This window comes from Aethalodelphis obliquidens, unplaced genomic scaffold (assembly GCF_003676395.1).
Source record: "Aethalodelphis obliquidens isolate GAN/ISIS:26980383/991018 unplaced genomic scaffold, ASM367639v1 scaffold5, whole genome shotgun sequence".
Taxonomy (NCBI): domain Eukaryota; kingdom Metazoa; phylum Chordata; class Mammalia; order Artiodactyla; family Delphinidae; genus Aethalodelphis; species Aethalodelphis obliquidens.
Genome location: NW_020837949.1, coordinates 40,579,145 through 40,843,352, shown reverse-complemented (window position 1 = coordinate 40,843,352; position 264,208 = coordinate 40,579,145). Strand labels below are relative to the sequence as shown.

Genomic DNA, 264,208 nt, shown 5'->3' with positions numbered 1-264,208 from the left:
TGTGTGTGTGTGTGTGTGTGTGTGTGTGTGTGTGTGTGTGTGTGTGTATGCATGCATCAGAAACAGACCATAAGTTTCACTTCACCATCTCACTATATTAAGTTGCTCATTCGCCTGGTAGAATCTATTGACTAATAACCATCCAGATGCCAGTAGGCCGCTCTCCAATATGTGTGTGCATTTCTGCTTCCACAAGCAAATGGCAGAAGAGTCAATGTTGTTTGTTCCCAAATCTGATCACACCAGTTGTAAATGTTATTGTAAATGACATAGTTAAATATTACATAAACTGAAAGTGGGAAAAGGGAATTTTTTTTTCCTATGAGAACTAGGAGAGGTTCTATAAGGAAAGTGCTGTCATATTAAGTAGAAAAGAGGAAAATAATAGAAACCTAGAAGGATATTGCTCTGAGATTACTTCACAATGTCTTTAAATTCTGGTTCTTTTTAGGGACCTGAACATTGCACATTGGTTGTTTATGTAAGGAAGGAGCTGTATAGCTCATTCTGCACTTCAGTTAAAACGAAAGGCCTTGTCCTTACAAGACGTTTGATGAATGAAAATGAATATTTGAGATGTGTGTGTAATCTTTTATAATGCTTTCCCACTTTAATTGTCTTTTTCAATTATTTGATTGTGCTTGATAAAGGCTCCTTCTGAATTTTAATTTTAATACTTTTTCTGCTGTCACGATAAGATTGCATACAAGAAATTCTGTTTTTAAGAAAAGGAATGTTTTGAGCTTACTGGCTGAAAGTATTTTAGGAAAAATCTAAGGCCCCGTCATAAAGCTAACTCTTGAATTCTACTGTTTATCTTAGAGCAGCAGCAAAAAGAGCTGAAAAGTTAAATGAGAGGTTTGCCAGCAAAACAGGAAAGTTATCTCCATGTGGTGGCTCTTGACATGTTTTCAAATGCATAAAGTAACAGGGTCGGAAGATACTGTTATTGCTGACCTTGGCAAAGAATAACTGGCTATTGCAAATTAATTTATAAAAGGTAAATAACAAAGGACTCCCAGAGAGGACTTCCTCCCTCCGTCCCTCCTCCCTCCTGCCCCCCTCCCTTCCTTCTTTCCTTCCTTCCTTCCTTCTTCTTAGATCTATGGTTTATAACCCATATTTATCTTAAGGCATAATGAGATCCCAAACTTATTCCTGATGGCCAGTACAGGCACATACAACGATCATATCCCTGGAACTAAAAATTCAGACAATTGGTTTACCAGTGGGACAGACTAATTGAAACTGGGACATTAGCTTCTCTTCTGCTTTGAATTTATATAAAGAAGGGCTTGTGACTATTGCTAAGAGCATTAAGAATCTGAATTCAGGACACTGCCTGAAGAGTTGCCTGTAATATTTCTATTTTGTCCTTGGACAGGCCTTTGGAGAAGACAAATACCTCTCTTAGCCAAGGGAGTATTCAAAATCCCGCTCCAGAATCTGCAGAAAGGAGGCTGTTAGGAAGTGGGAAAAGAGCATAGTAGATTTGCTTCTGAGATTACTTTGCTTCCTGAGATTACAAAGACTCATGAAAGTGGCTTTCCAGACAATAGGCTCCTTCTTGGGCTCCAAGCTCTAGACACCTGTCCCTTCTTGCCCTGGTCCACCTCCAACCATGCACCTCCTCTGTGAGGCCAAGGGGACATGCCCACCCACAGCCTGCACCTCCCCTTCTAGACCATGCTCCTGGCCTCCAGGTCCTCAAAATCCCCACCCAAAAGGCCAGGGTCTGCTTCTGGGGGCTGTGCGGGACTTTCTCCTGGGTCATCCTCTCAAGGATTGACCATGATGCCTGTGCTTCCTTGACCCTGAGGGGTGGCTGTTCATAGGGTGACATGAATAGAGTTTAGAGGTGTGGGTGTCTGCATGTGTGAGTGCAAAGCCCCCTGAGTGTGGGACTGAGATAGGGATTGAGAGAGAAAGGAGCAGCTGCAGGCTGGAGGCTGCTCCCCATCTTCTGATGCAGAACACTGAGGAACCCATGATTTCTAAATTCAGCCTGGAAGTCCAGGTCCTTATGAAGGTATAGTTATCATGGCAGTAGAATAGAATGTACACACTTTATTTAGCAGCTTGTTACCTTAATTGATAAGTTTTACATATACTTTTCTATATATAGCATGCAGGTCTTCACTGCACTTTGTCCCACACTCTGCATATAGTTGTACTGCTGATAACAATACAAATGAATACAACCCCTATGGAGCAAGCTGGCAACATCTATCAAAATTAGGAGACGCTGCTTTGGGAAATGTTCCCGGCGTTCTCCTTACTTGCTGCAAGTAATAAATCCTTCCTTCTCCCTGCCAAAAAGTCTATCGAAATTATAAATGTGTACTCTATGGCTCAGAAATTCCACTTCTGGGAATTGCACAGATGAATTTGTACAATTGCAAAACAAACTATATACAATGCAATTTTGAAATGACAATTGAAAACAACACATGTTCATCAATAAGAGGTAGTTAAATAAGTTAGGGTACATCCATACGATGGAATATCATGCAGCTGTAAAAGAAGATGTGGAAGTTCTCTATGAACTGATGTGGAAAGATTTTCGACATTTATTGTTAAACATAAGAGCAAGCTACAGAGCAGGGAGGGAGAAAAGACAATGGATTCATATTTGCTTGTACTTGAAAAAAAGGATTGGAAAAAATGAATAGAAATTATTACTTTTGTTTATTTGGGGATGTGAGCAAGGTTATATACCTTTGTATGTTATTTTTATTTTTCAACTCCATGAATGTATTATCTATTAAAAATATAGGTATATGTTTTTCATTTTTATTTTAAAAATAAATGTTATTTTTTCTAAAAGTTAACAAAATATTTTCCATTTTTATTTCTCAAAGGAAGCAATATATATTATAAAAGAAAACTGATTTCCAAAATGTGGTTTGAGCCCGGGAACTCTCAATAAAATGAGCACCTCTGTAAGCCAGGGCAGGCGGTTCTACCACTGGGGAGCAATCTCTGACCTCACCCAGGTTCCAGGCAGCGCGGGGCTCCTGGGCACACTACGACTGCACTATACCCTCACTCGGCCCCTCCGTCTTGGGACCCTCCCCCGTGTCCTGTCTCGTTTCTCCCCTCCTCAAAGCTCCCCGCACCCTCTCTCCACCCAGGGGCTCATGCACAATCTCCTAAAGAGGCCAGAAGAGGGGGCCTCTGAGCAGCTTCTCCTAAACCCAGGGCCTGGTTTCCTCTCGGCATAGGGTGGGGCTGGGAGCCAGGAAAAAGCTCCAAGAACACAAATAGTCTCCTTCATTCTGATTCTTCTGCAGCAGCAAACACCGAGCATGACTGAATATCGGAATAAAATTGTGTCCTTTACGTAGACGAGGAGCTGCTCTAGGGGATTCTAAAAGCCTCTTCACAGCCTTTTTGGCTGAGAACATGGACTTAAAGAACTCCCCTGTTTCCAAGAAAACCACTGTTGCAGGGGAGTCGGCTACTTCTGTTTGGCACCCAGGGCCCCAGAAGGGGCCTCTGGAGGCCTGAGGGAAGTGGGTGGAGTAGGACTGTATCCAGGAAGCCTGGGTCTCCGGCCACTGCCTTGGCGGCAGCTCCCAGCCCAGGCCTCTGGGGCGTCCGCGCCCCCATCCTGGGCGGAGGCTGCTGGCAGCAGCACATAGGGAGCCACTGAGACCCAGAAACTCAGGACAATGACCAGTTTCTCCAAGGGATGCCGCTTCCTGCTTCCCTAGGACTCAAAGCAGCATGGAGAGGAGGGGCGGCCAGTAGGAGCACGTCTGGTCTGATGAATTCCTTCCTACACAAGGACCCTGAGTCTCCCTGCTCTGAGAGGGAAGGGGGTCCGAGCCTCCTTGGTTAAGCTCCTCAGAGGAGAAGCTAGAATTTTAACAGGGCTGGTGGTGTACAGGGTTGTTACCATTGCTCTAGGTGAGAGTAACACTGCTGGGGGGGTGGGGCTTTTATGCTATTTTGCACATTTAAATATTGTATGTTTCATTCTACATCCTATTTGTTGTTTCTTCCTTAGTTCATCACATCCTTCTTCACTGTCTCAAAGAAGGATCCAGAGCAGGCTTTTAACAGACTCCAGTCTTGTCTGCTCAAGGGGAACCTAGTGCAGGGATGTAAACCCAGGACTGGGCATTGCTCTTCACTCATGACAGGGCCCCTGCTTCTCAAGGTCCCCCTTCCTGGCTGTTGCCTTCGGTGTGAGAGCCTGAATATACAAAACAGACACTGGTCAGACTACACATAAGAATAGAACTCTGACCCACAATCTGCAGCAACCAGCAGAGAAAACCAGCTCATTATCTACAATAAGCAGCCCAGGAAGCCAGTTTGCTATCTATGAGTCAGACTTGTAGAAAGTCAGGCCGTATCTCTAGTAATTGCTCCAGGAAGCCAAACAGTAAGCCCTGTAACAATTGACCCCAGATGGCCAGGACTTGATTAATAACTGACAGCTTCCCTAATTTTTGTCCCCCCTTCCAATTTAGGACCAACCTGAGAAAGTGAAATACGTACTTCTAACCAATCGTAAGAGGCTGTGCTTCTAGGTAGCCTGCCATAGCTTCCCCATGCCAGCCACCTCCAATCAGGGCACACTGGAAGACTTCCCCTTTTTCCAAAGCTCTCCCACTCCTCTGCCTGCTTTTGAGTCTCAGCCAACACAAGTGAGAGATGGTGGCTGACTCCCTTGCTGTAGCAATCCCTGAGTAAATTGCCTTTGCCTGTTTCACATTTGGGCAGCCTTTGTTTATTTCCATGATTGCCACAGTTTTCCAAATCTCCTTAATTCTCACATCTAACCCAAAGGCAACACTTGAAGGCTAACAATGATTACTCAAAATATTTATGTCTTTATTATTTACTTAATACATATAAATATTTTTTAAAGTTTTCTGAGGCCGGGGAAAAGGATTAAAAGTATTTGAGTGATGGGAACCTGGAAGTATATACACGTGTGTCTGTATTTTGATTCTTATAAAATAGTTCCTCATAAAACTTTTTTCATGTATGTTTTCTTTTAACGTAAACATGACAATACCTCAGTCTACTGGTGTGAGTTTACAGAGCTGATTATAGACGTTTTGGAAGGAGGTCAGCACTGGGGGAAATAACACTGGCTTGTTGATCAGTAACCTCTTTCAGTTTAAGGATTGAGTTTGTAGCAGCTGAAAGTGGTACATGCACAGTTGCAGTTTTCAGTTTCACCAGAGGATGGCGCCCATACTTCTCTGATAGGTTTTGCCAGGATGCTTCGGCATCCTCTCAAGCGGCATCTGAGAGACATTTTAAAGACTGGTTACCTAAACTGTTAACCAAATTAAGGTTTTTATTATTAATTCAGCTTTATATACAGTTAAAAATGAGTATAAGTCTATAACATCTTCAGAACAATTTATGCCAAAGAATAAAGCAGCCTGAAATGAATGGAAAGCTACTTATTTCCTGTAACTGTACTCTCACTTTATATTTAATTTATACAACTTTCAAAAACCAGTTTTTACAAGTCAGATCTTTCAGAATTTCCATTTTCTTGCCATCTGCTGCTTTGTAGATCAGCCATTTAATATTAAAACTTGCTCAGAAGCTGTGCTCTTTAACGCACGCACTAGCTCATCAGGTGATTCCTTAGTTGAGCTGTTTGCTCCTAAGCTGAGAGGGAGAGTGCAAGTCGCCGGTCTGTCTTCTCGGCTTCCCTGACTTGAACCAAAGGTATGGTCATTTTCTGGTCTCCTCTTCCTTGACTCCCCTCATTTGTTCAATGGTGTCTTCTGAACAGGAGTGACCATAATTTTTCCTCCTTAAACTTTGTATCCTGGAGACTCAAAAGCTGTCTGGAGGTAGTAGAAGTCTTTGCTCAGAAACTGTGCTTTTCTTTGGGAAGATGACCCCAACCTCACTTATATTATATAATCGACTCAAAAGCAACCACAATCAACTCACATAAACTCTTTTAACATAAGTTGAATCCATACATGGGAGGTTTTGATGTGCCATGAAGTGGGAACAGTGAATTTATAAAGTGCTAATAAAATGAGGATGTCGTAGAGGTTCACAATCCTTTATCTGAAATTCTTGGGGTCAGATGTGCTTTGGAATTCAGAATGTTTTGAATTCATAAATTTAATCCAGTGTATATACCGCATATTATGTGATACTCCAGAAGGGTCTAGGGCAACTCCCCATAAACAAAACATTACTACTTCTAAAGAGAAACATGAATATTCACATTAAGTGGGATGAAGACTAAATGGCCTCATGTCATGTCATGTCAGGTTTTGCCTCCAAATGAGCTAGGAAAAACCTTTGGTTATAGGAGATTTTTGGATTTGGGGGATGCAGATAAGGTATTATGGAGCTATATTAGGTGATTTTCATGTGCTATGTCATTTAATCCTCACAGGTGTCCTATGTTGACCATAAGGATATAAGACTATGGGGAACCTGAGGATCAGAGTGGTTAAGTAACTTTCCCCATGTCACACAGCAGAGCCAACATTCAAACCTTGGCCTGATTCCGAAAGGCAAAATGTTGCATTATCTCCCACATTTACTAAAAATACTAAATATTCTAAAATACTAAAAAAACTTTAACTTCTTTGCCAATTTTGTTTTTTTCACCCATATTTTGCACTCTTCTTTATTTTCTTTGGGGTCCATGACAGAGAATATGAAGGCATAGTGAATTATTCCACCATGATGGATGGAGGTAAAGCCCCTCCCTGGCATCTTCACAGAGCAGCCTTGCCTGGCTGCGATGCTGAAAAGCAAACAGTCAACACTGCAAATGGCAGATTCTCCAGTGGTTAGAGATTCCTGTTGTGCCCTTGGTCCACACAGCTAATCAGCCTTGACAGTTGTCTGCAATATAATCCAGCATCTAATTAACGTCCCCCGCCTTCTTTTGCAAATTTTGCACCACCCTGGCCTCCCATAAAGGTATTCTGTTTCTTTGAACGGAGACTTCAGAAGTCACTTGGTTTAATAAAGTTGTCAGCAGGCCAGGGAGAACTGTTGGCTTTATTCTGTACGTTTTCTCAGGATGGGAATGAATTAAGAGAATTGTATTTTAAAACTGCTTTCAAGGTAATTCATGAGCCATGTTCTTTTTTTGCGTCGTAATTATCCTCTTTTCGCATCCTAATTATCCTTTTTTCTCTTTTCCCTTATGTCTTTCCTTCTTCCAAGTTAGGAGCCCATTTATACTCTAAAGTTTAGGAGCTTACAGTCTTTTTTTCTCTGCTGTTTCTTTCTTGTAATTGAACCAATAGCTTAGCAATTGCATGAACACAAAACTCTTTTTATATGCCTGTAAAAATATTACAGTTCACAATAAACTGTGAAACATTTTAACGGATTCTTCCAGTGACATTTTATAGACTTTCAAGATTTGTTCGAAAAATAATTCATCTATAGGTGTACATATATCTATATGTCATCCTTAAGATATTAAAAAAATCACACTTGACTTATTTTTATAAATGTTAATAGCAGATACAGGTATTTATGCCTTCACACCTAGCTTCCTACCTGTTCATAAAATTTACCTACAGTGAAGTGCACAAACCACATTGTACTTTAAATACATTACAATTTTATTTGTCAGTTATTCCTCGACCAAACTGAAAACCCCACACACAATAGGATACAACTTCATACACATTTGGATGGCTGTTACTTAAAACGAAGAAAAAATGGAAGTTAACAAGTGTTGGTTGAAGATGTGGGGAAATTGGAAGCTTTGTGCATTGCTGGTAGAAATGTAAAATATTGCAGCCACTGTGAAAAATAGTTTGGTGGTTCCTCAAAAAGTTAAACATAGAATTTTCATATGATCCAGAAATTCCCCACTCCAAAGTATATACTCAAAAGAATTGAAGACAGGGACTCAAACAGATACTATTAGGCCAATGTTCACAGCATCATCATTCACAATAACCAAAAGGTAGAAGCAACCCAGTTGTCCATCAACAGATGAATGAATTAGGAAAATGTGGTTACCTGCATACAAGCTGAATATTGTTCAGCTCTAAAAAGGGATAAAGTTCTGATACGTGTTACAACATAGATGAACCTTGAAAACGTGGTGCTAAGTGAAATAAGCCAGACAAAGCAGGACAAATATTGCATGATTCCACTGATATGAGGCACCTAGAATAGGCAAATTCATAGAGACAGAAAGCCAAGTACAGTAGAGGTCACCAGGGACTGGGGAAAGGAGGAAATGGGGAGTTCTTGTTCAATCAGTACAGAGTTTCAGTTTGGGATGATGAAAAAGTCCTGGAAATGGACAGTGGTGATGGTTGCACAGCATTGTGAATGTACTACTTAATGCCACTGAATTGTAAATTTTAAAATGGAAATTATTATAAATATTTAAACAGAATAAAAAGTGAAAAAAGTGCAAAAGAAGGAAGTTCCCATTTATTTCAGTTAAAAAATATACTTAGGGCTTTATTATATGTATATTTTTATTGAGATATAATTTACATATAGCATTATATTAACTTCATGTGTACAACATAATGACTCTCTATATATATATATATATTGTGAAATGATCACGATAAGTCTAGTTAACATCCATCACCACGTATAGTTGCAACTTTTTTTTTCTTGTGATGAGGACTTTTAAGATCTACTTTCTCAACAACTTTCAAATATACAATACAGCATTATTAACTATAGTCACCATGCTGCACTTACAGCACCAGGACTTATTTATTTTATAACTGGAAGTTTGCACCTTTTAACCACCGTCACCCATTTTGCCCATTCCCCACCCTTTGCCTCTGGTAACCAACAATCTGTTTTCTGTATCTATAAGTTCAATTTTTTTTTTTTTTTTAGATTCCACATATGAGATCATATGATATTTTTCTCTGTCTGACTTATTTCACTTAGCACAATGCCCTCAAGGTCCATCCATGTGTTGCAGATGGCAGGATTTTCTTTTTCTACAGCTGAATAATGTTTCACTGTGTGTATATATAACACATTTTCTTTATTCATTCATCCGTGGATGGACACTTAGTATTTTCCCCACATCTTGGCTATTGTACATAATGCTGCAGTGAACATGGGGGTCTAGATCTCTTTTCAAGTTAGTGTTTACATTTCCTTCAGATAATTACCCAGAATTCGAATTTCTGGGTCATATGGTAGCTCTAGTTTTCATTTTTTTGAGGAGCCTCCGTACCATTTTCCATAGTGGCTGCACTAATTTACATTCTCACCAACAGTGAACAAGGGTTCCCTTGTTTCTACATTCTCGCCAATATTTGTTATTTCTTGTCTTTTTGATGATGGCCATTCTAACAGGTGTGAGGCGATATCTCCTTGTAGTTTTGATTTGCATTTCCCTGATGATGAGTGATGTTGAGCAGCTTTTCATGTACCTGTTGACCATCTGCATGCCTTGTTTGGGACGTGTTGCAGAGTATTTTCATGCCCTAAATACATTGCATGTGCTCCACTTATTCATCCCTCCCTACTCCCCCACAACCCCTGGCAACTGTTGATATCCATAGTTTTGCCTGTTTCAAAATGTCATGTAGTTGGAATGATATAATATGTACCGTCTTCAGAGACTTCCCTGGTGGCGCAGTGGTTAAGAATCCACCTGCCAGTGCAGGGGACACGGGTTCAAGCCCTGGTTTGGGAAGATCCCACATGTCTCGGAGAACTAAGCCTGTGAGCCAAAACTACTGAGCCTGCGCCCTAGAGCCTACAAGCCACAACTACTGAACCCACGTGCCACAACTACTAAAGCCCATGTGCCTAGAGCCCATGCTCCACAACAAGAGAAGCCACTGCAATGAGAAGCCCGCGCACCACAACGAAGAGTATAGCCCCCGCTCGCCACAACTAGATAAAGCCTGCGTGCAGCAAAGACCCAACGCAGCCAAAAATAAATAATAAATTAATTTTTTAAAAGTACCCTTTTCAGATTGGCTTCTTCCACTTAGTAAAATGCATTTAAGTTTCCTCCATGGCTTTTTATGGCTCAATAGCTCATTTCTTTCTAGCACTGAATAATATTCCATTGTCTGGATGTACCACAGCTTATTTATCCATTCACCTACTGAAGAACATCTTGTTTGCTTCCAAGTTCTGGCAATTATGAATAAAGTTGCTATAAAAATCCATGTGCAGGTTTTTGTGTGGACGTAAGTTTTCAACGCTTTTGGGCAAATACCAAGGAGTGGGATTGCTGAATTGTGTGTGGTTTTGTAGGAAACTGCCGAATTGTCTTCCAAAATAGCTGCGCCATTTTATATTCCCAGCAGCGGCGATGAACGAGAGCTCCTGTTATCCCACATCCTCACCAGCAGTGGGCGTTGTCAGTGTTTTGGACTTTTGTCATTCTAATAGGTTTTCAGTGGTATCACATTGTTCTGTTTTGTTTTGTTTTGTTTTTTGCAGTACGCGGGCCTCTCACTGTTGAGGCCTCTCCCGTTGCGGAGCACAGGCTCCGGACACACAGGCTCAGCGGCCATGGCTCACGGGCCCAGCCGCTCCACGGCATGTGGGATCTTCCTGGACCGGGACACGAACCCGTGTCCCCTGCATCGGCAGGCGGACTCCCAACCACTGCGCCACCAGGGAAGCCCTATCACATTGTTTTAATTTGCAGTTCCCTAATGACATATGTTGTTGAGACTCTCTTCATATGCTATTTGCCATGTGTGTTATCTTCTTTGCAGAGGTGTCTGTTCAGATTTTTGGGTTTTTCTTTTTCTTACTGTCAAGTTTTAAGAGTTCTTTTGGATAACAGTCCTGTATCAGATATGTATTTTGTAAATAGTTTCTGTAGCTTGTATTCTCATTCTCTTCATGGAGTCCTTCACAGAGCAGACATTTTAAATTTTAATGAAGTCCAGCTTACCAACAGTTTTTTTCATGGATTGTGCCTTTGGTGTTGCATCTAAAATGTCTTTGTCAAACCCAAAGTCATCCAGATTTTCTCCTATGTTATGTATTACAGTTTTGTGTTTTACATTTAGGTCTATGACCCATTTCAAGTTAATTTTTGTGAAGAATGTAAGGTCTGTGTCTAGATTCATTTTTTTGCATGTGGGTATCCAGTTATTCCAGCACCATGTGCTGTTGTTTCCCACTCGCTTCTTTCAGAATTTTTCTTTATCTTTTACTTTTTGCAATTTTAAAATGATATGCCTCTGTGTAGCTTTTTTTGGTGTGTGGGGGGGTGGCATTTATCCTATTTGGTGTTCAATGAGTCTCCTAGATCTGTGCTTTGATGTCCAACACTAATTTGGGAGAAATTCTTAGTCATTGTTGTTTCAAATACTTCTTCTGTTTTCTCCTTCTCTTTCTTCTCCTGGTATTCCTATTATGTGTATATTATACCTTTTGTAGTTGTCTTACAGTTCTTGGATATTCTGTTCTTTTTTTTTTCTTTAGCCTTTCCTTTAAAATTATAGTTATTTTAAATTCCCAGTTTGATAATTTCAACATCCTTGCCATATCTGAGGTTTGTCTGATGCTCACTCTGTCTCTTCAAACTGTGCAGGTTTTTTTGCCTTTTAGTATGTCTTCTAATTTTTGCTTGAAATCCAGACATGATGCACTCAGTACTAGTTTCCGTGGAGGTTTCTGCTCCGGTAAGTTGTGATTCTCTGTATCTGCCTGTCTATCTCTCCACCTGTGGGGGCAGTGGTTTGCTCTGTGACCTCAAATTTTCTGACACATATAAGAGGAGTTGTTGGTTTTCAATTTGTTCAGCTTTGTTACTTGTTATTGGATGGAGTGACAACTCACAAACTCATTATATGCCAGACCAGAAACCAGAAGTCTCTCAGTGCAGTTTTATTTTGTATTTATCTAATTATGATTGAAGTGGAGCATATTTTCCTATCTTCCTATGTGTAAGGGGCATTTGATCCTTCTGTGAACTTTGCCCATTCATATTCTCTGCCAGTTTCAACCTTGAATTATCGGTTTTTCCTTCTTTATTTCAAGAACTCCTTATACGTTGGAGAGATGATTAGCTCTTTGTGAAATGAGTTGTATTCCCCCTCCTCCATTTTTCCATTTGCCTTTTGACTCTACTTACGGTATATTTTTGCCTTACAAAGCTTTTTATTTCAAGAAGTAAATTTATAAATATGTCAGTGGTTTCTAGAATCTGAGACAGATATGGAATCGAAAAGATTTTGAAATGCATGAAGGTAAAGAGGAATTATTTACGATTATTATTCAAAACATCGTCTTCCATAGCCACTTCTGTCTCCCAAGGGAGTGGCGTCCTTTCTCTTCAGAGGAGATTTTTTGGCAATCTCCCTAATGAATCCTGTAACGTGAAAAGACAGACCTCAGCGGAGTAAGGTAAAGAGAGGAGAAATAATTTGCCCTGCATAATGAAGTACGAATAGGTACATTTCCAGGAGTACCTCAGACAGGGGCTCAGGGGAGGAGCTGAGGAAGAGCAGAACTGACCATCACACTAGGTGGCAGTGAGCCTGGAGAAGGGCACCCAGTGGAGGATTTCCAGGTGGGGTAGCGGGGGAGTGTTGAAAGGCAGGGATGTGGGCTGCACAGTTTTATGTCGTCTTCTATACTGCACTACAGTGCAACCTCCTGCATTACTCCCAAACCATTATTAAGTAGGCACAGACACAGCCAAAATAGAGTGGGGTGAGGTATGATCAAGAGAGCAGAAGCCCCAAACAAATTTCCAGAGATGCAGATGAGGCGCTGCAGCCTGGGTGACTCAGGAGTTACTCTGAGACAAATTCTTTCCCCAAAAAAGCCTAGAGCCACAGTTTGCCAAACTTGGTTATACATTAGAATCGCCAGAGGGAGGTTTTTAGAATCACAAACGCCTGGATTTCACCAAGGCCAATTAAATTAGGTGCTCTGTAGGTAGGACCCAGGCACCAGGAGGCTTTAGAAAGTTTCCCAGGTGACGCTGATGTACAACCAGGGTTGAAAACCGTTGTTTTAGATCAGTTCCTCCCAAACTGAAGTGCTTCCCAAACGATTTGAAGTGTGCAAATAAATCACCCGAGGCTATCGTTATAATACAAATTACAAATCATTAATTAGCAGGCAGCCCAAGATTTTGCTTTTTTTTTTTTGCGCTACGCAGGCCTCTCACTGTTGTGGCCTCTCGCGTTGCGGAGCACAGGCTCCGGACGCGCAGACTCAGCGGCCATGGCTCACGGGCCCAGCCGCTCCACGGCATGTGGGATCTTCCCGGACCGGGGCACGAACCCGTGTCCCCTGCATCGGCAGGCAGACTCTCAACCAGTGCGCCACCAGGGAAGCCCAGATTTTGCATTTTTAACAAGCTTCTGGGTGATGCTGATGACGCTGTCTGAGAACCACATTTTGAGTAGCAAGGGGTGGAGGTGGCTGACGTGTGGATTACTGCTACTGCTCAATTGCCTTCCGGAGGCTTCTAATTTACGCTGAGTTGAGACTGCTACTTGTCCTACTATATCCATCCTCCCTTCTCTCCCGGTAGTAGAACTTCCTATTTTCAGCTGCACACTTGTCTAGACAGAATTTTTAGCCTCCTTTACAGCTGGGTGGTCCTGTGCCTATGCTTGGCCTACTGAGGTGTGAGTAGAAGTCATTGTCTGGGAGGGGCTGTGGCCACTCCTCTCCCCGCCCTTCTTCCCCAGGCCCAGGTGCAGTCAAGGCAGTGGTTGCCCAGGAAGCCTTCTTGAGCCACAAAGTGGAAGCTACATGCTGAAAGTGGTGGCAACGAGATAGAAGGGGCCTGGGTCCCCGGCAACACGGAGTCTCCTTCTAGCCCTGCACCACCTGCCACTTCAAGTCTTTTCTGTGAAAAATAACCTTCTCTCTTTTTAGAGCCTTGCTCTTTTGGATTTCACTCATAAGCAGCTGAACCTAATCCTAGAGACACTTACGCCCTCTGACAGACTGTGTGTGTCTGTGTCTTCCCATGCCTGACAACAACGGGGTGAGATGGATCTTTTTAATTTTATTTTATTTATTTTTTTAACATCTTTATTGGAGTATAATTGCTTTACAATGGTGTGTTAGTTTCTGCTTTATAACAAAGTGAATCAGCTATACATATACATATATCCCGATATCTCCTCCGTCTTGCGTCTCCCTCCCACCCTCCCTATCCCACCCCTCAGGTCACAAAGCACCGAGCTGATCTCCCTGTGCCATGCAGCTGCTTCCCCCTAGCTATCTATTTTACATTTGGTAGTGTATATATGTCACTGCCACTCTCTCACTTTGTTCCAGCTTACCCTTCCCCCTCCCTGTGTCCTCAAGTCCATTTTCTATGTCTGCGTCTTTATTCCTGTCCTGCCCCTAGGTTCTTCAGAACCATTTCTTTCTTTTTTTTTAGAGTCCATATATATGTGTTAGCATACAGTATTTGTTTTTCTCTTTCTGACTTACTCCACCCTGTATGACAGACTCTAGATCCATCCACCTCTCTACAAATAACTCAATTTTATTTCTTTTTATGGCGGAGTAATGTTCCATTGTATATATGTGCCACGTCTTCTTTATCCATTCATCTGTCAGTGGACACTTAGGTTGCTTCCATCTCCTGGCTATTGTAAATACAGCTGCAATGAACATTGTGGTATGTGATTCTTTTTGAATTAAGGTTTTCTCAGGGTATATGCCCAGTAGTGGGATTACTGGGTCATATGGTAGTTCTATTTGTAGTTTTTTAAGGAACCTCCATACTGTTCTCCATAGTGGCTGTATCAATTTACATTCCCACCAACAGTGCAAGAGGGTTCCCTTTTCTCCACACCCTCTCCAGCATTTATTGTTTGTACATTTTTTGATGATGGCCATGGTGAGCTGGATCTTGAAGAATGAGTAGGAGTGTTCCAGTCAGAGAAGGAAGGGAAGGCTGAGGAGACAGCAGATGGAAAGACATGGAGCTGTGAGAGGGCTTGGCCTGTGTTCAGGTCACCATTTGTGCAGAACAACAACCTGGAAAACTCAGGCTTGAAATGAGAAGAGTGTACAATATCCCATGATTCTGTGGGCTGACTGGGCTCCTTGTGGTCTTGCCGGGGAATGCCTATCCGGCTGCATCCAGCTGGTAGAGAGCTGGTCTGGAAGTTCCAGGAAAGCCTCTTTCGCACGCCTGAGGCCTTGGTGTGGGCTGGGGTGCCTCGGTTCTTCTCCGTGTGGCCTCTCTCTTCCACATGGTGTCTCACCCGCAAGGTCTCTCTCACAGCAGCATTGCCTCAACTTCCCTCCAGGATGAAAGTGGCAGCTCAGCTTCCTTGTATTAGGCCTGGATGTGGCCATCTCACCTGTACCTCCTTCTCTGGGCCAGGCTGGCTTGGAGGGCTGGGCACAGATGCTGTCTCTCCCTGGAAGACAGGGCACACGCGGCCAGGGAGGGCAGCCATTGGCGACTTACCCACTGCGTGTGCTTGTAATGACAAGTTTCCTGTGGCCAGGATGTAGGCTAAAAGAAATGGGCAGGGAAAGAGTGAGCCTGCAGAGGCGCAGGCTGTGGGTGTTGATGAGTCCCGGTTTTACTCTATAGACAAAGCAGACTCCAGCCTGAGTGGTGGCTACACTATACCCTGGGTGTAGAGACAATGAGAGCAAGCGTTGATCCCTCACTCATCATGTACTAGCATCATCTTACATAATAAAGGCGGCGTCACCTCGTGGCTAACAGCACGGAGCCTGGAGCCAGACGGCCTGGCTGCAAACTCCTGATTCATCATTTATTAGCTGTGCAATCTCCAACAAGTTACTTAACTGCTCTCTGTTTCTATTTCCCTATCTGTAAAAGCAGACGATCATGGCAGACCTGCCTAATATAGTTGTTGTAAGTGAGATAAACCACGTCCCAAAGCCCTCTGTAAACATCAGCTCTTGTCGTTAGTGCTCCCAGTAGCGCTAGGAAACAGGTATTATTGCTCTCATTCGAGAGAGAAAGTAACTGAGGCACCAGGAGCTTAAACAAGATTCAAACCCAGACAAGTGACTCCAAAACCTGTTGCTTCCTGAATTTCCCACTGGTTGTGCTTTGATGTGTCCCCCAGCCAGGAGGCAGCAGGACAGAGTTTTGTCCTCTCCCACCTCTTATTTCTCAAAAGCTCTCTGCTCCCCTAGGAGCCTTGTACAACGTCCAGGCTCTCGCTGATATTTGCAGGGGTACAATGGGGGGAATCACTGTTAGAATACTAACACCTGGTGTTTTTCTGAGCCTGTGCAAAGTGTGCCTCTCAGAGGGGAGAGTCCTCAGGGGAGACTGGAAGTCTCTGGGGTCTGAAGCTGCCTTGAGCGTGGGCTGCCATGGAAGCCCTTGGTGTGTCCTCTTGCCCATCTTTCTGCTGCAGTTTATTGACTCCAGCTTTGTGAACCCGTGAGTTACATTTGCAGCATTCTGAGGCCCAAAGGGTTCCTGTAAATACTCCATGTAATTAATTATAAACAAAGCAGCCAGCCGGGAGCACAATGCCCAGATAAATCCTTAGCAAGCCTCATTGTGTGCTCTTTACCTCTCCTCTGCATTTCTATCCATCCAAGAGCTTCAAAAGTGTAATCCCCAGAGGAATTAGCCTCTAACACACTCACCATTTCCCAGGTATATTCAGACTAGAATCCGCACCCCTCATCTTTTGTATAAAACAGGATGTCTTTGGAATTCTTCTCACTGCAACAAGAGCTTTTCTGGTAGAACTAAAAATGACAAAGGCAGCATCTCCCAAGGTGTTTCTGTAGAGCATGAAGACCGCAGAGTATTAATACCTCTCATAGGAGGAGAAGGGCCTCTAGGTCAAAAATGTTGGGTAAATAATGAGCTGAACACACTTCTCTACTGCAGAACTTTCACCCTGTGGCTTTCCAGGAAGCAGAGAAGTTATGCTGTGCTTCCAGACTATTTAGACTGTGGAGTTCTTTTTAGACTGTGGAGTTCTTTTTAGACTATGGAGTTCTTCCTTCTCAAAGCAACACATCCCAGAACATACAAATTTGTGTGTGTCATGCACCCCCTTGGCAGGCCGGGGAAGCTGGGGATCCCTTCTCAGAATAACGTTTTTAAGTGCAAAAAATAAAACACATAGGATTACAAAGGAAACCATTTGTATCAAAACCAAATATCACACTCCTAAAAATATTTTGAAATATTTAAAAATGGGCATGCATTAACATATGTATTTCTTTTTTAATGGATCTATTAATTACAGGTGTTTCAAGTACTCATGGCCATAAATGATATTTCAAGATAAGATCATTCCTCGTTATTCACAAATTCTATATCTGTGAATTCGTGTACTTGCTAAAATTTATCTGTAACCCCCAAATCAATACTCATGGCACTTTTGTGGTCATTTGAGCAGTGAGAAATTTCAATCACCTGACCTGCACGTTCCCAGCTGAGGTTGAAAAAGGCAGCGCCCTGTAAAAAAAGGTGTCTTTTTCACGGTGTATTTACTGCCACATTTTGGGCATTTTTTATGCTTTTCGTTGGGGACTTCACTGTTTAAAACGTTCTCTGAGTGCAGTGCTGAAGTGCCACCTTGTGTGCTTAAGTGCAGGAGACTGTGACGCGCCTTATGAAGAAAATAGATGGGTAGTTAAGCTTCATTTAGATGTGAGTTGTCGTGCTGTTGGCTGTGACTTCAACATTAATTAATCAACTATAAATTAAATAAGGTGTCTTTAAACAAAAACCACACATTAAAAGAAGATTGTGTATTGATTGGTTGATGATAACGTTGTGACCAGAGGCTCACAGGAATGCAAGCCCGTTTTTCCGCTAGGCGCAGTGGTTCAGCGTTTGCTAACTCGGTGTTCAAGGTGACTATAGCACATAACTGCCCTGAGTAATGAGAACTGACTGTATCTGCAACAAATGTAACGTGATGTGAAAATATCTGTGACAGACAGCTATGAATACAGTTGCAAACATACAGTGTTTTGTAAAAAAATACAGTGTTTTGTTGCCTATGTTCATAATTAAAGGCAATGGTGAATTTTACTTAGAGGGTAGTAAAGACAATTTTTCCTATTCAAGTTCATAGGCACTCTTAATTCTGGGAGAGGGTGGTTCCCACAGATTACAGTTCAGAATCCCTTCTTTAGTGGGACTAACTCAGGAGAGGGTAAAGTGGGGTAGCTGGTGAAAATTCCTGGGGGCTCCAGTCCCTGCTATGTTGTGGGTCAATACAAGTCTCAGATAAGATTTTTTAGCTGATTTGCTCTTGCTGGGGGGTCTGAAATATTTTTCCACCAGGTCCTGAACCCAAAAGGCTCTATGATAGAAGTTCTTGACAATTATTCATGTGGAAAATGAGGAGTCCCATTCCAATAGCAAAGGGTAAGAGAGGTCTTTAATCTGAAAATAGGAGAAACAAATGACAATATAGTATTGGGGCGTTTAGATGAAAATCATGTCTTCTGACCAAGGGTGCCCAGAAAGGAAAGCATCCCCTGTGTTGATTGCTTTTCTTTCTTAACCTTCACACCACAAGGAGTATGATTCAACGGGGCTAATTCAAATGTGTCAAAAACACGCTTCTTTTTTTCCCCTAAATAGCAAGATATAAGGAAGTGTGCCCGGGAGAGCAACTCTAATAGTCATTCATTCATTCAATCAGTACTACTTACTGAGCACCTCTCATGGGCCAGGCATTGCTGTAGGGCTGTTGATACAGGAGTGAACCTGACTGGCCTGGTTCTCATCTCCTGGAGTTTCTCTTCAGGTTCTGGCTCTTCTCTCCAGGACACCAGTCCAGGAACTGGGGAAGGGGATGGAGAGGGGTGCAAGCCACCCCAAGAAAGCCCTTCAGGTGCCTGTCAAAGGACAGCACTCATACACTATGATTCTGAAAAACCAGAGGCTGAAGACAGTAGCTCAAGGGGCACCAGTGCAGAAATATGGGATAGAAACTGTCCCCCATGGCTCTACCATAAATTCTGGACACTCAGATGCTATCAGAAGTATATACAACACCTTACAGAGACAGAATATCCCCAAGCCAGAGAGAAAGACATGGTTGAATCTCAAAGAAAGAACATGTCTGGATGGGAGTATAGAAAATGGAGGCAGAAGTGGACAGGCCTCACCCATGCGCTCCCAATCCAGGGAAGTGGGCCTGGCCTGGGACTCCAGTTCTTGTGGAGACAATGGTGATACCTAGTATTTCGTGCAGCATTAGTGTTTTATACAAAAATTGAGATGGGAGCACCATCTTCTCCCACCCTTTGATTTCTTGGTGCTTTGCCCCAGGAATGAGGTCAGGGCTCAGAACCCAGGCACATCCATCTTCCCATCTGAACCTGTTCAGGTGGAGAATGAGGAAGATGGAACTGGTTAAATTATCCCCAAGGTGGGGGGTTCAGTCTTAAGAGAAATTAAACAGGAAAAAGTGGCAGGGACAGAGATGACATCTAGGGTGGGAAACGGGAGGTGGTCGGGCTCGGGAGGAACCAACCTGGGAACCCCCTCCCTGTACCTTCCAAATCTCCCTAGACACTCCCTCTAGTTTCCCCCAACTTCTAAAATAACTCTATTCCTTCAGGGCCTTCTGGAAATAGATCAGGGCCTAAAATGAATTCTCCGTCCCCCCAACAACATCAAAAGCAATACAAGATTATTGACTTCACTAGTACTCGGAAATAAAAATTAAAATAGCAATAACTTGGAAGCATTTTAAACGGGGGGATTGAATAGAATTTTCTAAAGGAATACAAAAGTTTAGTGCACTGTTCTCTGGGTATATTTTGAGACTGAATGATTAAGATTTCAGATTAAAAAAACAATAACAAAACAACACTACAACAAGTATTGGTATTTTAGTCCTTAGAAATACGATGGGATGTTGGAACACCAAAACCAGCAGGAGGTGGATATACCAGGTGTCCACAGCCCCACACCTCCACACCTCACACCTTCAGTCTATACTCTGAGTTTGTATTTCCTGGTTGAAACAAGCAGCCTCCTGGGGGCTTGTTGGTCCTCTGTTGATCTGCCTCCTGGGGACATGCGCTGGTCATGCTGAGCCAAGGATTCTGCCCAGGTGACAGAAATGAATGGGTTCACCACATTTTAAGTGTGTTGGCCCCCAAACTGAAGCTCACACAAATCTGGCCAGTTCGTCTTGTGAGTAGAGGTGGATTTACCATAAGTCCAAGAAAGATTAAATTTTAGGGTTCCTTCCAAAGCCCTGGAAGGGGCCCCAACAATGAGTTCACAGGGTCCTATGCTTTGTAAAATTTGCAAAAGTAAGATATTTTAAACACTATTGCTTCCTCTCCATCACAGTTTCCCTTATATCCAGTGGCTCTGGAAAAGCCATGGGAATTTTGGGGAAGTTGAAATGGAGATCTGTTTAGGCTGGATTTAGGTTGGACTATTTATGTGGTTAGCTGTCATTTCTGTGCACAGTTAAGGTACCGCTAGCCATCCTGGTGCAGGAAAGGGCTTCCAGGTACGCCCCTGTTGTCCACCAGCACCCTGGCAAAGGTTCAGGGCTAGTGGTCAGATCATAGTAGGAGAGAGTGTCCTACAGCTCCCAGCACAGGAAGTGTGTGGATCGTGGAGGAGAAACAAGGTGTGAAATGCGCAAAGCCAGAAGCTAGTCTGTGGTAAGGTCTTCCAATCATTGATACGATGAGTGGGAGATTTGGTTCATGCTGGTGCCTAGCCAAAATAGAAGTATTAATATCTCCCTATCAGGAATAAATAAATAAATTTAAAAGTAATAAAATAATAAAGCATACACAATTATACACACACTTATTATAATTTTGTCTTTACTGAGACAAAGATTTGGGTGCCAGTGGTTTATTTGGGAAGCCATCCCCAAAAGTGGGAAAGGGGAAGTGAAGAGAGTGACACTAGGCTTTTAAGGGGGAGAAAAGCACTTTGCAAAGATGCTGCTGAAGAGGGGCCTGTGAGCTTGTGACACAGCCGCTCCCATAACCGTTTCTTGAATGAGTTTACCCAAGTTTCTGCCTTCCTGAGCTCCCCAGGAGCAGGTGTCCCTGAGGACTTAGTGCCCCCCTTGGTCTCCAAACACCTGCTCAATCTGGAGGTTGAATGGATTCTCCTTTCCCAGGACCTGGGGCCACTGGAGCTGCACCTTCTTCCAGAAGCGATCTGCCAACAGCTGTAAAGCCACCTGCAAGAGAGAACCCAAAGGAGGACTAAAAGAGAAATTAAAACAAAGTAAAGAAGTTACCAGCAAGATTTACTCTATTCCTTGTGCAGTGGACAAACTCTAGGATGGTTCCCCAGGATTCCTACCTTTGGGTCTTTGTATGATCCCCTTCCCTTGATGTGGATGGAACCTATCACTTGGTTCTAAGCAATAGAACATGGTAAAGGTGAAAGAATGTCCCTTCGGTGATTATGTTACATTATCTAAGGCTCTGCTTTGCTGGCAGACTTGCTCTGGAGACTCGCTGATGGGCTGATGATGTAAGAAGCCATGCTGGAAAGCCCACATGGCAGGGAACAGAGGGTGGCCTCCAGCTGACATCTAGTAAGGAGTTGGGTCTTCAGTCCTACAACCACAAGGAGATAAATTCTGCTAACAACTCAAGTGACTCTGAAATCAAATCTTCCCCAGTTGAGTCTCCTGGTGAGAATGTAGATTTTAGCCTCTGAGACTCTAAGTAGAGAACCCAACTAAACTATGCCAGCACTCCTGACCCACAGGAACTGTGAGACAACAAGTGTGTATTGTATTAAGCTGCTACATTTGTGGTAATTTGTTATTTAGTAACAGACAGCAAATACGCTTTCTCAGAAAGGCATTTATTCACTTACCTGTGGATAGCTAACACTTACTGCAGGCTTAAGGCTTGGGTTTTGGAGGTGAACAGAAGGAATCCTTCCTTGAAGGAACTCCCAGCCTAGTGAGGGACCCAGACATGCAGAATGACACCACCAAACCCACAGGGAGGACTGTGAGGGATGCACACGGCTGGAAGGGGAAGAGGTGGCAACTCTGCTGGGTGCGAAGAAAGGATAGGTCCTCTCTGAAGAGTGTGGTGGCTGAGCTGAAGTTTCAAGGAGGAATTCACCAGATGGATCATGAGGAAGGCAGGGTATGTGGTAGAGGACACAGCACATGCAGAAGCTTAGAGATGTGGAAGAGAAAGTCATGGAGGGGGACTATGGGTGCCTGGGAGATGAAGCTGAACCGGTCCCCGTGCAGGGCTGGGCTCCTGAAGGAGGCTGTGGGCACAGAGAGAGTGGTTGGAGTGCCAGGCTGTGGAATGTACGGGCTTAATGCACAATAGGCTTGTCCCTCTCTCTCTTGGCCTGATGCCCACTCTCTGGTTGCATTGTTGTATGTCCCTTTAGTCACAGTGGCAGCAGGATCCATTCTTGGTTGTTTGGTCCTCTGGCTTGTCATTAACATGCCTCTGATGAGGAGTCTTTCTCTGCAGATAATGCCCTCATTTAGCAAATGGGCCCTGGACAGGCCTTCAGACCCCAGATGGCTACATCTCCATGGGAGGGGGGTGTGGGGGGGTTAATGCTGACTGATAGAGAAACGTGACTGCTGAAGGCCTCAGAGGGGGACACATTGTTCAGGGCAGATGCTCAGGGATGTCCCTGACTTTATACAGAAGCACGTGGACATTGTCTTCAAAGGGCACATGCTGTTCATCATTCCAACAAGCGGTGCAGCCAGCTCCTGTGTGATGCTGGCCAGCCCTCTTCAGCCTTCTTCTCTGGGCTGAAATCCTCTCATTTGCAAAATGAATAAATGATCTAAAGACTCTTCTGGGTCTAAATTGTGTGTAAGATTTTAGCAGTTGTTAGAAAAAAATAGAACTGGTTGAGTCGATACCTTAAATATCCCCAGTATTTTAATATGCTCCTGAGCCTTCTGAGGTGGACCCCAAATTCCATCCATCCAACAATGTAATCTTGATCATATCCATGTGGTGTCTAACACACATACACACCCCACTTGCCACCAACACACACAACACGTACCACATACCACACACACACACACACACCTCTCAGACCTAAAGAGGCTGATTGTCAAGCCAGCACGTTTCCAGGAACCCTTCCAGGAAGGGTCTGGTCATCTCTCACACTATAAGCAGTCACGTCTTCAAAAACAGAGCACTGATTTTGGGCTGCTTTTCCTGCTACTTCTCAACAAAGTAGGCTGCTTCCAAGTCTGTGGAAAATTACTGGTTCTTCTTTTTTGTTTTTTGCCTTTCACTTCGATATACCTAAGCAGTCTTCCTAACAATTATGTGGTATCAATTCATTTGTGGTCATTTATTTCCCAATGTGAATTAATAAAGGAGGAGACGGGGGTGAGGATAAGCAGAGGAAAGTTAAAATAAGAGCTGAGATTTGAGCATGTGGTAACTATTTGGTTTGAAAGCAATTAGTTGGCTATCACTCTAATGGAGACTAAAATATTCATGTGTGCATTGCCAATATTTTGGATCTAAAATGAGAATGGTATTGTTACTACTAAACTAGATACTTGTGATAAAATGACCTACTATAATTATTCATTCGTCTGAGAAACATTTATTGAGCACCTATTGTGAGCTTTTTATAACCAACCTCCTCTTGTAACTCCCATGATGCTCTGCACAGGGCAAGGCCCAGTCATCCTCATTACTCCAAGCGAGGTGTTCCTTGAACACAAATATCTTTTGTGCTTCCCTTTTCACAATTAAAAATGTTAAAGCAATATCTATTCATTTGGGAAAAAATTAAAGGACAATTAAGCAAAAAGAAAAACAGAATAAAATTTATCTTAATTATAATAGAGATAGTCACTGTTAACATTGAGCCTTTCTGAGGCACACACACATGCACACACACATACATTTGATCCCTCTGTAAATGTTTTATAATCTGCTCTTTTGGAGGTATAATTTACACACAGTAAAATGAACTCTTTTTGGTAAACAGTTCCATGAGTGTTGACAAATGCATTCAGTTGAGTAATCATCGCAACAATCTCTAATCTGCTTTTTATTTACTTTGCTCTATATTACAAACATATTTCTTTGCCACTAAAAGTAGATCTGTATCGTTTTTATTTGCGGCATGATATTCCATCAGATACGTGCAAGCTAATTTATTTCACCAATGCATTTTTTTCGCACACATCTCCCTAACATTTGTCCTCAGGACAGGGGTGGAGACAGTTTCCTGTTGTCAGTGTGCCCAACATCTGCAGCCCAGGAGGGGTTCACAGGCTGCCTCATTTACTAACCCTACTAGACATGCGCACGGAAAGAAATCTGGTCCAGCAGAACGCTAGGGAATGTGGAGTTCTGGTTAAGTGGAATATTCTGGTTAACAGGGTTAGGTCCTTCCTTGTCTCTTCCTTTGCAGTTGATTCAGCTGCCTGAGCTCTTGCAGGGCCCCAGCTGCAGAGCCCAGATGGTTGCCACACACTGGCGGTGCTGCTTTTGTCTAGGTGCCACTCAGTTCTAGCAGGTGTGGCCCATCCTCTGGGTAAGTCCACATCCGATGGGCACTGGTGCTGTTCTGCAGGCATCCCTGCAGCTCCAGTGCTTCTGTGGGGCGTTGCCACCCACCCATCTGTCTACTGCTGCTACTCAGAAGCACTCATGGTGGCAAAACCATGTGATGGTCATTGGTCCACTGTGAAGTTTTCTCTTTGAAACTCTCATAGAAGGGGTGACAAAGTAGGGCAACTTAACACCCCATTGTCTTATATAAGTTTTTGGTGAAGCAGCTTTTTCAGTTTTTACTTGCAGCCCCTGATCTCCCTAGGATTCAGGCATGAGTCCACAGAGAGGGGAGTTGGGGGGTAGGGACCTGGTGCCATTTCTTCATTCAGCCCTTGGTGACAGCCACCATATGGCTTCTAGAATTTCTCTCCCTTCTAATGACAATTTAAAATTGCGCCACGCTTCTTTGCCTAACCCCATTTGTGTTTATGATGAGTTCTTCACCAGGAGAGTACCGGGTCCTCCAGGAAAATATACCATGTCAGATCCAGCTCACATGCTCATGATCTGCTCACATATCCAGACATGATAGAAGCCCAGCAGTGGTCATAGCTGCACATCATCTGTGATTCCTCCACATTCCTGCTTTGTAAGCTAACTGTATGTATTTTGCTACAAAAATGGAACTCTTTAGTAAGACAATCATAAAAACAAACCCTGACCAGTAACTACATTTTTGTAATATTTTTAAAGAATAAATGCAATTCAGAGCAAGAGTATATAGATTTCACCAACAACTTAGCATGACTGATACCTTTTAAGTTGAACTCTTGCTAAATTTAACTCTGGGCTTCTACCAGACCAAAGTAAAAAATCTACTGTGAACTTATTTTTCTTGAAGGGAGAACAATTCCAGGCTGTCTTGTAAGATTGCTTTTAAACACCTGCAGGGAAGCCCTCACCACAGGGAAGGCACAGTTTTACTTCTCTGGCCTCTTAATCTGTCCAGAAACACAGTCTATTGGACCTGGTTACTTTTGGTCCCAATTAATTTTACATTTGTAAACTTACAACATGACAGTGGTGTAAGACGTATTTAAAAACATTTAAGGAAAAATGTTACATTTCCAGCTCGAGCCTGTCTGTGCTGGTTCAGGCTGCCACCACCAAAACCACTGCTGCCAGTTGATGTATAAAGCAAACTAAACAAACATGGTCCCTGATGCCTGGGAGGGCCAGCCTAAGTGACTGTTATTTGAGGGTTCCCTGGCCCAGGAGGCCCTCCCTCCTCTCTCTCCCCACTGCCAGCTTAACTGCCTTTTTTGAGGGGCTCCACCAGTCTGTCAACGACCTTGTGTCCCAGGGGCTTACATGTTGAGACAAATAAAGACCTAGAGACTGTTAACTTATTTAAAGCCAATCCACTGATTATATATCTGATGTCTGCCACCAGCAGTGTATAAGGGTCAGGTCTCAAGAAAGAAGAGGGGATTGATGTCATGGAAAATTCACTGCCTGTAGGAAGAGTTTTAAGAGGATTGGTTTGAGTTGCTACTTCCATGAGGAGAGGAGAGGAGGCTGTTTTGCAGAGAGCTTTGTTGCGCGCAGCTTCTAAGGCGGGAGGTGTTAGGAATGTTTAGCCGGGTGGTCTCAGCATAGCCAAGGAAAGCAGACTTGATGTATGTTCGTGGCTCTTGCAACGTTTTCTGTTTACTATTGTCTGATTTTAGGCCCAGAGATCTTTTACGTACCTTTTCAGATACTTAACTTTGCAAAGATGTTAAAAAGTGGGTGTTTAAACAGATAGAATTGCTACAGCTTCAACAGGTCACAAATCTGAGTCTCGGGTCTTTGCAATGACATTTCTTTTCTAAGAAAAACTTTCTTTGCATTTTGTCAGCAGTTTGACTGCTATTCCCAACTCTCGGATGCACCTGCTCTCTCTGGAGCATCTAGCGATCTCTTAGGACTTCTTTCCAGCGGGTCCTGCTGAGATGGGCAATGGTTCCCACTTTGTGGTAGTCACACCTGCGTCATCCCTCTCCTTTGAGTGTGGTAGGACTTGTAACTTGCTTTTAACTTCTAAAATATGGCACAGGTGATGGAACGTTACTCTGTGATTAGGTTACGTACAGTAGTGACTGACATAACTGGCAGACTCTCTCTGTTGCCATTTTGCACCCATTGCTGAAGCAGGTTGCTCAGGTGGCCTCTGAGCAACAACTGATTAGGAACTGAGACTCTCAGTTCAACAGGTCTCAAGGAACTACGTTCTGCTAACAAATGTGAGCTTCCAAGTCAAGCCTTCCGATGAGACCCAGCCCTGGCAGACACCTTGATGGCAACTTGGGAGAGTCAGTGGAGCAGGATACCCAGCTAATCTGTGTCTGGATTCCTGGCCACAGAAACTGTGAGATAAGAAATGTGTCTCCAGGGCTTCTCTGGTGGTGCAGTGCTTGGGAGTCCACCTGCCAATGCAGGGGACACGGGTTCTTGCCCAGGTCCGGGAAGATCCCACATGCCGTGGAGTGGCTGGGCCCATGAGCCATGGCCGCTGAGCCTGCACATCCGGAGCCTGTGCTCCGCAACGGGAGAGGCCACAACAGTGAGAGGCCCGCGTACTGCAAGAAAAAAAAAAAACCAAAAAACCACAAGAAATGTGTCTCCTACACTATTGATGGGAATGTAAATTGGTACAGCCATTATGGAGAACAGTATGGAGGTTCCATAGCAAACTAAAAATAGAGCTACCGTATGAACCTGCAATGCCACTCCTGGGCATATATCTGGAGAGAAACATGGTCTGAAAGGATACATGCACCCCAATGTTCACTGCAGTGCTGTTTACAATAGCCAAAACATGGAAGCAGCCTAAACGTCCATCGACAGAGGAATGGATAAAGAAGATGTGGCACATATACAATGGAATACTACTCAGCCATTAAAAAGAATGAAATAATGCCATTTGCAGCAACATGGGTGGACCTAGAGATTGCCATACTGAGCAAAGTAAGTCAGACAAGAAAGAGAAATATCGTATGATATCGCTTATATGTGGAATCTAAAAAGAAATGATACAAATGAACATATTTACAAAACAGAAACAGACTCACAGACTTAGAGAACAAAGCTATGGTTACTGGGGTGGGGGTGGGGGGAAGGGATAGCTAGGGAGTTAGGGATTGACATGTACCCACTACTATATTTAAAAAGGATAACCAACAAGGACCTACTGTATAGCACAGGGAACTCTGCTCAATGTTATGCGGCAGCCTGGATGGGAGGGGAGTCTGAGGGAGAAAGGATACATGTATATGTATGGCTGAGTCCCTTTGCTGTGCATCTGAAACTGTCACAACATTGTTAATTGGCTATACTCCAATAAAAAATAAAAAGTTAAAAAGAAAAAGGAATGTGTGTGGTTTTTAAGTCATTTGCTATGCAACAATAGATAACTAAAATACCTTCTCAGTCTTAATTCTCTTTGATCTTTATTTTTCTTCATAACTTGATCCCTTGGGCCAATCTCATCCCTGCCAGTGTCTCCTGCTCTCAGCTAGAAGCTGGTGATTCCCAAACCTGTGTCTCCTGAGATCAGAACCCATAAATACGATCTAATGGCTGGATACTGTGCAGGCACCCCAAATTCAGAATGTTCAAATCTGCTCCTTCTTCTGAGTTCCTTGACTTTTTATTTTCACCTCCCTTCATCCAGTTGTCGAATCCTGTGAGTCGTCTCACTCCCACCCACCAAATCCAATCAATCAGCAAGTCTAGCATTATATATATTTCTTAAAATTCTGGTTCTACATTTTGGAAATGAGATGAAAAAGTAAAGTGGTTCTCAGTCTATTGATGTACAGGAATTTTTATATGCTTATTTATTTTCCATTAAAATATAAGTAAAGAATTTAGATGGTGAATATAATCTGGCTCAAAAATTAATATCTATCAATCATAAATTTGAACTGTTCAACATAGCCCATATTTTTCAATGGGCTGTTCAACATAGCCCATTCAACTGAAGCAGTTGAATCAATAGTGGTTATGCACTCCCCCCTGCTTCTCTAGCAGGGTTTTAGGAAGAAACAGGCCAATAAAATACAGCCTGCTCACCCCTTGGTGGTGAGGGGCCGGTATCAACTATTTTTGCTCAGATGTACAGGATTGGTGAGGGGGCACTTGAAAAAGGTCCGAGTCTACTCTTTTGGTTGGTATTATGTCTGTGCCATAAGGATGAGGCCCTGAGACTCAGCCTTGCCCATCTGACTCTTTCAAGATGGAAAAGATGTGGACCCCCATAGCTGCCCCATGGTCTAGAAGGATCCCTTCACACTGCTTCTGCTGTAGGGCACACCATCGGGAGGCGAGTATGCAGGGACAGCCAGCGGCGCCTCTTCAAGGCTTCAAGTCACAACCCTGTCCTGATGGTGCTCACATCTGTAGCTCCAGCTCAGATCCCTTCCTGAGCTCTAAGCTCGTATATTATCTGCTGCAGGGACATCCCCATTTGGACATCCTAGAGGCTCTTTAAATCCAACATGTACCAAACTCGTCCTCAAACCACCCTATCCCCCTAAAGGTGTTCTTCACCTCAGCAGTCAATGAAATCATCTATCCGGTTTCCCAAGTCACAAAAGAAGTGTAATGCTCAGCATCTCTTTCTCTTTCACCTCGACATTCAATAAATGACCATGTTCTGTTGATTCAACTATCCGAATCTCTCCAATACAGGCCTTTCTTTCTCCTCACTACCTCTGTTCAGGCCATCACCCTCTTGTGCACAGGAGTGTCCACACCCCTGCTAGACCAAACCATTCTTCATGCTGCTTCCACAGGTATCCTTTTAGAGAACAAGTCTAGGTATTTTTCCCTCTTGCTGAAAAATCATCAACGGCTCTCTGTTCTCCACAGTTGAAAAGGTTGAACCCTATTCAGACCTTATGTGACCTGTCCCTGAATATCTCTCTTGCTCCTTCTCTCTCCACTCCACTCTCATGTTCTATGTCCCAGCCACACTGAAGCACTTTTATTACCTCCAATGTGCCATGCTTCCTTTCGTATTCAGGTCCTTGCCCTTGCACTTTCCTCAGCTCAACACTTTCTGCAGTCCCTCCCCTCTTCCTTTCACTTGGCTAGTTCATGGTCTTAGTTCTGAGTTCCCTCCTCTGAAACTCTTTTCTTGCACCCCTCTCTCCCATTCCGTCCCCCATAATGCTCCCACAGCATCTGTGCTTGCACAGTTGGAGGCATTGACTACTTTTTACATTTAATTATCTGTTTGTTTGTCATTCTCCCACTCTACCCTATAATCTCCTTAACCGGCAGGGGTCGTTTCCTGTTCACCCTTCTCACTGTGTTTGATACCGCATAGGCACTCAATAGACATTGTAGGATGGGAATTTGCCATCTAGACTGCTCAGCTCAACATACATGATAACTAGGCAGGTTTTAGGCATATCTATCCATTGTCAGCCACTTTAGATGTGGCTCCACCACTGTTGCCCACTCTATCACCCACTCTCAGCATGTGAACAAATCTCTCAGGAATAACATAAGATTATGACACACCGATTTTCAGCTTTTTTTTTTCCGGTACGCGGGCCTCTCACTGTTGTGGCCTCTCCCGTTGCGGAGCACAGGCTCCGGACGCGCAGGCTCAGTGGCCATGGTTCACGGGCCCAGCCGCTCCGCGGCATGTGGGATCTTCCTGGACCGGGGCACGAACCCGTGTCCCCTGCATCGGCAGGTGGACTCTCAACCACTGAGCCACCAGGGAAGCCCCTCAGCTTTTGACTCTGTTCTCAACAATAAGTTAACGGCGAAGCTGTTTGAGTGCAAGGAAGAGCCCCAATTTGACAGACCTCTAACCCTAATACTATTTTAAGAGTCAGGGACAGAACTGTCTTTTGATAGATCAGACAAATATGTCCCGAGGGATACAACAAAGCTGTCTTTGACCCTCTTCTTTTTAGTTTGTTCCTCATTGCTCCCTCTCTGACCGTCTCCTCTTGTCCCCATTCTCTGTAGAATCAGAAGGGTAAAATTCTGTAATGTCCAAAGAATGACAAGAACTACTACCTAATCATTGCCAGAAAGCAGGTCTCCACATTAATTATTCTAAAACAAAAGACATCATTTTTTTTTTTGGTGGGGGGGCAAACTCTAATATTTAACCAGCTTCTAGCCAATAGTTCTCTTGGATCAACCCATCCAAGTGATACACAGGAAACAGATATTCTGAGGTGCATTACTTAGATTGTTTGGGTTGTTGTTACTTAACACAGTAAGATGCGCATTTAATACTCACTTTAAAATTTACCCAGCATCTCTGAGACTCTACTGTCCATCCATCTGATCGTGGAATGGCACTCTTCTTTTTCTTTTTAGTTAATTAATTAATTAATTTTTATTTTTGGCTTCATTGGGTCTTCGTTGCTGCATGCGGGCTTTCTCTAGTTGTGGCGAGCGGGGGCTACTCTTCATTGCGGTGGCTTCTCTTGTTGCGGAGCATGGGCTCTAGGTGCTCGGGCTTCAGTAGTTGTGGCACGTGGGCTCAGTAGTTGTGGCTCGCAGGCTCTAGAGCGCAGGCTCAGTAGTTGTGGCTCACAGGCTTAGTTGCTCCGCGACATGTGGGATCTTCCTGGACCAGGGCTCGAACCCATGTGCCCTGCATTGGCAGGTGGATTCTTAACCTCTGCACCACCAGGGAAGTCCCTCTTCCTTTTCTTTTGAGACAGTTCTTAGCCCTGCCCATGGGTACTCATGGCACCTAGAGCTCAAGGGGAGGGAGGACTGTGATTCCTTTCATGCTTCTTAGGGGATGATCAGCCCTCCCTGTGGCCTGGCTGACCATGGAGATCAAGGCTACAAGGAGTGCTTCTCACATTTGGACCCTTGTCAATGCCACAAAGGCCGCATCAGAAAGACGAGAGCCACAGAGGATTGCCTGTGGGTAAATGGCCCATCCCTCTTGCAGGGGACTGGCTTTCAAAATGTTAGAAGCAGCAGAGCTACTCCCCCACTTCTTTTTTCTATTTTTTATACAAAGAAATATCGTGAGCAAGTCCAGTATGTAGAACAGATAAAAGTGGAACTTCCCTGGCTGCAGCCAGGACAATGGACGGGGGAGGGAGAGGGGACAGATTCCCACCGTCTAGCTCCCCTTGCTCTGTGAGGAGGCCAGAGTAGAACTACTTTCCAGATTGTTCCTCGGAATTCTAAATGAGAAACAGCTCTTACTGCAAGATATTGCTAGGGACACTGTTCTCCTCTCGTATGGTTCTCCTTTTTTTCTAGAAGGATCCATAGAAGAAATTTCTCACAGGGCTCACTTCCAGGAGTCCTTCTGATTTTTTTTTTTGAGTACTTAGTTTATTTTTTATCTTCTTAAGGCTATGACTTATGCCCTTCTTTGCATCAGCTGCGTAGGAAGCGTGGAGCTGATTTTGTGGGCCCTTGCAGGCTGTTTCTTAGGACTTCCTGGGACACGTTGTGAATTGTAGACATTAAGTCAGGAATTCAGGTATCATTTCTACCTTATTTTCTTTTTACTCTGATTTTCACTTTATTATTTTATTTATATTTTATCAATTTAATTTATATTTATTTATCTTCTATCTTACACATGTGTGCACATCACCTCAAATTCTTTCTGGTATAAAATAGGATAAAAACGAATGCATGTGTGCATAATTATATTACAAAGATAACGTAACAGACTGCCCTCAGCAGCCATCGTGTGACTGCACTTACCTCACTAGGGTGGAATCCATCCACGGGTTCAATGAGCTGCCAGGGCTGCCCTCCGCTCTTCTGCCACTCCTCCGTGACTGCGGGGCGTGCACACACACACACATACACACACAGAGGGTTAGAGACATGCTTTCCTGAGCAACAGTTAACACCCAAGAGCAAGGGCTGTGAAGTAGGCTCCTCCTGGGCCCATGCTTACCCAGCCACGTCTGCCTCTGCCGGGGGCTTTCTGAACAGAAATAATCTTTCCATTGTGTCACTATTTTTTCTCTAACTCAGGAAGACAAATGTGTGAGAGTGTTGGATGAATGTGGTTTGTAGAGTGAGGAGGGTGGTGGGGAAGGGTGGGCTGGAAAATATTCGACATCGATTTAAGTCCATCTCATCTCTCAGTGGCCAGGAGGACAGAATTTCAGGGGTAGGAGGAAAATATTAAGCATTTTGTTAACATCTCCTTTCATTGGCTGCCATTTCCAGACACTGCCTGCATATGTCAAGCAATCATCATTAAAACTCACAGTTTGTCAGAAATATAATTACCTAAAATGATCTGGACATCACATTTAGAGTGAGTATGGCTACAGAGAAAACGTTATGAGCCCCAAAATGATGAACAGCAATAAAACTGTCCTTCAACAGGGGTGAGACCAGGAATGTCAGTTGCTCCAAGGCAAAGGCATAACGAACTCTACATTATAATATCATACCGTCAAGAAGAACTCCTCAAGGAAACTTCAAGTCCCTAGACAGCCTCCAGAGAGAAAAATGTGAAACCTACCACTCCCAGTGTAGCCCATGTCCTCATTTCCCTGGTGTCCAGAGAGGGGAGCCGGCACAGCTGAGATTCCTCTAGTTCTTTCCTCTTCACTTCACAGAAACTCAAGGGCAGGGATATGTTCCCTCTTGCCCTCTTTGTTTACCTCTCTTTTGCCCCAAGGGAAGGAATGGAAATGCTATTAGGGGCTTTAACTGGATGAGAGAAGCTGGACTTTCCCAGAGCTGGATCAATACTATTCTGCTTTCGTAATTAGTCCTAATATCACGCCAGGCCGTCCACACTTGCTACCCAATTCTTGTCCCCAGAGGGGCTTTAAATACTGCTGTCCTTCTCAGAGCACAGGAAACAATTCCTGCTGGTGATTTGGAGTCCTATACTGGATCACCAATTCCTGTTGGCTTTGTCCCTGCCAGAACGGCCGCCACTGAGCCACTCTCTTATGCTTTATGCCTGGGTTTTACTGGAGGTTGCTAGAAGCAGCAGCTAATGGAAAGTGGCCTTTGCATTTCTTGTGAATCTCCAATCAAGGATATTGTCCACTGTGTCCTCCACTTGTGGTCACAAGGGAGAGATTGCTTCATGCTGGTAAACGGTGTATCTCTCTGAAGGAATGGTATGTATCTGCTCTTCTGATAGGAAGCTCAGAATTACAATGCTACTGAAACCACACTAACCCTTATGAAGCCTTATTCCTTCTGCTGAACCAGCTTGCAGACCTCACAGTTTCCTGCCATTGGCCCTAGGTACCCCGTGAAAGACAGAGCCTTGGGGAAGCTTGCCTGGCTCTAGCTTCAGTTTACCTGGCTGTCCTGTTTTTTAGGCATGACCTCGGAACCGGATTTTCTGCTTCAGGTTCAATTGTGGGTGCTTCCCCTTCCCCTCTGGGTCTGACACTTTGAAGCACCTGTGGGTCCCTCCTGTCTTTCCGGGTGTACCATGCTGCCCCAGCCCAGCCCTGCTCATCCTGGCTCACCTGTCATGCGTTCCCCATGCTTGGTTCAGACTCTTCTTTCTCCCCCTTGGTCGGGAGACAATGGGTCACTTTCCTACTTGTTTTTTGGGTCCTGCTGTTCTACTTTCTAACTTTATGCTGATTCTCTCTCTGAGCCATTTCCAATCTGAACATCCAACCAATTACCCTTAATGGAGCACCAGGCATTGGAAGGGTTTCTTCAAATACAAAGTCAATGTCACCCCCACTGAGCCCCCTCAGCGCTTTTTGTTCTTTTGTACTATTTGTCTCATCTCTACTTTGCAGCCCCACAGGGTGTCTAATACAGAAATCAACACTGATGCAGAAAGGTCCAGCCCAGGCAAGATGTCAGCCTCCTAAGCTCCTCTGTGACTTCAGAGGTGACCTCGCTTCCTTCACGTAAATCCTCAATGAACTTTTCAATTCTTTCTCCTGCTTCTCCCTTATTTTCAGTTTGGTTTCACCTTATGCTATACAAATGTTAAAAGGAGGAAGAAAAGAAAGAATGAAAGAAAATCTCAATCAGATGTTAAGTAATTCCCAGGCCTGTTGGACAATGGGAACCAAGCCCAGTCAAGACCTGAGAAAGGGTTGTATTAAAGAGATAGACAGCAAGCCGTGGGCCTGACCTGGACCACTCACACATCCTCTGACCCAGCGGGGCTAGGAAGTTCCTCATAACACTTTTAGACTCTTCACATTTGCCGAGAAGGTTGAGTAACGAATTGAATCTAAACTTGTGCCTTCCCTGGCCAAGAGAATGTTCAGAAAGGAATTACAGTGATCCGGAGATCTGGAAAATCGACAGTGGAAAGCAAATTTGAGCTTATAAATGAAACACGGTTTAAGCCAAGCTCGTGTTCCTGGAGAGGAATGTTTGTTAAGAGCTCCATATTAAAAACACCAGACTTTCTCATACCCGTGTTTCCTCTAGTGTGATTCAATGCTAGTCTTAACGAGACTTAAAGTTAGTCTAGGCTGTTTCCATTTTGATTTGAATTTTATGTGCATTACTAACTACCAAACTAAAAATTATGGCCCTTAGAGAAAGGGAGAGGTGGTGATAGATATTATACTTCATGGAACAGATGGACATAACTTAGTCATCAGAATTAGTGACTATTTTTCAAAGTGAGAAGGAATGGTGATTCCTTCTACTCCCCTTGAAGGTTTGATCCCATAACGTAGGATATTTTCTCATATGATTATTGTGTCTCTGAGGCTTACCAGTCACTGAATATCTGTAGACATAAGAATTATAACACTTACAGGAAGAGTCAGTAACTCACAGGCAAGAGTTTAAGGTCTTACCTGTATTATGACGAGTGCTAGACAGAGTGACCCTTTTTAGTTTGATTATCTCAGGGTGAAATTTTGCTTTCTTAGAATAAATGCAATACCAGACAGTGGTCTCTACTTCTTCCCTGATTTAGACTGGGTGGTCCAAGCAGGTTATTATGGTAGATTGGTCAGCTCCCTTCCTGCCTGGGGCCATAATTAAAAATAGGCAAATCGCCGTTTGTTCTTTGGAACACTTGAATTAAAGCTCTTGAAAGATCGTGAGTGATCTCTTTGGATTTGGTACGTAATGTACTTCCTTTATTTGTAAAGTCAAAGAAGCTCTGCTAATGACCAGTTTTTCAGAGATGCAATAGAAATCACAGGAGTTTCGTAGAACATTTGGTAGCTCCTTGATGATTAGCAGATATTTAAAAAGAGAAATCTGAATTCTGGTCAGCACTATGAAGTCACTGGTCATTTTGACAAACGTACACTTGAGGGGAGGGGAGCTAAGAACCAAAACTCTAACTGAGTTGTCTTAGAAGCTGGGGGGAGCTGGTGGTATATGTAAAGTGTCAGTGAAAAAATGGCCTTGTCAGCCAAGTGGCATGCTCCTTCCTCTGTATGGGAGGTGTGGTGGAGATGAAGAAAAAGGATATAACCTGCTCAAGCTGGCATTTCCTGAAGGGAAAAAAAATTGCTGCCTCTGTTTAGCTCATAACCAGTTGGAGGATGAGTCAGCAAGAGAAAAAAGAGTCTCTGAGGTGAGCAGTCATCTCTTGGTGCTGGACTGAGGCTGTCAGAGTAGAGAACAGATAGGTCTCGCGTCTACTCTCAAGGGACAGGGACCCTCAACTGTCATTTGCTCTGTCACAGGGTATAAAATTGTAAATCTCATATGAAAAGTGATATTTGTGATGCAATAGCTCAAATACAGTATAGAAATGAGAGCAGAGATTTTCATGTGACTAGTGAGACTGCAGATTTAATCAGTGACTCTATAGGGTTTTTAATTTCTGATAAAAGGAAACTGTGATAAGGAGATGCATTTCTAGCATAGCTTCCTGTGAGGAACTCAAAGTGATGCACAGGCTCAGTTGGTGATGGGGAGGGTTAGACATTGAAAAAGAATAAACATTTATTATCCATCTATCATAAGCCCTGGAAGAAGGTAGTAGGTGCTTTACATACAGTGATGGTGGTGGTGATGGGAGGGTGTCAGCTAACAGGTATCAGAGTCCTTACTACATGACAAGCACTGTCTCTACCCTTACATAGAGCCCACGGTTTAGTTACTGCTACCGGGCACAAAAGGAAACTAATCTTCAACGGTTATTTCATTTGCTCGAGGTTACACAGCTATTCTATGTCTGAGTTGAGATAGGAATACAGGTCTATCTGGTTGTAAATTGTGGGCTCTTTGTATAATAACATTTTCACCTACATGAGTTAGGCCAGATTTCCAGGGTGATGAGCTGCCCAGGTGGGGGAGCTTATCCACAGAGATGGATCTGGGAGTGGATGCACCCTCTGCCTACTCTGGAAAATGCTAGAATCTCAAGGTAGGCATGCCCTTTGCAGTAGTCTAACATTGGGTGTAAGTTAAGACTTTACCACAGTTCTTGAAAACTAGATAAAAACGCCAGCTCTCTCAGAAGCACACGTGATAGCACGTAGCCATTAAATGCATAATGCTGTATCGGATGTTTCTGGAGGCAGATCCCAGAGTACCATTTCCTCTGCCTCCACTCCCCCTCCCACCCTATCTTCTCTAGTGGAGACTAACTTCATGTGGAGAAGGCGAAGAAGGCCCTGGACCAAAACTGGACCTTCGTTTTTAAGAAACGTCAGGGAATTACAAAGTGTCAGCAAATTCCTTGAACTGCTGACGAGAAGTACCAAACGAGGAGCGATACCTAGGAGGTGTCTCAGTAAGGCGACCAACTGTCATGCTGATGTAGAGTGTTCAGGTTAACTGAACTTCTTGCTTTTTTATTGCATTTATTGTTGCTCTGAGGATAAGAACGTGCTGAGGAACCTCTGTTTCCAAGCATGTGGAATGCTGGCCAGTATGGGGGTCCAGGAGAAAGCTCTTTTCCCTGTATCTTTCATGAAGAGAGGACTGTTCTGTTTTGTTAACAACTATATTCCCAGCAGCTATGCAGCACACAGGAGGGCTTAGTAAAAATCTGATGACTAAATGGCTAAGTTCTTAATCTTGGAGCATTACAGGAGCCCCATTTATTAAATTTTAACGTGTGTTTTAATTTTAATAGATCATCTCTGGATTATGTACAGATGCAGACTCTGATTAGGTATGTCCTAATTAGGAGTGGGGCCTGGGGCTCTGCATTTATAACCAGTCCCCAGGTGTATAGATGTTGCTCATTTTGAGCTATGTATTGAGTGGCAAGGGTGTGAGGGAACGGTGCTCTTTCCTGGGTGCTGGCTATGTACCAGGCATGGCATTTGGGAGGATTACACATTATTTTACATAATCATCACAAAGACTTCTTATGTGGATATAGTGTCTCCATTTCCAGGTCTGGAAGGGAGGGTTTAGAAATGGTCAAGGAATCGCCAACAGTCCCAAAGATAATAAATGACAGAGCTAGAGATTACTGTGGAAAATGAAAAAGTCTCTAGTGAATACTAGGCAATATTATATTTTTAAAAACTTTATCTATATTCAGGGTGGGTGATGATCAAAGAGTACTTGGTGGTGCATTTGTTTACACCAGGAATTCATTAATGAGGCTTTAACTCTGCATTTTAATGACAGGTTATTTATCAAAATGTCTCTCCCCATGAGAGAAGTATATATCACCGAGGCAGGAAATCTAGTTAACGGAGATCAGTCTTGTTGAAAAGATGTTCAAATTGAAGTACTAGAGTCTACAATGCAAAACGTGTCAGCTAATGTAATATTTGATAATTCATGACGGCCATCTGTCTCATCCCAGATGCTTGGGCTGGGGGAGTTGGTGGTGGGGAGATAGAGATGATAAACTCCGTATGAGAAATCGTCCACTCTTTGCATACACTGCAAAGCTTTTCATTAGCATCATCTCAGCTGGCAGACGATCAACAGAGACTTTTCTCTTGCATAACAGTTGCTTAGCAATGAAAAGGGGACTGGAAGGATTAAAGTCAATAGATAATAATTTTTCAGAGTCAAGATGTAAAGGATAAATCTAGTAATCATGCCTGTTTTCTTGTGGCCACTCATCAGTGACCCCAATGTTTGGATAGAATGCTAGAAAAGCAGCAGTAATGTTCTTTCCAGAAAGCTGGGATATGGTTTGTCCACTTTGCCATAGGCATCTGAAGTCCTCCCTTTGAGACTCATTAGTTTCATCATGTGTGAGGTCTGGGAATCCGCCTTGTTTTGAGTCCTTAGGTAATCCAGTGGCCCCAAGGAGAGGCACTGCCTTACCCCTCATTCCTGGCACACTCATCTTTAGCCCAGCCGTAAGCAGGGCATTGCTAAACTGTCAAGAGTAAGTTAGATGATTCCACTGACCTGTTGGCTCCCAGCCCAAAGCTGTTTCCAGCTGGTCACTGGCTCTATTGCTTCAGGGATTCTAAAATAATGGTGAAGTAAGGAGGTGATGCTAAGCTTCCACCTTTCCAGAAAGAGTCTCACACTTTATCTTTTTTCAATACTCAGAGCTATTAATGTGTCAGAATGGGGAGAAGCGACCCTGCCCAATATACTGCCTGTTGGCTTGTAAACAAACGTCTTGCCCAGATAGGCTCTAGATGGTAGCTGCTGCTTCTGTTTCGTGTCAATACCTAACCCAAGCAAAACTTACTTTCTTGGAAGTCAAAATCCATGTAGAAAAGATTGAAGTTCGTAAATTTCTGGCTGGTTGCAATTTTTTTCAGCATATTGGAGAGTTGTTCTGCTCTCTGAATACAAAGGAAACAAGGAGAATTTCATGAAACCTAGACTTGGGCTTTAGGGAGACAATTCAGGCAGAACAAAGAAATCAATAGTCCCCACCCCACCCCGACTGCAAGTCACCAGCAGACAGCCGCTCTGCATATTAAATTTCATTCATGCACAAATGACCAACGAGCATACAAAACTGTTAAAATTATTAGGAACAAAATCAGTGCAAATTAAAGTATTAAGATACCACTTTCTCCCCATGGGTTTGGCAAAGGAAAGATGAACAACCATGATAATAAAGAGTATTGCCATGGGATATGTGATTGAGAATGTCAATTTGTTTAACCTTTCTAGAGAGCAATTTGGTGATAGGGATCAAATCGTTAAACATGACGTACTCTTTGACCCAATAATTTCCTAGGAATTTGTCTTAAGGAAATAGACATGGTACACAAAGACATACATCTTCATATATACAAAGGTTCATCACAACGCTGTTTATCATAGTGGAAAATTAGAAACAATCCATATGTCCACCACCAAGGGATGAAATAAATCATGGTATATTCATATGCTCTATTTTCTAAAATGATTACAAAATTCTAATGTGGAGGGCTTCCCTGGTGGCGCAGCGGTTGAGAGTCCGCCTGCCGATGCAAGGGACACGGGTTTGTGCCCCGATCAGGGAAGATGCCACATGCCACGGAGCGGCTGGGCCCGTGAGCCATGGCCGCTGAGCCTGCGCGTCCGGAGCCTGTGCTTCGCAACGGGAGAGGCCACAACAGTGGGAGGCCCGTGTACCACAAAAAAAAAAAAAAAAAAAAAATTATGATGTGGAGGAATGATTATGAACATCAGAAGGCACAAAACAATATGTGTGTTCTGATACTATGTAGGCAAAAACCCCAAAATAACTATCTATGAAAATAATTTTGGAAAGACATACATATATATTAATTTTGGGTGGTGGGATTTTGAGTGACTTTTGTTATTTTTTTTTGTATTTTTTACATTTTCTAAGGTTTTTTAAAAATTGAAATATATTTCCCTTGTAAAAAATGTTTACTAAATTCCTTACAAAGAAATTATTTACCATCTGTGAAAGAAATGTGGAAAACTTTCTCAGAGAAGAAAGGAAGGCTCTGGGGCAGCTGGTCCTCCCCTACCTTGGGAGAATTCCAGCCCTGCGTACACCTAACCTTCATCACTTCTCTGACTCTACAAATATGCCTAGGACCAGCTTTCAAAGGCATGTGTGTGTTTGTGCGTGTACACGCATGTGTGTGTACAAGAGAGACAGGCACACATAGAGACAGTGATCGAGAAACCCAGCAAGAACTACAGACTCAGCGAGGCAGAAGGAGGGAGACAGGGCACCCCGCATTCTCCTGACTCCTCAAGCATCCGGGAGTTTGTTTCTTTTATTCACCAGTTTGGAGGCCATCACCCTGCCAAAATCCCAGCCCCAGTGAAAACCCTGCAGCAAACACAGGGAGAGAATGATCAAAGACAGTATCAAAGGGCATGCGACAGCCCTACCTCTGAAGTGAGAGTCCGGAGCGTTTTATTGGAAGACATCCAGCCGTGGCAGGGGCTGACCTGAGAGCAGGAAAACACTGATTACAGAAGAACAGTGCTGGTTGTGGGAACATAGCTTTGGAACAAGTCAGTGTGAGCTCACCTGGAGACAGCTCAGGAAGGAGTAGAGATGCGCGTAGGTCACGTCCTTGTTCAGCTGGCCTGGAAAACAGAGAGGTCCGGCATGTTGCATTCACTCAGATAGAGCAGCCGCCTAGGGACCCTGGTGGGTGAGCCTGCCTCTCTGGCAGAAGGCTGGCGCCTCCAGGGACCTGCCCTGCCTATGCATTTAGCGTTGCTCTTGAAGATGCCTGTGCTTTCCTTCTTTCTGAGCCCCCTAGAAATTCAGACCTGGGGTTGGGGAGCGGCCCCAAGGAGTTTACTCCTCTCTTGAGCTCTTCACATGGGCTAGGGCAGGGTGTGAGGGGCCTGACCTTATCTGGACCCCAGGTAGAGGGATTCAGGGCACCGTATGGACCAGAACACCACTAACAAAGGACTGGCAGAGTAGTGGCTTTCTCCTGGCAATGGTATGAAACGTCAAGTCCCTGTGGGGTCCAGGGAGCATGGAAGGTGGAAGTTGACCAAATCCTCCTCCTTTTGTGTTTATGAAACACTCAGATCTGACCCGATCATCCCATGCTGAGGACCTGGCAGGACTCTGGAGGGTCTGAAGGTCTGACCACGCACTGTCCTGCAGTTTGCTGAACTGAAGTTTTCCACAAGTGCTTGTGTGGCTATCGGACTGGGGAGGCTGGCATGTTCGTTCATGGCCCAGCGGTTATCTTATTTGAGCCGTCATTAGTAGATAGGCTCTATTTTTTGGTGCAGGTTAAAGAAGTACACACGCATGAAGTGGTAAACGCCAAATGTGAGTTCATGCAGAGCCTTTCCAAATATCAGCTGTGGACCCAGAATCTGGGGGCGTTATTTATTCTCTCTTCTCGCCTCCCACCACTGCCCCTTCTACCGCACTGTGCGTCCCGCCCCCGAACCCAGGCAATTCAAGTTTCATACTGTGGCTGAGACACAAAATCCAGGTTCTCCCAAATCTCGGGGGTGAATGGCCGATGTCTTATCCATTAACACTTCCCTCATGCTTGAAAAAATAAAGGAAAATAATAGGGCCTATCTCGGAGCGAAGAGAAAGATTGAAGGTGATAGAACACAGTCTTATTTTTTACTTATACCTCAGATCAGTTAGACTGAAAGATAGATTCAATTTTCTTGTCATACAGGAAAAATATATTCTCTCTCTGTGTGGGTGAGTGAATCCCAGGACTGGAAAACCACAGGCTCATTATCGCCATTAAAGTCACAGTGACATGCTGGGTCTTCTCTGCGCTCCAAAGGTGGCTGCATTTTCACATTTTAGATGAATCCCAAGCCACTGGCTTCTGTCTTCACTTTCATTTTATGGGCTCCACATGGAGCTCTGAGCTCCATGATCCATCTTTCTCCAAGATCCTGCTTTCCATCACAGAGGCTGCTTTCCCTCTATTTTTTTTTTTTTTTTTTGGTGTGTGCTTTTGTAATTTACCTCCTTTTTGTATGTGTCCCTGCCTGTCTCAGTCCAGCCCAGCTGCAGTGACTGACACCTTCAACCTGCGTTCCCCACCCTCAATCCTCCACTTGCCCAGAGGACTTGGCCCTCGCCCCCTGCTGAGCGGCAGCCTTCCCTCTGCCATCTTGTTTCTTTGTTGGGACGGGGGGGCCTTGTAATAAACCTTAGGGAGCTTGGCTGGGGCCCTGACGCCCTGCTTGGCCCTGACTCTCACCTGGTGGCCTCTCTCTTTTCCCTGCCCAGTGGATGAAGTGTCTTCAACCTGCTGGAGGTGGTACCTCATGCCTGACTGTAAATACCACTCCTGCACCCTCTCCCTCCCCACCTGCAAGACTGGACTGCTCTGATATCCAGGGGGACTGGAGTTTATCCTGCCCCTGGATACTGGAAGCTCATCTGCTGGCTCCCCTTTGGGGGCTGAGCTGAGCCGTAGCCTCGTTGCATCCCAGCTTACTCCCCTCTTCCTACTGTCTTACTGCTGAGGTCCCGGAACACGTTAGGATGAGACCACAAGGCATATCCTCCTTCTGGACCAATCCCTGTTCCCTCCCCTTCATGTCCTTGCTATTCTGGCACTGGCTCTAATTGGACCAGGTTGATGGAGGGGAAATTCTTAGGTGAGTAGGTGGGTCTGTGGACAGGATAAGCACACATTAGCTGTAGTTAGAAGAAAACTGGGGAAGGTATAATGGGTTGGTTTCCCTTCTCTCTGGTATTCCTGCCTATTAAAGGTCAGCGTGTCCCTGGGGCTGGTCGTGTGGAAGGTTGGCTGGGAGTGCCTGTGATGGGTTTATGACGAAGAGGGAAAACGGTTCTTATGCTTTTCTCCACTGATTGGAACTGTCAGTTATTCGCTCTTTCTTTTTATGTATGACTTTTTATCCTTGTTACTTTAATGGTATTCTTCCATATCGAGAAGCCCTGGTATAAAGACTCATCCTACCTACATGTTGTACCTACGTGCAAAGAGGTGGTGTCTGTGAATCCCTGGTTAGAAAGTGAGTCTGGTGAAGACAGGTGGTCATGACTGCCCAGGACAGGGGCAGAGGGCTGTCCCACAGTGGCCAGGAACCATCAGTGTGTGTGTGTGTAAGGGATGGGAGCCTGTGGGTTGGCCCAGTTGATACCATATGCTCCCTCTGAAGATCAAAGGGATCTACCCCAGCTCCTATAGTAGCAGCTCGAGTCTCAGTCATGTGTATGTTTTTCAGGGCAGAGTCTTTGGCATTTATTTAACACTGGGACCACAGTTGAAATTTTAGCTACCGTAAGAGCTTAGTGCTAACAGAGATCAGGCACACCTTCATGAAATACCATCTGAGTGTGTTAAACCTTGGTAAAACCACGTTAATTTAGACAGGAAGGAAGCCAGTAATAAAACTGAAGGTATGCTACAAGGTATTTTAAAATACATTAGGTTTCAAGTTTAAGAGTAATTGGGACAAAACGGAGTTTTTGCGGCTATTTTGTGGCAGAGGCCCTTCAAAGAAGGCTGACTCGTAGACTTATTTGCAGCCAGCACTCCCAGACTTCCTGATCATAGTCTAACCCTTTGGATAGCTCCCTGAATGCATATGGCTTAGAGAGGCGTCGTTGGCCCTCGTTAATTTCACTGTCAGGATCTATATACTATTTGTCCTTTCCTTAGAGGACAAGGACTTCATCTTTGCATCATTTTTACCCTCAAAGCACATAATCGTTAGCTCAGACATATTAATGGAAAGATTGCCTTCCTTATAGACTGCGCCTGAGAGGACTCATCCCTGATCAAACATAAACTTACTTGAAAGATCTATGAATGTATAATCCTAATGTGTGAGACTTACTTTCTGGTAATTCCTCAAAAAGACAAGACATTCTCACCAGGAATTTTAACTGCTGGTAGAGCCTGTGGGGCTGTCACAGCCCTTGGCGGTCAGGCAGTGACTGGGTCGTGACTCACAGACAAGGCTAAGAGGAATGATGTTAGCCCCTTCCTCCCCAGCAGGAGTCAGCAAGACACCCATTCTTGTTCTGGGCCTCCACTACCTGCACACCTGATGCTGTGGCATTTAACCTTCTCTTTCCTGAATAGTCAGGCTGAATTCCCACCTGTTTACCGAGGCAGCAGAGAATGTCATCACTGACGCAGGGCTTCTCCCCTGACCCCTTTTGCTCCCGGCCTCTTTCTTAATCCTTAAGGGGTGGCTAAAGTCAAGTCTACAGATTATCATCATCATGTTTCTTGGCTCAAAGGCAGAATAAATGGAAACCCCCTTTTATTTGCTTGCCCCACCCTTAGCACAGTGCCCCAGGAACCAGACTCAGGTGTGTGGCTGTTGATTAAGATGAGATCCACCTTAACCTGGGCAAAGCAACCAAGCCCTGAGGCTGAGCTAGCATTAACCTGCTTCACGGCCGGTTCCTGTCTGTGGGAACGAAGATTCAAAGACTGGATGTGGAGCAGGGCAGAACGGAGGCAATGAGAGGGCAGCAGCCCCCTGTTCAAGCTTCTCACCTTATGTGAGTTAGGAGCCTGCCAGGGGACGAATGAGGACGCTGGGTAAATCCCACCTACTTCCCCAGTCTGTTTAGGAAGGACCCTGATGCTTCGTTGAGGAATTTATGATTTATTTCTCATGGCAACCAGGCAGCAGGGATAATTTAGGATGTGAATAATAACTGAAAAACATTCAACAAATTTTAGGTGGTTATAACTTTCTCCCTCATTGGACTCCCCCTACCCCCAAACTAGAGTTGTTTATATAGAACACACTTGTTCCACCTATTGCTCTCGTGCTGTGAAGTGCTAGTCTAGATCAGCGGCTGGAGGGAGGCCATCTGAGGATAACGCAAAGCCTAGAGCAGGGTTTCTCAACCTTGGTGCTGTCGACATTCTCAGTCGTAGGGGGCTGTCCTGTGCATTGTAGGATGTTTAGGAACATTCCTGGATTCTACCCCTTGGATGCTAGTAGCACTCCATCTCCAGGGGTGATATGATAATGGGTGGGTGGGTTGCCCCTTGATGAGAACCACCGGCCAAGAGAATCCACCAAGTGATTGATGAGTCCCCTGATCGATCACCCTTTTCCTTCCCTTGCTCTCTTCCAAATTACGTGGAGTCATTTTTACATACTATGGTTGAGTCAAGGGAACGGCCTGGCATATCTGAGAAAATTTATGGAGGCAGTCTAACTGCAGTTCATGGGAAGGGAATGGGGTTTAAAGTCAGAAAACCCAAAGTCAAGTCCCTATTGGTGTGACAGTAAATTGGGAGCACATCTCCCCTACTCCCAACTCCCCTTCCCCAAGCATTTCTTAGCATGGGAGAAATCTAGGAGTCTGAGAACATCTGTTGGGGGAACTGAACTTTTCATCCCCAAATGGCTCAAAGAGACATGATCAGCCCAAGTGGTTGTCCTTCACATGTCCAAGGCAGCCCAGAATGGAGTCAAGTTCACTGTGTGATCATGTTATCATTTCTAAAGGGCGTGGTCAAAGCCATGTGAATAGGAGGAACATGCGTTCCTCATGAGAGGCTGGACAGTGTTTCCTTGGAATAATAACATTTGTGGCACATTTCATAATTGATGAGGAAAATGACTTCAGTCGCATCGGTGGGGAGCCTGGAATGTGGACGTGTTCCATTGTTGTCCAGTGAAGGGACCGTAGTGAAGGGGTCAGAGCCCTTTGAGAGCTGGTTAAAGGGTCCCTGCTCTTATGTGGGGCGGTGTAGAACTTCCTGCGGGAGCTGGTAAGGAGGTTGGCTTAAACAGGAACTACAGGAGGAGGACAAGAGGGGATTGAAAAGACACAAGGATGTTATGTATGCAAGGGAAAGCTCTCCACCTCTACCCACTAAGGAGGGCGCAAAGGAAGGAGTTTCAGGTCTTCCCCCTCTGAACTGCTCACCTGACTCATAAGGAACTGATTGGACCTCCAGGACACTGTAGCACCTGGGCACTGTCGCTTGGGTTGGTCTAAGGAGGTGGCTATGGCAATACCAGGGAAAGGGCAGCCCCTTTCCATGAGAGACTGGCACAGGTGCTGTCGATATGGGGCTGAGGGGGTGGTCCCCAGGCCCCTCCTTGTAGATGCCTGTCAGAGAGGCCTGAGGCCAGCACTGCCCATCCTCCCTCCCTGCTTAATTTTCTGTAGTAACACTTATCATCCTCTGACTTTTGGAGTCTTTCTCCCACTGTAACATAAGCCTATGTTGGCAGAGATTTTTGACTATTATGTTCACTGATGGTTACACAGTGCCTAGAACAGTGCCTGGCATATGATAAGTATTTTTGGAAGGACATTCTTCCCTGAAACACAGAAAGAGAGCCCTGCTACACCCAGCTTGCATATACAATAAGCTGTGCAACATTTGGCAAGCTACACAACTTCTCTGAGCCTTAGTTTTTTCATCTATCAAATGGAATTAATAGAAACATTTATCTCACAGAATTGTTTTAAGGATCAGCATGGCAGCCCTTCCCAAGGTGAATTACTACTACTTTCACAATGTTTGTGAAGCATCTGGCATGCTAGAGATTCTATTAGAAATTTCTTGGAACTTTAAAGCATTTCAGAGCCAAGGACTCCAAGAGAGTGTAGAAGCAGGGAGCAAGACCTCTGGAGGACCCAGTTCTACAGAGCTCTAACTGGCCACCAGGGTGCACAGACGTCATTAGAATCCTGGCCACTAGGGGGCACTCACCACTGAGGTTTGGAGAAATCCTTCCCTTTGTCTCCTTCCTATCTCTTGTTTGGGCTTCACTGGCTCCTTCTAGATTTCACCTTCAGTGAAGGAGTTTTAAACTCTTACCTTTCAGTTTGTCCTAATTCTTTGCCAAATACATCTGCCCTTTCTGACTTTGGATCTGGTTCTGGCCACCTTTGGATACTGACCTTTTAGATCCTGTACCTGGGTGCTCTTCCCTTCATCGTTCTGGTGGCATTTTAGGTGTATTCCTATATGGTTTGAACTACATATATTTGAACTACGAATACATTGACATTGTTAAGGAGTAAAAACATCTTCAAACTGATACCGAGAGGATGATATCTGCTGTGCAAATTATCCCAGAGAAAGGTTCCATCTGGTAAGCCGTATAAAATAACATTGCTGCCATTTGGCAGGTGAGAATCTAGATACTGCAGAGTCTGCATGACCTTTGAGTACAATTTTTCAGGAGTGGTCATTCCTGGGACGGGATCACTCTTCCTGTTCACAAAAGAAACAGAAAATATCTTAGTATATTATAGGATAAATGCACACAAATATAAGATCCACCCCCAAAACACACATACACACACACACACACACACACACACACACACACACACAGTAGTTATTGGTGTTATTTAAAAAATATTTCTGGTTTCTGGACTCCCTTGTTGTTAGGTGGGCCAGGTCTGGCCTATGAGTTGTGAGCAGAAGTGACATGTGTCATGTTTGGTTGTATGAGAGCCTCCAGGATGCCATTTCTCTTTGCCATGAGTCTGAGCAATGTTCTAGAAAGCAGCTGCTTCACCAGTCTGAGTCCTGGAACAGACTCCATGGTGATCCCTGATGGACAATGTAGTGCGAGTGAATAAATATTTATTGCTTTATGCTACTAAGATTTTAGGGGCTGTTTGTTCCTGCAGCATAACTTCACTTATCCTGACTCTTACACACAGTTAATAGAATCAAAGGGGTCTGGTATTGCTTATTATTTGTTTGACACTTTGAGCTCTGCAACTTGGTCTTTAAAACTTTTCACATATATAACAGTCAGGGAGATGAAACTTCACTGAGAAATGAAGTGACATTATGTGTCCACATTACATCTTTCCGTTCTACAATGAATTTGAACTTTCATGAATTTCCTGATAGACTGCTATTCCAGGCTATACCCCTGCAACAATATCTGTCAACAGATAATTCCAATTTGCATCACTGCCTTTCTCTATATAGAAGTGCGTGTGCTCTATAGAGGATATATGAAATTTTTAATTATATTTTTATCTTCTTGTTCCACAAAATTAGTGAAAACAGAAAAAGGAAGTGCTGAAAGTAGTTATAAGAGCACAGTCCTAAAATCAAAGAATTTAAGACAAAGATGTAAATCATAAGTGAAAGTAGCAAATCTTTAGCTTCAATTAGACAGTTACTGAATTTAAGCTGGTTGTCTTATTTTCATTTGGTTTGGAAAAGAACAAAAGTGAGGACTGTACAAAATACTAGAAACACATCATTGAAAGTTCCATTTAAATCTCCCTTCCTTCCTTCCTTCCTTTCTTCCTTCCTTCCTTCCTTCCATCCTTTCTTCCTTTCTTCCTTCCTCCTTTCCTTTCCCCTTCCTTCCTTCCTTCCTTCCTTCCTTCCTCCTTTCTTTCTTGTTATCTTTAAAAGGCAAGGTATACACCTGGAGACTGTCATACAGAGTGAAGTAAGCCAGAAAGAGAAAAACAAATATCGTATATTAATACATATATGTGGAATCTAGAAAAATGGGATAGATGAACCAGTTTGCAAGGCAGAAATAGAGACACAGATGTAGAGAACAAACGTATGGACACCAAGGGGGGAAAGCGGGGGTGGTGATGGTGGTGGTGGGATGAATTGGGAGATTGGGGTTGACATATATACACTAATATGTATAAAATAGACAACTAATAAGAACCTGCTGTATAAAAAATAAATAAATAAAATAAAATTCAAAAAACAAAAAAACATGGCTTCCCTGGTGGTGCAGTAGTTGAGAGTCCGCCTGCCGATGCAGAGGACATGGGTTCGTGCCCCGGTCCGGGAAGATCCCACATGCCGCGGAGCGGCTAGGCCCGTGAGCCATGGCCGCTGAGCCTGCACGTACGGAGCCTGTGCTCCACAACGGGAGAGGCCACAACAGTGAGAGGCCCGCGTACCGAAAAACAAAACAAAACAAAACAAACAAACAAACAATGATTTAAGGGAATAAAGAAAACTAAGGAGTGGTTAATTAATTTACATAATAGCATTTCAGAGGGCAATGATAAAGACTATCACACTGAAGCCCAGAACCTAAGTGACTGACGAGTTTAACATAATACTAACATACTTTCTATTGAACTGTTTAATACAACCTTTCCTCCTTCCCTGCCATTAAAACACACTTTGATGACTCTTATCTACTACAGAATGAAATTCAAACTCTGTGGCTTAGCACTGAGACCCTCTACTGTCTGCTCTTCCCTATGTCTCATTTCTTTTGCTTCTCCCAGGACAGGATGAACTGTTAATGCCAGTGTATGTAGATGACCACACCTCATGTTACCCATTTTCTTTATTTTTGAAACTGCTACCTGGCCAAATGCTCAGTACTGTGAACTATACTAGTAGTTGTAGTAGGTAAACTACACTCCATGTAGGCAGGGGTTTTGTTTTGCTCATTGCTGTATTTCTAGTGCTTGGAGCAGAACATTGCACGTAGTAACTATGTGTTGAATAAATGATTAAAGGATCGAACCAATAAGCTTACGTTTATTGGGAAAAAAAGGCAAGGTATAAACAGGGATTCTAGAATATTTTTTGGCTTTAATATGTAAGTCTATTATTGTTCATTTTTTGCACCGTTGACTTTTGTACAAGCCTTCAGGAACATATCAAATTTGAATTAAGATACTAACCTGCATTAACCTGGGAGTTGAAAACAGAATTCTCTTTAGGCTTTAAACTGCCTGTTGTTAACCTAAATGGAATCATGCTATAAGTTATTTTCTATTTTAAGTCCTTAAAATTCCAGATTTACCTAATGATCCTGGAGTGGATTGAATAGCCTCCCTCAGAATGTGACCTTATTTGGAAACAGGGTCTCTGCAGATGTAATCAGTTAAGATGAGGTCATATTGGATTAGGTTGGGCCTTAAATACAATGACTAGTGTCCTTTTAAGAAGAGGAGAGACCCACACACATAGGGAGGAAGGCCATGTGAAGCTGGAAGTGGAAATCGCAGTTATGCTGCCACAAGCAAGGAATGCCGAGGATTGCAGGGAGCCACGAGAAGGATGAAGACAGGAAGGACTTCCCAGAGACACTTCAGAGGGAGATGGCCCTGCTGACCCCTTGATTTTGGACTTCTAGCCTCCAACACTGTGAAAGAATAAATTTTTGTTTTTTGAACTCACCCAGTTTGTGATATTTTGTCACTGCAGCCCTAGGGAGTTTGATACAGCTTCCAAACCAGAAAAAGTAAGTTCATTACTCACGAGCTGGACCCGAGAACCAAGAGACATGGGAAGAGGAGACAGAAAGAAGCCCCTAGGGGTGTCCACTCTTGTCACTTTTAAGGGAGCTGTTCCTAAATGGAAATTGGTGTTGTCATTTTGGAAGGAATTTTTCAGAATGTGTCAAAACTTGAAGTTGGTTTAACTTTTGACCTTGACATTTCTCTTTTGGGAAGTGGTCCTATCATAACATTTCCACAAATGTGCAAAAATGTACATACAAGTAGGACAACAGTTCTTGGAATAGAATAAAATTGGGAAAAGCTAAAAGGCCTGGCTATATAAATTATAGCAGATCCATGCAGTAAACCTCTCTACGGCCATTAAAAAGAACGAAGTTACTAGATACAGGTGATGGTTGCACGACATTTTGAATGTACTCAATGCTACTGAATCGTTCACTTTAAAATGCTTAATTTTACATTATGTGAATTTCACCTCAATAAAACAAAATTTTTTTTAAAAGAATAACCTGTATGTCTTAGCATGGAAAAGACTGCTAAAAAGTATTGTTGAGCGAAGAGAACAAATGACAGAGCAGTGAGCATAATATTATTTTATTTCAATGAATATTAATCAGTCTGTACATTAGAACTTACATAGAAAAAATCTGGCTGCAAATACAGGAAACATCTCTAGTGGTTAGCTCTAAGCAGTGGTGGTGGGGCGGTAGGGAGTGATTCTGGAGAAACTTTCACTTCCTAGACCTGTATTATTTGAACTTCTCACAACACATGTTATTTTGTAATCAGAGAAACAGTCAAAATGAAAGGGGTTCTCATATCATTTTTATTCTTTCTAAAATGAGGAAGAAAGCTAAATATTAATGGGAGGGGCAGAAAACATTGTAATTTTATGTCATTTCCCCTCCACCTATGTCACTTAGTGAAATAAAATGACTTTTCACGTTGTTGCTGTCCAGAGGGTGACAGGCTGACCATGGGTGTGAAGGTCACACAGGCCAGGTTGTGAGGGGCAATATGTCGCTGCACAGAGGAAAAGGTGGAGCAAATCTGACGTTCGGGGCGTTCAGTGTGGTTGGTGTATGTGCTTCTGCACTGGGTCATGAGTTCCTTGGACTTTCTGAGAGAGAGAAAGAGAGATCGGAGGAAAGAGAAAGAGCTGTCCCATTGTACAAAACCCCAGCACGTAGAATAAAATGCTATATTCATGTTTTCCATTACTTTGGGGAAAATTATACGACTTTATGAATAAGAAGCTCTCTAGCCTGCATAAAAAGCACTCAGAAGGATTTGAGAATAGGTTGCCTACCTACTAGGGGCCAAAGGTTGGTTAAGGATTTGGCTTGGTTTGCAGATGCACAGAAGCCCTAGAAGGACCCCAGTTTGTGAAGGGGATTCAGGCTGCCTTGTGCGTTTGTTCAGACCGGGAGAACGAGGTTCAGAGTAACCAGGTTTTGTCTTCACTGTGTGTTTGGAGTGTGACAGCAGGGGTGAAACAAAGCAAGTTGGGTGTCTATATCCTGTCTTCTGTCATTGGTAAAGCTAGAATGCACAGCTATTAACTTTTGCCTTGGCATCTCAGGGTTTTGTTTTTTTTTTTCTTCTGCTGATACAACAATGCTTTGGCACAAAGCAATGATGCTGAGCTAAGACTCTCCAACCACCTAAAGGCAAGATGAGTTAAGATGGAGCAAACTCTCCCATACTCCCTATTTAATGATTACTTTTTAATTAGAGACACAACCCTGATGATAAACAAAGAATCTCAGCTCATTTGCATTTGTGAAAGGGCACCTCACAAATAAAGCAAGCATCACTAAAATGGCTAATTGCTAAGCGAAATCAGAATGTAAGCCTTGGAGTATATCCAGAGAAAAGCATGGTCTGATAGGATACATGCACCCCAATGTTCATTGCAGCACCGTTTACAATAGCCAAGACATGGAAGCAACATAAATGTCCATTGACAGAGGGATGGGTAAAGAAGGTGTGGTACATATATACAATGGAATATTACTCAGCCATCAAAAAGAATGAAACAATGCCATTTGTAGCAACATGGATGGACCTAGAGATTGTCATACTGAGTAAAGTAAGTCAGACAGAGAAAGAGAAATATCCTATGAGATCGCCTATATGTGGAATCTAAAAAGAAATGATATGAATGAGCATATTTACAAAACAGAAACGGACACACAGGCTTAAAGAAAGAACTTATGGTTCCCGGGTGGAGGGAAGGGATAGTTAGGGAATTTGGGGTTGACATGTACACACTGCTATATTTACAAAGGATAACCAACAAGGACCTACTGTGTAGGTCCTGCTGGACCTACCTATAGCACAGGGAACTCTGCTCAATGTTATGCAGCAGCCTGGATGGGAGGGGAGTTTGGGGGAGAATGGATACATGTATATGTATGGCTGAGTTGCTTTGCTGTGCACCTGAAACTATCACAACATTGTTAATTAGCTATACTCCAATATAAAATAAAAAGTTAAAAAAAAAAAGAAGAATGGAAGCCTTGGTGTTTCTGCTGGAACATTCTCCAGTCATCTTTGCTCCATCACGTACAGCTAGATAATTTACATACACGCATTGCCAGGTAAACCCTGTAGTGTGTATAGCAAAATTGACCAATTCTTAGTTCAGGCAAGGGCAAAAGGGTCTGAGTGACAGGTGGCGGGTCACCTCCTCTGGATGCCATAGATGGTCCCTCTGACCCTGTCCCTGAAAAATTCTCAACACCCTTTGACCTGTGTACTCTTTCTCCTCCAGAAATATTTGAGGGGACTTAGCACTAGTATTTTGGGACCAAAGAGTCCCAGTGGTTTGGGAAACACCTCCTAGGCCTGCCCTGCTGTCAAAGGCTGCATGGGCTGAGCTGAAAGTGTCTAAACCTCTTCATGCAGGTGCTCTGGAGCCCACGTCAGGTTCACTTTGCCATCCCGTGTTTGCCTGCTGCGGCAGTGCCCTGCACCCTTCCTCACACACTGGTGAGCTCATGCTGGTCAGTCCTGGAGAGGTGAGGGGTTGAGGGTGCAGGGCTTACAGGGGAGAACTATGAAAGCCAGGTTGAGAGACATGACGCTTATTCCAGGAAAATAATGGGAGAGAAGATGGTGCCCAGCACCACGCTCTCACACGTCAGGAACACGTGGTGGGCTTGGAACAGATAAAGAGCCTCGTGTTTCGGGTGGCTCGGAGTCTGTCCCTGTCCTAATGAACTGTGCCTGATCACGCAAGGTAAGCCTCATGACTTGGGTGCAGGGCCATTACCCTGGCGGGTGTTCCAGCCAGATTTCACTGATGGCTGATGGCAGGGGTGCCCCCCTCTCAAGGAGGAAGGTAAACAGCCTCTGCAGAAAACGTTGCCCAGAACCAGAGTGAAAGCCTAGAGACCTGCTGTGGTTGAGTGCTCAGATTTCACTCACAGCTCGCTTTCGTATTTTTGAAGCATCCAGGTAATAGAGGTAGCCCTTGGTTTCAGGCCCCCCAGTTGTAATCACATTATTGACCTCCCACCCAACCTCCATGAGGAGGCATCTTGACATAGACTGGGAATGGGGTGGGGTCTCAATGAGCCCACATTACCCGATGCATAGAGATCCTGGGTCCCCTAAAAGAGGATATGGCCTGGAACATGCTGGCTGGTAGAGAAGCTCATTCTTCCCTTGGCTACCCACACCTTCACTGAGGAGGCTGGGAGAGAAGACTCCTCTGAGCAGCAGAGTTCTATCCATTCCCTTCTCTGCTGGTTTTCTACCCTTGACTGGATAGAATGGATTGTTTCCTGGCAGTTCAACTCCTTGGAGTCTGTGATCTATCAGCATCTTGACTGCTTCCTCTTAATGCAGTGCTGACCAGCTGCCCTAGGTGACAACTGAAACATCGGCATTGCTGAAAAACACTTGGGAGCTGGCGACACAGACAACCTCTGTAGGGCAGCTCTGGCTCTCTCCATTAGGTGAAAAATGTTCAATTTATAATGTCTAGGTCCACTATAAAAAATGGAACCATGTCCATTTCTGTGGCTAGTGTTAGATGCTTCTATTTTTTTTTTATACATTTCCAGTAATTACAATGTTTTTTTCAGGGATGTTGTAATCGGATATTGGGGAAGGTTTGTCATCGCCCTTTATGACTTGAGGCCATTCCCATTTCTCATTGCTGCCCTTGCTACCCAAGCCTCCGCTGCTGTAGCTCACTCATACTTGCCCTATTTCCAGGAATTCTTCTCCTTCGGTATCACTCACACTCTATAGCTTTTGAAGGCAATGATAGGAAACGCGCAAAGAAGTTGGGTTAGCTTAGGCCAAATTGAGTAGAGGTACAACAAGAAAGCTAGGTTTGTCTATTTCACCTCTCTTCTTGAATTCCTGACGCTAAAAGCTATCTTGCAATCATGACCTTCATTCATTTAACAAGTATTTATTATCTACGTTTGTTTAGAGAATTGAGAAAGAAGCACATAGCTGCATTATTCTAGTAAAAGCGAGCATCGTTGTAATAAAAAAAGAGAAAAGTCAAGCAAATACCCTAAAAGTTTTTTCAGGATGGACTTACGCAATTCGTTGCTGGCTTGGGCTTTTATGAAATCACTTTGCTCATTTGGGGTAATCTCCTCCACCTCGACATTCTGGCAGATGGGGAGGTATACTTGCCATCTGTCTTTATTTTTCTAACCCCTCCACAGGACGTTGCAAAGTGGGCACTGCGGGGACATCCCACACTGCCAACTCCATCCTTTCACCCAAATGCTTGCTGCTTCTCTGCCCGGATCCCCGGAGGGCAGAGAGGCTGGCATGGGTCTCTGACTGATGTCTGCCTGCCCTTCGGCTCCTTGGAAAACGAAGAGCAGGACTGGGCTGGAGGGGCCCCTGCGTGTACAGCTTCTGCTGAAAAAGTGCAGTTTCAGGGATTTTGGGCTCTTGGACTAAAAGACTCTTTCTGCAGGTGTTTTTTACGCAGTATAACCAGCTTGTTCTCTGTCCCCTCCAGCGGGACAGGATCCAGAGGTTGGAGGGGCACTGGCTGACCTGACCATAGGTTTGTTCTGTTTTGTGATGGGACTGGGGGTTGAAGCTCATTGCTTCTCCTTCCGTAAGCTCCTTGAAGTTAGGGACGGTGGCCTCTTTGCCATCATATCCCAGAGCCAGGCACACAGCTTGGCATTTCATAGGTGGTCAATACGTACGTTTAAAAGTGAATTCATAAAAGAAAGCAAATAAGGCAAGTGTGGACTGTAGAAAGAGTACAGAATTTAGTCAGAGAACCCGGATGGGCTCTCAGCTTTACTGCTCGATAACAGCAGAAGCAAGTTCCTCACCTAACCTTGCTGAACCCCAATTTCCTCATTTGTAAAATGGGACAATCACATTTGCTTCTTAGGGTTGCTCTGGGGATGACCTGATATAGAGACTGGTGTGGCTCTTGGCTTATGGAAGGTTTTGGGGGTGTTTGCTATTTACTGCAGAGTTCCAGGTGGGTCATTACAGAGATACCTTGGGTCCTCAGCATGTGGTCTTGGCAGACTTGGGGTTCTGCGGACAGCGGTAAACCAGTCTAGGGGCTGCCAAGGCAGGGCATATCAGTGTCTCTGGATGGCAGTGTGGTATCTCCTGCCCTGAACTCACTTCACCGTTTAGGCCTACACCTCCTTCACCATAAGAGCTCTGGAGCTCTCATGGAGGTATCCATGAGGGCAAACACATGTTCATAATACGGAACCATGTTTTTAGCACAGGCTCAGAAACTTGGTGAGTGAAGTACGAGAAGGCAAAAGGTGGGCAGTGAACAGGGTGGCCCGCTTCTAACACCTCTTGGGTTGGAGTCCAGCTCTGCCATCAGTCGATTAATTGGGCAAGTCGTGTCACCTCTCTTGGCTTTGCTTTTCTATTTTACTAACATGATGGGTGGGTGGCGACTGGGGAGTTGTTTTAGAGCTGATCTCACCTATCTTTTTTTTTTTTCTTTTTGGCCATGATCACAGGACAGATGGCATTCACATGTGCGGCATATTCTCAGGGGTAGGCACAGACTTCGAGAAGCCTTCCAAAATGTTGTGGGGGACTGAAGGCATTCAACATTTTGAAATCACTACTGATATTAGCAGTTTAGCAAAACTACTTTCTTACGATGGGCCACGGGCATAAATAGGATTGGCTGTGAATTATGTGCAGTTTCTCTGCAAAGTTCCAGGTCTATGCTGTCTTGACCACGTGGGTAAGTGAATCAGAATATGAGTGAGGAAGCTGTTCTTATGAGATAGCTGTGATTTTGCCTTATTTTATTTAAAAAGCCATGATTCTCAATCTTGGATTTTTGATTAGCACTAACATATTTCTTGCGGTATAACTCAAGAGTTGATCATGACACACTCCTTTGTTATGAATCAGAGCAAAGAATTAATGGGTCAGATATTCTTCAAGTCTTTCTGCTTTGCAGCTTGGTTCTGTTGATTTCACATGTGTCTAGGACTTGCTAAGATAGGGAAATTCAGTTCCACAGCAGGCTACTGTAATGGAGTGGATCGAGTTGAGAGGACAGGGAAACTCGGAGTCAAAGAATTTTCCAAACCTTTCTCAGTAACTCACCCATTGCAGACATCATTTCCAATCATGGCGTATATGACAATGGCTGGTTGGTCCAACAGCTGGTTCCTAGACAAACTGGGAAACCATAGATGGAATCTGAATGTCAAACGCTTGGAAGCCTAGCTGTGAATCTTTGTATGACCATCTTCTTGGTAACATTTTGCTATTTTTCTTTCATTCCCATTTCCCTCTTCTTCTCTATAAATGTTAACCCACTTATCCATTAGGAAAAGACCCCATAAATGCATAGAACTAAAAGAGCAGATTGAAGTCTCCCATAGGAGGACACACTACTATCTTTACAGTATGTTTCACAGAAGTTGTCACGAATAAACACAGGTGAGTTATCTGAGTTACTTGTGTCCAGACGTGTAGGACATTATTACAGCTGTGGACCTGTGGTCAACTTTGAAAAATCAAGGGTTTATCAAGGTTTCTATTCTGGACGCCCAAGGCCTTGCTTCTGAATTTTAAGTCCAATACAAGCACAAAATTGTTTTCTTGTTCAAGGATTAAGAAGCAATACTTTGGCCAGACCTAAGTTTTACCCACTTTGTATGCATTTTTATGGACACATGTAAATTAATCACTTCCTATGGTCACTGGCCCAAGAAGTGACAACTTCCCAGTGTATGGAAAGTGACTAACAAGGTATAGATGCTCAGTATAAGTGGTTACTGGGTAACAACAGAGAGTTTTTATTCATTTTTCAAAATAGAAACTTAACTTAAAAACAACTTCTTGTATCCCTCCCTCTTCCACTTACCTTTCTATAAATCTCTCCAGGCTTTGGGAAGATGCACCTTAAAATTAAGAAAATAATTAAAGTTAGTAACTTCAATTCAGCATAATCAGTATGAGAGTTTTTTTTTTTTTTTCTTTTTCTTTTTTTTTGCAGTACGCGGGCCTCTCACTGTTGTGGCCTCTCCCGTTGCGGAGCACAGGCTCCGGACGCGCAGGCTCAGCGGCCATGGTTCACGGGCCCAGCCGCTCCGCGGCATGTGGGATCTTCCCGGACCGGGGCACGAACCCGTGTCTCCTGCATTGGCAGGCGGACTCTCAACCACTGCGCCACCAGGGAAGTCCCCAGTATGAGAGTTTGATTGATTGACTGAAATCATGGAAGAAGCATCACTGTACACTCAAAGTTCATCCAAACCATCATGCTGATGGGAATGACTTCATCCTGCAACTCTCCTTAATGGGTCTTCTGTTTGCTTGGCATTATAATTAACATAATCCTAAAATTTTTAGTTTCACAGGTTTTGAGATATTTCCTAAGCATGAATGGGTACACTTTCTAGTACATGTGAGAAAAAGGTATAAATCTATCAGCAAAGACAGAAACTACCCAAAGATTAAGGAATGAGTTGAGGGATGAGAGGTACCATAAAAAGGATTATTTGAGAACCGCCCATCTCCCTAGAAATCCCCATTTTATTGCCTGCCAGGATTCCTGCTCACTCCTGAGGCTCCTCCTGACTGGCTGGCCTGTGCAAGGTTTAGATTGTAGACTTGAAATATTTCAGCTCCTGTAGTGACATGCATAACCATCCTTCCCCCACCCTTGTTACCACCTGTCATGCATCTCCTATATGAAAATTATATTTATTGAATACTCATTTTATTATAGACACTCTGTTAAGCACTTATATTATTAGTTCATTTAGACCTTAACAACCACTATACGAGGTAGGCATAGTAGTATTCCCATTTTATAGATGAGGAAACTGAAGCTCACTTAAAGTGACTTGCCCACAGCCACACAACTAATCATTCAGAGAGCTGCAATTCAAACTCAGTCCTTTCTGTGAGGCTGAGCTCTGGTTCCTTGTGTGACAGTGCTTATCTAGACCGGGTGCCTAGAAAGGGTGAACCCACATAGGTTTAGTGTTTCTTTGTCCCTTGGAAGATAGTCTGCAGCAATTAGTGAGTAATCCTCAGATGGGTGGTACAATTCAAGGGGCAATGAAGATTTTCCTGTAACTTCCAGCTTTGGAAGCTTGTGGGGAAGGCCAGATTCCTGCAGATCCACATGGGAAAAAGGGCAGTGCACACCCATGAGGAGCGTGCTGGCCCATGGCCCCTCAAAACCGTGTGACCATGCAGGGACTGCCTCCTTTTCCACATACAGCTAGATGCAAGCTGTATGGGCAGCACTAATGTTCTCTTGGCTGATTCAGGAATGTCAGTATGATAAATGAATATCGCTTTATTTCCTCTCTTATTGTGGTAAAATATACAACACATAAACGTAACCATTTTAACCCATTTTGAGTGTGCGATTCAGTGGCGTTAAGTATCAATACATTCATATTGTTGTGCAAACATCACCACTACCCATCTCCAGAATTTTTCTGTCATCCCAAACTGAAGCCCTGTATCCATTAGAGAATACCCCTCCCACAGCCTCTGATAGCACCATTCTACTTTCTGTTGGTATAAATGTAACTATTCTGGGTACCTCATATAGGTGGAATCATACCATATTCGCCTTTTTGAGTCTGGTTTCTTTCATTTAGCATAATGTTTTTTTGTTCGTTTGTTTGTCTGCGGTACGCAGGCCTCTCACTGTTGTGGCCTCTCCCGTTGCGGAGCACAGGCTGCGGACGCGCAGGCTCAGCGGCCATGGCTCACGGGCCCAGCTGCTCCGCGGCATGTGGGATCCTCCCGGACCGGGGCACGAACCCGCATCGCCTGCACCGGCAGGTGCACTCTCAACCACTGCGTCACCAGGGAAGCCCTAGCATAATGTTTTTAAAGTGCATCCATTTCCAGCATGTGTCAGAATTTCCTTCCTTTTAAAGACTGAATAATATTCCATTGTATGTACGTACCACATTTTGTTTATCCATTCATCTGCTGACGGGCATTTGGGTTGTTTCTACATTTTTCTATCGTGAATATGCTGCTATGAACATTGGTGTGCAAGTATCTGTTTGAGTCCCTACTTTTTAGGTAACTGAAATTGTTGGACCCTATGGTAATGCTATGGTTAATTTTTGTTTAGGAATCATCATACTGTCTTTGTTTCCTTTTTGTAGTGAGGCGGGGTAGTATTAAACATGCACACAGACATACAATTTAAGGGCATTCATTTTATCTCAGCATGCATGCATTCATTCACCCTCTCCATTCATTTGTTGAGCACTTGCCATGTGCCTTGCACATAGTAGGGAATTAGCAGATGAGTTGGACACAGCCTCTATACCTGAGGATTAGCATCTGTGGGGTTAGACCTATAACCGAGCGCTGGTGAAAGGTTTAAGGCAACCAAACCCAGAAAACTCAATGTGATTTGAGTCTATTATCTCGGCTCAGAGACGGTGCCAGATTTCACAACACCGAGTCATAAACATAGAGACTCAAAGGATTTCTGGGTGTGAGATGGCTCCCTCTTGCTCCCAAGAGGGAAGAGAAGGAGGACAGCCATCGGGATCCTACGGCGGCTCACTCGTCTCATCGTCCGGGCCCTTCATCCAGTGCCAGTCCCAGGACTCTCATCTTCCCATTTTCAGTAAACTAATAAATCAGGAGGTGTTTAATTCTCACTCTTTGATTTTTCTCTTAATGAGAACTGAAAACTAATGAAAGCTCAAGCCATGAGTGGGAAAAAAAATGAAAGGACCAGGTCAGGCCAATCATTTTCCTCATTACCCAGAGTACAACTGGGAATGTGAGGTGTGTGGAGCACCCACAGAGCTTGAGGAAGATGGAAATGAAAACCTGTCATGGCATGCCACATGGGCAGCCCCTCTCTGGACCCACATCCCTACATCCCTCTGATGCTCAGGGCAAAGACGGCAGGCCAATGGCAACGGCTTGCGGTGGACTTGAAAGTAGCAATCACAAACGTCCACCCAAGGAGAGAGGAAGTGCCCGCTCTTCCTAACCCAAATGTGTATTTTTTCTGGTGGGTGTTTATAACAGGAGCCCAGAATCGTCATTGCTCCAGAGTTGTGGCACCTTCCACGATTTCCATTTCCTTTTGGAAATGTCAGTTTTATGAGATTATGTAGTGAGTTTATGTAATTCCCATGTCACTTTCTCTTCTTAGTCCCCCTTTCCTGTTGTTCTGCTATCCCTTCACCAGCCCCATCATTTGCTGTCTCTCTCCCTCCCAAGCGCTCTTTTCTGTCTCCTCCTGTGCATAGACTTCCTCTCAGCTGACGATTTTGTTGCGGCTGCTGCTACTATTACAGCAAATACTTAATAAAGTAGTTGGAACAGGAAGATGTAAGCAGGAGAGAAAGACAGCTTCTAGCCTGTGGGATGACGCAAAACAAGGTGAGCATTTGAAGAGCTGGTGCTACCCTGAAGAGGTCCATACCTGGTCTCTACAATAATAGTTCAGAGAAATGGAAAAGTTTTGACTCTGAAATAGGGACACTTAATTTATTTGTCAAGGAGGTACAATGGAGAATCTACCTGTCCCCAATTAAGAAAAGAATAGGGTCCTTATTGGCCACAAAAGTCTGAACTCTGGCTCATTCAGTCCCTTTTAAATAAGGCATAGTGCATTGCAAGTAAAGAAGCGTTTCCCATAATCTCAACACTGGTTGTCTTTCATGAGTAAATTTCAGCTTACATTCCCACTGCTGGATCAGTGTTGACCACAGCAACAAGTGCTTCATATTCTGGACATTTGAATCAACTGGTAAGACACTCTTAACGGTCTTCTAAATAAGCCTGGAATTTTTTGGTTTTGTGCCTGGCCCAGAGTAAGAGCTCAGTCTCAACTTCTTCATGGAGTGTATTTAAGTATAAGTATAATAGGTCTTCTTAACTTAATTCATTCATTCAGCAACATTTATGGAGTACTTACTATGTGTCAGGCATTGTAATAGATGCTGGGGACACATCAGTCAATAGAAAAGATATGGTCCCTGTTTTTGTGAGGCTTAGAGTTATTCGTAAGTAATGAACATCAAGTGTTAGGGATTCTGAGAAGCCCTGAAGAAGTGGTATTAAGCTGAGCACTGAAAGAAAAGTAGGTGCTTCTTCTCTTGAAGTCCTAAGAGAAGAACTTGGCAACTAATTCCCAATAAAATATTGGATGCTTTCTAGACACGACTCAGAAACAAATCTCTAGTTTAATGCCATCTTTGTTATAATTCTCTGAATAGGACAGGGGCAGATCCAGGTTTTGCGTTCTGAAGATTATATAATTTGGAGGACCCTCTTTAAGGAAAAGAACACAAAACACAAAAATGAGACCTGACACAAAGAGAAGCCAGAGTGCAAAGAGACACAAGTCTTAATCAATTGTGGTTAAATATCTCAAGTTGGTAAATTTTACAAATCCATATGGTTACCAGGCAAGTGAGGGGCCCTCAGGCTTCAGCGTCACTGGCCTTATAACTCTGCCTCTTGGCACTCCGTAGACGTCGAGTGCAAAGCCTTGGCGCATCAGTGCTAGGTGGGACCTTTGAGAGCATGTGATCAGGTAGCCCACTTTACAGATGAGGCCCAGAGAGGGAAAGAGGCTTGCTCAAGGTCTAACAGCTAGCAATCAGCATCTCAGCTAGTAACCCATTTCAGGTACCAATTACTACACATTAGTAATGACGGAAACAGAGTATTTCAGTTCTTAGATGAGACTATGTGAATTACAAGATCTAGCTCTTATATGAGAACCCGTAAAAAGGACTTCGAGGGGCATTTTGCACCCACTGCTATAAAATTTTTTGTCAGATAGTTCCAACATCTGACATCTGTTAGTTTTCTTTTCCCATGTGAGTTGAGATTTTTCTGGTTCCTTATATGCTGAGTAATTTTGGATTCTATCCTGGGCATCTTGGATATTATAAGACTCTGAGCCTTATACTTTTGTCTTATTAGGCAATCCACCCAGTTAGGTTCAGGTGGCAAGTTCTAACTAGCCTTCTGGGAGGTTATGGTTTCGATGTCAGTTCCACTCTCAAACCCTCTGTAGTGTTATTCTGATTTGTCTCCTGTCTGTGCCACTGAGTGGCCATTCTGGGACCTGGGCAGTGGTCTACGTCCAAGTTGAGGTCTCAGAGTCTTTGGTATGCAATTAAGGATCAGATCTGTGCATGTGCAGCTCAAGAGGAAGCCCAGGAGTTCACACACAACTTTCTGGGGTTGCTTTCCCAAGCTCCTCCCTCTCTAGGAGCTCCTCGGTCCTTTCTAGTTCCTTGGGCTCCCCTCTTTGGTCCTTAAGCCCCAACTTTCTTTCCCCCACTCTCCTGTGCACGTCTCACAAATTAACTAGAGATGAGAGGACAGAGTGAGAAAATAAGCAATAGGGTATCTGCTCCACCCTCCTGGGAGCACAGCTCTTCTAACTGGAGGGACTGTCCCCCCACCCAGAATTCTAGACACCTCCTCACTGCTGCCCTGTCACTGCAAAGAGACCCCTTTCCCACTTCTAGAGTGAGAACTAGAGGGTTTCTTCTGATGCCATCTCTCCATGCCACTGTCCACTTCAGGGTTTGGGGCAGCATTGAGTCTAGCTTGGGAGATATCAGAGGACAACAAAATGTCAACTGCTGGTTTGGCTGTACTCCTCATTCTGGTTTGCTTCTTCAGTCGGCTACTATCTTCTTTCCAGCGTCCTCCAATACCTCCTCCAATACCTTTTCCATATCTTCTGTCCAGGTTTTATAGCTGCATTCCGTGGGACAGGCAGGGTGGAGTCTGCTTACTCCATTATACCCGGAACCAGGAACCAAATGCATTATAGAGAGTATAAATAGTTAATGAAAAATGTGGCGTCACACATTGACCTAAAATCAATCTAATACTGCCATTTAACTCTAATTAGATTTTAAATAATGCAGATTTTGCTTATAAATTTAGGAAGCATTTTGAAGAGTGCGATTTGTATAATCCAGTTAAAAAATCAGCCATGAGAAATTTAAATTCCTTGTTTTCTCTAAAAATCTTTGCTTGCAATAAGCAGAAATATTCAGACTAATACACTGACCTTCAGCTCAAAATAGTAGGTACTTAATAACTGTTTGTGGTGACAATTTCTGATGGTGTTTCTACTACCAAAAATGCTTTCAAATTCGCAAGCGTGGTTCTGAATTTCTGTGACAAACTAGATAAATGATTTCCCCAAACATATATTTTTAAAAGAATATAACAGTCTTCCCAAAGCGGCTCTAATCTACCTCCTGGTCTCAAAACTTGACATAATTTCACAAGTAGCCTTCAGCCATGCTGAACTTCTCTCTCGCTCTTCCCTAAAGATATTTTGCCCTTGCAGCATCAATGCACTGAGTCACCATCTCCCCATGGTTTTTGGATTGCTATTTTTTTCTGCAAGGCTCTCTGCTCAAATGTATCTTCTCTGAAGTTTTCCACTCCTTCTCCAGGCAGAGTTGTGTCTCTCATCTCCAGAGACCTCAACCTACCTCTATTTATTTTACAAGAACCATAATTTTTTCCTTCTTTGTCTCTCTTTTCTGTTTACTTATGATCTCCTTAAAGGCAGGGACTTTGTCTTGTTCACCTTTCTGTTTCTAGGAGCTATTGCAATATTGGAGAGGAAAGAGAGGGAGTGGTGGGGCAAAATCAAATGGAAAATGAGAGGAAGGGAAGTAAAAGAGAAGACCAGAGGTAAAAGGCACCTCCCAAGATGCTTTGAAACTGACAAAACCCCGGCAAGTTCCTTTAAGCTATCCACACAAGTAGCAGTGAGCTTTCCCTATGATGTCCTTTATCTCAAGTCCTAAACAAAAGGGATCGATTGAAAGGAGACCCCTTAGGACTTCAGGAGCCCTTGCCATTGACAATTACATACAAAAGTGTAAGATATTTGCTTCTGAATTTGCCCTCTGCAGGTGTGCTGATTCAAGAGGTACAGGATGAAAATCTTGATCTAACAGAAGAATAGAAAGCACGCACTCTTCATATTATAATCATTGTCAGATGCCTTGCTCCTACTTGGATGAGTTGCATGGAACAAGCAGAAGCCAGGAAGGGCTGCATAAATAAGTCCTAAGAAATAGTCCCATTGGAATCAGAATGTCTCCATGCTTTAATGATTCTTTGGAATTCCAGAAAGTATTAAAAATTGGAATGATGTCCTCTAATAAAAGGAGGAAAATGTGTCCCTCTGTATAAAATGTGTCACACTGAAATGTTTCTCTTTCAAAAGTTTCTATTATAATTAAACATTGTACCTTGGAGATACTTTTGGTCTTTGAGAGAGATAACAAGTTTTGATGCCTGTAGCCCTGTAAGCATTTTCCTTTTAGATCAAGCATCTCAAATATCGGTATTAAAGTCTTTCTTTGTTGTTGTAACCACACTGGATCATGGCTCGCAAACAGAAATGTCCTAGTTGTTTTGTTATAAGTAATTTCTGTTATGTCCTGTCAACATCTTGGGTTGAGACCAAATATTCTACCCAGTGGTTGGGTTCATTAAATAATTACTGAAGGCCTATTTCTGTTTGGCAAAGGTGACTTCTTTGCTTCTTCTAATGCTCCGTGCCTTTAGAAAATATTGTCTTAATATTTTCATTTTGAAATGATTTCCAAAAAGTTGAAATAATTTCCAAAACTCAAAATAATTTACAAAAAGTTGCAAAAATAGAACAAAGGATTTGCACATACCCTTTCATCCAGATTCCTTAAATGTGAATCTTTCATAATCATAGTGCAGTGATCAAAATCAGGAAATTCACATTGGTACAATACGTTGTCTACACTAAAGACCTCATTCATATTTCACTATTGCCCCATTAATGACCAGGGCCAGGATCCAATTCAGGATCACATGTGTGTAGTTTCGTGTCTGTTTAGCCTCGTTTAATCTGGGCTGATTCCTTAGTCCTTCTTTGTCTCTCATGACCATGACACTTTTGAAGGGTACTGGCCAATTATTATTATTATTATTTTTGTGGTACGCAGGCCTCTCACTGTTGTGACCTCTCCCATTGCAGAGCACAGGCTCCGGACGCGCAGGCTCAGCGGCCATGGCTCACGGGCTCAGCCGCTCCGCGGCATGTGGGATCTTCCCGGACCGGGGCACGAACCCGTCCCCTGCATTGGCAGGCAGACTCTCAACCAGTGCGCCACCAGGGAAGCCCATGGCCAATTATTTTATAGAATATCTTCAATTTGGGTTTGTCTTATGTTTCTTCATGATTTAATTCAGGTTATGACTGAATAGAGGCAAGAATACAGTAGCAGTTGCTCAGTTAGTTTAAAGTACAAAACATTTTTTCTTCCAGTACAGAGATCTTACGGGGTGGGAGGGTGTATAAAAATAATAAGCCCTTGTATGTATAATTGAATTCAGCTAAGCCTGGATTAATACTCATTTGCAGTTTTTCTCTTCATCCTTCTTTTACTTTTTCCTTGCCTCTATCCCTTTCTGAGAGGACCACTTTTGATAAAGAAGGCTGACACAGAATGCTGGATCAAGGTATCTAATTCTGACATTCACCTGCCTCCAGGGCAGGTACTGGCTGTCCTAGACAGCAAGATAGTAGTTTTAGCAGCTAGAATCCAAAAGGGGGACAGTATGGCATGGTGGGGAGCAGGGACAGACATGCTCTGGTGTATCTGGTAGGAGACGGACACGAGTTTAAACTCTACCAAGCTAATGGACCTTGGGCAAGTTACTTAACTTTGCTGTGGGGTTTAAATGGGGATCGAGTATGTAAAGTACTTAGCATAATGTCTGGTTTAGAGAACGTACTTTCTATGAATATTTGAATATCTGAATATTTGTTTCTCTCCAAAATTCATACATTGAAATCTAATCCCCATTGTGATGGTATTTGGAGGTGGGGCTTTTGAGAGGTGATTAGATCGTGAATATGTGCCCTTATAAGAAAAAATGCCGTTCTAAGAAGCCAGAGAGCTGGCTCACTCTCCTTCTGCCATGTCGCCAGGGGATGCAACGAGAAGTCAGCAGTTTGCAACCTGGAAGAAGGCTCTCATCAGAACCTGCCCATGCAGGTACCCTGAGCCTCCAGACCTGTGGGAAATAAATTTCCATTTATAAATTACCCACTGTGGTACTTGGTTAAAGCAATCTGAACTAATTAAGCAGTACTTAGTATTAGCTAAAGTCTATAAAAGTAATAATAACAGTAGCCACTTCAAACAACACTCCAGCTGAATCTGCCCATCCTGCTAACAGATACCATAGAGGGCTGTGCCCTGACCAACGGTCCTTTGCAGCATTTCTGAGAGAAACACGATTAGCTGCCTGGAGACTGGAAGGACATCAACCTGTTCCTTCTGGCTTGGAGTAAGGCCTGAAGAGTGGTGTCTCTGTGCCCAGGACAAGCTCCTTCGACAGTTCTTGTGCTTGTTGAGGAATCAAAATCCTCTCAGTCAGGCTTAAGAGCAGGATGGATTTCTCCCCCGTGTCTAGTCTTGTTAGAACACTTCCCAGCGGCAGCTTCTGTCCCTCTGCTGGACGCCCAGGGCCTGGTCAACTCTCAAGAGCTATTCCTCACTTTCGCACCCTCTGACCTGTTGTGCATCAAAGTCCTAGTTCACTTTCCCTTGAATAGCTGACCATTAGACTTGGGACGGGGTTGAACTCTCAAATGGCCACAGGGGCCAGGTAGCTAAGTCCACGTGTGAATGGAACAGAGTGGGAACCTCGGCCAAACACACAGCCCATGATCCACCTGAAGGGGAGGCCACTACTCAGTGCCAACCCATTGTTGTCAGGCAGGAGCATGGCTGTTTACCAGAACTGCTGATTTTCTAAGAGAAATAGGAAATTGGATTTTTATGTAAAATCTCTTGATTATTAAACATCGGCAATAAACCACATTAAAAAAACCAAAAACTTAAACATGGAGTGAGTCTGAGGATTGCTAGTCTAAGACACTCTGATTTAGGATTTCAGAATCATAGAGCTTGGATGGACGTTGATTATCCTGTTTAAGCCCTTTATTTCAGGGAAACTGAGGCTCAGAATGGGGAAGGGACTCACTGAGGTTATAGAACCAGCCATTGAGGGGTCAGAACCTGAACACGGTCTAGGCTTGCATTAACGTTTAGTCTTTTTATCCTCTGTGTCTATTACAGCGACTGGTGCTCAAAAATAACTGTAGAATTAATGAAGGCATGAAGGATCATTCTCATGAATCTGGAGCTCGCCTCTCCTGATTTTTCACTGCAGAGCAACAGGAGAGAGTCGCATTATCGTGTGGAATATGAATAAGGTTGTTTTCTTTGCTCACGTGATTCACATGTGAATCTCATATGATTCATCCCAGAGCAGCGATGTGTAGGAGAAACAGTCCAAGAGTCATGAGAAGGAGCCCTGAGCTGGACTCACAGTTGTCATGGACACGATGTGATGTCCCGCATCATGTAGAAACCCCCTCTCCTCTGCCATCCCCTCCCCTCACTCTGATTCTGCTCCAAGGCCTCCTCCTCCATTTGCCTTAGAAACTCTTCCCTCACCCCTTCGCTGCCCAACTTTCCCTTCTCTTCACCCCACCCACTTAGACTTCCTGAGACTTTATCCTGTAGATGGTCTGAGTATGAATTCCACAGGCTGCCTGAATTTTGCCCCTTTTTTTCTAGTTTCTCCTGGTCTGTCAGATTCTCTCCCATTCTTCAGATGGTTTAACCAAAGGCTAAACAAGGGAACCAGCAAGATGAAGTTGTTTTTTGGGGGGTGTGGGGGATGGAGGGTGGGTAGACAATTTAAGAAGTTCAAGACTGAATTTGGTTTGTGGCAAAGGGATTGGGGTGAGGCTGGGTAGGTGAGGCTGCAAACACATGCACTTTGGCAAGTGTTAAAATTCTCCCTTTTTCATATCTATATACTTGCAGTTAGTCCCTTACTCCCCACTCTCCCACTAAGTGGGTGAGCCCATGGGTGCACAGAGAGGGGCGACCTCTCACTGTATGGATGGGCCCCTCCAAGAAGACATGTTCTTCGGCACTTTTGACTTTCTGAAAACAAAACAACCCCAAACAGGTGTTGACACCAAGGTTTTGCTAAACTTGCAAAAATAAAATGAGGAAGGCTGCAGGTGAAAAAGACATTCTGTTTCAAGCCAGTAAAGTCCTGCTTGCAAACTGTAAAGAGATCCGTGGTGCAGCCTCTAAGACCATCAGAGTGCTCTCCTCTGCAGGCTGTGTGGCCATGGAGGCTCAGGGCTGGGATTTGCTTGTTTCATAAGCAGATGAGTTTTGTTTATTTTAGAAGTAGATGCCTTACGAACTTTTCTTTACTTTAAAATGCATATTGATATTGAATATCATGTTAACATTTGCTTTTCTTCTACCCTTTATTTTAGATGAAGCATAATCTTGTCACTCATGGTTTTTGCCCACCATGGAGGTATTCAGGTTGGCAAAAGATTACTGTGTGTGCTTTTCTTCTCTTCAAAGGTTAAATGTAACTCCTGAGAGTTATTTAGTTTAAAAAAAAGCGTGTCAGTTTGACAAGTCCCTACTATGTGCAGCAGAAGCTCAGCTCAGGGCTGGGAGTACAAATTTGTTTCCCATGCAGCTTGTCCTCACCGTCAGACTGGGAAGCCAGACTTAAAGCAAATGGCTCAGCTACAGGCGAAGAAATGCAACAACAGAGGCAGGGACAAAGGGCTTATGTGAGGGCTGAATAAAAGCTAATACTGGGCTTCACTGGTGGCGCACTGGTTGAGAGTCCGCCTGCCGATGCAGGGGACACGGGTTCGTGCCCCGGTCCGGGAAGATCCCACATGCCACGGAGCGGCTGGGCCCGTGAGCCATGGCCGCTGAGCCTGCGCGTCCGGAGCCTGTGCTCCGCAACAGGAGAGGCCACAACAGTGAGAGGCCCGCGTACCGCAAAAAAAAAAAAAACAACTAATACTTATTGAGTCCTCTCTGAGCACGAGGCCTAAGGCCCAAGACCTTTGATGAGGTCCCAAAGATTGGAATGTGCAGCACGGGTATAGCAGGTGCTTTTGGGGTCCATGTTTGCTGTGTTGGCCTCCCCAGCTGAATATTGACTGGCGTCCACGCCTGAAGCACTAGTCTCTGAGGGGTGATCATTGCTGGGTAGAAGATGACACCCCTCATCTGCTTCTGCCCCTTCCAACATGTTCTAGAGCTTCCAGCTCAAGCAGCCAAGGCTTGTTCTCCAGCCCCTTCCACCCACAGCTTCCACCTCTTGCCTCACCCATCAGCAGGAGTCTTTCACTGCCCCACCCTCAGTTCTCACACCGTCGCCTTAACCCTGCCCTTGCCCATTGTCTCCTCCAGCCTCTCTAGGGGAGCACCGAGCCTGCTCCCCAGGCTGCACTTGCCTCCCATTCCCCAGGGCTCCCTCTGCAGTCCCCTCATTTCTCCTCTAGCCTTCGCCCCAGATCCCCTCTGTCAATCTTAGATCTGCCAGCTACCAGTTTCCATCACTGCCCACTCCTATCCTTAGCCCAGCTTCTTCCTCCCAGAGGAAGCCCCTTTCTTTCTGCCAGATTCTCCCGATGGGGCTGGCAGCCCCTCCCCTATCCCCATTACCTTCCTGCTAGCTACTGTTCCCAGGGGCCAGGAAACTCAATGCTAGATGTCCCTCTTTCTGCCCTTGAACTCTGGGAGCCAAAGGCATTCCCAACATGGACATGTGTTTTTTAAATTTATTTTTGATTTTTCAAATCTACTTGCTTCTTTAAACAAAAATTTATATTGAAAAAGTGACTGATTGTTTTAAAATGCTGAGTAAATAACAGGACAGGTGGTGGAAGTTAGCAACAAAGATGGAAGATCAGGAAGCACTGTATTTCCCCATTCAACCTTACCACGGCCCAGTGAAGTTCAAGTATGGACTGCTATCACCGCCACTTTGCAAAGGGAGACCCATCTGGGTTCTGTGATGAATTCCTTCGTGTCATGTGACATAGTTTAAAGAATTGGTTTTATTGGGGAAAGGACAAACTTACAAGGCTGGGCTTGTCCCCTGAACCCCATCATTCCGCTGAGTTTGGGTGCAGCCTTTCCCCCAGGAGGGTGGTGTGAAGAATCCCATTGGAGCTGGCTTGTTGCAATGGCAACAAAGAATGAGATCCTGGCGTCGCCTTGGGCATTTGTGCTCATCCAACCATGATCCCCATTTTATAGATGAAGAAACGGACCAGAGAAATTTAACAATTTGTCCAAGTCACAGAACAATTCCAGGGCCTAAATTCAAAACCAGTCTGCTATTTTATACACAAAGAAAAAAGACTTTATGAAGTAACAAGGAGGGGAAGACCTCTGCTCTCTGTTCTCTGGGCTTCACCTTGTATCTCTGAGAAGTGAGGTGATATTCTGTGAGGACCCAGCCAACCCCCTGGTGTTTTGACCCTTTCCCCCTTCACCGCACTCCCTTCTGCTCCCCACCCGAGCCGTGTTGGCATGTTGGGAGCTGTAAGGGCTGCTGCAACCCATCTCCTTTGATGATTGTAAAGAAGGCTTAGCAAGAAACTTCCTACGCTTAACCCTCTATGCCAGAGAATTAGTACCCAAATTAAAATGACTTCAACAGTTTACATTTTAAAGTACCTTATAATCACTGGCAATGGTTCATGGGAGAGCTATCTATAGAAATTTTTGAGATCTTGTACATAAACCTCAAGAGGAAAATAGGAGCTGTTTCTTTAATTCTTATTACACAATTTTTAAGAAACACTTTCATATTCCATTCAACTCTTTCTTCCCTTTTTCCTTTCTCTCTCACTGGTTCTGAAAAATAAGTGTAGACATAAAAATGCAGGCTATCGAAAGCCGACTTTTTCTATATTTAATAAAAACCTTGGGGAGTAATTGAAATAATTTGGCACTGGCAGTCAGTTTACACGCTGCATAATAATCAAAGGAAAAATCCATAGTGAGGAAAGCAGCAGAAAACAGGAACATGTGCAGGAGAATAAAGCCAGGACATTAAATAATGAGTGACTATGAGAAACTTAAAAAAAATTTTTTTATAATTACATCCTTGGAAAAATAGTCAAGAAGCATCTTCAAAGAAGTTATACTAGACAAAGTGTACACTCTCTGTATTTCTAAGGATTTTGAATTTAAAGAAAAGAACAGAAACACTCCTCACCCCCAACTCCACCCCAGCATCTATTCATTAGATAAAAGTCTGACAGAAGCCATGGATTTCAATCAAATTTTGACATACATGTTTTTTCGTGATTAGGCTATCCTCCCATCTCCTTTTTTATCTCCACGATCTGAATTTTAAAGAAATGCTGTCAAGACAGTGTACCACAAAAGGAGAGATGTCTACTATAAATTGTACTGAGTACTTTTCAGAGAATTTTACTTTGGTCTTTTAGATTTTACAGAAGATGGCTGCATTCATTGTGGGAGCAAAGTGACATTGAGATGACACGTCTGGGTCTTGTGAGAGAGAAATGCTGGTGTCACAGGCACACGGGGAGAGCGCAGCTTCCAGCCTGCATTTCTAGCCGAATCCTATTCCTTATTCTGCACCCTAACATGGACTCTTGGCTGCGGACCTTGGGCAAGGTCTTTACTGTTCCTTCAGTTTCCATCTAGATTTTTTTTGGTTGTTATTTCTATATAAAACCAAAATCTGTGGGAAACAGAAATATTAAAAAAAATGAAAGCCATCACCCATAATTTATCAAACATAATGATTTTGGTGTATTTTCTACCAATTTTCTTATGTACAGCTAGTTTTTTCTTTTCTTTCCAAAATACAGTAGAAATTAAATTATACTATCCAATTTTATATGCTAATTTTTCTTTTGGCGGTGTTTTGTCTTTCTAAATAAAAATATATGGACTTTTAGTCCTCATTTTCTAGAGCTGCATAATATTCCACATGGTGTTTTTGTGTTCTTTGTTTTTACAGTCTACACCGACAGAGAGCTTTTGCCAGCACTGGGACTGTTTGAATATCTCATTAAAGGAGAAGAGAGAGAGCAACAAGGGGTCAGTATTCACTTTGTGTCTATGATGATTCTTAGCCAGGTTGCAGGACAACTTTCCAATAGACTGTTGGTCATGTTCATACGCAGAGAGACAAGGTTGATTTCTTTCTGTGGGTCAATCTCGGATCACAGACCAGTGACTGTATTATCGTTGTTGGTGTCTGAGTGGAGTGAGATAAGCTGGGTACAAATTCCAGCTCTGCAACTTTCTATTCTGTGACCTGGACAGGACTCTTTGTTCTCTCTATGCCTCTGTTTTCTCAGCTGTAACAGTGTAGATATCATTAAAAATTCCCAATTCTGAGAAACGTATTTTAATAATTTGATACTGGGTTGAGCGCTGCAATCAATGTGTACATTGCCATTTTCCTTTCCTTTTTCCACCGTTAACACTCCCCAGAGCTAATACAATCAATGATATCTTAGAATTGAAGTAATATAATATGTCATATAATAAATACTTGCTTTATAGTTTGTTGAAAGGATTAGGTGAAATATTATACATAAATTGTTCTTAGCGTTTGGAAGAGATCAACAATCAGCTATTATTTTATTAGTAAGAAAAAAACTATGTTGTCCTTAGAATAGAACATTTGTTCTGCATAGAATATATATGATAAACAATACATTATTTGTAGGTCATATATTTAGATAAAACTTGTACTGCTTGGAAAATTCCTTAATGCTCTGTTGATTAGAGATGGCATAGGGATGGCAGATAGGTTTAACTTTATGTGCCAAGTCTAATCTGTTGATGATGATTGTCAGGTGTGCTGTGTTGTGAGAATGGCTGAAGCAGAAGAGCAGACAAGAGTGCTGAGGTGGGTTAGTTAATCTCTTCCCCAGACTTGGGAAGATGGAGTGGCAACACACAGACCAAGTGTTTGCCATCTCTGCATTATGTGTCACAAAACCTTACTCGGGAGCTCACTAGGTACTAGCCACGCCATGGTTAATCAATCAGGAGTTACATCAAAATCTTGTGGACTGAATCTGGGTCCAAGGTGGGAGGTGAGAACCACACAGGTAAGAAACAAGCCCAGAAGACACAGATGTCTGGGACACATGGGAAGCTGATGGAGACAATACCCTGAAAACACGTTCCTTTTTAAAATGGCTTTGGGGGGTTTCAGCCACAAACTTTTAGCTATTTTTCGTGAAACTCCAACCCCAGTAGAAATGTAGGAGACTTTGCACCATAAGGGAGGGCAGAGTCTTTGCAATGACCTTGATTTCGCTCAGCCCTTGTTCTGCAAATGCTCACTTAGGTCTTGCTTCCTGAGCCTTGACGCCCTGCACCTTGGCCTTTCTAGAGCTTTGCTCTTGGATGACTGAGGTGCCCCCGTAGTCTCTACCTTAACGGCATCTTGTCTTGTTCTCTTTTGCTATGGGTAAAAGGCCTTAAAAGGGCCCCTCTCTCAGAAAAGGAAATGGTATTGAAAAGGGGGACTGTTCATTTTATTCTATGTTCATTATTATCTAATCCTCTGCTTTTGTGGTACTTATGAAATAAAACCAATCATTAAAGGCACATTGGTGAAAGTTTCAATGGAACACTACATACCATTTCTTGAAATGTTCTGGTAGTCCCTGTGATTGCAGTGGTTTCTTTTCCGTAAACGAAGGTAAATAGAGTTTTCTTTAACTCTGAAAGAAATATATATGTGTATATTTAATGACAGGACATTCACATGATGGAGTTAAAAGAAACATGGTTTTATTATGATTTTTTAAATGTAAAAATGAACTCAGAAAATCAAATCTCTGCAGGCACATTTTCTCTAAACTGTCAATACATTATTAGGAGTTGTTATAAGAAACAGTTTTACAAAATGGGTTGCACTGATGTGATAAGATCAAACTTTTTCTTCTTTTTATGAAGACTTCCAGTCATCCGTTTCTAACCTTTTAACCAAGAGCTGCTGTAAGTCTCTTGAGCAACTGGTCATTTTTACCAACTCGGTTATTTTGAATCTGATCATGTTCCCTTTCTTGTTTTGGTTGCTGTGAAGCTGTGGCAGACACTCCTGTTGTCTTTCAGATCCATTTCTCCCCCTTCATCCATTTTAATAGAAGTTTCAGTAGGACATGTGTCTGCCCCGAATGATGACTGCTTTACTCAGCTTCCCTTGCAGCTAGGAGTGGCCACTTCACTAAATTCTGGACAATAAGATGGAAGGAGAAGTATCCAGTGACAGTTTCTGGGAATGTTTCTCAGGAAACAATTGGCAAGTGACCCTTGCTTAGTCCTTTTTCTCCATTCTGCTGCACAGTAGGAATGCTGTCATCTTGGACTATGGGGATAAGTTCTACACTGAGAAAACAGAGGCGTGAGCTGGAAGGGCCCTGGATCCCTGAGGACCAGTGGAGTTGACCTCCCATATCAGACCTGGACTGCACATGTGAGAGAAATAAACTCATCTGTCATCTTATTTAAACCACCCATACGTTGAGTTTCTTCGTTACTTATAGCTGAATCTAATACTAATGGACACAGATTTTAGAGACAAATTTTCAACCAGCATCAGGCTGTAACCGCACATATTTTAAGTCACTTTATTGGCTTCTCTTTGTCCCATCTTTGATTTTCTATCTTCTTTTGCCAAACTTTAATTTAATTTAAATGGAATTTAATGTTATGTTCTCTATACTTTTATAGGCTTCCTAAAATCCATTTTGAAACAAGACCAGGTATAAACTAATGAATAATAATTAAACTCAGATATATTTGATTATTCCTCAAATGTATTTTATCTTCTCTTCATTATAATAAACTTCATATCTCACAACCTTACATAAATCATCACTTATTTTTAAGTGTTATGTAAGCCTCACTCATTGTATTATTTTGCTTGCCTACTGTCTCAGTGCTTCAGGTTTGGGCACTTAGAATGCACTGTAAGTATTGTTCTTTCTGAAGTCTGAGGAAACTAATAATAATAGAAAAAAAACTTGCGGTTACCAAGGGGGAAAGGGGGAGGGAGGGATAAATTAGGAGTTTGGGATTAACATGTACACACTACTATATATAAAATAGATAACCAACAAGGACCTACTGTATAGCACATTCTTTTCTCTTATAAGTTATTTCATAATAACTTATAAGGGAAAAGAATGTAATAAAGAAACTAATACAACACTGTAATCAACTATACTTCAATTAACACCCCCCCCCAAAAAAAAGAAACTACTAGTAACATTCCTTAATAGAAGACCAAGATCTCTGAACAGTATTTTAATTATGGAATTTTTGCTTTGTGGTAGAGTTTTGAGGTGAGTGATTTATTTTACTTTTTAAAATCAAAGCTACCCATGTGCATAGTTTTAAAAATCAAATTCATTTTACTTGAATAATGTTTAAGGGGCCTTACTATGTTCCAGGCACTATTCGACGCACCTGGGTCCTACTGGTAAATGAAAAAGACGAAGATCCCTGCCCCTGTGTCATTGACATTCTGGCAGGGAAAAAAACCCACTAAACATCACGAATAGGCAAATTATGGAGCATGCTAGAAGACAGTAAATGCTATGGAAAAAAGGGAGGCAGGGGAGCTAGGATTAGAGTGGTCAGAACAAGGCTTATTGAAAAGGTGGATGTGAGCAAAGACTTGAAGTGGTGAGCCTTACAGAACAAAATAGTTGAACTATTTTCGTCTATAAGGCTTGCAGTGATAAACAGCAAGCTCACACTCCCCGTTCCTCCCCATTTCTCCGTTCCCAGAGGCAATTAATTTCAACCTTATTTGACTGAGTCTTTTCGTATTTTCTTTCTTATCTCTAAATAACATACTTTCAAGGCTACTTCTTGATTTTTAGTCTTTGGCATTATCTATTCACTTTTCACTATCAAGAGGAGGATTTAGCTATTCACAGCAGATCTATGATTGCTTTTTCTTCTCTTCACAACACTTTCAATTCCCTGGAGTTAATAGCTGCCTTTGTTTCTTTGTTTAATTTTCTTAACTGTTTATCATCAATTCACCCTTAAATCTTTTTACAGTTGTTTGATCTCTTTTCAATACGCTCTGATGTATCAGTTTTTTAATTTCATCTCCTTGTGGAAATCTCTCCTGGGTCCTCTTGCCCTGCTTAATCAGGACTTGTTGCCCTCTCACTCTGCTGCAGAGCAGATATCCTGGGAGCCTCCTTCTTCATACCCTGGGGATCCTTTTCACCTCTTCCTGACTTGTTAGATATCCTACTTCCTGGAAGACCACATTTTTCTTATTTTTGATGGAGAGTACTTTTACGTAATGTTTGAAGGATGTGTGTGAAGTAACATTACTATTTTTAGCATCTGAAAATGTTTTTATTTTTGACTTAGTGAGGTGTAGGGTGGTGAGGTATTGCTGGTGAGGTGTAGGGCGGGCCCAGAAACACAGCTTGCACCATAAATACAAACACAAATAAGGGTTAATAGGACTTGTTGGGGACGAACTTCAAGTAGAGAAGTAGCAGTGTTCACCTGGTCCCTGAACTCTCATTGTCTCATAGAAAAGTGTCTTAGACAGGACATAGCTAGACTGGACACATATGGGACACCCTATATATTTTTAGGGAAAGCAGGTTCTGGTGTTTATAAGTTGCTATATAATAATAATAATAATAATAATAATAAATTTCAGTGATAGGTAACTGTTTTGTTAAAAAGGAGGCTTTCCAAACAGGATGAATCAGCTTCTTGTTAAGTACCGATAGGAAAGAGGAAATAGGTCTCCAGAATTATCAGTTTGCCTCTTGTTGACTGGTGTGGTAGATTTAAGAATAGCCTCATTATCTTTGACACCCCTACCCTTAAATCTTGGCTGTCTTGTTACTTCTTTGACCAAAAAGATATGGTGGAAGCGACACTATGCCGGTTTTGGCCTGGCTTTTAAGAATCCTGGCAACTTTGGTCTCTTGGAGCCCTGGTCCACCACCTAAGAAGTCTGACTATCTTTCTGGAGACACCATGTTAAAAAGGCCCTATAGTGGAAGCAACAAAGATGTCCTTCAATAGGTGAATAGATAAACCGCGGTACACCCATACAAAGGACTATTATTCAGCAATAAAAGGAAGTGAGCTATTACGCCATGAAGAGACATAGAGGAAGCTTAAGTGCATATTGTTAAGTAAAAGAAGCCAATCTGAAAAGCCTGTATACTGTGTGATTCCAACTATGTGACATTCTGGAAAAGGCAAAACATGGAGACAATAAAAAAATCTGTGGTTTCCAGGGGTTAAGAGGAGGGAGGCGGGTATTAACAGGTGGAGTACAGGGGCTTTTTAGGGCAGTGAAACTAATCTGTACAATACTGTAATGGTGCATATATGTCATTATGCGTTTGTCAAAACTCATAGAATACACAACACAAAGAGTAAACCCTAATGTAAACTATAGACTTCAGTCAAGAATAACGTATCAATGTTGGCTCTTCATTTATAACAAATCTACCACACTCATGTGAGATGTTAATAATAGGGGGAATTGAGGAGATGAGGGATTATTTGGGAACTCTCAGTACTTTCTGCTCATTTTTTCTGTAAAGTTAAAACTGCTCAAAAATTAAAGTTTATTAAAAAAAAACAAACCCTACCTGGAAAGGAAAAGAGATCCAGCTAAACCCAACCTTCTGGTCACCACTTGTCAGGCACCCACTTCGTGTGAGTGAAGCCATCTTGGACCCTCCAGCCCAGCGCTAAGTGAATACTGTCGTGTCCATGGTCAATATTACATGGAGAGGAAGAATTGGCCAGCCAAGCTCTGCCTGAATTCCTGACCTCCCAAACTGTGAGGTATAAAAATGCCTTGTTTTAAGCCACTAAACTTTGGAGTACTTTTTACACAACAGTCGATGTGCAGAACAGATGCTTATAGAATTCTGGGTTAATATCGTTTTCCCTCAGAAGTTTGAAGGAATCAATCCATTGGATCCTGACCTACTATTGGCATTATCTATTCACTTCTCACTATCAAGAGGAGGATTTAGCTATTCACAGCAGATCTATGATCTGCTGTGATCTGTTGTTGTCTGAAGCCATTCTGTGCCTCAATCCTTTGAGAACCTGAGTAGCATCTGTTCCAAGTGTTCTGAAGTGTTATGATGACAGGCTTGGTGTGGTTCTACTTCCATTCAGCGTTAGACACACTTTCAACCTGGAAATTCATGTCACTCAGTTCTGAGAGGTGTTCTTGAATTATTCCATTGATGATTTCTTCCTTTCTTAGAACTCCTATTATTTGGATACTGGGTCACCTAGACTGGTCCTCTAATTTTCCTAGTTTTTCTATCTTAGTTTCCATCTCTTTGTCTTTTGCTCTATTTTCTGGATGATATCCTCAACATGATTTTTCAATACATCCATGAAATTCATCTTATGTCATTAGTATAATCTCCCAATGATCATTTTTGGTCTCTGAATATTTCTTTAATTTTAGTATAATGTTTTAATTTCATGAATGTAATATCTCTTCTTATTTTTTTGAAGATACCATTTTAATTATTTTTATAAGTAGGATATTAATTAAAGTTAAAAAAGATTTCCCCTTGGAGCACTGTCTCTGTTATCTTGAAGTTGTTTTTCTCTTTGTTTTTTGTGTTGTTTTTCACATTCGAGGTTGGTCTCAGATATCTGATGATCTTGGGTTGTTGGCTTATGTGTAAAAGTGGAAACTAGCTGAAAACTCAAAAGCTGATTGGAAAGTGGGCCTGCTGGGTGTGGCTTGTTGTCTACGGCTCTTACTAGAGGGTGGACTGGCTGGGCCTTTCTCAGGGAACCCCTGCTGTCCGAGTCTTTGGGGCTTTCCTCTTAGGATGTGCAGATTCCCCAGAGAAGGGTCTTCTAGTGTCCAGCTGGGTTGCCAGTCCTCTGGGTCCAGGGGTGGGTGGACTTCAGGTTCAGCATGCCTGTGCTTCAGCACAGTGCTCCTACCTCCCCTTGTCTGCTGTCTTCCAGTCCAGATTTTAGCATCTCCAGAGAAGAAACCCTAGTCTTATATCAGAATAAGGGAGGGGAAGAGATCCGAGGATCTAACTACTTCAACAGTCTTTCAACCAAGACTTGTTTTTAGCCTCACTTTCATTTCTAGAACTACCATATGGAGCCAGTTCCCAAGGCCTCTGGGGTTCTGTGGTGTAGACTGGGTTGCTTCTCAGCTGTCCCTCCTCCTAGTTTAGGATGCAACTTTCTTGAATCGACTAAGTCAGTTACCACTTGTCCTTCTGCTTTCTGGCTTCCAACATTTTGTGGCTGTTGGGTCTTCCTGTTCTCTTTGTCCTTGTGGACAAATTCGTTTACTGTCATTTTAGTGGGGTTTCTCAAGGAAGAGAAGTAAATGCTTTGTTCAATCTGCTATCTTACCCAGAAGCCTGAAATGAATACGTTACACACTGCATCATCTACGCCCTCTGCCATGACTATTTTATTATATTTTGAAAAAACAGATGGGAAATGGACATTAGATCTGAGTTCAATACTAAAATAATTTCACAGTCAATAAAGAAGGGTTATTTTCCTTTGGGAAAGTAATGATTACCAATATTTAGCCAGAAAGGTATTTTTGATAATTCTAAAAATGGAATTTATGTACTGAAATATTGTTTTGTTCTTGACCTGCTCATAGAGAGTAAACAGTGTGGATATTAATATTATAGATACAGTTAGTCACACATTACAGAAAGAACATAGAAATCTTTATAAATAGGCAAATAGCTCCATTACTATTTCTGACCAGAAATAGCATCTAGAATTTTGGGATTAAGGTTTTGTAATACTAAGTACTAGAAACTATTTCACCTAAAAAGTTACTATTTTCATTCATCCCCATTCTCAATACATAACCTCTCTTATAAATCTTAGGAACTGAATTTCTCATGCAGTGCTCAGGAATTCTGAGAAGATAGAGGGATCAGTACAATATGTTGAGAAGCTTGTAATACAATATTTGAGATGCCTATAAATGGAGGAGATTGCTTAATAGAAAGTTATTTACATACAGGGTCAGTGAAACTTGAATTAATAGGCTAAACTGAGGATACCGTGCATAGTAAGGTTAACGGTGATCACCATTCTGGTTTCAAATTCCCCTCTTCTCACTCCCCTCTCCCTACTTGGACTCCAGTTTTCTGTATGATTTTTTTTTTTTGCGGTACGCGGGGCTCTCACTGCTGTGGCCTCTCCTGTTGCAGAGCACAGGCTCCGGACGCGCAGGCTCAGCGGCCATGGCTCATGGGCCCAGCCGCTCCGTGGCATGTGGGATGTTCCCGGACCGGGGCACGTACCCGCGTCCCCTGCATCGGCAGGCGGACTCTCAACCACTACGCCACCAGGGAAGCCCTCCTGTATGATCTTTATTTCTCTTTTCCCTCTGTTGTGCATCAAATCCCAGTCCAACGGGTTAGTAGAAGAGGTAATAGCTTCAGTCCTGTAGTTTGAGGGGTGCAGAGAAGGAGTGTTTGAAAGTTCTCTTCCTCACACATTCCCCAGTGTCTAAGGTAGGGGTGCCCTCAGCATTGAGAGTAGGCTTGGAGGTTCACCATGTTAAATTCCCAGTTTTATCAGCTCCATCTGTTGTAGGGCCTGGGAAGTATAGCCCTTCCACTGAGGACACACTAGTCATATTTTGATTTCTAATACCAAAATTCAAAACAGATAAATCTCAGAATGTCTACTAGTTGCTTTCCCCAACATGGGCTCAGGTAACACAAAAATCACTTTCTCTGAGAGCCTTCTAATGACCCCCCCCACCTCATTTCGCTATGGCTGAAAGAAAAACAAAACAAAAGAAAGAGTAAAATTAAGAACAAGACTCAAGAATAATGCAGACAAATTAAAAGGGTTGTTTTAAAATTGAAAAAATTATCACTTCCTATGTTGATTCCAAGCAGAACCCACTTGGAGAGAGGCAACAAAACAGTTTCCCAAAGGGCTTAGCATATCAGAGGGTTTTTGGGATAAACCGAGTGAAATGTTATTCAAGCAGCAGTGATGTATCAGGTCCTGTTTCTGAGTCTATTTCTGACTCTCTTTAGCAGCACAGCTAGTTTGGGTATAAATTCGGAGACCCTGTGAAGCTGAATGGGAATAAGTCACACAAAAAAGACTGGGGCTTGGAAGGTGAGTGAGAGAGAAATGGTAACATTTGATGTGAACGGTTAGGACAGGGGAGTGGATTGGGATAAAGTTGGATAATTTAGAGACTAGACAGGCTTTATTCAGGGACCTCTACTGCTAGGAAGTTTTAAGACAAGGGTAGATAATTTGCTTTCCGATGTGGATGGAGATCAGGCCAGCATGGGGCCAGGGAGATGGATTAAAGAACTTTTAAAATTCCTTCTAGCTCTTTGATACTAGCCACATCCCAGAGCCCTGTGTAACCCCTAATTCACTGCATCACAGGAGAACCAAGATTTCAGCCTCAGAGAGAGATAAACATGCAGAATATGACTCGTTGTGTATTCAAAGAGCCTGGCAATGGGCTAATTATGCAGGGGGGCTTGCAGGGTGAGGATGACTGCAGAGGAGGTCCCAGGAGTTCAGACATGAGAAGATTAGCAAGACAGCATGATAGATTTTTGAATTTGGAGCAGCAAAATAGTAGAGGGAAATAGACTTCAGGGGCATCGTGTTCAATAATTCATAAGCTGCTATACTCACACAAGGCTTCTTACCTGTTAACTTTCCACTAAGATTCCTTCCTCTGCCCTTCTCTGAGCTTGTGGCATTATAACTCTCTCCATCCTGGCTTTTGCCAGCCTCAGATTTGATTCTAGGCCACTGTATCAGGGTAAACTTTAAACTGTGATAAAACGGAGGGATTTAAGCCTGTGGATGCTTATAGATCTGAAAAGATCACTTGTGACATAGAAGAAGATCGTTTTAGTAATCTCAACGCTATTTCTCAAAGGATGCTCTGTGCAACACTAGTTTCTTGAGACATACTTTTCTCATAAACCACACACACATTCTACATGGTTCTGTGGTCAGATTAGTTTAAGAAATGTTTCATATTATACCTTGGAGCTATATACAAAACTTTTGGGGCTTATTGAAGGCTCTGATAAGCCTTACACTGAATAAACCCATTTCCCTTTATTTAAACCAGCATTTCCAAAACTTATTTGACCTAGGAATCTTTTTAAAAAGTCTGCATAATACCTTTTAACATCTTGTGGAACTAGCGTTTCACAGAAACAGTTTTTGAAGAATACTGATGAACTATCTCTGTGATCTATATTTGAGCTTTATGAGATGGCCTAAAATCTCAAGTTCAGTTGGTTACAAGAATTCTACTAGAAAAATTTGGAGGTTGTACATTTACTTTGATCAATCTAGACTGCTGTAAAATTGTATCATTCTGGACAAAAAATCACATCAATGCTTAATTTATCTATTACTGACCAAATAGCAGATCTCTCCTTTGTTTTACTCTTTCTACCTGACTACTGAGTTGATAATTTTACTTTAAACTTATTTTCTCCAATTTGTTGACTGTGTATTTACTTTAATATTATGATGAATTTTGCTAATTTCTTGTAGAACATTTATTATCGAACCCACTTAGAAGTCCAAGGGCTTAAGTTACACTGATTTATTTTTATATGCGTCCCGTTATGCAGCTGGTGATCAAATTCATGCTGTTTATACTCCTCCTCCCATGTTCCTGGTGTTTTCCCTGAAATGTTAATTCCTGCAAATCTGATTTGATTTAGGCAATCTGAGTAAATGCAAGGGAAGGATGATTGTAGATCGTACCACACTCTGCAAATATAAAGTGATGTCATTATAAACTTAGTGATTCTTTTATTGAGTACCTACTATGGTGCCACACTCTGTGCCAGGGGCTAGGGCCCCAGAGGGAAGTCAAGCCGAATTCTGGCACTCGAGATGCTCAGAGTCTGGTACGGGGTAGGTGGAGTGGGGAGACAGTGAGTAAACAGTTATGACAAGTGAGATGACATTGGTATTGAAGGGGCAAAATAGGAGCTCAGGAGAGAATCGTATAGTCAGATGGGGCTTAGTATGGATAGGCCGTCAAAAGGAACTGACCCCTGACTGGTGGTTGTTGAAGCATGAACGGGGGTAACTAGATAAGACAAAGCTGAGGTTCAATACCTATGAAAAATGCTCAAACTCACTAGTAATCAAGAGGTTACATATTAGAAGAGCAATAAAATATTTTTTGTTAGATCGGAAAAAAATTAAGAAGATATTTGTCAATAGCCGGTATTGACAAAGGTGTGGGGAAACAAGTATTCTTTTTTTTTTTTTTTTTTTTTTGCGGTACGCGGGCCTCTCACTGCTGTGGCCTCTCCCGTTGCGGAGTACAGGCTCCGGACGCGCAGGCTCAGTGGCCATGGCCCACGGGCCCAGCCGCTCCGCGGCATGTGGGATCCTCCCGGACCGGGGCACGAACCCGTGTCCCCTGCACTAGCAGGCGGACTCCCAACCACTGTACCACCAGGGAAGCCCGAAACAAGTATTCTTATACAATATTTGTGGGACTGTAAATTGGTGTAGCCATTTTGGAAGGATTATAAAAAATTAAAAATGTATACATTCTGATCCAGTAATTTTTTTCTAAAGACATCCTTACATGTAGTCATAAAGAGAACCATAGAATGTTCATTACAGCATTATTGGAATTAATAAGAACTTGGAATTAAGTTGACTTGTCCATCAGTAGGAGAATAAACAACCATACTATGAAATACCATTCTGCACAAGAATAAAAAGTGTTTCAAGAAGTATTGTTAAAGCATTAATTTATAGTATGTTATGCATAGTATGATGTCATTTACGGGAAAACCCCAACAAAGCATTTATTTCTTTATGTACAAATACATAGAAAGGGTCTGTAAGAAACCACACTAAATTGATAACAGGACTTTCTTCTGAGAAAGGAAATGAAATTGGGAGAGGGCTTTGGCTTTTTACATTATATAGCTCAGTATTTTTTGTAAAATAAAAATGTATTCATGATTTGAATAAATTAAAAAATAAAATTAAAAACTAAGTAGGGTCAAAAAAAAGAACCCCAAAAAACTAAGTAGGGTCAAAAGGGACATCACCGCAGTGGAGAGATTTGTCAGTACACAGCAGGAAGAGTCCTGGGCTAGCAGTCGGGGTCTCCAGGTGGTCCTTCCTGCCCCAGGCAGCCTTCCTGTGCCTGCATTCCATTCCTTCTTGCCTTGTCTAAGACCTGTTCCTTCCTTTGTCCGCCTTTCTCCCTCTTTTGGCTCTTCCTAACTCCACAAGCATGCTGCAGGATTTCTCATCTAAAAATGTCTCCCTCATCTTTTATTCCCCATCGGCTGTCACCTCACTTCTCTGCTCCCTTTGATAGTAAAACTCTATGAGTTGTGTATGCTCACCTGCATTTACTTCATCACCTCCTGAACCTATTCTCTCCAATCAGACTTCCATCTCTGCCCCACTGAAACGTTTCTGGTCAAAGTGTCCCCTTGATCACTGCCTGGACACCCAGTGGTCCTTCTCAGTTCTCATCTTCCTCTTCCTCAGGCACCATCTGGCTGATGGGCACTTCTCCTTTGGAAACACTTTCTTCACTTGGCCTCCAGGACACTAAATGCTTCTAGTTTTCTTTCCCCTTTGAGGGCCGTTCCTTCTCTTCCCTAACCTCTACGTGTTGACGTCCCCCAACCACTCTCCTCAGCCACATCTCTTTTCTACACTCACTCCCTGTAACAGAAATTCTCAATTTTTTTCTCTCAGGACCACTTTATGTTTTTAAAATTATTGAAGAAACCGGAGAGCTTCTGTTTATGTGAGTTATAGCTGCCAATATTTATATACTGGAACTTAAAACTTAGAAATTTGAAAGATCATTTAATTATTAATCATTTAAAATAATAATAATGAGCCTATTACATGTTAACATAAATGAAATATTTGTTTTCTGAAAAAAAAATTTTTCCAACCCTTCCCCCAATTACTGAGAAGAAAAGCATCATTTTACCATTTTGCAAATCTCTTCAATGTCTGACTTAACGTCAATAGAAGACAGCTAGGTTCTCACATCAGCTTCTGCATTGTCTGTTGTGATATGTTCTTTTAATGGAATTATATGAAGAAAATCCTGTCTTAAGTATACATTTAGGTTGAAAGTGAATAACATTTTAATATCCTTTTTAGATAACAACTGATAGCCTTCTTTGATTCTACACCAAAACTCAGCAAGCAGTTGTTTCTTAAAGGGTGATTAGTTGCAATATGGAATCTGAAATGGACTTTTTGCATGATGTTGCATTCAAGTGCATTGGTCTAGCTTGTACTTTGAATGGATCTTTCACCCAGGCATGATTTCATGTATCACAAACTTGTCATTTAGAAAATATTGGTTTACTGAGTTATGCAGATATTCCAAATGTTGATGCATCTTATGATACAATATTGAAAAATCATACTTGTTGCAAGCACCACGTATCTCATTAGAAAGGACTTGGAGTATTAGGAAGCTGTCAAGTTTATAGTAGAAGACACAACTTTTCAAAAATTCTAAATTTTCTCTGAAAGCTCAAATTTTATGATTGGTAATCAATACTGTCAGTTGTTTTCCCTGAAGTGACAAGCTCATTGCATTCATTTTAGATACAATACCTGCCATATATCCAAGTCTAAATAACTATAACTTGTTTTCCAGTCTTTTTCAGTAAGAAAGGTGTTCCATGAAAAACTGACTAATTCAGTTCTCAACTCTCTCACACAAGTGCTTTTCCTTAGAATAACCATCATATTTTGTTATGCAGCAGAAGTGCCCTATGCATACTTCCCGTTTCATCAGATGAAATCATTAAAAATCATGTACTTACTTTAATAAAATTAATAATTTTTTTCTTACCTTATAGGTGACATTTTCAAGGGAAGATCCCCCCTATTCTTTAATCCAGGAGGTGTGGAGGTGAAGACCACAGTGACTCCACTAATATAGTTTGGTGCCACTGCTTTGATTCATGCTCAGATGTCAGCAGTTTTTTACACACCATTGCTTTTTCACCATCAGTTCAAAGGGCTACACAGTGCAAAAGGCAGCTACTGTTTTAGCATTGTTGTGAAATAGATTTATCCTGTGGACCCCCTGAAAACGTCTTAGAGACCCACCCCAGGGGTCCATGGACCACATTTGGAGAATCACTGATGTAGACTATCTCTCACTCCAATCAGCCTCACCCAACCTCAAAGTGACCAACTCTTTGGCTAATTATTTGTTTTGCAAAGTATAATTATAAGATGGCTAATCACTTGCAATTATATTGCATGTAAATTTTGAATAATGGTTTTAATAAGGTTATTAAGCCTATTAGTGCTTCGTACTTACATGTCTTTTTTTTTTTTTAAACAGGAAATTAGGTTGGCAAATGTTAGCTGCAAATCCCTTCTCTCCAATTTTATGTTTTTAATGCCCCAAGTGACTTGGTTTGGAGTTATACACTGCTTTTCAAAACTGTTCTCTCATATAATGTCTATTGGGTTGGAGAGAATAGATAACCTTTAACACTCAGATTCTAGGACACCTCTCATCAAAGATGTGTGTTTAAATGTCCTTGAATAGCATTACTGTGCCACTTATAACAATGGCTTTGTCTATTTCTTTCTAAGCATTTGCTCTGTTTCTGGCCCCAAATAGCAAATTTAAGTCAGAAGCAGAGGGAGCAAGTTACCCTAGAAAATTCCATCTAGTTTGCACCCACTTATGTTGACCCACTGGTCTCACTCTTAACTCTCTAGCTTGATATGGTAACTTTGGTCATTGTTTTTGGTTCTTTTGGCTTTTGTGACTTTTTAAGGCTAACTGCAGGCTTACTTTATTTTTTTTAAGTTGTGTCTGTTGCCCTGCTCTTACTCCCAGCTTTGAAGAACTTCTCTATCATTTAGCCCCGGCAGGCAGAACTCCACTGTCTGGACCGACTCCTGGCCTCACTTTCAGAAGGGGATTTGGATAATCATAAATTCTCAGGTTAGAGGCGTTGGGTTCAGGTGGTTATTTCTGTTAAGGATTTGGAGTCACCTGTTTCCCTCTCTGGGGGTCGCTTGGAAGAAATAGTATGCATAAAGAATTATAATGGAGAACCGCTTTAACTAATAAGCTGGTCAAACACCTCATGCAGGGCTTACTATGTATGAACTTGACTTCTATTGCACAGTATCCCTGGCCCTAGAGAAACATGGTTCCTAGAACATTTCAGGCTCTGACCCATAAACTTAGTCATATCTTTTCTCAAGGCACGGCTAGTTAAGGGTCGGAGAAAGCGTATTTGGGGGAGAGAAGCAGGAGCATCTCTCTCCAGCAGTTTTCCCTAATGCTTCTACATCAAGCAGCAGCATAAAGTAGGATGTGGACCTGAACATCATGTTGCCCTACAACAACCAAACCTGAATGTCAGAGAGAACGTCAGAGATCGGCAGGTGCAACTCCACTTCATCATATAAATGAAGTCCAGGGATGCTAAATGTTCCACCTAACAGCCACACAGAACCAGAACCCTTTCACCTGTAGACACAGGCTTCTTCCTACTCTACCACACGGACTCACAGTGCTCTGGAATTTTAGATGTTGCATTTTGTTCTTCCAGTTTCATTGAGATATAGCTGACACACATTACCATATAAGTTTAAGGTGTACTGCATATTGATTTGACTTACATCCATCATGAAATGATTATCATAATAAGTTCAATGAACAGCCATCATCTCTTATAGATACAGCATAAACAGTTATTTTCCTTGTGATGAGAATTCTTAGGGTTTATTCTCTTAACAATTGTCATATATAATGTGTAGTAGTGTTAATTATTTTATCATCTCGTACATTACATCCCTAGTACTCATTTCTCTTATAACTGTAAGTTTGTACCTTTGTACCTTTTGATTGTCTTCATCCAATTCCCCCTCCCCCTCCCCTCTGGTAACCACAAATCTGATCTTTTTCTATGAGTTTGTTTGTTTGTTTTTGAAGTATAATTGACCTATAACACTCTGTTGGTTCCTGATACACAACATAGTGATTCGATATTTTTATGCATTTCAAAATGATCACCATGATAAGTCTAGTTACCATCTATCGCCATACAAAGATATTACATAGTTATTGACTATATTTCCCACACTGTACACTTCATTCCTGAGACTCATTTATTTTGCAGCTGGAAGTCTGTACCTCTTAATCTCCCTTATCTATTTATGTATTGCTTTTAAGCAAGAAGTTCTTCCTTCCTGAAATTTTGGTATTGTTTTTTATCCTTCTACATGGGTTACTGGGCCTTGGCTTCTTTAACCTAAATAGGATTTTCCTGTTACATTAATTGCTTTTGAAAGTGATCTGAACACAAATAACTATTTTTAATCTTTAAAAAATACTTTTTTCTTCTCACTTACTGTTAGAGTTCTCCCTATTGTCAGGGTCCCAGCCCCCAAGCTGCCAACCTCACAGAGGGCTTTTTGCTTTCGCCTTTGAACTACTCAATTTCTTTCAGAAAACACATGGTTTTAAGGGATATAACTTTTTGAATTTTCTGAAGCCTGAGAGTCAAGAGAACAGATTTCATTAATGTTGACTCAACTGAAGGATGTAAAGATTTGTAAAACTAAGCGGTTATGTTTGTCTTTTAATACATGCATGTAATTTCAATTAGAGTTATATTCATCTCATACAGGAGATGCTAAATTTTGAGGGGGTGGAGGGCATAATGGAAGAAGAAAGGAAAGCAACCATCTTCTCTTCCAAACTTTTGCTTTCAAAGGTACATTTCCAAAGAACATTGTTAATACACAAAGCATGAGGCTGATCACAGATAATAGGAGGCACTTTCTAGAGATCCAGTTGGATAGAGAAATCCATAAATTCTACCCCATGTTGATAAGCATTTGGACTTAAAAGGACATTTGCTCAAAATGCCTATGGCAGCTGCCACATCTCTCACAAACACTGCCTCTAGGTCAGTGTTCTATTTATTCTCCTGACTCCACCAGAAGAGGACCCCCATCCTATGCCGATCTCTCTTTAGTAATTGTTACACACTTGATAACTCTTCGTTCTTTTAAGAAGACTGGACTAGCACAGGTTACCTGCAGGTATAATTTACATGAGAGTATATGAGAGTTTAATAGGAGCTACTGCTACAAGGGACATACCGGATGGTGACACACAGGGACTGTCATGCTGCTGTGTTTTTGCTTAATGGGGGATCCATTGCAACTCTGATTCCAGACAGAGAATTTCCTTTTTTATCAAAAGGAGTTAAATATATTCTTCTCCATTCCAGCTAAACGGCAGAGAACACAGGCACAGTACACAGAAACAGGTGGCAAAAGAGCACTAAGAGAGAGATAACTAGAAAACTTGGGCCGCAAAAGCATTGAGAAAAAACCCCTGCAGGACAGGTGGCCAACCAGCTGAGGGGCGCATCTCCTTAGAAATACAGCTGGTAAGGATAATGCTTAGAGTCAACACTGAGCAGGTTGCATGAGCAGACTGTTTTGTAAATAGCTCTACAGAGCCTAATACAAGAAGGTGCTATGTCAGCACAGACTAGCTCACGATAGAGACGATTTCCACATAAGCTGCACCTAGACGGTTCCCTCCTTCGTGCCGTGTGGTCAGAATCTCTCTGCATAGCCCTCATAAGAATTATAAACCATTTGTGTCTGATGACTTACAACTTTTCCTCTCCCTTTTCCCCCGTTGCCTCTCTCCTAAGGAAGATCTATCTGCCTGCTGGGCTCTCATAGGATGATGGCTGGCAACTGCAATAGGATTGGCGAGCTAGCAGGATTTCACATTGATAACGGAGGAACCCCCTGGTCTGAGGACAGAATAGAGGCAGAAAAGAAAGAGGGACACTGGCTCCTGCTCCCACCGCCCAACAAAAACTGAAAACAACTGAACAGAGTCTGCTTGGGAGCAGGCGCTAAGTTTGGGTAGAGGTTTTAGGAAAATTACATTTAGGACATGTGGGGCAATTATTGGTGGGTATGAGCTGTAAGTGGAAAAAGATGAGGAAACAAGTTTTCATCATTTTAGCTGCACACGGGAATGGATTCCCCTTTCATTCTTTGAGTGTCTCCAGTGAAGGTTTAAACTATTTAACAATTAATTTTAAACATCAGACTAGTATTTCTTCAATGGCAACTTCATGAGGCTTTAGGTCAAAAGGTGGGGTTCATATGTAAATTTAAGCTTCCATTAAAAGTATGGTAAACTGTGTCCATTTCTCAGTCATAACTAATTCTTTTTGTTTGTCATAAAGGCCTGGATTTAGAGAAATTTCCAAGTACTTTTATACATAGATAGCTGGATTGCGTGGAGGGTACTTAAATAATATTTTCTCAATTTTGATGTTGACAGTGGGGAGATAAACAAGACTTGTCCTCAATGCTGCTTTAGGCAGGCTATCTCTGGACGTGTTCCAGGTGACAAAGACCACCTTTGGTCTTTGTCAGGGGCCTCAGACCACTGGGAGTATGGGGGCCCTAGGAAGGGACAATGGGCACATGATCAACGTCTGAAACAATGCACGCCACCTCTTCACGTGGGGAGGGCATTTTTGGTTCTTGGTCATTTCCTCATCCTAGAGCTACACTCTCAAACACAGGGACAATGGCTAAAGGGGGTCGCGTTCCCACAGGTAGAATAAAAACAACACATAAAAGTTGGAAGTTGTGAGCTAGGAGTGCCTTGGTTCACCAAATTATTCTCTGGTTCCATTATTCACAAGGTTCCATGACCGCGGATCCTACCACTTCTTATTCACCTGTGGCCTTGGTCAAGTTTCTTAGCCTATCAACTTAGCCCTTAGATTCCTCAACTTTGAAATGCAGAAAATAATACCACCCACCTCACAAAGAGATGAAATGAGAAAACCTCTAAATAACACTCAGTACAGTGCTTGGTATGTAGGGAATGCCTATGAAGGTTACTTCCTATTATCTCTATTAATCATACTGTAAGTATTGTTACACTTAATGGCAAGGACTGACCTAATTTTCTTTACATGATTAAATGTGAAAATCTACACCTAAACTTGAAGACACATTTCTTTTACTTTTCCTTATACTCACGAATATAAGGGAAATTATGATTTCTATATAAATATGAGTGCCATTTCCTGAAGTTTGGTTATCTTTTCTAGCTTTTCTCTACCTTTTTCATTGTCCCCATCTCCTAAATCCTTTCAGGTTTGAGCCCCTTGCCAAACACCCCAAAAGGAGGTGGCTGTTGACAATTTCCATGAATTCTTCTTTCATTATTGACCCCTGTAGCTCTGTGTTGACAGTTGTCTTTTGGCACATTTAACCCATATTAACAATGTTTGCACATTTCTCTCATCTGCCCTCCTTGATTATAGTTGACTGCAGAGGCAGGATGAGCCTTATTTATCTTTGAAATAGCTACGGCCTCTGTGCCTTATTAGGTAGTAAGTATTTAATAAGTATTTTTAAAATGAGTGAGTAAAGATAAGAATAAGTTATTCAGGATATGCGAGGTCGTCTATTAAATTAAAAAATGGGGTGCTCAAACTCTAAATGGCTGTCCCCAGGTCCCAAGAAAACACCCAATCCCACACAGCACGCTGGGTTTGTGTTCACTCAGACTCGCCATGCATCTTCTCTACTTTCAACTCCAGAGCATTAAAACCAGGATGATTCTAAGACCTTGAGACTTGCCTGTTGCCTTTTTTTTTTTAAACAGCTCATGCAGCTCAATATCAAAAAAACAAACAACCCAACCCAAAAATGGGCAGAAGACCTAAATAGACATTTCTCCAAAGAAGATTGCCAACAAACACATGAAAGAATGCTCAACATCATTAATCATTAGAGAAATGCAAATCAACACTACAATGCGATATCATCTCACACCAGAATGGCCATCATCAAAAAATCTACAAACAATAAATGCTGGAGAGGGTGTGGAGAAAAGGGAGCCCTCCTGCACTGTTGGTGGGAATGTAAATTGATACAGCCACTGTGGAGAACAGTATGGAGGTTCCTTAAAAAACTAAAAATAGAACTGCCTGCTGCCTTTTAAAATGTTAATATATGAGAGCAAATAAGCAAGCAAGCTTCTTTGTCTCTTGAGGCAGAAAAATTCAGTGTTGTGCTTGAGTATTTTTCATCGGAGGTCAACCTTAGAGCCCCTGAGCAGGAATACCCCCTCCTTGCCAGCAGGGGTAAAGTCTAATTTGCATAAGCCCCACCGCAAGGTAGACTCTATGTCAGTGGTGGGTCTGTTGTTTGTCACTCATGTTCCAGAAGCAATTTCTAATAATTCTCATTTCAACATCTTGGGGACAAATCTCATCTCCTGTTGTTTCCTTACATAGACATATTGAAATGTTTGAAGGTGTGCAAACACACATACCCACTAGTGGAGTCCAGAAATCCAGTAGTGCCAGAGAGTTGGGGCCAGTCGAGCTCATTGGTAAGAGCTGTTGGTAAATTGAAGAAGGATTGCTAAAGGAAAAATAAAGTAGAAATTATCAAAATGATCACTTGTTTTCTATAAGGAGTAAGATTATCTATTGCTCAGGCATTGTGGTCTGTCTGCCTCTCTCTCACTCTCTTTCTTAATCTCTTTCTTTAAGGGCCTTTGCATTTAAAGCTTATACCTCTTAAGGTTAACCATCATCAGAAAATTCACAAGGATCAGCATTATTCATGAACTTGCTTCCATTCAGCTCCTGGGAAAAATGTAGAACGCATGGCAGCTCTTATTCATCCCTCTTCTGAGAGACAGATAAACGTTCCACTCTTTAATTTCTGAGATTTTCTCCATTTCCAAGGCTAGATAATCAGAAAATTGACTGTCTGGAAAGTAATAATACCCAAGCCTCCAGCAAATATGCCTTCCTTGAGTTCAAAGCTATGCCTTCAGTCATTAGGATGGTGCCTCCTGACCTCCTTGGGTGGGTGGAGGGTCCTCAGACACCTTTGAAAAATCTAATTATGGTTCCTTTCTTCATGAAGATGCACATATACTCAACATGGCCTATGACTTCAAGGGGTTCACAGAACTCCTGCAACTCTTGCATAGACTCCTGTTCAAGAACTCCTGACATAGAGTGTTGACAAAATTAGAATTCCTTTGAACCACATTCTATGACTTGTGCAAAATCACAGAAGAAAAATGTTGCCAGCTGTGTCTCCTGATTGTTCCTCCTCCCCTCTGGTCTAATTCCTAGAAAAGGCTTATCTAGATTAATGTGTTCAGAATAGGGTTGCCAGATTTAGCAAGTAAAAATACAGATGCTCAGTTAAATTTGAGTTCCTATGAACAAGATGTGGTACATACTTTCAGCAGAATACTACTCAGTCTTAAAAAAGATGGAAATTCTGACACATGCTACAACATGGATGAACCTTGAGGAAATTATGCTAAGTGAAAGAAGCCAGTCACAAAAAGACAAATACTGCATGATTCTATTTGTATGAGCTATCAAGAGTAGTCAAATTCACAGAGACATTAAGTAGAATGGTAGTTGACGGGGACTGGGGGGAGACGAAACGGGGAGTTGCTATTTAATGGGTATAGAGTTTCAGATTTGCAAGATGAAAAGTTCTGGATGTTGGTTGTATAACAGTATGAATATACTTAACACTACTGAACAGTACGTTTAAAAATGGTAAGATGGGGCTTCCCTGGTGGCGCAGTGGTTGACAGTCCACCTGCGGATGTAGGGGACACGAGTTTGTGCCCCGGTCTGGGAAGATCCCACATGCCGCGGAGCGGCTGGGCCCGTGAGCCATGGCCGCTGAGCCTGCGTGTCCGGAGCCTGTGCTCCGCAACAGGAGAGGCCACAACAGTGAGAGGCCTGCGTACCGCAAAAAAAAAAAAAGGTAAGATGGCAAATTTCATGTTATGTGTATTTTACCACAATTTTAAAAAAGGAATATGCAAAAAGTTGAATTGAAATTAAACGGGATAATTTTTAGTATTAGTATGTCCTGGGCAATATTTGGAACATACTTATACTTAAAAAATTATTTGTTGTGTATCTAAATTCAAATTTAAGTGGGTGTCCTGAATTTTACCTGGGAATCCCAGTTTGGATAAAATCTCGGAAAGCCAATGGTCCCTTTTTGCCTTGGCTGACAGGAAAACTCAGTGCCTGGTTGCAGGAAGCAGTTTATTTCAGGAAATTATGTCATCTCCTCCATGTTCTCTGTGTTTCCCAACCTTGAAAACACATGCCCTCTTTGGATGAACATGAAAGCCTTGAGTCCACCTTCAATCTTATTTTAAAATGAAAAAGAAATGACAGATAATGCCTAAGACAAATCACATCAAAGCAATTGTAGCACTGAATAGGACTTTTCAAATGGCCTATGGTCCTGCCCCCTGCTCACTTTCTCACCCATGATCATCCTTACCTTGTCTCCTAGAGAGACTCTGAATATGGAGGCTGTGAGGGAAGGAAAAGCCACATTTCTCTCTCCTTAACCATTCAAAAATGTATCTTTGTTGTTTTTTCTGATTGCAAAGTAGTACATGCTTCTTATAAAAATTCAAACATCATAGTAATATACAATGTGGAAATGAAAGTCCCCCATCACCTCTCCTTAAGAGATAACTATTATGAGATAACCACTGTTAACACTTTGTATTATTTATATGTATATAATATATAATGGAATCTACTCATTCTTCCTACTTCAGAGTGTGTGATAGTTCCTACTATCATATAGAGGATGAGTACTCAAAAGAAATAAAATAAAATTTGTATTTCTCAGTTTTGGACTGCTACTAGTTGGATGTGTTCCCACAAAAGTTGGGTTAAAGGCCTAACCATCAACGTCTCAGAATGTGACTTTATTTGTAATTGGGTCATTGCAGATGTAATTAGTTAAGTGAAGATGAGGTTGGAGTAGGAAGGGTTCCTAGTCCAATATGATTAGGGGTTCTTATAAGAAGAGGAAGAAGAGAAGCTAGGAAAGAGGCATGGAACAGATTCTCTCTCAGATCCCTCAGGAGGAACCATCCTGTTGACATCTTGATCTCCAACTTCCAACTTCCAAAACTATGAGAGTAAATTTCCTTGGTTTTAAGTCACCCAGTTTGTGGTACTTTGCTGTGGTAGCCCTAGAAAATGAGGACATGGCCTGAATTGGACAATTTGCTTATAGTTCTTATGATTCAGGGGTCCAAGATATAAACCCTTCTATTATGCTGACTTCTCAAAGTAAGTCATATAATAAATACATTCCACATGCACTGGTTATCCCATGGTGCCTTGCACTCTTTTCCATGGCTCTGTGAGCTTCCTTCACTCCCCTTTCCTCAATCACCTCCCCCTTGCACATGTCAATCCCAAGGTCCCCAGCCTTATTCTTATCCCAAGTGTGATTTCCAGCACAGTAGGGGCTGGAAGTGGATGGGAGGTGGTTGGGAAGGACGGGCTTCTTGGGGTACATCCGTATTCGTTATGATTTATCCCCGTCAAAGGAGCAGAAACAAACTCTTGGAAAGGTGGCTCCCAATAAGTCTCGGAGCACCATGCAATTCCAGTGACTGACACTTTGTTCCCCCTTAGCAAGAAGCACCCACCACATTACCGTGGTGTTTTCTTTGTTGGGGTTTTTTTTTTTTTTTTTTTTTTTGCGGCACGCAGGCCCCTCACTGTTGTGGCCTCTCCCACTGCGGAGCACAGGCTCCGGAAGCGCAGGCCCAGCGGGCATGGCTCATGGGCCCAGCCGCTCCGCGGCATGTGGGATCCTCCCAGACCGGGGCACAAACCCGTGTCCCCTGCATCGGCAGGCGGACTCCCAACCACTGCGCCACCAGGGAAGCCCACCGTGGTGGAGTTTTGAGCAGGAACTCTCTTTTAGTTTTTGTTCCTCCTGGCACTGTAACTCAAATGTTTTCTCTGTTTATCTTATTTTTTTCCGTAGGCCTTTCTGCTTATAATGTGTGCTTATATATTCAATTCTGCTAGAGAAGACAAGAAAAACACATAGAATAGATGAAAATCATAAGCTGTGGTAAGTCGAGATAGTGAGCAGGCAAGTGGTTTGTGAGATGCAGGCAGAATTTATGAGCTGTGTTAAGTAAGTTAGCAACCTGTAAAAACATGTTAAAACTTAAAAGAACGATACAACACTCCCCCACACCACCCTCTCACATTTTTCTCAGTCATCCGCACAATGACAAGCCCAGATTTGGGAAACTGGGTTTGGAACTGGGCTTCTGATTCTGGGTGGGTCTGCTCTCTCTTTCAGAAGAAGTTGTTAGGCAGGAACTCTGCTCACATAGGGAGGTGTGCAGCCTGGAATAATAATGGCGGGGATGGTAGTTCTGAAGTGTGCCAGCAAAGTGGGGAAAGGGCTCTGCTCTAGGAATTAGGAGATCTGACTTCCATGTCTGGCTCTACAAATACAGCAAAACTTCATGGTTTGGATATGACACTCTGGAAACAGGTTCCATACTTCACACAGCCCCCATTCTCAATCAGGGGCGGGTAAACAAATTTTATCTCCCTGGTGGGGGATGAAAAGATGTTGAGAAACGGGTAGGACCAGTGAGGAAATGGCCAGCCACCCTGTCCTGAGAAATGGGGTCTCCATGTCCCCAGCATTCTCCCAGCTCAATCTTTCTGGATCAACCTGAAGAAATGGTCTCAACTACCTGGGAGAATCCTGGACCCTTTGCTCTTCAAGAAGCCCCCACCATCTGTGGAATCATCCCGACCAGGTGCTGAATTATGGCTGGGATCAGGGTGGGTTTGCATTCCATAGTTTGAGCCCTAGAAGGCCCAGCACGGTAAACTGCATAGGTGTATCCTGGTTATTTGATTAACCTTGAAATAACGCAAATTTGTGTTTTCCTGGTTAAATATTTTCGACTTCACTTATGGTGTTACGGCAAGGTTTTACTACTACTAACTGTGCAAAATCAAGGAAAATGTAGCTTTACCAGCGTTCCAGCTCTGACGTCTCTCATTATATCCTATCCACTTCAATAAGACTGTTGGGAGGATCAAAAGACAGTGAGAGAAGCAGGTTGACAAGCAGAAGGCCTACACTATGTAAAGCATCATGTTTAGGATGGACCACCTAGTCTCTCCCTTTCCAAGTGGATCGTCCCAGGTTTTAAGAAGAATAAAGTTTATTGCCAGATAATAGAAAAGATTTGAGCAGACAAATGGAAACCTCAACCTATTTGTTCTTCCTTAGGAAATTTGGTAGCTAAAAATGAGCGGTAACAGCCAAAGGTTTTATAGACCTTAGCAAAAAGAGAATGTTTAAGTCCTATCACATTAAACACTAAGAGCCTTATTTAAGCAACATTATACTCAAGATACTTCAGGCATTTAAGGCAGGAAATATGCCAATTAAGATCTCCCTCATGAACTCCTGCTTGTTCCTCTTAAGCATTTATGTTCTCAGGAAACTCATCTTAAATGTACCTTAAATGTGCATATGTGGAAAGACTTTATATTTAACAAGAAAAATTTTCCAGACTTGTGAAGAGCATCAGAAACTCAATGAGTATTAAATCAACTACAGTATTGCTTCAAGTTTTCTTCTGATTTTATCAATGACATAAAAATGTTTTATGTCATAATTGGCAAGTGTATACCATTTTTTGTGTTATCACTTTTTGAGCAACCGCTGTGTATCAGAAGCTGGATATTACCTCTTAAAAAAGAACAAGTACACAGGTCTACGGCTTCCCTGGTGGCACAGTGGTTAAGAATCTGCCTGTCCATGCAGGGGACACGGGTTCGAGCCCTGGTCTGGGAAGATCCCACATGCCACAGAGCAACTAAGCCCGTGTGCAGCAACTATTGAGCCTGTGCTCTAGAGCCCACGAGCCACAACTACTGAGCCCGCGCGTCTAGAGCCAGTGCTCCGCAACACGAGAAACCACCACAATGAGAAGGCGGTGCACTGCAACGAAGAGTAGACCCCACTTGCCGCAACTAGAGAAAGCCTGTGTGCAGCAACGAAGACCCAACGCAGCAAAAAATAAATGAATTAAAATAAATTAAAAAAAAAAAGAACAAGTACCCAGGTCTCATACAAACAGCAGTAAATTAAATGACCCTGCCTCAACCCAACTGAGATACTGAAAAAGGCCCTTTTAAGACGTTGCCTTCCATCACTCATTCTGGTCCACGGAGGATTTCTGTATTTTCTGTTGGTGGAAGAATCCCTTACATTGGGCAGCAGGGCCCAGAAAAATTACTGAGAAGGGAACTTAGAGGGAATTTGGATAACTTGCCAAAGTCACAGAGCTGGTAAAGAGTGGTGCTGGGATTTGAACCCAGGTTCTGGTGGAACTAAGAAAGGAGAGGCTTGGAACAGGCAGGGGTCCTCATAAGCTCAGCTTTTGATAGCCCTGTTGTACCTGGTCCTTGCTTTTCCCTTAAGCTGCCAGATCTCCTGGAATCACAACATTGGCTAAGCTGGGTTTGCTAGTTTTTGAAAATGAGGCTTCCTGATTGCCTGCTGAGGGGACGGTCTCTCAGACACTGCTTCGGGTAAGAAGTTCAGAAGCCTATAGATATCTCTAGAGTTGTCTCCAACTTTTCCTCCTCTGTGTTTCTCTTTTATGGAAGCCATGCATAATTTATAAAGAATGCAGAGTGAGTGTTCTGGGGATAAGTACTGAAATGATACGTGGACCCTACACAGACACCTACTCACACACCCCACTCACGTTCCCAGGGCCTGTTCTGGCCTGACACATGCTGGGGAAAGGCAGCCACAGAGAACAGTGCACTCTGCTGCTCTGGAGGTTTAGCTTCCAGCGGGGCCTGGCAGATGAAGTTCGGGGAGAACAAGGAGAGAACAAATCATTGGGTTTCTGCCTCTGTAATCTCAGGCTTAACTAGAGCAGGCAGCACTGTTCACTCAGCTAATGCTTTGATATAGACAACTTTAAGAACATAATGTAACTCTGAGTTAGATTTGTAAACTTTAGGAACTCATGTGCAGCGAGACGAGTCTGCTGTTGAGGTTCCCGTGGCCCTATGATTCATTACATTCAGAGAGAGAGAGAGAGAAGGAGATTAAGAAACACAGCAAGTGTCAGACTGGCATTCTGTTGACCACTGTGCCTTATTCGTGGAGCTCACAGTCTAGAGGGGCACAGAAAATAAACACTTCCCAGCTGAGTAACCTGGAAGACTTTCTTTAACTCCTCTGTGTCTCACTCAGTTTCTTATCTATAGAATGGACAAATAACAGTACCTATATCATTGGGTGGTTGAGAGGATTAGAAAAGCTAATCTGTGCCTAAAGTTTAGAATTGTAAGTGCTCAATAAAAGTTAGCTATTAGTGGTATTCATAAGAAGTCCAGGGTAATAGAAAAGATCCCTATTCCACATGTGCAGATTTGGGGAAGGAATCTTGAAAGAAATGTTATCCAGTGTAAGTCCTGTAAGGTTAGTAAGAGGGACCCAGCAGAAGAGGGGTAGGGAAAAAGAGTTTAAGCATTGGCTATGCCATAGGTGAAACCACAAGGCTAAATCCATCATATTATATACAAGGAAGAGCAACGAACTCCCCCACTCCGACCAACCCCAAACACAAAACTGGCCAGTTATCTATTGCTATGTAACAAATTACCTCTGAATTCAGCAGCCTACAACATACTACATATAAGCAGATCAGTAACAGTAACTGCTCAGCCCCAGGGATGAGGTCTATTCAATGCACATTTAAACTTCGACTTGAGCTAAAGAAGTGATTTTCAGGGAAAAGGTATAGCATTTCATCTTTGACCCTATGCCAGTCCAAAAACTTATGGAGCAGTGAAGATAATGTCAAATAAAGAATTCTAGCAAATATGACCAGTAAATATAAAGAGGACAGAATGGCAGGCCACAATCTTTCATCATTTTGCCTGAAAATAGGTCTTCTTATTTTTTTTTATTTTTACCTTGTCAGCTCCTCTTAGTCTTTTCCTTTTTCTATTATTTACTATTTAACTTCTAACCCCATGATTTATTTATTCAATGAATGAGCGGAGGGATGCTTTTATCTAACTGCCCCACATCCAGTGAAAATGCATCGTGTAATTGGACTTTTTCTACAAATTCAATTCCTTCCATCATCATTTCCAGAGGGATTGGAGAACTGTATCCAAATTCATAAAAGTGAGAAAACAAGAGTTTAAAATGTGAGCCCGCCTGCCGCAACTAAGACCCGGTACAACCAAATCAATCAATCAATCAGTCAATATTTAAAAAAAATGTCATGTTCACAAATCAGTCTTTCATGGGGTCAATGAAAAAATTCTTTCACAAACAGAAAAAATAACTCCTCTAAGGGCCAGAAATAGCAACAAAGGGTGCTTATCATAAAAGTCTACTCAAGATACCATCATCGGATTTTGCTAAGGTTTAGTCATTCCTGAAGCAGTAGGCCGCTATTTGTCTGAAGCGGGGGTAGTTTTCCTTTGAGAGCTAAAATCCAGGCTTAGATTCTAGAAGAAGCCCAAAGTCCACATTCAAGCTACGGAGGTAAGGACATGGGAAGCCGTTACTGGGCCACCTCATGACCAGGCCTGAGCTGGGCTCTCCAACCCACTATCTCACTCATAAAAATGATCTCATTTTCTTTCTCTCCTCTGTTTCACCTTCTACCAAGAAGCTGTCACAAAACCTCGCTCTTTCTATCCTTCCAACTTGAGTTAGTGCCGCCGTCTTCAGCGGCGTATCCCAGAATCTCGTGGGGAGGTTCTTTAAAATATGGATCCTGTTTGGGTAGGTTTGTGGTGGGGCCCTAGACTTCTTATTTTTAAGAAGTGCCCTAAATGGCTGCAGTGACTGGCCAAGTTTGGGAAAGGCTGCTCTACAGACTACAGCCGCTATTCAACATCATCCTCCAAGTGCCCCAGCCTCTTCTCCCGGCCCCATCTCTGCCACCACTCAACCACCTGCAGCCCCTTAGACCTCCAGGCTTGTCACAAGCTCTTCCTCTTCCTTCATTGTCTTTATTGATCACTTGCTGCTCATCAGTCAAGCATTAGCTAAATGCTGACCTTCTTGACTGCCCTGCCCTTCCTCTGTGAGGTACCCTCCTCCGACTCTCATCACACCTTATTATATGAGAGGAAAGCACATTTCCATCTTAAGTCACTAATTTGGAGATTCTTTCTTTCACAGCAGCTGAGCCTATACCCTCCTTGATTAATAATTAGTCCTTTAAGAAGTGCTGACCTACCCTCCCTTCTTGCTGGCTAATATGTTTTCAATGTAAGAGCATGACCTCTTTGGTGCTTCTGTTTTAAAAAATTGAATTATAGTTAATTTACAATGCTGTGCTAGTTTCAGGTGTGCAGCAAAGTGATTCTGTTATACATACATACATATACATATATACACATATATATTCTTTTTCAGATTCTTTTCCATTATAGGTTATTACAAGATATTGAATAAAGCTCTCTGTGCTATACAGTAGGTCCTGTTGTTTATCTATTTTACATATAGTAGTTCATATATGTTAATCCCAAACTCCTAATTTATGCCCCCCCATCCCCTTTGGTAACCATAAATTTGTTTTCTATATCTGTGAGTCTATTTCTTTTTTGTAAATAAGTTCATTTATATCATTTTTTAGATTACACATATAAGTGATATCATGTGATATTTGTGTTTCTCTGACTTACTCCACTTAGTATGATAATCTCTAGGTCCATCTATGTTGCTGCAAATGGCATGATTTCATTCTTTTTTATGGTTGGGTAATATTCCATTGTGTATATATACCCTTTGGTTCTTCTTGATCTACTTACCTTTGGGTTCTTTATCAATCAGGGTTTAAATTCTTGGTGACGCTCTCCTCAAATTCTGCTTCTGGAATCTTTGGACCTTGTATTTCATAATTTCCCTCTAGGAATGATAGTTGAGCTCCTACCTCTGACCAATCCTCCAGTCATTGCCTTAAGCAGGAAATCCCCAGGATCACACAGAAGCCAGTCTTGACCCCCAGACCTTGGCAAGGGCTGGGCTGGGTAATTGCTGTCCTCATCATTCCCCCAGGAGTGGCATGGAGGGAACTAGTTGAAGGAACCAATGAGTGAACGGTATGTAGTAATCAATTCCAACTTTCCAAAATTATTTTTAAATGCTAGGGTTGTCCTCTTCCCACATGCCAACTGATTTGAGATTCTAAATGTCCCCCTATGAAGAGTCACTTCCATGAAACCTATTTTATGGCTGAGGAACTTGAGGGAGAGTGTAGCAAAATGGTAGATATAATTAACTAGAGGGCAAGGGATTGTTCTCTGGTCTTAGCAACACACTGGATTGCACAGGTGTTTACTGACACATTATGCAGAGATGTCTATCTAATGTGCTTGGGGAACAGGCATGTGGGCTGAGTAATTATAAATGCCTTTCAGAAGTATGGAGCTTAAAATAATTTCCTCTTGTAGTTTTTCATAACAACCAGTGTTTATGTCTTTTTAATTCTTGCAGAAGGCAGCGAGGGCTAAGATCACTGATGTTTTCAGAAGAATGAGCCTGCAAGAGCCCCTGACTTTGCTGGCAGGTAAGAGACCCAGATGCTCACCTTGAGCAAGAAGAAAAGGGCATTGAATTGATCAGGACTCAAGACAACAGCCCGTCTGGCCTGTGCCCGTGAACAGGGAAAGGCAACACAAGAACATTCTGTCTCCTGTGGCCTGATTGCTATTGGAGAAAAGGATTCACCATGGGGCATACAACTCTCTTTTTCTGACAGAATAAATGAGAAATAACTAGGATTGGGGCTTCTCTCCTCATTGTTTAGCATCTTTAATCTGCCAGCCTGCAAGATGTCTGAGGAGCAGAAAATGTAATTTTGTCCAGTTTTACTAAACAACAGCTTTTCCTCATCGGAAAAAATAATAAAAAAGTACTCTGACTCTTAATATTTCTGGAGTTGACATGACGTTAGCAGAGATAGAATTTCCATATTTTATTATGCACCATGAAAGTCAGCCTTTATGCTTAATGGAAGCTTATGCTCACAGCTAAATCCAGAGAGCGGAGGCAGGGCGGGTTAGTGAGAGGCAGGGTGAGAGCTCAGATACTGCCTGTGTCACCTGTGGGCTAATAAAGAGTAGCCTAGGCTGATTTACAAAATCATCTCAAAGAGAGGAAAAAAATGCATAGGGGCCTGGAAGATCGGAGCCGCTTTGCTCTCAGGTGAATATGCATTTTCTGCAGCCAGATTAAAGGTACATTTTGTCCTTGACACAGCACGAAATTCAATCTGTGCCTACTTACCCTACAGACAACAGCTTGCCAGGGGTCGTGCTAAGATTTTATAATAGTACAGGCAACAGCCTTTGCTAGCAAAATAAACATTTGGGAAATTGTATTTCAGAATCACTTCTCCTTCCTTCCTGTCCGCCTCCCCGCAACTCGACATGCAATTCTGGTTCAGTGAAACGCAGCATTTAATATTTTGGAAATAATTTTCAAGCAGATGGGGAAGAGGCAGGAGGGCAGCATCTACTGCTGGCCTTGATGATCTCTCTACCTCCCCTTCTTCTGCAACAAAACAACTCAAGCAGTGATTGTTTTTTCCTTTGAAAGAAAAAAAAAATAAGATAGCATGAAAGTGTTTTCAGATTTGCTCTTTGTTTTTTGTTGAAACCTTTCTAAGTTGAGGTCTTCTGTGTGATATGGGAAGCTCATGTTGAACCTGACTGCTAAGGACATCTTGGAGAGACGCTAAGGTGTTTTTAAGGAGGAAGAGGGCAGAGTGAGGCTCAGAACCCTTAGTTTCTGTGGAACCATGAGGGTGATTCTTCACACTCTCTTTATTGAACTACAGATATCTTTCCAGATGAACACACTCCTAATCTAATTAGCTGTAAACAGGCCTCTTGGGTGCCGCAACGCTTTAATTAGAGGATGGCATGAGCAGGAGGGGAGGGGGGCTGGTGCAGGAAAGACACCCAAGACTGTGAATTCCTTTGCGATGGGCACAGTTGGGATGGGGTGATGTATCGGCAGGAGTGTTTTCTGCCTTATAGGGAGACAAGAGCAAAGACATGTTGACTAGTCTCATAAAGGGCAGAATGGCCTATTATGAACAATGAATACTTGTTTTTCTACAGCACTTACTGCTCTTCCCAGAATATGATTTACTACTTGGTGCAGCAAAGGAATGGCACCAAACACGCTGGGGCTTCCTGAAGGGTCTTGGTTGATAATATGCCTTCCCACGGTCAGACCCCAGCCAAATGTTCACTTTGGAAGAGGTGGTCCCATTACTATTCCTCATGGAACATGAGATCGTGGAGGGATTATAGGGTGGGGTTAGGGGTCAGCGGGTACTTTCAAGTTTCACAGTCAGTGGTACTGAATCCAAATTCAGAGCCTCCTTCTGCTGAACAGGTTGGAAAAAGGTCACACAGCTTCATTTTAAAAGACAACTTCTGGCTGTTGCCCTCTTCTGTCATTTTGGGAAGGATTCCTAAAGGCAGTTGAGGAGGGGACGATCTGGCATTAACTGAATAACAACCAGTGTGCGTGCTCCCTGGGTGAGGCGGGTCCCAGGTTAATAAGGACGTAAAGAAACGAGGCTTTACTGGGTTGAGGCCATGCTGACCACCAACCAGGCCTCTGAACCCACAGGGCCCTTGGGGTTGAGTAATCAGCACTGGCCTCTGACAGCTGTTTCCCTTCAGTCACCCAGCCTTGAGCCAACACATAAGATTTCTGCTGCACTTCAATGCCCTTGGACATCTTTGCTTTCTGGTGCCCACTGCTGGCTGGAACTGATTCCAGACTTGATCTGAAAGGGTTTGAGCGGCATGTGCTGGGTAAACACTAATGGCCTCTGGGCTCCAAGCCCACCCCTCTAATCTTTGCTCTGTGTTATGGAGCTGGACTCTGAAAACTACACTTCCCAGATTCCTCTGAGTCTCCCTGCCAATGAGAGGTGCAGGTGGGAGATGGGCAAGTGGGGGTGAGAGAAGGAGAAGAGGAACTATTTTCTGGCGTCTAGTTGAGGTCGGCATCCCCCAGCAGCTTCCAGCCTCCAGCCTTCTGTGCTACTTCCAGCTCCCCTCCACACTCCTCAGTGGTTCAGTAGCAGCTGGTTTGTGTGCCCTTGGCAGTCAGAGTACAGGCTGTGCAGTAGTCCAAACACCAGCTGCACCCCTCCCTCTAGCTTCTGGTAACACCTCTTCCTCCTTGTTGTTCCTTAGCCCTGCAGTCAGCAGCTGCTTTTTGCAATGATTAATCTCTGATAACTTCAGCATCCCCCTTTTTGTTCTAATACCTGTGTAATCAGTTCCCTGTATTAAATCTACCAGGGTAGCCAATCCCCTATATTAAATCCCCTCTGTTGGAATGCTTTCATTTTCCTGACTGACCCCTCATAAATGGTGACTCTGACAGTGACAAGAAACCCAGTTTAAAAGGGTTCCACATGCTGAATTAGCCAAAATATTGGAGGCTTTCTCTCTTTGCGGTGACATCACTAAAAGGCTCTCAAATAGGGGAACCTGTGGGCAGAGTGAGGACTGAGGATAGTCTGATGGGCGGAGATGCTCTCTTGGGGAACCTCGCACATTCCAATGTGCTCCAGAAATACTTTGGTTGAGGGACTAGCCCACACCATGCTGATGGCTTCCCCATTTTGCCCTGCAGCGGTCTGTCTTAGAGTGCAAGCTCTTCCCTGACATGTGAAGAATTTTGAAAACTACACTGCAGTATCCCACAACCACATCTTTCTTTTGTAAATCCTCAAAGTTTGGACATTGGTGGCAGTGGGAAAATGCTATGACAGTGGTTCTCCCCAAAGTCTGGGGACCCCTGGGGATCTTTGAGACCCTCAGAGAGGGTTCATGAGATCACTATTACCATCATAATACTAAAACTTGATTTATCTTTATTTTAATTCACTCATAAGTGTACAATGGAGTTTTCAAGAGGCCACATACATGGATACAGAAATAGATTGAAGGCAGAAGCGGATAGGGGAATTTAGCTGTCTTCTATCCAGATATCAAGGAGATTCACAAAAGTAGAAAAGAATGCTATTATTTTAGCCTTTTTGTTTGTTTGTTTCAGAAAATAAAGTTGTTATAAAAATATGTTATTTATGTTAATGTGTTTCTTATTGTTATTTTCTAATGAGTTAATAAATCCCATTGTGGAGTTGGTACATTCCCTTCACCCTCACTAGTCACTTAAGTTTCATGCTCCAGCCCCTGGTCATCTGGAGTTTAATCCCCACACTGAGGTCAAGTCCAGGCAATCCTCTCCAGGATTTTCAATGGCCCAGGTTGGCTCTCCCTTCCTGGGGTCCATATCCTTGCCCCAGGACACACACTCTTTCTGTCCTGATAACTCAGTCACCACCCTTACATTACTCACAAGAGTGTCAGACTCCAGCTTTTTTGACCCCAGTCTCCGAAGACACCTGTCCAAGTCTCTTAGTGGCCTCCTACAGTGAGGGGAAGCACCCTGCCCTTCCCCCACAGGGACAGCGGAACCCCGCTGCCATACTGACACTAGCGATTCTCAGCCTCAAGCTACAGGTTGCAGAAATGGTTTTCACTCCCTTCTTCTGCAGGTCCTGCTGAAGTCCTTCTAATATTTGACTGTGGAAGGTGGGACTAGTTGGCCCCCATTGTCTAAGGCTCTCACTTGAAAGTTAGGTAGAAATAAATAGTCCAGTTTTTAACATCTGTTATAAAATCATCCTGAATTTCTAATGAAATATCTATCATTATTTATATTTTATACAGAAGGAAAGTAAATCTCAGAGAAAATAAGTAAAGGTAAGTGGCTAAGCCAGGATTTGAACACAGGTATGTCTGATTCAAAGTCCAAGATTATTTTATGCAGAGATAATTTAGGGGCTTGAAATTCCCCTCTGGGCTCATGGTGTCAGTTTCACAAATGGCTTCCGTGCCATCAGTAGGGTGACTATATATCCCAATATGTCTGGGCCGGTCTGGGGTAATGCCTGTTGTCCTCACATAATTAACAGTAATGATTCCTCTTCTCTCAAGTTTGGGCAATAAATTATAAGACCACCACAACCTCTAGGGTTAGGGGAGTTTGGTGCAGAGGAACCAGAAGCACCAGAAGTTTTGTAGGAGGGCAGACTCTTCCAGTAGAGTCTCCAAAGCCTGGCTTAGACCCTGCAGGGAAGATATGCACTGGGGAGATGAAGTCCAGGCAGCCTCCCCAGATGCAATGATGCTGGGAACAGCCCTGGGTTAACCGCAGCCTGAGATATCTGGCTGGAGGAGGGTGGTCTATTCAGAAACTGGATGTAAAGTCCACAGAGCAGGCAGGGTGTGAGAAAACTACATATCAATTGTTGATTCTAGATAACTTCTGAGTTTGTCCATTTCTTTTCTTCCCAAGGTACTCTTCTAGCTTAGGACACTTTTACTAGAATAATAACAAACTCCTAGCTGAGTTTCTGGCCTGCTCCCCCTTCCTCCCCCACGCCCCCCACCAATGTAATCCATCCTGTGCATTGAAACCAGAGTGATTTTTCTGAAATTCCAGTCAGACTGATGCTATTTCTTAGTTTAAACCCCTTTGACGGCTTCCTATTGCCTTCAGGATAAACTCTGAGTTCCTTAATGTGGCTTTGAGGTCCTTTGAGATCAGCTCCTATGCACCTTCCTAGGCTCTTCTCTTACATTCAGACCTTGTCCTGGATCAATGTCAGTTCAGCCCCACCAAACTTCTCATAACTCTGCACCCTCTTACTTGTGAGCCTTTGCACGTGCTCTTTCAGCCCCTAAGACACTCCTTCCTAGGTCTGCTGGGACGGATGCCTCCGATGCCTCCTTCCTCCCAGTTTAGGAAGCACGCATGCATCACAGCAGCTCACACTCTGGAATTGCCTATTTGCTTACTTGCATTTCCCCACAAGGCCTGAAACTCTGAGGACCTGGGCTCTTCCCACCCTCTTCACCTCTGTGTCGTTACCTCCTATCACAGTGTTTGGCACGTGGTAGGTCCTGGGTTAGGATTTAGTGATATTTTGCTTACAAACATTAAAACCCAAATAACCAAAACAGGAGACATCTGAGCTCAACATACATCATGGGTGTCCGCTAGGCATGGTACTTATACCTAACCTGATTCTCTGTGCAAATGAAGAGACTCTATAGATAATGTTTTAAAAACTGGAAGTCTTTTTTAAAAAGGAGCATTTAAAAAATATTCCATATATGAGTGAAATCACATGGTATTTGTTTTTTTCCATCTGACTTATTTCACTTACCCTAATACCCTCAAGGTCCATCCATGTTGTGGCTAATGAAAAGATTTCATCTTTTTATTTTTATGGCTGGGTAGTATTCCATTGTATATATATACCACATCTTCTTCTTTTTTTTCCTAATCATGGTTTTGATCTTTTTTATCTGATCGATCTTGGGCAGGATCCTTAAGTTCTCTATGCTTCCATTTCTTTTCTTTTTTTTAAAACATCTTTATTGGAGTATAATTGCTTTACAATGTTGTGTTAGTTTCTGCTGTATAACAAAGTGAATCAGCTATACATATACATACATCCCCATATCCTCTCCTTCTGGCATCTCCCTCCAACCCTCCCTATCCCACCCGTCTAGGTGGTCACAAAGCACCAAGCTGATCTCCTTATGCTATGCGCTGCTTCCCACTAGCTATCTGTTTTACATTTGGTAGTGTATATATGTCAATGCCACTCTCTCACTTTGTCCCAGCTCACCCTTCCCCCTCCCCGTGTCCTCAAGTCCATTCTCTATGCCAGTACCTTTATTCCTGTCCTGCCCTTAGGTTCATCAGAGCCTTTTTTTTTAGATTCCATATATATGTGTTAGCATATGGTATTTGTTTTTCTCTTTCTGACTTACTTCACTCTGTATGACAGACTCTAGGTCCATCCACCTCACTACAAATAACTCAATTTCGTTTCTTTTTGTGGCTGAGTAATATTTCACTGTATATATGTGCCACATCTTCTTTATCCATGCACCTGCCGATGGGCACTGGGTAAAGGGGTTCAACTGTATGATGATGGATAGAAACTAAATTTTTGGTGGTGAACATGCTGTAGTGTATACAGAAGTTGTAATATAATGTTGTACATATGAAGCATATATAATGTTACAAACTGATGTTACTTCAATAAAAAATAATAAGTAAAAAAAAAAGGAGTATGATCTATACTGGCCAGAAAATGAAACCGTGAATCAGCTTAATATCCAGTAGTGGATTATGGCTTGTACACTGAAAAGGATAGTATGAAACACTGACAGATATAATGAGTAAAAAGACTAAGTAGCAATGTGGAAAAATGATTAGGATTAGTACTAATTTTTTTAAAAAAGGAGCATTGCCAATTGCTTACTTGCTACTCTTGTGACTACATAGTGTGTACGCGTGTGTGTGTGTGCATGCGTAGTGAGGGTAGAGTACTGGGGAAGAGAAAAGTTTAAGATAGTGGGGATAATTTTTTTTTAATATTCTCATAATTGGTTCTAATGTTGACTTTACATCTTCTTTTTTCCCCAATAAGAAGAATATTAAAAGAATATTTCAAAACAAATCTGATGGGCTTCCCTGGTGGCGCAGTGGTTGAGAGTCCGCCTGCCGAAGCAGGGGACATGGGTTCGTGCCCCGGTCCGGGAGGATCCCACATGCCGCAGAGTGGCTGGGCCCGTGAGCCATGGCCGCTGAGCCTGCGCGTCCGGAGCCTGTGCTCCGCAACGGGAGAGGCCACAACAGTGAGAGGCCCGCGTACCGCAAAAAACAAAAACAGAAACAAAAAAACAAATCTGATACTCCAAAATGTTAAAATGATTCTCTCTGGGTGGTAGCACAAGGGAACTTTTAATAATTTCTTCATAATTTCTGTATTTGCTTATTTTTCTCCACTGAATATTTAACATATCTGATTAGATAAAAGCAACAGAGCAAACATTCCCTCTCTTCCCTCTTTCACTTTGGGCAGATTACTTTCTTCCCTATTGGTCTTGGCCATGTGATTTGCTTTGCCTATGGGTTGATGGTGCACATGACGTAGCAAATATGTTTGTGTGAGGGCCTTGCCCTCTTGCACTTCTGACATTATCATGAAAAGTGCATGCTCTGGATAGACTGCCCAACCAAGGAAAAATGAGAGACACGTGGAGCAGACCTGGACCCAAGCTTCAGCTTGGAGCGAAGACCAACAGGGCCCAGCCTAGAACAGCTGTGTGAGTGAGAAGACATGACAATTGTTTTAAGTCATTGAGACTTGGGTGATGTATACAGCATTATTTTGACAATAACTCAGTGATAAATCTTCATTTTCAACATCAACTTTCTGAGCAAAATCTCTGTCTTTTATTCTTCTTGTCCCATCTTTCATTCTTATCAAATGGTATCCCACAGAAGTGGCCCAGGCTGGGAGTGCCCAGGCTAACTTTTAGCTAGGAGAGGAATATTAACCTGAAGAGATATATATATATATTTTTGTGGTACGCGGGCCTCTCGCTGTTGTGGCCTCTCCCGTCGCAGAGCACAGGCTCCGGACTCACAGGCTCAGCGGCCATGGCTCACGGGCCCAGCCGCTCTGCGGCATGTGGGATCCTCCCGGACCGGGGCACGAACCCGTGTCCCCTGCATCGGCAGGCGGACCCTCAACCACTGCGCCACCTGGGAAGCCCCTGGAGAGATATTTTAAGAATCCTAGAACATCAAAGGCTTGAAACAGATGACAAACTAACACTAAAACTGTAGTGTTGTCTCTACCATCAATAGCATTATTGACATATTGATGATACTAATGAATCCCAATTACCATTATGACCAATATGGGTTCCTCATTGCCATTCTCATAGTCACTTTTCAGAACCACTACTTTACTGCCAAAAAGGGATGGGTGTGGGGTGGGAAATAACCCAAACCCAAACCAACAACTGCTGATCTGCAGTTATTTCAATTCATTTGTTGTTGCAAATAGCAAATAAAAAATTGCTACAATCCAAATTCCAATTGTCTGGATTCCAGGACGGGGCTGGCTACTGGGCTTGTGGGAATGATTTCTTTAAAGCATCTTCTCAATGGGTCTTTCTCTTCCCCAGAGACTTAGCACACTGCGGAGAGAGCTGCCAGCTCCAGTGAGAGGCTGCCCTCCCCAAGGGAGCCCTAAAGCGAGAGGCACCCCTCACCTCAGTCTCCAGAGGCCAGGTGTGGGATAGGAAGGTCAAGCATGAGGACATCGACCAGCCTGGTTAGCTACCACCACTGCACCACGTGAGCTGTGTGTCAATCTACTTTTGTCTGGTTTGAATCCAACATACAGTTTCTAAAGCTTTTTCACAGACCTTAGCTCACTGAAGCTCATGGCCTTCCTTCATCATCTACAGAGTTTCTGGTTAGGTGGTTTGTTCAAGATGATACTGACAGGAAGTGGTTCTGCATCTCTTAGCTGTGTGACCTTAGGCTATCTACTCAACATTTCTGAGTACTTGTCTGGAAAGTGAGGATATGTTGTAATAACACCTACGTTAGAGGGCTTTTATGAAGATTAAAAAAGTAATGCTTTAGTATTCTTTAGCTGGTTTCCTTAGCTATTTGCTTAAAAACCAAACAAAACAATCCCTCAAGTGTTTGGTACATACATAACAAAAATTCATTGAAGAAAAATTAGAATAAAAGTTATCCAGAATTCTAGAGTCCAAAGTTAACATACTGATCTATAACCTTCAAATTATTTTGTCTGTACACATGAACACACATATATTCATATAAACTGGCCCATATATTACTATCTTGTAACCTGGTTTTGCCGCCTAACAAATTACCATAAACATATTTTCTTGCTAAGAAATGTGTCTATAATATGTGTATTAACAGTTGCATAATATTTCATTTTGTGGATGCAATATATTTTTAAATATCTAATCTCCTATTTTTTTAAACATCTTTATTGGAGTATAACTGCTTTACAGTATTGTGTTAGTTTCGGCTGTATAACAAAGTGAATCAGCTATATGCATACGTATATCCCCATATTCCCTCCCTCTTGAGTCTCCCTCCCACCCTCCTTAACCCACCCCTGTAGGTGGTCCCAAAACACCGAGCTGATCTCCCTGTGCCATGCAGCTGCTTCCCACTAGCTATCTATTTTACATTTGGTAGTGTATATATGTCAATGCTACTCTCTCACTTTGTCCCAGCTAACCCTTCCCCCTCCCCACGTCCTCAGGTCCATTCTCTACATTTGCATCTTTATTCCTGTCCTGCCCCTAGGTTCATCAGAACCACTTTTTTTTTTTTTTAGATTCCCTATATATGTGTTAGCATATGGTATTTGTTTTTCTCTTTCTGACTTAACTTCACTCTCTATGACAGACTCTAGGTCCAACCACCTCACTAAAAATAACTAAATTTCATTTCTTTTTATAGCTAACATTCCTTTGTATATACGTGCCACATCTTCTTTATCCTTTCATCTGTCAGTGGATGCTTAGGTTGTTTCCATGTCCTGGCTATTGTAAATAGTGCTGCAGTGAACATGGTGGTACATGACTGTTTGAATTATGGTTTTCTCAGGGTATACACCCAGTAGTGGGATTGCTGGGTCATATGGTAGTTCTATTTTTGGCTTTTAAAGGAACCTCTATACTGTTCTCCATAGTGGATGGATCAATTTACATTCCCACCAACAGTGCAAGAGGGTTCCCTTTTCTTCACACCCTCTCTAGCATTTTTTGTTTGTAGATTTTTTGATGATGGCCATTCTGACTGGTGTGAGGTGATACCTCATTGTAGTTTTGATTTGTATTTCTCTAATGATTAGTGGTGTTGAGCATCTTTTCATGTGTGCATTGGCAATTTGTATATCTTTTTTGGAGAAATGTCTATTTAGGGTTTCTGCCCATTTTTGGGTTGGGTTGTTTGTTTTTTTGATATTGAGCTGCATGAGCTGCTTGTATATTTTGGAGATTAATTCTTTGTCAGTTGCTTCGTTTGCAAATATTTTCTCCCACTCTGAAGGTTGTCTTTTCGTCTTGTTTATGGTTTCCATTGCTGTGCAAAAACTTTTAAGTTTCATTAGGTCCCATTTGTTTATTTTTATTTCCAGTACTCTAGGAGGTGGGTCAAAAAGGATCTTGCTGTGATTTATGTCAAAGAGTGTTCTGCCTATGTTTTCCTCTAAGAGTTTTAGAGTGTCTGGCCTTACATTTAGGTCTTTAATCCACTTTGAGTTTATTTTTTTGTATGGTGTTAGGAAGTGTTCTAATTTCATTCTTTTACATGTAGCTGTCCAGTTTTCCCAGCACCACTTATTGAAGAGGCTGTCTTTTCACCATTGTATACTCTTGCCTCCTTTATCAAAGATACGGTGACCATAAGTGTGTGGGTTTATCTCTGGGCTGTCTATCCTGTTCCATTCATCTATATTTCTGTTTTTGTGACAGTACCATACTGTCTTGATTACTGTAGCTTTGTAGTATAGTCTAAAGTCCAGGAGCCTGAGTCCTCAAGCTCAATTTTTCTTTCTCAAGATTGTTTTGGCTATTCGGGGTCTTTTGTGTTTACATACAAATTGTGAAATTTTTTGTTCTAGTTCTGTGAAAAATGCCATTGTTAGTTTGATAGGGATTGCACTGAACCTGTAGATTGCTTTGGGTAGTATAATCATTTTCACAATGTTGATTCTTCCAATCCAAGAACATAGTATATCTCTGCACCTGTTTGTATCATCTTTAGTTGCTTTCATCAGTATCTTATAGTTTTCTGCATACAGGTCTTTTGTCTCCTTAGGTAGGTTTATTCCCAGGTATTTTATTCTTTTTGTTGCAGTGGTAAGTGGGAGTGTTTCCTTAATTTCTCTTTCAGATTTTTCATCATTAGTGTATAGGAATGCAAGAGATTTCTGTGCATTAACTTTATATCCTGCTACTCTACCAAATTCATTGATTAGCTCTAGTAGTTTTCTGGTAGCATCTTTAGGATTCTCTATGTATAATATCATGTCATCTGCAAACAGTGACAGTTTTACTCCTTCTTTTTGGATTTAGATTCCTTTTATTTCTTTTTCTTCTCTGATCGCTGTGGCTAAAACTTCCAAAACTATGTTGAATAATAGTGGTGAGAGTGGGAAACCTTGTCTTGTTCCTGTTCTTAGAGGAAATGCTTTCAGTTTTTCACCATTGAGAATGATGTTTGCTGTGGGTTTGTCATCTATGGCCTTTATTATGTTGAGGTAGTTCCCTCTATGCCTACTTTCTGGAGAGTTTTTATCATAAATGGGTGCTGAATTTTGTCAAAAGCTTTTTGTGCATCTATTGAGATGATCATATGGTTTTTCCCCTTCAATTTGTTAATATGGGTTATCACATTGATTGATTTGCATATATTGAAGAATCCTTGCATTCCTGGGGTTAACCCCACTTGATCATAGTGTATGATCCTTTTAACGTGCTGTTGATATCTAGTCTCATAATATTGTGGTCGGAAAAGATACTTGGTATGATTTCAATTTTCTTAAATTTACCAAGGCTTGATTTGTGATGCAGGATATGATCTATCCTGGAGAACGTTCCATGAGCACTTGAGAAGTGTATTCTGTTGTTTTTGGATGGAATATCCTATAAATATCAATTAAGTCCATCTTGTTTAATGTATCATTTAAAGCTTGTGTTCCTTATTTATTTTCATTCTGGATGATCTGTCCATTGGTGAAAGTGGGGTGTTAAAGTCCCCTACTATGATTGTGTTACTGTCGATTTCCCCTTTTATGGCTGTTAGCATTTGCCTTATGTATTGAGGTGCCCCTGTGTTGCGTGCATAAATATTTACAATTGTTATAACTTCTTCTTGGATTTATCCCTTGATCATTGTGTAGTGTCTTTTGTCTCTTGTAATAGCCTTTATTTTAAAGTCTATTATGTCTGATATGAGAATTGCCATTCCAGCTTTCTTTTGATTTCCATTTGCATAGAAAATGTTTTTCCATCCCCTCACTTTCAGTCTGTATATGTCCCTAGGTCTGAAGTGGGTCTCTTGTAGACAGCATATATACGGGTCTTGTTTTGTATCCATTCAGCCAGTCTATGTCTTTTGGTTGGAGCATTTAATTCTTTTACATTTAAGGTAATTATCAATATGTATGTTCCTATTACCATTTTCTTAATTGTTTTGGGTTTGTTATTGTAGGTCTTTTCCTTCTCTTGTGTTCCCTGCCTAAAGATGTTCCTTTAGCATTTTGTCGTAAAGCTGGTTTCATGGTACTGAATTCTATTAGCTTTTGCTTGTCTGTAAAGGTTTTAATTTCTCTGCTGAATCTGAATGAGATCCTTGCTGGGTAGAATAATCTTGGCTGTAGGTTTTTCCCTTTCATCACTTTAAATATGTTCTGCCACTCCTTTCTGGCTTGCAGAGTTTCTGCTGAAAAATCAGCTGCTAACTTTATGGGAATTCCCTTATATGTTATTTGTTGCTTTTCCCTCGTTGCTTTTAATATTTTTTCTTTGTATTTAATTTTTGATAGTTTGATTAATATGTGTCTCGGCGTGTTTCTCTGTGGGTTCATCCTGTACGGTACTCTCTGTGCTTCCTGGACTTGATTGACTATTTCCTTTCCCATGTTAGGGGAGTTTTCAACTATAATCTCTTCAAATATTTTCTCAGTCCCTTTCTTTTTGTCTTCTTCTTCTGGGACCCCTATAATTCAAATGTTGGTGCGCTTAATGTTGGACCAGAGGTCTCGAGACTGTCCTCAATTATTTTCATTCTTTTTTCTTTATTTGCCTCCCTGGCAGTTATTTCCACCATTTAACCTTCCAGCTCATTTATCCTTTTTTCTGCCTCAGTTATTCTGTTATTGATTCCTTCTAGAGTATTTTTAATTTCAGTAATTGTGTTGTTCATCATTGTTTGTTTGCTCTTTAGTTCTTCTATATCCTTGTTAAATGTTTCTTGTATCTTCTCCATTATGTTTCTGAGATTTTGGATCATTTTTACTATCATTACTCTGAATTCTTTTTCAGGTAGCTTGCCTATTTCATATTCATTTATTTGGTTTTGTAGGTTTTTACCTTGCTCTTTCATCTGTAACTTTTTTTTCTCGTTTCTTTCTTTCTTTCTTTTTTTTTTTTTTTTGATGGGTGGTGCTGTATTCCTGTCTTACTGGTTGTTTGGCCTGAGACATCCAGCATTGAAGTTTGCAGGCAGTTAGATAGAACAAGGTCTTGGTGCTGAGATGAGGACCTCTGGAAGGCCTCACTCCAATTGATATTTCCTGGGGTCTGAGGTTCTCTGTTAGTCCAGTGGTTTGGACTTGGAGCTCCCAACACGGGAGCTCCGGCCCAGCCTCTGGTCTGGGAACCAAGATCCTGCAAGCTTCGTGGCACGGTAAAAAAAAAAAAAAAAGGAAGAAAGGAACAGTACAATATCAAAGAATAAAAAACAAAATAAAGTTAGAAAGATAAAATATATATTAGGAGGGTTTCCCTGGTGGTGCAGTGGTTGAGAGTCCGCCTGCCAATGCAGGGGACACGGGTTCATGCCCCGGTCCAGGAGGATCCCACATGCCGCGGAGCGGCTGGGCCCGTGAGCCATGGCCACTGAGCCTGTGCGTCCGGAGCCTGTGCTCCGCAGCGGGAGAGGCCATGAGAGTGAGAGGCCTGCGTACCACAAAAAAAAAAAAAAAAAAAAAATTAGGAAAAACAAAACTATAATTGAAACAACTGCAACAAGGTAAAATAAAACCAAAGCAGAAAAAAGAAAAAAAAAGGGGGGCGGGCAACAAGCCAAAAGGAGAGATCACCGGTTGCTGGGGGGGTCCTCCCATCTCCTTAGGTGTCTGTGGTCCCCCACTGGTGCCTGGTAGTTGTGAGGTGCCTAGTTGTGAGGAGACACAAATTCTGCATCCTCCTAGTATATACCATCTTGACTCCACCCCTAATCCCCTATTTTGTTTTTTGAATTTCTTTTTTCATTTTTGCTCTTATAAATAACTCTTTGATGAATACTCATGTACATAGATTCTCGAACAAATGACTGCTTAGTTTTAAAGAGAAATTTTCAGAAGCAGAATTACTTGTTAAAATCACAAACATTATAATGTCACTTTATACGTATTGTCAAGTTGCCTGTCAGCGAAGTTCTAGCAACTTAAACTCTCATTAGTGGTGAAGGAACATGTCCCTTTCACCATATTCTTGCTAAAAGTAGGCCTTTATCACTTTGCTTATTTGACAGATGATAGATGATACCTCATTGTTGTTTTAATTTGTTTTTCTTTGATTACTACTGAAGATGAAACTTTTTATATTTATTGGTCGCGTTCTTGATCATTAAAAAATTAAATTGTTTTTTCTTTATTGATATGCAGGAACACTTTGTTATTAGAGAATTTAAATCTTGTCTTATATGTTATAAATATTGCTCTAGTTTTTCATTTGTCTTTTAATTTTATGAATTTTTGGACTTCGTATACATTTGAAGATTTCATGTAATTAAATCCAGTAATACTTTTTTTTGGCTTTGCTTTTATAATACCATGCTCAGAGAGATTGGAATACTTCTTAAAATAATCTTTTTCAGGAAAGCATAAGTCTGTTATATTTTCTGAATCTTTGAATGACTGAGAATACATTTCTGTGGCCTTTATGTAGGAACCATATCTTGGCAGCTGGAGCAGTTTTGACACACTATCGTCAAAATGTTGTAAAGGCCGTTCCACTATTTTCTGAAATTTATCATTGAAAGATAAGTCTGATGTCAAAAGGATTTTTCCTCCTAGTATGTCCCCTGGTTGTTTGTTGGGCTGAATGATTACAAGATTTTTCTTTATATTTGGAATATAATGGAAAAGAAAGACATGACAAGGAAAGTCTCTTATATTCTCTGGAGTTCAGTGAGGTTTTGGATTAAAGTCAAGGATTTCTTCAACTCAAGAAAATTATCTTTTGTTGTTTATTTGGTCACCACTTCCTCTCTGTCTGACGTGTTCTCCTCCCCTGGGTTTCCTATTCAATCTCCTGAACCTATCCTATATGCCTCTTATGTGAGTTCCAGAATTTGGCTGACTGGTTTTCTCACCCTGTTTTTTACACTGTCCAACTTGCTAGTCAGTATGGCCATCGCATTTTTACATCAGGCCATTATTGTTTCACCTAAAAGTAGTCTTCCCTAACCTCAGATTGTTCCTTTTTCATGAGTATAATCTCCTCACTTTATTGTTGAGAATCTGGATTTAATATCTTACAAAATTCACTTTCCTGTAGCAAGCTTTTTTCAAGAGTTCTTTTCTTTGGAGACCATGAACATTTTTTCTATGTTCAAATGTTTCTCTGCTCATTTTACAAGGGAGGTCTGTGTTTGCCCAGTTTTAGAACTTGGGAGAGGTTCCATCAGAGAGTATTCAGGTTCATGTCTGATTTCTTCAGTGTGAGTAAAGGGATCGAAGAAGAATGTATAATTCTTGTAGTTTAACTTCCCTGGATCAGCGTTTTCATGTTACAGGAGGTTGAAGAGAGAACTACATCCCGAGGTGGCTGTACAACAAGGGCTTCCCTACTATGCCCAGGTTTCCTTTCCACCCGGCAGGGGCACCATCCTCCTTCTCTAATGGACGAGACAGCTCTTGTTATGAGCCTGTTGTTCTTACCACAGTGCTTGAACTGAACTGAACTGAAATGGCTATGCATGCGCCTTTGATGGCAGATTGTGCTGAGAAGGGAAATTTGCACCTGTTTGGATCTGGCATCACATTTATAGAGAGCAAGGGGGAAACAAACACAGAGGCCAGCACATCCCACATGATTACTGCCCAAATTACTTACCAAAGACATCTGTGAAGCTGTGATCCAATCGGGAGGGATGTGAAAATGAGCCCCAGCTGAGTCTCCCAGCAAAATGATTCCCCTGGGCTGTGAACCTAGGTGGCACAATTTATTTGCATTATTTATGCACTCAAGTAGTTTGGAGCCTCCAGCTTGGGTAGTTAGGTGAGCACATACCCTGGTGTGTATTCTGTGCACAGAGCATCGTAACAGTGATGCGTTGCCACTTTTCGAGTGTTGGAGAGTGAGCGGCATAGCATTTAGGAGCTGAATGAGATCTCCAGGCCATCGAAACTTGCCAGCTAAGCTATGCAGATGCAGGTGTGCTTCCTAGCTCAGCATAAAACAAACTCCTGTGCAACATCTTGAGTGAATGATAGATGAATAAAAGCATCAAAACTTTATCTGAACTCAGAAATATGCCCTAAATTTTGGTTCTGAAAATTGCTTCCTTGGAAAACACACTCATTTCTGTTAATATCCACTTTAGGAATTAGTAATCTCATGGAGCAATTTTGATTTTTTTCAAAGATGTTATGGTCTTTTAACGTCCTTAATCTATATATACAAAAGCACTGGATGGACAATTATGGCTGATTAGTGGGGAGACGGAGAGATAAAATCTCTATGCAGCCCTATATGTTTGGAGGTTAAGAATCACTTAATCGGATTCTAAGGCCCATCTACACGAATCATTCATCCACGGGTGATGCATGAACTCTTCCAAATCCCTTAAGATCCTGAAAGAATCAATCAGTGCCTCTCAGAGTCAGAGAGGAGAGCCTACTTCCTCCACCTCCAAAGGCCCCAAATCAAGCTGAGGATGGCCCAGCCTCACTCCAGCGGCTCCCTATCTCGGGACCTTGTGACAGCTAGCACTTGGCCACACACATGGGGACTGAGAAGGCCCAGGACATTGAGGAGGGGTTGGGATTTGGGGAATCCAAGAGGCTTCCCACAGTGAACCCAGAGCCTCACACCAGGATTTCACTTAGATCTGAGTTTACTTATTCATTTGTCTATTTGTTAATGCATTCCTTTATCATCCAACAAGCATTTCTAAACTGCATTACTATGTGTCAGGTCCTTACATTTTCTACCTCCATCCTGTCCTTCTAATAGCTTACAGACAATTAGACTTTAAGTTGATTGAGGGCAAGGACTGTATCGTGTCTGCTCATAAAAACTCAGAGCCAAGTATAGCCCTTGGTGCATAATAGGAATAGGTGTCCAGGAAATATCTGTTGAATGAATGAAATGCTTCTAAATGTTAGGGGAAAGCATTGTCTAAACATAAAACAGTGATGCTACCATAGGGTCTTGTTTGAGACTCTTTGGGCATCACCAGGACCATGTTTTCAGTACTATGTGGGTGGTAATAGGTTTCTCCTAAGAACACTGGTAGCCCAGGTGTATGTGGCATTGGGCATTTAGAATACAGAGCTTTTGCTCAGGTATTTTTGGGACCTCTCAATGGCTATTGCTTGGAGGTCTCCGTCAAGTCACCCAGATATGAGTCTTTAGCCCAGTCGACACAAGGACTCTGTCAGTACAAGTCTAGACGTCTGACCTTGTAGTGTATTGAGGAGGACACAGAGAAGACTGAAAATTATCACCTCCACTTATTTTCTTATTTGGAGAAGTGCTGGATTTCAGTTACCCTGTTATCTATCTTACAGCCTTTTCTAATATTATCATTAAAGTTTCCAATTCCCTAAAAAAGGAATCTATTAAACAAATTCAGTTTTGCTTTGTCTTGATTCTGCCTCATTTGTCTATAATATTTTTCATGTCATTTTCTAATTTGTCACGAAAATAAATGTAAATTGGTCAACATTATGTTGTAGCATCAGGCACTTCCTCACTTGGATGGTCTGTTTGCTTCAATCTGACTCAGACTAGAAAAGAATATTCTATTGGAATAAGTACACTGACGTTTACAATTCATACCTTCACAGAATTTCTTCTCGTATGGAATTCCATCTTTTGGATCAACACCCTTTAAGAGAAATGATGAAATTAGCAGCTTGCTTTTAAATTTATGAGACACAAACACGAAATCCTTCCCAAATGGCTTTAAAGGAACAAAAACAAATCAGTAGATAAAATCCTTTAAAGTCTCTTGAGCCCTTAATCCAACATAACAACATCCTAGGTAAGTGAATTGGGCTTTAAGGAACCGGGGGCAGGAATAAGGAGAGATCCAGAAACTGGACCATCTTGTTCAGAAGGATGCCGGGCAGGGCTCTGGGTGCTGGTAGTATCACCCGGAGGGAGCACTGAGGGTCCATTCAGTGACTGGGACACAGGGGCAGACTGGGTTCAGCAGTCTCTGAGTTGGAGCTCTAAGTGTCCTGACACCTCTGGTGCCTAAGGGTTGATGCTTCTAGAGCAGAGATTCTCAACAGGGCTGCTTTTGAGGCACCCCTCCCCCACCCCTGCCCCACAGCCATCCAAAGGGACATTTGGCAATGCCTGGAGACATCTTTGGTTGTTACAATGGGGGGAGTGGGAGCTACCAGCATTTAGTGGGGAGAGGCAGGGACGCAACTGACCATCATGCAATTTACAAGGCGGCCCAAACCGTAAAGAATGATTCCAAATGTTGATATGATGAGACTGAGAAACCCAGAAGTGAGGTTGAGCCTGTGAGTGGGACAGAGTTACCACAGCTGAGGGCACTTCCTAACACTTAAAGCTAAGTCTGTGCATTAGTGGAGCAGCTGGTCCTTGGAAGGTTTGAGCAGAGTCTGGATAACTTTAAAAAAGTTAAAATATATATATATAATTTTTTTTCTTTTGTTTGCCAAACTCTGGTCTGGAGAGCACTGGCATTCCACTAGATATTAATGGTATTAACAGTATTTTAGGAAGAAAGAAGCTGATGGTCAGAGATGTACTGGAAACAGTGTGTTCACTGTCTTGGTCTTGGGGACTCCCAACATGCATTAAAACATTAAAGGTGCTGAGAAATTCGTAAGTAAAGAAAACTGTTCAGGCTTATTTGACCCAGTACTTTCCAAACTTTGCTATAGCGCCCCTCCTCCCTTACCTCTTAACCTCCCACTCAACACTGGAGTTCTTGGACACAGTTTGGGAAATGTTGGACTTAGTGATTGTAAAGTCCTCTCTGAGTTTATGATTTTGTGATTCTGTGAGTCGTTTTTCCTCCATGGAAAGGGATAGGTATGAAGGTCATGTGTCTTTCTCCTATTACTGATGATAAACGCTGAGTCTTGGCTCCCTGGGCTCCTGGTGGATTTCCACTGGTCTAGCAGTCTCTTATTGGCCTTCCTTATGTAGGTGGGCTCCCATGTCAGAGGCAGAGATGGGGTCATGGAATCAAGACAGCAGCTTCACACACTAATAACCCCCCATGTCCTCCAACATGACAACTAAGCTTGACTTTATCGAACAAGAGCTGCCTTGGGGGTCTTGACACCTTAACACCTTAAGATCTAGGGGACATGTCTTCCCCTCCTCATGAAAAGGCAGTGTGACTGATGATAGGGTGGGTGGGTAGGGCTATACCAGGATACAATCTGTCTTGCTCTCCATATCTCAGAAGAAATGGACTGTCAGTGTCCTGGAGAGAGGAAACTATTTACAGGAACTTTCTCCTCTTCATCCAAGCAGACAAATTAGGCAACCATTCAGAGGCAATTTATCTTGAAGCTGGAGAATCTTAAACTTCAAGGCTCGTTGTTTGTACGATCCCTGACTGTGTGAGTGCTGGGAGCAGCTGGGAGCTATAGAGTGTTTTAGGTGGAGAGGAGCCAGGCTGCACGCAGAACAATATTTCTACATAAGCACTCCTGGTAAATTGGAAAAGAGATCTCAGAAGAAAGGGACCTAAATTTCCAAGACTCCAGGAATTTGTTAAGATTTCTTTTATTGTTCTAATTAATTATACTTTTATTCTTGATTTTGTATTTGGTATTCTTTTTCTTCATGAGGACCCCTCAAATCCTATAAGCTCAAGACCTCACAAAATTGGGTCTGCTGCCATTGCCGTGCTAAGATTAAGTGTTTGGCTTTTCTCTTTCCTTTCCTTTTCTCTGCCTGGAAGCTGCTAATTTATTATTCATAGAGAACTGGGGCACCAGCATTAGGTGCCTCAGGATGTGGGTAGTGGGGTAACTACAGATAACTTCCACTCTGCCTGACTAGCCTTATGAAATAGAAAAAAATAGCTGCAATGAAATGGTGACAGCATGCGGTTTGCTCCAATAGCTCTTTGGGTTGCTGTAAAACTTTGCTAACACCACTCTCCATTTAATTTCACACTGTTCCAAACAGAATAAAGGGATTAGATGTGAGTTACATTAAGCAAGACTTATAGTGGCTGTGACAGAGACAGCCTCAACTCTCATTACATCATGGACACTCTTCACATGTGATTGGATTCTATGCCCCTCTTCCAAACAGCAGAAAAAGAGTTGCTGTAATCTGTCATCTTCTTCCTTAGGTCTGACTGAAGCAAACAGGCAATGGGCTTTTGAGGAGGGCGGAAAACAAGAGAACAGGGTTAAATTTGAATTTAGTCTCTTACCCAAATGCCATTACAGTTTGAATCCTGATGTGTATCCCAGTTGTCTGGCCTACGAAGAAAACATCAACATTGGTCTTTGGCATGTATTTATCACTCTGAATGTCAGCTTCACAAATGAAGGAATGAATGAATGAGCGCTACACCAAGTGTCTTCGATAGACGACAGTTTCTTCAGGGAAAAGTGCCGCACACCATAGTGTGTTGTAGCAACAGAAGCCTCACTTGGCCTCTTTGCCACTCTCTTGGCTTTGGATGTTTGCTGGGAACTGTGGACCAAATGCAGTCTTTTCACAATTGACTATATTCATGGGAGGTATTATTGTGGAATGATATTGATAGGAATAATGAACACATCTGCAGTCCATTTCATTTAGACAGGTGACACCATTAAAGTTATGCCTCTAAAGTCCCAAACATCTGGTTAACGCTTCCACACTGTAGTCACAGCTAAGATGAAGGCTGGCATACCCAGTCTGAAGTCTGAGATGTGATCAGCCTGGGACTAAAATGTGACCTGTGCTCTGCTTTCTGCCCCCGTCGCCCTCCTCCTGGTGGAAGAGGCTACTCTTTCTGGGCCCAGGGCTGCCTGTAGAACTCGTGCAGGAGGCTGGATAAACGTCCACAATAACCTGTCTGCTCACGTGTTTCTCCCACTAGACTGTGAACTCCTCGAGAGGAGGCCTATTTCTATTTGTTTACCACCCAGCATGATGCAGAGTGCTTGGCAACGCTCGATGAGCATTTTTTGGGCAAATGAATGAACAAACACTGTTTTTTCATTGCGCTTTACTTCAATTAGGACATGGAGGTCCCTTCTCTCTGTAAGCACGAATCCCCTAGGCTGAGGGAGATAATTATGCCTTCTGCCTCCTTTTCAGAAGGTAATTTTCAACATCAGTGACCAGCAGAGACCGTTACCTTCTGCCTGGGTATGCCATCTTGTTGCTGTCGTTACAGTCTCTCCCTCGCCAGTGAGAGCCCCGCAGTGTCTGAAATTGAAGAGCACACACAGGAAGGGTCAGTTCTGCTTTGACGTTATCCACAGTGAAGGCCAATCAGAGCTGTCTGAGGGGTGCTGACATCTGCCATTTTAAATCCAAATACAGTCTAGGAACACTAGAGATCACTAAGAAAATTAAGATGATATGCTGAGACCTCCTGTGTGAGGTGAAATGTAATATGGTACCAGGGCCAATCACAGATGAAGTGTGTGTGTAGGTGAGAGTGTGTGTACGCGTGCGTATATGTGTTGTTGTGTGCGTGCTGATATGTGAGTGTATGGGGGTGCATGTGCGTGAATGTGCATGCATGTGGGCACGTGTGCATTCACATGGGTTGTTATGTGAATGCATGTTTTATACACGTGTCTGTGTACATGTGTGTTCATGTGTATGCGTCTATGTGCACTTCCACAAAGAGCAGGACCGTCCAACTCCCTGAACTTTCTCTATCAAAGGCTCCAAAACAATTGGTTTATTTGGTCCAGTGATTAATCATTTTGCTGGATAATTTAAAAGACCTCTAGCCAAACTGGTTAGTTGTGTGGATTTATTATATTTTCGACATGTCTGATTTGAAAGAATCAAGAGTCATGATAATGTCAAACAATGTTTTTATTTCTCACATTCCCAGGTAGAGTATTTGAGATCCCGCCTACTTTGGAGAGTTTGCGACATCTGTTGCTTGCTTGAATTTCTCAGAGAACATTCTGACATCCTAACTGTTCTAAATCTAACATGTGTACACAGACATAAACACACACACACACACACACACACACACACACTTTAAGTTAAAATACGTTTAAGAATTTTGAAAATAATTCCCAACACATTTCAAGATAACTTATCCCCGTGGAGAATTCCAGCTGGGAATGGCTTTAGGAAACGAAAACAGTCTAGGACTAAGATCCACTTTGATGGTCCATGTATTAGTAAGATACCAAAAAGTCTGTAAACATCATAAAATGTGTATTATCACATTAATAATACATTTAAATGGCATTCAATCTTGTCTTATTAAAGGAAAGAAATTTATAGGAAGCGATGCAATATTTAGCAAACATCTGGTTAGTCTTAATGATACTTACTGGGAAAACACTGTATTTGTCTGAATCTGCATCTTTGAATGGTAAAGAATTTTGTATAGCCCTAAAAGAAAAAAAACACCTGGTGAGCTAAGAAAAAACAAATGGTGTTTGTGAAAACAAATAGAGACATTTTTAGATATGGCTGTGTTGAGTTTATATGACAGAACCCCATTCTAAAAATAAAATTAAGGACCTAAATAAAAATTTAAAAAATAAAATAAAAATAAAATGAAGAGTACCAGTCAAACTTTGCTCATCCCTGCTCTCCACTCAACAGAACTATTTTCTCTCTGACTTTTTACTTGACCTATACGGGGAGTTAAAATATAATGAACTCAAGTTTTAGAGGGCACGGGATATGGCTGTTGAGGTCCTCAGGAAAGAACCTACGTTTTTGGTCCAGTCAACGAGCTCAGTACTACACAGTTTACACATTCTGTGATGGAAATCTTTTCTTAAGATTCTCCTCTTTTAAACCACTTATTCTGAGAATCTGAAAATTTAGTTGTCACTCCCATTCAAGAGCCTGGGGAACCAAGGGCTCTGTTGTGACTGATGACCAAGCAATTCATGCCAAAACCATGGACACACCCCCGAGTGAGGATTTCCCCTGAGATCTCACTACCAGACTTTTCCCAGCTTCCAAAGGCAAATGCTGTTTCCCTCTAGGAAAATCACTTACGGAGTAGCAGGGAAGTGCCATCATATGGCAGGGTGAGGTTATTCCTGGAGCCTAGAATATAGACGGAGTCACATGACCCTTTATAGGATTTAGTAAATGGTCTTTTGAATCAAGAGCTTCTCAGCAGTTCTGAGAGTCTCAAGTCAAGTGAATTCAGCCAAAGCCAGCATGGAGCCTAACTGGTGGTATGCAGCCTGTCTTATGAGCTCTGAGATGGTGGACCCACCGCAAGTCCACATTAATAGACCTCTTGAGAGATGACATCTCCTGTAAGACTAGGTAGTTTTCTCCCATGTACATATTTGACCTCTTGGATAGCTATTTTATGTTTCTAGATGAGAAAAGGAGGGAAGACACAGAGGGAGAGGGAGATGGAGAGAGAGAAAGAGAGGACGAACAGACCCAAAGAGCTATATTTTCAGTCTGAGAAAAGGTTCTGGGTGAAAGGTCTCACTGAGGATGACAAAGCTACCCCTTCCCACCTTTGCCATCTCGGGGATGAGAGTTTGTCCTTGAAGGAAGGAACAATGAGTTGTCTCTAGAATTAGAAGTTTAGTTCATTAAATTAACCTTTACCTGCTTATTTTAAAGGCTCAGAGTGACGACATACATTCTAGACACGAGAGGGTAGATTGGTCATCATAAGTCACATAAATTGCAATTTACATAAACTCCACAATCCCTTATTCATAGCCCCCAGATCCAAACAGGTCTGAACACCAAGAGTTGTTTCTTATTTTCAACTTTGCAGCTAACACGTTTGGTGGCGAAACTTGACCCAAACTGGTCTAAGGCAATTCATAAGCTGTACCTTATTTAGTGTGACTATCCATATATTTCATTGCTGATATATAAATTTGTTTGATTAGGAGGTGCTGGGAGTGTTAGGTGAGTTATGGTATATAGTATGTTACTTTCTTAAAATCCGAATTCGAAATCACATCTGGCTCTGTTTTGGATAAAGCATTGTTGACTTTCACTACTATTACTTCTGCAAAATTGGATCTAAACTTGATATCTTGTGTATCCTTACAGGTATCTGGTTGTATGCTGAAATATTCATTCATTCATTCATTCATTCCACAGCCATTTTTGAAGTCCTTGCATGTGCCAGGCATCATATTAGATATTAAGGCTGAATATAAGATGCATTTCCTATGCTAGAAGAGCTTAATGATGGGTGGCAGGAAACAAGGCATCAACAGATAACCACAGTGCTATGGAGAAAATTCTATAAGAGGGTTGTGCACCCGGAGGGAAAACATTCCTAACTCTACACAGGGAAGGAGGTGATCTTAAGGTGGAAGCTAAAGGATGAGAACGCATTTTCAAAGCAAGTAATTGGGTGATGGGTGTGGGTGCTCTAGTAGGAAGGAAAAGTATGGGAAGCCCCCTAACATAGCTCTAGGTTCTGAAATTAGACTCCTTGGATTTGAATCCCAGGTCTGCCGTCTACTTGGTATGTAACTTTGGGCAACTTATTTAATCTGTTTGTACATCTGTTACCTCATTTGTAAACAGGGCCAGTGTCAGTACCTGCTTCCTAGGGCTATTGCAAAGACTAATAGCATTGTTACATGTGAAGCAAGGAAGACCTGTGCCAAGCATGTGATAAGTACTCTCAAAATATTAGCTCTTTTCATTATTATGTGCAATGCTAACAGTTATTCCAAGGATGGTTTCTAGGGTTGGGCAAACAGGAATCAGGTGTCTGCTCTTATGACATTTTAGTTTCTGGAGACATCTCGAATCCAATCCATGGATTCTCTTCAGATTTTCAGGTTCCCAGCCACACAATGTTCCGTCCAGTTATGCGTGTCCACTATTTTTAGGTATTTTTACCGTAAGCACCTTTGCAGCAAGCATTTTTGCTGTAAACATTTTCACTGCATAACTAATTGGTCATAAGACAATTTTGCCATAAAAGGTAAAATGACTGGTTGATAGTTTGTTTTGATATATATCATACAAAAGTCATGACAGATGATGATGATTTGCCCCAGGAGCCGGTTTCTGATTTTGAAGCACACTACAATGGAGGAGAAAGAGGTTGAGGGCCTGAAAGTTGCAGATTTGAACTCGCATTTCCCATAGAACTTTGGAATGTGTATCAACAGACATGTTACAAGATGCCAAGAACACAACAGTGTAGAGGCTTTCACAACACAATACAAAGCTTAGGTATCAACATGCATCCTAGTATCTGGAAACTGATACCTCTCCTAACGAAGGAAGAAATCTTAGCAAAAAAGAAAAAGTGTGATGCCAAATGAGGAGAAGAATCGACAGGAAAAAACAGTGTGTAAAATACTAAGAATGAAAAACCTGGAAGACAAGTGCTTATGTACAAGTCACGAAATAAGATCAGTCATTTGCGCAGTATCGCCATGAAATATACACACACTTTAAATATATTCAGATGTTCTGTATTTAGCAATAAAGTCTCTTTAATTTTGTAATTCATTTTTCATGTTTCATGATGTCCTTCTTAATGTCTCTTTTATTTTTCATTGTTTTATCCTTTACAGCAAAATCATGGCTAATTAGTTACGTGGCAAAAATGTTTTTGGCAGCAAGGCTGTCTAAGGCAGAGAAACTTACAGTGAAAATACCTAGAACCCCAGCTACCACGTTGGCTGGTGCAGCTAATCACCTGCTTGCTGCTCCTGCCCTATGACTATCTGGGGTTGGGCTAGCAGCCTTGACCCAGGGAGCAATTGTGATTGCAGCTGAATGGCATTCGTTACACAATGGTGAGCTATTCAAGTTCAAAGTGCCTAAAATTATGTCATGAAACTGGGGCATTACAACAAAAGAAAACTAGGGAGAATAAAATTTCCATGTGTATCTGCCTCATATTTGAGTCCCAGGCAGTACTCCAGGGCCAGCACGACTCTGTTTCATATGCGTGTGGATGTGTTACGTGCATCCCTGTAAGATAAAATGAGAGCAGAGAAAACCATGGAAGGACACATCCTGACGTATTTACACGGCTCACCTTGTGGTGGGGACAAGGACGATGTGGGAGGAAAGAGCAGGGCAAGGGCAAGAAGGAACAAGTGAAAAAAGGCAAAGAATGACGAATTAAAAGCACGGTTAGGGCTTCCCTGGTGGCGCAGTGGTTGAGAGTCCACCTGCCGATGCAGGGGACACGGGTTCATGCCCCGGTCCGGGAAGATCCCACATGCCGCGGAGCGGCTGGGCCCGTGAGCCATGGCCGCTGAGCCTGCGCGTCTGGAGCCTGTGCTCCGCAACGGGAGAGGCCACAACAGTGAGACGCCCGCGAACCGCAAAAAAAACAAAAACAAACCACAGTTAAGGTAAGAGAAGATAGTCTGTGTGAATTTATGTGAAATAATACATATGTGGGTTCATGCATTTGGAAATTCAATAAAAAGACTAAATTATTAAGAGGGGACTCTCCTGTCCTACCACTGCTACAATAGAAAATAGGCAGTATATAGGCACTGTGAATTCTGATCAGAAGAAAACAACCAAAAACTTGGTTGCCCCATGGTAGCCTGGTATCCTAAACATTTGTTTTTCTAATAAAGTAGTGCTTTTTCTTTATTTATTCCCTTGTTTCTACAGAGTCCCTACTAAAACTAAGCACTGTGGTAGGAACCAGGGATAAAAAGTTTACCAAGAAATGGTATCCCTGCTCTCCAAGAGCTGTCGGTGGGGGTGGGAGACTGATGGGGAAGCAGCCAGAGAAGAACAGGGTGCAGGAGCAGGTACCAGCAAGCATGGAGTATGCAGGAGGCTAGGCAAGCGACCGGAGCTAGGCTGGGAGCTGGAAAGCTGCCCATGGGTGGAGACACCTCCATTGGCTTTTTTTTTTTTGCAATTGACAAGGAAATTTAGTTATTTCTGAGATATATATTTTAAAGTAATAACTAGAATTATAACTTATAACATCATACCAGAACATATAAGACTTTTAGAAATTTCATGTAATGTCTGAAACGTTTATATTAACATATTTCCATACAAATAACCCAAAGAAAGTTTAGTATTAGTTGTCTTTTTGTTTGTTTGTTTGTTTATACTGCAGGTTCTTATTAGTCATCAATTTTATACACATCAGTGTATACATGTCAATCCCAATCGCCCAATTCAGCACACCATCATCCCCACCCCACCGCAGTTTTCCCCCCTTGGAGTCCATATGTTTGTTCTCTACATCTGTGTCTCAACTTCTACCCTGCAAACCAGTTCATCTGTACCATTTTTCTAGGTTCCACACACATGCGTTAATATACGATATTTGTTTTCTCTTTCTGACTTACTTCACTCTGTATTACAGTCTCTAGATCCATCCATGTCTCAACAAATGACCCAATTTCGTTCCTTTTTATGGCTGAGTAATATTCCATTGTGTATATGTACCACATCTTCTTTATCCATTCGTCTGTCGATGGGCATGTAGGTTGCTTCCATGTCCTGGCTAGTGTAAATAGTGCTGCAAGGAACATTGGGGTGCATGTGTCTTTTTGAATTATGGTTTTCTCTGGGTATGTGCCCAGTAGTGGGATTGCTGGGTCATATGGTAGTTCTAATTTTAGTTCTTTAAGGAACCTCCATACTGTTCTCCACAGTGGCTGTATCAATTTACATTCCCACCAACAGTGCAAGAGGGTTCCCTTTTCTCCACACCCTCTCTAGCATTTGTTGTTTGTAGATTTTCTGATGATGCCCATTCTAACTGGTGTGAGGTGATACCTCATTGTAGTTTTGATTTGCATTTCTCTAATGATTGGTGATGTTGAGCATCCTTTCATGTGCTTCTTGGCCATCTGTATGTCTTCTTTGGAGAAATGCCTATTTAGATCTTCTGCCCATTTTTGGATTGGGTTGTTTGTTTCTTTAATATTGAGCTGCATGAGCTATTTATATATTTGGGAGATTAATCCTTTGTCCATTGATTCATTTGCAAATATTTTCTCCCATTCTGAGAGCTGTCTTTTCGTCTTGTTTATGAAGGCATTAGACCAAACAGGATGGGGACAAGAGAGGCACAGAGCCAGAAAGGCATTCTTACTGGAGGGGATTTTAGGGAAGGATTATGTAACAGAAGACACATAGGTCTTTGTCTCTACCTCCTGCTGACTGTGCTAGTGGGTCAAGTATTAAATAAACTAGAACCGACTTGCTCATCTGAAAGTGAGGCTCTGAGTCAAGGGACAGGCAATGTTGTGGCTCTGAGCCTGACCTTTATAACCAGGCTGCTGGGTTCAAACACCATATTTATCCATGACTAGTTCTGTGACCTTGGACAAACGGCTTTACATCTTTAAAAAGGGGACCAAAAAAATGTTGTCTAACAGGGTTGCATTTATAAGAGTTCCTGGTGCAGAGACAGTATCAGATAACTTTTACTTGTCATTATTATTACTGAGCCACAGGTTGTTTTAAAGAATAAACGAGGCTGCATTTAAATGTGCTTTATAACCCATGCAGCACTGAATAATTCATGACCCGGTACGAATTATACTAGAAGCACAATGATTTTTAGAAAGAAGAAAAACATACTGCTTTTGCTTTTTCATGAAAAAATTTCCCTTTGAAACTGGGCCAGGAAAATCCCTGGCCACAGATGCTCTTGAATTCAGGTTTTCAAAGGTGGTTCAATTGAAGAGTTGTCGTTTTAGGTCCTGAGGGCCCACGTTTGGTTTGACACAGAAAATGCAATGAGGCTTTCAGCAAGGAGGGGACAGGGGTCTCGATTCAACAAGAGCTAAGCATGATGAAATGGTCGGGGGCTTGGGACCTGGCTGCATCTTAGCCTCCCTCACTTTCTTTCATGTCCGATATTTCCCCTCTACTCCTCATGTCCTGATGGTCTCTGCCTCCACTTCTATTCATGAAAAGCGAGATTGATAAGTGTTCCAGGATCCAAGTCCGCACTTTGCACAGTTGGCTTGCAGGAGCTTATGTGGGCAGATGAACCAGGAAAAGTTTTTAAACTCTTGGATCCCTAAGAGGCTCTGAATGTGGGTCAGATGCACAGCCGCCTCCTCTCCTGAGATACTTTCAAAGCAGACGGGGGATGTTCAATGAGTTTAGCGTCCATGAAGCTCATGAGATGAAGGATGGAGGAACATAAGAAAAGGGCCTCTATTGTGGGTTGAACTGTGTTCACCAGAAAGAAATGTTGAAGTTCTAACCCCTGCTCCCTGTGAATGTGAACTTACTTGGAAAAAGGGTCTTTGCAGATGTTACTGAATTAAGATGAGGCCATAAGTGTGGACCCTAATCCAATATGACTGGTTGCAAAAGGAAAACCAGACACACAGGGAAGACGGCTATATAACAAGAGGGAAGCAGAGATTGGAATGACACAGCTGCAAGCCCAGGGTTGCCAAGGATGGACGAGCACCACCAGAAGCTAAGAGGCAAGGAAGGATTCGACCCAGAGTCCCTGAGGGAAGCTCAGAGGGAGCAGAGTCTCAGAGGGATCTGGCCAACACCTTGCTTTCAGACTTCCAGCCTCCAGAACAGGGAGAGAATACATTTATGTTGTTTCAAGCCACCTAGCTTGTGGTATTTTATTACAGCAGCCTTCGGAAACCAATACAGCCTCTCAGTCCAGATGTTCAGCCTGACTGTCACCTCTGGGGAGTTCTTCCCTCTAACTCCCCACCATGAGAGCCAGGCTGGACCGGAATGCACTCAAGTGATAGGAACTGCCTATGGGAGAGTGAGAATAAAAGCAGCGGGGCCAGGGCAGACCAAGCGGTCTCTGTGAATGTCTCACAGTGAAGGAACATTATTTTGAGTCATTAAAGCGTCATCTGTACAGGGTGCATCTGCGGTCTGCCTCCTGAAATAGAATGTGAGAGCGCTAGGGAGGACACAGTCAACCAGGAACCTAGGAACATGCCACGCTGCCCCACCAGGTCTCAGGCCAAGGAGTCTGCATTTTTAAAACTTTCCAAATGGGTCTATAGCTTGAGTTTCAACATGGGGAAACTGAAGCTCAGAGACATTAAGTGGCTCAAGTCTTCAAAGTTGGCTCAAGAGGCAGCGTTGCACAAGAGTCAAGAAACTGGATGTTTCCAAAGAACAAGTGGGGTCCAATATTCTTGGGGGTGTATCTTGGGTCCTCATGGCTGGGAGGAGTTACTTCTGTAAGACTCAGTTTCCTTCTCTGCGAAATGGAAATAATGATAATCCCTACTTCATGGAATTGTGAGAACTCAGTGCAGAAGTGCATTGAAAGTTCAGCATCTGGACCCCAGAACAGTGCCATACACTGCCTGGCAGCAGCCTCTGCCACAGTCGCATGGGAAGCAGCCGAGTGGAAGGTGGACCTACGCTATTTTGCCGCTTAGTCCAACATGCCTCGCAGGACTGTTCCACCTTTTAATGTTTTGGATGGTGATTACTATGACACCCAGCATAACCTCAGACTCAGAGTGCAGCTGGAGGGAGCATGGGATTTTAAACGGAGACAGGAGGGCTTGGGAACTTTGGACCGTGTCTCTGTATTAGGAATCCTGTTCATACATAGCAGAGCTAGATTTTCTAGGTAATAGGTTGGGCTCTGTGAAAAAATGGTCCTTTTCCAGCCTTGTGAGTGCCTTGTTCTAAAGATGCTCAAAGAGTCCCTGGCCAACCTTGTCTGTACCTTACACAGCAAGGAGGAGCTGTCCTGTCCCCAGAGGCGGTGCGAGCATGCACTGAGCCACTCACAAGTCTCACCGGCAGGCAGGCTGCATTCCAGTCCGGGGCAGTAAGTCAGGCTGGAGGTTCAAAGATGCTGGTATTCAGTATATTTCCAAAATGATTTGTTCTGAGCTAATTTGTCTTCTAGTTTCTGTACAAGTCGTGAGCAAGAAACACTTTCACTTTCAGAAAGATGCCTTTTAACTTGAAGATCATTTTAGTCATTAGAAAACAGGGACAACCAAAGATGCTATCCCCTGCCAGTGCTTAGGAAGGGGAACTTGTATACGTACAATTTAATCTTCTGACAGATCTTGGCCAAAAATGGGAGCGAACAAATATCAGAACCACTTCTGGAATATGTCTGGAGAGAAAAACAAAAAGAGTTGTTTAGTTCAAGGGATGATTTTCCAACTTCTCAAGGCCCTTCCTCTCCTCTTGGCTCCACAGTTTGGATTTCTGGACTCTTCTTTCTCCAGAATCTGGGTCATTTTAGTTAACTAAATTTACCTCTTGTTCCTGTTTCCACGCTCCATATTCATTCCACCTGTGTGCCTTTGTTCATGCCGGCTCGTCAGCCTGAAGGCTTCCCCTTCTCCCCCAGCCAGCTAGTCCCACCTTCATCTCTTTTCCACCTCTTCCCAAAAGGGTCTGGCCCATCTTGGTCCATTCTACTCAGACAACGTTCCTCTCCTCACTGCCCTCAGTGGCTTTAAAAAAGGATTTGAAAATAAAGACTGTTTTCAAATAAAATAATTCCTTCCTGTTATGAGATAAAATAAAGACTAATGGGAGAGACACCGGCTTAGGAAGAAGGAAGAAGGAAGGTCCCTTCCCTGGGGGAGGCGGGGTAGAGGAAGGAGGGGTGTGTAGATGAAGTCCCTCAAAGCTTCCCGAACAAAGGGATTTCAAACAGCAGTTTCCATAAGACTCTAGCTTGTGGGATAAATTAAAAGCCCTGGCTTTTTACCAAGTAATGATTTTAGAAAGATTGCAGTTCCCTTGATGCTTTTCTCAGACAAAAGAAAAAATCAACAGGGTAGAAAATGTAAGGAACCAGCATTTATCAACAAAGGGAGAGATAGTGCGCTTTTCAAAAGTTCGCTTCACACCACTTTGTTTCTGTGAAAGACCTAGGTTACTACCTCCTCACAAACTGAAAGAAATCCAAAGAAGTTTTTTTGCTCTCACACAAAAAAAAATGCCAAAAGCAAAAATAGGGCTCCCTGGGTGGCGCTGTGGTTGAGGGTCTGCCTGCCGATGCAGGGGACACGGGTTCGTGCCCCGGTCCGGGAGGATCCCACATGCCGCGGAGTGGCTGGGCCCGTGAGCCATGGCCGCTGAGCCTGCGTGTCCGGAGCCTGTGCTCCGCAACGGGAGAGGCCACAGCAGTGAGAGGCCCGTGTACTGCAAAAAAAAAACAAAGCAAAAATAACGTTCATCGTTTGTTTTTCAGGAGCCAGTGGAGAGGCAGCGAGCACCCTGAACAGTGAGAGGGGCACTGCCCAGCTCCTTCCCCAGAAACCACACTGAGCATCTCAGCATCAGGCCACCATAGCTTTGAACTGCGTCTGTGAGCCTCTGTGCTTGATCTCAGTTTATTTTGTGCATCTGTTAGCAAGATGTGTCCTAAGGTAATTGCTTCTTTGCCTTAGGAAAGACTTCATAGGAATGCTTTACTTTTGGATAGCGGGGAAACCTGTAGTGATTCCCTCTAGCCCGAAAAGTTCTTCAGATGGCTGTGAGTGGTAGTAACAGCATTGGTAATATTTTGACACTAGCAAAGGTGAACAGGTAACCTTTTCTGGTTATAAATGAGGTTTTTAAGGATCTTCAGGTTGCCTGCCCAACTTTCTAGGATGAGGAAAAACGCTGATTAGCATGCAAGATTTGGAGACAGAAAAGACTGTCCTTGTTGTCATGCAGCTTACTGTCTAGTGGAGCGTCGGGGTGAATAGCCCAGCTCTTAGCATGCTCTGTGATGTCCGTGGTGGTCCAGGCATTAATATGGCTTTCTGGGAACTGGAGGAGGAGGCAGGCAAGGACCCAGAAATCAGATAGGAGGCAGGTGGGAAGGAAGAGACAGATGCTCTATGCTTTTCAACTCCGAGTACAGCTTGCAGACTTGTTACAAATGTAATTCATGGGCTCGCCCCAATCTAGTAAATCAGAAAGTCTGGGGTAGGTCCCAGGAATCTGTGTTTTCACAGCCTCCCCGTCATTCTGATGCTCACTAAGGTTTGAGAACCACTGCTCTAGGTTCTAGCTGATGAAAGTGTGATCACAAACCAGGAGCATTGAGGCCATCTGGGAACTTTCAGGACTAAAGTCTCTGGCCCCAGATTCAGTTGACCTGCTGAATCAGAATCTGCATTTTAACAAGGTCCCAGGTGGCTGGAGTACACACCAAAGCTGGAAAAGCACGGCCGCTGGTAGAGGGAGCTCCCTTGCAGTGCTGCGGGCACATGAGCTGGGCTGGAGTCCTGGGGGACTGCCAAACATTTCAACCTGGCTGGAGTATAAGGAACTGGGAGAACACGGTGAACCATGGAAGGAAGGAGACATTAGGACAAGCCTAGGACACTGCACTACGTGCTATCTTGAGGACAGTGGGGAATCCTGGAAGGTCTTAAGCAGAGGGATCACATTTGTATTTTGGAAAGGTATCTCTGCAGGTGACATGAAGGCCTCGAGGAAGCAATATGGGACAGAGAGACCTGTTGGCAGATAAGGATCCGAGATGTGATCCCGGGGTTTCTAACCTCAGCACTACTGCCATTGGGTCCTGAATAATTCTTTGTTGTGGGCTGTCCTGTGCATTGTAGGATGTTTAGCAGAATATCTGGCATCTAGCCACTATATGCCAGAAGCCCCCAGATGTCTCCAGATGTTGCCAACTTTTCCAGGAGAGGAGGAGGGAGGACAACATTACCCCTGGTTGGGAACCACAGATGTGAGGTGGGAGGGGGAGGATGGTGGTGCAAAGGAGGGGTGTTTAGAGACCTGGTAACTGATTGAGATGAGCAGTGTAGATACACTGTAAAATAAACACCAGCGTGCAATTATACCCAACATCGGTGGCAATTTGGAAAGAGACACATTCTAAGACCCAGAGTCAGACTGCATTTGAATGTGTGAGCTACTTCTTTTAATATTTACTTTAGTCTGAAGGCCTTGGTCTAATGAACGAAATGGCAATGTAGATTTTAATACTGATGATAACCAATACATTAAAAAATTTATACAACAGCCTGATAATTACTATACAAGAGATACAATGGAATAAAATGTTATAATTGCACAGCTGTTCACTGTCAAAATTCAGCCTGAAGGCTGCAGCTGTCTTTGACATTCACTGTGCAGAAATTAGATCTAGGATGTGGGCAATAGATGATGCAACTTGTCCAGGGACCCCCAGAATTCCCTCTGTTTGATCATGCAGCCTTTTCATCACACAGTACGGGAAGGACTAACCTCTTCTTATAAACTTGCAAAGGGAACTTAGATGGACACAGAGCAACAGTGCAGAGGTCCTCACTTGCAAGTTTGACAGCCCCTTCCTTTCAATTCAAACCTTACTAGTTAGAGGCAGCATGTGGGCTGTTATTAACTCAGCAATGGATTTAAAACATCACATCTGTCCGCATGTAATCCCATCTAAAATGAAAGTCTCAAATCCGGGCTGTCCCAGGGCACAGGAGTCAGGCAGCATCTTTATTTTGCCATCTATTTAACCAGCTTCTGCTTGCATCTGGAGCTTTCCCACCCCAGGATGTTAAATGAATACAGAACAACAAATAGGGGTTGAATAAATGGAATGAGGTGAATGGGGTAAATAGAGGGTCAAAGCGGGAGCATAACATCTCTTCTGTACACAGTCAACTTAAGATTGAATTTCTGTGTGATGAAGTGCTTTTAAACCATTGCCGTGTATTATTTTACTTGAATTTAACTTGGATTATTTTACTTGGGGCAAGTTTGAACAGCAGCAATTTTTAAAGGCTTTCCAGATGGTTCTGTTGAGTAGGTAGGTTGGAAATCACGGCCATCACGTACAGCAGTACAGGTTGTGCATTACAAGATTCTAATATTCACATAGCCTGTGATGTGAAGGGTGCTTCCTGAAATTCAGTACTGAGGAGGTCTGGTTGAGAGCTATTGGAATAGTGGAAGGGGTAGAAACTTGGAAGAAGCTAAATCCGGATGTAAATTATGGGTTTCTCACTTATTAGCTATGTGGAGTGAGGGAATTACTTAACCTCTCATCCTTAGTCCTCTCATCTGTAAAATGGGGTTGATAACAGAAATATGCTATCTACTTTGTAGGAGTTTTTGTGATAATTAAATAAATTGATGCCATGACTCAGGTGTTCTAAACCCTCAGATGCTTAGTGTTCTGCCAAATCCACGAAGACCCCCCAAGGAGCCTCTCGGGACCTCCTTGAGAGGCAGATCTTCTCTGGAACATTCCATTCCCTTCAGTAACACTAAACTCTTCCCCAGTCTGGATTCTCCATCTGACAGGCTGTGCTGAAATGACACGCAACCTATTCTGTTTCTCTCCACATTCTGGCTAGGTCGGCAGTTACATCAACCTTCACAATGGAGTTAATTGCAGCCAATATCTTCTGAGCAGTTTTTCAAGATGCTTATTTGCATTTCCTGATTATTTTTTTCCCTGATAGCTTTAATCTAGAGAGTAAATAAGTTGGAGGAGGTTTTTGAGGAGTTTTTTTTTTTTTTAATTGGTGAATTGTTCAGTTGATTTTTTTTTTTTTTTTTGGCTTCTTGCAAGTCATGATTGGAATCGTGCCCCATGAATTATGCTCACAATTCTGGTGACAGAAATGAAAAATTATAAAGTCCTAATTAGTCTTTGAGTTAATGCCAAGGCAGTTTGTACTAGTGAAGTAAACGATGTCCTGAGAATAAGTTTTTAGATGCATGTTGAGAAGAATAAGAGAGAAACGGTATTATTCTCCAGTCTGTTTAGAGTTCTGAAGGTGGTGGTCAAGGGTTTCATGTGATGTTTCAGTTTCTTATTCAATAACTTAAGCAGATTAGCTGAACCAGCTATGGTTGGCCTTTAATTACTCACTGAATTAAATAATAATTGGAGATGCAGGCATTGTGATTGATTAATCAATTGTGCAGAAATGCCCACATACTGTCATGCAACATGTATCAGCCTTGTACGTCAAAACCCATGTGCCCACCACAAGTAGGGTTGCCAAATAAAATATTGTACTGGACATACTTACACTAAATAATTATTCATTATTTATTTGAAATTCAAATTTAATTGGGCATCCTCTGTTTTTATTTGCTAAGTCTGACAAACCAAGCCATGAGGAATTTTCCTCCCCTTTATTTCCATGTTGCCAAATCAATACTACTTTGAATGTATTGAATCAGGGCTAGTAGAGAGAAGCCAAGGACGAAGGCCATGCCCTCTCATCTCTGATGAATGCTTCCTTCCTGCCAGGACTGCTAGCATTAGGGAGACAGTGTTCTTTAAAGGTTTACCTTTCTGCTTCCTCTTCAACTGGGGCTGATTGGCCACCAGGGCCCAAGTCAAATACTTAATGATAACTGATTTGAACTAGGCATTCTGTTGAATAAAACTATGATTGCAAAGAGGAAAAATTAGAGGAAAAGAATAATAATGGTGATGATTTTAGCTGGCATATATAGAGTGCTTGATAAGTCCCAGGCATGATACCAGACACCCCCCACACATCAACTCTCTTAGTCCTGACATCCATGCTTTGAGAAAGGAACACTGTTATTGTCCCTACCTCACTGATAGGGAAACGGAGGCTCAGCCTAGATCACATATATAGAAAGTGGAGAAGCAGGAGCATACAGCCTCCTCCAATACGGTCTACCGGAGGGCAGCAGTTCTCAACAGTGAGTACCAGAGGATATTTGGCAATGCCAGGAGACATTTTTGGCTGTCATGACTATTGTGGGGGTGGGTGCTGGCACCTAGTGGGTAGAGGACAGGGATGCTGCTAACATCCTACAATGCCCAGGACGGTGCCCACAACCAGAGTTGAGAAACGCTGCTCTAGAGAGAAGAGAGGAGAAAAAAGAGGTAGGGGCTCATATTCCTCTTCCAACCCAATTCATCTGTGGCGTGTTGTGTTGTGGGTTTGCGTCCGGGGTAGCCCCTGGCCTTTGGAGGTGAACGTGCCAAGGAAAATGCTGGCATTCTCCCCGTTGGTTGCTTACCAGAGTTGGGGATTTCTTGACAATCTGTCTTGCCTTCTCTAGTGTCAATTTCCACGTCTCCTATAAAAATTAAGTTAGACAATATTACAACTTGTGTCTCATCTTTCCTTTCTCCGTGTTTTCCAAAGTTAGGTTTTTTTAAGTTCGTAACCTAGTAATAAAGGAATTATTCCATAAATTTCTGATAAAATAATTCACAAGAAAACAATTTCATGTTAATAACTCTCTTTATTAAGGGATTTGCACTGTGCCAGATGCCACGCTAAGCACTTCACAAATATTATCTTATTTAATCTTCACAGCAACTCTGAGATATATGACCTTTTTACAGATGAGGAAATTAAGATGCAGAAAAGCTAAGAAACTGTCTGAAGATCTCAGAGCCAGTGTCCGACAGAGATGCCATCTGAACCTCTGTCTTCCTGCCCGCTATGCTAAACTCAGTAACTTGCTTTTGGATCTGAAAGCCTCAGGGCAGGAGGCGGTCGACAGACAATCTGAGTGCCTTGTGCTGCAGGACAGAAGCACGGATGACAGCTGCCATTCGAGCTGACTCCACCTCTTGTTCACCTCTTCTTCTCCTGCTTTGACATCCCCATTTCTAGAGCATCCAAGGGCATCTTCTGAGTTTATGTTGCAAGTATAAAGGGTTAGCTAATTATTACCAATAACTTTTGTTGTGGAGCTCCATATCTGTGTATTTTTGGGAGGGTTGGGAGAAAAGTAACCTGGGGCAGGGGGTGGGGGAGGGGAAGTATTCGCTCCCAGCACTGCTTCCCAGAGCTTTGGTCCCCTCTCCTCAAATGTCCTGACCCCACCATACGCCTCCTCAGGCTGTCTCCTGTGTGGCCCTAATAGAACTTGGGTGATGGTTTACATGCCTGTGTTCAAACTCCAGCTCTGCTGCTGACTAGCTGTGAATCCTTAAGCAAGTTATATTCTGAGCCCCTCAGTATCCCCAGAATTCCTTGACATATACGAAAGCCCTATTTTCATTATCTGCAACGTGGGAATTATAGCTACTGACCTCATAGGGTGCTGTGAGGATTACAGGACATCATGTCAGGCCTCTAGTCCAGGGCCTACCCTGATAGCCCCTGCTCAGTCATTGATAGTTTGATTGGAAAACTGTCTTTCAGCCCCAGCTATCCTCTCACCCAGATCAGTAGGGAAGCTGAGGTTCAGGGAGAGTGCCATAGTTCTCAGTCCAGGTAACTGGGAACGTTGTCCCTTCACCTAAGCAGAAAATACAGGTACTGGGATAGGGCTTGGAGCTGGCTGGTCAGCACGAGAGGCCTCTTGGGAGATGCTGGCCTTTGTTCAGGAGTTGAGTCCCTACATGACCATTTTGCGTGTTCTTCACCCTGGGAGATGCCTTCCTCCACCATGGAGCCCCGTGTGTTCTGAAGACCTCAGCCACGTTGTGTGTACGTGAGTGGAGGTGTGACTGCTCAGTGGGAGCCTGGGTTAGAGTGAATTTTCCAGGAGGTTCTTTAGGAAGGAGGGGGGCAGAGCCAGCTGCATGGACTGGCTCTGAACCCCTCTCCCTAGTGTCTGCCCCAAATCATATTCCACCTGCTCAAGTTCAAAGGATGGCAAACCACGGCTCTTGTGTCACAGGCAGCAGGCCCGCTGACAGCTAAGAGCGCACGTTAGCAACTTAAGAAAAGAAGTTGCTCTCCAGGTAGGTCTTGTGGCCAGGATGCACTTGTACAGTGTATGCTTCTTAAACCACTGAAGCACTACTGTTCCAGTTGGTGAGCAGTTGCGTCCCTGAGTGTCACCCATCACTTCCTTGGCCATCCAGCCTCTCCTTAGGACTCCCCAGACCTCCCTGTGATCAGTCAACGTAGGGGCCAATGTCACGGTACAGTCTGGTGGGCATCTTCAGACCTTGATCCAACATGGCACCCAGTGTCCATTCTGATTGGCTGACAGCAGGGCCAAGACAGTTCATCACAATCCTCATTTTTAAGACATCGATGTCTTTAACAGAAAGACTGCTTAGGAAATGGCCCCATTCAAAAACTGACCTTACTGACTGCAATTTTGTCCTTTTCTGGGATTTTGACAAATCCTGGAAAATTTCCTATTGTATCAAGTAAGTATTTCTGGTAGGGTCATTATAAGACACTAGATCTAGCTGCAAATTTCTATTATGGTGTCCTTTTTGGCTGCCCTTGTTAGCTTAAAGTTCATTGTCCACAATATTGAAGGTGGAGTCCCTCTGCCTTAATTATGGGTCCCCTGCTTCTCTGCTTTGGAAATACCCCTTTGCATTTTAAGGTCCATCTCAAGCATCTACAGGGCCTAGCACAGTTCCTGCTACACAGTAGGTGCTCAATACATACAGAAATAAAAGTAAAAGAAAACATTTATGATATTGTGCTAAGCAAGAAAAAAACAGGCTATCAGATTTTACACATACAAAAAAAATTCTGCAAAGAAATATGCCATAATAACTATTGTTGATAACTTTTCCTTTTGGTTCTTTTCTGTGTTTTCTAAATATTCAATAATGAACACAAATTCAGCAATACATGCTTTTTTAAAAAAAAGAACTCAATACGTGTTGCCCTGTTTCTTACTGAAGAAGAAAATGATTTGTTCCCAGCACAGGGATGTGGTGAGGACCCTGGAGATCTGGGGGTGAACAGACACGCCTGCCCTCCCATAGCTTCTGGGCTGGCAAGGAGACACCAGGAACTAGTACAGTAAATACAGTAAATAGAAGTGAGATGAAGCAGAGAGAGGGCATTGGCAATGTCTTTTTAGGAGAGGCCACTTGGATCCCCTCGAGATAACTGATTTGATTTTAATCCAGCTCAGTTCTCAGGGGAGATCAATGTTTAGTGAGGGATAAAGACAACCAAAAAAAAAAGAAGAAGAAGAAGTGACAAGGGCTTCACCAAATGCCTTCTGATCCCTTTAGTGCTGGGCACAGTTGCTGCTTTTGGGGTCCTCCCTGGAATGCTGAGGGCAGATTTATCTGGTCTTGGCTTGACCAGAGCACCACTGTCTCCCACAGCTTAAGTGCACTAATACCAACATTTTAAAAAAAAAATCGTAAGTGCTTTTAAAAAATGCTTTGGTAAAGCTAAATCCTATGTATTGAAAAATAGCCACTGTAGGATACAGTGGAAAGCAGATATAATAATAGACCAGCAAATTCCAGCCAAAGGCCCAACCCTCCACCATCTGATAAAAAATTAGAAGCAGCGGAGCTTCCGACATTTGTCTTTGTACCTAACAGAAATGGCCTCAAAGCGCTTTTGTCCTTCTCTCTTAACTCTTCTGGGCTGCCTTCTGCTGGAGTTATTTATGTACTTACTGCCTTCAGGGGGCAGTCAAGTCCATGGGGATGGTTTCGTTCAAACCGTGCTCCATTTGTAAATCAACTTACGCCATGAAATCTGGGGGAGAGGAACAGCCTGTCCTAATAAACTTCTAGAAAAGATCTGGAGTAGATCAGAGATCTTCTCCCCACCCTCAAACCCCCTCATAAATGCCTGCTCTTTGACAATAAGAAACTCACGTCTAAAATCATTTCACGTCCCAGGGGCTTTCTCCTTTGTGGAGCCTGTCACTGCTGTCAAAGTACCACGTGAACAAAAGGCACTTTCTGTAATTTTCAAATCTACTGCTGCTATAATTGATAGCAGATAACCCCATCACTAAAAATTATTCCCTGTAGAAACTCATGCCTAAAAATACGATTTTTCTTTATTTCCTTCACTCCTGAGCGTACCAGAATTCAATTCTTTAACATCACAGAACCTGAGAAGGCCCACTTTGTGAATGTGTCCTGTCCAATTCACCAATACTCCTGAAAAGTCGAGGGACATTGTGTTGAGTTCCGGAGCATCCCCTGCACACTACATTCTCTGCCTGTTTTCCCATCGTTGTCAATACAGTGCAGTGTGCTTTGGCTGAAACATTTGAATGTTTGGGAAATGCCTTTCTAAATAGTATTCCTTACCACAAAGTGGCTCAAACCCTTGAATATGCTAATATGTGCTGTGGCTCTCCCAGCAGGACATTTAGTTTACAGATTTCCCAAACTTTTAAAACTTAAAACAACAACAACTTTCTTCTCTAGCACACCTATTAGCATCTCCCAGAGTGGGAGTAAAAGCAAGGATTTTTGTGTCACACAGGTCTGAATTGAATCTGGACTGTGCCACTTATTGGCTCTGTGACTTTGGGCAAGTTATGCATCCACTCTAAGACCCAGTTACCTCATCTATAAAATAGGGTTAATAGTAATTATTACTTAACACTTTCTACATTGTAGTCTTATCACAGTTTGCTGTCAATCTTCTCTCCCAAGTTATAAAACCCTTGATGAGAAGGATTATGTGTCATTCACTATTACATCCCTAATATATAATTCATGGCATGACATAGATACTTAATAAGTACTTGTGAAATGAATGAATAGAATGAATGATTACACAGAGAAATGACTGGCTGAATGAATATTTCTTTCTCCTTTCATTATCAATCATATGCTTACAACTGCACTTGTCCCTAGGTTACATGAATTTCTACACATTTGCGCAGGTGCTTGGCATACAGAGCCAGAGCTCTCCCCCAACCGTGTGATTCTCTGCATTAAGTCATCCACACTCCATAAGAGCTACACTTGCCATTCCCCTGAGCCTAAATGACCTCATGAGTCATATTATCTGGCTTGTATTAAAATTTCAGGCATACTTCCTTCTTGGAAAATAGTGTGGCAATGGTGGGAAAGGTGCTGGAGTCCAGAGACCTGAACCACCAGCTCTGCTTGCAGATGGCCACGGTTAGATTACGTAACCTCTGAGCCTCTGCTTTCTATCTGTAAAATTGGATGGAAGGACTCAAAGACATTTGTTAAAGCTAATTTTGTTTGCTTGTCTCAATGACAGGCAAAGGGGGCAAATTGTAAGCAATGTGAAAATGAAGATAATCGCTCTCTCTCCTTGGTAACTTTTCACTGTCCACAATCTAGCGTTTAAGCCATTGTTTCTAAAGTATGAAGACCACGCTTCCATCTTCTGAAAATTACAACTTCAGAATGGAGGGTGCAACTGTAATCAGTAGTTGGAGAGAAAGTTGGGGAATAGATTGTGAGCTGGATATAAAACCCTCCTAGCTCGAATCTGTAATGATGTTTCTGACTCACTGAGAGCAATCATCTGAGGCATAAGCAGATTGTCCATCAACAATGAGGGGCTTGGTTCTGGAAGTACTCATTTGATCCTGCAATCTGTTATGGTCAAATCTTTTCAGCTTCTCATTACTTTCTCCCTTTGATTGTAATGTTTCCTTATTCCAGTTTCAAATCCCCTTCAGAGTCTATTCAACACTCTCATGAGTGAATTGCAGAGGAAGCCATCCCACAGGCTTACAGAGATATAAGCCTTCAGCCTAGGGTCTTACAGCCCAAAGAACCATGGATATGTATATTGCACTTCTTTATTCAAGGACTTGGAAAATTCCAAGGACAACATGGCATGGCTCCCTAGCAGTCTACAAAAGGGGAGAGGTCGACACTTTGCGTGATCATCAGAGCACACAGCAGCATATACCCATGATGGTTTTGCTCATATAAGTTTTTATCAAATAGTGGCATGTCTGGCTGGAATTTGCTGGTTTATTATTTTATCTGCATTCCACCATAACCTACAGTGGCTATTTTCCAATGCATAGGATTTAGCTCTACCAAAGTCCAATTTGATTTTCATGTTCCCACATTTCCCAGCTTTGTGACTTTAAGATACATGGAAAAAAATGAAATCTGTTCATGTCATTTTCTTCTTCCAGAGACCAAAAAAGGAGAGAGAAAAAGAAAGAACTGTAAAAGTAACAGAAAACACCACCACTTTTGAATGCATTCCCTTATATCACTAAATGTCTTTTCTTCAAACATATTTTACCATTAGCTAAATTTCCTCCTTTTCTTCTCCTGGACCAATTCTGCACTGTGGAGCTATTAGTATCATGAGTACATTTAGTCACACTGCTTTTATCCTTTTCTATAGGAAATACCTATTTAAAAAAAAAGTCTTATTTTAAATAACACTATTCCCACCCCACAACTTTTCCTGATATAATTCACTGATTTTACTCTAACCACCGCCACTGCCATCATCACTACATACTTACAGAGGTTCTTCTATGTATCAAGTTCTCTATCAGACACTGTATATACCATATACCTACTCAGCAAGGTAGGAATGAACAGTTCTTAACCTTACTTTATAGTTGAGCAGTCCACAGCCCAGTACTATTTAAGTGAATTGTCCAAGGTCTCACGATGAATTTTGTTTCATTTTGACAGTTTCTTCCCTAGTACTTGGGCATGTGCCCAAGTTCTCCATGGCTGGACTCCATGGGTTTTTCTTATTATTTGATATTGTCCTACTCTTTAAACACATGATTTCTGGCAAATAATTGAGTTCGTCAGATAGTGGGTGTGGTTCAGTCATTGGATTGTCTCGGGTCAAGTACTTTGTAACATACTATTCTAATTTTTTACTGTTATTCTATTTGCGTTCAGGTTCCTAGATCAGTCTTGCCTTACGTTACACAATTAATCAATTTCTTCATCTTAGTTTCCTACTGTTGCCATAACAAATTACCACAAATTTGGTAGCTTAAAAACAACACAAATTTATCTTTTTTTTTTTGGCCATGCCACTCAGCCTGTGGGATCTTTAGTTCCCTGAGCAGAGATCGAACCCGTGCCCTCTGCAGTGGAAGCACGGAGTCTTAACCACTGGACCACCCGGGAAGTCCCCACAAATTTATTCTTTTATAGCTCTGGAGGCCAGAAGTCCTAAATGAGTCTCAGGAGGCTAAAATCATGTGTCAGCAGGTCTGGTTCCCTCTGTACTTTCCAGGGGGAGAATCTGTTTCTTGCCTCTTCGGTTTCTAGCAGCTGCACCCATTCCTTGGCTGATGGCCTCATCACTCTGACCAATACGTCTGTTGTCACATTTTCTTCTCCCATGCTGACCCTCCTGCCTTTCTCTTATAAGGACCCTTGTGATTACACTGGGCTCGTCTAGATGATTCAGGATAATCTCTCCATCTATAGAACCTTAACTTAATCATGCTTGCAAAGTCTTTTTTGCCATGTAAGGCAACATTCACAGATTCTGAGGACTAGAATGTGGACCTCTTTGGGGAGGCCATTATTCTGTATACAATACTGCTCACTGAACAAATATTTATTGAGCAATTAATATATGCAGTGAAATGTGCTGGGCTCTGGGGAAGTCACAGGGAACTTGAGAAATAAATCAGCCAGATTATCTGCTTTCATGGAACTTACATGTTAACAGATGGGGCAGACATTAAATAATAATTTTACAGTTATTTATCTTATTGTACAACCATTTAATTACAACTGGGATAAGTTCTGGAAGCATGGAATGCCATGAAAGAAGAGGAATCCTAGAGGACCTAACTTAACTTGGGGCATCAAGGAAAACTTCTTAGAAGAAGTGACTTCTGATCTGAGCTCAGATGTGGGTGATTAATTAGGTAAGATATCTTTTAAATACCTTAGGTAAGTATCTTTTAGAACTTTTCAAATTCAATAGGGTCATTAGCTTTTCTTGAGCTAAGGGAAGATAGCATATTCTCAAGAGATATATAGTTGTCATTATTTTTTAACTTCTCAAAAGCAGGCAAGAAACATTTCCAAATTTGAATACCATCTAAGTAAGTACCTTCCTTGGAGTTATCTGATTTCTTCTACTTATCAGAAGTCAAGGATAACTTAACATTTGCATTGTTAGTACTATCCACTGAAGATTCTTGGGATTGCTAAGAGCTTAATGACCCCCAAATAAGACTTTAAATAAGTCTGAGTAGATACATTCTCCAAGATTCCAAATATAGACTTAAACCAATATACGGCTTGGAATGTCTGTCAAATCCTTTGAAATGCTGGGGGAAATTATTGAATAGCAGACTATACATCCAAGTATGGTGTTAAATGTTGTTCTAAGTTCTGTTAGAGTTTTAAACCTTCAAGTCTTCAGAGAGCAATTTAATTTAGTGGTCTCTGATATTTACAGCCTTTCTCTTTCTGTGATAATTTCTTGTCTAATGAACTTCAGAGAGTTTTGCAGAATACATAAGAGCTAGATGGAATCTCATTTAGTTTTCACTTTTTTAATTATGAGAAAAGGATCATCATATCCCCCCGTCACTTTTGGCCCCTTGATCTTCTTCTTCTATAGACCAATTTTTTTTGCAGCCTTTGCTCTGGTTTTTCTTTTTGATTTTGTAAGAGCTCTTTGAATCATGGAGAAAATAATTTATAGTATGGCATATTACAAAAACATTTCCCAGTTTGCCATTTGTCTTTTGACTTTGTGTATGCCAGGCTTTTATAAGTTAGATGTATTCATATTTCCCTTTGTGACTTTGGGCAAATTATGAATAAAATTGCTCAGGTTTTTCTTGTTTTATGGTTCCATTCTTTATGATTCAACCTTTAATTTATTTGGGATGTATTTTGCCATAAGGAATAGATAAACACCTAGCTTAAATTTTATTCCCCAGATGGCTAGTCTTTAATCCCACCCATGTACTGAATAAACCAGTATTTTGCCACTGATCTGAAAGGCTATCTTTTTTTATCAAAAACAAGAATCTCAAATGCATTGGGTTTTATTTTTAGATACTATATTCTGTTCCAGTTTAAGCTTTTAAGCTGACTTTTTCGCATCTAGATGGCTATATTCCCCTGTAATTTATCTCACTGCTCATAATTTCCTGAGATGCTTAAAGAGGAACCTTAGAAATATTGTCAAGTAAACAACTCCACAACCAACAATTTACTGGAATTTTGATTTCTCATGTATAAAATTGGGATAATGGAATAACTTTGCAATTGTGTGGGAGGATTTTAGATGATGTATGATAAGTACTCAGTCCAGCTTCGGGTATGTTATAGCCACTCAGATTGTGGTTGTCAATTGCCTTTTGTTTTTCAGCCCCTAATGTGTACCTATCATACAATACGGGCTTAGTAAATGCATATTATGAGACTAAGAGAATGACTGTCCGTGCCTTGAAAGCCTATCAGGTTTAGCCAAGGCTCTTCTCACCTTAGTACCATTTCTGGCCTCAGTTATCAGAGATATGGTTGTCTTCCAGACACAGCTATGAGTTTATTAAGTGAGGTAATTTGGAAAACTTTATTAAGTCTTCCAGAATATCAAGGTACACAAAAAATGTTCCAAAGCTGTAGGTTATTCTTCTTCTTTTTTTTTTTTTTTTTTTTTTGCGGTACGCGGGCCTCTCACTGTTGCAGCCTCTCCCGTTGCGGAGCACAGGCTCCGGACGCGCAGGCTCAGCGGCCATGGCTCACGGGCCCAGCCGCTCCGCGGCATGTGGGATCTTCCCGGACCGGGGCACGAACCCGCGTCCCCTGCATCGGCAGGCAGACTCTCAACCACCGAGCCACCAGGGAGGCCCTGTAGGTTATTCTTTCTCGGATGTTTGTTCCCTTCAAAAATAACATTTGATTTTCTAATGATTTGCCAAGTCACAGTTGAAGAATAGCTATCACTCAAGAAGGAAATTTCCTTAACCTAAAACTCTGACGATCACACAAATGCCTTCTTTCTTATTTAATAATTTGTTTTCTCATAGGCCTGGATTTGTGAGAAGACACTCACGTACTATACAGAGTTAGGGTGGAGAACAGGAGAAGAGCAAATACAAGCTGGGTAGGTTGACCAGACAACTGAAGGAGAAGAGAAGCTTAATTTTTTCTATTTAGTTCAGGTTTTGAGCTACTATTTTGCTAGAGTTGTCCATGGTAGTAACCTTGGAGGCTCCAATGTAACCATGATGACAGAGGAAGAAATTTCCTTTCCTTGTTTGTCACAGAGATTCTGTTAAACTGAGAACACTTAACCATTTTTATTTTCTATGTACCTGCCACAAAAAAAGCCAAGTCATAACACAGATAGGTTAAAGAAATTTACCCAAACACACACACACACACACACACACACACACACACACACACACTGTTAAACAAAATGGAGCTCAGGGTCAGAGATTACTTTTCTTGAACAAGAACAAAGGAATAATTGATGGTTACTAGAGAACAGTTTGGTTTTAAACAGAGGAGATGCTAAACTCCAATCCTCTTGCCAATTCGACCTCACTGCTCATTCATTAATTCATTTTATTAAAAAAAATCACCATTTATTGAACATATACTTGATTCCAAGAACTGTGGTAGCCTCTGAGAATATGCCTCCCAAACTATTCAAGTTTGAGGCTCCTATTATAATGAACTCTAGGCTGTCTCAATAGGGGAATAATGCAGAGATGCATTTCTGGGAGATAACTATGGCCTTGGTCAGAGTGGAGAACTGGAAAGGACAGAGTGGATGTCCATGATGAGTCATCTGGAAGATTAGTGGCAGGAAAGGCCCAAGTCTAGATAGATGGATCAAGACATCTTTTTTTTTAAATTAAAAAATACTTTATTGTTAAAAAAAATGAGATCAAGACATCTTAAGGCTTAGGTTGGGTCTGTAAAAAAGATAAAGAAGAAGATGCTCTGGGAGTACAGACTCCAGCGAGTGATGGGAAGGAATGTAGAGAGAAGGGGTATTACGAAGGCATTACTGTCCTATTTTATAGAAAGAACTGGGTTCAAATGTAAGCCCATTCATTCAATACACATTTATTGTGCACAGGTAGTGTGCCAGCCTCCTATATGCATACCAGGCAGTGGGGAGAGAGAGCGGGCTCAGGTATAGTCCCAGCTTTACAACTCGTAGTCCAGCAGTCAGTCTCATAGAGCCAGACACTTAAACTAATGACTAAAATGCAACACCGAAAGTGCAATGATAGCTGTTAGGACACGATATCTTGGGGACAATGAGGAAGGGAGTCTAATCCTCACTGGAGTGGGAGCATAAGTGTCAGATGGTTTCTAGCAGAAGGTGACAACTGATCTGGGTCTTAAAGGATGACTCAGGGAAAGGGTATATTATAAGTACAGGGGGAAATAGAGCAAGGCTGGGAGGTGAGACCCAGCAGGATGTGATGGAAATGATAAGAAGTGTTGAGCTGCTGGAGAGAAGTAGATAAGTCAGTTTCTCCAAGAACAAGGCTGGGTAGGTAGGGACAGGCTAACTAATGGAACTCAGACTTCGTCCTCACCTTGACGGATGGCTCTGAGGGATTTAAGCAGGAAAGGGAACACAGTCTGATTTGCGTTTGGAAACATCACTTTGGTGCCTGGATTTGAGGATTCCAAGGCTGGAGGTAGAGATATCAGTTACAACGTTGTTGCAGTACTCCATCCTAGAAATGATAAGCCCCTGCATTAGGCGGGTGGAATTGAGGATGGAGAAGGGGAATAGACTAGAAAGAACCATTTAGGTGGGTGAAAGGTGGTTTCAAAACTGAGATACGGAATATGGGAGGGATAGCTGATGTGTGGAAAAGACGATAGTCCGGTTTCTGACATGTTATGTTCAAGGCGTCTTTGGGACCTACAAATGAGGATATTTATCTGGAAGCTGTGTGCACTGGCAGAAGCTCTGAGGAAAGTCTTGGGCTTCACTTGCGAGGCTTACAAGAGCAAACATTCTGTATGTTTATAATGATGAGTCACTATTCTAAGAATTTCCACACATATTAATTTATGTAATCCTCACACTAGCCCTTGGAGGTAGGCTCTACTGTATTCCCCATTTAACATATGAAGAAACACAAGGAAGTTAGGTGATATATCTCAAATCACTCAGCAAGTGCACGGTGGAGCCAGGGTCACTGACGCCGTCAGGCTGGCATCTGAACCTCTGTGCTTAGCCACCAGGCTGTCCTGCCTATAATCACTCAGGGAGAAAGCTCAGAGTGAGCAGAGTCTTGACTGGGTGGGTTCTGGTGTTTAGGAAGGGAAGGGTAACCCTCAAAGGGACAGAGTAGTGCAAAGAGAACCAGAAAAGGGCAGAGGAGTTTCTCGGGAAGGGAGTGGCAAGCAGTGTCAAATGCAGCAGATGATGGGTAAGAAGGTTTTTGGATTTGATGTTTAGGAGGTCATTGGTGGCCTTAAGGAGAGGTGTTTCATTAGAGTGATGGGGCTAGAGGCCAGCCTGCAGTAGCTTGAGAAGCAAATGGGAGGTGAAGAAAAGCTCTCCTCTTTTAAAGAGTTGCTGGATTCTGCTGCTGCTGCGGCTAACACTTATTAGTACTTATTATAAGCAAAGCACTGTCCTAAAACTCAATCCCCTCCCCCCTCAGACAATACACATACACACTTATATGTACGTATGCGTATAAATACACATAGAGATATATATTAAATTGTTAAATATTCATAACAACCGTATGAAGTCTGAGTATTATCACCATTTTATAGATGAAGAAACTGAGGCCCAGAGTGATGGAGCAACTTGCTTCAGGAGAGACAGAGTAAGAAATGCAGCCAGGCTTTGAGCCCAGGTGGTCTGGCTCTAAGACCTGTGTTCATAACCACCCTACTGAACTGCCCCTCAATTAGAGGCAGCAGAGAAATTTGATTGTAGCTGGAGAGGAATGGGGGTTCTGGGAGGTTTATTTTTTAATTTAATTTTTGGAATGGGAGAGACCTGAGCAGGTTAATAGGTATCCTCGTTTTCTTCCTTGGGTGTAGATAATTTCAGTGCAACCTTGTCCAGTTAGCATACTGTTATGAGAAAATCCATAAAAAAGGAGTGAACTCTAAATAGATTATTTCTAAAACCTCCAGTTCCCTCAGCCCTTCTATGAGGCCTTATTCCCAGGGGACTGGAGACTAGAAACCCACAAACAGAGTTTGTTAATGAATCCATGAGAAAAGGGGCAGAAACAAGGAACCAAGGATAATGCTAGGGGATAAGTGGAGACACATGGAAGCTACCAGATGACAAAGAAAAGGCCAGTAGCAGGAGGAGAGACAATACTTTCAGGCTTGTTGATGGCAGCTTTCAGGCTTGAGCCAACCCTTCTCACCCTTTAATGCTCATCAGAAGCTTTGTAGAAGTGCATAGGCTCACCCCAGAAGTACTGAACCAGATGCACTGAGGTGGGACTCCACACATATTTCTGAAAACCGCTTCACATTCTAAAATAAGCTAAACATTTTACACTCTGGTATATTCCATTGAGACCAGATAAATCCTCACAAGAGAGGAAGTAAAGCACATACATGTTCAGAACTGCCCTTCCCGTCTTAGCTTTCATTTAACAAGTCTTATGAAGCACCTACACTGTGCCAGGCATTGCACAGTCCTGGAAACATGATGGTGAGCAAGAAAGACATGGTGCCTGCCCTCAAGTGCTATGAAAGAAACAAAGTGTTACGTGAGAGCAAAGGAGACCTTCTTCAGATGGGCAGTTTGGGGAAGGCACCTGTGAGGAGGGGACATTTCAACAGAAAGCTGAAGGAGGAGAAGGTGCTGACCGTGCAGAGAACTGGAAGGGTTCTGGGCAAAGGGCCCAAGAACAAGGTGCTGAGACAGGCGAGGCCTGGAGTGCCGCGTCAACACTTACTCCACCTTGAAGACAGTCACCTCCACTCCTTCCCAGGGCGGGCCCAGCCCTTCTCTGCTGAGCTTCCTGTTCCTCTTTGCACCTACTGTTGGAACACTTGTCTCTTCATCATAGTTTGTTTACAAGTTGGTCTCCCTGTCTAGAATCACTCTTTGCATCGTGATTGCCCACCTCATTTGCTGGAATACTGTCCTACATAATTCATTCTCTATAAATATTTGCTGCCGGAAAAAAGAAAACAGAATCATTCTGTAGAAGCTACAGGACTTTAGGTAAGTCTTTTAATCCTCTAGGTCTCAGTAGACTTATTTATAAATAAAATGGGGGAATCATATCTGTCCTGCAGATGTGTGAGGGTTAAAAGAGATAGCTTACTCAGGGTGCCTCGCAGCAGGGCGGGCACACAGTAAGTGCTCGAGAAATGTTTGTTGAGGCGTGACTGACTATGTGAGTGACTGACTATATGATTTAACTGGTAATGAGAAAGTTGGGATACTTGTGCAAGGTTCTTGGAAATTAAGCTCTTCATAATATTTCATTAAAGCTAAAACCAGAGCCGTGTTTACTTTCTGACACTGAGGACTGGCTACTCTGAATGTGCTTCATAATTTATGCCAAACACAGGTGTGCTGATGTGAAGAGCTGCAGGTTGAGTTCAGGTTCTACTCACTAGGTATGAGACCTGGGTCAAGACCTTAAGCCTCAGATGTAAAATATGTTTGATAACTATACCTATAAAATAGAGTTTGGCCCTGTGATACTATACTAAAGTTGGAGACATCAGTATGAACTCATGTCCACACACACACACACACACACACACACACACACACACACACAGATGGGTAGATTCATGGCTTACATACATACAAATATACTTTACTAAACTCTCCTCTAGGAGGATCTAGAAGCAATGCCATCCTAGTAACAACAGGCACACCCAGCAACCAGATCTCAGTTTCTAAACACCATTCTCCAATAAAAGGAACCAGGTCACCTTCAAAAGTGGTGGATTGTAGGGTTGGGGCAGGAAAAATACAAGATGACCCTGGATCATCTGGCATTACCAGAAAGTAAGGAAATTCTAAAGAAAGAAAGGAAAAAAAGAAGGAATGAAGAAAGGAAGAAAGAAAGAAAGACAACAAGCAAAGAAAAAAAAAAGGAATGGAATGGAGCTGTGTCAAAAGGACCCAGGGCAACCCGAAAGAGCTCCCAGTGGCCAAAGCTGAAAAAATCTGAGCAAGAAAATAAGTAACGTGGTACTGAATTATAACTCAAAGTATGAAATACATGTACACAAGTCTATACTGACATAAATGAATAACTGGATACATAAATAGGGAAGGGGAGATGTATCTTTGCAGAAGAATTCCAAATAATATACTCCCTTCTCCAGGAGGTGGGCTTAGAGCCCCCATCCTACTGAGTGTGGTTTGGACTTAGTGACCCAGTTCTAAAGAACAGAGAAAAGGAAAAGGGAAAAATAGTGACTTTCCCATGAGGAAGCCTGGCAAACACCACCTTAACAAAGTGATCAAGGTTAATGTCCCCCTGGATGTCATGTGGGTATCAGGTACCCCTGATAAAATGTGATGAGAAGGGCACTTAACCTCTGTGGTGTTCCTTCCAAAAAAAAAAAAAAAAAAGACTGTCTAATCAATATAAAAACATCAAACAAATCCCAATTTGAGGGACATTTAATGAACATACTTAACCAGTACTCCTGAAAACTGTCAAGGTCATGAAAAGCAAGGAAAGAATGAAAACCCATCATAGACTAGAGGAGACTAGGGAGACCCTAAATGCAATGTGTGTCCTGGATTAGATCCTGGAACAGAGGAAGGACATTAGAGGAAAAACTGGTGAAATTCAAATCAACTTTGAAGTTTGGTTACTAGTCACGTACAAGGGTAATGTCGGCTTCTTTAGTTTTGACCAAGTAATGTTAAAATGTTAACATTAGGGGAAACTTGGGTGAGGGTGTGTTCTCTATGGAATCTTCACAACTTTTTTGTAAACCTGAAATTATTCCAAAATAAAAATCTTATTAAAAAAAAAAAACGGAGTTTGGGGGCGATTAAACGGTAAAGCACATTGCAGGCTCACAGAGCGCAGCACGTCATTATGAACGGAAAGGCACTGTCCATTGTACAGAAGGAAATTCAGTGATTAGTAAATCTTAGAAAATGTTAAATTTCCTATCCCTCTATAATTTTTTCCTAAACCCTATTACCTCCCATTAAAAGAGACACCAGATATTTTATCTGACACTTAATGTTTAAAAAATATAAATTCCTGAGGTCAGATTGTTTATTCCTCAGTTGAACGAGAATTTGTCCTGTGTCACTTTCTCATAAAAAGTGCTAACTTTCTCCTTATGTCGGCTTCCTGGTAGTTTGATTCCAGGGAAACACGAATTCCGTGTACATGCACACACGCCCACACACTCAGCACTGGAGAGCTTCTGGTTCCTGCAGAAATCGGATTTACTGTGGGAAAAGCTGTCGCAAAGTCTGGATTGCTTTCCTAAGGCAGCAGGTCTCTTTTGCAGTCGTTTAAATGGGTTGGAGGCCCCAGGGAAACAGAAGAATCTATCTCCACTAGCGCACACATTCTGAACATAATTCTCTTGTAATGTAGATCAAAGTGGTGTGAAGTAAGTCTTGTCTATGCCTTAGAGATGTTGCTAAATACGGCCCGTCCCTCCAGCTCAGGGTTGGTGAGGAAGGAGGTCGGTTCAAAGCCACAGAGTCTGCTTGGGGATCTCAGAGTTAAGGGACCCAGGAGGGAGCAGCATAAAACTGCGGAGGCTCCAGGCTGCACTAGGCCCAATCAGGGCTCGTACATGGTAACCCTCTGATCTAAAAATGAGAGGTTTAAAGCAACAGGGCACACGTGAAGAAACCACATACAGTTTTCAGCTGGAGAGCTGTGGTGTCGGGATCGTGCTCATGCACATGCACACTGGCAGCAGGCAGGGCCTTGCTTTGTGTGCAAATGAGAGGAGGAATGCTATAAATAATCCCCCCAAAGTAGCACAAAACCATCTGGGTGGTCTTTACAACACAGTCTGCACTTTTCCTTTTCCTCTCCTCTTCTCTCTCCTCCCCTCCTCTCTCCTTTCTCCCTGTCTTGTCCTCTTCTTCCCTCCACGCCGCCTATTCCCACTCCATCCTCCTCGTGCCCACTGAACACTGTAGACTGTTTCTTGCTTCAATTAATGATGGAAGGAGTTTGTCATTTTTGAACGCATGGTAGAGAAGGATATGGAGATGTGACTAAAGGACTGGCGAGAAGCGGGCTGGAATTTCAGCTTTGCTGTAGATAATGAACACGGGTTCGTTGCAGTCCCTACATGCTGTCCCACCTTTTGCTTTTGGCCCCACTAAAGTCAGGCACCTGTTGCTCTGCACTGCCGGGCTTCGCCCCTGCAGGCCCCTGGAGCAGAGAGACCCCTTTGTCCCTCTACTCCATAGCATGCATTTTGCAGGGACGATGGCTTGCATCATACTGCATTTTACTGGAATCTGAAACACATGAAAAGCAGGACATTGAGGGTGCAGAGTCCTGCTTGTGAGGAACTAGCTGGCCCAGGAGCAGTGGTTTGACTCAGAATACCAATACCCCAGGGGTATCAGTGAGGCACAGAGCACAGTGGTAAGAACTTGGCTTTAAGGACAAACAGACCCAGGGCTGAATCCTCTCCTTGCCCCTTACTAGCTGTGTCATCTAGGCAAAATCCTTATCTTTTTGTCTCAGTTTCCTCATCTGCAAAATAAATACACCCCCAAGAGCACTGCTAAATGAGATCACGTATGTAAAGTGCAGTGCCTGGTACATTACTCACATACCACATATGTGCCTGGCAAGATGGAGGCGACAGAGATGGGCAAGATGCAGAGCTGCTGCCTGCTATATTTACATTCTAATAAGGAAATCTATGTAAACTTAATATCTCTGTGACTCCCTTTCCTCATCTATAACGTGTGGGTGACGACAATGCTTATTTCATAAGATTGAATGATTAATATACATGAAACATTTAGAAAAGTACTGGCACATTGTAGTACTCGAAAAGGTATTTCATGCTGTTGGTTGAGAGGAGAGTTAACATTTTGTGGAGAGGATTAAGAGTTATTTTACAGAGAAGGTGACAATGAGATGAGCTAGAAGGATTGCTTGGTGTTGACGGGGCATTCTGGGTAGAAGGAATGATTAAGAGGTGCAAAGGTGCAGGGTTGGGAAGGTTGAGATGGGTTCAAGGGGGAGCCAATCACTCCTTTTGGTCTACAGCATGAGCTACACAAGGATAATAGTAGAGGTCCAGGAAGGCTTTTTGAGAATCCTAAAATGCTAAGTGAAAATGTGTACTTAATTGTGCAGGCAACGTGGAGGTCATAGGCTGGGGGAAATAATATGATTAGAGGTATGCAACAAGAAAATTAGTGTGGCCATGAAGTAAGGACAATTAGAATTTCCATCAGCAATGCAAATGAGAAACTAGTGGCACGTCGTTTATTCATTCGACAAATATTTCTTTGTTATGTATAAGGCACCATCCTAGACATTGAGTATATATAGATGAACAAGATAGAATCTGACCTCCTGGAGGTTATAGCCTAGTGGGAGAGACTCACAGATGATCATGCAGGTATATCATTCAAGACAAGGCAAGTTCAAAGAAAGAAGCTACAGGAGCTTTGACAAGAAGAGTGTGTAAAAGGAGTCAGGGATGGCTTCCTCATCCTTCAGGCAAAGATTTTGGGGTGGACAAGATCATATCTATTTTATAGAAAGACATTTCTGGCATCCGTATGGAAAATTTATTGGAAAGAGGTCAGGAGGGCATCCCTGGTGGCGCAGTGGTTGAGAGTCCGCCTGCCAATGCAGGGGACACAGGTTCGTGCCCCGGTCCGGGAAGATCCCACATGCCGCGGAGCGGCTGAGCCCGTGAGCCATGGCCGCTGAGCCTGCGCGTCCGGAGCCTGTGCTCCGCAATGGGAGAGGCCACAACAGTGAGAGGGCTGCGTACCGCAAAAAAAAAAAAGAAAGAAAGAAATAGAAAGAGGTCAAGAGCAGATTTGGTTGAACTAGTTGGGAAGCTATAGCAGGAGTAACATCAAAAGATGATTGTGTGAAAACTTCATGCAATGATACTGTTACTTGTAATAACACAGATGACTCTCACAGACAAAAGAAACCAGACACAAAGAAGAATATACTGTGTTCTTCCATTTACATGAAATTCAAGAGTAGAACTTTATATAAATGAAGTAATCTGTGGTGGTAGATTTCAGAATAGTGGCTGTATTGGCGGGGGGGTTATTGACTGGAAGGGTCATGAGGAAGGCTCTGGCAGGCTGGAAATTATATCTGTATCTTTACTTCTAATTCACACCTGCTTTGTAGGTGTAATTTGTGTGCCATGGGAATGAAAAGTAGGTCTGATATGTACCATTTAAAAAAATGCATACTCAAAATGTAATGTTAAGGGGGAAGAGTAGGATAAAAATTTGTACATATAACATTATCATAACTCTCAAAGAAATTAATATAATTTATTTAAAAATTAAAAGGAAAATATCCTCTCTCTCTCTCTATATATATATATATATTTATTTTTTTTTTTTTTTTTTTTTTTTTTTTTGCGGTACGCGGGTCTCTCACTGCTGTGGCCTCTCCCGTTCCGAAGCACAGGCTCTGGACGCACAGGCTCAGCGGCCATGGCTCATGGGCCCAGCCGCTGCGCGGCCTGTGGGATCTTCCCGGACCAGGGCACGAACCTGTGTCCCCTGCATCGGCAGGCAGATTCTCAACCACTGCGCCACCAGGGAAGCCCTCCAATATTTTAATATTGGTTATTTCTGGTGGTGGGATTTCAGTTGACTACTGTGAAGAGATATCCCGAGGGTATTTTCAAGAAACACTGACACAAAGGTTGAGAGACCAACCAACCTCTCTGAGCAAAGGACAGGGATGTGAATCCCATTTCTGGTCTTTCTCAGGGGAGTGACTTTCAGCAAGTTCTGTAACATTTTTAACCCTCAGTTTCCTCAGTCTTAGAAAAGGGGTCATAATGGTGCTTCCACGCTGGGGCTATTTGGGGGACTAGACAGGATGAAGCGTAAGTACAGTGAATGCTCAGTGAATATCAGTTATTGCTATTAAAGGAAATTGTGGAGGCAGAAGAGGATGAAGCTGTCCACATTTGTACCAACTGCCCCTCTTTTCTGTGTCCTCCGTAGAGATGGAGGCTGGCGATGGGATTTGAGGAGGAGGGTGGAGGGACCAGGGAGCACGCCCAGCTGGGGTGGAAGCTGAACATTTCTGAGATGAAATCCTCCGACTTCCTCCCAGCCAGAAATGATGGTCGAAATGTTCCCAAGTTGGGAATTGAAAAGGGGGTGGTGATGGGAGGACAAGGAAATGCTATTTCAAGTATAAATTCTACAGAGTATAAAAATAAAGAATGTCATTTTAAATGGGATAGTTTAAAGTTGAACATTTTGTGACTATGTATAGCTGTGAGTGTGAAAATATATAAAATGATGTTATTTAAGGAAATCACAAAAACCCATATCACTTGCCTTTGTACATAGAGACACGTTACTTCTGTACATTATCAAACAGTGAATATTATTATATTCGCTTGCTATTTGAATACATGGAAAAAATATTTTAATTAAAATTAACTCTTCTAGAAATCAGTGGAGACCACATCTTCTCAGGTAGAATTAAGGGAAATTTAACTGGCACTTAGTCAATAATCGAGGTAGCATGAAATGCACATGTACCCCAGGTATTTGCATCTCTTTCTTCCTGCTCAAGGAGACAGCCTTATGATATTTACTATTACCAGTAACCCAAATCGTGTTCATTGGTTAGGCCAAAAAGTGTTAAAATGACTTTATTTCAATAAGAATAAAAAGGAAATTACAAATAAAACAGAAGCCTGTTGTGTTATATATAGAAAGACTATAATTCTGGGAAAGGGGGCATAGAATTTTATTTTATTTTTTTATTTTACTTATTTTGTTTTATTTTATTTTATAGGAAGTTTCTGAAAATCATTATTTTGAAGCCTAACCAGATCTAATTTCATACTCTCATTCATAGCATGAGCAGGAAATTGTGTCCACATTTGTCTGTTTCCATCTGCATTCCAATTCAGAATTGTCAGGACTTCCCTGGTGGTCCAGTGGTTAAGAATCTGTCTTGTAATGCAGGGGATGCCGGTTCAATCCCTGGCCAGGGAACTAAGGTCCCACAAGCCGCAGGGCAACTAAGCCCACACACCGCAACTACGGAGCCCACATGCCACAACTAGAGAGCCCTCGCACTGCAACTAATGAGCCTGTGTGCCACAACTAGAGAGAAGTCCATGCACTGCAATGAAGAGCCCACACGCTGCAGTGAAAGATCCCATGTGCCACAACTACGACCCGATGCAGCCAAAAAATAAATACATAAATAAATATTTAAAAAAATAAATAAATAAAAATTAAAAATTGTCCAACATGATATAATGCACACACGGTATTCTGAAAAGCTATCTCTGAATAATAATGATATTGGTAATAATTATATTAGCTACCATTTTTATTAATACTTATTTATGCAGCAGGTATTGTGCTAAGCATTTTATATATATTAGTTCACCTACTTCCCCCAACAAATCTATGAGGGAGGTTTTTTAGGTATTTTGTTAGACCAATTTTATGGGTGAGAACAAGAAAGCTTAGAGTAGGGGGAACAACTGCCCAAGTTTTCCCAGGATGTGGGACTTCCAACTGCTTATACCAGGAAAGTCCTGGGCAAACTGCATGAGTCGGTCACTCTATAAAGTAACTTGCTTGATTTTTAAAGGGTAGAGAGGGATTTAACCTCTTCTCACCTTGGCTGGTCAGATTTCCTATGTACTGCCGGCCCAGCTCTAGATTACAGTCTAAAATAAACAGCAAAGATGTTCTTTGATGGCATGGGAGAGGGAGCTAAGTTGAAGTTTGGGAATATTATTCCAGGCGATGTAATGGAAAATGTCATTTTTCCAGTCCCTGTCCCCAGACCACTGAGCCAGTGAAGCTGAACCTCCCTTTACCAGATTTCCAAAGGGCTTGCATATCACCATAATCTGACATTCAGAATGAAAAAGCACTCACCTTGGGAAGGGGATAGAGGTGACACAAGGGTTGGCCAGGGTCCTGTTTACAAAACTCCAGGGTGTGACACACCACATCAGCATTTACATCCGCTCTGAGCCTGGAGGGAAATAGGGCAAAACAAAGGATATTTAAAAGCTCTCAGGCATTAGGAAACAAAAGCTATTTCAAAAGAAGGTCAACTCCCAGAATGAATTCTAGTATGGCCTTTGAGTCCAGTTCCATGCAGCTGCTGGATCATAACGATTTCCTGCCACTTGCTTTCTCCTACTTTTAGAATAAGGTCCTGGGGGTGGGGAGAGACGACTCACAGCACGGAGCTGTGAGCCGGCCTCTCACACGGGCACTGTGACGCTTTTCAGGAGAAGCCGCAAATAAAATTGAGAAAGGAAAAATGGACAGAGGTGTAATTTCATGGGAACAACATTATTTTTTTTAAATTTATTTATTTAATTAATTTATTTTTGGCTGTGTTGGCTCTTTGTTGCTGCGCGCAGGCTTTCTCTAGCTGAGACGATTGGGGGCTACTCTTCGTTGTGGTGTGTGGGCTTCTCATTGCTGTGGCTTCTCTTGTTGCGGAGCACGAGCTCTAGGTGCATGGGCTTCAGTAGTTGTGGCACGTGGGCTCAGCAGTTGTGGCTCATGGGCTCTAGAGCTCAGGCTCAGTAGTTGTGGCACACGGGCTCAGTTGCCCAGAGGCATGTGGGACCCTCCCAGACCAGGGCTCGAACCCGTGTCCCCCGCATTGGCAGGCAGACTCTCAACCACTGCACCACCAGGGAAGTCCCAGAACAACATTTTAATGTTTACTGAGCCTTATAGCAAAAAATCTTTGATATAGCCTTAAACACCTAAAATTATTTTCTTAGATGTAATCCAAATCACCTCTTTTCCTTTTAAAGCAAATATATTTATCTTTGACTTTTTCCCCTGAGTATGGTGTAAGGATAGTGCTCTTCAAACATTTTGGTTTATGTCTGGGTTTGAAGGGGTTAAAACAAACCTTCCATATTCATTTTCTACATGCCACCCCCAACACTCTTAAACCAAGAAGAATGAGTATAATGTGCTGCTTCAAATGAAGGAACAAGTCATGTGTGGACTTTTAGTAACTTTTCCAAGTAAACTACTGACTCAAACTCAAATCAAAATAACAAAAACAAAGACTCCAGAAACATACGTTGGTAATATCTAGAGACTAATCTTGGAAGGACAGTTATAGATTCTAGAAGCTATTTTGAGGGGTTTCTTCTCAACTCACAAGATCACTTAACTGTCCCCCTTCACTTGTAGGGGTGGGTTCCTGGCAACTGTGTATATACTTCATATCTCCCGCCAGTTGATTGGTCCTCATTAGACTGCAATTCAAGTAGGACCAATCAGATTCTCTCTCAGGGAAATTTGGAATTGGTATTAAAAAGTCTGACTTCATTCTGGGCTGTTCCAAGAATAGCAGGAGCTATAGTGACTGGGGACTGTAATGTCATTTCCTGCCACGAGGACAGAGCATTTGGAAAGCTAGTCTGTAGGATGGGGTTCAGGCGGCAGAACCCAACGTGTGCCGTGAGGAAGAGACTCTGCTCCTGGTGGCTTCCCAGTCCTGTTTCCAACTCTGTCTGAAGCCTGGATATTTTCCCGTCTTTAAGTTCCATGACATGCTTTAGGTGCCCTTGTAATAAATCTACTCTAACGCTTTAGGTGCCCTTGTAATAAATCTACTCTAATGCTTAGGTGTCCTTGTAATAAATCTACTCTAACACGCTCCCCCTCCAACTATTACAGTGACTATCTCTACAGCTACTACAATCACTACCACCATTCTTCTCTCCCTGACCCTTCTCCTCTTCCTCTTCCTTCTACTTCACAAGCAAAGCTAAGTTGTTTCTGTCTTTTTGTTTTTTTTGACTGAATGCAGTCACAGCCCACGCATGGGCCAGCCCTTGAGAAGCATTGGTGAGCCTGGCAATGCTTGGCCCTGTGACCAGGGCCTGGATGTAAGTCATTGGATCTGCTCCCTGGCTTCACTCCTATTTCTGCTTTATTCCTCCAATAACCATTCCAGCGACCCTCCATTGGGTTGTCCACTCCTCCAAGGGAGTTTTCTACCTGGACATGCAGAATAAAACACGAGATTTAGAGACGTAAAACAAAAGCAAGGTGCAAACAAAACAAAACAAAACAGAAACGCATCCTGGTCTCACTTAGTGCGTAAGTAGCACTTTTAATAGTTGCTGAACATCGAAACATCTTTAAAAGCTCTACTAATCTTAACTTTGGACTGCCAAGCAAAAAGTGCGAGGAGGGGCCTTGAGTCTTAATTTATATCATGAACCTTCTTGCAGAAAGAACTGCCCCAATATTAATGAAAAGCCTATCGGAGAAAGAGAGTCCATCTCAAAGATCTTTAAATATTTTGATGTGATCCAGGAATCCCATTCCTGGGCATCTATCAGGAAAAGATGAAAACTCTAATTTGAAAAGATACATGCACTCCAATGTTCATAGCTGTACTATTTAGAATAGCCAAGACATGGAAGCAACCTAAGTGTCTATCAACAGGTGAATGGATGAAGAAAATGTGATATGTGTGTGTGTGTGTGTGTGTGTATACACACACACACACACAATGGAATAAAAAAGAATTAAACAATGCCATAAAAAAGAATGAAATAATGCCATTTGCTGCAACGTGGATGGACCCAGAGATTATCATACTAAGTGAAGTAAGTCAGAGAGAGAAAGACAAATGTTACATGATACCACTTATATGTGGAATCTAAAAAATAGTACAAATGGACTTATATACAAAACAGAAATAGACTCACAGACATAGAAAAGAAACTCATGGTTACCAAAGGGGAAGGGGGAGGGATAAATTAGGAATATGGGATTAACAGATACACACTACCATATATAAAACAGATAAACAACAAGGTTTTACTGTGTAGCATAGGGAACTATGTTCAATATCTTGTAATAAACTATAATGGAAAATAATAAAAAAGAATATATGTATAACCAAATCACTTTGCTGTACCCCTGAAACAAAGACAATATTGTAAGTCAACTATACTTCAATTACAAAAAGGGAAAATATTTTGATGGTCACTAGTATGTGAAAACATAGGCTGGGATCATGGCTTTCAAATTTCATTCCAGCTGAATGAGACTAACAATGTGACTGGCTAGATGGCTTTTCAGCTTCTTGTGAGCATCTGAGTTAAGACAGGAAAACGAGCTCATCATGAGAGTTATCTGCTTGGCCCCAGGGTTCCTTCATAGGAGGTGGAGGGGAAGGTAACGTAAAGGTGACTAAGCTGTGGAACAAGCAGTTTGTGACACACGAGGTCCATTACCAAAGTAATGCCTACCAAGGGTCAGTAAATCAGGAGAGGGTGGCTGGTTTCACACATCTGTTCTCAACTTAATGGTTCATTTATTTAATTGATGACTGCTGTCTTTGGGGAGACCTGGTATTTTGTGGACTCAGGAGGGTAATAAATAGGGCTCTGCTTAATCTTTTTTTTTTTTTTTAACCTAAGGCCAATATCCCATCTGTGGCAATTCAGAACCACCAGAGCTAACTCATCATATGGTGTCCAAGATCTATTCTCTTTCCCCTGCAAACAGAGCAAAATTTCAAGTAAGTGAACTTGAATATGGGAGTGGGGGTGGTGGCCCCTCACTCAGCGAGTGAGACTTGTGTTCTCTGAACTGAAAAATAGAAGAGGGGAAGTGGGTATGTGGTTTCCCTCCCCAATCCTCTAAGATCAGAGCTTTATCATCAAAAGACTGGAATTGAGAAGCACCCCTTTGCACAAGAATAGAAAGTGCTGAACCTCAGACATCCAGACAAGTGTAAGACCATGAAATGTGCAAGATGCAAAGAAGTGGCAAAGTAGCATGTGCACTCTTAACCAACCTTGGGACAGAAGGCTTAGGCTATACATAATTTGTGAAATCCTTAGGAAATCTCCAAACCCTTAATAACTATTCCCATCCAACATTGCCTTCCTTTTCCCAGAACTGCAAATAAGACCAAAATGGTCACATTTCAATTGACATCCTTTACTACCTTTACAGGTAACAGAGTTGTACAGGAGTGAGTCACGTGGGGAGGAAGCTTCAACACATTCGGCAGAGCTAACTAACAAGTTTAATTAGGATCATGGTAGAAGGAAGTCAATGCTGATGACTGTCATCATCATAAATCAAAAGAAGGGAGCACGGTCAGGGTTAAGTTTGAACAGACAGGTAGAGTGATAGCTTATGGCAGGGAGCAAGGACAGAGCCTTTCACACAAGGAAGCTCTCAGATTTAGACCTTTGACATCACTTTCAAAGGAGAATTTATACATTAATATATAACCACAGAGATACACTCACAGCATTGAAAGAAGATCTTCCTCATACGACTTAACACTTTTATCTCACTTCTGGACCACACACTTTGGAGTGTACTAGGAATTTAATCATTTCTATAAATCTTGTCATTACCTTGTCAATGGCTCAGTTGTATTATTGTACTTTATATTTTTGCTATTTAAATACACGTTAGTTACCTTTAAGTTGTACCAAAATTGTTTTAAACCCTGTTTTGCATTTTTCTTCTAAACATGTTAGTAGTTTAGGCCTCTCCTGATTTCTGAAATCTTATATTCCCTAAGTTTGAAATATAAGATTTTATGATTGAGAGCATAAATAGATACCATGAAGCAAGGTGAGATGAACAGAAGACCAGCATCAGCTTTGCTATGGCAACCTCTGGCACAACAGAAGTCAAGACAAGGAAGACCGAGCACGTGGTCACTGGCTAGGCTTGGTTGCTCCCGGAAGTAGCCCCGCCCTGCCAGACCCAGGTTCTTGGGCTAATGAATGCCCGAGTACTCAGGTGTCCCACTTCCTAACAACATCCTGTGGTTCGCCTGTGGTAGGAAATGTAACTGCTGAATAATTAGTCCATGAACCATTGAGAATTGACCTATGAAATAATGAGGAGGGATGCCCTCTGGGTTAGGAAACATTTAGTATTGGAAGCCTGAAATTCAGGTAAAACTAAATCGTAAGGTTGTCATGTTCAGGGTCTACATCAGCCCAGAACTGCATGTGATTGATTAAAATAAGCTGTAAGAAGAGGCCACCATAGGAAGAGAAATTGCTATCAGCAAACAACTAATATGGGTCCTGGAAAATTACACACAAACAAAACTAATAGTGGACGGAACCACAAAGGGGGATCATTTATTATATCTATCTTTCTTCAAAGTGGCCTCCCCCATACTAATGAGAATTAGTCACTTATGACTCTCAAAGGAAAAACTTTCTTCCCCTCCCCACCACCTATTCAGCCTCTTTCAGTGGCTTGCCAGACCCATTTTTTCTGTGACTGTTTTCCACTTACTTCTCTGGTTCCCTGATCTAGGCCCAGGAAAACCTCTCTGGCCAAGCTGATGTTTCCCCCAGAGCACCTGGCTCAGACTAGGTGTGTAAACAGATTCATTGAATAGGCTAAATTGTTTTCTTTTCTTTAGTTCATCTGTAGTGATAATTTTATTTTTATAAAGAATTAATCAATTTAACAAATGTTTACTAAAGGCTTTCTATGCTCAAGTATTGCACCAAGCCCTGGAGATACAAAGCCCCCTGCTTCCCCTTCCTCCCTCCCTCCCTCCCTCCCTCCCTCCCTTCCTTCCTTCCTTCCTTCCTTCCACATATTCAGTATTTTGCTTAAGATGAATAAGTGTAGTCTTAGTTCTCAGAAGTCTTTCAATCTAGTTATCAACTCAAAAAAGTAAATGGAGAATTAAAGTACAAACAGACATGATAAGTGCTGTTTGCAAGTGCTAGGGGTTTGCACAGGATAGGAAGAGTGTGTGTGTCTGTGTGTGTGTGTTGGGGGTATCTATCTTAGCCTAGAGAGGGTCAGGAAAGCTTCCAGAGGAAATGACCCTGGAGCTGAGGTCCAAAGAAGTAAGATATTTTTGGGGTACAGGTTTTGGATGTGCCAAGCTGAGTGAACAGCTCATGCAAAGGTCCTGAGGCAAAAACCTTCTGATGTGTGGGGAGAATTATAAGTGGTTTGGAGCATGGTGTGCTGTGGAGCAGCCAGGGATGAGTCTGAAAATGTCCTCAGGGGTCAGTTCATACAGAGCTTTGTGTAGGGGGCTAAGGAATCCTGCAAAGGGTGTGAAAATTTTATGTTGGAGATTGCCATAATTAGTTTTGCATTAAAAAGCTATCTAGCCAGCTAGGATGTGGATTATGGACTTGCAAGGCAATGGGCAATCCTGCAGGGCTGGGGTCCTATTAGGAGGCAGTGGCAGTAATAGAGATATGAGCTAAGAAGAAAGGGTCCCTGCCTTCCAAAAACTCCCAGTCCAGGGCTCGGGAAAAATCACTGACCACAGTAAAGGGAGGGCAATATAAACAGAGGCAGGTGCACAGCACGATGGAACACTGATCATCCCTCGGGTCTGTATCATTTTAAGTTCCTTTTGTCTTTAGAATTCTGTAACTGCAGGCTACCCTTCTGTGGGGTTAGCTTCTCTGAGCCACTCTGCTCTGAGGCTAATATGAGGCATATAAAATAGGAACCATGTAAGAATGTTCACAGTAGCACTGTTCACAAGTGCCACATGTGGACAGTGCAAAACCAGAAAACAACCCAAACACCCGTCAATGGGAGAGTGAAGAAATAGACTCTTGTAGAGACACAATGGAATATTGTGTGCAGTCAGAGTGCATGAACTACAGCAGTGACACAAATCTATGGATGAATCTTAGACATACAAATTTAAGTGGAAGTCCCCAAAGATTATGAACAATGTGATACCCTCTTCATAAAGTAAAGAAATAACCAGAATTTTAAAATATGCTTTAAAGGAATATATAAAATAAATATATTAATAATTATTTATTGTATTAGCATATATTATTTTTATGATTATAATTTATCATATTAATAAAAATATACATATATATAAAGACTATAGAAAAAGGAAACAAGAGAAAGATAAACATGGGATTTATTACTCAGGTGGAGAAAAGCTTGAGAATGAAGAGAAGGACCGTGTGGTCAGGGTAAGTTATTGTCAAGGACCTAGAATTTGCCTTGGGTGGTAATTTGGAAGCTAATTACAGTATTCAAAGTAACTAGGTAAATAACTAAAGAAGAAATACAAGAAAGCCATGTATGAATCCTTGATGAGAAAGCGCCATGAACAGGAATATGATTTATCTGATCCAGTGCTCTGAGCTCAAAAAAGAGAAAAGAAAGAAAGGAAGCAGACAGGTAATGATAAGGGCGCACATACAGGACCTTGAGGGGTGGGGCTGGAGAGAAGGCCGGGAAACCAGCAGGTGGGAGGAGAGAAGGAAAGAACCTGAGAAGCACGTGGCCCGAGAACCCAGGAGGGAGTGTAGGGCAAGCTCGGGAGAAAGGGTCAAATTCCCATGTCCCGCCACTAGGATCTTGTCACTTGTTGGCATTATTGGTGAAATTCCTTCTGAAATCCTCTTGGAGAGAAACTGAGCCAGGTTGCCACACTGTAATTCAAAGGGAGCCTTTGCCTAGGATCACAAAGGATCTGAGTCAGGTTTGAATTTTCCACTATTAACAAGAACTGGAGAGATATTACGCCCTTTTACAAAAAGTACATCCAACTGGAAATGGAGCCAGCTACCTCCCAGTTTTCCTGCTTCCCCCCCATCATGTCCCAGCAACCAAATCAGATTAATGTGCTGGCATACTCACAGTTTTATGATGTCTGGTCCAAATATGCCTACCACTAAATAGCAGGTGGTCTTCAAGAACAGTTTTTCTAAGAAAAATCAGGGGAAATAAATTACTTTTCATTATGATGAATTTAACACACGAGTTAATAATGATCTTTACTAGGAACTGAAGCTAAGTGCTTAATTTATTATTAATTCAAGCGATTAATTGTAAAGGTTTGGGAGGAACGTTACAGTTAATATACGCATGAAAATATCATTTCCATCTCAGGTTTATGTAAACGGCACTTTGTTTACTGTAGATGTTAAAGACCACTAATTTTTGATAAAAATAGTTAAATTCTGGAGTCTCATTTTCTTTTGTACAGCAGGGAATGTCTGAATGTTGGAAAGGATCTCATTTGTTGATGATGACAGAAACAGGACTTGCTTTAAAGTAAATAATCTGAACTATTGCTTTGTTAAAAATATTCTTCTCTGATGTTCATTTGGGGAAAAAAGACTTTACTTTGGCTATTTAATTGTTGCTGTTGGTATTCCAGACATAAAAGGATACTAACTGTCACAGGTGTTTGCATTGCCATCTACACCAGAGAACACACACACACACACACACACACACACACACACACACACGCACACATGCAAACCCATGGCCTAGACAACCTCCTTCTCCTGCTTCCCCTGTTATGAAAATACAGGAAGGCTTTATGGGTTGGTCTGTTTGGACAAGGAAACCTGTTAAATCTCTGGTCCTGTTTCTCCAGTTTGTCAGCCGACTATGGAACCCTGGTAATTCTATGGAGGGCTTTTGCATGGTTAGGACGGATGGACTGTCCTGGGGACAAATGGGAGACCCTCCCTGAGAAAAATTTTTCTTGTCATATTTACCTCAAACTGGGCTACCAGTTGCTTGGAGAATAGGCACTATTCAGGATAAATATGGGAAAACTCTCTGGTACTTCAATTTTACTCAATGGTAAATAATGTAAATATTACTTTTATATTAAAATAGATAGTTTCATGGGACTTTTTTTTGCAATAAAGCATGAGACTTCAAACACATTATGCTTTTGAAGTAGGAACTTAAAACTAATCTTACATTACTATTGACCTTACAGAAATAAAAAGAACGATAAGGAAATACTATGACATCTGCATGGCAGCAAATGAAAGGCAAACTACCAAAACTGACTCAAGAATAAATATACAATCTTAATAGACATACAACAAGAGATTAAATTAGTAATCAAAAATGTCCCATAAAGAAAAGTCCAGGACCAGATAGCTTCACTGGTGAATTGTACCAAACGTTTTCAAAAATCATCTGAATAGATATTCTCCAAAGAAGTTATACAAATAGCCAATAAGCACATGAAACACATCAGCTGTTAAAGGAAATGTAAATAAAAACCACAGTGAGATACCACTTGATACCCACGATGATATGTGAGAATACAAATGACAGATAAGGGTTTCCCTGGGGGCGCAATGGTTGAGAATCCACCTGCCAATGCAGGGGACACGGGTTCAAGCTCTGGTCTGGGAAGATCCCACATGCCGTGGAGCAACTAAGCCCGTGAGCCACAACTACTGAGCCCGTGTGCCACAACTCCTGAAGCCCGCGTGCCTAGAGCCCGTGCTCTGCAACAAGAGAAGCCACTGCAATGAGAAGCCCGCGCACAACAACGAAGAGTAGCCCCCGCTCACAAGTAGGGAAAACTCATGTGCAGCAATGAAGACCCAACGCAGCCAAAAATAAATAAATAAAATAAATAAATTTACATTAAAAAAAGAGGTGGTTACTTTTATTTTTATAAAATGAAGGATAATAACAAGTATTGTTGAGGATGTGGAGAAATCAGAATCCTCATATTCTGCTGGTGGGTGTATAAAATGGTACAGCAACTTTGGTAAACAGTCTGACAGTTCCTCAAATGGTTAAATATTGAGTTGCTATGTGAGCCAATAAGCCGACTCCTAGGCCCAAAAGAATTCAATATTTATATACCCACACAAAAACTTATACATGAATGTTCATAGAGGAATTATATAAAATAGCAAAGAAGTGGAAATGCCTCAACCCAAATGGCCATTAACTACTGAGTGGATGAACAGAATGGGCTATCTACACACAACAAAATATTATTCAACTATAAAGAGTAATGACTTTCTGATACATGCTACAACATGGATGAACTTAAATACATTATGCTAAGTGAAAGAAATGCATTTCTACGATTCCATTTACATGAAATGCCTAGAATAGGCAAATTCACAGAGGCATAAAGTCGATTAGTGGTCGCTTAGCGCTGGCGAGAATGGATGTTTGGGAGGTGACGGCTAAGGGGCATGGAGGTCCTTTTCAGTTTAATGAAAATGTTCTAAAATTAATGGTGTCGATGGATGCACAACTCTGTGAATATACTAAAAACCACTGAATTATACACTTTAAATGAGTGAATTGTATGGCATGTGAATTAAATATCAATGCAACTGTTATAAAATAAAAACAGCACCCCTTGGGTGTTCCTCCTTAGGGGTGTCAAAAAAGCTCTGATGTCCCAAGTCTCAGACACCAGGGTTTCAGCACCAGCTAGCTGGCTTCTGACCTTGGTCAGGTTGCTTCCCCTTCTGGGTTTCAGTTTCCTCATCTGAAAAATGTAGGAGTAGGATTCAGTTCAGTTCCCTTCACTGTCTTGGAAGCTTGGAGGATTATGTAACTGACATTCAAAATTACGTGAACTTGCAAAGTACTTTGGAAATGAGTTTCCAGTATCGTTAATGTAAAACTAGTTTAGCCGAGAGCAGAGCAATTTAAAAATCGACACCAGGGTGTTCTTTGATATACTTGCAGTGCTGCCTGAAAGGCAGAGAACATTTTTCTTTTTTCTGGTAAAATAAGAGGTATTTGCATGTGTGTGTGTGTATTTTTTATAGAACATTATTTTGCTCAAGTTGAAGTGAGTGGCAGCAATGTTCTCCTCACCCTCTGTGCAGGGCCATCTGAACAACCAGTTTTCTCAAACAGATTCTGTGATGGTTAAGAATGAGAGGCTCCTGCAGAGATGGCTAATGTGGGACAAGAGATGGGCCTCTGAGAGCTAAACTTTAGATCAACACAGAAGGGTGCAGAGCAGAGAGAGGCAAAGTCTCTAGAAAAAGCCAGACAGGGCCCAGTCAGCCATGATCAGATGGTAACCTGTTACTGCTACAACTGAAGAAAAGACTGGCACTAACATAGTGCTAGTAACCTATCTGATATAAAATGTATACAGTTAAACCTTGCCCGTGACCAGGAAGGTACAAGAGCATTTAATTTCTACAGAATCAAAAGGACTTGGAACAGCACAGGGAAAAAAAAAGTATGGCTATTCCCAAGGGCAAAGGAAGGTTAAAAAAGGAACGATAGGTGTATCCACATATGTGGGTGTAAATAAAATCTAGAACACCCCAAGCTGTAAGCCACTTTTATGTTTATCATCACTTCGTTTCTCATAAGAAACTTTTGAGGGGGTGGTTACTTTTACCCTCATTCTATGGGAAGGAACTTTGAGGTTTAGAGAGGTAAGGCTGCCCAAGAGCACTGTGGTTCAGTAAGAGATTAAAGTCTTCTACCCCAAAAGCCCAAACTATTTGTAGTATGCATTTCAACGTACTTAGGACATGTTATTTGATGCCTCATCTACCTCAGGTATGGCAGGTATACACTAACTACTCATTAGAAGTTTGCAGCACAGTGAGGTGAACTGACCACTGAGAGAGTTTTGTAGCTATGTGTTCTGGGCTGCATGTCGATTTTCAGAACCTACAGAATGTGAGGAGAGTTGCCTTCCTCATTTTAAGACGACATGAGTTTTTAGCTATCATACTCCACGGAGATAAGATTTCTGCACAGGTGACCCAGGAAACTGAAATTCTAGCAAGAATCTGAGGGCATATGAGTCTACTGACCCCTGGTGAGAATGATTCCATTAATCATTTTTCCATTAACAATTCTGAGATTCTTCCAAGGTGTTTACTAGTGAGAGCCAGAGGCAAATGCAGTGGGTGAAACTGAAGGTCAGAAATACTTTGCACAATTCGAAAAAATTGTCTTCCCAGGCATCAGAAAGGCCTGCATGATTTACTGAGTGATTATTCTCAAGAATGTTGCTTGCATGGTTTCTCTGCTAAGGTTACGTTTTATATACTTGTTTAGCTTTGGAGATAAAAGCAGTACTACTTAAAAATAATTTTTAAAATAATAACTGTTTGTTGCTGTGCACATTTTGGCTTTCCCTCTCTCCCATTCTCACCAGACAGAAGGCAATACTGGGTGCAGGCAGCCACTGTGGACCAGGCCTATTATGTTTTCTAGAAGGAGAAATATTTAGCTAAGGGTCAGACTATCTTTGTCACCCTATACCATTCACGTGACCATTCTGTGCACCCTTTCCTATCCACAAAATGGAAACAGTAACGCCAACCCTGCCCTGATGTCTGTCAGGTGAAAGAGCCTTTAATCCGAACTGGGTACTTTATGTCTATCTAGAGGTGAATATTAATTAATAAAATGAAAATAACTCCAAATAGCCTTATTAATCCTTTGAAATGCCTTCAATTAAAAGGTAACTCTCCACTGAAATACCAACTTTCCTTCCCTTGGCAAAGTGCTAGCCTCTCTTTTGCCAGCATCTGACTTTTCAACCTCTCACTTTACCTCAGCAGACTAAAATTTTCTGTTATGAGTCAAAAGGAGCCAAGGTGGAACCTTGAACACCAGCAATCTTGGTTCATGTTGTTTTGTATTTTGCTGGTACTTTGGGACAGGATCACCTGAGAAATAAGATTTTTACTCAGCCTTTCATCTCTGAACAACACAACTTTGCTTAAAAAGAGAAAATCAAGCTCCAGGTAAAAATGGTGATATCTGTCAGTGTGGTCTATTACACAGAAATGACAACAATCAAAACAAGTCTTAATGACGATTATGACTTTTTAATTTTTCTTCCTTTTTGTAAAATGGTAATACCATTCTTCTTTCTCTAATTCAGAGATGTGAAAATATAAAGCAAGGTTTATAATAGATTTTGAATGTCCAATAAAAATGGGGATGGATAAATAAAATATGGGACGTTTATATGGTGAAGGACTATAGAGTAATTAAGAGGCTTGACCTAAGTCTATATATGTCTTGACACATATAGATCTCAAAAACATAATGGTGAGTGAAAAGCAGAAGTTGCAGAGTCGTATATACGGTAACCATTGATATAAAACTACAGTCCCCACAAGGGAGGATTCTGGAAAGATGATGGTGGAGGCAGCAGAGTTTGGGAATTTCACTGAATCTCTACAAAAAAAAAAAAAAAAAAAATAGAGCTTCTAGATAGGAAAACCAAAACCCCATGGACGACACTTACAACAAAACTAGATATCTCCACGAACCCCAGAATACAATTAAGGCAACGATAAAACACTCACAATCATGAGACTTAAGGGTTATCAACATCAGTGTGGGAGAAAGTAAAGGGAAGCAAAGGGATGAATAGCAGAATCTCCAAAATAGCCCACAGGTATTGACGACAAAGTATGGTGGGCCAATGAAGAACATCCCCAGATTTATATTAAAATCAGCTGAAACTGGGAGGGGGTTTGCCCACTGCAGTAGCAGATGAGTGCAAAGGACTCAAGGTTATAAAGACTAAGGGGTTTGAGTGGTCAGGCATTTACAAATTCTAGAAAATGATCTACCAGACCTCCCTTCCAGGACAGGGTCCACACTGAGGGGAAACTAGTGGGTTTGGAATCAAAACTGAGTTGGATAGAAGCAAAGTAAAGAGAAAATCCAGGCAAAAGTGTGCAGAGGGACAGAACCAGAAAATTTCAAAATGCAAGCAGCCATGTGTTTATTTACTTACTTTTTAACACTACACAAAAACAATGGAAGAAGGAGTTCTGTGCATTTGGAGAAGCTACCCTGAGCCACTTCTCTTTCTAAGAGTTTTTGAAAACTAATTTCACATAAAAATGAGCAACAGATATGTATCTAGGTCAACTCCCATACAAAGTTATTATAAGAAAAAAAAAAAGAATAAGGAACAGAATCACATCCTTACAGATAGCAAAAGCATGCCAGAAAATCATGCCAAAAAAAGGATTAAAACATAACAGTATTTTAAAATGAGTGAGAAGCATTAATAAAATGGTATAAGACATGAAAGAACAACAGAAATCAGAATTGGAAAAACTCAGGTATGGAAATAAAAGAACTCAGGGAAGAAAACAAGATTATAAAAGTAATGAAATCTAAATTAGAATGAACACAAGAGGAAGGGAAATACAATAGCTGACGTTTTAAGAGAAATAGAATATGAAAAAGAGGAAAACTTTCAAGATAAAAAATAAATGAAGTGATAAAAAGTATTCATTCAAGAGATAGGCAAAATCGTGAATACAGGCAAAGAAGATTTAAAATATGGTTATTAGAAACCCAGACAAAGAAAACCAAATCAAGGAAACTGACCAAATGCTAAAAATTTTCCTGAAATTATAAAAAATGTATTTGAAACCACATATTAGTTTCAAAATGGGAGAATAAGAGCACACTGCATGCCTGAGAATGTCAATATACAACAGCCAACACCAAGACATAGTCTAGTTAGGTGACTAAATTTTACAGAAGAAAAAAAACTTCCTTTAAACTAGGCAAAGTGACTTATAAGAAAAAGAAAATTAGATTATCATTACGCTTTTAAATAACATATTTAAGACACTTAGGGAAAGAAACTGTGCCAAGGTTTTTTTGGGGGTTTTTTTTGGCCACACTCTGTGGCATGTGGGATCCTAGTTCCCCGACCAGGGATTGAACCCAAACCTCCTGCAATGGAAGTGTGGAGCCTTAACCACTGGACTGCCAGGGAAGTCCCTGCCAAGGATTTTTATATCCGGAAAAACACTGACTTTCTAATGTAAAGGACAAGCCAGCTTGTTATCAACGTGCAAGAATTCAGGGAATATTATTCTCATGAGTCCTTCCTGAGGAATGAACTTTAGACAGCACTTCGACTAGAGAGACATCTGCATAAGGGCTGGTGGTGAACATCAATCTTACAGTTGCTGATGGAACTAAAACTAAATGAAGATGAAAAGGAATGTATATATTGTACGTAATGGCCACATACTCAAATAATGGAGAAATGAGGCTATCATATGTGTAAAGAAGGATAGGTAAATGAGTAATTATGAGATATTTTAATTCTATCAATCCCCTGGTCCTTGAGAGTTAGGACTTTGAGTGTGGAAAGAAGATACAGATATGATACAGAAGAAACTAAGAAAAAAAAAATCCTGCAGTCCTGAATTTGAAGTGTCAGAATGAACGCATATATTTTATATTAAAATAATATATGTAAATGTATATATGTATATTTTCTATCATTGTCAACAGAAGAAGTCTAGAAAGAATGACCAACTGAGTAGCAATGACATTCCTATGCACCCAGATCATGGTCTTAATACTATTTCCCACTAAAAGAAACCAGAGCTTCTAAGAAATGACTGATTTCAAGCCTGGGGTTGGAAATGTACAAGACAGGCTGGAACAACTTGTCACACTAGTTAGTGAGGAAGCTACAAAGACTACTTAGACTTATGTCAAAAGGACCCAGGAGCCAACTTGAAGTTCCTACTGGTCAAAGATGAGAGAATTTGAGCTTTAAAGGGATAATAGTTGAAGTAGTCTGAAACTCATCAAATGTGTATAAATTCATGAGTTCATAATGATACTTTAAAGAAAACCAAGTGACTACTTTGAGATGATACTATAAAGGCAATGAGTTATTTGAAAACTGGCAAGTAAAACAAAAGAATCAAGCATTTATCCTGCCTTTCTTAGAATGAATAATAGTACCATTAGGAACTGTGGGGAAAAACATCCCTAAGCTATGATGATGATGAGGGAAACTGTCTCTAATATATTTCAGCTACTAAAGGAAATATAATTGATAGATTAGAATAGCACCATTTTGCAACCTCCAATGAACTGATAGACCTAGTCATAGAGCATCAACAGCTGCTAATATCACAAAAATAGAAAAGAGAAAACCACTTATGATGGCCTCCTGTTGAAAGAAAACACCATCACTTATAGCCTTGCCAAAGAAATCAAACTGGAGTCTCATCAAGCCTCTGGATCTAGCTGCCAATTTTCAGGAAATACAGAGCACAGAGAAACATATTCAATCATACCACAGGGATGCCATCAGCAAAATGCAGAAACTCTACACGACAGATTCCACAGCTAAATTACAAGGAAAAGGAAGGGATGGAAAGGAAACTGGTAGATTAAAATCGACTTAAAAGACACATCAAAAATTTAAAAACTGGGCAAGACTATGGTGTCTGGAGATACGCAGTTGGGTGATAAAGCTATAAAGCAATACGAGGAAATGATTATAGTAATCTTCAGGATGTTGTCTTTTTAGGGGGGAGGAGGAATTTATGATGGTTGGGGCATGTGGATGGGACTTTTGGAGCAGCTACCTATCTGTTCTTTCCTGACCTGTGCTATGTTTACAAGGGTGTTCACCTTTCAATAACTGATAAAGCTCTACATTTATTTTGTGTTTTTTTAATTTGTTTCCTTTTATCAAGAAAAGGTTAAAAAATCATCCACAGACAATACTACACATAGTCTATGGATTCATACAAGTGAATGTAAAAGTATAAAATTTGCCAAACCCAATGCCCATCAAGTTCCTATGAGTGGTTCCATCTAGGGAGGTGGTAGGAAAATGTAACTGGGAGTGGGGGAGGCCAAAGGGCATTTCAAGTGTATTCGTTACCTTCTAATTCTGTGGAAATATGTCAAAATCTTAGCAATGGTCAAACTGGGACATTGCAAACACATGTATTTGTGTATTATCCTCTCCCGGTCTTTATTTTTGAATTCTAAAAAAATGAGCTTATGAGTATACATTGAGACTGCATGCAATAAATTTTCTGAAAATGTTTTGATGCCATTGACACAACGTCTGTTAAATAAATATAAAATCGTCATGAGTCCAACTACCTTACTTAAAAATAATAATGTAGGCATCTTTGAAGAATTAGTTCCTTAACATTAAGTGAATGAAAATTTGACTCTCAAAGAAGTTTATTCATTGTGATTGTACACCTAACAGTATTCTATAAGAGAAATAGCGTCAATATTTTCTTTCTGCTGAGAGTGTAAAAAACTATACAATTTGTTTAAACCACCAATCATTTCCTTCTTTTGCAGGATGTGTAAAGGATTTTATAGAAATCCAGTTCAAATCAATGGAATGTCCCCAGATTATTTTCCCATTTGGAGTTTTAAGATCCATTGTCTCCTCAAGCCTAAATAAAGTTCTGTGTTAGAAAGGAGGTGCTTGCATCTGAGAATGTGTGTGTGGTTAAATTAACATAAATCATTGAAAATTATTCATTATTCATAATTTTGACCTTCTCGGTACTTAAGGCCATGATCACCAGGTGGGCAAATCATTATAAATGTGACACATAAAACAACAATCGGCCATTCTACATTTTATTCCCTAAATGTCCACAACAATCTCATTCTGCCATGAGAGAAAATGAATGTCAGGGGAAAAAAATTGCCTCAAGTATTTTTTTGTGTCTTCCTTTTAATTTCTATGAGTTCCATAAGAATATCAACTCACAGAAATAACACAATCAGATTCTCCTCTGTGAGCACATGTAGGGTATAAACTCACTCGTGATGGCTCATGAATGAAAAAGAAACGCAGACCCACAGCCAAATGAGCCTTTCTGTATTTACCAGGCAAGTAGCTGCACAGTCTCTCCATTGAGGTCTGGACCGTTGAGTTGTGAACTTGAGCAAGCTGTTCAATCACAGACACCACCAGCACACACCCTGCAAGGGAGCAGAAATCAGCCACGTCACATGGAAAGCTGTGCCAGAGGGCTGGAGGAAAGAAAGGGGATATACGTGTGTCCTTAAAAACACAAACCTTTCTAAAACAGAGAACTTTTCTTTGCCATGCTTTTTATAATCAACCATGTATGTGAATGCACTGAGTTGTAGTGAAATATGAAGTGTGGTAAGAAGATTGTGTATTTGGGGGTCAGAAAGACTGGTTACCAGCTTACCTTTGTCACTTGTAAGCTATGTGACTTCGGGGAAGTAATTGAATCTTGCCTTATTTCCATTCCCTTTTGATCACTATCTCCTGTAAATGGGGAGATAGTGCACGGAAGACATTTACAGGAGATGGTGCATGGAAGACAGCCACCACTGAGGAGAAGCTCAGTGGACAGTGGCTCCTTTCCTGTCCCCTCTCCTTCCCTTCTGCAGGACAGCTTCACTGTGAGTAAGATCATTCTCACCCTACACATTCTCAGCCCGTGACCTACGGTCAGATTTTTAATTGTAGAAAAGCAGCGGAAATTGCCCAACATTTGGAGTCAGAAGACCTGGGATTGAGTCTTGCCCTTGAATCCTGGATTTACCACCCATCCTTTCTAAGCCTTGTTTTCCTCACTGCAAAGTAAATAAGTTTCCCAAAGGGCTGCTGTGATGATTAAATGAAATAAAAGTGCAAGTGAAGGTGCCTTTGAAATCATACACTATTGTAAAATATTATTTTACCTCCCAGCTATAAAGCACTCTGCTTGAAAGCATGTACCAATATGATAAGTGTCTAGAAGGAACCTTGGATTAAATTAGGAATATATTCCTTAAGCTACCTTGATGTATGATAAGTGTGAAGGCTCAGAACTGCTAGGCTAATACCCCTAGAAGTTTCTATCACCAACCTTGATCTCCTAAACTGCTAGGGAAGCCCAAACCTCCTTTGTCCAAAGGGAGGGGACTCTTCTATACGCAAGAGGTTGGCTGGTCAAACATAAGTAAGCCTGAGAAGAAATTGTTAGGCTTCATTTGGATAGGAGGAGTAGCACTTATTGGCAGAGGTTGGTTTCCAAGGAGGCAAAAGAAGGATTACATCCAAAGTAAAGAAGTTCCAGGGTGCCTGGCCCAGAAGTAAGCTCACTGCTATCCACCTGCTCAAGGAGCTGGGGACCCAAGTTCACATGCAGTGTCATTAAAGCCAAATTCCCACTAGGAATCCTTGAGGGAAAGTGGCTGATAACAGGTGAATATTACAATTGGGCATTTCTTTAAACCTCCCATAAAATGAGAGATTGGCAACAAAAAGGGAGAGATTTCCACCTTTCTAGACACTGCAACACCTGAGCAGGCTCTGGCCTCATTTGTTCTGTACCCTCTGGTACAGCTGGGCAAAGCTGGGCTCACCAAATCTGTGATAACCATAGTCTTACTGCTCTGGGAGCACCTACTTCTGGGACATTTATCAACATCAGTTACCAAGGTTGATTGGATGTGCTTTTAGCCTAATCCATGCATTGAGGGTTTTATTACATTGCAATGAATTCAGTAGCTGATACTTATTAGCACTTTACAGCCTAAAAAGCATTTTCATATCTATTTTGTTTTATTTTAAAAATAACTTTTCAAAAAAGATAGATGCAATGCAATCTCATTGCAGAAAAATTTTAAGATACACAACAATGTAAAAAAGATAAACATCACTTAAATCACCCAGAGATAAACCAATTTCACTTTTATTTTAAATATATAAAATATGTTTAATATATGGGCATATTTTCAACATTTGTAATGCACTATTACACCTTGATTTATGTCCCTGCTAATCACCTGCTAAGTTAGGTGGAGCGAAATACATTTTAATAACTGCAGTTGAAAATAATTATAAGTAATTATACTGCAATGTGACAAGAGGATGCAATGTGGTATAGTTGAAAAGGGAGAAGCTTTGGAATAAAAAATAAACTTTTTTTTTTAAACAAGGTTCAAATACTGGATCAGTCACTTAAAATGGTGTAACTCTGAACAAGTTACCTACCCTTCTGGAGCCTCTTTTTAAGAATTTAGAGTTAGAGCATAAGTTCCTTGAGGGCAGGAATGGGGTCTTAGTATCTCTAACTTTGAGTGCCTGACATAAAAGCCTGGTTTGGAGGAAGGATATAAGAGATGTTGCTGACTTGAAGCCAACTGACTGGAGAACCAACCGAGGGACACTTCAGTTGTCACTTGCTGGGGACCTCCATGGGAAACGGTTAATGGATGCAACTGAATTTGTGTTCTGGCTCGGTCATCCCACTGACGACATTGCTTACTGTTTGTTCCATCTCATTACAGGAAAAGGCTCCACTTTTCATCCTGGTGTGAAACAACCAGCGCCCTCTCTTAAGTCAACCAGCAGATTCTACAGCAAATGGTCATGGTGTGTAGCTCAGGATCAAAGAAGAACGCGGTGGAGATTGGGTTGAGACCTTGAATAGCAATCACTTCATACGGGGTCTTATCAATGAGCTGCAGCATCTGGCACCCAGAATGGACTTGAAACACAGGTATGTATTCATCTTCATCCTTGGAGTGGAAGGATGAATGCAAAGAGAATTGTGCTGCTTGAGACCAACCTGCTCCTTTGTACTTACAGACGTGGGCTTTTCTTTCACTCAGAGCAATCCCAACAAGGACTCATGACTTTTGTGACTCCTTAGCACTGCTGGCTAAAATTGGAAATAATTAGATAAATAAAAAGGAACCAAGAAAAAGTCAGCTGTCTCTGAAGATTGGGTGGATCTTGCCACCATCGCCACTCTGCCTAGTGAAGAGTTATTATGATCAAAAGGACCCTGCAGAAAAGCAGGTAATGGGGCTTGAAATATGTAAACGCCCAGGTTGGGCTCAGCTTTGATTTGAGTCCTGCTCACTTGGACATCCCTGCCCATTTCCAGCGAGCTCAACTCCCATTGGATTGTGACTTTAGGGTCTGCAGTGAGGTGCGTCCTGAATCCTTTAGCAGCAAGAATGGAGAAATTGACTTTGCTATAGTTTCTAATAAGAGCTTTTACTGTCTCGACAGGCTAAAAAAATGTTTTTCCTTGGAGAAATGCATGTGCAGAGTAATTCCTCCCCTTATAGACTATTCTCTGGCTGCTAATAAAAGGCCTGGGTCTGCTAAAGCAGGTTTGTCCAAGCAACTGTTCATTTAGGAAGTGATGAGAGTGGGTGAGAACTACGTATTTTGCTCAGTGGTCACTATCTAAAATTTCAGATAGTGAAATTATGGAAATGGAAATATGGAGATATGGAAAATCTCTTCTCACCTGGCAACTGAAAATAATGAGTATAATAGAAACAGACACCCTTGATATTGTAGGAAAAGAAGCAAATAGGCCAGAATAAAAACACCTGCCACCGCAATCAGCTTCTAGACACACATCTCAGGTAGACTGCAGACTGTACCACGGAATCCTTTTGAAATGAAACAGAACTCTTGAAACTCTAATTATAATCATATCTGTGCTGGCTGGAAATTCAGCCAACTGCAGAGAGCAGTCTAGTAGATTTCTCATTTGTCTGAAGCCTACACTTCATTGAGAAGCCTTGAAAGCACCTGGCAGTTGTCAGAACCAGGGTCGGCGTGACTACACTCCATTTTTGACCCTGAGTCAGGGCATAAATAATTCATCACATGGCTAGAATGTTCTCTGCAGATTTCAAAGGGTTTTGCATACATTATCATCTCATTCAAACTTCTGAACAACTCACAGATGCAGGAATTACTGTTCTTATTATTGTACAGACCAGCAATCGGAGGCTCAGAGAGCTTAGATGCCTTGCCAATTATGTAGCTAGTGAGCAGGGGAGCTGGGACTGGAACACAGTGTGTGTTGAGTCCAGGCACCATGCTGAGCAATGAGTACACGCAGAGAACAAACAGATATGATTCCTGCCCTCTCAGAGATCATACTCTATTAGGGAAAAGTGATTGTAAACATGTAAGCACGCGTGCAATTATAAATAATTTTAGGTACTATGAAGAAAAGGAACAAGGTGAAGTAACAGAGGGCAACAAGGACGAGATGGTATGAACGTTAACTAGAGCTGATAGAGAGAGAAGGCTTCTCTGAAGAACACACACAAAAATGGCTCATATAATGGAAAGGAGCAAGCAGGGTGAGCAGCCAGGCAGGCTTTGTAGGTAGGAGGAATTGGTGCCTACCTCACGGCAATGAGACTGGGAAAACCTGACATTAGGAGATGCGATGCAGGCATAGGTGGAGGTCAAGTCTGTGGGTTTTGTAGATGGCAAAAGAGGTAGGGATTCAACCTGAAAGGAATGGGAAACGATGAATGGGCTTTGTGGAGAGGGCTGCTACTATCTGATCTGTGTCTTTAAAATATCATGCTGGCTGTCATGAGGAGGAAGGATCTTGGGGGCGGAGAGATGAAGAAGGAGGCTATTTTGGTCCTGGAGAGAGGTGATCGCTGACTGGATAGAGTAATGAGTGGCAGTGGGGATGGAGGAAAATGGGCAAATCTGGAATCTGTTATGGAGGCTGACCCGATTGGATTTATTAATAAATTGAGGAGAAATGTGAGAATCAAGGATGACTCTTGTTTCTGGTTTGGGCCCTAGAGAAACGTAGAGCACAGGTTTTAGAGTCACACCACACCTGGATTTGGGCCCCTGCACCCCTGTTGGACCAGCATGACAGTATCAAGTGCATTCCTCACCTGATCCCTCTCTCCCCACCCAATGCCCCTCCACAAACACCTAAATTCTGTTCTCAGATTTCGCTAATCGGGTGGGAGCAGAGGATATAGTTTTATATGCTGTAATTCTAATCAACAACTTTTATCCCAGATCTTTCTCATGTTGGTGAAGAGAAAAGGAAATAAGAAAGAAAGGTAGGAAAACAATCACCCAAAATGATCCTACAGCCAGCTTTGTTTCCCTAAGATATTAGTTATCAAGCCAGAGATGGCAGCACACAGCCCAGGTATGAACACTGAAACTTCACTTTTTCTTCTGCATCCTACTCTCAGTCTGGACATGGATAGGGAGAGTGGGTAGGAGAAGAAAAGAGAGTGGAAGGGAGGAAAGAGAAGGGAGAAGTTATGGTACAGCAGAGACTGAAGAATTTGTGGTTCAGACAGACCTGGATTCAAATCTTGCTTCTATTATTTATGAGCTGTTGTATTTGGCAGGATGGTTAAACTCTCTGAACCCAGATTTTGGCACCCACAGAATAGAAAAATAAAGCCCTCTTTTGTGGTACATTAAAAATGGCCACAGACTTTTTATACTTCCTCCCAGGAAGAGGTGATATCTATTTTCCAGGCTTTGAATCTGGTCTTGTGACCTTGCTTTGATCAGTAGAATACAGAAGAGAGAGCATGTCAGGTCCAAATCTAGACCTCAAGAGGCCTTGCATCTTCCCTTTTGCCCTTTTAGACCTTCTCACTAAGCTGAGGGCAAGTGGAGACGGAGCAGCCTCAGGCAAAAAGGTCAGAGTCTGACTGCTCTTCCTGAAGTTCAAGCAGTTTTTCAAGAATAAACGTTCCTCAATTCATTGTGTGCCATTGGTTGATTTTTAGTGTCCTGAAACGGTTGCTTGTGACGGTCTTTCCAGCTTTATGCTTGGTCTTAGATGGACTTTGTCCAGGGAAAGATTCAGGTGGGGACTCTGTCCTCTACACTAACATTGAAAAACGACTACTATATGAGAGAAAGGGTATGGTAGTGGAGTAATTTGTTTTCCTTTCCAAATTCTGAGTGTGAAGGTCAGGAGAAAAATCTTGAATATCAAGCCCCTCTCCCTCAAAAACAAAACAAAACAAAAGACGCTTCAACCCACAGCTTACTCTTCATCTATGAAATTCTACTATATAGTCGTGCCTATTTGGTGAATCACTTTGGGACCCAGTCACATCAATTCTCTTTTGCAATACTATCTGGTGTTTAGTTTGAAGACTTTTTCTTTTTGAAGCATTTCTATGAGTGGTAGGCAGAATGATAAGATTACTGTCTCCTGCTGTAGAGGCCTTACTTAATCCCCTCCCCTGAGTGAGAGCAGAACCTGTGAATGTGATTGGATATCACTTCTGTGATTGTGTTATGTTCTACGATAAGAGAGATTTTGCATATGTAATTAAGGACCCTAGTTAGCTTACTTTGAGTTACTCAAGGTTATCCTGGGTGGACCCAACATAATCAGGTGAGCCCTTTAAATGTAGAGAGCTTGCTCCAGCAGTTCTTAAACAAGAAAGAAATAGCTACGTTATTAACTTCCTCTGCAAAGGGGCAGCCTCTCAAAGCTGAGAGTGATCCTGGCTGACAGCTCGCAAGCACATGGGACCTCAGCCCTGCAAATCCAAGAACCTGAATTCTGCCAACCACTACTGAACTTGCGAGAGAACCTGAGTCTCACATCACATGCAGCCCCATGTGACATCTCCATTACAGCCTTGTAAAACTCTGAGCAGAGAACCGGGTTATATTATGTCCAGACTTATCGTGTGCAGAAACCGTGAGATAATAAATTTATGTTGTTTTAAACTGATGAATGTGTGGCAAGTTATTACACAGCAATAGAAAGCTAATACACTGTGAAATCATTTTTCATAAGTGAATCTTCCCTTGAGATATCCAAGATTTGAGAATTTGTATTTGCATAAGATGTAGATTCACATGTAATTATTCAGTTTACTCAGGCCTCTTTGCCTTATGATAGGTTTAAATGCAGGACTTCCATAGCTCATTTTCAATATATTTTTTCCTGATTTCCAAAAGAATACATTATCACAACCCCTTTGGGTACTTAGTATGTACCAAGCACAGTTCTAAGTCCTTCATGTGTATTTACTCATTAGCCCTCCACACCACCCAAGGATGCAGGCCCCATGTCATCTCATCTTACAGATGGGGGACACAAGGTACAGAGGGTGAAACTGTGCCCTTATGCCACAGAGTGGCAGAGCCAGGATTCCAATCCAGGCAGTCTGACCCCAGAGCTTAAGCTCTTTTGCTCTTAACCACCATGTCTTACTATTGTTTTTGCAAGCTCATCTAGAAAATGTGGAAAATTCAGAAATGCACTGAAAAGAGATTACAAATCATTTGTAACCTCATCACTCATAGATAACCATACACCAACTATTGGCATTTTGCTGTTCATCCTATCTGGGAAGACAGCTATATAAGTAGAGAGATAGGCACATTATATATAATTTTATGGGGATTTTACTCTGCTTAATGCTTTGCAACATTCTTTTTTCCCCCTCTTTCTCATAGTACATTTAAACTGTGATCTAGTTTACTGCCCACCCCTTCCCTCCAAAAAAGAAAATTTTCACTTTCTCCTTAAGGAAAAGCACACTGCCCACTTGGATTCTTCTGGTTTTGCTCACTTTGGGACCTTTCACAGAGTTGTGGACCTCTCTCTAGAGTGCCTTTGTGGTCCTTCTCTTCAGGGTTATGCCCCAGAACAATCCAGGAAAAAAAGAAAAAAAGGCAAAGGTGAGTTTAGTGAAAATTGAGATGATCAGAAACCTACCATCTGTGCCAAGGTTGGGATTAAATTCTGTGATAATCTAAAAATAAAAGTAGGGGATTAAGGAGAGGGCAAGTGTGAAGAGTGGGGGACAAAGTACAGAGGGCTGCAGCTGCAGCTGGGAACCAGCAGGCATCTGGTTACACCTGAAGGGTCTGCAGGGCCCATGAGGGTGGAGGTGAGCAGCTTGTCAGCAGGGAGTGACCGTGGATTCTGTTAAGAACAGCCCATGAGCTGCACCAGCCGTGACACTTCACTGTGGGAGTTCTGAGGGCCGAGACCGTGTCAGGGTGATACAAAAGACCTCCCCAAGGACTGAGAGCAACCCTCAGACAGGGGAAAAAGAAGAGAGCCCTGAATTATCCAGAGGAGACTAAATTTAAACACATGAGTGGAAAGATGAAATGTTTGCTGCCCTCAGCAGCAATGGTGGTGACTTATGAACAAGTGTTCAGATATAGAGAAACAGAGAAAATGAAACTTCTTCTGTACATGTAAATTGTGATCATAAATTTTCAATCTCTGCTGGCTCTGTCTAAATCTTTCCTATTTTTGTCAGCGACATTGTCATTTTACCACTCATGCTGGTTGAAAGCTTAGGATCACGTCTTCCCCTTTATCTTTCAAACTATAAAGTCATCTCTGACCACTGTGTGTGTGATGTGGTTCGGGGGGGAGGAGGTTTTATCGGACTCTGAAGGCATTTTATATATTTAACCAAACATGAATGAGGGGAAAAAAAATTTTTTTTAAGCGCTTTAAAAAGATTCCTTGAAAAAAAAAAAAAATTCAGTGAATTAATTTAAATGTCAATGACTTAGAAACATAAGGATTACTTTGCCCCTAAATCAGCCATGTAAAGAAAATAATGTTTTGCAAAAATGAACATGGCTTATTATTGATTTCATAACATTTGAAAAGTGGCAGAAAGAGGCCCTTGGCTGTTCCAGCACAGTAGAATCAGACTTTACTTAGTGATCAAATGAACGTACAGTTCAGTGCAAAGGAATTATGGTAAATTGGGAAAGAGGCCACTGGGGCTTTGCATAGCTTAGTTCTGATTTTGGAATATGTTCAAGGCCATGCCTTCCAGATCTGCTGGTTGGTTCCCCACTGCAAAGGTTCCTCTTGGTACAGGAGCTGGGGTTGTTTGTTTATGATGGGGATGTTGGCTCAATCACTCAATAACTTCTACAGTGGCTCCTGGTGGAGTATCTCTCCAGTCACAAGAGTTCCCACTTCTGTGAGAGCTGTCCCCTCCCTCCGTGACCCTGGCAGCCACATCTGCACTGGGAGCTCTCCTCACTCTCCCCTGCCTCTTGCTCAGTGAGCTAAAGACTTAGCCCAGATTCTCTGTGCCAGGATGTTAGATGACAGAAGGATGTTAGATGACAGATGACAGAAGAAGAGTCCATCTCTGTGTAGGTTGACCTCTTACATGCAAACTCTGGACTATGGGAGCCAATGAGTTGGAAGTCATGTAGTCCTGCTTTTCGTTTGAAAGTTGTTGGGATTAACAGAAGTCCAAATGACAATTCCTCCTCTTCTCCCACCCCCTCTATGAGGCTCTTCCTCTTACCACCAGCTGCGAGTAAGCTTACTTCGCTGCTTCCTAAGACACTTCCACATTTGGCCAGTGCCTAAGAGCACCCCCAGGTCCCCTTTCAGGAGACACCTCCAATCGCCACAGCTGCTGGGCGTGCTGGTGCTAGAAGTGCACACTCGACCCACAAGATCATGGTATGACAAAATGGTTATTTTAAATTTTGTTATGCAATAATAGATAGCCAGAACAACTGCATCCTAGAATCCCCTCAACACCTCCTTCTAATTCTCTATGCCTCAGTGGGAATGGGGCAGGGAAGGGGATGAGTACCTCATGTCTACTTTATAGGGGTGGAGGGCCAAGTATCTCAGATGATGCAACCATCCTAGAAATAGAACTGATTCCACTTAAGCCTTTCTCAAGTGCATTTCCACTGAACAAGCTTTAGGTGTTTGTTTTGAGAAAATAGAAGGTGGTAAATAATTATCTGATGGGACCAAACAGTGGTGGGGATAACCTCCCAGGCATGGCTCCAATGAGGCCACAGACCTCTGCTTCCAGGCCTGTGGAGAATAGATTCGCGGGGAATCCAGGTCTTAAGGTTTTAATTTAAAAGAAGACCTTGAAACCAGAGATGTGCTCCTTAACATGTATAAAGACTGGAAATCATGGTTTTTCAGGAAATAGGACTAATTCAGATATTTTTCTGTACTGTCTCCAGAAATAATTCATATGTATCATAATCTGTATCCAAACTTTTCATTTGTAAGAGATGGCCACCATACTTACCCCTCGAGTTCTTCTTCTGGCTTCTTAAACCAGGATTTTATTTTGAGATCTGCTCATTGAATAATTACTACTCAGACTTCTGAGTATCCTTGGCTCCATGGACTGACCCATTGAAAGCCCTTGGCCCTGTTCAGGAATCTCCAGGTATAACATGAATATCAAAGGTCTTACCCTACTTTTACTCCTCTCCAAAAAAGACAAACAAAAAAACAACACCTCCCCCCAAAAAAACGAAAAACAAAACCCCAAACACCAAACAACAACAACTACTTTGAAGTAAAATACTTCAATAAAAGATAAGTGAAAGCCATAGCTCAGTCAAAGTTCAATGTTTCCAGGTGACTGTCCTTTTATTGCCATCTCTGGACTCACTGAGAGAAGGAAGAAAACTAAGATTGTTGAATCCTTACTGTGTGCAAATACCATACATTTACATGCATGATCTCAATTCTCACATCGCCATGAAGTGCGTATAATAAGCCTCGTTTCATCCATAAGAACACAGAGGTATGGAAGTGTTAAGTTGCTCAAAGTTTCAGACTGTAAGGGACAGAACAGAGGGGGAGGAGGTGGCAGCAATTCAAAGGTCAAAGTCCACCTTCCTTCTACTGTGTAATGCTGCCTACTGTCCCGAAAGCAGGTAAGAATTTCAGGCTTTTATAGTTGCCCATCCAGGGGGAAAAAATTCCAATCACCAATGAGGTGGAAGACTTTTAATTCAAACTAGCAACTATATAGCATGCTTCTATACACACATATGTGCGTGTAGTGTGAACACTTACTCTAAGAAGCAAAATTTTTCTACGCTGGTAAGGTTATTGGTGTCTTACTTGGAATCTTATAGCTATGGATGCCATTAAATAGATGATTTACTATGCAAGTCAAGGATTTGACCCCATGATATCCACATTAAAAATAGAATATTTACGTACCTATACAGACTTTGGAGCGTCTGGTGCTGGGCTGGTGGTCATAGGCTGGAGAGGCCAAGGTGTGAAGGGTCAGGAGAAAGAACAGAGGAGTGGCCATAAGGATTTTCCAAGGTGGCTTCATCTCGGAGCTACTGCACCAGAAGACACCAGCCTGGGGACAGAAGCGGACAACTAAGGCATGCTGAAGTTGAGGCCGAAGAATTGATCAGTCTCTCTCCCCTTCTCTTTCGTTCTCTGACACACACACACACCACACTTACATACACACTTTTCACTATGACAGAGCCCTGAGAGAGAGCCACACTGGCCTGGGTGTGGGAAGAGCTGGAGTCGCTTGCACACCGTTCTTCTAAGCTACAAACTGCAAGACAGGGAAAAACCCAGGTGCAGCTGAGGCAGCAACAGCGCTTCTGCACTTGCTGGCTGAAGTCCGCGGCTGTGAACCCCAGGAAACTCGAGGCTTGCTGGAATCGTCCCACAGCCTGGTTAGGCGGCCCTTCCTCTTTTGTTCTTGCAAAACAAAACTACATTAAAAGTAAAACCAAAGAAGAAAGCCTCAACCACAAAAACAGCAGCCTTTAGCAATTTGATCAGCAGTTGTTCACAGGCTGTAGAAATTATAATCCGTTGTATTCAGAAGTTTAGTTTTGCTCTAAACAGTTTTATATGGTGAGGTTGGGCTCCTTATTTTGTTCTTAAAGAATATTCTGGTCAAGTAGTTATTTTCCTCTGGAGAAGTTGGATTATTCCTTGAAGGGTCAAGTTTTCCCAAGGCCATTCATTGGTGTTCGGAAAATGAACAGTGAGACAGTAAAGGGGCAGTCAAAATGGCTGGATTTTCAATCTAATAAGAAAAAAGATCAGCTGAAATTAACCAATTCATATTTACTTGACTGTGCACAATGCATCTCTTTCCTCCAGAATTTCAAAGTCTGTTTACATCCCTCACCTGTGAAAGATTTGTTCATTTTTAAGACTGATTTTCTATTTTGAAGATGAGAATTGAATGCTATTTTTCCAAGAAGAAAACAAACAAACAAACTGAAAACTAAACCAGATCATAGATAGAGAAAAGACATATAATCTAAATGCTTTGTCCTAAAATAGGATACAGCAAAGTCACAAGCCATTCTCCGATGAGATAAGGGGAGTGGGGCAAAGGGCCGCAATCTAGATAAGCCTGCGGGATCATGCAATTAATATTCTCCCTGTTTAGGCTCTGAGGAAAGCTTATGATAAACTTTATAGAATATTATAAAAGCTATCAAAATTGGTAGACATTTCTTCTCCTCCTGCTTTTACTTAAGGAACAGCATTTTAAGCAGCAGGTAGAATTTTAGAGTTGTATTCTTTCCAGGATGTAGGAAATACCAATTTTTATGGTTTGAAGACTTCTTGGGTGAGCATTAGTTTAACAAATGCCAATTTGTCAAATCTCTGAACCTGCAGCAGAGATATCACACACCAGAGTATTTCCCTACTTAAGGGTCCAGCACTGGTTAGGCCAGCAAATGCCATGGATGTCCTTGGTCACCATGGACCCGTGGCTTCCTTTGAGGCTGAGCTGCTGTTTCACAAGGTCTCTGACCCTGTGGCCAAGGGAAGCTCTGGAGGTCACCACGACCAACAGAGGGTTCAGGGCCTAGAGAAATTCCAGGGAATTCCTCGGCAGGCAGGATAATAGAGTTATTAATAGCACTGACTGGAAAGACAAAAAGACACATGTTCAACTATCCTATCCATTGTTCACTTCTGAGTCATGTATTAGACCAGTGATGGAACCTTTCTATACTTTCTTCTACTTCTTCATTTATACTGGAATTATAATAATATTTGTCAGGGTTGCTGGAAGGACTAAAATAGACGATGTATTCATACTATAAAGCAGTGTGTCCAGCAAGAAGATTTGGTAAATCAAAGCTTTGGTTATTATCCCAGCAGGAGTATGATGAAATCTGCACCCCAGGCCAGATTTCGAGAGAATTCTAAGACGCCCATGGTAGTTGCAGGCCAAGGTATAGGAAAATGACACTGGCTGCATTTACTGAAGGCTGCATTTATCGAACACCGTCTGTGTGCAGGGCAGCCCTCCAGGAGCAGAGTCTAGTTTGTTAACCCATAGGTGGGTGAGGAATCTTCACACAGCTTCGGCAAAAGCATTTGGCCCCGGCTCTGGGCCTCCTGAGGGCCTCCTGGTCTACATCTATAGCTGCAAGCAGGACTGGGACACCTCAGGGTGAGAGGCATTTCTCACTGTTAGGCTGTGTGCAACTTTTAGGCCCTTGGTCATGTGTGCATGACACAGGGAGTTCCACCCACAAGCACGGACGGCGGTCCTGAGGCAGCCTGAGATGCTGGGGCTTCGGGCAGGGCTGGCTGCCCTGGGAACCCCGGGCTTAGCTGTATAGCACTGAGCCAGTCCTTTACCATTTCCAGGGCTGAGATTCTTCAGCTGTGGGGGAATGTCATGGTAGTGTTTGACATATAGTAGGTTTTCCCTAAACGGAAGTGATTTTCATGCTTGAAAGGTGAGTTCTTACTTGGCAGGGTCAAAAGAGGAACACAGGGCTTCCCTGGTGGTGCAGTCGTTGAGAGTCCGCCTGACGATGCAGGGGGACGCGGGTTCGTGCCCCGGTCCGGGAGGATCCCACATGCCGCAGAGCGGCTGGGCCCGGGAGCCGTGGCTGCTGAGCCTGTGCATCTGGAGCCTGTGCTCTGCAACGGGAGAGGCCACAACAGTGAGAGGCCCGCGTACCGCAAAAAAAAAAAAAAGAGGAACACAGAAGTCAGGAAGTGATTTCACTAACTGATGCTGAAGGGAGTGCGTGAGCCCATGTACCACTAACAAACCCTCCCTCCGGTCGCCGAGGCGAAGGTGCAGGGCTCCTACTGTTTGCACAGGCATCGCTCAGACTGCCTGGTCTCATCTCCCCGACAGGGCTACCTGTGCTCCTGGAGCATTGAGTGCACATGACCTATTAGAATCTCTGTACAACTTGCTGAAAGGCCCTGGACCTGCCAATGGTTTCTAACGACTTGTTGGACCCTGTACGATGTCCCTTGAGGACACCTGTGTCAGATGCTCCAATTCTGAGTTTCTCAAAATCTGCTTTTGGGAAATGAGATTTCTTCCTTGGAGCACTTTGTTGCTTACTTCACTCGGAGAGTTTCGATTCAAATCACAGTCTGTCCAGCTGCTACAGAAGGCTGAGGGTTTATAATTCTCAAATGTTACACCGGTGGTTCTGGCTTGTTCTGTTTGAATATGCTTCCTGACTATATTTTGAACTGCATTGGCCTCAACCATCTCATTCACAGCAAGTTCCTTAATCAGAAAAAAACCACAAAAAAACAAAAACAACTGACCTGGGTGACAGGAGATACTGTAAGATCTGGTGCTCCCTCAAAAGCGCCTCTTCGCTTTGACTTCCTCCTCTTTCGGACACCAAGGATCCCTCCCCTTGCTTCTGGCTTCCCAGGATTCTCTGCGGTGACCCTCGGTTCACACCAAGCCCAGATCCTTTGCTGACCCCTCCTCCCCAGCCAGGGTTTATTTATTCTACCTCACATCTCTGCTCTCTGCTAGGGAAACAGTAAATTAAACCGTGACAAGGGTGCGTGTCGGCTAATTAAAAGGGTTCTGGGCTTAGGATCAGCAGCACTTTCATCTTCATCATGGTTTCATCACTTACTAATTGTGTGTCCTTGGGCAAGCTGATCCACCTCTCTGGGTGTCAGTTTATTTAACTACAAAATGGGGTATATGATGCCAATACTATAGGGAAATTATGAGGATTAAAGAGACAACATGAATGAAAAAAAACCTAAGAGTAAATGTCAGGTAAATTTAAAGCTAACAATGAATTAACACTATCCTTCTCAGGTATTGGAATTTTAACATGTTTTATATATTTTCTCGGAATCTTTAAAGGAATGTCCATTTTAGTAATGCACTTAAGTAGATACAAAGTAGAAATTCAGAACACCCCAGAGGAGTGGCCACCCAAGCGTATTATCACTGGTAGGAGAGAAACTTGCAGATGTAATGTAGAAAATAACCACATGGTGAGAGAGAATGTGGAAACCCACCTCCCAAGAGGTACACTGGTAGTTTCCAGCAGGAAGAGACAGGCACCAGGAAATAAACCAGTGATCCTCAATGTGTTAACAATGTAGCAATGGCAAGGGTGCAGCGTGATCCAGACACACAGGCAGATCTTTGCTCCAACACTCCTTTCCTGCTCCCCATACACCCCACCCACTCCTTCGTGCACTCTGAGGTTCTTAAGACTTTAGAGCTACGTTCACACTCACTGGCAGAGGTATGCCATTTACAACGACAACTGCCTTCTTAGGAGAGTGAATTCTATTAAATAGAACTTCTTTTGTCTGCCTGGCACCTAAGAGTAAATTTGGGTAAAGGAGCTGTGGCACATGGGCTGCTTTTTATAAGTGAGGCAGTAGAATTTGGATGTAAAAGGAAGGAAGTAAGGGCAGAGAAGGGAGAAGCAGGATCAAATGAGACACTGGGGTCTTCCTGGCTGAAGCGCCAAAAGAGAAGTGCTGGGAAGTGGGGTGGCGAAAAGACCTGAGCTAATAGGAAGTTCAACATAGATCAGTAAGTTGTTTGCTGTGCCATGTGAGAGATGATACTTTGCCAAGATCCTGAATGGATTCTTGTGGAAATCAATGAGGAAATGAGTTTCATGTTTGGATCAGAGCAGGGCAGAGCAAAGGAAGCACAGGTAATAACAACTCCAGAAGCTGAAGGACTAGGAGCTTACATGCTCAGGGATTCACGGGTATCTTGGGGAGGGCTTTGGACTCTCATATATCAATCATAGATTGATTCTCATATGCTTTAGACTCCCATATGCTATAGACCGGGAGGAAGGTAGACTTAAACTACTTTGACTTAGATCTCCAACATGTAAACTTGAGTTTGAATGCACGTATGGAACAAAATAAAATAAACATAGCTGAAATAAGCTTGAAGCTCATTCATTCATTCTTTTATTCATTTTTAGATAAAAGAAGTCCAGGAGTAGGCAGTTCAAGGCTGTTATGGTTGTCCCATGGTGTCTTCAGGTGCCAAAACTTTTTATTTTCTGTCCTACTATCCTATAACTAGTAGGACAGAAAATTTTAGACCTTAGATGGCTAAAATAGCTGCTAGAGCTCCAGCCATCATGTCTATGTTCCAAGCCAGCAGTAGAAGAAAGCAGAAGATGGCTAGTGAAATTCACACCTTTCCTTATAAAGAGCTTCTTCCCCCAAATCTCCCAACACTTCTGTATACATCTCAGTGGCCACACCTGGCTACAAGGGGTGCTGGGAAATAGAGTCATATGACCACTCCTAACTAAGGGAAGCTGCCATCACTTACTCTGATGGCAACATGCTCTGCTAAAAATCAGGGTTCTAAACAGAAGGAGAAATAGAATATTGGGAGGCAACTGCCTACCATGTATATTATACATAAATACATGTGAATATTTTTCTTTCTGAATTGAATATGTAAGATTACCTTGCATTATGAGTTTTTGGAAGGTGGAATGAGGCACACTGGCCTGTCCTATTCTTCCCAGTGGGGTTTTCTTTGAATCATGGGCAGCAGATGCTCCCTAAAGGCACTTTCCTCTCCAACTCTTGTCCTGGACAGCTCATGGAAACACAAATTGGCAAAAACCAATATCACAGCTGAGACTGAAATGAGACAGGCTAATCTGTGATCAGGGGACTATTGTGAATAAGACAAGGTCCTGACTTACTGGGGAGTTTGCCACTATATTAAAAAATATGGATTAGTTAAATCTCTTCTGGGGATATTTTCATGGAGGAAGCCTAAGTAAAATGAACTAAGCTTCATGCTAACTGGGAACAAAAGGCTAAAACGCAGCTTCAAGGTGCATGTGGAAGGTATGGGACGTTGCAGTTGCAGAGGACTAGAGCAGTCATGGTCATACGGTCTGAGAGGTGAAGTGCCTAAATATAAGATCACCTTAAGAACTTGCCTTGAGCTGAGTGTACACTATTTTACTGCACGAGCCCCAGATGCACAGGGTGAGCTCAGAGCAGTATATTACAGGCTTCTTTGGAGCTCTTCATTCGGTTCAAAGCTCTCTCCCCGATATTCCCAGTGATTGTGTTAAGAGGTAGTGGACGGACAGTAAGGGGAGAGGAGAGAAGATCATGAAATTGCTTTACACGGTGCCTGGCACAGAGCAAGTGCTTAAAATGTTGTATGCAAATCCACATCCAAACTCCTGCCAAGTGCTTCCAATGGGAGGGTGATGGAAGGGAAGACAGGGTGGGGATGAATATAATTTTATAGGTTTTGGAAAATAGATAACCAGAATAAGTATTAAAGAAAGTTTTAAAGAAAAAGAAAGATACAGGGAGTACAATTAAAGGTAAAATTAGAGTTGAAGAAAATTAGCAATCTTAGTCAAGAACACAATAGATCATATTACCCTGATGCTTACAACCCATCAAAGCTCCCTATCGCCCACCAAATAAAGGGTGAATTCCTTGGAACGGCCCACAAGTCTTCTCATCGTCCGGAGACTTCATCCCTCCAGCCACATTTCTAATCACTTTCCCATGTGCCCTATGTTCTGGTGGCACCAAATTACCAGTGATGTCCCCAGACATGCCCAGCTGTTCATGCCTCAGTGCCTTTGCATGAGCTGTCATCCTGAAATATCCTTCTCCTGATAAGAGTATTTGTCTCCAGGACAACTTCTTTTTGTTCAAGTTCTCCTCTTCTCAAAAGCCTTCTGTGTCCCTTGCCAAGCACAAGTGTTTGCTCCATCCTCAGTGCTCCCAGGACACTTCAGGCAAGCCTCCACTGGCCCTTGCCTCTGTGGCATGGCCATTAGTGTGGGCACCTGATTCCCCCCCGCCCCCCATTGGATGCTAACGACATCAGCATCCAAGTTATTTAGCTCCATCACCGTAGAACATGCACCTGACTCATGGCAGGTATTCAATAAATGATCATGGGGGAAAGAAAGGAGCAAGCAAAAGGCAAAAAAAATTAAGATATTATAAAAATTTTATGAAAAATATAAAGATATATTATGGCAGTACAGTGAAACAGAAGAAGCTATTTTAAAAAATGCTCTCAGGACTATTATGCAAAAGGAAAACATTGAAGGCAGTAAATTCGGGGTTTAGTACTAAACCCTAGTGCAAATGCTGTGGAATCAGATCAGCAAAGGATGCAATAAGGGCCAAGCATCCAAGTTAGAATTTGAGATGCAGTCCCATAACTGTGCAGAGAGAAAACAAGAAGTGAGAGTCTTATGTTGTCAGGGGGTGAAGTCTAGAGTCGTGCAATTTCCTCCAGTTTGTCATGGTTTTTGTAATAAGATGGCAAAGTTGATTTCCCTGCAGACTGCAGACCTGCCCAGTTTGCTCTGACCAAGAGTGACCCTTCTTCAGACCCTCATCCCTCTATCTTCTCCTGGGACTAGACTCTTGAAGGCCATTAATTAGACCATCTGCTACCCTGGTGTTCCCTGCTTTGCTGGAATACATTTTAGGAGGGGTTTAGCCTCTCTGGAGACACCACCTCCTCACTGCTCTGTAGCAGCAATGCATCTACCTTCCCAGCATACAAGCCAAAAAGAATGAGACCATCTAACTGGGTGTTTCCTGTAACATGGCTCCTTTGAAGGCATCTCCCTGCAAACTGACCAATGAAGGTAAAGCACCCAGCCGATGCCTCTTTTTAAAAGCTCTGGTGAGACATCTCTCCCAGGAAGTTAGCACACCCTATGGCTGCAGGCCATGAGATAAGAAATCCACTTAGTTTTTGATTCAGAAACTTCCCTTCTGCTCTTTGATGTGAGAAAGTGCTCAGACTTTAAAACAGACCTGTGGGTTTAGAAGACCAGCCTGACTCAAGATACCCATGTGGAAATGATCTGTGCCACGCTTAAACCAGCTATACCAAAGACAATCCAATTAACACACAGCACGATGAAGGACATCCCTGAATTCCTCCATGCAGGGAAATAATTCATTCTCAACCAGCAACAGCAGAAGCCTTTCATCCCGTCATTGTTAGCTCTGAAACTTAGATCTTTTATTTCCATGGAGTCAGAGGTCCTAAATTACATGATTATGAATGCAAAGAATCAGGTAGTGGCCCTTTCTCCCCATTTTATTTCATATGTAAATATTAATAAAAAATAAGGAAATACTGCATTGATGAAAGATGAAATTTTTCAATGAACAGCTTTCAGACATTCAGAATGAAAACAATTATAATAAACTATGAAAATTTTTGATTTAATGACAATATGTGGCTTTTAATAAAACCAAATAAATTTATTAGTGGTAAAAGAAATTAAAAAGTCAGCCTAGGAGACCTTCAAGATGGCGGAGGAGTAAGACTTGGAGATCGCCTTCCTTCCCACAAATACATCAGAAATACATCTACATGTGGAACAACTCCTACAGAACACCTACTGAACGCTGGCAGAAGACCTCAGACTTCCCAAAAGGCAAGAAACTCCCCATGTACCTGGGTAGGGCAAAAGAAAAAAGGAAAAACAGAGACAAAAGAATAGGGATGGGATTTGCACCTCTGGGAGGGAGCCGTGAAGGAGGAAAGGTTTCCACACACTAGGAAGCCCCTTCGCGGGCAGAGACGGGTGGTGGTGGAGGGGGAAGCCTCGGAGCCACGGAGGAGAGCGCAGCAACAGGGGTGCGGAGGGCAAAGCGGAGAGATTGCCGCACAGAGGATCAGTGCCGACTGGCACTCACCAGCCCGAGAGGCCTGTCTGCTCACCCGCTGGGATGGACGGAGGCTGGGAGCTGAGGCTTAGGCTTCAGAGGTCGGATCCCAGGGAGAGGGCTGGGGTTGGCTGCGTGAACACAGAGTGAAGGGGGCTAGTGCACCACAGCTAGCCAGGAGGGAGTCCAGAAAATGTCTGGACCTGCCTAGGAGGCAAGAGACCATTGTTTCGGGGTGCATGAGAAGAGGGGATTCAGAGCACCACCTAAATGAGCTCCAGAGACGGGCGCGAGCCTCGGCTACCAGCGCAGACCCCAGAGACGGGCATGAGACGCTAAGGCTGCTGCTGCCGCCACCAAGAAGCCTGTGTGTGAGCACAGGTCACTATCCACACCCCCCTTCTGGGGAGCCTGTGCATCCCGCCACTGCCAGGGTCCCGCGATCCAGGGATAACTTCCCCGGGAGAACACATGGTGTGCCTCAGGCTGGTGCAACGTCACGCCGGCCTCTGCCGCCGCAGGCTCACCCCGCATCCATACCCCTCCCTCCCCCTGGCCTGAGTGAGCCAGAGCCCCCTAATCAGCTGCTCCTTTAACCCCGTCCTGTCTGAGCAAACAACAGACGCCCTCAGGTGACCTACTCGCAGAGGAGGGGCCAAATCCAAAGCTGAACCCCAGGAGCTGTGCGAACAAAGAAGAGAAAGGGAAATCTCTTCCAGCAGCCTCAGGTGCAGCGGATTAAAGCTCCACAATCAACTTGATGTACCCTGCATCTGTGGAATACCTGAAGAGACAAAAAATCATCTCAATATTCAGGCAGTGGACTTTGGGAGCAACTGTACACTTGGGGTTTGCTTTCTGCATCTAATTTGTTTCTGGTTTTATGTTTATCTTAGTTTAGTATTTAGAGCTTATTATCATTGGTAGATTTGTTTATTGATTTGGTTGCTCTCTTCCTTTTCTTTATATATATAGATATATATTTTTTCCTTTTTCTCTTTTTGTGAGTGTGTATGCTTCTTTGCATGATTTTGTCTGTACAGCTTTGCTTTTGCATTTGTCCTAGTTTTGTCTGTCCATTTTATTTTTTAGTATACTTTTTAGAACTTGTTATCATAGGTGGATTTGTTTATTGGTTTGGTTGCTTTCTTCTTCCTTTCTTTATTATTTTCATGACTTTAAAATATTTTTATTTTTAATAATTTTTTTAATTTTAATAACTTTATTTTATTATTATTTTTCTTCTTTTTTTCCCTCCCTTTTCTTCTGAGCCGTGTGGCTGACAGGGTCTTGGTGCTCTGGCTGGGCATCAGGTCTGTGCCTCTGAGGTGGGAGAGCCGAGATCAGGACATTGGTCCATCAGAACCTCCCAGCTCCACGTAATATGAAATGGTGAAAGGCCTCCCAGAGATCTCCATCTCAACGCTAAGATGCAGCTCCACTCAAAGACCAGCAAGCTACAGTGCTGGACACCCTATGCCAAACAACTAGCAAGACAGGAACACAAGCCCACCTGTTAGCAGACAGTCTGCCTAAAATCATAATAAATTCACAGACACCCCAAAACGCGCCACCTCCAGTGGTCCTGCCCAGCAGACAGACAAGATCCAGCCTCATCCACCAGAACACAGGCACTAGTCCCCTCCACCAGGAAGACTACACAACCCGATGAATCAACCTTAGCCACTGGGGGCAGACACCAAAAACAACAGGAACAATGATCCTGCAGCCTGCAAAAAGAGAGACCCCAAACAGAGTAAGTTAAGTAAAATGAGAAGACAGAGAAACACATAGCAGATGAAGGAGCAAGGTAAAAACCCACCAGACCAAACAAATGAAAAGGAAATAGACAGTCTACTTGAAAAAGAATTCAGAGTAATGATAGTAAAGATGATCCCAAATCTTGGAAATAGAATGGAGAAAATACAAGGAACGTTTAACAAGGACCTAGAAGAACTAAAGAGTAAACAAATAATGATGAACAACACAATAAATGAAATTAAAAATTCTGTAGAAGGATTCAATAGCAGAATAACTGAGGAAGAAGAACAGATAAATGACCTGGAAGGTAAAAGAGTGGAAATAACTACCACAGAGCAGAATAAAGAAAAAAGAATGAAGAGAATTGAGGACAGTCTCAGAGACCTCTGGGACAACATCAAACACACCAACATTCAAATTATAGGCATTCCAGAAGAAGAAGAGAAAAAGAAAGGGACTGAGAAAATATTTGAAGAGATTATAGTTGAAAGGTTCCCTAATATAGGAAGGGAAATAGTCCATCAAGTCCAGGAAGCGCAGAGAGTCCCGTACAGGATAAATCCAAGGAGAAATACACCAAGACACATATTAATCAAACTATCAAAAATTAAATACAAACAAAAATATTAAAAGCAGCAAGGAGAAAGCAACAAATAACATACAAGTGAATTGCCAAAATGTTAACAGCTGATCTTTCAGCAGAAACTCTGAAAGACAGAAGGGAGTGACAGGAAATATTTACAGTGATGAAAGGGAAAAACCTACAACCAAGATTACTCTACCCAGCAAGGATCTCATTCAGATTTGATGGATAAATTAAAGCCTTTATAGATAAGAAAAAGCTAAGAGAATTCAGCACCACCAAACCAGTTTTACAACAAATGCTAAAGGAACTTCTCTAGGCAGGAAACACAAGAGAAGGAAACACCTACAATAACAAACCCAAAACAATTAAGAAAATGGTAATAGGAACATATATATTGATAACTACCTTAAATTTAAATGGATTAAATGCTCCAAGCAAAAGATACAGACTGGCTGAATGGATACCAAAGAAAAGACCCATATATATGCTGTCTAAAAGAGACCCACTTCAGACCTAGGGACACATACAGACTGAAAGTGAGGGGTTGGAAAAAGATATTCCATGCAAATGGAAATCAAAAAAAAGCTGGAGTATTAATCTCATATCAGAGAAAATAGACCTTAAAATAAAGACTATTACAAGAGACAAAGAAGGAAACTACATAATGATCAAGGGATCAATCCAAGAAGAAGATATAACAATTGTAAATATTTATGCAGCCAACATAGCAGCACCTCAATACATAAAGCAAATGCTGACAGCCATAAAAGGGAAAATCAACAGGAACACAATCATAGTAGGGGATTTTAACACCCTCCTTTCACCAATGGACAGATCATCCAAAGTGAAAATAAACAAGGAAACACAAGCTTTAAATGATACATTAAACAAGATGGACTTAATTGATATTTATAGGACATTCCATCCAAAAACAACAGAATACACTTTCTTCTCAAGTGCTCATGGAGCATTCTCCAGGACAGATCATATCTTGGGTCACAAATCAAGCCTCAGTAAATTTAAGAAAATTGAAATCATATCAAGTATATCTTCTGACCACAATGCTATGAGACTAGATATCAATTACAGGAAAAAATCTGTAATAAATACAAACACATGGAGGCTAAACAATACACTACTAAACCAACAGATCAAGGAAAAAATCAAAGAGGAAATCAAGAAATACCTTGAAACAAATGACAAAGAAAACACAATGACCCAAAACCTATGGGATGGAGCAAAAGCAGTTCTAAGAGGGAAGTTTATAGCAATAAAATCCTACCTCAAGAAACAAGAAACATCTCAAAAATAACCTAACTTTACACCTAAAGCAATTAGAGAAAGAAGAACAAAAAAACCCAAAGTTAGCAGAAGGAAAGAAATCATTAAGATCAGATCAGAAATAAAGGAAAAAGAAATGAAGGAAACAATAACAAAGATCAATAAAACTAAAACTGGTTCTTTGAGAAGATAAACAAAATTGATAAACCATTAGCCAGACTCATCAAGAAAAAAAGGGAGAAGACTCAAATCAATAGAATTAGAAAGGAAAAAGGAGAAGTAAAAACTGACACTGAAGAAATACAAAGAGTCATGAGAGATTACTGCAAGCAATTATATGCCCAAAAAATGGGCAACGTGGAAGAAATGGACATATTCTTAGAAAGGCACAGTCTTCTGAGACTGAATCAGGAAGAAATCGAAAATATAAACAGACCAATCACAAGCACTGATATTGAAATTGTGCTTAAAAATCTTCCAGCAAACAAAAGCCCAGGACCAGATGGCTTCACAGGTGAATCTTACCAAATATTTACAGAAGAGCTAACACCTATCCTTCTCAAACTCTTCCAAAGTATAGCAGAGGGAGGAACATTCCCCAACTCATTCTATGAGACCACCATCACCCTGATACCAAAACCAGACAAAGATGTCACAAAGAAAGAAAACTACAGGCCAATATCACTGATGAACATAGATGCAAAAATCCTCAACAAAATACTAGCAAACAGAATCCACCAGCACATTAAAAGGATCATACACCACGATCAAGTGGGGTTTATCCCAGGAATGCAAGGATTCTTCAATATATGCAAATCAATCAATGTGCTAAACCATATTAACAAACTGAAGGAGAAAAACCATATGATCACCTCAATAGATGCAGAGAAAGCTTTTGACAAAATTCAACACCCATTTATGATAAAAACCGTCCAGAAAGTAAGCATAGAGGGAATTTACGAAGGATTAATATCCCAAATACATAAACAGCTCATGCAGCTCAATATTTAAAAAACAAACAACCCAATCCAAGGATGGGCAGAAGACCTAAATAGACATTTCTCCAAAGAAGATATACAGATTGCCAACAAACACGTGACAGGTTGCTCAACATCACTAATCATTAGAGAACTGCAAATCAAAACTACAATGAGGTATCACCACACACCAGTCAGAATGGCCATCATCAGAAAGTCTACAAACAATAAATGCTGGAGAGGGTGTGGAGAAAAGGGAACCCTCTTGCACTGTTGGTGGGAATGTAAATTGATATAGCCACTATGTAGAACAGCATGGAGATTCCTCATAAAACTAAAAATAGAACTAGCATACCACCCAGCAATCCCACCACTGGACATATACCCTGAGAAAACCATAATTCAAAAAGAGTCATGTAGCCCAATGTTCACTGTAGCTCTATTTACAATAGCCAGGACATGGATGCAACCTAAGTGTCCATCGACAGATGAATGAATAAAGAAGATGTAGCACATGTATACAATGGAATATTAGCCATAAAAAGAAACAAAATTGAGTTATTTGTAGTGAGGTGGATGGACCTAAAGACTGTCATACAGAGTGAAGTAAGTCAGAAAGAGAAAAATAAATACTGTATTCTAGCATAGATATATGGAATGTAAAACAAAACAAAACAAAAAAGTGTTTCTGAAGAACCTAGGTGCAAGACAGGAATAAAGATCCAGACATAGAGAATGGACTTGAGGACACAGGGAATGGGAAGGGTAAGCTCAGACGAATTGAGAGAGTGGCATAGACATATATACACTACCAAATGTAAAATAGATAGCTAGTGGGAAGCAGCCGCATAGCACAGGGAGATCAGCTCGGTGCTTTGTGACCACCAGAGGGTTGGGATATGGAGAGTGGGAGGAAGACGCAAGAGGGAAGAGATATGGGGATACATGTATATGTATAGCTGATTCACTTCATTATAAAGCAGAAATTAACACACCATTGTAAAGCAATTATACTCCAATGAAGATGTTAAAAAAAAAAAAAATCAGGGCTTCCCTGGTGGCGCAGTGGTTGGGAGTCCGCCTGCCGATGCATGGGACACGGGTTCGTGCCCCGGTCCGGGAAGATCCCACATGCCGTGGAGCAGCGGGACCCGTGAGCCATGGCCGCTGAGCCTGCGCGTCCGGAGCCTGTGCTCTGCAACGGGAGAGGCCACAACAGTGAGAGGCTCACAATATTCATAGAGTTCTAGAAAACTCTTTATTGATTCTTTAGTTCAATGCATATTTCTTGATCACCTATTATTGACCTTCTTATGGCCGGGCAAGGTTGTAGCCATCAAGTTAAGAAAACTCACAAAGATTCCCACTCTCTCTGAGTTTACATTCTGGGGACTCGAAGAGCCACCTGGTATATCAGTTTATTTAATTATAGTTAAATCACTTTTGCTTTTTGTCATTATTCAGTCACATGATAGAACAGGCAGCTGTATGGAAAGCCCCTCCTTGGGAAATTCACAAACCTACCAGTTCCCCGGGGCAGGAAGCTGGCATTCTTTGTATTACTCTGCCCTTGAGCGGGTGCTGAGGCAGAGCTCTAGAGTTTGCATAGGTCGGTTCCTATGTTGACTTTTAAGTACATTTCATAGATAAAATGAAACTACTTCTTGTATGAGTAATTAATGACATGCAGCCTTTTCTCTATTCCTTATTGATCACCTGATATGAAATATCTTCTATTTTATACACTCACAGACCCGTTTGGGAATCTGATGAAAGCTATGGATCCGCTTCCTGGGAAAAAAGCACATATACAAGCACACTAATTTGTACATGTGAATTTTAAAACATCATGGATTCTTGAAACCCATTTATTTATTTTCTGGGGGTTCATGGGTCCTAGGTGAAGAGCTCACGGTTTGTAAGATCTTACTTTTCTCAACTTCTTATTCCGTATTCCACAGATGTGAAATACCCATGAACTGACATTTTCCTCTTTAAACTTATCCCCTTGGATTGAGAAATTGTGTAAAGTTTGGGGCACCCCTATTTCCTTATTAGCATCATGATATAAGCTCTTACTGTTGAGCAAGAGCACCGGAGCCAACGTCAGCCCTGCGTCTGGCTGCTGCCATGAGGCAACGTGTGGGAAACCCCAGCCCAAGGGCTGATCATTCCCCACTCCAGATGCCTTATACTGGCTTTCATTTCTTCTTTCCGGTTTGTAACAGTAAAGCCAAAGTTCTTTTGTATATTTACTTTACATATTTGAGCGAGCTCTTTTATTTCAGTTTGTATTCCTCTTTTTGCCTTTCGTAAAATCTGTTGAACACCTTATCTTGGCCATTTGGAGAACAGGTACTGGGCTGCCTCCCTTTTCCCTGCCATGAGGAAATACATTCAGAGGATGAAATGGTGACATTAATTTAGAATTGGTTATGAAATTCATTTTTCAGTGTGGCCCTCCAAAGATGTTCATGTCCTAATCTGGGAATATGTTACCTTACATGGCAAAAGAGATTTTGCAGATGTGATTAAGTTAGAGATCTTGAACTAGGGAGATTACTCTGGACTACCTGAACAGGGCCAACATATTACGAGAGTCCTTATAAGAGAGAGGCCGAAGGGCAAAGTAAGAGTGGGAGATGTGACAATGGAAGCAAAGGTTGGAGTGATGTGAAGAAGGGGCCACAAGCCAAGAAATACAAGCAGCCTCTAAAAGCTGGAAAGGCAAGGAAACAGATTCTCCCCAAGAACCTTCACAAGAAATGCAGCTCTGCCAACTCTTTCAGTTTAAACTGCAAAACTCAGTTTGGATTTCTGAGCTTCAGAACTGTAAGACAATAAATTTGTGTTATTTTAAGCTACCGTTGGTTGTAATCTGTTACAGGAGCAATAGGGAACTAATACAATCATTGACTATGTCATTCAAAAAGAACAAAGAGGTAAAGTAGAAGCAAGATCAGCCTTCCTGAGGAACCCACTTGGGCTCTGTCTCCTAAAACGTCTGGACTACAAGGTGCCTGGAGTTCGCCCAGGTGAATGTGGTTGTTTCTCCTCACTGGCTGACTCTAGATGGCTATGCCTTCATAGTTCTTGTGTGCGCTTCTCATAGTCTTTTTGTCTCCTCCCTCACTTCTTACAGACAGTGTACATGCTTCCTTGCTCTCATTTGATACCTTCATTCTTTTGTGGGCTAAAAACCAAACAAATTATGGTTCTCTTTAAAAAAAAGAGAAAATAGGCTTTGAATGAGAGCTCAAGGAAATCTATCAAAGGACCACATGATCTTTTTTTTTCTAATTTTATTTTATTTTTATTTTTTGCCTGGGTTGAGTCTTTGTTGCTGTGCACGGGCTTTCTCTAGTTGTGGCGAGTGGGGACTACTCTTTGCTGCAATGCATGGGCTTCTCATTGCGGTGGCTTCTCTTGTTGCAGAGCACAGCCTCTAGGCACGTGGGCTTCAGGAGCTGTGTCACGCGGGCTCAGTAGTTATGGCTCGTGGGATCTAGAGTGCAGGCTTAGTAGTTGTGGTGCACAGGCTTAGCTGCTCCGCGACATGTGGGATCTTCCCGGACCAGGGCTCGAACCTGTGTCCCCTGCATTGACAGGCGGATTCTTAACCACTGCGCCACCAGGGAAGTCCCAGGGACCATATGATCTTTAAAGGTTTTACTGTGGCCTCAATTTTGACCCTAAAGGCTCTGTAGTTTGTCATCTATGTTCAGAATAGTTTGATATTCTGGATAAGCATTCCCCAAATAAACAAGAGTTAGCTCTGTATTATTAGATATACATCTCAGAAGTAATTTTACATCAATCAATAATTACTATGGTGCCATGTCATACGCAGGTGAAGAGAAAGTTAACTGGAAGTCTGCTTACCTTGTGTTGCTTGTGCATCTTGATGCAATCTTGAACCTCAGTTTCTCCCTCTGTAAAATGAGCTTCACAGCACTTTCTCTCTCTTCTTCTTTACTTGATTCTTACAACTACCAGATGAGATATTATACGAAAGTGCTATTATTTTTAGCTACAAAGTGTGACAGAATAATGCTTGATATCAAAAGTCACAGTGAAAGTTTTGTTTATCTCTACTAGTGTTTGGATATATCAAGATTTTCTTTAGGTTGTTTGGTAGAAATTCATTCATCCATTCTTTCATCATTCATTTATTCAGTTAGTACTAGCTGGGCATGTTTTTATTTTTATTTTTGATAATCTCTAACTCTTAACTGTCCTGCAGCTTTCATATTGATTGAAACCTAGAGAATTTAGCATGTAACTCCTTCCAGGGACCCTTTGTCTAGGGCAGCCAGGTCTCGAGATTTACTGGCCTAGGTAAGAAAATGACATAAGAGGGTTTCAGATCAGACAAAAAGGAGAAGGGGAAGCCTGTCCCTTCTGGGCCAGCAAAGTAGAGGAGAAGGACAGCAGAGACAGGTGAACAAGCAGTCAGACATATATAATACAACTTCTCTCCCTCCAGCCAAACTGAGGGTCCTAGGTGTTAGAAAGATTGCGGGGGCAGCCGGGAGCAGAGAGGTTTTCACTCTGCTTGCTGTTTGGGACTGTGAGAGGACCCCATCACAGGAATGTCTCAGCTGCATGAGGTGACTGTGGCAGACTAAAACGTGGGATGCAGCAGGTCTGCAAGGGAGGAGGTCTGAATTAGAATTCCCCAGTTTCTTTCCCACCACCCTGAAATCTCCTCATTTCCTCACACCCAGATGCCATCTTGAAAAGGAGAAGGTAGGGGGATCTGGAAGGTTGAGTGTTTATCCAACAGACCTGATCACCCCAGAAAGGTAACTGAAACTCACAGAGACTGAGATTTACTCATTGGCACGTTTAAAGTGTGACCTCAATGCACATTATCCACAGGATGAAAGGAAGATTCCATCATTTGTAGAAAATAAGGAAGCTGTATCTTATTCACAAAAGCTGGCAGTGTGTGCAACTTTTTTTTTTTTTTTTTTGGCGGTAACGCGGGCCTCTCACTGTTGTGGCCTCTCCCGTTGCAGAGCACAGGCTCCGGACGCGCAGGCTCAGCGGCCATGGCTCACGGGCCCAGCCGCCCCGCGGCATGTGGGATCTTCCTGGACCGGGGCACGAACCCATGTCCCCTGCATCGGCAGGCGGACTCTTAACCACTGCGCCACCAGGGAAGCCCAGTGTGTGCAATTTTTGACCCCAGTTAACACGGCAATGATAACAAGAATGAAGGGGTTTGTAATGGGGCGACCCAGTTCTTGCCCTGGAATAAGATCAATTAGTTCAGGCTTGTGAGTGACCACAGGCTGAAGGACTAAAGGCCATGGAGGAATTATGCCAGGAGAGCCGGGGGGCACAGAGCCAAAAGGTGGCTAACTCAGCTCAGGCAGCAGGGGGGCTTTTCTGAGGGGGGCGGTGCAGTTACTGGGGGCAGGGAATGTGCTCACCTCTTACAGGGAGTGAGGCTCTCCGAGGCCACGAAACTGAGCTGCAGAAGCCTGGCACCTTCCTTAGGCTCTTCTGGTTATAAGTTACCGGAATTCGTGGGAACCAGCTTGAGCAAAACTTAAATTTCGGTGGAAGAGTATTACAGTAGCTCATGGATGCCAAGGGCAGAGAAGCCACAGGGCCTTAGGAAGACATAGGACCGGGAACTGTAAGAAATCCAGAACGGTATCCTCGCTGTTTTTCTCTGAGCCTCCCCTTCAATTCTTCCCTTTGACTTTGGACTATCTTCCCTTCCCAGGTTCAGCCCTGAGAGCCACCAAGAGCATCTGAGTTTACATGTTGCAGAGCCAAGTTTCTCTCCAACTCAGTTACAATTCTCCACAAAAGGACTCATCTGCCTTCTCTAGACCCATCAACTCTGGCTGGGAGAGAGGGCGATCAAGTGCAAAACCGCTCCCAAAGCAATGTTGTGGATGAGAGGGGAGGGGAGGGGAGGGGAGGGGCCGGGTATGAATAAGGGGGCTAGGCTCCTTTTTCCTTCCTGGTACTCTCGCCACTGAATTCAGCAGATTCTAGAGCGCAGACTGAATGGCCGGGAGGAGGGGAGTGGCAGTGGGCAGAAGAGAGCCCGGTACTCACGGACTTGGGAAAACAAGAGTCAGCACTCTCATGGTAAGTCAGGAAACAGAGCAGTAGGGGGTGGCTAAAGGACCACGGGCACATTTTTTCTCACTTGTTTATTATATCACCTTGAAGAAATTAAGTGAAACTGTCAGTGAGGAAAACGAAATTAATGGTGGGGAAATAATCCAAAGACAGAAAATTGGTTAAACATTATACTGGGATTTCACAACAGGTTGGGGTACTGGTTTTCTCATGGCTCCTTAATGAGTCTTATGGAAAAACTCGTGGTATAATTTTAATATGATTTTGATTGCTTTGTTCTCAGGTCAGCCTGAGAAGTTTCTCATGATGCAAAATGCTTCATTTTTCTAAGAAGCTTGCATAAATAAAAGTATAAGTACTGAGGTGTCTGAGAATTGGGGGGAAGGGGGTGGAGAAGATAAGTGTGGGGAGAAAGTGAGAGGTGGCCAGAAAGAAGGGCTTTCTCTCTACTCCATCAGAGCCAGAAGTGGAAGTACTCCTGTGTTTGGTTTTTAATTGATTCAATATCAGAGATCCATTCAAAATTCAAGATGAAAAATGTAAAATATTTTGTGTCACTTTATGGATGTTTTCATTTTTCTGCCTTCACATTTCGAGGTATGATTGCACACAGCAAAATGTGCAGATCTTAAATGTGCACTTCAGTGACTTTTGACACATGTATATTTGTGTAACTGTATCATTTCATTTTTAAATGTTTTTTCTTTATATGACCTAACTTAATGAACGCTAAAATAGCTTTGGCACAGTAGTCAAGATTCATAAATCAAATGAATTTTCCTGATTTGGAATTTCATGAAGTTTATTGAAGCAACTATGTGAATTACCATTTTAATGTCATGTTCCCTACACCAAGCACAAAACCATGCCTGGCTCATAGAACATGAATAAATGTCTTCTAGATTGAAGTAAATTGTTGGCTTTATTTTTAAAATTAAGTTGCCCGAGTCTTTGCCTTCAGTAATAAATAACATTAAGTTTGGCAATTTTGTTTGAGTTATTTTTAACCACTTTTTATTATAAAAGTAAATCATTTTTATTGTTCAAAGATGAAAAAAATGTAGAAAGGCTTCCCCACCAGTTTTCTCACCAGCTCTATTCTAGATATAACCAATATTTATAGTTTGGTACATACTCTCCCTGGTATTTTATGCCTATAAATTTTTTAAATAAAAAAATACTGTCATACATTTTTATAAACTGTTTTCTCTTTACATTTACCAATAAACATTTGTCTCATATCCACAATTATGTGTCCACACTTCCATTTTAAATAATGCATACAGCGTATTGCATGGAATTTACTTTAAAAATACCGTATTGTTGAAACTTTGGATTATTTCCATATATTTTTTATTAAAACCCACACTATGTTATACATCCCCAAAGTGAAAACATTTTCCAATCTACTAATTATTTCCTTAGGATAAAATCATACCAGAGTAATTACTTAGTCAGTATTATATACATTGTTTTAAAGACTTTTTCAGGTAGCAAGGTTTCCCATGAGAAATTCTTTGACAGTTGGGCTTCATCAGATGCATAGGATAGGTCTTTATTCTCTCCTCATTACACCAACAAAGGCAGAAAATATGTCATTGTTTTAATTTGTATTTTTTTTGTTTCTGTTGAGGTTGGGACTTTTCCCTTTATGTTTATTCTCTCTACATATATTTTTCTTTTGAAAAATGCTTGTTTATGTATTCTTTATCTTTTTGGACTGCTCATGTATTTTCTTACTGATCTGTAATAGCAGTTTATATATTTTATATATACATATACATATATATATATATATATACACATATATATTATATATATGGAAACCATTGCACTTTTATGTATGTTACAGACACTGTTCCCTGTTTGTCTTTTGCCTTCGGATTGTGTTTGCTGTTGCAGTTCTCATGAAGCACCACAGGTCAGCACTGCAGAGCCCCAAGCATGGGGTGCAAAGCAGGAAGGAGGGTCTGAGAGAGCTGAGGCTGGAGAGTCAGGCACAGGCCAGCTCGCTTAAGGGCTGGCTGCTCACGCAAAGGACCTCAGAGGTTCTACTGAAGAGGGAAGGATTTAAAAATATCTCGGGAGTGAAGTCTTCAGGTTTTGCTGACTAGATGAGGGATGTGAGAGTGAGGGACGTCTGGCCCAGGCAGTGAGGTGGAGAGCGATGCCTTGAACTAGGTGAAGGCCACCAGGTGGAAGCATGCGTGGGAGGAAGATGATGAGCACTATGTAGTGTATCATCTTTGCATTGTCTGCAACACCCAAGTATAATGGGCCTTCAGAGCCCTCAGCTGAATTCAGTCCCTGGCACGTGGTGAATTTCCCAGGGGGTTGGGTTTACTTGAACTCATCGTCAGCCTGCATCTAGTAGGGTGTTCTCCTCTTTGGTGACTTTTGACCTCTGTGCTTGGTGCCAGCCCCTCACAACTAATTTTAATAATCTCAGTTCTGCTTCTTTGGAACCCACAGATCCCAAAGAGAATAAAGGTCACAAGCGACATTCCCTTTACATCTGGCTGAGGGCCAGGACCTTCCTAGGGCCTTTGTTTCCTTTCTTTTTCTACTCTGGGGTTTGTGTGGCTTTCCTGACTAAGGTCAGTGTTTCTATGGCTCTGCGTGGATTTCCTGGTAGAATCCAAAAAGTGGCTTTCTCCCCTTTTTAATCTTCAGCAACTTCTTTGGCTCAGGTGGAGCAACCCATTGTGAACTCTCTTTCAGCCTCAGGGAAATTAGACGGTCCCTAGAGAAGGTATTGCTCTGATCAGCAGTGACATGAAACGCCACTGCCACACAGCAACTGCGGGGAGCTGCAGGTCATCCTGTGGCTGCTGATGGGTGAGAGAGAAAGTGTTCTAACTCTGGGGGAAAACAAAGGCGAGGGGGTTGTTGGGTGAGTGGGTGGAGCAGCGGGTGTTAGAGGGATGGCTCTGAACAGAAAAGCTTGCAGGAAATTCAGAACAAAAGCTACTTAATTCTGCAGTTTCCAATATTCACAGCTATTATAAAGCTCACATTTGGGCTAATTCTACAAGTTACTAATCACCCCCTACTAGCTGTATTGGCTCTGTGATCACATAGAACTTCACGAGCAATTAAAACTTCCCCCTTGCATGTAGAATGGCCTGACTATAAAGCTCAGGAGGATTGGTCCATGTAGAAGAGGCAGCTGCAATAGTTCTCCACCTGAGATCCCTGGAAAGACTGCACCCATCTGCTCTCCATTCCTCCATCCACAAACAGCTCTAAAGGTTATGCAACCTGTGGGCAAGCAAGCTTTTTCTCAGGTGCTAGAGAGGGCTTGGTCATGAGAGGAAGCAATATGGTCTACCCCATAAGTAAACTTTGCATCCCTTTGATATTTCATACTATCTCTTCTTTTTCATTCGCACTGAAAATATTATTGGGTACCTACTTTGTGCTATGCCATGCCAGTCATGGACAACTGAGAGATGAATTAAAATACACCCTGTGTCCTGGAGAAGCCAATGGGCAGGAGGAGGCCATAGGCACATCAGAACTTAGAATCCAGTGCCATTGTTGCTGTACAGATGCATGAACAAGTCCTGTGGGATCACAAAAAAGGATGCAAGTAACTCCATGTGTTGGGGCTTCACAGAGGTCTATGCAATGCAGACTTGTACAGGTAAGAAGGATTTCAGTAAGAGGAAAGCATGGAGGGAGAAGCTTTGCATGCAGATGCATGGAGGATTCCTGAAGACAGTGGCTGGAACGTAGGGTGCCCAGGAAGAGAGGGCAGAGCTGAGAGTGGAATGTAGGAAGACGGCAGCATGGGAAGAATCTAGAGCCGTGTGTGTGCATTTTCTGCAGAAGAAAGGAGAAACATTGCCCCTTCGGTCACCTTAGGTTGTGTGTAGGGAGCTCTGGAAGACCATGCAGAAGTGGACAAGGCATAGAGGGTTACTTTCCATCCTTTACACAGACAGTGGCTGTAGAAACCGAAGAGTTTTCCCTATTAGTTTTTACTTCCATTTCATTATCAACAACAAATATTTATGCAGCCTCTGGAGGGAAGTGAGTCCCACAGACAGTGACGGGTAGGAGATACAGAGGTTATTCGAAAGACGCAGTCCTTGGGGCCTTATGTTTACAATTTAAAATGGAAACACATAAGAAGGATTAATAGTAGGACAGATGTACAACATTTCTGTTAATCAAATGTTAGCTATAAGGCTTTGCTGTGTTCTTTTATTTTGTTTGCACCTTAGCATAGTAGCTTTCAAACATTTTTAACGATGACCCAAAGGAAGAAATATATTTTATGCTGTGACCCAGAACAGGTACGAAAATGTCATCAAGTACTGTTGAGATGCACTCTGATATTTTATATCCTCTTTTATTTTATTATTTTTTAAAAATGCTGGTCACTGACCCTCTAAATCGATTTTATGACCCACTGCTCGGTTATAACTTGCAGCTTGAAAATTCCTGTCTTCCCATGTCTTTGAGGGGGTGATGTGTGTGTAGGGGAGGGGAATGAGATTACAGATCGGGGAGAGAAAGAGTGAGCACATCCGTGGTGAGGAAAGGGGCAGCATGAGCAATCACCACAGTGACTTTCTGTGCCTGAAGAGGGGAGTGAATGACCAAGGGGATTCGCTAAGAAGGGGGATTTATTTGCTCCAACTTAGAAGACAATTTTTTGATATTTGGTAAAGGTATAGAGTAGCATGGATAAAATTATGTTATGTGGAACATAACATAGTTTTAAAGAATAATGGATATTCTTTAAAAAATTGTTGAGTGATGAAATAAACTTGAGTAATGTTAAGCTTGAGCAAACATCCCCAAATTGGATGGCCACAAAACATATTTAAAGAGCTGAAAACATTTCCAGTAACAAAATAATTTTATCCTTTTCAAAAAGCCCAGGATTATAAACAGAAATATAGATCAATGGAATAGGATAGAAAGCCCAGAGATAAACCCACACACATATCGTCACCTTATCTTTGATAAAGGAGGCAGGAATATCCAATGGGGAAAAGATAGCCTCTTCAATAAATGGTGCTGGGAAAACTGGACAGCTACATGTAAAAGAATGAAATTAGAATGTTCCCTAACAACATACACAAAAATAAACTCAAAATGGATTAAAGACCTAATTGTAAGGCCAGACACTATAAAACTCTTAGAGGAAAACATAAGCAGAACACTCTATGACATAAATCACAGCAAGATCCTTTTTGACCCACCTCCTAGAGTACTGGAAATAAAAATAAACAAATGGGACCTAATGGAACTTAAAAGCTTTTGCACAGCAAAGGAAACCATAAACAAGACGAAAAGACAACCCTCAGAATGGGAGAAAGTATTTGCAAACGAAGCAACTGACAAAGGATTAATCTCCAAAATATACAAGCAGCTCATGCAGCTCAATATCAAAAAAACAAACAACCCAATCCAAAAATGGGCAGAAGACCTAAGTAGACATTTCTCCAAAGAAGATATACAGATTGCCAACAAACACATGACAGGATGCTCAACATCACTAATCATTAGAGAAATGCAAATGAAAACTACAATGAGGTATCACCTCACACCGGTCAGAATGGCCATCATCAGAAAATCTACAAACAATAAATGCTGGAGAGGGTGTGGAGAAAAGGGAACCCTCCTGCACTGTTGGTGGAATGTAAATTGATACAGCCATTATGGAGAACAGTATGGAAGTTCCTTAAAAAACTAAAAATAGAATTACCATATGACCCAGCAATCCCACTACTGGACATATACCCTGAGAAAACCATAATTCAAAGAGTCATGTACCTCAGTGTTCATTGCAGCATTATTTACAATAGCCAGGACATGGAAGCAACCTAAATGTCCATTAACAGATGACTAGGTAAAGAAGATGTGGCACATATATACAATGGAATACTACTCAGCCATAAAAAGAAACGAAATTGAATTATTTGTAGTGAGGTAGATGGACCTAGAGTCTGTCATATAGAGTGAAGTAAGTCAGAAAGAGAAAAAAAATACCATATGCTAACACATATATATGGAATCTAAAAAAAAAAAAAAAAAAGGTTCTGAAGACCCTAGGGGTAGGACAGGAATAAAGACACAGATGTAGAGAATGGACATGAAGACACAGGAAGGGGGAAGGGTAAGCTGGGAAGAGGTTAGAGAGTAGCATGGACATATATACGCTACCAAATGTAAAATAGATAGCTAGTGGGAAGCAGCCGCATAGCACAGGGAGATCAGCTTGGTGCTTTGTGACCACCTAGAGGGGTGGGATAGGGAGGGTGGGAGGGAGACGCAAGTGGGAGGAAATATGGGGATATATGTATGGCTGATTCACTTTGTTATACAGCAGAAACTAGCACAACAATGTAAAGCAATTATACTCCAATAAAGATGTTAAAAAATTAAATAAAAAAAGAACCCAGGATTTTATTCATTAGATTAAAGAACGATTTGTGTTCTGTCCTATTACCATCTTGCAGAAGAGTTTGGGAAACGCAGGTATAGACAGGTATCATTGCAGAAGACAAAGCAGAGGGTGCAGAGTCATATGAGAGAGGGTTTGTGTCCATGGGGACCTTCCTACTTGTGATGGGTCTAAGCCAGGCAAATGTCTTCTGTAAAGAGCCAGGTAGTCAAGATTGCAGGCTTTGGGAATTCTCTGGAGGTCCAGTGGTTAAGACTTGGAAATTTCACTGCCATGGGCCCGAGTTGGATCCCTGGTTGGAGAACTAAGATCCTGCAAATAAATAAATAAATAAAAGCTCGTAGGCTTTGTTCTCCATTGCAGCTACTCAACTCTGCCACTATACTGTGAAAGCAGCCGTAGGCAATACACAAGCGGGTGAGTAGGCTGTGTTTCTGTTCAATTTTATTTATAGACATTGAAATTTGAATGTCACATGATTTTCCTGTGTCAAGAAATCTTATTCTTCTTTGTATGTTTTCCCAACCATTAAAACATGTAAACACCATTCTTAGCTTGTGTGTTATACAAAAACAGGCAGCAGGCTGGATCTCGTCTATGGGTCATAGTTTGCCAGCCACTGGTCTAAATCTTTAGGTTTTGCCTCTTTGCAACTCAAGGGAGAGTCCAAGAGTCCAAGTGAGGACCCAGGAAGGCCAGGAGGCTGGAATTTCAGGGAGCCCATGCTAAGAAAAGCTGGCTGGAGGACATCTGAGCAGTTAATATCTGGGTTACAATTGTGTTATAACCCTCAGGAGGTGGGAGACTATTATTAGAAGTCAGTTGTGTTAGTTATGGTAACACTGGCTGCTGAAACAACCCCTGAACATAATAAAAGTCTATTTCTCACTTTCCAAAATAGGTGTTTCTGATGATCAGCGGGTGTTTCTCCTCCAAGTGGAGATTAAAGGACCTAGGCTGCTTCCTTCCTGTGTCCCCATCACCTTTATCATTCAGTTCTCCAGGTACTGTGGTCCCTGGCAATAGTCTGCAGAAGGGAAAGAGCTTGGAGGATCTTGTCTGGGAGGTTCTTATAGATCAGGAAGTGGCACACCTCACTTCTGCTCACATTCTATTGGCCAGAACCCAGTCGCATGGCTACAGCTGACCTCAAGGGAGGCTGGGAATTATAGTCTTACCTGTGTGGCCAGGAAGAAGAGGAAATGGATTTGATGAACACCAGTCAATGAAGAAGTAGAGAAGGCATTCCAGTAGAGGGGACAGCATAAATAAAGGCATGGAGGGGGAAAACAGGTGAAACAGGGAACTACAAGCCATTTGTGGTTGTCAGAAATGTTCGCGGAAAGCAGAGGTTAGAGATGGGAAGCTTGTGGTACAGTGCTCAGCCCTAACCGCCCTCTCCCCCGAACTCCGCCTTGCATAGGATAGAGATGGTTGGGGCATTTAATGGGAAGAGTGAAATGAGTATTTGTACAGGGTGGGTGGGAGGTGTTCTCTGCTCTTCTCTTCCCTGCCTTCAAAGCAGTAAGATCAGTGACGTCAGAGTGAATGCGGGGAAGAAGAGGCAAGAAGCAGGGTGATCAGGCTCCCGTTCACTTAGGTTCCAAACTGCTAGGCTCTGCATCTTCACGCACTTCCTGACAATCCAGTGTCTCAATGGAATGGCCAGAGATGGGGAGCCCACGCTCCAGGTGTAAAGAATCAGCATTTGGTTGGCATATTCTTTGCCTTCTTCCCCCGCAAAAGCTTCAGATGCACCAGTGGATGACTGGACGCACTAAACGGAGACAGGCACACTCACCTTGTGCTAAAAGCTTTCTCGACTCCTGCTGTGTTGTTTTACCTCCTCTTTCTTTCAAATGCCTAGAGAAAAAGTGCAGACCCTTCCAGGGAGACTGTGACATCCTCCTGGGAACACGTCCAAGCCCAGGATGAGGTGTATTAAAGGGTGAAGGAAACTACCATCTGCATTAACTAAGTCTAGTCAAGGAAATGGTTTCTGTCTGCCCGGGCTTGACAAATCAATCGATCTATCTCACTGTTCCCTGGGTTTCCTGAGAGCAAGCTCTCAGCTTTTCTGTACAAATATATCCCAGTATTGGGCTCGAGTGATAGGAGGTTATCAGCGATCATATGAGAAAAGAACCTTTCTCCAACAACACTTCTTAGCCCTGAATTGCTCTTATCCACACAGCTTAAAAGGAGGAACGTACATTTTAACATTAAGCACCCCTCCTTTAGTGATACTGTCCCTGTTGTTCCTCGCAGGCTGCGTGATTACACCACTAAAGGACACTGGTTGATGCCGTCATCTCCCTTCCAGACCCTTTTCTCTCTCCCTGGATCCCTTTCAATGACGTTCATGCACCTTCTTCTCAGCCTCCACTCCTGCCTCCATCAGGTCACAACCAAAACATCCCAAAGCCACTTGAGATGGCCCAGGCAATCATGGACAGGATAGTTGCCAATTACAGCTATGTAATTTGCAGGTCCCTGTGCAAAAAGAAACTGTGGGCCCCTTGTTCAAAAAGCAGGAAAAAAGAACCATATGTTGATTTTGTCATGCCATGAGTGATGGGAGAGTTTAGTCCTCCCGTTTTAGTTTGCTAGGGCTGCTATAACAAGATGCCACAAACTGGGTGGCTTAAACATCAGAAATGTATTTTCTCACAGTTCTGGAGGCTGGAAGTCTAATATCAAGGTGCTGAAAGGTTTGGTTTCTCCTGAGGCCTCTCTGCTTAACTTATAGATGGCTGCCTTCTTGCTGTGCTCTCACATGGCCTCTTCTCTGAGTATGGGCCTCTCTGGTGTCTGTTCCTCTTCTTGTAAGAACACCAGTCCTGTTGGATTAGAGCTCCACCCTATGATCCCATTTAACCTTAATTACACTTCTTTAAAGGCCCTATCTCCAAATACAATCGCATTCTGATGCACCGGAGAGTTAGGGCTTCACCATATGAATTTTGGGAGGACACCATTCAGTCCAAAACACTCTCCAAAGTAAAATGTGGTGCTGTCCCCAAATGAAGGGGAAGAAGCTGCCAGGTAGGCAAGAGCAACAGATGGCTCCAGACTTGCTCCTCTGGACCCTCATCATAACACAAATGTGTTTGCCCAAACCCTGCTGTTTTAAAAACTTTTTTTGATACAATTCTGTTTTTTAAATGGTATAAATGTATTAGGGTTGAGGGAAGAGATTTGAGAGCCTAAAGGAGTTATAGTTCTTCTCAGTTAATCTCAGACCCATTCACCCCCTCCTCTGCTGTAATACTATAGGCTGAGAGTAGAAAAATAGATTCTGAGCAAGGTGGGGGAGACCCAGGTTTATCACCTGGACCATGTGAGCCCATTTCAAGTGTTGGTCACATTTCCTCATTAATCCTTAGGGTAAATACTACATTGATACTTCTGTGAGATTTACTAGAATAACAACCAAATTCTTCACTGGCTCTCTCTCTTTTCTTGACATAAATTAAATCTTCCTCCCTCTTTCTCTCCTCTTTCTATACCTCAGATTTGTCCCAAATCCTCTCTTTAAGACCTATGGAGGATTAGAGATTTATCACTATATATCAGCTCTTAGGTTTGCCTTCTTCTCTGTCTAGCTCTTCCCCATTATCCACAGCTCATTATTTGTATTCAGCAACATATATTTATTGAACACCTACTTTGTACCAGGCATTGTTCTGGGTAATTTGGAGGCATCAGGGAACAAACCAGATGAAGATATCTATGTTAGGAGAACTTACTTTCTACCAGAGAGATAGTGAGAGAATTTACCACAAATATCATAAATAAGTAAATCACATATGGTAGATGCTGATGATGCCATGGGAAAAGAAAAGTGGAAGAGCAAGATACAGAGGAGGGGGAATTCCAGGGCTTGGGGACATATTGATATATTAGAGTTCTCAGGGTGGGTCTCTTGCTGAAGATGATGTGCTGGATAGTCTCCGTTAGCCCTTCCAGATCTATTATTTGCCTTTCATCCTGCTCTGTGTCCTGGGAGGATGACTTATATGGGCTGCACCAATGGGCCCTCTCACTCTCTGACTTCCCATTGAGTTGGGCCAAAGGATGACACTGGCAGGGCATTGGAAGGCGGTAGTGCATTGAAGTCAAGGTATTTATTCCTCTGGCTACCTCCTCGCTAGGTTACAGGTTGGCAGTGGCTACAGTCCTTGCTGAAGTTTACAGCTCTTTCCAGGTTCCCTCCCTTGAGTTCCAAGGGGTGCTCCCACTGTTGCTAACCCTGTTGTTCTTCTCTACCCCTTGTTGGTTTCTATTAAATCTGCCCACATCTTTGAAAATGTCCCTTTATTACACTCTCCAATTACCCCAATTTGAATGTACTACTTGTTTCCTGCCAGAATCTTGAATTACATAGTAATTAGTACTGACAGAAGTGCCACTGGGACACAGCCTCTTAAAATGAGGTTCTGTGATTGGGTTGCCTGTATTTGAGGAGGGTATAGATAACTTCCACGATGGGAGGAGAGGGAAAGGGATAAGACACAGATAATCCTTGGCATGCAAAAGTGTCTCCTCTTACCCAGTTCTCACCCCCTAGTTATTTTCCCACTCCTAAAAGTATAGTGAGAACTGATGTACTCAACTGGCAGCATACTCACATTAGTTCCCTATGGTGTGGAATGAAGATTATATTGATAGGAAGAGCCAAGTAGAAGCCCCAAAATAATCAGCTTAAAGTAATGTGGCATCCCTGGAGGAAATGCAAAGTTTAATGCCATCATCAGAGACTTAGGAGGTGCAGGGGTGATTATACCTACTGCATTTCCATTTAACTAGTCTGTTTGGCAGGTGCAAAAACCAGATGGTCTTAGATAATAATTGTAGGTTGTCCCAGACTTAAGGAGGTGGTTATGGAAATCACAGTTGAGATTTTGGATGTGGTATCGTTACTGAAGCAAATTAATAATTACTCCTGGTGCCTGGTTTTTAGCTACTGACATGCAAATGCTCTCCATAGACAGTGGGAAAGGTGGCTGTCGCTCACTGTCCTTCCTCGGCAACATTGGTGCTTGTTCAATGAGCTAATGTAGAGAGTGGCAATAGAGACAAAGACGGAGGCTTAACATGGACTTTCATTCCCAAGGTTGATTTGATGAGAGCTGCTACTGATTGCCCAACTTTCCAACATCAGAGGCCAACTTCGAGTCCTAATAAAACACCATTCCCCAAAGTAGGCAATGATTTGTCCTCACATGAATAGATATATATCCCAGATACACATTTGCCTTCATTTCTCGAAGTGCTTCTGCTGGCATTCCCACTCATGGGCCTACAAATGCCCTATCCATTGACATGGTATCTCACAAAATGTTGCAGCCATCTAAGGCACTTATTTGGTGGTGAAGGAGGGGTGGCAAAGGGCTCTTGACTTTGGCATTCACTACTCTCTCCTGTCACCCAGAAACAGATGGCTTGATAGACTACTGGAATGAAGGTAATTCCTTACAAGCAGTTACCTTAAACCAGTGGACAATATCTGGTGCCATGTTCCCTGGAGCCTGAGTGCATGGGCCTAAGAACCAAGAGAAATGAGAGTGGCTGGAGTAGTGTTTGGTATTATCCTTATCTGGAGATCTGTATTCTAGGAAGGAATGTTCTGTCTGAAATCAGAGTCATAGTTCAATTAAATTTGGAGCTAAGTCTACTCCCAGGCCATTTTAGGGCTCCTCTTAACCACTGAACTAACAAACAAAGAAGGTGTGGAGTGGTCACTGTTCTGGCTAGGGGAATTGATACAGGGATCTTGTAAAACTTATTTCTGAAAAGACTAGAATAAAGTCACAATCAGCTGAAATAAATGTTTAAGCAAACTGAAGCCATCAAAGTATCACAAAAGGAAGTGGTTAATGTAAAATATACCATTAAGGACTTCTCCTTCTTTAGAGAATTAGAAGGTAAAGTCCCTAGAATCAGTAGGTAATTATACTATTCTCTCTCTTCCAAGAGAAGGATCGGCCAGGATGTTTTCCCATCCAGGCACGTATTCCTTTGGAATCTGCAAGGCTTCCACAGCCACCTTTGTAATTTGTTCTTCATATTCAACATAATCTTTATTCATAGCCACATTAGGGTTTGATGACTGGACCATAAAGTAAACATCACGCAAAAAACATAAAGGCTTTAGTCAAGAGAAGAAATTGCCAAAAATTCTTGTTTGGGGAAGAAGGTTTTTTTTTTTTTCTATTGGCATCAATGTTCCGCTGCTCTTTGCTGCAGGAGGCTTTAAGCACCATGATTCTACAAAAACACTGCACTGACTTGACATCAGCAGGAATGATCACTAAATCCCTTGGCCTGCTGGGTATTGGTCTGCCGGACATGGTGTGACTGAGACTCAATGGTGTCAAGGTCATGGCTCAGGAGGGGTAAAGCAGTATCAGTGAGACAATAGCATTGTCTGGAAGCTGGGTTATTGTCTGTCATTGGAGACAGACAGCTTGGCAAGGGAATGATTTGGCTGTCCTTTGGCTCAGTGTATACAATCACATCCAGGGAATCTGCAAAGCTGCATGAGGAACCAAGGGCAAAGGAAAGCTGTGATTATACCAGCTAGACCAGACCCATGGCTCTCTTGGTTTCAATAGTCACTTGAGTGCTACTGCCAGCTTTTGAGATGGAGCTACCTGCCCAGCACAGCTATGCTTGGCCAGATCCTACAAATTTAAATGGTCTTTGATGATTATGCCCTCCCTGTCCATATCTTCTGACAAAGGCAATATTGCCAGTTGCTTGGGGCTTGAGTTAAGGGTAAAAATCCTAACTCTGACATCTATCAGTTGTGGGTCCCAAGGTGAGTTACATGATATTTCCCCAATTCTCAGATTCTCACAAGAAAAAAAATGGGAATCATAGTATCTACTTCATAAGGATATTCGTAAGAATTAAATGGGATCATGTTTGTAAAGCACCTTCAGTAGCATCCAGTACATAACAAGGCTCAATAAATGGTAGTGGTGGAGATCAGCATTGTCATCACCATGAAGGCAGTTTATCCAGAGTCCAGAGGGGCAGAAGATTCAAATAGACTTGGGACTGGACTTCTTTTTAATGCATTTTTCACAAACGAGGCTGGGCAATACAGATTCCAAGATGGTGAAAATGAGAGATAACATATTTGAGTCATTGGCATTGAGTATAGTCAAGACTATGAGGACTGAAGACCACCTGCATGAGAAAAGGAAGAGATATAATAAGTGGCATGAATACTCTTAGGAAAATGACCAAAGTTAGAGGAACCAGAGGAACCAGAAGAAGAGAGAGAGAGACTGGGAAAAGAGCCTGAATGGTATTTCCAAAACTAAAGGAGAAGTGATTTAAAGAGGTGATGGTTATATACGCTACCAAATGTAAAATAGATAGCTAGTGGGAAGCAGCCACATAGCACAGGGAGATCAGCTCCGTGCTTTGTGTCCAACTAGAGGGGTGGGATCGGGAGGGCGGGAGGGAGACGCAAGAGGGAGGGGATATGGGGATATATGTGTACATATAGCTGATTCACTTTGTTATACAGCAGCAACTAACACAACAATGTAAAGCAATTATACTCCAATAAAGATGTTAAAAAAATTTTTTTTTTTAATGAAAAAGAGGTGATGGTTAGTGGAAGGATCATGCAAAACGAGCACTGAGAAAGTTGTTGAATTTGGCGGGAAGGAGGTCTCAGTCTCATCAGATGAGCAGTTGCCAAGAAGTGACACATGTATCAGTCAGGGTTCAATTAGAGAGGCAAACCCAGTAGGATACATATGTTGGTTATAAGTATTATAAACTATGTATTATAAACTATATAATAATTATTAATTTTAATTTGAATGTGTTGTTTATTGATTATATCAATAATATATTATCAAGGATAAATATTAATATTATGATTATACTATAGTATTACAGTATTATGTTAATTCTTATTAATATATTACAGTATTTATTATAAGGAATTGGGTTACACAATTGTGAGGACTGGCTCAGCTAGCCCAAGGTCCATAGGGCAGGCAGTCAGGAAGGAAAGACCTCCAGCAAGCTGGAACCCCATGGGGTCAAGCTGAAACTTGTTCACAAGCAGGCAGAAAATAGATCCAATGGGAAAAGAGAGCAATTGCAGAGCCAGCTGCTGTTTGCAGACTCCAGCTCAGGAAAGGCCTAAACCCTCTTTTAGAGGGCTTCCAATGGATTGTCAGGCCCATCCACGATAATCTCCCTTTTAATGAACTTAAAGTCAACTGATGAGGCAGTTTACATCTGTAGAATCCCTTCACACAGATTATCACACTAGATAATCTGGTAGTATCTAGATTCGTGTTCGTTTGTGGAAGTAACTGGGAGAACATGGGAAAACAGCTGCTTCCTCCCTCAGTCCTCCAGTTTACACGAAGGAACATCCCTTGCAGCCTGCCCTGACTGGAAATACTAGAGGAAGTATTCTTTGATGGTTCAGCTTAGCCTAGTTGACACATCAACGAGCGTTTCTAAGAACTTTGGGGAGAAAGTGGGAGATGTCTGCAACAAGAAAGAGAAAGAACCTGAAGAAATATGTGCAACGGATTATTCTAATGACGAGCAAAAGTATGAAATTGAGGTTGGAGAGGATAAGTAAAAACAAGACCTCAGTGTTGTCAAGGGAAGGAGTTGGTGCTGGGAAGGGCAGTCCACCATGGACCCTGAGCCTCCCTAAATACTCCTGCTGGGTATGCCTAAAATGGAAGGCCCTGGCCACTCTTTACCTAGGCCAGTTCTCAGAGTTGTGTTTGTAGTAGGCAGTCTTGAGGGATGAGGTAACATCTCCCCCAGACAAAGAATAGGCTTGTTTCCACTTTCTATGAAAGCAGCAAATCCCCCAATTTTAGTGTCCCTCTCCCATAATGCAACTCATGGCATGTGTGGGTACCCACCATGGCCTCTCTTCGTCACACTTGTGAGACTTGGTGAGAGCATTGGGGTTGAGAACCAACTAACACAAACCAGTGTAAACCTCTGGCTACTGCTTCTGCCATGAGTAATAAAGTCCTTGGTCTCTGACCGGGAGTCTTGTGTCTTCTGCCAGCATCCATAGAATAGTAACAGCCTAGATTACTCACTTTTAAGTAGGGTAAAGTCCCAGACCCTTCGCAATTCTCGACATGCAGATGAGGAGACACAAATTCCTATTAACTACTGAAAGCACTAGACTTTAAATCTGGCAGAAAACCACTCGCAACTAACTTTTTAACATGTAAATAAATTCTGAGATTCATTAAAATATTGATTGATTTGTTCTTATAATCTGGAATGAAAACTAAGCATATCTTCATCACACCCCCAAAGTCTACCTTCAAATGTATTATCAGTGTGTAGTCTAGCGATTCAGTTGTAGAATCATAAGACCTGGGCTTGAATGTAAGTTTTGAGCCTTATTTTCCTCAAATGTGGAACTCGGACAATAATACCTGACCATTGCAGTATTGCTTCATGGCTCAAATGAGAGCTTGTGTGGGGCACAGGTGAGATATTGTGGACACCTCACAAACATTGGTTCTCTCTTCTGTCTCTTCCTGCTCTTAACTCACACACAGACTTCGAATTGTTTTCTAGTTTTCATAGAGTTTGCACATGTTTCTACTTAAACCAGTGACATTCAGTATTGTCAGCTCTTTAGATACTTCATAGAAGAGTCAACTATTAACTGAGTTCAATATTCCTCTCCCAAGAGTTCAGCTACTTATGGCTTAACGTTACCCTTCTAGTCTCTATTGCAATCCACAGTCTTTTAAATGTGCTGCTTTCTGTGTAATAAATGCCATTTGCAAGCACTTAACATTTACAAGGAGTGCTCACATTTATCATCTCAGGTGAGCGTCCCGCAGCGCGTCTCGTTATATATTGCAGCGGGATCAGCCGTCCACTCCGCAGATCATTAAACAGGAATGTTAACGCTGTCATGCAAGATCACACCTTACCAGGGTCATTGGTAAATGGTAGAGCTGGAACATAAACCCTGGTGCTCTCTGGGTCTGGTTCTCTTCTCACTTTGTCTTGTTGCTTGCTGTATCCACCCTTCTCTCTTCCTTTTCCTGTTTTGCCCACCTCTGGGATGGATTTTCTGAGGTCTCTTTCTGCCAACAGTGTTTTTGCAATGACCCTATGTATTAGCCAGGGCTCTTTCAATTTCAAGTGACAGAAAACCCACTCGAAAAAGATTTATTGGTTCATGCACAGAGAAGGATGGGGAGTAAGTGGTGTCAGGCAGTGCAGGGTCTGAGGGCTCACAGATAACATTAGAGGTTTTCTCCTCTCCATTTCTCAGCACTGCCTCTTTCTGGTTTTTGGCCTCATCCACTTTCTGCAGATGTTTCCTTTTTGTGGTAGCAAGTATGGCAGGCCATAGCTTCTAGGTATGTCTCCACTGCATGTTATTCAAGAGGAAAGAGAGAGTTGTGTTCTTCATCTGTCTGTATGAAATTAGCTCCATTTGAGTCATGTGCCTATTCATGGGACCAATCATTGGTCAGGGAGTGGGATACTGTGATTGGCCAGGTCAGTGTCACATGTCTATTCGATCAACCAGAAGTTGGGGTTCTATGTTTGGCTGCTCACCAGAGTCACCTGATTAGAACGGGAGAAGCATGGCTCAGAGGAAAAGGGTAGGGGGATGGCTGAGAGCAGAGCAAAGCAAAACAAAACAAAAACCCACAGATGTCAACAAACCTTACATTCTAGATTGTCATAGATAATGCAAATTTCAAATATTATAAAAACTGATATATATTTTCTTTGAATTTTCACTTGAGGTTTTATTCTTTGCAATAAAGATTATCCACTGAATTTCATGTGATTTAATTTAATACCCATGAAAACCTTTTCATAAAAATAAATTAAAACTCAGGAGAAAACACATTTGTCAGACCACACATCCCAATTTGGAGCTCAGTAAACGTGGTCTTGGTAAGTAAGGACAGCAGGGTCTATGGCAGGGGGTGTCTGTCATCCTTCCACCTGCCCACCTACAGGACTCCATTTCTTGGCAGGGAAGCTAGTTGCTTGAGCACTCATTGAATATATATTTAATGGTGTGACATTTACACGATGCCAAGGAGACTCTGAAATGACTAAATTTAAAATAGATCTTAATACCTAAAGTAAGAGAGAGAAAGCAGAAGGAAATGAAGTACATTTTGTGAGTTTAAAAGACACGTGACAACAGAGCTAAAATCAAATATGCCTGCAGATTTCCAAAAGAGACATTTATTGTTTTACTTTGTCTTTTTTCCTTTGCAGTCCAGACATACTAGGCAAATTAGTGACCAATAATAACAATGATGATATTAGTAATAGTAATTAACTACTCTTTATGGAGTGCTCACTATATGTCAAGCACTCTACCAAGATCTTTAGATATAGTATCTAATTCAATCCTCAGAATCACAGAATGAGTATTAGCCCTTTTTTTACAAGAGGAAACTGAAGTTTAGGGAAATTAAATATTTTGCCCAAGTTTATTCACTTGATAATACTACTTCTATTCATTTCTGATTTCTTCTGCAGCAAATTACGACAAATTTAGTGGCTTAAAAAAACACACATACTGTTCTGGAATTCAGAAGTTTGAAGTGGGTCTCACTGGGTTAAAATCAAGGTGTGGGCAGGGCTACACTCACTTCTCGAGGCTTTGGGAGAGAATCCATTTTCCTGCCTTTTCCAACTACAAAATGTTGCCCGCATTCCTTGGCCTCTTCCCATCATCCAAGCCAGCAACCTTGGATTCAGTGTTTCTCACATGGCATCTCACTGTTTCTCTATTTTCTGCCTCAATCTTCCACTTATAATCATAAAACCTTATGATTACACTGGCCCAACTGGGATAATCCAGGATAATATCCTTATTTTAAGGTCAGCTAATTAGTAGCAACCTTAATTCCATCTACACTATTAATTTCCCTTTGCCATGTAGCTGAACATAGTCACAGTTTTAGGGGTTTAGGACATGGACATCTGTTGGGGCTATTACCTGCCTTCCACAGTACTGTCCTGGTTACCCTACTCCTGACCATTCTAGTTCCTCCCTTACTCCTGATCCGTGAACTTGGCATTTGAACGCCTACCTCCAGCTCCCTCCCTCAACACACTCTGAAGATGCTGGCTACACTTCCAGCGTTTTGTTAAGATGGTTCAATCTCAGGCTCACGTACGAATATTTGCAGATACATACAATCTTTCTCTAGGGCCACTTGGAACATCATGAGATTCCCTGACTCCTCACTTAGTACACATTTGTCGAAGCCCAACTATATGCCAGAGATAAAAGATAGACACTGCCATCAAAATGCTCAGAGTCAGGGGGAAGACACATAGGACAGCCAGTGATCGCAGGACCCTGTGGTAAAATGCACAGGGTACTGTGCGGACAGAGAGGAGTGGGGTGCGGAGAAGCATGTTAAAGAAGGATTTGAATAGAAGCCAACACCTGACTGGAATCCTAAGGCACAGATAGGAATTATTCAGGCAGAGGGAAAAGAGGGACCATTTTAATCGACCTAAAAATATTCCTCATGCCTTTTTTAGTTGATCCCTTCTCTCAACCTCCAGCAGCCAGTAACCACTGTTCTGCCACTATAGTTTTGTCTTTTTAGAATTTCACATAAATGGCATCATACCGCATGTAGTCTTTTGTATCTGACTTTTCATTTAGCACAATGCTTTTGAGACTTATTCACTTTGTTGTTTCAATTGATATTCTGTTCCTTTTTATTTCTGAGTTACATATCGTAGTAAGGATATACCATGATTAGTTATCTGTTCACCAGTTGATGGTCATTTAGATTGTCTCCAGTTCCTGACTCTTATGCATAATGCTGCTGAGAACATTAGCATACAAGTCTTCCTATAGATGTATGTTTTCATTTCTTTTGGGTAAATTTCTAGGAGTGAGACTGCTGGGTCATTGTGGCAAGGGTAAGTTTAACTTATGAGATGCTATCATAATGCTTCCCAAAGTTGCTGAACCATTTTGCATTCCCAACAGCAGCAAATGAGAGTTCTAGTTGTTCTACATTCTTTCCAACACTTGAAGTTGACAGTCTCTTAAATTTTAGCCATTCTAGTGGGTGTGTTGTGCTATCTCATTGTGGTTTAGTTTGCATCTTTTCATATGCTTTTGGCCATTTGTGTATTTTCTTTTGTTAAGCATCCATTTAAATCTTTCACCCATTTATATCAGATTATTTGTTATTTTATTAAATTGTAAGAGCTTTCAAAAATGTATACTGGATATAGTCACTTAATCACAGATACGGTTTACAAATATTTTCTCCCAGTCTAAGGTTTTCTTTTTAATCTTCCTAACTGTATCTTTTAAAGAGCACAGGTTTTTAATTTGGATGAGGTCATTATCAATTTTTAAATGGTTCATGCTTTTTGTGTCTTGTTCAAGAAATCTTTGCTAAACCAATATCACAAAGATTTTCTTCTATATTTTCGTACAGAAGTTTTATAGCTTTAGTGCTTACATTTAGGTATTTGATACATTTTCAGTTAATTGTTGTATATCATGTGAGGTAAAGTTTGAGATTCCTTTTTTTCTGGTTGTTCCAGCACCACGTATTAAAAAATCTATCTTTTCCCTCTTGGTAGCTTTGTCAAAAATCAATGAACTATATATGTATATATATGGATCTCTTTCTGGATTCACTACTTTGATTTATGTGTCTAAGCTTATGCTAATATCACAATATCTTAATTACAGCATATTTATAGTAAGTCATCTTAAATCTGATAACGTAAGTTCTTTAAAGTCACTTTTTTTTTTCAAAATTATTTTGTTCATTCTAGCTCCTTTGCATTTACCTGTAACTTTTATAATCCACTGGTCAATTTTTTCAAAAATAAATCCTCCTGGGATATTTATTGGGATTCCTTTTATTCTATAGTTTGAGTAGAATTATTTTCTTAACAATATTGATTCTTTCAATTTATTAACATAATATATCTCTCCATTTATTTAGGTCTTTAAAATTTTTCCTTGGTTATCTTTTGTATTTTACAGTGTACAGGTCTTGAAAATCATCTTTCGTCAGACTTACTCCTGAATACTTTTCTATGCTATGGTTAATGGATTTTTTAAAAAATCTCATTTTCCAGTTGTTTGTTGCTAGTATATCAAAGTACAATTTATCTGTGTGTCTCAATCACGTATCCTGTGATCTTGCTGAATTCTTGTATCAGTCCTATTACCTTTTTCTGTCGATTCCTTAGGATTATCCATGCACATGATCTTATGATCTGCAAATAAATACAGTTTTATTCCTTCATCTACAATCTGTCTGCTTTTATTTATCTTTCTTAATTTATTGCACTGAGTAGGATCCCCAGTATGATGTGGAATAGAAATGATAAGAGTAGAATTGCCTTCATCCTGATCTTAGATAGAAAACGAGTCTGTCAGTATTGAGTACTGTGATGGTTAATTTTATGTGTCAACTGAGTTATGCTAAGTGACCTAGACATTTGATTAAAATTAAGTCCTGATAGCACTGTGAAGGTATTTTTTTAGATGTGATTAACATTTAACTCAGTAGACCTTGAATAAAGAAGATTACCCTCTGTACCATGGGTGGGCCTAACCCAATCAGTTGAAGGCTTTAGCTAACAAAGACAGGTCCTCTGAGAAAGAAAGAATTTGGCCTCCAGACTACTTGCAGACTCCAGCTGCAACAAAAACCCTTCTCTGGGTCTTCAGCCTGCTGGCCTGCCCTGTAGATTTTGGACTTGTCAGATCCCATAGTCATGTGAACCAATTGCTTTAAATAAATAAATGTATGTGTATATGGTATATGTATATGTACACATACACACATACACCCTATTCTGTTTCTCTGGAAAACCTTAGTACAAGTATATTATTAGCTGTGGTCTTTTCACAGATGTCCTTAAGTAGAGGAAGTTTGCTTCTATTCTTAGTTTGCTGAGATTTTTTTTTTTTAATCATGAATGGATTTGCATTCTGCCAAATGCTTTTTCCGAATCTATTAAAATGAAGTATTTGTTCTTTAACTTAATATGATAAATTACCTTAATTGATTTTCAAATGCCAAATCAGGCTTGCATTCTCAGTAAAAACTCATTTGATCATGACTTATTATCTTTTAAATATACTGTTGGAATCATTTATCACAATTTTGTTCAGGGATTTTTATCTTTATGATCATGAGGAATATTTTTCTGTAATATCTTTAGGGTATCTTTGTCTGTCGATATTGAGGTGATATCACATAATTAATTGGAAAGTATTCCTCCTTTTTTTTTTTAACATCTAAAAGAGTTTTTGTATAATTAGCATTATTTCTTACTTATATTTTTGATAGAATTCATCAGAGTAGACATTAGGGCTTGAAGTTTTCTTTGTGGAAGGGTTTTTTTAAATTACAAATTGAATTTCTGTAATTGATAGAAAGTATTCAAATTTTGTATTTGTCCTTGGGTCAGTTTTGGTAATTTGAGCCTTTCTAATACTTTTCCATTTCATCTAAATTGTCATATTTATTGACATAAGTTGTTTGTAATATTCCTTCACTATCCTTTTACATCTGTAGGTTTTGTCCCCATTTTCACTCTCAATGCTAGTAGTTTTTGTCTTTTCTCTTTTCTCTTGAAAAGAGAAAAGTCTAGTTAGAGATTTATCAATTTTATTTGTCTTTTCCAAGAACCAGCTTCTGGTTTCAATGAATTTTTTTCCTCTATTTTTTGTCTATTTTCTATTTCATTGATTCCTACACTTATCTTCTTTATTTACTTCCTCATATTTAGGTTTAATTTGCCTTTTTTGTTTAATTTCTTAAGGTAGGAACTTAGATCATCGATTCTATACCTTTCTTCTTTTCCAGGGCTCTGTGAATGTTTCCCATAAAGGTTCACATAGTAAATATGGGAGGTTTTGCAGATCACATATGATCTCTGCTACATTTTTTTCCTATTCTCCTCCTCCTCCTTCATTTTTTACAACCATTGAAAAATGCAGAAACATTCTTAGCTCACAGGCCATAAAAGACAGGCTACACACCAAATTTGCCCCAAGGGAAATGGTTTACCAAATCCTCTTCTAATATAAACATTAAAAGCCGTACCTTTTTCTCTAAACACTTCTTTAACTGCATCCAACAAATTTTGATATGTTGTATTTTTATTATCATTCAAAATATTTTTAATTTCCCTTGTGACTTCTTTGATTCGTAGAATATTTAGAAGTAGGTTTTTATTATTTTTGAAACTTAGAGGGGTTACCTAGATACTGTTTGTGGTTTCTAATTTAATTATGTTGTGGTCAGAGAATATACTTATAAATCTTTTCAAACTTACTGAGGCTTGTTTTATGCCCAGCTTTTGTTCTCTCTTGGCAAATAAATCATGGCAGTTGAAAAAAATGTGTATTCTATAGTTGTTGGGTATATGTTTTCTTTTCTTTAATTAATTAATTAATTTATTTTTTATATTTATTTTTGGCTGTGTTGGGTCTTCATTTCTGTGAGAGGGCTTTCTCTAGTTGTGGCAAGTGGGAGCCACTCTTCATCGCGGTGTGCGGGCCTCTCACTATCGCAGCCTCTTTTGTTGCGGAGCACAGGCTCCAGACGCGCAGGCTCAGTAGTTGTGGCTCACGGGCCTAGTTGCTCCACGGCACATGGGATCTTCCCAGACCAGGGCTCGAACTTGTGTCCCCTGCATTAGCAGGCAGATTCTCAACCACTGCGCCACCAGGGAAGCCCTGGGTATATGTTTTATAAACATTGATTACTGCATAATGGTAATAGTATTGTTCAGTTCTATGATTTTACAATTTTTTTACTTAGTTTTTCTATCAAAGACAGAAAAGTAGTGTGTTAAAATTTACAATTTTGATTGTGGAATTGTCTGTTTTTCCCTTTGAATCTATAACTTTTTGTTTCATGTATCTTGAAGCTCTGTTATTAGACATATACATAATTATGATTGCTATGTCTTCCTAATGGATTGCACTTTTGACATTTTGAAGTGTTCCTTTTTAGTTCCAGTAATCATTTTTGTTTTGCAATTTCTTTTCCCTGATATTAATATTGTTACTTTGGCTTTCTTATGTTTATTGCTGCTTGTTATATCTATCTTTATGGCTCAACTTCTATCACTTTTTACTTCTCCATCTACTTTTCTGCTGCTTCCATCTACTTCTCTGCAGATCTCTCTGTCTCATAGTATCTTCAGCTTTATAGCTTTTGCTCACTGCCAACTCTCTGGGTTTCCTGCCTTCTTTCACTCATTTATTCCACAAATAATATTACTATTGCTGTTGCTGCTACTACTACTACTACTTGCTAGCACTCTTAATACCACTTATAAAGCACCTACTATGTGCCAAACACTGTCCTAAGTGCTTGCCATGCGTTAACTCATTTAATTTGTTGAGTTTCTACTACAGCAGACAGTGTGCCTTTGGGTGTGAGTCTGTGAGGACAGGGACTTTTCACTCTTGTTTACTACTTTAACCTGAGCATTCACCACAGTATTAGGCATACAAAGGGTGTTAATAAATATTTTTTTTGAAATGCATGAACCTCTAAGTATTTTGCATTGAAATCTCCAAAAGAAAAGTTCTAGCTAATTTGATAATCACTCTGCAAAAGACAGGCTCCCTGCCAGCAGAGATGTTAATCAAGTGGCTCTCTGAGCCTTCAGCCAGCTGTAGGTGGGGACTTTGTACCAACTATAGTGAATCTATGACTCGCTAGGTTGTAACCAGGATAGTGGGGTAAGTAGTACAAAACACATGGTGACCTATGAATTCTTTGGATAGGAACAGTAAAGACAGCATAAGCCACCCAATAGAGACATTCAGCCATATACATATGCACTCTCGTGCATATTTGTGAAATGTATTACACATAGTACATAGATGAAGGTATGGGATGCATGTCTCCTTTCATTTTACCACTTTGTATTCATTCAAAAAAAGAAATACTGAATAAAATAATAACTAGTGTCTCAAGATTACCCTGTCAATATTGCAATGTGTGGGGACAAGGCTTTGGGTAGCAGGCAGGACCTAGGTTTCAGCAATGGCACTGGATTGAACATATAGATCCTATCCCTTCAAAACTGAGCTTAATCTATGATTATCGTATTTTTCTGTAATCACAGCCATAGCTCAGAGGTAAGAAGGGTAAGCAATTGCCCTTGCACTAAAAATTTCAGATAATAACAACAACCCTGCTATTGAAGTAGCAAGCAATTATAGAGATTATCTTCTACAGCATTGTTTAAAAAGGGGAATATTGGAAAGAATCTAAATGTCCAACAGTTGAGAACTGGGTAAGCAAACAATGGCAAATTCATACAACACAATATTTTTCAGCTATAAAAATGATGCTGTGGAAAGGTAGGCAATAACTTGGAAAGACATTAAAACATATTATTAAGTGAAAACAGCAAGTTATAAAACATCTGCATTTGATTAGATTTTTGCGAGGAAATACCTACCTATTCACTTAACTAACCATCAATCACCAGTAGTGAAGGATATTGTCCTTCAGTGTATAAACTGGTTATCTCAGTATGGAAAGATTATGGGTCATTTTATGTTTTATTTTCCTTTTGCTTATCTTTATTTCTATGGTATTTTTTCTTTGCTGACTATTTGTTACTTCTTAAAATAAGAAAAATAAATGGAATGTATTATAATAAGAGAGAGTAAGAGTGAAACAGAGTGAGTGCCAGCGTGCTAGAGAGAGTGTGTCTCGGAGAGAAGAGTGCTTTAATTCAGAGATGGACTGGTGTCTCCAGGCTGCCACCTACCCTAACTCTGAACATGACACTGGCTTCACCCTGCCTCCTACACCAAAGCAATTCAAGCCATATTCCCAATGGGTGACTAGTCCTTTTGTTCATGAAGTGTCTCCCTATTTCTCGTACCTGCAACCCAAAATCAACTCATGCCTATGTCTGAGCTTCACTTGAACCCCTCTTCCTTCAATCCATGTAGTTATGATCTAAGAAGATTTTGTTCTAAGTCAGAAGTTGGACCATAAATGACGTACCAGGCTGCATCAATTTTATGATTGGTTAGGATTGCTTACAATACACATACATACACATATACATGTAACAAACTTCCAGTCTATAGTGGAGGTACAAGTTAATCGCCAGTTGTCATTTATTAATGCTCTTAACTTTTATTTTCTTGACACCTGGATCCATTTTCTCAATTACATTATCTGTCTTGACATATAGTATATAAACATGAATGTTAACTTTTGTATATTGAAACTTATATTTAAGTAAGATCGCAATGATTAAGATTTTCATATTTGGGGAAGGGATTTTTGTATTTATAGCATTATTCCTTAATGTTAAAAAGTATACATTCAAAATAACTTTAAATCTGGTCTTCCAATTCTTTTCACTTTTTTAACTGTTTCATTTGTTAGGACAATGAAAAACAAAATTTAACTTGCCTGGTTCAACAGAAGATTTTAATGAAGAGATGGTGCTATGGGCTGAATGTTTGTGTCACCCTAAAATTTTTATGTTGAAATCCTAAACCTCATGGTATTAGGAGGAGGAGGCCTTTAGAAACGATTAGATCATGAATGGGATTAGTGTTCTTACCACTAAGAGAGATTCCCTCATCCCTTCCACCGTATAAGGTGACAGCAAAAACAAAACAAAATAAAACAGCTATCTAGGAAGTGGACTCTCACCACAGAATCTGCTGGTGCTCTGATCTTCAACTTCCTAGCCTCCAGAACTGTGAGAAATAAATTTCTGTGATTTAAGTCACCCAGTTTATGATGTGTTGTTATAGCAGCCCAAATTGACTAACACAAATGGTTTACTAAGATGTGGGCAGAGTTGAAGAAACCAAAAACGATGTGGAGACAGCCGGGAACCAACAATGTGAGAAACTGTTATTAGTCTTACACCTAAAGGGGCAAGAGGAGGCAATAATGTTTCTGGAAGCCAGTGAGACCTGATGCCATGGAAGAGGGGCCGCTCTGTAGGAGCTGTGGTTGTGGACAGTACAGCCACCCTAGAAGCAAAGTGCAGAAGGAAAGGGGAGTGGAAAGAGCTACGCAATGTCTCTTTCCATCTTCCGACCTCCCGTTGCCGGTAGCCAGCGGGCAGCCATGCAGCACAAATGCCTGGGTGAAGCAGTCTACAGGGATCAGGACAGAGAATGGCAGAAGAGGAGGAAAAGCAGAGAATGAACGGCAAGGGGGGAAATGAAAATAGTGTATTCACTCAACAAATTTTTTTTTTACCAGATTGTTATATTCCAGACATTGGGCTAAGTGTACTTGACACGCTAAGTTTTGTTTGGGATTTGTAAGTAGATCTATTGGGCGCAGATCCAGAGGCAATTTCTTTTTGCTTGAATATTATTTCTATTTATAGCATTTCAATAGGGAGGGCTCTGTGTGGATTAGACTTCCAATTGCTCCCTTTTGCTTCTTCTTGCTGCTCTACGTAACAGCACACTTTGAAAAGCCCTGGGTATAGAATAGGCACAACTTCTTATAATTAAGCCAAAGAATAAAATACACAATTGAATTTTGGAATTTTTACATAAGGGAGTTTTCCAGGCTCTTTGCTGGCTTTAAAGAAAAAGCACAAATAAGGATGCAGAACACAGGAGACAGGAGGCAGGAAAAAAAGCAAATAAATTAATGAGCTATTCAAAGGGGAATTCACAGACTCTGCTTCCTGAAGCCTTAATGAGAAAGATGGAGGCATTTGGGTGAGGAGTTTATATTATTACTGGGAATGTGTTGTATGGAGAAAGGTAGTTGATTCTCAAAGGAGAAGCGTTCTGATAAAAATTCTAAATCAGAAATTAAAGAACGTGCTTCTTCATCCACAGCTACACAATCCAGTCTGTGGAATATTGCATGGACTTGCATTTCTCTCTTCTACCCTCTGGCAATTTTAGAGGCCATTCCTTTGCCTTTTAAGCACTACCCTCTCCCTTTCCTTCATAGACGCCAAACAAAAGAATTTAGATAGTACTAGTCTATCTTATATGATACAGTTGATTAGGTCCTTTGTTACTTTATATAAATTGGTATTTCTTAATTAATGTATGAAGCTTGGGAATTAGAATGTCCATCTTCTGATTCAGGTTCTGCCACTGTGTCAACGTGGGCAGGTCACTTAATTTCTCAGAGTCTCAGAGTCCTCTTCTGTGCAATGGGCATTTTGGGTGGGAACCAAGTGGAAAACAGAGGGTTTCCCTGGGCTTTGGGAAGTCATTGATTGCACGAATTGTATAGAAAATTGTATCTGTACATATCTGTGTGTTCACATTCCCACTTGTGAAGAGATAATCAGTGTGTTTCACTAGATTCTCCAAGAACTTTGTGGTCCCTAAAAACTATTATGCAAATTTAAACCAAAAAACATTAGATAAGTCTGATTTTAAGCTAAAAAATTCTACAGCTTCATAAACATCTTTGGTTTAGATTGTAATTTCAGAGCTGCCTCGAGTTCTTCCCTTGAGCTTCAATTGGTAGTGGCTTTGCCAATTCTAGGTTTAAGTTTCCACTTTTTTCCCCATTTTAATGATCTATAAACACATAAATCAGATTCTTAACAAGGACATAAGCCATCAAATATATTAGAAACATTCACATTTAAAAGATTATTTTTATGATGTGAATATATATGCCCTATTTTATCTGTTATAAGAAGCACCATTTTAATATTTGGTTTCCCATAATGTGCAAGGAACTACAGCTTGAGATATTGAATAGGATTTCAGAGTAAAAGAAGATCTTGCAACAGTATTGTCCAAAAGAACTTTCTGAGATGATGGAATTGTTCTATAAATTTGTACTGTCTAATATGGTGACCACTAGTCATAACTTTGAGCACTTGAAAGGTGGCTAGTGCAACTGAGGAATCAAAATTTTAATTTAATTTAATTTAAGTTTAGTTTAGTTTAGTCACACGTGGCAAGTGACTACCATATTAGACAACACAGTAGTAGAGAACGTCCCATGTAACCCATATCAGGAGTGGAAAATCTCATAACCCCTCCTAAAGCAGGGGTTCCCAGCAGCAACACTGTTGAGCGGGGCCAGATAATTCTTTGTGGAGCGTGGGGAGGAGTGCTGTCCTGTGCACTGCAGGGTGTTTGGCATCATCCCTGGCCTCTACCCACTAGATACCGTTAGTACCCAATCTCTAGTTGTGACAATGACTTCAGACATTGGCAAATGTCCCCTGGAGGGTATAGTCGCACCAGGTTGAGAACCACTGCCTTTGAGTTAGTTGTTCTTGAGGTTTTTCTTGAAAACATCCAGTGACCAGGCATCTCACCAGATAGACTAATTCCATCTTGAGTTCTTGAAATTATTAGGTGGTTATTCCATATGTATGGCTGCCCACAAATTATTTTCTCTCACTTGTTGGCAACTTTGTTGAGGAGGAAAGTGGAAATGAACAGTTGAAATGCTTATTAACAGGAAACACAACACATACTTGTTAAAGAGTGTGAGCTCTAGAACTAGAAAGACTGGGTTCAATTTCTGGCTCCGTCAGGAATTAACTGGGTGATCATTTGCAAGTTAATTCAGTTCTCTGTTTTTTAGTTTTCCCACTTGTTAAATAAGAATAATACTAGTAACCAGAGTAGTTTTAGGATTAAATAAAATCATGTTTATAATATGCTTGGTTATTATTACTACCAGTAATAACAATGATACCATTTTACTTTCCTGTTGTGCTAATAGTTGTTAAATATTTTATCACATGCGATCCTCCCAGTGATTTTGTTATTCCCACTTGATAAATAAAAAATATTGATGCTCACATAGTTTAACTAATGTGCCCAAGGTCATGCCTGGTAAGAAAGCTGGGATTTAAATCCAGTTCATCCACTCATATGTGGAATATAAAAAATGTTAAAACAAACGAACAAAAACAAAATAAATGAACAAACCAAACGAAACAAAAACAAACACACAGATACAGAGAACAGAGTAGTGGTTACCAAAGGGGGAGGGGTCGGCGGGGGAGTGTGAAATGGGTAAAGTGGATCAACTATATGGTGACGGATGGAAAATAAATTTTGGGTGGTGAGCAGGTTATAGGATATATAAAAGTAGAAATAGAATGTTATACACATGAAAAATATATAATGTTATAAATTAACGTTACCTCAATAAAAAGAAAAAATAAATCCAGTTCATCCAGTACCAATTTTAGTGTTCTTTCTGCCACACAGAAAGAGCTCTGCCAGATCTCATATCTTTTGTCTGTGAGAGATCAGTCTATGTGCTCCAGGTATGGAGAGTTTTACATTGTAATCAGGGATTTATGTAACCCTTGGAAGAGCCAGGGTGCAAAGGTGAGAGAAGCCACCAGCCAAAGATCTCAGCCTGAAACACTAAAGCCAGAAGTTTTCAGGAGCCGGTGGGAAGCTGCTGTGAAGCTCCATCTGCCTAGGTGTCTAGATACAACCACCTCTGCAGGATAAAAGCCTCTGCCTCTCTCCTTCCTTCCAAATGTCTCTCACGGATGCTCTAACCTGGACCCTGCAGGGAATGGCATCCTGGGAACGGTAGTTCCTGCTTTGCTTCTGCAATGCAGAGGAGACCTAGATGGGGATGGTAGCGATGCTTAATTGACACCCCCAAATCCAGCACGCAGCCAAGGGATTCATTCAGCCAGTAGATTATAGGAGTCAGGATGCTCTGTGGGAAAGTTCCTGAGTCCAAATAACCCCTTTGGCATCACACTTATGAGTGGGCAAGTTACTTCACTTCAGGCCCTTTGCCTATCAGGATTATGGAAAATAACACTAACTAAATGATTCTCACAGAGTCTGGAACAGAGTGAATGCTCAGTATTGGTTCTTGGTCCTGCCAGCTATAAACAGACTAGTGTGTTCTGAGGGCTATTTGCCCTTAGTACTCTTAAATAGTTCAAGGCAAATAACTCTTTGGGCAGAGGTGACTGGTTGCCCCGATATCCACCTTTCCTTCGTCCATAGTGATAAAGGCCCTGTGACGGTCCAGAGGAAGCTCACATTTCCGGCCTCTTTTGAAGTCAAGGCTGGCCGCGCTTTCATGTATGGCCGTGGAGGTGGGGTGGGGGAGTGCTACATGCAAATTCCAGGTCTGGTCTGGAAAGGAACTGGATCTGCACCTCCTGCCTCTCTCTCTTTTTGCTACTTGGGATGAGGCCACATCAATGAGAGACAGGACAGTGTTTTAGACCGTGCGTGGGCTGGCAGCCTTGGACTGAAGGTAGCAGAGCACCAAGCAGAAGGAACGGGGCTCCTTGTCGCTCTGGGACTGCTGTGTCCAGCAAAACAGCTTGGGCTCAGACTACTAGGTGAGTGAGAAATAAACTTCTGTCTTGTTGCCACCACTGAGGTGTTTTTGCTGTAGCCTGTCTTCTAGCTGAACGCCATTGAATTCAGACGCTCCTACATAATTCCTCAATTATGATATTAAGGCAGCTTTCTATAGGGGTGTGAGCGCTCACTTGAGACAGATTCCAAGCCTGCATGGCCAATATCTCACTTAGCCAGCTAATTGTATTTGGAAAGATAGATCCTGAAAATTGTGGGTGAGCAAAAGAAGTGGAAACCCACTTCTTTTGAGTGTCAGGATCCCAGCTCTGAGGGAGCTTAGATGCCCTGCAGGGGAAGCTGCGGCCCCTTAAAGCAGCAATGTGCGCCGCCCGGGATGACAGGAGGCCTGATAAGAAATGCTTTAAATGCACAAGTCAGTGATATTTCCTGGCTCTCATGAATACTGCTGCTGTTAAAAAAAACCCAACAAACTGATGCCTGGGTGATCATCTGTGCTTAGCAGAGCAGCACGCATGCTTCCACCAATAATCATAATTTAAAGATTGCAAATGATAAAAGCATCACCCTGAAATATCTGTTGCCTTTACAGATACGAAGAACTGGAAGGTACCACCACAGTCGTTGGGATCTTGGCTGGCACGTTTATCGTGGCATTAACTACATCGTAACCTCATCAGTTGTATAGATGTCCTTTCTCTAGACTCTGAGCCCTCTGTGAATTATTTGCCTTTGTACCTTCTGCTCCTAGGATGGTCGATAAATATTTAAATGGTTAAATCTGTTCAACCTCTTCACTTTGTAGTGACTTGTTCAGAGTCAAAATTAATCATAGAAAAAAACCTGCTTGCTTTTTTTCTTCTAAGTAGAGAGTTCTATTTCTATTTTCCCCATGGCCTGGATGGTTGTATAGCAACCTTATCACTTGTATAGCACTCTTATTAGGAGTGCTATAACTCAGATCCACATGTACACACAAGCACAAAAACCACATACCCACATACACACCAACACACAGGTACAAACCCCAAACAGCTATAAACGCAGAGGCCCACATAAAACGTACACAAACGCACACTTGGGCTTCACACTTGAATTTCAGGTAAACAATGAGTACTTATGTTAGTATAAACAAGTCCTAAATATTGCATACACAAATACATGTGGGACATACTTATGCTAAAAGTATTCTTTGCTGTTTATCTGAAATTCAAATTTAGCTGTGGGACCTGGATTTTTATCTGCTAAATCTGGCAACTGTAACACAAACACACACATAGATACAACTTAAAAATACATACAGACACACATAAACAAGTACACACACAAACATGACACCTCAGAAATACATACAGACACACACAGGCAAGTACACACACAAACATGACACTGCCAAAATACATACAGACACACATAAGCAAGCACACACACACGTACACACCCAAGATTTAGTTGCTCCTAACACAGCCTGTCACTACCGAACTGGTCATTAGAACACCAGTTCTAGCTTTCCCTCGGAGAGCTGGGGAGGTGTCAAGGAGGCTTGGGAAGGAAGCAGGAGGCTTCCTGCAGGGAGGAGGTAAAGCGGGTCCTATTCTCCAGTGATAGAAGCAGCTGCCTTAGAAAGGGCACACCTCCCCCAAAGATACACACACACGCATCTCAGCGTCTGTAACAACTATCAACAATTTCTTCTATGTGATTTTGTGAAGAGATTCAAGCTCCGGAGAGGAGCTTTTTTTTTGCTAGAAATCTATGATGCTGAGTTTAGAAATATGCTTGACAATGAATGACTGGGTGGGTCTGCATGAAATTCGACCTCTGCTTAGGGTGTTACCATGTGCCCCTAACTTAGCCTATGGGTAATTTCTGGCTCTACTTTATTGCCCCCCCACCCATAACTGTTTTCCATTATACACCCACTAATGTATATCGAGTTCACCTCAGAAATGTCTTGGGTAGGCTTTTGGCCCTCCATTCCCATAGCACTGGCCATCCTTAGCCCCTTACCATCTCTCACCTGAGGACAACCTCAGTCCCTACCGCCTAACCCCCCAACCTACCAACAGATTCATCATGGGAGAAATGACCAGAATGAGGCAACAATGTGCAAATGATAATGCCCCTCCCTTCCTGAACTCCTTTGATGGGCACTCCATTTTCTCCATCATAAACCCAGATACCTTAGCATGGCCTCCAAGGCCCTTCTCTATCAGAAGCCATTCCGACTTCTGTTTCACTTTTCACTTCAGACATTCAGTCTGGTCCCCACCAAAATGAATTATTTTCCCCACAAACTCTCAGTCACTTTCATTACTCAGCCTTTCTCCCATTATTCCTAACCTCCTTTCCTGCCTAGTGAATCAATTACCCTTTGGACCAGTATATATATGCTCTCCAACCTCATCCCATGCTGCCTTCCACTCCTGTGGAATTAATCACTCCCTCTTCTGAGAACCCCCAGAATTTTGCATATATGTACTTCTTTCTCACTTATCATTATTATAGTTATTACGTAAGATCTACAAGCCGCTCTCCTCCATAAACTTGTGAGCCCTTCTGGGGCAGAGGTTAACTCACCCCAGTTCCAGCATCTTCAAGAAAGGTTCATGAGTTCCTGATGCTGAGTTCTGACTTTATTTTCTTCTTTTGATTCTGTGACTTATTCCAGTAGAAAAATAGGAGTCTCCCAACGGACGGCTGGGGAATCCTTTGAATGTATTCCAGAATCAGCTTTTTAGTTTTTTTGCAACTCTTAAGTTTTTTTTTTTTTTTCCTTAAACCTAACAGAAACACTTCATTTATTTACTGTAAATCATTCTCCCTTAATAACAAAAGTATCAAATGCTATGATTTCCCCTGAGTACAGTTTTCGCAAGAATGTGATATAGTTATCATTAGTATGTCCTAAGTAGTTTATAATTGCATTTTGATTTATTCTTTGATCCCAGAGCTATTTAGGAGAAATATTTTTTGTGTTCCCCCAAACTCAAAAGCTTGATGATTTTTGTCTGGTTTTTTTTTTTTTTTAAATTTCTAAATTTTCTGGCTCCATCACCAGCACCTAGCATACTCCTTGGCAAATGGTAATGCCCATTAAATATTGGATGGATGAATGAATGAACAAATGAACACATGAGAAAATGGGGCCTGTAGAATTTCTATTCTTGAATTTGTTGATGTATTTTTAGCCAATATTGGTAAACTTTTGTAAATGCTTTAGGGATAAAGAATCCATTCTTTTGGTAGGGTAAGAAGCTCTGTTTATTTATTAAACAACTTAAGTGTATATTTCAGAGCTTCTAAATCCTCATGTATTTTTGTCTATTCGATTTCTCAGTTTATGAGAAAAAATGTTTAAAGCAGTCCATTATGTTTTAGTACGTGTCAAAAGTACTGTAGAGATTATTATATTTCTGGGCAAGACTTAATGTGAAAATCTTTTAAAGGCAAAGGGATAGAGGTTTGATGGTCCAATCAAAGCAAGATGAGGCTAAGCATATAGTACCCAGTCTCTCTGCTAAGAAAGAAAAAGAACTGGTTTTCCCTACTCGCATGCAATCCCAAGGTCCCATGTTAGTCTAGTTCCCTTAAATAAAAGGGGGGCACAAGGAGTTTGCCTTGACCCAGGAATTGCCACTGATGGGGCTCTACCAGGTGACTAGTTCAAAGAGTTGTAATTCTGTCCCCTTTTATTATTTCTCCTGGGGTGGAATTAGAGGGCCTAAGGATGACATCGAATCATAATGCTATCAGATTTGAAATGCTAAGGGACCATCTTTGTTTGTTTTTCTTTTTCTCTAATAGGAACATTAAACAGCAAGCAAGCATCATTTCCAGACAGAGGTGAGTGCTCGGAGGAATTTTGCAAACATTACATGGTCTTTCTGGGAAAGAAAATGGAGCTTGGAAAAACTGCCACACTTTATTAATTCCATTTGTTTTCAAAGAGAAGGACGGTTTTTCACATGGCAATGCTAAAGAACCTCAGCCCATAAAAAGACTTTCCAAGAGAATGGACTTGAGGACATGGGGAGGGGGAAGGGTAAGCTGTGACAAAGCGAGAGAGAGGCATGGACATATATACACTACCAAACGTAAGGTAGATAGCTAGTGGGAAGCAGCTGCATAGCACAAGGAGATCAGCTCAGTGCTTTGTGACCGCCTGGAGGGGTGGGATAGGGAGGGTGGGAGGGAGGGAGATGAAAGAGGGAAGAGATATGGGAACATATGTATATGTATAACTGATTCACTTTGTTATAAAGCAGAAACTAACACACCATTGTAAAGCAATTATACTCCAATAAAGATGTAAAAAAAAAAAAAGAAAGAAAAAAAATAATAATAAAAAAAGAGTTTTCCTGTAGCACATCCCAATTGTGGCCTTTTGTTTTTCCTGTCTTTTTGTCTTTCTGTTTGTCTATTTCTGGGTTATGTTATTTGACATGGACAGGTGCACATCTGCTGTATTTCCGTTGTGAATTGTAGGCTTATCCATTAAAAATAGGTTCTTTGTTTTATTTAATCCTTTTGCCTTAGATTCTACAATGTCAGATAATATCATCACTCCTACTTTTTTGTGTGTTTGTGTTCACTTGGTAGATCTCTGCCTCCCTCTTTCATTTAAAACATTCTGGTTATTTGCTATTAGATGTACCTCTTAAAAAAAAATCTGGTAATAATGTGAGGACCCTTGTCTTGTAATAGGGAAAGTAATCTTTATTGTTTATCTCATTCTTGTCATCTCTAAGAATTTAATTTTTTTCTCTTTCTACAGTAATATATGCTTTTTCACTTTTAATGCTGTATATTTCTGTTCTTTGTTTCCTTAGTCTGCTCAGAACTAAATCTCTTTATTTATCAATTGTTCTGTTTCAAATTTATACATTTCTTAGGTTGATATTGATAAAAGCAAAGGTCATGTATTCTTAATCTTCTTGAAATGTCTTTGATCTAGCTTTGTCTATACCCGATTAAAATTTGAGATGCATTCTAGTTATTATAATCACTTTCTAAGTCATCCTTAACTGCACTTTTCATTTCTTGTTTCACTTCAGTGTTATTTAGCTGTGTTTTTTCAGTTTCCAAGTAGAATTTTAAAAAGCCATTTGCTATTAATTTGCAGTTTTATTGCACTGTCATGAAAAACTGGCTAGTATGTAGTCTCTTTTGGAATTATTGAGATTTGCTTTGTGGCCCTAGATATGAATTTTCATAAATATACTATGGATAGTAATAAGTGCAATTAATGACAGATAGAATGATAGATGGTTAGATAGATAGATAGTAGAGATCCAAGCTTATAAATTATATTAATTTTTCATATCCTTAGTAATTGTCTCTACTACTCTAGATTCTAGGACAGGCATGCTAAAATTTCCTATTAGGTATATTTTTTGCCAATTTCTCCTCCTAATATAGTTTTATTATTTTAATGCTACGTGAGTCAATGAATAGGTTCAATCATTATTCATGAGTATTATATCTTTATTGTAAATATATTTCAAAAATATGAAACAAACCCCTTTTGTCCCTTTTAGCAATTGTTTCTCTTTATTTCAACTTAATTTGTTATTATTATTGCCATCCCTACATTCTTTTTTGGCCCAGTGTGTCTTTACCTAAGTCATTATTTTTAACCTTTCTTAATTAATTTTAGTTAATTTTAGTTGAGTCTCTGGAAAATCCCATATAATTGAATATTTTATTTAGCTAAATCTGAATTTTTTTGTTTTTAAGATTTCTAGTTAATATGTTTATATTCATTTTAATAATTTGTATCACCTTGATTTTGTCATCTTATTTTGTACTTTTAGGCATTTTTCCTCATCTTTCACTTTTTTCTTTTCCTACTTTTTTTCACATTGGCCAAATTTCCCTAATATTTTTTTTTCTATTTCTTTAGAAACCAAAATTTGTAATTTTGGTCTACCAGTGATAGCCTTTAAACTGAAAAAGATATATTTCCCAATTAATATCAAGGATAAGATAATATGTCTTTTGGAGACCTGTATAAACTGTGGGAGATTAGCACCCTCATACTTTCTCCTGCCTTCCCCACTTCTTGACTTCCATCTTTCTTTGGTTTTGCCAATAGACAGTGGACTTTCCACCCAGATTAATGATAATAATAATTTTTTAAATGTTATGAACATTAAATGTAAAGAACTATTCTTTTTAAAAATAGAAGTATAGTTGATTTACAATACTGTGTGAGTTTTAGATATGCAACAAAGTGATTCAGTTATATATATATTTTTCAAATTATTTTCCATTATAGGTTGTTACAAGATATTGAATATTGTTTCCTGTGTTATACAGTAAATCCTTGTTGCTTATTTATTTTATGTCTAGTAGTTTGTATCTGTTAATACCCTAATCCTAATCTATCCCTCTCCCCTTTCCCCTTTGGTAAGTATGTTTGTTTTCTATGCCTGTGTATCTGTTTCTGTTTTGTATATTGTTTCATTTGTATTCTTTTTTAGATTCCATATAAGTGATATCATATAATATTTGTCTTTTTCTGGCTGACTTCCTTCACTAAGTATAATATTCTCTAGGTCCATCCATGTTTTAAAGAATTACTCTTGGTGCTTGCATTAAGTTTCACTCCAAGCTAATATTAATTATTTAGACTAATTCAAAATTTTACTTATTTTAGTGCTCATCACCATTAATTTCTTATCCAACCTCCAGACTCAAATTCTTGGCTTGGAGAATTTGTGAATCAGTACTTCTTCACATAATTTTTCTTAAGGAAAATATGTGGATTCTAAGCTTCTTAGTTCTTGCATGTATGAGACTCTCTTCTGATTCTCTTGCACATGTTAAATATCATTTCATTGGATGCAAAACCCTTAGGTCACAATATTTCCCTCTCAAATGCTCTGGTTATTCTTTGTTAACTTCTGGTATTTGAGATTTTTTAAAGAAGTCTGGTGCCCACTGAACTATTTTTTTTTTTTTTTTTTGCGGTACGCGGGCCTCTCACCGCTGCGGCCCCTCCTATTGCGGAGCACAGGCTCCGGACGCGCAGGCCCAGCGGCCATGGCACACGGGCCCAGCCGCTCCGCGGCACTTGGGATCCCCCCGGACCGGGGCGCGAACCCACGTCCCCTGCATCGGCAGGCGGACTCCCAACCACTGCGCCACCAGGGAAGCCCCCACTGAACTATTTTTATATTTGAACAACCACCTGTTTTTAATTGCTGCATGCCTGTAAGACATTTTCTGTGGTCATTTAAGTTTAAAAATTCTACCATATAAATGTGCATTTCTTTTGCCTGGTATTAAAAACCCTTTTGCTCTGAGCTTCTAGTCTTTTCGCACCAAGGAATTTTTCTTCATTTATTTGTTGTTGACTTACTTTTAATAACACAAATAGCAGATTAATTCATCTCATTGATAAAAGTTAAAGCGAGTCAAATAAAATGAAAACTGCCCTTAACATTTCCCCAACTTACTTCCCTTCCCCAAATTAAAAAGACGTATATAAGTTTCTCTATCTTTTTCTGTGAATTTACATCCATATAGAAATGTATGCTTTTTTCCCCACTATTATGTGTATGGAAAATTTCTATTCATACTGTTTCGCATTTTGCTTTTTTCACTCAACAACAGGTAGTGGAGGTCTCTCCACGCTGGCTTAGGTTAGGTTTCCTGGGAAACAGAAGCTGAGATGGAGATCTGTGTGTAGGAGGATAATTAGCTACTGCTCTTAAGAATAACACCTGTGGGATAGTAAAGGGAGCAGGAATGATGAGAAGAAGGTCAACTGCAACGCAGCCACAACAAAGCTCACAGCCATCTCGTAAGGGGCCGTGGAGTCCCAAACTGAGGTCAGGGGCCTTTATCCACACATGGACCAGAAATTGGATGTGAACTGCTCCCGAAGGGGCCATCAACTGGTACAAGTCAGCTCCCCTTTGGCCAAGGACAGCTCCTGGGGAGGGATTCAGCTTTGAGACATTAGCAGGGAACTCTCTGGGCGGATGAGGAAATAGTCCCTCCGTCCTGAAGGAGGACACAGACAAAGCATTACAGCACCCAGCACACACGCCAGTACTTACAGATCTAACATCAGTAAATTCGTGTGGGATAACTTTGGGAGTAAGTAGATCATCCAAAAAAGAATACTCTGTTCCAGTGGCTGCTCGTTGTGATAGGAAATCAGATGGTGAACACTCTGTCCATTTTGACTGAGATGTTACTGATACAATAAAAATGTTTAACATAAACATTTTTAAACACCAAAAGATAGAGAGAAAAGAACAATAACCCTTATTTACCAGCACTTGGATTCAACAATTTTCAATATGTTGCAGCATTTTCTTTATCTATTCAATTTTTGTTATTGTTGAAGACAAAAATAATCCCATCTAATATCCAGCACGGTGACTGTAATTAACAATACTGTGTTATATACTTGAAAGTTGTTAAGAAGAGTAGATCTTCAAAGCTATCATCACAAAAAATTGGTAACTATGTAAGGGGATGGAGATGTTAACTAACCTTATTGTGGCAATCATTTCATAATTTGTGGTATCAGATCATCACATTGTACACCTCAGGCTTACATATACTATATTCCAATAAAATCTCAATAAAGCTGGAAAAAATAAATAAAAATGATCCCAGACAGCATCATTTTACCCCTGAATATTAAGCATGCAAGTCTAAAATAAGATGGACCTATCTTTACACATAACCACCATGCCACAATTACATCTAATAAAATTGACAAAAATTCCTTAGTATCATGCAATATCCAATTTCCTAATCAAGATTCTCTGAATGTTTCTAAAAATGTCTTTTTGCCATTTGTTTGTTTGAATAAGGATGCCAACAGGTCCACGTACACCATTTGTTTGTCTTTTCTCCTAAGTCTCTCCTAGCCTAGGCAGCCCTTTCTCTCCTGGCTTGTTTTATGCCGGGAAGTTGTCTTCTAAAATGTCCTGCAGCCTTATGGTGTCAACTGACTTGTCCTTTCTCCTCACACCCATGTTTTCTATAAGTGGCTAACTTTTAAAAGATTCTATTAGATTCTCTTTCACTTCTCTTTGGCCAGACTCCATTAGAGGTGGGGCTGTGTACTTCCCATGGCATCACATCTGGAGGTGCAGAATGCCCGGATGAACTGCCTTAAGTGATGCTAAGGTGATCACTAGCACCGTTAGTCCTCACTTCAGCCCCTTCTTTACAAAGTTCCAGGCAACCTTTGCTCTCATGAAGCCATATTGTCTGAGTCAGGTCATGCATTTAAAACCCACTCACCAAGTTTCTCATATCCAAGTAATATTTTCTCTCATCATCTTGATCCTCCTTCAATGGAACAACATTCTCTTGGATCCTGTCAAGATGCTGAAAATACATTTTTCAAAAATGTATTTGTATGTGGCTATTTTCAGTTTGTCATGTATTTTCCTTAATTTCTTATATAAAGCTCCTTTCATTTGAACCACTGAAACTTGTCAAACATCTGGTGATTTTTCTTTACAGAGAGATACCGTTCTTGCTGAAGTATAGATAGTTGTGATTTCAGTCCCTGCAAAAAGAGACAGGCGTTTCAAAGGTGGTGGAAGAGAGGGCTACGGTCAGGAGGTGAATGAACCGCACTCTTGGTACTTCCACGTGATTATGGGCTGAAATCTTGTGCTGCCTGTGTGCCCCAGGGAGTCCCCTTGCACGGGGTGGGAGGGGCTCCTCTCTGCTGAGATTATGGGTGCAGGGGGCTCTGGGCTCCTTGCCCCCTTCCAGACTGTTTCTTATTTTTTATATCTTTGTCATTGAAATTAGGGAGGAAAGGGAGTTAAATATGGGGTCTTCCATAGACCTCATCAAATTTACCAGTTTAAACAAGATACCATTATTTATTTATATAAAGGCAAGTGGATCAGTGAACCATAACTTTTGCTTAAAAGCTATACAATGCTCCAGTTAGAATATGTGTCAAAAGAGTATAAATAACTCCTGTGTATTGTAAGTTTCATTGCTAACTTAGCTGTTGAAGCTTTTCTTTTAACAATTTGCTTCATCTTTCTCCCATGTATGGGTTTCCCAGCTCTTTGTCTTTTACAGCAAGATGAAGTTTTACTGTGCAATAGAGGTATTCATTATCTCTTTTACACATTTTATTTTATTTTTTTCCCTTTTTTTAACATCTTTATTGGAGTATAATTGCTTTACAATGGTGTGTTAGTTTCTGCTTTATAACAAAGTGAATCAGTTATACATATACATATGTTCCCATATCTCTTCCCTCTTGCATCTCCCTCCATCCCACCCCTCTATGTGGTCACAAAGCACCGAGCTGATCTCCCTGTGCTATGCGGCTGCTTCCCACTAGCTATCTATTTTACATTTCGTAGTGTATATATGTCAATGCCAATCTCTCACCTTGTCCCAGCTTACCTTTCCCCCTCCCCATATCCTCAAGTCCCTTCTCTAGTAGGTCTGTGTCTTTACTCCCATCTTGCCCCTAGGTTCTTCATGACCTTTTTTTTTTCCCCTTAGATTCCATATATATGTGTTAGCATACAATATTTGTTTTTCTCTTTCTGACTTACTTCACTCTGCTTGACAGACTCTAGGTCCATCCACCTCACTACAAATAACTCAATTTCATTTCTTTTTATAGCTGAGTAATATTCCATTGTATATATGTGCCACATCTTCTTTATCCGTTCATCTGTTGATGGACACTTAGGTTGCTTCCACATCCTGGCTATTGTAAACCATTACACATTTTAATTCCTCACTGAGCTCCAAAGTCATGTAACGGTTTTTCCTTTTTTTCTCTGTAAGAGTGGAGCACTACCTGAAGCTCATCTCTCTGGAGACTTTCTTGTCTTTTCCTCAGTTGCCTTTAAATAGCCTTTAATATGGTAATATACAATGTCTATCACCCACTGCTCCTAATTTGGGTTCTCACTTCATCTAAGTAATTGATATAATCTGTCAATAAGAAAGCCAGACCTATCTCTCTATCAATCTATTTATCTATCTATCAATTTATTTATCTAAGGTCCTGGTGCCATCCATCTATTTTATTATTTTGAAAATAGAACATAGATGTCACCAGTTAAGTAGGTTTCCTAACTCACATCCATCCATTACTGTGCCATGAGCTGAGAAATACTTTGCTCTGGGTCTTGCTTTCTAGGAGATTAACCCTAAACCATTTAATTTCAACCCAGTGACATCTTTAACTACTTTTTCAGAAAAGTCCCGCCATAATATTTCTGCATGATATAAATATGGTTGGTGGACTCAAATCAGGGAATCATGTGACCTACCCACTCTGTTCTCATACAAAGGTCAGGATTACACAAACCCCTAAGAGGTAGACATCTCCAAGGGAAACCTTTTTAAAAAATCTTCATAGAAAATGAGCATGAGAAGTAGAAATAAGTTGGATTTTGGAGTCCAATTTCTTCCTCAAATTTCAGCCTTGCTGAGTCTCAGTTTTCTATTCTATAGAGCAGGGAAAATGATATTGCTTGGGACAGGTCAGAGAAGAGCCTCAGATAAATATCTGCCCAAATCCCCATCCTTCTGTAGTTCTTAAATTTGTTTCCTATGCAAATAATTTACTTAAATCTGCCTTACCACTTTTCATTGTGAAATTAATTTTAAAAAAACCCTATCTTTGTGAGCACTTAACGTGTGTTAGGTTCTGCTTTAAGCACTTTACCTGCATTGCTTACATTTATCCTCCTGACAATCCTATGAACTTGGTGCCATTATTATCCCTGTGGAAATAAATGAAGACCAACCAAATGAAAACAAACAGTCTGTTCAGGGCTTGCTACAGGAAGGGAGCCGGCCACCATCCCTCGCGTCTGGCAGGGACTCCAGCGCAGTCAGGGGAGTGGGAAAGCTATCAAAAGGGGCAGCCTTCATGTCTGCTCGGATTAGAGGCTGTTGGCACAGAGATGCAGGAGGTGGGCTAACTAGAAGTGGGGCATCTTATGTGATTTGTTTGGGGAGCATATTTAGCTTTCCCTGGTTGGTTGTGAGTTGAAAGGAAGGGCAAAAATCTAGGGAAGCTGGCAGTCTCAGCTACATCCTGACAGTTCTGGATCAGTTACTGCACAGGTGATGGTTTGGCTTCCTGGGCTGGTTGCTATAGAGGTAGAGGGCCAGAGTTCTGCTGTCATACATGGTTTGACCATCATTGGTTTATTGTCCCTTATTCCTACATTACGGTTGAGGAAACTGAGGCACAGAGAACTTAAATGACTTGACCAAGGCATTGTAGCCAGTGAGGGTAGAGCTGGGATTTGGACCAGGTGCGTCTGCTGCAGAGCCAGAGCTCAGGTCACCAGGCTCCACCCCAGCTCTGCCTGTCACCTGGGGCCTCTCCGGCTCCTCCCCTTGCCAGCATGTGATCCAGAGCAAGTTGCTTCCCTCTCTTTGCCTTCCTTTCCTCATCCAACTAGAAAAAAAAAAAGCCATCTCCCTTGCAGGGTTTTTATGAGAATTCAAGGAGGTAACAGCTGTAAAGTACCTGGCACGTGATAGACACTGTGAATATGTGTCTTACTTCTGAGAGAACAAGAACGAACTTTGTAAAAATAGGTTGGTTTGCAAGGAAGATAGATAATTATTTACATCCCCCAATCTTTTTGTTTGTTTGTTTGTTTTTGAAAAGGACATTTGGAAAGTTTATTTGAAACATATTTCGGGCAGCTTTTCTCAGAAAAGAATAAGGTTTTTGGCTATACACACCCACTACTACTTTTAATAAAATGTCTAAAAACTTACCCATCATTTCTTCAAATCCTTTTCATTGAAACTGTCACAGCTTGAAGCCATTTCTGCTATTTTCCTTACTCATGCAGCTCCCATGGAAATCTGCTTTCTATTTACAAAGCCAAACCCGCCGACCATGAGCTGGTGTGATTAGGTAGAAATTACCGTAGCAGGATGCCTTCCCTAAACACAGCAGCGAATCTCTTTTATCCTCTCAATAACTAGCTTGTAGCCCTCAAGTTAAAGCATTTGGCCTTCATAGTTGGCTTATTTCAGGTCCAGTCAGAGACCAGTAATTTGCCTGGCCACATTCCTGGTTACTGGAGGGGCTGCCTGTGCTCCTTTGGGCAATGAATGGCCCAAACTGAACCTCTGAGAACTTTGGAGAATCCAAATGCAGGAACCTTGATATTTACAAGGAAATAAAGCTGAGCTCATAGGGACAGAAAGTGCAGGGGAATAAAGATTGGATGAGACTTAATGAGTTATTTAGAGCAGACAACTACTTGTGGCTCTGCACACTCTCTGTGTAACCTGAGTGGATCACAACTTTCTAGAAAACAGCACTCACCTTCCCAGGTTGCTATGAGGTTTAAATGGAATAACAGATACCAAGTGCTGTAATAAACTCCACCCACACTGAGAGTGGCATGCTATTTCTCCAACAACCATCTTACTGAATGGTACAAAGATTCCACAGGGTAATTCACCAGTGTAGACAACAGCCAGAGGCATAGATTTGGCTAAAGTTATTGTCAGAAGACTCTTTGATTTTCTAGAAAAGTGAGAATCCGGTAAAAAAAGAACTAAATCCCTACTTCCATAGTAGGAAGTCAATTTATGCTGGCTAATACTGAAAAATCACAAGTAGTGCTAAAAAAGTGTGTGTAGTTTATTGAAATACAGGTAAAAAACAAGAGCAACAGTTTATAAAGTTGCAAAAGGTGGTCTCCTGGAAATAAAAACTTGAGATTGTGGGTGATGAATAGGGGTTTGTTTGGGTTTGGTTTGATTTTGGTAATAATTCTGGTAGCACTATTTGACTCCATAAGTATACATGTCTAACTTTGATAAAAATAAAAACTGAATTATAAAAATTATGGTATTTGGGGCTTCTCTGGTGGCGCAGTGGTTGACAGTCCGCCTGCCGATGCAGGGGACATGGGTTCGTGCCCCGGTCCGGGAAGATCCCACATGCCGCGGAGCGGCTGGGCCTGTGAGCCATGGCCGCTGAGCCTGCGCATCCGGAGCCTGTGCTCTGCAATGGGAGAGGCCACAACAGTGAGAGGCCCGCGTACCGCAAAAAAAAAAAAAAAAAAATTAACAAGACTCTTATAAAGATTTGTGCAGTAGCATGGGATTGAAGACTTCTGCATAATCCCAGAAAGAAACAACCTTTGTCAAGATAGAATTCTGGAAGGGAAAGTGTGCACATGATTTGAACCCTGGAATTTTAACTCTGTCTGCTGGGAACCATGCAGTCCTAGAACTTTCTAGCTCAGGCGGGATGGAGAACACCAAAGATGAACCCAATCCATTAATGAAAACCACATGGCTGACATACATGTACACGCATATATATAAAAAACAACCAAAACATGGACAATGAACTGTGATGTTAATCCCTGTCTACTTCTCCCTGAGAAAGTAACACAGCCATTCTTTGCTGAATCCTTCCTGGGTGTTACACATTGCGCTTGAGTCATAAAAGAGATGACCAATTGCTCTCCTTTGTTTTAGGACTTTATTAAGAAGTCTTAGTATTTGGTTATGTTTCCTACAACTACCATGTTTACATTCTGAATCTTCATCACTGATTTCTAGCATGGGCATTCTTGCCTCCAATTCACTTGGCTGACGCTAGCCGTGGGTGTAGATTCTTTTTTTTAACATCTTTATTGGAGTATAATTGCTTTACAATGGTGTGTTAGTTTCTCCTTTATAACAAAGTGAATCAGCTATTTATACATATATCCTCATATCTACTCCCTCTTGTGTCTCCCTCCCAACCTCCCTATCCCACACCTCTAGGTGGTCACAAACCACCGAGCTGATCTCCCTGTGCTATGCAGCTGCTTCCCACTAGCTATCTATTTTACATTTGGTAGTGTATATATGTATATGCCAATCTCTCACTTCTTCCCAGCTTACCCTTCCCACTCCCTGTGTCCTCAAGTCCATTCTCTATGTCTGCGTCTTTATTCCTGTCCTGCCGCTAGGTTCTTCAGAACCTTTTTTTTTTTTTAGATTCCATATATTTATGTGCTAGCAAACGGTACTTGTTTTTCTCTTTCTGACATACTTCACTCTGTATGACAGTCTCTAGGTTCATCCACCTCACTACAAATAACTCAATTTCATTTCTTTTTATGGCTGAGTAATATTCCATTATATATATGTGCCACATCTTCTTTCTCCGTTCATCTCTCGATGGACACTTAGGTTGCTTCCATGTCCTGGCTATTGTAAATAGAGCTACAATGAATATTGTGGTACATGACTCTTTTTGAATTATGGTTTCCTCATGCTATATGCCCAGTAGTAGGATTGCTAGGTTGTATGGTAGTTCTATTTTTAGTTTTTTAAGGAACCTCCATACTGTTCTCCATAGTGGCTATATCAATTTACACTCCCACCAATAGTGCAAGAGGGTTCCCTTTTCTCCACACCCTCTCCATCATTTATTGTTTGTAGATTTTTTATTATGGCCATTCTGACTGGTGTGAGGTGATATCTCATTGTAGTTTTGATTTGCATTTCTCTAATGATTAATGATGTTGAGCATCTTTGCATGTGTTTGTTGGCAATCTGTTTATCTTTTTTGGAGAAATGTCTGTTTAGGCCTTCTGCCCATTTTTGGATTGGATTGTTTGTTTTTCTTGATATTGAGCTGCATGAGCTGCTTGTAAATTTTGGAGATTAATCCTTTGTCAGTTGCTTCATTGGAAAATATTTTCTCCCATTCTGAGCGTAATCTTTTCATCTTGTTTATGTTTTCCTTTGCTGTGCAAAAGCTTTTAAGTTTCATTAGGTCCCATTTGTTTATTTTTGTTTTTATTTCCATTTCTTTAGGAGGTGGGTCAAAAAGGATCTTGCTGTGATTTATGTCATAGAGTGTTCTGCGTATGTTTTCCTCTAAGAGTTTTATGGTAGCTGGCCTTACATTTAGGTCTTTAATCCACTTTAAGTTCATTTTTGTGTAAGGTGTTAGGGAGTGTTTAATTTCATTCTTTTACATGTAGCTGTGCAGTTTTCCCAGCACCACTTATTGAAGAGGCTGTCTTTTCTCCATTGTGTATTCTTGCCTCCTTTATCAAAAATAAGGCAACCATATGTGCATGGGTTTATCTCTGGGCTTTCTATCCTGTTCCATTGATCTATATTTCTGTTTTTGTGCCAGTACCATACTGTCTTGATTACTATAGCTTTATAGTAAAGTCTGAAGTCAGTGAGCCTGATTCTTCCAGCTCCGTTTTTCTTTCTCAAGATTACTTTGGCTGTTCAGGGTCTTTTGTGTTATCATACAAATTGTGAAATTTTTTGTTCTAGTTCTGTGAAAAATGTTATTGGCAGTTTGATAGGGATTGCATTAAATCTGTAGATTGCTTTGGGTAGTATAGTCATTTTCACAATGTTGATTCTTCCAATCCAAGAACATGGTATATCTCTCCATCTGTTTGTATCAACTTTAATTTCTTTCATTACTGTCTTATAGTTTTCTGCATACAGGTCTTTTATCTCCTTAGGAAGGTTTATTCCTAGGTATGTTATTCTTTTTGTTGCAGTGGTAAATGGGAGTGTTTCCTTAATTTCTCTTTCAGAGTTTTCATCATTGGTGTATAGGAATGCAAGAGATTTCTGTGCATTAATTCTGTATCCTGCTACTTTACCAAATTCATTGATTAGCTCTAGTAGTTCTCTGGTAGCATCTTTAGGATTCTCTATGTATAGTATCATGTCATCTGCAAACAGTGACAACTTTACTTCTTCTTTTCTGCTTTGGATTCCTTTTATTTCTTTTTCTTCTCTGATTGCTGTGGCTAGAACTTCCGAAATGATGTTGAATAATAGTGGTGAGAGTGGGCAACCTTGTCCTGTTCCTGATCTTAGAGGAAATGGTTTCAGTTTTTCACCATTGAGAGCGATGTTGGCTGTAGATTTGTCATATATGGCCTTTATTATGTTAAGGTAAGTTCCCTCTATGCTTACTTTCTGGAGGGTTTTTATCATAGATGGATGTTGAACTTTGTCAAAAGCTCGTTTTGCATCTATTGAGATGATCACATGGTTTTTCTCCTTCAATTTGTTAATATGGTGTATCATGTTGATTGATTTGCTTATATTGAAGAATCCTTGCATTCCTGGGATAAACCCGACTTGATCATGGTGTATGATCCTTTTAATGTGTTGTTGGATTCTGTTTGCTAGTATTTTGTTGAGGATTTTTGCATCTGTGTTCATCAGTGATATTGGCCTGTAGTTTTCTTTCTTTGTGGCATCTTTGTCTCTTTTTGGTATCAGGGTGTTGATGGCCTTGTAGAATGAGTTGGGGAGTATTCCTGCCTCTGCTATATTTTGGAAGAGTCTGAGAAGGATAGGTGTTAGCTCTTTTCTAAATGTTTGAGAGAATTCTCCTGTGAAATCATCGGGCCCTGGACTTTTGTTTGTTAGAAGATTTTTTTTTTTTTTTTTTGCTGTATGCGGGCCTCTCACTGTTGTGGCCTCTCCCGTTGCGGAGCACAGGCTCCGGACGCACAGGCTCAGCAGCCATGGCTCACAGGCCTAGCCGTTCCATGGCATGTGGGATCTTCTCGGACCGGGGCACGAACTCTTGTTCCCTGCATCAGCAGGCGGACTCTCAACCACTACGCCACCAGAGAAGCCCATGTTGGAAGATTTTTAATCACAGTCTCAATTTCAGGGCTTGTGATTGGTCTGTTTATATTTTCGATTTCTTCCTGGTTCAGTCTCGGAAGGTTATGCTTTTCTAAGAATTTGTCCATTTCTCCCAGGTTGCCCATTTTATTGGCATATAGTGGCTTGTAGTAGTCTCTCATGATACTTTGTATTTCTGCAGTGTCAGTTGTTACTTCTTTTTCATTTCTAATTCTATTGATTTGAGTCTTCTCACTTTCTTTCTTGATGAGTCTGGCTAATGGTTTATCAATTTTGTGTATCTTCTCGAAGCACCAGCTGTTAGTTTTATTGAACTTTGCTATTATTTTCTTCATTTCTTTTTCATTCATTTCTGATTTGATCTTTATGATTTCTTTCCTTCTGCTAACTTTGTGGGGTTTTTTGTTCTTTCTCTACTTGCTTTAGGTGTAAGGTTAGTTTGTTTATTTGAGATCTTTCTTGTTTCTTGAGGTAGGATTGTATTGTTATACACTTCCCTCTTAGAACTGCTTTTGCAGCATCCCATAGGTTTTCGGTCATCGTGTTTTCCTTGTCATTTGTGTCTAGGTATTTTTTAATTTCCTCTTTGATTTCTTCAGTGATCTCTTGGTTATTTAGTAGTGTATTGTTTAACCTCCGTGTATCTGTAATTTTTACAAATTTTTTCCTGTAATTTGTGTCTAGTCTCACAGTGTTGTTGTCAGAAAAGATACTTGATATGATTTCAATTTTCTTAAATTTACCAAGGCTTGATTTGTGACCCAAGATACGATCTATCCTGGAGAATGTTCCATGAGCACTTGAGAAGAAAGTGTATTCTGTTGTTTTGGGATGCATTGCCCTATAAATATCAATTAAGTCCATCTTGTTTAATGTATCATTTAAAGCTTGTGTTTCCTTATTTATTTTCATTTTGGATGTTCTGTCCATTGGTGAGAGTGGGGTGTTAAAGTCCCCTACTATGATTGTGTTACTGTTGATTTCCCCTTTTATGGCTGTTAGCACTTGATTCATGTATTGAGGTGTTCCTATGTTGTGTACATATATATTGACAATTGCTATATCTTCTTCTTGGATTGATCCCTTGATCATTATGCAGTGTCCTTCTTTGTCTCTTCTAATAGTCTTTATTTTAAAGTCTATTTTGTCTGATATGAGAATTGCTACTCCAGCTTTCTTTTGATTTCCTTTTGCATGGAGTATGTTTTTCCATCCCCTCACTTTCAGTCTGTATGTGTCCCTAAGTCTGAAGTTGGTATCTTGTAGACAGCATATGTACAGGTCTTATTTTTGTATCCATTCAGCCAGTCTATGTCTTTTGGTTGGAGCATTTAATCCCTTTACATTTAAGGTAGTTATCAATATATATGTTCCTATTACCATTTTCTAAATTGTTTTGGGTTTGTTATTGTCGGTCTTTTCCTTCTCTTGTGTTTCCTGCCTAGAGAAGTTCATTTAGCATTTGTTGTAAAGCTGGTTTGATGGTGCTGAATCCTCTGAGCTTTTGCTTGTGTGTAAAGGTTTTGATTTCTGTGTCGAATCTGAATAAGATCCTTGCTGGTTAGAGTAATCTTGATTGTAGGTTTTCCCTTTTCATCACTTTAAATATGTCCTGCCACTCTCTTCTGGCTTACAGAGTTTCTGCTGAAAGATCAGCTGATCTTTATGGGGACTCCCTTGTATGTTATTTGTTGCTTTTCCCTTGCTGCTTTTAATATTTTTTCTTTGTATTTAATTTTTGATAGTTTGATTAATATGTGTCTTGGTGTGTTTCTCCTTGGATTTATCCTGTATGGGACTCTCTGTGCTTCCTGGACTTGATTAACTATTTCCTTTCCCATATTAGGGAAGCTTTCAACTATAATCTCTTCAAATATTTTCTCAATCCCTTTGTTTTTCTCTTCTTCTTCTGGGACCCATATAATTCGAACGTTGGTGCATTTCATGTTGTTCCAGAGGTCTCTGAGACTGTCCTCGATTCTTCTCATTCTTTTTTCTTTATTCTGCTCTGTGGTAGTTATTTCCACTCTTTTGTCTTCCAGGTCACTTATCCATTCTTCTCTCTCAGCTATTCTGCCATTGATTCCTTCTAGAGAACTTTTAATTTCATTTATTTTTTTGTTCATCATTTTTTGTTTGCTCCTTAGTTCTTCTAGGTTCTTGTTAAACATTTCTTTTATTGTCTCCATTCTGTTTCCAAGATTTTGGATCATCTCTACTATCATTATTCTGAATTCTTTTTCAGGTAGACTGTGTATTTCCATGGGTGTAGATTCTGTGATTATCTGTTCTGGCTGTTACACCCCATGCTCTCAGCTCTGATGACCATGTGCTTGGCATACTGTAACAAGTTGAAGGTTGCCTTAAATTCCTTTAGGTGGGAAAAACCATTTCTGGCTTGGAGCTGGAGACGAAATCCTCCTTTGTTGTAAAGAAACACAGGCAACAAGATATTTTCTATGTAACACACTTAGATTCTCCCAGGAGCAGAGATTTCTCATGACACTGCTCAAACATTCCAAACTTGGTATCATCCAACTTACAGTAGACTATTTAAGCTTTTCTCTTTTCCTTTTTCCATCCTGGACAGATGATTGTATAATGTTAGCAGTTGGCAATTTCTCCGAGGTGCACAATGGTTTATCCATTCTCCTTCCCCCATATTCTGGTAACAAAACTCCCTTTACAGTTGAGAACCCATTCCATGAGATTTAGAAGTCTGTTTTCCCCAACTCCCTGCCCCCACAGGGAAAGGAAAAAGATGCACTTTAGGCATTTAGTGAGTAGAAAGAGGGGGAAAGCCAGTGTGGTAGGAAATTCCATCCTCAGGACTTTAACAAGTAAGAAGTTACAGGAACAGGCAGCATCTCATTTGCTTCCAGGACCTCAGCCTTAGCACACATAAATTCTGATATGACTGTTTCAATGGCTCTTCATTACTTCCTACTTTTATTTTAGCCTACTGCAACTGTTTCCAAACTTTTTTGATGATCAGGCTTACCTGAAGAACTTCAAAATCAAGAAGATTAACAAAATGAATCCAAATATTCTGGAATGAGATATAGGAAATGGGTGTTTTTCAGAAGCTGCCCAGATGGTTCTTAACAGGAGCCAACTTTGGAATTCACTGGCCTACATAAACAATGGCATCCATTAATTAAAGCATGAATTAAGTGATCAAATTTCTGATCACTGCAGAAAGGTGGACCTCAGACAGAGTCACGTGATGTTTTATGGCATCCATGTGCATGCCCACTGTAGGGCCTGCCTTCAGCTCATGTCAAAGAGAGCAGAATAAACTCCACTTCCCACTCTACAGATAAGGCTGAATCTAGGACAAACACTGACATTACAGAATAGAGATGCTCCAAGCACAGAGCAGAGAGGCTATATGTTGCAATAGAACCTAGTTTAGGATAAAAGGAATTAGTGGCTAATGTTTTTCAGGCTGTATTGGAGAGATAGTATTACTCATTTCACTAGACAATGGAACTCCCTGACTCTTCATACATGGTAGCTTTTAATAAGCATTTTTAATATTCTTAGCTCGTTATCTATCTGTTTCTCCCAAACTTTGAGAGAATTGAGAGTTTTGGAGACAAGATCAAGCCATTCTCTTACCCAGTCTCTGGGGAAGCAATCCTATGGCCCTCAGTCTCAGCCCTCCACACCTGCTGTGTGAATTAAGGAGTGCCACTGGGGCAAACACATGTCATTCTGACCTGTGCCTCTCATTCCCTTGCTGTTGCTAATTCTCCCCTTGGTCCCACTTTGTGAGTCTTTCCGTGCTTCATAATGAAGTGTGCTCAGAAAGCTTCGCATCCTCAGGAGATGCAGCTGCTGTGCTTTGTGAGGGTGTGAGACTCTCTGATGTGCTGGCTAGCTATTCCAAGCACCCAGTGAATCATTCCTTTCTTGACAATCTGGTTGTGCAACTCTGCCTGATCATATTATTTACAGCAGATAATTTGGAGGGAGAGTACATTTTCCATTTGCAGTGTGACACAGTATCAGAATCAATCATCACTATTAGCTTGATGCGGATACTGTGTATATCAGGATGAGCCAGGAAGGCACCATGACCCTTGGAGAGGAGCTGGCTTTTGTACAATCTTTCTGTTTCATGTGACAGTGCAATGCCATTGAAAATCTAGCTAATTTGTCTTTCTTGCTCCCTAGGCTCCCTCTGACATAAATTATAGTGATGCTCAAAGTGTCACCAGATTGGTAATTGGAAGGACACTTGGCATGTTCGAGAAGGGTTCAGATGGAGAGATAAATCTATTGGAACATTGTTGAGCTGCTCTTCCCAGAAATTTCCTTACTCCTGCTTGGATGGTTACAAATTGACTAATAGTCATAAAATATGGTTTATATTTAGACAAAAAGACAGAGATTAAGAAGTCAAAACAAATTGTTTCTACAACGGAGGATGATGTATAAGTTGGAAAAGAATTAGAGATACAGCCAGAAACAATAAGTTGAGAGACAACCATGGACCAGGTTCCTTTAAAGGCTAACAGAGAGAAGTATGTGATCTCTGCTAGGTGTCGGCAGACTGTATGCTATGATTTGTTCCTTTGTTCTTATTTCCATTCAGATATCTCTAATATATTGTGTGCCTTTCCTGATGGGGCCATAACAGAGATATATTCACCATTTTGTATAAAGTTGATAATTAATAAACATTTCAATATCAAACACATCAATATTAAGCATATTAAAACACAATCTCATGACTTTGGGGTAGGAAAAGCTTTCTCAAACATGACGTATAAAAAATTACTAACCATAAAGGAAAACATTTGTAATCTGGACTACATTAAAATTAAACATTGAACAGTCACTTCAGAAAAGAAGGCTTTAAGTGGCCAATAACTATATGAAAAGGTGCTGAACTTAATTAGTGAAATAATTTAAAAATACAATGTGATACCAGTATACCTCCACCAGAATGGCTGAAATGAAAAAGATAATACTCTCTGTTGACAAGGATGTGAAGCCACCATAACACTCATACACGGAGGGTGATATTGTAACTTGATATAATCATTTTGGAAAACTATTCCATAGTATGCATTAAAAGTGAGCATATAGGCACCTATGAGCCAGAAATTCCACTCCTAGATGTATAACCAACAAAAATGTGCACATATATTCACCTCGAGACTGTGAGCAGCAGCAAAAGATTGAAACCCAAATATCCATCAACAGTAGTATTTACACAATGGAAAACTGTACAGCATTGAGAAAGAATCAACTGTAGCTATATGCCACAACATGGATGAATCTCACAAATGTAGAGTTGAGTGAAAGAAACCAGACACAAGAGACAGCATAGAGTGTAGGAT

At 41.6% G+C, this 264,208-nt stretch overlaps 1 protein-coding gene across 4 annotated transcripts; it reads right to left on the bottom strand.

The window, feature by feature from the left end:
• Positions 1-20,845: 20,845 nt before the first annotated feature.
• On the bottom strand, positions 20,846-191,445 carry AOAH (acyloxyacyl hydrolase). Of its 4 annotated transcripts, none has more exons than XM_027102178.1 (22): positions 191,253-191,445; positions 190,993-191,143; positions 180,095-180,190; positions 170,309-170,375; positions 162,557-162,656; positions 140,853-140,912; positions 134,912-134,982; positions 126,269-126,329; positions 125,098-125,168; positions 124,180-124,228; positions 121,578-121,626; positions 119,628-119,722; positions 93,242-93,333; positions 74,446-74,528; positions 57,771-57,807; positions 57,005-57,079; positions 47,251-47,423; positions 40,769-40,827; positions 40,627-40,686; positions 39,008-39,104; positions 32,161-32,237; positions 20,846-21,113 (listed from the first exon to the last, which is right to left on the bottom strand). In XM_027102178.1, the coding sequence occupies exons 2-22, from the start codon at positions 191,111-191,113 to the stop codon at positions 20,985-20,987; spliced, it is 1,722 nt and encodes a 573-aa protein (XP_026957979.1). In that variant the 5' UTR covers positions 191,114-191,143; positions 191,253-191,445; the 3' UTR covers positions 20,846-20,984. The 4 variants fall into 4 exon arrangements, with proteins under 4 accessions (XP_026957979.1, XP_026957978.1, XP_026957977.1 ...); XM_027102177.1 differs by having other exon boundaries at positions 191,261-191,445; XM_027102176.1 differs by having other exon boundaries at positions 191,301-191,445.
• Positions 191,446-264,208: the final 72,763 nt, after the last annotated feature.

Bases quoted from the DNA above. Each gene is read 5' to 3' on its own strand.
- AOAH (XM_027102178.1), bottom strand. From the start codon at position 191,113: ATGAAGCCACCTTGGAAAATCCTTATGGCCACTCCTCTGTTCTTTCTC. The intron at 170,376-180,094 runs GTAAATACAGAA...GATTTTTCTTAG, and splicing joins ACTGTGCAGCTACTTGCCTG to AAAAACTGTTCTTGAAGACC. The intron at 39,105-40,626 runs GTAGGGCTGTCG...CTTTGTATTCAG, and splicing joins TCCGGACTCTCACTTCAGAG to AGAGCAGAACAACTCTCCAA.